At 37.6% G+C, this 288,358-nt stretch overlaps 7 protein-coding genes across 8 annotated transcripts; 4 read left to right on the forward strand and 3 right to left on the reverse strand.

Moving 5' to 3' along the window:
- Positions 1 to 42,578: 42,578 nt before the first annotated feature.
- LOC145775681 (adhesion G protein-coupled receptor L4-like) lies at positions 42,579 to 80,823 on the forward strand. 2 transcript variants are annotated; one of them, XM_082587024.1, is made up of 14 exons: positions 42,579 to 42,664; positions 43,894 to 43,962; positions 44,493 to 44,549; positions 58,619 to 58,648; positions 59,727 to 59,786; positions 65,593 to 65,646; positions 66,187 to 66,240; positions 66,852 to 66,914; positions 71,064 to 71,204; positions 72,766 to 72,816; positions 75,956 to 76,632; positions 76,907 to 77,138; positions 77,865 to 78,350; positions 78,957 to 80,823. In XM_082587024.1, exons 1-14 carry the CDS (start codon positions 42,598 to 42,600, stop codon positions 79,178 to 79,180), a joined length of 2,265 nt encoding a protein of 754 aa, XP_082443150.1. In that variant the 5' UTR covers positions 42,579 to 42,597; the 3' UTR covers positions 79,181 to 80,823. The 2 variants fall into 2 exon arrangements, with proteins under 2 accessions (XP_082443150.1, XP_082443159.1); XM_082587033.1 differs by lacking the exons at positions 43,894 to 43,962; positions 44,493 to 44,549 and having other exon boundaries at positions 42,591 to 42,664.
- A 9,835-nt stretch (positions 80,824 to 90,658) lies between these two features.
- On the forward strand, positions 90,659 to 103,370 carry LOC145771996 (solute carrier organic anion transporter family member 4A1-like). The gene is made up of 12 exons (XM_082583800.1): positions 90,659 to 90,804; positions 91,545 to 91,676; positions 94,514 to 94,780; positions 95,094 to 95,209; positions 97,234 to 97,324; positions 97,402 to 97,608; positions 97,976 to 98,148; positions 99,042 to 99,203; positions 99,398 to 99,570; positions 100,460 to 100,714; positions 100,879 to 101,049; positions 101,671 to 103,370. Exons 1-12 carry the CDS (start codon positions 90,674 to 90,676, stop codon positions 101,974 to 101,976), a joined length of 2,184 nt encoding a protein of 727 aa, XP_082439926.1. The 5' UTR covers positions 90,659 to 90,673; the 3' UTR covers positions 101,977 to 103,370.
- A 5,711-nt stretch (positions 103,371 to 109,081) lies between these two features.
- Positions 109,082 to 132,982, forward strand: LOC145765060 (solute carrier organic anion transporter family member 4A1-like). The gene is made up of 13 exons (XM_082576802.1): positions 109,082 to 109,148; positions 112,975 to 113,113; positions 114,008 to 114,139; positions 117,003 to 117,269; positions 117,692 to 117,807; positions 118,198 to 118,288; positions 118,612 to 118,815; positions 122,768 to 122,940; positions 124,793 to 124,954; positions 125,975 to 126,144; positions 127,909 to 128,160; positions 132,101 to 132,271; positions 132,818 to 132,982. Exons 1-13 carry the CDS (start codon positions 109,082 to 109,084, stop codon positions 132,980 to 132,982), a joined length of 2,109 nt encoding a protein of 702 aa, XP_082432928.1.
- A 10,014-nt stretch (positions 132,983 to 142,996) lies between these two features.
- LOC145771789 (solute carrier organic anion transporter family member 4A1-like) lies at positions 142,997 to 166,025 on the forward strand. Its single transcript, XM_082583524.1, has 12 exons — positions 142,997 to 143,285; positions 150,873 to 151,004; positions 152,525 to 152,791; positions 153,229 to 153,344; positions 155,969 to 156,059; positions 156,370 to 156,576; positions 158,387 to 158,559; positions 158,792 to 158,953; positions 159,568 to 159,737; positions 160,086 to 160,337; positions 165,303 to 165,473; positions 165,713 to 166,025. Exons 1-12 carry the CDS (start codon positions 143,164 to 143,166, stop codon positions 165,905 to 165,907), a joined length of 2,058 nt encoding a protein of 685 aa, XP_082439650.1. The 5' UTR covers positions 142,997 to 143,163; the 3' UTR covers positions 165,908 to 166,025.
- Positions 166,026 to 167,550: 1,525 nt separating this feature from the next.
- Positions 167,551 to 176,175, reverse strand: LOC145765071 (solute carrier organic anion transporter family member 4A1-like). The gene is made up of 12 exons (XM_082576813.1): positions 176,072 to 176,175; positions 173,766 to 173,897; positions 173,391 to 173,657; positions 172,892 to 173,007; positions 172,423 to 172,513; positions 172,129 to 172,335; positions 171,459 to 171,631; positions 170,921 to 171,082; positions 170,196 to 170,368; positions 169,608 to 169,853; positions 168,285 to 168,455; positions 167,551 to 167,639 (listed from the first exon to the last, which is right to left on the reverse strand). The coding sequence occupies exons 1-12, from the start codon at positions 176,173 to 176,175 to the stop codon at positions 167,613 to 167,615; spliced, it is 1,869 nt and encodes a 622-aa protein (XP_082432939.1). The 3' UTR covers positions 167,551 to 167,612.
- Positions 176,176 to 177,795: 1,620 nt separating this feature from the next.
- Positions 177,796 to 207,770, reverse strand: LOC145775705 (pre-mRNA-processing-splicing factor 8). The gene is made up of 43 exons (XM_082587057.1): positions 207,616 to 207,770; positions 200,989 to 201,150; positions 197,118 to 197,282; positions 196,068 to 196,286; positions 195,571 to 195,783; positions 195,292 to 195,417; positions 194,576 to 194,681; positions 194,176 to 194,369; positions 193,831 to 193,950; positions 193,681 to 193,768; positions 193,105 to 193,326; positions 192,674 to 192,808; positions 192,403 to 192,546; positions 191,851 to 192,033; positions 191,562 to 191,768; positions 191,208 to 191,371; positions 190,830 to 190,956; positions 190,332 to 190,524; positions 190,061 to 190,172; positions 189,461 to 189,644; positions 188,874 to 189,004; positions 188,382 to 188,528; positions 187,824 to 188,006; positions 187,399 to 187,543; positions 186,903 to 187,150; positions 186,503 to 186,682; positions 186,229 to 186,364; positions 185,903 to 186,038; positions 185,433 to 185,596; positions 185,124 to 185,270; positions 184,562 to 184,722; positions 184,127 to 184,341; positions 183,496 to 183,710; positions 183,200 to 183,347; positions 182,459 to 182,628; positions 181,932 to 182,030; positions 181,405 to 181,598; positions 181,020 to 181,161; positions 180,429 to 180,668; positions 179,853 to 179,992; positions 179,042 to 179,182; positions 178,734 to 178,936; positions 177,796 to 178,325 (listed from the first exon to the last, which is right to left on the reverse strand). The coding sequence occupies exons 1-43, from the start codon at positions 207,744 to 207,746 to the stop codon at positions 178,165 to 178,167; spliced, it is 7,041 nt and encodes a 2,346-aa protein (XP_082443183.1). The 5' UTR covers positions 207,747 to 207,770; the 3' UTR covers positions 177,796 to 178,164.
- Positions 207,771 to 255,024: 47,254 nt separating this feature from the next.
- Positions 255,025 to 271,624, reverse strand: LOC145777177 (solute carrier organic anion transporter family member 4A1-like). Its single transcript, XM_082588493.1, has 12 exons — positions 271,531 to 271,624; positions 268,701 to 268,832; positions 267,832 to 268,110; positions 266,734 to 266,849; positions 265,950 to 266,040; positions 265,117 to 265,329; positions 264,178 to 264,350; positions 261,722 to 261,883; positions 258,953 to 259,134; positions 256,593 to 256,817; positions 256,002 to 256,172; positions 255,025 to 255,856 (listed from the first exon to the last, which is right to left on the reverse strand). The coding sequence occupies exons 1-12, from the start codon at positions 271,614 to 271,616 to the stop codon at positions 255,644 to 255,646; spliced, it is 2,043 nt and encodes a 680-aa protein (XP_082444619.1). The 5' UTR covers positions 271,617 to 271,624; the 3' UTR covers positions 255,025 to 255,643.
- Positions 271,625 to 288,358: the final 16,734 nt, after the last annotated feature.

A 288,358-nucleotide genomic window follows, 5' to 3' on the forward strand; every position in this document is an offset into this window, starting at 1 on the left:
ATTAATTGATTTTGTATAATTGATCAGCATTTGGAATGACTATTTTAAATCAACGCAACCAGCAAATCTATGCGATTTTGTTGAAGTTTAAAGAAGAAAAAAAACTACGGTCTCACTTTCTGAGAAAATGTGTTTCAGCGGTTGATAGCATATGAGACTTGTAAAAAATTAAATGCTCGTGAAACGACGAAGATGTTCAATTATGGCATTCAGAAGCGTTGACAGGGATTATCCAGCGTATACTTTTGCATTTGAGATGATTTTTTTTAATTAAAAAAACTTCTTAGAAGGGGGAAAAGAGCTTGCATAAGGAAGGAAACTCCCAATCGCCTTTTTTTAATACTTTGTTGAAGGTGGCTGTTTTGCGTTCAACACAGCGTCTCTTTTTTTTTTAAAGACAAACACTGCGTTATTCTCTTTCCTAGTTTTTACTTTTTGTATAATATGGAAGTACAAACGTGTATAAGAAACACATGATCGACTAGATTGGCAAAAAAGGGGAAGGCTTTCGCTCAGCAGCGGGCTACCACAGGCTGAAAGTAATGATGATGAAAATTTTTAGTTAAACTCCTTAGCTCTTTGCATTGTTTTGTAGTCAAAGATGGAGTCCCAACAGATTGTGAAGTCAGTCTGGTGTTTTTGATCGGAAGTCGCAACCTATGATTTGAAAAACATTTTAACATTCTAAGCACCTCTATTAAAAAATAGATACCCACTAGCGAATTTTGAAGGGGAGGGCGCAAGATGGTGCTCACACGGCCCTGTGGGGTAAGCTTTTTTTCGTTATATATGTTGAGAGTGCTATACTTTTAGTTTAAAGTACCATAATCAATTACATTCGATGTAAATATAATAAAATAGCACCATAGCGATCTAGATTCCACAACAGACAAAAAGCATCGAAAGACTACATTAGTCATCGAGTCAGCGACTTCCCGTGTTTAATGTGACAAATGTCAAGCATCGGCAAATTACGTTGAAGCAAGATAGTTTGATGTTCAGTCAACTGACTAACGTTTGCATTCTAAATTAAGCATTGATCAGCAATCTGCTGTCTCAAAGGGATTAAGTTGAACATAGCTAAATAGCCTCATTAAAAGATTAGCCGAACTCATTTATATGATTTTTTTAGTTAGGAAACCAAACGTTTGTGCGATGTCCTTTGAAATTACAAACAATGCATCTAGACGTTGTGACGTAGCCTACAGTTTGAGAATCACAGTAATACACAAATAAAGCACAATCAATTTTTAAATTTCTTAACTAATCAATCATGCTGAAAACTCGGAAACTTTCACGGACCCCTTAAAATCGCTTCGCGGACCTCTTGGGGTCAACGGAACCCTGATTTAGAACCACTGACTTAGGTTAAGTTAGTTCTCCCAACGTTTACGCCGGCTTCATCTTAAAGACATCGGAGGATGATCTCACTGTACAATGAAAAAAGACTTGGGGAGAGGGCGCATTCTTGTCTAACGCCTCTCTTGATCTATATCCAATTATCCAATCGCTGATATTGTGATTAACTTTTATTGCTGCAATTTGATCAAAGTAAAGGTTTTGAATAATAGGTAGGGGAAGGGAAGGTAATTTGATACGGAAGGTAATTTGATACACCCCCCCTACAGAAATGTACAAAAAATTTTAGTCAAAAATATTGTCATTAGGTGGAAGATCTGTGAAAATAATGCCTACAAAAATTGCACCATGCAGCTAACTCATGCTTTTATGGCATAAAATTGTGAAAGTGTGTTTTTTGAGTATTTTCGTAAAATTTTTAACTCATGGTTATTTTCGTCTGGAAAATTAAAGAAAAGTTCCTGATAGATGAAACCAAACTCATTTGACAGTTCATTGATAAGGCTTCAAGGGCATGTCACGTTTTTTCTGCAATGTGCATCCAAGCATACAAAAATCGGTATTTTATAACTTTTTTTGAAAAAGGTAAATTGATACACGTGGAGAAGGTAAATTGATACAGTATATTGAATTCTTTTTTGTGACTAATAAATGTTGACATTGATCTACTTGATTTAAATAAGTTATTCTTTATTAACAAGACCTGCTACTTTGGGAAACAACTATTATATAGGCTTTCGTAGGCCTACACGCTATCTGCTGTCAAAAAATGAGAAAAGTGCAAAGGATCCCCCCTTGAATAAGAACTCCAGCCAATGATCCTTCCCATGACCATCCCGCTGCAGAAGCTTTGCCGCACACATGGGCCTCAACAGTCATCTTTGCACCCAAGCACGCCAACCACATATTAAATTTTCATTTATTGCTTTGCTGTCAAAGGGGATTTCTGTATTAGTTTTACTGTATCAAATTACCTTCCGGGTGTATCAATTTACCTTCCGTGGAAGGTAATTTGATACATTTGAGTGACGTTTTTAAAATTTCAATTAAAAAAAAAGTAACAAAGATAAAAAAGTGAAAATGTTTTTAAAAAGTGTGTAAGGGATCAGACTTTCATTTCAGCTTAAAATCAATAGTTTGTGTCAGGTAATTTTCAGTTAACAGGCAAAAATGTTAAAAGTGTATCAAATTACAATACATCCTTATTGTCAATTCCAATGTTATCTAGCATCTCCAGTAATTAGGTATGTTTCTCTCGGTGGAAAGCTTTATAATCAATGAAAGCGCTGCACATATATTTCTTTATTTCAACTGACCTTTGTGCAATATTCTTCAAAACAGAGACAGCGTTTCTTGTACCGCAGTCTGGCATGAAGCCAAACTGTTCTTCAGCAATTTCACCGTTGATTTTATACGGTTCATGCAAACGCGCAGGACTGACAATGTCTATGGTGGGTTATTCCTGGTAGTTTTGCATAGACCTACTTGTAAAAGCTTTTGACTCAGGGTCGGTTGCCGAAATTGGTAGAATGAAGTTTCCGATTGTTGAATTATTCCATCCAACAGCAGCTGCTGAACGGAGAGCAGTCCTGAAATGCGTTGCTCAAGCGCACTCTTCGAGAGCCGAACCAGCGCTGCTTGTTCTTGAGTCGGACGCGTAACCCTTGAGCTAACCGGCGGACTAAATGTTACTGCATGTTATTAACCAAGAACTTAAATCGAGGAATGCACTTGTTTCAATTGCTTCAAGCATCAATGTGTGTGATTGAATTTCTTATTTTATTTCATACTAACAAAAAAAGACTTCCGCATAAAGAGGTTGTTGATATTTGAATTAGCGTAGAAATTGCCTTTTTAGCCATGCTTCTGATAGGCATTAAATGTGGCATTCTGTTCAGTAGTAAAATTGTTATCAAAATTTTCTTGCAACAAACTGAGATGGGCAACAATAAGTAAAAGCAATTGCTCTAAAAATGTTAATATTCTTTCATAAAATTGCTAAGGGGATAATTTTGGGCTGAATTGTTATCTCACAGTATGGTAGCCGGAGTCTTGTCCATTTACAACCATTCCGAAATTAATCTAAAAGCAATTTTTTTTTATCTCAATCACTCATCGGAGCATAATAATGTTTGCAAATTTAATGCACATACAAAACTTACAGGAAAGAAATTATAGGATTTGTCATTTGACACATGATACTTTCTAATCCTAATCAGTAATTTAATTTTTTTTATTTCAGTTTTAAAGATTTAACCGAATACTGTTTAAACCTGTAGGCTAGTTGCGTTTCAGATCAAATAATTTTACAAAATCATTGCAAAATGAATTGATTAAAAATTTTTTTTGATTAATTTTGTTCAACCTCAAATTTTAAATAGTTTTAAATAGATATTGTGTGACTGCCCTTTTAAAATAGCATATCTGTGCTTATCTTTGAAAACCATTTGACATTTTTTCCTAATCCACTCTCTTTGAGGTCCACTCTCAGTTGAGGTACCCTAGTTGAAAATCCCGTTCTTCTGAATACATGAGTTAATGGTTCATTTTTGATAACAGAAGGTTTTGAAAAAACATTTGTTTGTGTGGTGGACCCTTGTGTTCCCTTTCTTACTGATGCATACAGTAGATATTGCACGGTGCAAACCGGTTGAAGAATACTATTGACTTGGCTAGGCTGGGCAGCATCTAAAAAAAAAACAAAAAAACAATTTCAATGAAAAACCTCAACACTTTCCAAAATCACATCATGAGAAGCATGACTAACGAAAGGTTACTTGTCCATATGAAAATAGAAGACCTGTTGATTATAACAAAGTTACGCCCAATTAAAAAAACAATAAAATCATAAGTAGGCCTACTAGAACTGTTCGGCCACACTAAAGGATCAAAATACGGCGTCAGTAAAATCTGCGTAGAAGGTAAAGCAACGAAAAGAGAAAACGTGGCAGTCAACAACCAATCAAAGGTGGGCATCCGCCACTTTAAAAGTAGCGCGCTATTGCTACCAAAGTACCGCAACAATATGCCAAAAGAGCGGCGCTACCACTACTCGCTACTAGTCGATGAAGACAGGTGCGTCTACACGACGACTGTTTTCTTGCTTAAGCTAGCTAAACTTCTTGTTTGTGATAATCGCACTTTGTGCCGCTTACTTGAATCTAAGCGAGTAAGCGAGTGGCCGAGAAAAAATACGCTCCAAAGCGAAAAACTGAGCGCTTCAGCGAGTTCTCTTGCTTGGAAATATTTTTGCTGCAAAACCTCAGGTCTGCACTTCGTAGTCTGGCTGCTAGTCAAGCAACTGGAAAGTTTGTAGTTGTTGTTTTGTATTTGATGCACCCAGTGTTCTCTTGCCACACCTGTTTCTAACTTTATAACTACACTAAGGTGTCAGATGCATTTTGGTGCATTTATGCACCATTTCCTGCTATTAATAATGAAGACGGTGAACCAATACTGGAATCTGAATTGGATGAAGCCATAAATGAATTGAAAAGCCATAAAGCTCCTGGTAAAGATCAAATAACAACGGAAATGATAAGAGCTCTGGATTGTGAAGGACTAAAACATATTTATAACGTATGTCGTCCAACATGGAAATTCTACAAACAATTAAATCAAGAAAATTGAAATATTTTGGCCACATGATTCGCAATAATTCTATTCAAAGACAACTATTAGAAGGAAAAATGAACGGCAAACGAAATAGGGGCAGACCACCAAGAATTTGGACTAATGATATTGAAGACTGGCCAGGACTTATTTACAAAACTGCAGTAAAAAAATCTCACAACGGAGAAACTTGGCGTCTCATTGCCTCCAACCCTCGACGAGAGGAAGGAACTTAATGATGAGGAAGATGTCAGAACACTTCTTTCTGAAGTAAATTGCGTGTTTGCAACCTTATCTTTTTGCAGCATCTTTTACACAAGTTGAGTTCAGTTGCTTTTATTTCTGACCATGACCATCACAACAAAAATAACACACGTTAACATTTGAAAGCCATTATTGAATCATTGAATGACTGCAACAACTCAAAGTGCCAGCTCACTCCGACTAGTTATTAAATAGTTGGTTTACTTAACTTGCTTTGGCGCAAATTTTTTGAAACGTGACGTCATTGCGGTTGAAATACTCACGTGACCGCGATTCAAGTAAGCAAAATCTTTCTTCGAGATTGTGAGTGTAGAGAAGACGAAACGAGCTTAAAAACTAGCTTAGGCAAGAATTTCTAAGCAAGAACACTTTCTCGTGTAGACGCGCTAACGCTCTAGCGTCTAGCTACTCAGATCAAAAGTAGCACATAGCCTAACTTTTGTGTTGATCTGAAACTGGAATGCTCTATCCAAGTACGTTATAAAGTCAAAATGACCTCGAAAACAAATGATATCATGTTTCAATACCACATTCGCTTACACTGCCATTTTAACATTGTTCTGGAAACATGTTGTAGAGGAAATTTTATTCTTATGCACCATTTTACGCCAGGGTTTCAAAGTAGGCTAAGTCAAAAATTTCAAAAATGATTCATTTTTTCACCTTATTAGTAAGTAACTGGAAGCGGAAGTTGATTAAAACGAATGTAGCGCCTATCTGTTACAGACACATTGTGAAATAAGTAGTGTCGGTACTGCATTTGTTACTCTAACAAAATTGTAGCATCACTCTCACTATCGCTACCAAAACTAGTGCGTTGCTGCACACCATAGCCGTACGAGACCAACCATTTTTGGGGGGCAGAACGTAAATTTGCCCAAATCTGCACGCTTTTTAGAAATTGCCCAAATATAATGTATGCGGTGCATTATAACGGTGAAAAACTAACAGTTTTATACATAGACTATGATCAGATAATTTCATATTTTTTTGTTGCCCAAATCTAAGCGATACAGTTATGTAAATGGGAAAAATTAATGAATTTGTGCATTTTGGAGAAACTGCCTCACGCTAGTTTGGGGCAGTTGCATAAACAGACTAATCAGTTTCATCAGATAATTTCATTTTTCCGCTGCCCAAATCAACATGATGCATTCGTGAAAATTAATAAAATTAGTTATATAGCAAATTTTGCGTTTTGATTTGGGCAGTTTCACAAAAGTATTAGAGACATACTTCGGTGGCTGCCCAAATTGGCATGATGCAGTTGGTTAAATGCACTTTGTACTACAGTTTGATCACCATGCAATACAATACATCAGTACGTGTGTGCCAAATGAAAATTTTGCGCACATTTCTTGTGCAAATAAGAGGCTGTACTTAGTTTGATAGGTAAAAGATATTAATTTATAGTTTTTCTTAATTCATGCAATTTTGTAGCTTTTCATATAACAATTTTTGCCCTAATAAATGCAAAATTTTGCCCGAATACGCGACGTTTTGAAACAACAGGGGGGGGAAGCTGCCCCCCTGCTCCCCTGGCTCGTGTGGCTATGCTGCACACCTTTGCATCTAGGCATAGACCGAAGTCACCGAACTCAATTTGGCGACACTGGGCGAGCTAGTTCAAAACTGTGACTCTTACAGTTTCAATAAACTTTGGGTAAAAGTTTAAAAGAAATATATATTCCAGAGGTCTTGGAATATCCTGTTGTGTTCGAAAATCATGGCTAAAGTTGAAATTGAAATTAACCACGGCCGGATTTAGCCTAAGTGCTGCCCTAGGCAGATAAGCAAAGTGCCACCCCCAAAAAAAATTTTCGATGGTGCGCTACGATTTATATTTTCAACTCCTTACAAAAAAGTTATTTGCACTGTTTATTTGAATACATCAATGAATGTCATTGTATAATGAACTAATTGTTTAAAATCGCTTCCGGCGGGCTTTTTCTCTTACAAACGAATTAATAATTTCTTCAAAGTCTGTAGAAATAAGTAAAGATGAGTTAATGCTCAAAAATGTGAGATCATTCATATGATCATGCTTCAACGTAGACCGCCGTGCATTTTTGATCAGCTTCAAAATAGAGAATGGTCGCTCTGCACTGCAATTGGTTTACAATACTTTAAGCATCAAGGCAAGTACACAAAATAGCCTGCAACTTTTCCATTAACCTAACATTGACTAAAAACATTTTTTCTAGGCTCCTTTAATTTAACTAACAGTGAAACAAACCAAACAAAGATTAATAATTGCACAGACAAAGCGTAGTCCTCCATACTAAGCGAGACAGATAACTAAAAGAAGCGCTAAGCAGCACATATTGTTAAAAACCAATCAAGCATGAAGTAGGCTACTCTAGGGGCGATGACTTGCCATACATGACTTGCCGCACTGTTTATAAATGTGTGTGATGTGATAACATATTTATTAATTGCTATATATCTGAGTATATCATTCTGTTGTGAATTATTATATTCACGTACTATTATCAATGTAATATATTCGTATATTTTGCCGCCCCCAATAATTTTCCGCCCTAGGCAACTGCCTACTTTGCCTACTGATAAATCTGGCCCTGAAATTAACACTTCCCCTATGTTAAACATAGCCTACTACAATTTGACCTACTTACGTTAATTAAAACTTTTTACCAATTTAGGCATTCTACTGTTAAATCAGATTTTTGTGTAGGCCCAGTCTACATACAGCAAAAGTGTATTCTTTGGTTTATTTGCGAAACTCAAGATCTTTTACAAGTCCCAACGCCTACAAAACTTCTCGTCACGAAGTTCGTGGGCCGGGGTTTGCATTTGGCACATTGTTGCTTTAGAGTGCTATTAAACCAAACAAGAGGAATTTCAGTAATAAGCATATTTTTATTTTTTGTTCTAGTGAAATCATAGTTCAATTCAATGCCTTCAAGTTTAAGACAGTGAATTACTTAGTTTTTAACTCTTGGCTACTAGGCTATTACTTATTTCCTGAATTTTGAAACAACATTAGCAACCAGTGCGCGCTGTGTTGAGTCATCGCACCTCACCGTAGGTTTGCAATCCCACAGCCATTGTTGTTGATTGCACGGTACCATGAGAGTCATAAAACTACGTAACCAGCATCCTAAAAACCATGAAACTTTCTACTTGCAAGCGTAAGCTGTGTAGTTACCAGCTGAGTTACTGATATACAAAAAGCTTTGTAAGAAATTAACTGTGACAGTAGATATGTGGTGTAGCCTGGCAAGACATCGATAAGCAGAGTTTTAAGCTTTTTTGATCATCAAGAATGCCGGAGTGAAGGCATACCTAAAATAAAATGTCAATTTTGTTTACTAATCTGATGCTTGCCATGCCACTGTAGCCTATATAGCAGACACAAAGCAGAGATATAGTAGACTACTGTAACAGATTATGTTAAACGTTGTAAACATGAAAAAATAAAAATAGTTGTGTTTAATCCGATCTTAAATAACTAACAAAAGCAGTGATATAATTCACCAAAATCTGCATTCCATCACTAAAAGAAAAATTGCTTTTCAACGGCAACCTATGTGAGATGCACGTGCCATGTATCAGTTCAAACCTTTAGAAAAAAATTTGAACCGAAAGAGGAAATAGAAGAAGACGCTGTGGATGACGCAAACTGATGTCATAAAACATGAAAAACAAAAGCTTCAAAAAATCGACAACGAGGACGTCAGTGAGTCTATTCCATGCTTTCCAAAAGTGTGCATTATGTGCGTCAGAAAACACCAGATCAAACAATCACAGCGTGATGAAGTTGTATATTTAAACGTAATCCAAACTAGATTTGCATCAGATTTATAACGTGCTCTGTATATTTACAGTTTTCTGTCGATGCAACATGATGATCCCATAGTTGGAATAGTTATTTTTTTACCAGAAAAGAAGTGAAGCCACTTCTTTGCATTCGTATTAGCTGAAAGCAAAGAGGTCAAACAGTTTGGCAGCGGACTATCTAAAAAACTTGATTACGAGCAAAAGCTGTTTAGCAGAACATGTCACGTTCAAAGCATCAACTAGTTTAATTATTGAGCAAAGTTGACAATTTTTTTTTACACAAGAAGTCCAGACAAGAAGAAAAATGATGCGAGAACAAATTCTGTCCGTCAGTGTGGTTAAGTTTAAAAAAGTAGGGTTTAAAAAGAAAATATTTACTAAAACTTTATTAATACATGAAGTTTTCTGTGATTTTTAAACGATTAAAAAAGTCTGAGACAAGAAATGCATTGCATAGTGTTATCACCGCATATGCGCATGCATATTGCATAGTGTTGTTATACATCTGTTTTAATCTGCTCCAGAACTTCAGTTAAAAATGCTCAAGCTGAGTGGTATTTGTCTATGAGTTGGCAGTTCGAGTTGAGTTTGCCAGTAGAGTCTGTGTGTAGTGCATGACGGAAAAAAAGTGAAAGGAAACAGCCTAAACAGCTAGAAAGCTGACGCAAAAGTTTTTTTTTATCATGAAATTGAGCTCAAGAAGATACTCCTTGCATAAAACTTTACTCAGACGTATTGTAAGCAGAAATATGAAAGTTGTGTACAATAGTGGATGAGAGTAGTTTAGACATGGCAATAAGAATGTAACAATAGAACCAGCCTAGAAATCTCTATCCGACACGACCCTCCCATTTTTGGTCGCATATCCAAATGACCCTGAGTGATTCTGGATTAAGAAATTACAAGCCAAAACATTATGATTTGTTTATAATAACATAAATTTGCTAGAAGTACTGCAATCTCCTCCTGCATCCACAATAGTTGAATCAAAAGAATCCTCATGTTTGCTATTCTTTCCGATGCCATCCGCATCCATCATGTTGAAATCATACTCAGAATAGCGATCGATGATACCTTGGAGTCCTCATTAACCTCAGCCGTACTACAGTGGAAAACACCTATGTCAATTTCTTTACAAGAGACCTTAAAACTTAGAGAATGCTATATTTTGTATTTTTCTGTGTCTTATGTTACAAGCGTTCTTGCTTACGGCAGGCGCGGATCTAGGACTTTTTTTTGGGAGGGGCCAGAAAAATTGAAAATAAATTAAAAAATAAGAAAAAGATAAAACAGATATAAACGATCAGTGGCGCAGCCAGGAATTTGGGGGTTTTCGACGACCGGCGGAAAGGCGACACCCAGCGGAAAGGCGACACCCAGCGGCGGGGGATCTTGGGGGCCTCCCCCAGAAAATTTTGAAAAATTACTTTGAATTTGGTGCATTCTGAGAGCATTTTCAACAAAAATATGGGTATAAATATTCCTGTAAATTGGTGCTGTCCGGTGGCATAGCAAAAGGATAAGATCGTGTTTTCTTCGGCATTTTTTCGGTAATAAAGCTAAGTCTCTATGTTTTCTTGTTGCTAATTCCTGGCTGAGATGTTTGAATGTTTGGTATTGGCAAAACTCGCTCTCTTAATGCAGTTTCGCTTAAAACTAGGCAAACTTTGTTTTAGAGACATGGAGACTGAAAGCATCATTCTCAATATCGTGACGTCACACGCATGCCAAAGGGGAGGTTGTAAGTCCGCTGTGGGACTAATATCAGCTGTTTAAAAGCATATCAAACCATTCAACAATTTCTCACAAAATTTCGGGGGGGCCCGGGCCCCTTGGGCCCCCCCCATAAATCCGCGCCTGGCTTACGGTATCACGGCAGAAGGACATTGTACAGTTCACATTACTGTATTGCTTGAGGTGAGAAAGCTTTGCTGATATGGTGGTAGAAAAAATGTAGGCTATTGTGTTAGCAATTAGGTACTTTGACGGCACATTCCTCTATTTTACTGGCTGCATCACTGTATCGTAATACTGAAGCGTCCGTTTTCAAGCATTAGGTGTACTGTAGGTGACCAAAAGGTTTCTATTGCTGTTCATGACTAATCAGATAGAATTATTCAACAATGAGCGTACTTAAGCGTTTCTCTATGTTTGTAAATTCTATGTTATTGTGGTGTAAGCTTATTTTGTACTACTGTATCACAGAATTTGATTGGCAAATAAAGTGTCTCTCTTTGCGGTGTCGCTGTTACCTCGATCCTGAAATTATGTTTATAGTTACGCTTGCAGAATCAGCGGAACTTTGTTTACTTGCAATTGTCTTGGAAATTTGATAACTTGGAAGTTATTTATTAAAAATGACATCTTTAGATCTTAGACCTAAATCCGACCTAGACCTAAACCTAAATCTACCACAAGAAAAAACAGCTAATAATTGCGCAAATTGTAATCAATCGCCATCTCTGTTTGCAGCAGATTCCACATCAATATTGGTTAACTGTTTCCATGAGCCACGGTTTTTAGCCAGCTCGCCCAGTGTCGTCAAATTCAGTTCGGTCCATGCCTGGATGTTGTCATGCCATCGCCTTGGTGGGCTGCCTCTTTTTCTCTTTCCATTAACTTTACAAAACTTACAAAACAATCGCCATTTGTAATATTTTATAGGTATATTTCATGTTGTTTTGATATTGAATTTTTCATCTTCACAAACAAGTCCCACGCAAACCACACATAACCCGTCATGATCTTCTTTTGTTTTTGGTCTCAACAAGCATAACGGAGACTGAAGTTACTTCATGACATCTAAAGGTACTTTAGGTCTAACTGTTATTTCTGGCCGCACATAAATAGTATCTTTTCAGTGGGAACATCTGTAGATAATGTTAACATGTACAATTTTCTGTTACTGCCCAGCCAGAAAAACACGTAGGCCTAATGATCACGTGGTTACAAAAATTACCAAAGGATTCTTCGACGTTGATTCAAATTAATTTTTGATTCAAGGAAACTGGCTGCAGCGTTGAGACTCAAATTATGTAAAAGTAACATTTCAATGACGGCTTTGTTTGCAGGTCAAAATTACGTGCCACGTTTATTTTAGGGCTCTTAATTAGTAGCCTATATAGCCTACGTGTATGATATTTTAACCATGTCCTGTATCCGTCATATCATAGACTTGTCATCACATTGCAAAAGCATTAAAACAGCAAAATGTATGGTAGTAACGTTTGTTTGTACGATATTGCCAATCTCGACGTACCCATGCGGTACCAAACCACAATTAGGCTATTCCACATTTATGCTGTAGGCTACGGTAGTTACTTGGTATGAACGTAAGCCTATACTCTATTTGGTAGACATGTCACTTGTTGCTGTTGTAAAACTATACGTTGTAAAACGATGGTTAACAGATGTAAATACATGGTACGAAAAAGAATCATTGGAAACCTAATTCGCAAAGCAGTAGGCTACTGCAAATTTATTTAGTAGGTTAGCTATACTACTGTGTCTATATGCGTAAATATAGTAGACGGATTAACGACTGCTTTTTCAGCCTTCTACTGTACCCTTGCAAAGAATTCTACTCTGTGTTCACTAATCGAGATTTCATCAAATCAGTAGGCTATGGGAAAGACGATACACTTTGTTTTCATTTTCCTTTGCCTCGCCTCATGCTGTTGGTGCCAAAATGGACATGATATGAAAAGTAAGAATTTGTAACTTGGTTTTAGCTTTTTTCTTCAAATAAAAATAATAACAATAATAGCAACTTATTTTGAAACAATTGGCTAAAAGGAGCAACTCTCAGCTTTAGGAGCACTCATGTCGCGTCAAAATCTCTCCTCAAATTTTTGAGGTGGAATTTTGTAGGGACAGTTGAAAATCTTTCCTTCAACGATCCGGCGGACCGTTCCCTTTGTGTCCCACGAGAAGGCGGCTCGCAACCACGACCCTACGATATCGGGCTCTGTTCTCGCGCAAAACCCCGACACCAGACCTAGGAGAAAGACACAAAATTGACACGTTCACCAACCTTTCCAAAGTGTTCAAACCGCAAGCAGTGAGCTACGCGCAGTGCAACAGCAAGGTGTCTTTAGCAAAGTACAAAATCGGCGTAAACCAAGAGCATCAATAATATAGACCACATACCAAATAAATACAGTTACTATTCACTAAAAACTTTTATGTGATATTGTCTTGTATCACGAGGCTCGACCGCAAAGCAATCCGTCTGTTGTCAAATAAAGATATAAATGGTTTATTACAATAAAGCAAAATTACGATATCACTTGACGTTTTTTATCAACAATATCTGCAATTCCATCTCAGACAGCAAATTAGTCTTGCAGTATGCAGACGCTGAATCAATGTAAAAAAAGACTGATGTGCTGTCTGGGATGTGATTAAATAGAAAGGAAGATACGAGAAGGTTTTCTGAAATAACAGAAAAAAGTAGAAATCAAGGATTTACCTAACACACAATTACAGGCAACAATGGTTAATGCCAGGCAACAATGATTAATGTGAGCTTTTACACGCCACATACATCGTGGATATGCGTTAATCTTAGCGCTGCGAATCAACAATAAATTCACGAAACAATAATTCAAACGTTTCACCAATTTTTGCCAATAAAGCCGATAGAATTTTGACAAGAGCGTAGTAATGTCTGATATTCTTTATACAGTACAGTGTTGTACAGCACTGTATTCAGTAGCCTACATTCATTAATTTTGCCTTTGTTGCCTGGAGTGTAATGCTAGGCATTGTAAGGAAATTCAAGGAAAGACCTTCTGAAAGTTTATTTCACATGATCAGCGCTTTGTCTACTGTCCTTTTGATAGAGCTTTCCCACAACAGCCACCTCGCGTCGACAAACATCCATTACAACAACTTGCTGTTGAGAAGCATCTTAAACAGCAGTTGTCAGCCTGAAGTTTTCAATTGGTTGTGGCAGCAAAGGCATACCAAAGGCAGCTGATTATACTGAAATCAGCAGATAAAATAAACAAGTAGATGGAAATGGATTGAGCAGAAAATCTCAGAATGAAAGCTTGAATCAAAAATGCAAAGTAAATTTTTGCAGATATAAGCCAAAGACGTTTTATCAGTTAAATCATTTATCATAACAAAACAAGCTAAAAGCGACTTTACATTTTGAAAAGTAGTTTTTGGAGATAGGTGTTTTGTTAAATTTTGGCGTCTCAACTACAACCAGCTTCCTGCAAGCTGTTTACATTAATATCACGTTTTTGCGCGTGCGCGTAGTCATGCGCACAAATCAAAATGATCACTTTTTTGTGTTTTACGATGGAACCAAGACCAGAAAAATACTTACGGCAGTCTTGCAACATATTTAATGTGTTTTAGCACAGTAGCAAATAATATTTGTACTTTAAATTCCACAAACAAAACGTGACGTCCATAGAATATTAGGCAATTGAACGCGAAAAGTAATATTCAATGTAGGGGGCGGTCCAAAATTTCAAAAATAAATGCAGAGGTCTTAGAATGTTCTGCTGTCACGGAGCGACACAATTCAGTATTGTGGGAGATCGTGAAGCATGTCCCTGCCGAATGGCAACCCTTGCTTACCATAGATAGTACGGTTCCACAACACGTGGAAGCGGGCGGTGCTGATCTGCGCCCTGACATTGTCCTGCAACGCCCTGACGGTGTCACGGTTGTATGTGACGTCACTTGCCCGTTCGACTACGGCGCGGATTCCCTTCGAAAAGCCGCCGACAGGAAACACGACAAGTACGGCGAGTTATGTGTAAACATATTGGAAGACAGGAAGCGCCCTTGCAGGGACGTCCTGTCACTTCCGTTCGTCGTAGGCTCCCTCGGGAGCTATGCTCCGTTGAGCTCTCGGGCTTTGGCGGCCTTGGGTGTTCCTGCTCGTGGGGTAGCAGAGGTGGCTAGAAAAGTGGCCTCCCTCTCAATCGAAGGTTCCCTCCGTGTCTGGAAAGCTTGGAACGCCGGGCTCACTCGTGGAGGGGCTACGTCATAGAAAAGACGATTCCAGCGATCAGAAGCTCAATTTCCCAACAACAGAAACTCTGCAGTAAGCATCCGAGCGCGCAAGACAGCAAACCTCAAAACCCGCCAGTAATTGTGTGACGTCATAGTATGTTAAATCCATTGTTTCATTATCAATTTATCTGTAAACAATTGTCGTTTCATCAGCATGCTGCAGCTCAATGGAGAATACAATCATCATCAATAAAATAAAATAGCAATATATGAATTAAGTATATATTGCATATCGTGAATGGACTCATATCATCTATCAATGACGTAATATCATTAACAACACTGGATCTGTATTTTCATATTTTCAATATTTTAGAATATCACACACTACCTTCTCCGGATATGCTGCTCTTTCCGCTCGGATCAACCTCGCGTTGCTTTTAACACATCGATAAACATGATTTCCCGATCAACTTGATGCAACCTCCAAAGTTTCATCCCACTATTCTATATTTTTCCTGGTAATGTAGCCTAGTCATATCTACGCTTCGATCGCTAGTCCCCCCGACCCATCTGGGCGAACCTGCCTCAACGTCTGGCCAGTGCACATCAGTGCTCGTTGGTTCAACGTCAACACTTTTCCAGTAAGTAAAGCATACAATATATTCCCACATACCTTCTTTTTTTTTTACACCAATTAATTGAGCCTTTGCTCCAGATTTTTATATAATTTTCGTCTCTCACGAGTATTCAAATCGTCCTTGTAGCTAAGCTTCTCTTTCTCGTGGGAGACCCCAAAGTTTATCCGCTCTGCCTACGGGCAGACCGGGTATAGGAGTCAAACGTACCTGTGTTACGGTCTCGTGATGGAGACGTGGGCGCTGCCTGGCTTTATAAAATTTCTGTCGCCGGCCCGTCGTGAGCTGACCTTTTTGCGTTTGCAGAAAGCTAAGCCCGTCTCCCTGGCCCGTTCCGCCATTCTAACTTTTGCGGACGAGTCGCACAAAATTCTCGATCCACACTTTCCTTCCACAGGTACCTAGACTCCCCAGCCTGGCCCCCGCGACCTAAGCTGGTGGACTTCCTTCCGGGTGCATCGCCACCCCATAATCACGCCGCTCCCCGCCTCCACGGGGCGTGGCAGGCCGGTTCTTTAAAGTCTCTGACCTGGCTATGTTTATTGTGTTCTTCTCGCCGTGTCAATTATTTTGTACTCGTGCGTCGTTAATCAAAATAAAACAGTTCATCATTCTTTGGAAAACAAGGGCTGTTTTGCTAAAGTGTATGAAATCATCGAATATATTTTCCAAAACAAAGTGTTTTTTGTAGTATACAGGATTGTTTCAAGCCAAAAAAATTTTCAGTTAATCAATTGCAGTAGACCAGTCACCAGCTGAAACAACTATTCGGCCAAAACGATCATTTATCAACATAGCTATGGATAGCATTCACAAACAGACGAACTTCAAAAGACTTACCCACTACCCAGCAATGTACAAGAAATATTTTACATTTTTCAAGCTGTTTCATACTGCTTATGATTATGAAAACAGAAACAGTCGGTTCAGGTTTTTAATGGTAACTGCGTGTGCGTGCTACTTCATGTAATTCGCTCTTGTTTTTTTTGCTTGGCATTGACGACTTTTGGGGTATTAGGGAAAGGCGGGGCAATTTGAGCAGGTTTTTTTTTAAATCTTTTTTTTTTTATTTCACTAACTTTTTCGAAGACTCAAGTATTGCATTTCAAACACATGCTAATAAACCTAGTTTTAACCCTATCTGTAGCGACCGGGGTTTTATGAGGACGCCCCACTTTAGTAGTGAAATATTTCTCAGAAGGAAATATGCTAGAAATGTGAAATTTCTTGACTTTTAATTTTTATTCATTGCGAATTTTCTAAACCTAGAAAAATGCACTGGTCATTTTTCTACCTTCCTGCCCTTCACAATAAGCATTTCGTCTCGGGTGGTTAGACAGTTTCGTGCAATGCTAGATATATGTAAATTAATATACCTGCAATATAAATGTTAGTGCAATTACTTTGAAATGTAAAAACGCCCAAAATACTTTTTATTTATGAGCAAAAGTAATGTTTTGTTTAGTTTATTAGCATTAATTCATGTTACTTCAAAAATTTCAATTTTGAAGTTATTTTTGGGAAAGTAGAATAAAAACTGACTTTCTGATGTCTTTTTATCTCAAACACTTTATTTCAATAAATTTGGTGGGTGAAAAATTAATTTCTATAAGCACAATACACATGGCTATTATCTTGTAAAATATTTTGGCTTTGATTTTCATAGCTTCCGTTATTAGCCATTAATTAGCACGGGCCAAGATAGCCCGTGCCGTGCTTTCCGCGTACGATAACACCTCGTATTACGGTAGGGTTAACCCTATTTCCTGTGGGGGGGGGGTCGGTGGGGACTTGCTCCTTTTCAAAGCAATATCATTAAAGAACTACGCGATCCACAGCTTTATAATTTCTTGACTTTTCCTAAAAATTATTCAAGTATTTATTCCGCTTTAAATGACGTTGCTATTGTCTATAGTTTTAGAGATATGGCATGATTTTCATAACATACTCTAATATTTTAGCTTGCTACTAGCTAGCCCTTTTGTTTTCAAATTATACGGATTAATAGGATTACTGAGCGCCGCCGTGCGTGGAACTGCGACGCAGATATCTCATGAGTTGGCTTTGTTGTAAAGCATTCAACCGTAATGAGTCCGCCCTTTGTTTGCAAACTCGAGTTTTGAGTTGCTTTGATTAATCTTTTAATTACATCTGAGTTGCTTTGAAATTATCAGAGAGCATCCGATAAGCTATACTGAAAAAATGTAATTTTACGTTGTTTTCTATGGCGAATACATTTTGTTTCTAACTTATAACAAGAAGCAGTAGGAAAATTCTTGCCAAAACTCTGTTTATCTCATAAAACAAACAGACTGATGTGGTAAGTTTCTTGATTTCTTGTCGGAAAGCAAGGAGTGCGTTCTTGACCCGCCAATAAACTTTTCCATGTACCTGTACACTTATATTCACATGAATGTTGTGAAAATGTTTTATGAAAACGAGAGATTGATGGATATTGAAAAGAACTTGACACAGACTATCTAAACTGCTTGGCTTTTGTGGAAAAACACGCGCAGCTAAATTATTGTGCTTTGACAAGCATTGTGCATATTGTATCATCACTGAATCTTTACCTAAATGGTAATTTTGCAGTTGCTTGAGAGATTACAAAATTATTTTTTCTCTACGAGGATTGAAAAGTTTTGATATATCTCAGCAGAAACACTATTAGGACCAACTCAATAATTTCAAACTTTTCATTCAAATGTTGATCTTCAAAAGCTTATTTTCACAAAACGGTGTAGGCCTACATCTTTTTCTCCATAAATTTAGACGTTTGTGTCATTTGGAGCAAAGTTGTTTGTTGGGTTGAAAGAATCTGAAATCAATGCCTCGTTTGTGTAACGTATCGTAACGTAATCTATCAGTCAGCGCTTTTGTGCCTTTTTGTTTTCGAATACATTTCCGTGACAAAAGATTGGCTTTTGTAATAACGCCATCAACCATAGAGTTGTATTCTCTGACTGCATCTCAATCGCTATGCCATACTCAGCAATTTTTCTAAAGCATTGTTACACAAAATGCATATCTGACAAAAGAAGGGAAATACGTTGAATTGAATTATATTTTATACGGATCGTTTTCCTTGTCCTTGAAAAAAAGAAAGAACGATTTTTATCGTTTGGCATAAAAATATGTATATTGAGGTTCACCTTGGTTTGCATAATGAAAATCACCCCAAAGAATTGCTTGAAGTGATTTTTGCAGCTATTTGATCCTTCGCGATGATATCAATTATAGTTTCCATCAGATGAAACCTGTTCAAACTATTTTTTTAAAACTATGGTTCATTCAAGAATATAATACTTTGTAAATATAGCTTACTTCATTTTTGCGTTTTTACTTCGATGTTTTCACAAGCAAGACTTTACACGAAACAAGTTATTTGCAACGTGAGTTGATTGACCATAGTAGCCTAAATAGACCAATATGCTGTGGCCAAAACTTGATTACTTTTTATCAAAATGTTTGCACATTGGAAACAGCAATCACTTTGTTTCAAATCAGCAAATCACTTTTTGTCATTGGTTCAACGTTTGCAGACGTCTAATCTAATATACGACAAAATTGGTTTTCTGGGTCTTCGGTTCGGAAAAACATCATTATGATGTATTGTGACGTGGTTTATCAGCCAGCAGTAGTTTATGCGTCTTTTGTTTTTGGATGTGTGTCAATTACAAAAGATGGCTTTTGCAGTAACGCCATCAACCGCAAACTGCATCTAAAATGCTATTTCAAAATTTGAACAGAAAGAAATCTTCTAATGCGTAATAAATAACTTGACACAAAATGCATGTCCAACAAATCAAAAAAAAATGTAGAAAACGTTATTTTGCAAATCTAGTTAACAACATGAAAAAAAACACTTCAATGCTATTGACACAAACGTGCATTTTTAAAATATCAATAACCTTCAATTTTGCCCAAGGAAAAAGTCAACACTTTAGTGATTTTTTTGTTTTTTTACCACAATAGCATCGGCCTGAAAAATAATTTTTTCTCTTTTTCGTATCGTTATGCCACGACTTTGAGTTTGTCAGGCAGAACGGGAGTTCCATTTGGCAAACGACCTGTTCTATAACCTACCAACACGATTTGACTAAACGATTATTATCACTACATTTTGTCACAACTGTTTGCAAAATTGTTTCATTCAAAGTGATCATTGTTGGTAAGTATTGAAACATTTCACTTTGGAATGCATCGTGACATAGTTTATCAGTAAGGAGTTTTAGACGCTCTTTGTTTTTGGAGTGCATGATGGCCTAAAATGGAACAAGCTCCTATAGAAGCAAGTCACTACCTTTGGATAGGTTGTTGTTCAAATACCACGTGACACCACAGGCTACCTTACTTTTCTGTATTCAACCGCTACCCAGACAGCAAATCAGACACTTTTTACATCGATTCAACGTCTTTAGACGTTGAAATAATGTTAAAAACGAATAAATAGCTTCCTGAGATGTGCTGTGAAATACAAAGTGTTTCTTGATCATGCATAACCAAATTCGACAGTGCGAATGTGAAAAAGTTTGCTTGATTTAGTTCCAATATCAAGTAATGACAGTACGTTTGAAAAAGTATAGACTATAAACATGTGGCTCAAAAAAAACTTGAAATAGTTTTTTTGTGGTGATTTTGTCTCATTCTCTGCAAATGTTGAAACAAAGCAAATTTTTTTTACAATGCCTCCGGCAAAACAACAAGCAAACGCGAGCAAACCCAATTACGATTTCATTGAAGCGTGGACGACGTCTCCGCGTAAGAGATTAAAATCCACACAATGGAATTAACCCGTCACACTCAATTATAAGTTAATTACGAAGCAATTTCTCAAGTCAAATAAAAAATATGACCAACCATCAAATTATTTGATTTTTCAAGTTGCGCTGTTGAACAAATTGCAAAAGAGTTTCGATGTTATGTTGTCAGATAAATTATCTACACCATGTGAAAATTTGATTGATCTATCTTGCGTAGTTTTTGAGTTACACGAACTCAAAGTGATAGTGTCGAACCGACCCCCCCGTCCGCAAGTCAACTGGCCAAAATACGTCACAGGATAAAGGGTTAAGACAAAAATCGTTTGGTTTTATTTGTTATTTTGCACTGTATTCGAGTTTAAGTAACGATTGCACAACATGCCCCAGATTATTTTTTCAGGGCAAGTTGTGCAGCACCATGGGGAAAGTTGTGCAGCACCATGGGGCAAGTTGTGTAGCACCATCGGGTAAGTTGAGCAACACTAGGAAAAATTAAGCAACATATTACGGCCAGCAAAAACACAGACAATTGCAACAAATCAGCTATTTTTAGATCGATTAAACTTTTCCAGACTTTGAAACTATGTAAAAATGGCTAATAGGCTATTATAACAATGGCGGTTTACATGAACTTTCAGCAAAATCAAAAAAACATTTGAGGCACTTAAAAATTCAATTCTCTTTAAAAATAATAGGTAAAAGTAAATACGTTGTTGTTGAAGCCGGGACCTAGGATCACTTTCTGAATTAGGAGAAGGTGATTTTCAGTCAAGCGATGTGCCAAAAGCCAAATGAGTGGGGAGGGTAACTTTGTATTAATCACCTTACATTCAAGTGTGTGTGTGGGGAGGGGGGTGAACACTCCATCACCCTACATCCTAGCCCCTAGTTGAAGCTTCCGGGAAGCTAAAAATTAGATCTAGGCCTAATCTAATCTGAAACCATTCGTCAACTTGAGTTCAATAAAAAAACAAATAATGTTGTGCAGTGGCACAACTTGCCCTGTCATCAATTGCACAACTTGCTCCATTCACACTTTTTTCAAAGAACAGAAATTTTCAATAAAACTAGCAAGTGTACGAAAAAATTTTAACTGCGAAAATACAACTACATCCTATGTCAACTGACCCCTACTGCTAAATTTGACTAGTTCTACTATGCATCCAAAAAAATCAAACTTTTGTTTGCATCCGAATTTAGATCCTAAGACCTAAACACCTTATATCGTTAATCAAGCCTAACTTGACCAAAAACTGATAACTGCGATTCACGTGGTTTAAAGGCATTATGGGTAGAATATAATAATGGCGATAAAGATTTATTACGCTCTTTATTTCCTTTCAAACGGGGACTTGCACAACTTGCCCCGCCTTCCCGTATTTATCGCTTTTTATATACATGTATACAATATAAGCATGCATGAATAAATTTCTCAGCTTTAAATTTAAACCATATATGATTTTTTAGTAACTTAAACTTTCTACAAACTGTTTTATCTGATAGGCTTTAGACCTACATATCTTAACCTAAACCTACGCGAATAAACTTTTCAAAAATGGCAATTTTGGTTGAATTGGTGAACTTTGTCAAAAATTTATAACATGCACAAACATGTCGATGCAATTTTAAATTTTTGTAACTTAAAAATATTGAAAAGAAATTGTCTGTTGGCCTGTTTAAAAAGGTTATAGCAAGAAGCATCACGAATGAAATACTGAAGAATAATTGTTTCAAGTTAGGTAGGCCGACGTTTACGATATCATATAATTCATATAGGCTACGCTATGTCATTTTGTAAAATAAGTTTTTTTCAGTTTGAGGATAAAAATACAAAAGCGATCACTTCTTTTCTTGCACATTTACTATTTTAAATAAATTTAAAATGAAATAAAAAATATATTTCTTGTTTTCAAGCATAACACGTCGCTTTACTACAGATTTTCCCTGTCCTTTGTGCTTTCCCAGTGACCGTATACACAATGGAAGAGGCATTTTACACTGTTTCCAAGGTATGGTGTTTCAACTTTTTAACTTTATTGAAAATGATATGTAGACTAAATGATATGCGTAATGCGTATGAGAGAATGGCGATGATATTACGTATACATGTAAAGTACGGTAGATGTCAATTACCTTGTAATGAGACCGTAAGAATTTATTTGCAGTACTTAAATTAAAATCAACTAAAAGATTTAGAAAACGTATAAAAAAAGTGGAAAATTTTCATGTGGTATGTGTCGGCGAGGCTTTGTAGGCGAGTAAGAAGTGACATTGAACCCGGACATTTTTGATAACAACCATTTTTTGGTTGCAGGAGGCTTGTCTGGTAGTCAGACCGACGATTTTAAAATTCGGCAAAAATCGGACTTGGGAAACTGCCCCAAAACCGCATTTTGCATTTTCATAGTGCGCCATCTAGCGGTTGTAAATATTTGCTCTAAGTAAAATGCAACTTAGGAAGCATATACACGGAATTAACACTCACAAAAAGATAAGTGTGTTAAAACTTTTTAAAAAAGGTTGTGATCATGGGTATCAGCAGGGAAGGGGCACTTACCCCCCTCCCCCAGGATTATGATTTTACATGTAATTTGCTCGCGAGAGTGCAATTTTCAAAAATTGGATTCGCCTTCCATGCAAACACTTTCTCATCACGTTTTCAACCAACTCTGCTTCCGTTTTTTGATTTCTCTAAATTGTTTTGCGCCGTAGGCGCAACAACCACTTACATCATACGTTAATAGTGATTTTTTTCACAATTTTTGCACCTCACCACTCAAATGTTACTTTAAATTTAGAACTTTTCTTATCTATGTTGCAGCTTACAAGATGAGTTTGGCTTCAAAAATTGTGCCCTCTCAACCCCCGCTTTTCCCCACCCCTGCATTTTTTCTGCCGACGCCTATGTTTGTGACGTATTTGGCCATTTATTACAGTCTAATTATTTTCAAGCAATTATAATTGCCTAAGTTAAAGTGTAATTCAATGTGGGCTAGATGACACTTTAACAACATTAGCAACTGAAACAAATGGGGATACAACGTTGGCAGATGTAGCATCAACGTATAATAGAAAGATAAGCGTCAGGGATTGGAGCAATTAATGCTTATCTGGAAACCATTTAAGGTCGCTTATTTATAGTGCTATTGCTTTGCTTCAACAGAAAAGGCAGCGTATATTTAATATATGCGTTCACTTTCATTTACTAATCATTTATTGCAAAAAATATTTTACTTGCAAAACCACCACAGTAACAATTCGAGGTCCCGTTCTAGGGATGCAACTATTTTTATTAAAGTAAATATACTTCTACACTCACAGCTCTTGGGTATCTAACACTCTAAAGGTGATGAATTTTCTCATTGAGCTTCACAAGCACAGTGAATACGGCATTTAAAGCCTTTCTTGGAGCAACCACAAGATGTGCATAAACGTTTAGCGCTCCTGCAATTGCACCTAATTTCTTTCAGAAAGCTTTTGGGTGCACATTCATCATCTGTCATTATTGGGACCAGACCAGAAGCTGTTTCCTTGTATCCATAGAAAGTAGGATGTAACACAGTTTTCAAATGACGCCATGTTGACACTTGATGATGCACACGAAGACTGTGAAAGTAGCATGCTCTACTTGTTGAAGGCATTCTTTCAACTGATAAATATTTTGGGGATACAGCGTAATGGTAGCGCAATAAATTCAAAGTATTCATGGAAAACACTTGCTTGTACAGAATTTGGGAGAATTCTTTTCCAATTCTGGAAATGTCTTTTCTTTTAAAGCTTCCTTGTTTCCGAAGGCGGCACATTTACGTTGCACTTTGTCCAGACCTTTAAGATTTTTAAAAACTTTCATTTTTCCCGTCTCGTAAAAGCAGGATGTTGTATCCACATCCAGAGAACGCGTGGCAAAATAGCAAAGATCGGCACATGTTTTCTGCGAGAGCAAGCTGAGCTCGACGAATGGAAATTCTCGCATTAGACGTTTTCATGTAGCCTAAATGCTGTTTTCGCATGGTGCGTGATAAAGCAAAAGGATAAGTATATCAGTATCGTCAGCCATCACAGTTAGCCATACTTGACTATAGGTTTCATGTTCTTCCAGAACCTTACGGACGATAGCAACATTAGCATCTCTTTCTCCTTCGGCCTTGTCCACAGTAATGCCATTACTACTAAGATTATCCTAGAGTAAGTTTATAAATTTTTGCTTTGCGGGTTTATTTGCTGGGGTGGGTGTATCTAAGCGAATTGCTACGTCGGGACAAGATGTGGTCAGCTTTATGCGCTTTTGCTCTACTCCTTTGGTTGTTTCAATATCACAATTGTCAAAAACAACGTTGATATTGGTATTTTCCCCGCGTAGAAGATATTGAATGAACATTTCAAGCAAATTTTTCATATTCCCAACTTTTGGCCAGGAAAGTCGGTGAATGAGAGCACAGCCATCAAATACAAGCGAAATACAAGATAATCGAGAATTATGCTTACAAAATATGCTCATTTTGCTAGATTGTGTATTTGAACAATGCACATGTCTGAGATTTCCGCATACTTCCGTCATCTGAGAAAAGGAATGGTGGAAAATTGGCAAGTTCATACGAAAATTTGTCCGGTTCCAGTCACCCCTGCAAACAGGCTATTATAGACAGTAATCTGTGAAAGATTTCGGTGGATGACATGTGTATCTCTTCGTTTCCACATTTTAAGGCTTTTCGCATCACGGCAAAGGTACTTGCTTGGTCAGATCTTTTTAGCGAAATGTTTACACGAGTATCAGCACTAATGCCTGTTGAAACGTTGTAGCCTACAAGCCTTCTCCATCATTTTTGCAAAGATTTCGATGCATACACAGTTTTCCATAAATCATCTTATTCTAAACCACTTCTTTCTATCAGTTTGCACCCTGCTCCGAGAAAGGAGATCAGTTGATGAAAACCACCAAGTCGTAAGTGAACATTTTTGAAAATACCAAAATTGTCCTGTTTAATTTTGAATGCTCTGAAGTAGAGGGGTTGGTCAAACGTTAGCGGTGCACGCAACATATGCTCATTTTTCTCGCTTGGTCTTGAACAAATACCATTGTTCTGTAAACAGCTTCATCTGTTGCGGGATTAAGCGGTATCATAGGATTAAATGATACTGACGAAACCTGAAACTCACCTTTAACTACATTAGCCATGAACCCTAGCCATTGTACTGGCTTAGAATTGAATATGTTTAAACACAGCCATATAGTGTCAAGCAATTCATGGTGCGTAAATAACACGGGATAGGCATTCAGCTGCTTGATTCGTACGTTTTTCCAAGTACCTGTCTTTGCAGCAGTATACGACTTGACTAAATTGCCAAAATTGCCTGATTCCAGTAGTTCAGTTGCACTGACGTGTCGTTCTTCAATAACTAGTGGTCGAGTTACCATTCTTAGTGTTTGACAATTTACAATGCCCATCACATGCGTTGTATCATGAGTTCATGACCTGTCAGAGTATCTTCGTTAAAATCGAAGTTATCTGCTACCCACTGATAGAAAGAGCCGGGATGACTTGTAGAGTCCATTACCTCATCCGTATTATCACCATTCGCTTGGCTTATTACTTAACCATTACTTGCACAAAGACCAAAGGGTGATAGTACATTCAAGAGAATACACGATCTTGTGACCTGATGTATAAAAATGCCAATTGACAATAAAAGTCTGGCGACATTGCATCGACGTGAGAATGGCCACCCATGTAACGACCTATTTCTTCAGCTAAGTATTTTTGTGCAGCTTTGGCGATGATGCAATGGATTTAATGACTTGGCTGGTACGATGTTATAGTTGTTATTCAACCCCTTAATTATGCTTTTTCTGAAATCTTTTCTTTGTGAAAGTGCAAGGTATAAATCATTACCAAATTTTATGTGCCCGTAATTTTCACATTCGTCAAATACGTTGTAACAAACGAAATTACATTTTCCGAAATCAATCTTAGTTAATTAGCATTTTGTAGAATTTTACAACCACTACACTGTGGGATGGCACAACTGGTAAGGCGTTGGCTTTCCAATTATGCAAACCTGGTTCGACTCCTGGCTTCAGCTTGTTGTTGAAAACACCGCTCACCTCTACCGAGGGTGTAATAAATTGGGTGGGCATAATTGGTGCAGGAAAGGCGGCCGAGAGAGAGAGGAACTGGCCACCCCACTCTCGTTAGTGCTGAAGGCTTAGTACAATGAGAACCTTATCTTCTCATACGGTACCCAACACTTGAATCAAGTATGGCACCACCTTTTTACACTATCATTGGAGCCTAATTTCTGTTACATGAGGCACTCAGCAAACAAAATATGTTATGTTGCGTCGATTCAACGTCGCCAGACGAAGAATCAACGTACCTTGGGACCACCTTTTTACACTATTATTGGAGACTAATTTCTGTTACATGAGGCACTCAGCAAGCAAAATATGTTATTTTGCGTCGATTTAACGTCGCCAGACGTTGAGTCAACGTAAAATAGCAAATTTTTCTGAAGGGTAATTCTAGATACTATTTTAATCATTCTTGTTTCACTTGAAATTCGGGAATTAGCAAGACAGAAAATACATAAATTTTTCTTCCGCTAGATGGCACGCCGATCAATAATTGCCCCAGTCAAAAAGGTCTTTCCCCATGTCCGAATTTTGCCGAATTTTAGATTTGGGGTGTCAAATAGGTAACCCATCTTTTTATGAAGAAAAATGGTTGTTATCAAAAATGTTCGGGTCCGGCTATTTTTATGTCAATTCTTACTCGCCTATTGGCAGGAACTCCATTTACTGCGCTGAAAGCAATAAATGGATTCACCACAAGTGTTCACTGTTCAGGTATTTGTGGTCCTTTCAGGCAAAATTTTAACTTTTTAAATGCAAGAAGTGTCGCGATGAAACAACTTCGTACCTGCCTTTTGTTATCTTGGTGACATGATTAAACAATCGGCCTGGAAGAGTTTTCGTGAGTTCAACCCTATCCTTACAAACAAGCAGGGCCGGATTAAGGGTACTGTAGGCCTAAGGCTGTTTACTAGAAAAGGGCCTATTTTTGCAAACCAAGCTACAAAAAGTAATAAAAATACATTCATGAAAGATTGAAATTATTCACCGCAAAATAACATAAACATAACAGAAAAATGGCGCATAATTGGTTTTGGGAACAAACACAATTTTTATTGTCAAATTTGAAGCAGATGGAAAAGATTTTGGAAAGAAATGGATGGTAGGTACCTATGGTAATACTTTACCTGATGGCACTCTAAACCAGGAGTTTTCAACCTTTTTTTCACCGCGACCCCCTCAGAGCAATCAGTGTAGTCTCGCGCCCCTCCCCATAAAAGTATTCAACAAAAGCATATTTTATGCAAAATTTAACCAAATTTGATTCATGCCGACATTCAGTTATGTTTAGTTTTGCTATTCCAACGTAACTTTCGAAACAAAAAACGTTTTTTAGCGATGTTATCACGGCTTTTATTACATTTCCTCCGATTGTTATTTCCATTTTTTATCAAGCTTAGTTAAATAATAGGAGAATAAATAATGAGAATAATCTACGTTTTCGCAATTTCACCGGTTGAATTTATTGCAATCTTTTATGGATTTATTTAAATCAATCTCAGTGAGATGGTTGGTGCTGCATATTTTTAACTATTAATTTTGTCAATGCGTGCACCTGTTGCTGAAAGAACTTTCAAACAAGATAGCCGACACCAATTTTTTTCAATGCCATTGAAAACAATACTGAGAAATCTATATGTTGCATAGGATTGTACATTATTTTGCTTTTTTACCATAGCGTTGTTACTGGTTAACTTTAGTCTGCAGAAAGCAACGTACAAGAACTTGGTAAAAAATATCGAATGCTTTTTTATAGTTAAAGCCATGCAGCGTCTGAAAGCTTAAACAATATAATAACCTCAAGTAGAGGAATGGGCGATTGCGAAAAAACACAGTTTTCAATCTTTTCTGGCAAAAAGACTTGAAAACACTAGCCTACACTGGAATTTCAAGCACCTTGCGAACCTCCGAAAAACGGCTCGCCGCGACCCCCAGGTTAAAAAGCCCTGCTCTAAACTCAATTTCAGTAAAAGTGGCGCCAACGTGGTTTTAGAATTGGGCTCTTCATATATGGGCTATTGACTCAACTCAGTCATTCGTTTTTAAGCAAAAACTGTAGGCCTACTGGTAGGCTACTGGATCTGTATCACTATCAGCCTTACAAAAATTGAGGGCCGAATTTTTCCAGGGCCTAAGGCTATAGCCTTATTAGCCTAATGGTTAATCCGGCCCTGCAAACAAGGACATGCTTTTCGGTAGCCGCGGTCACGTTTATAATTCTATATGTGTGTGAAGGAGTATTCTACTGCATGCTAGATCTGCGGCCGATCGCCGTCGAAGAGCAAAATCAGCCATGTTGCAACGACAATGCCACGGTACGTTGTATCTGTTACAAGCGCCATTCTAACTGAGTGACGATGGAAGAGTTGAGATCACGGCTTGGCATCCATCAGCGTGAAGATGTCATGAGATGGAGAAGGCAGCGTTGGTACGAACACGTGTAACGCATTGAAGAAGTCGCATGGCCGAAGACAATCCAGTCCTTTTACGTTCATGAGAATAACCCTCGAAGACGTCTAAAGAAGAACATTGGGAAAGATCTGCGACTAAAAGATTTTGTTTCGGTCGACTCTTAGGATCAGGTGACATGGAAAAATGCTATCAGACAAAGTGGACATCCGTTGGCATCCAACCCTTGCAATACGGAAACGAGAGACGTTAGCCTACATCGTATAGATAAAGGAGATAAGCATTAATAGATAAAACAACTTTTAGAAAATTTCAGATACACCGCAAGAATATAAAGCTTCATGCTTCAAATGTCGAAACCTCTTTGTTTAGGATATCAGTTCTACGGTTAATTTTCCAAAATTGTGATACATCCATTTGAAATAATTTGTTGCGCGAAAGATTTAGGTTACCGCTAATGTAAAATAATTATTTTTCCTACTTTCTCCTATAACTTTCCATAAAATCTGGCAACACTTTTGTTTTACCCACCCTTCGCTTGTCTGGTGTTTGGACTTCCCGTAGTTCTGCGAATATCTAACTCATCCGCAGGGTCTCCACCTTGACACTTTTTAATTACACAAGACACATTTCACTTTATAGGTTATATTTTTATTAACGCTTGAATAGGTTAATTTAATTGCTGGCGACAATGGTTGAGTAAGCGATAGGTTAACTTTGGCATGTTTATTATTTTCTCAGTCTGTAAGAGGCATAAAATTCACCCGCCTTATATCGACTACAAGAAACACGCAATTTCTATGCCACTGGTTGGCCAAGGAAATGTGATTGAGCGAGCAAAGTTAAAAGAGAAAATGTTGTTGGCTACAAACAGAAAAAATTACACACCGTTTTTTGATTGTGTAGAGGGCACGTGACTAAGCGCCCTCCTTGACCCGTTATTGCTTGTAGGCTAGATGGCTCTAAATTCAAAAAATTCAAAACTAAATCAAACCAACCACTGACATCAACCTGGTCAACGAGATTGACAGAGTAAAGTTTCTGCTCTTCGAAATGATTTTGTTTGAATTGTTTCATCTATCAGGTGCCCCTAAATAAAATGATGTCCTGGTTGGTTGGGTTTTGGATCTTTATCCTCGGACTGACAAAGCCTTGATAGGTTATTCCTGGTCATTTTACATTCTTGTAGAGGCCCTTGACGCAGGGCCGGTTACCGAGATAGGCAGAGTGAAGTTTTCCGATTGTTGAAGTCTTGTTGCCGGAGAGTTATTCCACGTATTCACTAGGTGCCGCTGAATGGAGAGCAGTCCTGAAATGCGTTGCTCAATCGCACATCCCGAGAGTCGAACCAGTGCCGCGCGATCTTGAGCCGACGCGTAACCACTGAGCTAACGTACTGGGGCGGACTATCTGGAAGTGCTTTACTCAGAAGAGCATTCTGATAGTTGAGCCAGCGCCTCTTGATCCTGCCGTTTCTTCGGTTTTCAAAAATCGTATCCTAATCCAATTAAACTATTCAGGCTTATTGTCACATATTATCACATCTGGCCGATATGCAGCAATTTTAACAGCTTTTTTCATTCCTTACAGTAGGTATTTGTTTCTATTGTAGGTAACAGTACGATTGCCCCCACAATAATCGGTAAACTGCTCATTTGTTCACTGGTGAATGGAACCTGTAAGTACCCGATTTCAAAGTAAAACTATGTATTTTTAGTTAAGCTTTTGAACTTATCTTCAACACAAACTTATGATTTCATGGTATTTTAACCTTTATTATCTGATAACGATCTGGTAATCTTTCGCATAGGACTGCTTGAGGTACGCAGCATTTGAGCTAGGTCTTTAAATAAGGATAAGGGAAAGACAAGAAAACCAATTTTCATGTCCACATTAACATATATTTATAAGCATCTTGTTAATACACAGCTACTATGAATGAGGGTTTGTGTCGGACCAAAGAACGTTACCTCATGCAGATTCTATCACTATCACAAGATCACGCAGTTGGCGTGGCTGAGTGGTGTCACGACATATATTCAGATAAGATTCTTTTTACTAGATGTTTCAGATTTTCAGATTCATTAAAGCAGTGGCATACTCAGGAATTTTACGAAATGGGCTGGGGATGTTGTCGATATCAATTTCCTGATGACGACAACAGCTCCGTGAAGAAGAAAACTTGATTCTGTTGTGCTTTCTACACTATTCTTCTTTTTTTTCACTTCTACCATCAATAGTTAGGGCAATATATGACAAAATATGACCTTACCCCAAAAAAATTGCAACAAAAGGTTTTTCAACTGATTTGATTAGTATTGGGTGTCAGTATTGACATATTCAAAATCTTAAGCAATCCAACTTCCGGAAAGTGGTTATTTTCAAGATGGCCGCCAAACCGTTAAAATAACAGTAAATTGACCATAACTCGGTCATCATATGACCAAAACATGGAGTTTTGGTGTCTATATCTAGGTTTTTATACCTTGTGAAGTCAATGAGACCATTCTCAGAATTGTTGAATTATCTGATAGCCTATAAATTGAATATGGCAATCCAAGATGGCCGCCAAACCAATAAAATAACAGTAAATTGACCATAACTCGGTCATCATATGACCAAAATATGTAGTTTTGGTGTCTATATCTAGGTTTTTATACCCTGTGAAGTCAATGAGACCATTCTCAGAATTGTTGAATTATCTGATAGCCTGTAAATTCAATATGGCAATCCAAGATGGCTGCCAAACCAATAAAATAACAGTAAATTGACCATTACTCGGTCATCATATGACCAAAACATGTAGCTTTGGTGTCTATATCTAGGTTTTTATACCCTGTGAAGTCAATGAGACAATTCTCAGAATTGTTGAATTATCTGATAGCCTGTAAATTCAATATGGCAATCCAAGATGGCTGCCAAACCAATAAAATAACAGTAAATTTACCATAACTCGGTCATCCTATGACCAAAACATGCAGTTTTGGTGTCTATATCTAGGTTTTTATACCCTGTGAAGTCAATGAGACCATTCTCAGAATTTTTAAATTATCTGATAGCCTATAAATTCAATATGGCAATCCAAGATGGCTGCCAAAACAATTAATAATGAACAATAACAATGTATTGGTAATGGTTATTAAAAAACCCGGTAAATTTCTATATATGTTTGAGTAAACTAAGTAAGCATAAAGAGTTCATACGATGTGGTTATGCACAGTAGACTCTTGACATAATCAGCATAAAGAAAGCATATGGATCAAGTATTACTAAAGCTCATCGCTGTCACTCTTGATGTCATCGTCTGTAATTATGTGATTGCTGTATGGGTTGACACATGAACCAGTTTGGCATGGTCCACATCCAGCATGGCATGGTAGCCCATATCTCCGGCAACTACAGTGAAGTGGACACGATATCAAAGATCCTTGACGTTTAATCACAACCGGTGAATGCATGAATGAAGAGGAGCTGTGAGCAATGAGCATAGGCTATATCTGGCCCGGTGATTGCCTTCAGTTTGTTGATGTCGTGTATCTTGGTTGAGTAAGCTTTGTCGGAGCGAAAGTAAAGGTCTTTAATGTGTGGGTCAGTGTTAGCATAGCATAGTAACAATATTAAAAAAGCCGTGTCTTCACCAATTAAAGTCGTGCCATGTCGATGAGGGCTGTCCATCTGCCGTCTTGGCGATGTCAACATCTGCATCACCTGGTGCGCTGATCACATTGCAGCTTTTATTCCTCAGTTGAGCAGAAATTAGAGAAATTAATCCTTCCTTGTTGGAAGCTCGAGACAAAAACTGCTCCTTCTTTCCAATGAACTTGGTGTCTGCAGTAAAGTGAACAACCCGGTGGACGTTCATGCCGCGTCTTTGATGGGTATTGTCTTTGATAGACGGACCACCATATGCATCAAAGACCACCATTGCTAAGCGATAATGACGAATGGTATAATCTGCATACGACTGTACAATAGACCCACAACTGTCTCCAGCTTCCCATAGCACTCGATGCAACAAGAACCCCCCATCAAGAACGTAGTGATCGGTTTTCGGGGCAGATTTTTTCACTACTTCATAATCGCCTGACGTCACACTGCTGGCATGTTCTGTGATGGCGGGAGCTATTTGAGACTTATCGGCTTCTCGGAAAAAATGTCTAGCTTCAAACAAGGCGGGTTGGCATGTACTGAGCTCGTGCTTTATCACTTCCTGCATGGAGAGATCACCTGTTTGATTAAGGATTTTGGAAACAAAGCTATGATCGTTATGTTTGGCAACGATGGCAGTAGTAACCTGGAAACACAACGCTGCAATACATTGGTCAAGAAAATTACAACATTCAAGTCCTTTGTTCACCCTGAACATTTGCCACCTACACCATCCTCTACCAAATTCCACTGCCTCAGAGTTTACTACCAGATTATGGTCTGGATGGGTAAGCTACTGACGATCGTGTGGATGCTCTAGACTGGGGATGGAAAGTAGACAATAATCAGATGGTTCCAATCATGACGGACATGAAAGCTGCCCCGGACAACCTACTGAAAATGATACACTGCAATTGCGAATCGTGTCCACCTCACTGCAGTTGCCGGAGGTATGGGCTACCATGTCATGCTGAATGTGGACCATGCCAAACTGGTTCATGTGTCAACCCATACAGCAATCACATAATTACAGACGATGACAAGGAGAGTGACAGCAATGAGATTTAGTAATACTTGACTCATGTGCTTTATTTACGCTGATTATGTCAAGAGTCTACTGATGTACATGACCACATCGTATGAACTCTTTACGCTTGCTTAGTTTACCCAAATATGTATAGAAATTCACTTGGTTTTTAATAACCAATACATTGTTATTGTTCATTTTTAATTGTTTTGCCAGCCATCTTGGATTGCCATATTGAATTTATAGGCTATCAGATAATTCAACAATTCTGAGAATGGTCTCATTGACTTCACAGGGTATAAAAACTTAGATATAGACACCAAAACTACATGTTTTGGTCATATGATGACCGAGTTATGGTCAATTTACTGTTATTTTATTGCTTTGGCAGCCATCTTGGATTGCTATATATTGAATTTATAGGCTCTCAGATAATTCAACAATTCTGAGAATGGTCTGATTGACTTCACAGGGTACAAACACCTAGATATAGACACCAAAACTACATGTTTGGTCATATTATGACCGAGTTATGGTCAATTTACTGTTATTTTATTGATTTGGCGGCCATCTTGGATTGCCATATTCAATTTATAGGCTATCAGATAATTCAACAAATCTGAAAATGATCTCATTGACTTCACAGGGTATAAACACCTAGATATAGACACCAAAACTCCATGTTTTGGTCATATGATGACCGAGTTTGGGTCAATTTCCTGTTATTTTAATGGTTTGGCGGCCATCTTGAAAATAACCACTTTCCGGAAGTTGGATCGCTTAAGATTTTGAATATGTCAATACTGATACCCAAAACTAATCAAATCAGTTGAAAAACCTTTTGTTGCAATTTTTTTGGGGTCAAACCATATATTGCCCTAACTACAACTGCTGTGGTAAAGTCACCTCGAAACAAATTGAGTCGATAATAGTTAGGCTATATTTTAACTGTAGGTTTCATGGTAAAAGAAATCAGAGTTGTTGCACTAAAAATGTAATCTAGAATAACATTTTTGCTACTAGTTTGGAAAGTGTCCCAGTCGTAACCCTAAAGTTCTTTTCAAACATTGCTGTGATGTAGTGATGAGCGTCGGTTTTCAACGTTTTGCTAAAGATTATTTAATATGTCTAAATGACTTGAATTAACAAGCTGAAGATTTTATTTTTAAAAACTTTCCGTTGAAAAAATTGCTGATGTCAAAACATTTGACAATACAGTATTTTGCATTGATTATGTGTTCCGATGTGTCGTATGTTTGATGAAAGATATTGATTAGCAGTGGCGTAGACAGGAATTTTGAGAGTTTTTTTTAACGGCGTGTTCGCCTAAGACGAAACCCAGCGGCGGGGTATGGGGGCCTCCCCCAGAAAATTTTGAAAAATTACTTTAAATTTGGTGCATTCTGAGAGCATTTTCAAAAAAATGTGGGTATGAATATTCCTGCAAAATGGTGCTGTCCGGTGGCATAGCAAAAGGATAAGATCATGTTTTCTTCGGCATTTTTCCGTAATAAAGCTAAGTCTGTATGTTTTCTTGTTGCTAATTCCTGGCTGAGACATTTGAATGTTTGATATTGGCAAAACTCGCTCTTTTAATGCAGTTTCGTTTAAAATTAGGCAAACTTTTTTTTAGAGTCATAAAGAAACTGAAAGCATCATTTTCAATATCGTGACGTCACACGCGTGCCAAAGGGGTATTGAAACCCCCAAAACCCTTCCTTGGCTACGCCACTGTTGATTAGTATATTCGGTAGCTAACTTGAAAATCATTTTTGGAAGAATTATTATTCTTTTTTATTGAATAGACCTGCTCTCCAAAACTTCTTCAAATTTGAGTTTGGTTCATATTTCCCTGCATTTTAGAAATCATACTCTGTTAGACACAAAAGGTACCGCCACCTTTTTCATGGAGTGAAAATTCAGCTGATTAAAAGTTTTTATGATTGTAATTTCTACAAACCGACTACAATCTTAAACGGATTGCGTTTTCCTCTTTCAGTAAAGTTTTATTTACCTTTTATTTCACATTTCAACCTCTCTACTTTGATTTACTCTTCCAGAAATTTCATTCACTAGCAAAGCACTAGATTGAGTGTAAAAAAATGTTGCAAAATGGAGAAAAATTGCATATTAAATGCTAGCCTACATGTAAAATTACAAGCCCACAAACGCTGAACAAACTAAATACGCGTGACCCCCTAGCCAGAGAGTTGGAAAGAAGTAAATAAGGCCTTGAATAGTTTAAGCTATTGATTCGATAGCAACTTTTTATATTTTTAAACCGCTATAAAACATTAACCCATTAAACGCCGCACCTATTTCTAGAAGTTATTTTTTTTTCATTTTCTGATATGTTAGTAGCACCCTTCCAGTTTAGATAATTAGCAAAAAAAATTGAAATTTTTTTGTTTGTTTATGCAAAATCTGAGGCGTTGCAGAAACGCAACGTCAGCGGTTAAGCGATAATTTTTTTTTAATTATTTGACTGATCGAGTGTTAAGACTCCTTTCCCTTTGCGTCTTCTGCGTCTCTCTTTTGACTGTTTTCTTTTTTTCCTCTGAACATATAAAATCTAAGACCATATTTGTTGAAACTTTTGTTCAGGAGTTCCATATATGACCTAACGTTGAATAACTTGTCATCTTTGTGGGTGGTACAGTTATCACTCAGATGTAAATTCATTTTTATATCTCTGAATCTTTGTCTGCTCAGCGCTTGACGCAATATAGCAGTGTTGCAGTCAGGATCAAGGAACCAATACATTTCTTCTCGTATAAGTTTGTGGTAGCCAGTAAACAATAGGAAGCCTATGAATGCCTTCATTTCCGAAATCGAACAAGCAAATTCGTGCCTAATGTTTTGTCTGGCGTATAGAACGCTTTGATCAATGAGTAAACTTAGCATTTCTTCATCGAAAAATAATTCGAATACCTCTGTTGGTGACTTTCCCAGTTATATCCTTTCCGAATCTTCTAGCTTGTCAGCTTCTTTGCTTGCAGGAGAAGATAAGAAAGTAGCCTTTTTCCTACTCCATTTTACTTCCGATAAGCTGCGTTTTTTCTTCGGAACTGGAGTCGTTGGCACATCATCACTTTGTTCTGGGCTGCAATGAATTTCAATCTCTCCTGCAGCGTCTGGTAGCTCTGCTTCACCTTCTGTCAAATCGTTTTCGTCCATACCCTCTTTGTCGCTAACAACAGCAGGATCTAATGGTGCTATGACCATGTCAATTTCATCTTCTTCACAATATTCCATATTTTCGAAAGCGGCTAATACCTCCTCTACAGTAAGAAACTTCTGGCGAGACATTATTTAGTGCAACGTAATGCGTTCGGACAAAATAGCAGTAGCTCGGCATGCCTCTAGTAACAATCAGTTACCGTGTGAGACAGAAAACAAAATCCATCTCTTTTTTGGTCAAGCCATCAGTAAGACAACTAAGTAGCCTATCGTTTAGAGTTGGAAAACTGGTTACTGGCTAGTAATTGTCAGAAATCATTTACAAATCAGGTCAATTGTCACTTCATTGTGCAAATCAGGTCTATTGTCACTTCGTTGTTTCGTAAATGCTCTTTTTGCAAACAAACAGAAGTTTTCGTAATTAGCATCTCTTTACGAAACAACGGTACGTGTCTACTACACTGCACTGCATAATAAAGTATCGGTTTTACGCTGACGTTGCAGAAATGGTACAGCAAACTTTGCACTTAAATATCTCCGGCTCTTAACACATTTAGAAGATGTGCTTACACTGGTATGTTTTAGCATCACTACACTATACTTCAAGCCAATTTTTGAAATTATGTTATTGAATTAATGTATATTGAAATACGACTAACAAAATGCGCTCGAAATGCGTGAAAAGTGTCGTAAAAGAGCGGTGATTTTAAGTAAACAATTTTTTTTATTTTTTTAAAAGAAGGTTTTAAACACTCTCTTTAGAATTCAAATGACAAGAATATTCAGTTTTTTAGATAGAAAGTTGCTTTTGAAATGCCTTTTTAGAGGTTCAAAGTAACGTTGCGTTGCAGCAACGCAACGTCAGCGGTTAATGGGTACAGACCATAAAGTGAGTTGGCCCTTAACAGCCGTGCCTTCTCCCTTGTTTGAGGGCACGGGGTCGTTATCACGCACTGTAATGTACTACTATACCAGACCGATGAGTAAGGGAGACCGGGTATGAAAAAAAAAGATCTTTTTGTCTTAAACGTTATAATTTTCAAATTTTTCTGCGCCCCTTTTTTAAAATTTTGCAGCAACTGCTCAAAGCTTAGTGCTACAAAATGAGACCTTTAGCTTTTTGATTCTGTTAGTATGTCGGCTATGATATCGCTTTAAGAATTACTACACGTTTAGTACAACCATCCCCTATACTGGGTATGGTTGTTACAACACAAAGGGATGGCTGTAACGCACAGGCGCGAATTTATAGGGGGGGCCCAGAGAGCCCGCCCCTCCCCTCAGAAATTTTGTGAGGAATAGTTGAAATTGTATGTTTTTGCATCAAATGGTTTAATATACTTCTAAAAAGCTAATATTAGTCCCACGGCAGACGTAACTTATCCCGGGGGAGGGGGGATTAGTTTTTGTTATTATTATGGGTGAAATTATCCATCGATCAGACTCCGTTATTTTCTTTCATACAAGTTCAAATATATGTTAATATCAACACTTGTTGGAGCTGACTCAGCTGAAACCAATGCTGAACCAAATGACATCAGTTGAAACAATCTGAAACCTTGAATGGCTGTTTTATAGTTTTTAGTCTTCATTATGATTTTAATCAATTGCTGTATATGCCTGCAAACATACAAATATCCAATTGGTCATGGACACAGCATACAGGGTTTTAAAGCAGATTTCAAGTTTACTTTGCACGCTTAGCAATTTTTATTGAAGCAAAATTTATTTTTTAAATATTTACAATTAATGAAAATAGCTGTTTTAATGTCTATTTTATAGCATATCGTATATGTTGTAGTATCATTGTTCATATCTGTTTTATCTTTTTTTTTTAATTGATTTTTAAATTTTCTGGGCCCTCCCCAAAAAAGAACTCCTAGATCCGCATCTGGTAACACATGTCCAAACACGGTAAATAGCCAACTTGAAAGAAAGTAAAATGTCATTGGAAAGTAAAATGTCACTTAACCACACAAAAAAATGGTGGTATGGTTACACCAGGCTTGAAAACATTAAGCGCTCCAAAAAGTACCGCATTTAGGATGGGTGAAATACGAGTCTCAGAGCTCGCCATCAGAATCGCAATTTGGGCAAACGAACATCAGTCCATCTTCTGTGCATGCTTGATGGGTCTATAAATCACACAAGGAGCAATGGAGCATTTAATCCACTTTTCACCAGGTTCTGAGAAGTACAATTGCTGTACCAAATTATATCTATGATGAATTAATTTATTGGTATCAAGAAAAACCATAATGGCTTAAACAGAACATTTTGTGGTAACTCCAATCGCTTCTGGAAACACCACGGACGTGTACAGAAAAAAGGCAAACGGAATAATGCAATCACGTGACTTGCATAATGACAATGGAAGAAGAAAATTTGAATGTTACAACCATACCGGTGTCACTTTCATACCCGGTTTCCTCTATAGGCTACAATTAAGGTCGAATAGATCAGTTGTTGGGCGTACGTTGTCGCAAGCTAGACACAAAACAATTATATCTACCAGCCACCCCAATCATTTTGTGAAGATTTACCAGTGGCTGTAGATAGAATGATGTGTAAATGGTTTGCCGAGTATAAAATCATAATGTGCAGGGTCTGGAAAAGATGGCAAAGACTTGCTGTTGACATTTTACTTTCATCTAAATATTTTTTTTTTTGGAAATGGAAGGCAGCCGTTGCAGTTTTGCTTTCACGAAGTTTCAATTTACTGTACTGATGTATATTGATGAATACGTCCTGAAAATATAGCCATGGCCATGTTTTGGCTATTTGTTCGATTAACATTTTCCGCTTTTACTTTTTAGCTTTTCTATATTTACGTCAAAATATTTAAGGTTAACTGATTTCTCTTGTGGTTTATAGGTTTATTCAAAAAATTAAAAAGTTCGTGCAAGCTAATGTTTGAAAACAGCAAAACACAATTCCTGCGTATGCGGTATGCATCACAGTATTGGTTTCGGTGTTTTGCTTATGCATTTCATTAAACAAATTTTGTAGCATGTTCAATTTTATTGTTTTAACATTGCAGATGGACACACAGGTATGGTATAAAACATGACATGTTCTTTTCTTACTGTTTATGTCCTTTGTAAATCAGCATAGTTGTTAAAAAAGCCTGAAATAAAATGCTTTTTAACTTGGAGTTACTGTAGACAATAAAACTTAGAAGTTTGAGATCAATGGTTTAGAAAAATGTAATAAAACTTGGGGAAACAACTCAGGTCTATTCTAAAACTATGGTTTTGCACAAACTGTAAAAATTGGTATGCACATATGGGTGAGCTACATTATCTTACTATCTTACATATAACATCTACATGACATTGTACTTACAGTAAAAAAAAGTCTTATTTGACGACTTGTTGCATTTTTTTTTTCAGGAAGTAATCTTCACTTTGATCCACCCATGAATGTGATATATGGTAATAGCTTTTCGTAACCGAGCAGTTGATCAAACAATAATTAATCGAGTTGGTCACACAATAATTTGAGATTTGATGAATTGAGGATTGGAGGTATAGATTTTGAGGTATTTGGAGATTTGAGAGGATTTTCCACAACTTCAACTCCCAATAATTGATTTCCCTGTCCCAAATTTAACATCTTCAACTCTTAAAACTGCAATGCTAAAATATTGATTGACAAACCACAACTCCAAAACCATAAACTTCAAACCCGTAATCACCAAAAGCTAATAGCCAACACTCTAAGTTCCTTCCAAATCTTTCAATCCCTTAGATCAGTGGTTCCCAACCTTTTTTTGGCTGTTACCCTAATCTCCACCCTGAAGTGAGCCAATTACCCCCACGATCAATTTTCAAAAACAAAAGTGTTTATTGCTATGTATTTCAAAGGCTAACTATGACAATCAAAATGCAATACAATACTGAATACAAGATAACAATGCGTGGTAAACATTCAATGCGAAGGTCAGGCCTGGACTTCAGGCGCCAGCTTTGTGATCCTGGGCTTTGTGGTAGGCTACTGAGGACAATTCTTGTGTCGCTTTCGACATCCTGGCGATTGCGCTTCTTTGTCTTCCTTCCCAAGACAGTTAAAAATCCTTGTTCACAGCGATACGTTGTTGAAAAAGATGTCAGGATATTTAATGCCGTATCGCTAATGCTGGTGCGTCCTGGAGTCTGCTAAACCAGAAGGTTTCTAAGCCTTTCCCATTGAAATCAAGTTTCAACGCTTTGTTCATTCGGAGAGTGATAAATTCTTCTTTGGCCGAAAAGTCGTCATCATCCACCTGGCTGTCATCACATGTGAAGGGCTCAGTGCACCATTAAAAACTAGCCGTGTTCAAATTCGGAAAGTAGTTGTCCATCTTCTTGGCTAGCTGGCCTAAGTGGTCAGCTATGTCCTTCTTCAACGCCGCTGTCAACTCAAGTCCATTGCCTCCGAGATACATGTCAAACGTCTAAAACTGTGCTTCTTCCAACTCGCTTGTTCCACAATTTAACCTTTGCGATAAATGCTGCTCCGGCTACTTTGGTGTCGATCACAGTTACATTCTTGCCTTGAATTAAAAGATTGCCTTTGTTCGATTCACCAAAGATATCAGCCAGGTAGCACAGCTGGGAAATCCACTGTTGGTTAGAGAAGTATTCAGTCAAGTCGGACTTCTTTTCTATCAGAAAAACATGGACAGCCTCACGAAGTTCGACCAGGCGGGTTATCCTTTGCCATGAGACAGCCATCGTACTTCTGTGTGGTACAGTAATACTTCGTATATTTCTCCCATCTTCTTGCACAGTTCCTTGTAAAGACGACTGTTCCATTCCTTCGCTTTTATAAAGTTTACAACCTCCGGTCTCGTTACCCGCCGAAAACAGGCAAATTACCCCCCGGGGGTAATTTACCCCCAGGTTGGGAAACACTGCCTTAGATCTCCAATCTCACAAATCTCCACTCTACCAAATTTTACTCCGAATCTTTACTCCCTAAAATCCCCACTTTCCAGATTGTTCAATCTTTTCAATTCCCAATCTTCCCAAGTTTACAGTTTCATCCGTAATTCCTCACTAAATCCCCACTATCCTCACTTTGTTCAACCACCTATTGTTCGACTAACGCTTGTTTCAACGACTGTGGTATTGCAATGGTTTAGATATAAGTTTTATAAATATTGTTGCATCATTCAAAACACGAAACTTGAGTTTAATATCAAATTGAACTCTATAGTTGCAACATATTTATTCCTTTACAAATTAGTAGCCTAATCGAAATTAAGTGTGCAGTATATTATATTAATTGTTACACATATTATACGAAAATGTCATGGTACTATATCAATTTTTTAGGCTCTCGAAGTGTGCGCTTGAGCAACACATTTCAGGACTGCTCTCCATTCAGCCCACATAGTGGATGAAATAATTCCCCGGCAACAACACTTCAATAACTATCGGAAACTCCACTCTGTCAATCTCTGTGACTCTCTGTGACTGGGCCTGGATCAGTGGTTCAAAGCCTCTACAAGTGTGCTAAACCGCCAGGATTAAGCTTTCAAAAAAAGCTTTTCAGTCCGAGAATAAAGATCAGATAAAATAAAAAACAATAGCAATTAAAATGCTGTTTTGTTTTACTCGCAAGCTTAATATTGTTCTTGTAGATAGATCTATGCTTCCACATCATCTACCATGTTATTGATTTCGCGTATCATCTTAGCAGTCGCTATTTTTTTGCTCAGAATGAGTTGTTCATGGAATATAGCTCACCCATTGCATTGTCATTTCAGATCATTTTTTAAACGAAAAGTGCGATATCGGTACGCGGATGAAGTCTAACAGTTGCGAAACCGGCAAGTACCACAACTTAAATTGCCGGGACGTTAATTTTGGAGGTAGCTACAATATAAAATTAACTTACAAACGAAACATTATAGATTGAGAAAATGTTTACCTGTTTGTGGTTAAAAATTAATGAAAAACCGAATGTAGAAAACAGTCACATATTATTTATTATCTGAGCTAGAAGATGAAAAAAAATAACGCAGAAAGGCTCCCACTGTAAGTCTTCAGTTATAACGAGAATAGAGTGACGAGTTATTTTCTCTAAACCATTTTTCCTTCAGCAACTATGTACATCTAATTTATGACACCCTGGATTACACTTGCCTAATAATGGTGACTGTGAACAATTGCAGACGCAAAGAACATCATGAGCTATTCTTAATGTTAGTGCAATATAAATGTTAGTGCAATTACTTTGAAATGTAAAAACGGCCAAAAATGCCTTATATTTATGGGAAAAAGTAATTTTTTGTTTAGTTTAGCATTACTTTATGTTATAATTCAAAAATGTCAATTTTGAAGCTATTTTCGGAAAAACAGAATAAAAACCGACCTTCTGACGTTTTTTCATCCGAACACTTTATTTCAATAAATTTGTTAGATAAAAATTTAATTTCTATACGCAGAATACACATGGCTATTATCTTGTAGAATATTATGGCTCTGTCTTCTGTGATTTTCATAGCTCCCGTTATTAGCGATTAATTAGCACGGGGACAAGATAGCCCGTGACGTGCTTTCCTCCTACGAAAACAGCTCGTATTAAGATAGGGTTAAACTGTGCGTTGTTTGAAATTTCAAAGGGCATCGCGCAGTGAGACAATGTTTTAACGAAAAATAATAATACAGGTAAATTCACATAAAAAACAAATTTTTATTGAAAAACTAATCCACATTAAGATGATTCATTAATTAAGACTGCAGGTTTTTGATCTTGTTTTAATTTAGAAATCCTAACCTTCACGAGTGTTTGTCAGCAGCCCCCCATGTAATGAACTTTCTCCTGCATTATATCTCTGATTTATCTTTTATCGAATATATTATTTTAGTTGAATGGCCGTCATATTTGTTCAGAAAGTATGTCTTGTGATAAATACCGGTCACAAACAGCAAGTTCCTGTTACAATATCATAAATTCCCAATCAAGCTCCGGCTAAACATGCAATGCCAGATGAGTATAGACTTAGCGCAATTTCATAATTGCTTTGCTCTCTCTTTCCTTCATCTCGAGACAAACCAAGATGACCAAAACAAACCAATTTTCTTATTTGCAATTTAGTACTGTTAATTGGGAAAGAAAAAGATGCAATCTCGAAGTTTCCAATAAGGCTCGAGTTTTTACCGATGTGTAAGTATTTATTATGTCAGTTGTAAGATTGTATGTTTTCCGTAAGAACTTCAAAAGGGTGAATATTTGACGTAGAACAGTTTGATATTATTTATAATTTAGTTCAAGGCAAAAACATAAGTATAATTTCACATTGCAATGTTTTAGAGTTTAAAAGCTCAAATTTCAAGCAACAGTGAAAACACTACAGCAGACCAAACTTGTTTTCACTAATTTCTTGCATGGTAAACATCGCTGACGTCAAGTTGGGTATTTTGTCATTATGTTTCACTAGAAAAATTTTAAAGATTATATTGAATCGTTCAATTAAACAAAAAATGTGATCTTTTATTCTAAATTATCTTATTTTCTCATTCAATTGGGTACCTTCTGTTCAGAGTATTGTATGACAATCGAGTAGCCAATTAGTCTTTTAGGCTTTAAGATCGACTCTTTTTCGTAGGCTATGCTGTTGTTTCACTACCTCACTGAATCAATTGCTTAGCTTACTAATAGTAGATTCATTTCAATTATGCACTGACAAATTTCAGGGAATAGATCATTTTCTAGCTTTGAAAGCGTGACCATCCCTCCGACTGGGAACCAAAGTAAGCTTGTGGATTACTATCAAATGACTAAATGTCACGTAAGAATTTGTAAAGTCGAACTCTTCAAGCTGATTGCAGAAAGAGCAAATATAAAAGCAACTGCTACATTAGTTTAGACCAGTAGTTCTCAACCTGCGCCGGCGGACCCCAAGGAGTTCGAAAAGCGATTTCAGGGAATCCATGAAAGTTTCCAAGTTTGCAGCATGATTGATAAACGAAGAAATTTAAAAATTGATTGTGCTTTATTTGTGTACTACAATTATTCTTAAACTGTACGTAGCAACGCACTGGTGGGTCGTTTGAAATTTCAGAGGACATCAAGCAAGGTTTGGTTTCCCCAAAAATCATATAAATGTGTAGGGATTTGCTTTCTTTTTGTCCCCAGCGCAGGGTTTTGGCTGTCTAACTGTCGTAATTTGTGTATAAATATAAAAAGGATAATTTAGGCTCTCTGTCTGTCTAGCCTAGTCTAGGGGTATGACTTCCTACAAAAAAGTCAAACGAATTAAATAGGATTAAACATTTTTATTAATCAGTGTTACAAATTTGCTATTCGGGAATTGAAAAATATCTCTAATCAATATAATTTATTGCGACCGGTGTCAGAAGAGCGACATTCCCCAGTCGTGAATTTAACCTTCTCGTTCTAAAGTTCAGTCCGTTCGTTTTGCAAGTCTATTTTCGAATGTCTGTCCTTTTCAATTCCCCGCTTACTTCATAATATACCGGTATAGCTTTTTCATCAATAATAGCTATCGTAAGAATCAATGGAAAAGCTATACGGGTTTCATAGTTATGTTGCATTAGAAATGCAGATGTGTTGAGCTAGATTCTGTGTGAGTGGCGTTTGTTAACAGGAAGCTTGACTTATGTTCTGTGAGAACGTTAGGTTTTGAATTTGCAGCATTGAAATGCATTTTGCAATAATGATAAATTTCGGTCAAATGTTAAAATGTAAATTTGTTAGTTAAAACATGGTACATGTTACACACTTCCTTCCTTACGGCAAAATAACAGATAAATAATATTACAATAACTCGGTTATACATGATGCAATAATATATAGGTGTGTGAATATAAGATATGTACTTTACAAAGAAAGTTGACAATTAAAGGCTAACAATTGCTAGGGGAAGACACATGACCACCCTTTCGTGGGATGAGGAGATTAGACGCGCACATAAGTTAACAAGTAGTCGATAACGTGATTGCAGGGGTAACAGTCGTTTATCATAAGAGATAAGGCGATGTCTTAAGTTCCCTGGGAGCCATTTTGGCTTAGTAGGCTACGATATACAATAATTGCAGGACTGTAATAGGCTACAGTACTTGCGGTTACAGGGGTAACAGTCGTTTATCATAAGAGATAAGGCGGTGTCTTAAGTTCCCTGGGAGCCATTTTGGCTTAGTAGGCTACGATATACAATAATTACAGGACTGTAATAGGCTACAGTAATTGCGGTTACAGGGGTAACAGTCGTTTATCATAAGAGATAAGGCGATGTCTTAGTTCCCTGGGATCCTTTCGGCTTAGGATGATATACACAAATTGCACTTGCAAGATAAAATACACATAGGCTTAGCTATATAGGCAGGTGAGTGTCCTTGACTGTTCATGCCCCGCGTCCGAGGAGATAGGCTTGACACTCATAGAAGCAACCATAATAATAATAAAATAGCGGTGAGCGGCGCGTGCGCGAAGGTTGTACTAACTAGACTGAGATGACGTTCATGAGAGTAATGTCTTTGAGGACCAGATATGCTATGTATACAGTTCAAGCATGTTGAGTTCGAGACTATGACAGCAATGCTGATGAGCAGTTCAGTTTATGTCTGTTGACAGATTATGAGCACGACATGGGAGTGGCCAGCTTGTAAGGTCGCAAGCTGTAAAGCAGACGTCTTGAGCAGCTGGATGCTGGATAGACAGTGCAACTGTGGTGCACGTCGGTGTGTCGCAAGCAGCAGTGCTTCTTGTGTGAAGAAGGCTTGAGTGTGTAGCAATGCAACTACTGTGCACGGTATCGCAGTTTTGCTGAGGACATGGGTTTGACCATGTTGAAAAATCACGATGCAGCTTCGGTGCATGTAGGCGGCAATGAGGCTAGCCGAGTTGACGTCATTAAGTAAAGGCATCTCGAATAGAGGCATCTCACGTGGAGGTAAGTTGATGAAAGTCACCGTGTGGTGGCGATAGAGAACTCTGTCGTGTCATCCGTCGTAGTGCTGTAGTCTCTCAAGGTCTCTCGCATCTCATCTAGCAGCAACAGTGTGGTGAGGGGTGCATCTGCAAAACGTGATACAGAGTAGCATCCGCAAGATACATAATTACGGTATAATAAGTAAAGTACGTACAGTCGTACACGGTAGTATAACACAATAACAACAACATATAGCATAAAATGGTTGAAACGCCTGGGCGACATGATTTAGTCATGGCGGCAAATGCCAGCTTATGAGGTTCTAGAAGCTGTTCAAGTGTGAGAACAGGCAGGAAAAAATCGGTGGACTGTAAGTATGTACAATGTGATACAATACAGGGGATGCAATGTCAGTGAATGAGCGAAGTCGTTGAGAAGGAATAGCTTAGTTAACGTAGGCTAGGTGAAATGGTGAGCACCTAATATTGTAATAAAATGCAGTGAAAACAGGTGGTGATGCGATAGTGGCTCTGATATATCAGTGAATGAACAATGTCAGTGAGACATGGCGTAGCTTGAAGTACGATATGTAAAAGCGGTAAATAATAACATAGGGTAAATGGAAATACTACGTAACATGACAGTGTCATGGCGCAGGCTAAGCTTACGGCTAATAAGGTGTATGCAACAGGAAACATTAATGGTTCAATAGAACATACCAAGATAAAATCTTTAGGCCTAAAGCGGCTAGTATGTTTTTAGTGGTTAATCAACGTTTGAACGACGTGGGATGAATGGTACTGTTTTATTGATTTCAGAATGTGGCAGCGCTTCTGCCTTTTCAAGAGATAAAAGAATTACATGGCCAAATGCCAACTAAGCTTACACACAAAGTTCCATATTCAGGTTAAATAACTGTGCATATACTGCAATTCCAAACAAAAGAAAACAGTGGCCAAAGTAGCTAAACAAAGTTTCTCAAATCATGTTAGCTCCTAATAATTATAAAAAATGGGGGGAAAGATAACAACCTCCATATGGCGCAGGCGGCTTCGCATGATTTCCCCATGACGCACAAAAATCACAAGTGGTTGCTCGAGAGCGAAACCACAATGCTTTGCAGAGCGGTACCTGCACGTCTGTATAAAATAAGATTGGGACGGGGTGTCCTGCAATCTGTTCTGCCGAAAGGCAAAATAAAAGGAATATTAAAATGAGCTAAAAATTCAAGTTACACTTGACACTGCAATTTTTCTAAAAAATTACATGGTTATGTTTCCCTGAAAAGGCAACTTGTAGGCAATTAGTAGGCAAAACCTAATGTAAACGTTTAAAAATATTAAAAGTGGCAAATGGTGCTTCGGTATGAAAACAAAATTGTCGACATCGGCAGCTAAATAAGCGGTCTACCGCTGAACAATTCGCTTTATTACTTCCCATGATCAAAAAACAGAAATCAGTTACGTTTGACAAGCAATAAATTGCCGGCGTTGCGCTTAAGAGTACAGTAGGCTACACAAAAATTTGTTGGCGAATCATCGTGTGAAATTTTACCAAGTAACCATGTAATTTTTTAGAAAAATCGCAGTGTCAAATGTAACTAAAGTTCAGTCCTTTCGTTTTGCAAGTCTATTTTTGAATAACAGTTAACCTCTCAAGTACATGTAGCTCCACACAGAGTGAAATTTACATGCCTTTTGACTCTTTTATTTCTTTAAAAGTATTATTGACTCAAAAAGAATGTCTAAAAAGACATTACGAAAAGTAACTACGGACAAAGGCCAGTGTTTCGATCTTCAGATCTCTTCAGCGTAGTACAGTGAAAGTAGAAAGTTGTCTTGAAGCGCTGGTTGAGGTGATGATTTGAAACTTGAGTGATTGTTGTGAGACAATGAAAATTGGAACTACGTTTCGAAAAATTTTTTTACGAAAAATTTCGTTTACGAAAAATGGAACTACGTTTCGCTGAGGTCCAAATTTAAAACTTAAATCCAGTCTCATTGTCTCACAACAATCACTCAAGTTTCAAATCATCACCTCAACCAGCGCTTCAAGACAACTTTCTACTTTCACTGTACTACGCTGAAGAGATCTGAAGATCGAAACACTGGCCTTTGTCCGTAGTTACTTTTTGTAATGTCTTTTTAGACATTCTTTTTGAGTCAATAATACTTTTAAAGAAATAAAAAAGAGTCAAAAGGCATGTAAATTTCACTCTGTGTGGAGCTACATGTACTTGAGAGGTTACCTGTTATTTTTTTGTTATTTTTTTATTTTTTTATTCACTTGTTGATTCATTCATATCAGTTTGTATCCTCTGGGGATCCTTCTCTTGTATCATGGGCCAATCCTATAGATGTTTGCTGGTACACCCCTTCATTTTCTTTGAATTTCTATTTTTGAATGTCTGTCCTTTTCAATTCCCCGCTTACTTCATATTATACCGGTAGAGCTTTTTCATTAATAATAGCTATCGTAAGAATCAAGGGAAAAGCTATACGGGTTTCATAGTTATGTCGCATTAGAAATACAGATGTGTTGAGCTAGATTCTGTGTGAGTGGCGTTTGTTAACAGGAAGCTTGACTTATGTTCTGTGAGAACGTTAGGTTTTGAATTTGCAGCATTGAAATACATTTTGCAATAATGATAAATTTCGGTCAAATGTTAAAATGTAAATTTGTTAGTTAAAACATGGTACATGTTACAAATAAATAAAATCATATTTTCATAAAGCTATGTTCAATGTTCAACTTAATTTTTTTGAGACAGCGGATCGTTAATCAATGCTTATCATGGAAGTGAAACGTTAATCAGCAGTCTATCAATCAACACTCACAGTTTTACATGGCTGTGATCACAACGAAAAGTTGATTACAAATGAAAAAAGGAAGAAATTCTTTGTAACAGTAGCAAAAATTCTATCAAGTTTTTTTAATAAAATTATTAGAAAAACATTGAATCAACACATAGGTTACTGATTTTGATCCTGTGTGCCAACATATAGCTTATGATATAGGCTAACTTCGTCAATGTCATTAATCGTCATAAGTGAGTCGCAAATTGGGCAAATTTTTCTAAGTTTGTCGCTTCGAAACTTATGCAACATTTGATTCCATTTGGAGATGAATAAAATTAGAATAGAATGCGATATATTAAAATTTCGGATAAAATCTTTTCAGAGATCAGTGACTGCTTCGGAAGCACCAAAAGGGGTTCGCCAAGACAAAAAGGTTGAGAACCACTGGTTTAGGCTATTTTCTTTTTCCATCTGGCTTGAGAAAGCGTCTGCTCTGTCTAGCCTAGATTGTGTAGTAATATTGAATTTGTACTTTTCTTTGCATAGAATTTGTGTCATTGCGTCTTAGGTGAAGCCAGTGCTGTGTCAAGGGGGGGGCCAAGGGGGGCCCGGCCCCCGGGCCCACCATCTCAGGGGGCCCACAAGTAATAGACTTTTGCGCGTCAGTGGCATGTTTTTTAGCTGCTAAAGTTTACTGCGTGTACTTCCATTGAGAAGATAATTTAGGTCCGGTACCAATGAGATGCCGGGCCTGGGCCCTTATACCAAAATATCTCAAAAATCACCATATTATCTTGAATCAAAGTTAAAATAGGCTGCGACAACATTAGTAAAATCATTTGTATTTGAAACAAAACAGGTTGGTTGCAATTGAATACTTGAAATCAAGAAGGGCCCAATTCCCACAAAGGTGTGTTTAAAATAAATGTGTTGTAGTTATTTTGTGATGGAATTTCAGGGGGCCCACAGGTAATAGACTTTTGCGTTTCAGTAACAATGTGTTTTTTAGCTGTTAAAGTTTACTGCGTGTAGCCTACTTGTCCATTAAGAAGATAATTTAGGCCCGGTACCAATGAGATGCTGGGCCCTTATACCAAAACATCTCTAAAAACACCACATTACGGTATCTTAAAGAAAAGTTAAAATATCACAACATTAGTAAAATTAGCCTACCTGTATTTGAAATAAAACAGGTTGGTTGCAATTGAATAAGTACTTGAAGTCAAGACGGGCCCAATTCCCACAAAGATGTGTTTAAGATAAATGTGTTTTAATTATTTTGGTTGTTTATTTTTTCGTATTTTGTGGTAAAACTTTGGAATTGGCAACTATTGAACTGAAACCACTTTATACACTGGTAGGATCACCATACTTTGTAAGCTACTGTTGAACCACGAAGTAGACAGCTCATTTTAAAATGATTGTCATAAATGGGCAAATTATATAAGACATTTGCATAACTTAATTGTAATGCCTTGTCTAAATTTTGCAAAAGCATAGATTGAAACCTTTCTTTAGCATACCGGGTAAGGTGAAAGCGTTCATGTTTTGTAGGTTAGCTTCTCTTTAGCATAAACTTTAAGAGTGAGATACGATTGATTTTGAAGTCTGCCAATAACTAAACAAGACACATAAAATACTATTTGTAATACTGGACTAGCTGAAAGTTTAGTTGGTCTATTTATATCCCTTTTAACAATAAAGTATTTTTCTACATCTACTGGTATAACTTGCAAGGTATATAAAAGTCTTTTTTGAACTGTCATAAGCTGCATTAAGGCTGTTGCACTTTTAGCTTCACGTTTTGGTTTTACAGGGTGTTTTGTTTTCTTAAGCTTAACTTCAAAGTGAATGTTACTGGTTTACAACTGGTAGTCTAGTTCTAGAATGGTGTAACCTTGCTATGTACCAAGATTTCGTTCAGCATTTCATAAAGAAGATGTCTTGTTTGAACTAGCGACATTCTTGCTTTGAACATTTCAGATTTATAAACAAAACTCTCAAAGAGGAATTCTTTGAAATGGCTGACCATGGAGGTTTGTCAGAACCAAGCAAACTTTGCTTTGCCATTATTGCCATTGAAGTACATTCGTTTACTATGATTACCAATGGTGCAGACGTGCTGCAAAAGTTTTGCAGAAGTTCCAAACAAGGGAATGTTTTTCTCAAAGCTCTTTGCATAGTTTTTTTTTCAAGAGTTATGTTGAGCCAAATGTTAAACCTTGAATGTACCAGAAACCATGAAGCATTTAATGCGATCTTTACCCATGTCTTTAATTGCTGTGGTAAGAACCAGATAAAGTGACCAGCAGGCCACAAGCTGAAGAACGACCACCAAAAGTAAGGCAAACAATTCAAAAACTGACCTCAAAGGTCAGCAAGTAATAAGCGGACAGCGGACATTGAGTAGTGTAATAATCAATTCACCTGCCTTTAGATGTAGGCCATAAAAATGTTTGTCTTATTTGTAGTCTATTCCATTTCTGCAGTCATATTTTGTTTACTGCTAAAAAATTGTAAACAGTAAACAAAATAGCATTTCTCATAGATTAATTAGCATTTCATTTTTAGCATTGACAATCCCGTAATTATAAATATCCCTGACTTTACAGAGGTAGCTATCAGCAAGCGTAACCAGCATACATTTAGATACCAGTATAATAAGTATTTTATGACAGTTGCCAGGATTTTGTTTGTGATTTCAAATCGTTGCTGCTTTATATTTCATTTCTTTCATTCCAAGCACAGATGAAGCTATAACTTGACAGACCTGTGTTTACTATAAGTTATATTTCTGCTGTGTTCTGTACACTGCTGGGTTGATTGTTGTTTATGAAGTTATAAAAGTTTAACTAGGTAGTAGTTATTGTGCAGTAAGCATTACGACATTTCATTAAGCACCAGTAACCTATGAAGGCTTTCTGAGTACTGCAAAGTTGTCAGTGAGTAATGAAGCTGTTAGACCTTACCTAGAAACCTCTTAACTAGTGTTGCACTGTAAATATTGCTCCGTTTTGTTAAAGTTCATAGTAATTTTCTTATGTATGCTGTGATTTCTGTGAAGTAGTTGCAACATGTGATAAAGTTATTAAACTTCATCTACATAAGTCAGCATTCATGCCCATGCACCATTCCAATAACAGCTGTTTTTAGCATGACCAATGGTGTTTGCATATGAAAAAAATAATTACATGTAGTAAAGTTAATTCAACAGTTAGATTACAGCAACTGCTGCTCATAATAATTGTGCTTCTTAAATTCAACAACCACAATGTTCCAAAAATAAAGCAATTAATAAAAAAAATGTTTTAGTGAAATATAGCATGATTAACAACAGGTTTCTAATAATAGTGTATCTTGTGTGAGTAGGCCTAGTTAATAAACCATGTACGCCATTCTGTGCTGTTATAAATTAACACTGTTCTGTTGTGAATTGAAAGTATATCACTAGATTGGTAACTACTGTTTTTATCATACTAAAGTTCCTGATTATGCACATTTGAGTTTTGAGTACACTTGAGTTTTCATGCTAGCATTTTGAATGGGTACTTGGGTAGCTTTTTGAAAGTATTGTAATGGTGAGTGGTTTAATCAATCAATCACTGGTTTATGTTTTTTCACAAAATATTACATCAAATGCACTGGTACATTACATAAAAGTGAGAGAGGAAGGAAGCGAAAGACCTTATGAGGTCACCAAGTCAGCCTCCACCCCGGTGATCCTATAAGGCAAAACATAATTACCACTTGGTGAAAGTGTTAAAATGTTGTTTGTTAAAGCATTTATGAATTCACTTTTTTTTGCACTTCTAAACTGTTTTGCTATGTTATGGCTATACATTTAAAAATAATAGGTTAGTGAAATTTCAAATGCCAATTGTAATTTTTGGAAAAAATTGCTTTCAAATGTAACTAACCTCTAACCAATTTAAAATTCTCATAATTTTGTCAATTCTTGTTCGATATTAAAATTGTATAACTCAATGTGATAAGCATGTCAAATTTTTATGCTAACTTCTACTGTGTGATATAAGATCTGGGTTGAATGACCCCTACGCTTCATGACCGTTGCCAGTATGTTTAGAAATCGTTAACACTTTTGGCTTTCATTGCAAGCAAAGGTGTAGCTACGACTTGATAGACCTGTGTTTGCTCTTATTATTGTATTGTTTTCTCAACTGGTGAGAAAGTCTAGTGAAGTGAACCACCTTTCCATATCAGTGCAGTTAACATACACACTATGTTATCATAAGTCGCTTGCCGATAAGGGGCCCAAAATTATTTTGGCCCCGGGGCCCACCAAGGGCTTAACACAGCACTGGGTGAAGCCCACGTGACTTTTATTTACTTTTAACTGGTTTTAATGGTAACCACTAACCCAAGTAGGTTAAGATGTTTCAACATAATTTTTTTAAAACCTAATCTATCTTGCATTTAGTTTACCTCTCTTTTTTAGCAAGTTTCGTTGATAATAATGTATCAAAGATTGAAATACAAATAGGCCTAGCCTACGTTTGCTTTGTTTCTTTGCATTCAAGTATAGAGGTTTAATATTGAAGGTTAGGCAGTCAATCTAAAACAGATTTTATGTGAGATATTCAAAAAGTCTCTGCATGATTCTTATCGATGTTGATGTATATGAGATAATCTTGTTCACATGTTTTGTCAGTGTCTGCTTTGATACAAGCAGTGTGGATGTAATATGAACAATAAAAACTTAGCAACATTGAGAACTTAACGTGACATCAATACCTACCAATAAATAAACTTCTGTAATTTGAAAATAACAACTTTCCTAAAATCCCAACCATACAAATCTACAACATTATATATTTTTTTAAATAGCACAAGGGGGCTACACAAATGGCTACCACATAGAGTCGGAATGGCCCGTTTCGGCGAGTCCGATTCGGCGAGTCCGATTCGACTAGTCCGATTCGGCGAGTTCCCTATTCGGCGAGAGCCTTTTTCGGCGAGTGCCCTATTCGGCGAGTTTTTGAAATTTTTAAAAGGAAATTATCGGGTACCGTAGCCTAATTGCAATTGCCGTTTTTACATCGTTTTAACGTCGCTAAACGTTGAAATCGTGCAGAAAGGAATAAAAATAAAATGTTTGAACTATTAAATTAAAATTCGTCATGTCAGTTCAGTTATTTTTATTTTTGACCATCATATCAAAAACAATACACGTCAACATAGCAAAGGTAAAAGCGACAAAACACGAACGTTAAAACGTGCTTGAATTCGTCATGTCAGTTCAGTTATTTTTATTTTTGACCATCATATCAAAAACAATACACGTCAACATAGCAAAGGTAGAAGCGACAAAACGCGAACGTTAAAACGTGCTTGAATTCGTCATGTCAGTTCAGTTGTTTATCTTTCTGATCATGATATCAAAAACAATTCACGTCAACATAGCAAAGGTGTAGAAAAAGGTAAAAGCGACAAAACGCGAACGTTAAAACGTGCTTGTGACCGAAGTAAGTTATTGAGTTGAAAGAAATTTGGCAAGGTTGTATCACCTTCAGAAAAATTTAAGATATGAAGGAAAAATAAAACATAGAATATGTTACAAAAAAAATAATGTTTATATATGTCTATAAGTTAGTACTTTTGAATAGTTAAAATCATAGGCGCCTAACTATTTTTTTGGCCGTGGGGGCGAAAGCGTGTTTCATCAGCAGCAACGTAAATTCAGCGAAATGTCACGCAGATGGATGACGTAATTATGTCGCCACACTAGGATTGCTTTTATTGCCACACTCGGAGTTATCGCTACGTTCGACCTACCGTTAGTTATTATAAACAAAGCTCGACCAAAACACATGCTATGCGTCTGCGTTGGCTAGCGGTTGACGGACTGCGATTCTTTAAGCTAAGCGCAACATAAAGTTTAGCAACAAACTAGATTTATTAGCATGAAACAAGAGACGAAAAGGTTTACTAAAAGGTATACTGTAAATGGAATGAAAATTACTAACTTGATCATATGCTTGAAAATATACCTGTTGAAAGCAAAATCATTCATGTTTACAGCAATTCAACAGCACGTCACCTTTAATAAATTTAAAAGTTGCTGACATCCGTAAACAGCCCTTGAAAAATAGTTACAGAGAGACGTTTGATTAAGTTTTTGACTTGACATTGCTCCCTTTTCACTACAATATCGCAACTTATGGCTGAGGCTGACCAGCTTTCAAGTTTCAATTCGCTGTAATACGCCCGTTTTCGTGTTGCAGATGAAACAAAAGATGCGCATATTCCCCGCCTTTGAGCGGGTGTCTGCGGATTGAAGTCACTGCGCAAAAAACTATCTACACGCGTCGCACTTTTGAGGCGATTGGCGGGTTCCGGCTGGGGAGCTGGTGCTAAAACTCTTCGTACAGCTACCCTAGCCCTTGTTCATTCCACCGCTGAGTACTGCGCGCCGGTCTGGTGTCGTAGTTCTCACACCCACCAGATTGATACCGCCATTAACGACGCACTGCGTACTGTGACTGGATGCCTGCGTCCCACTCCAACGGACTGCCTACCCATCCTAGCAGGCATCCAACCCGCTGAGCTACGCCGTAAAGGAGCCACGATTTCTCTCGCTCGCCGCGCTTTGGACCCCGACCATCTCCTCCATGCAACACTCAAGAGACCACCACCTATAAAGCAGCGCTTGAAATCAAGACGCCCCTTTGTGCCTGCCGCACAACAACTCCTTAAGAACGCAGAAGAACTTAGTTTAAGTGCGGCACACTGGACGAACCACATGTGGAACACGGAGTGGCAAAATCACACCTCCACGCTCCGTGACTTCATACCCAACGCCGATCCCCGTCCACCAGGGATGTCCCTCGCAAGGCTTGCGTGGGTCAGGCTTAACCGCCTGCGAACTGGCGTCGGCCGCTTTCGTTCGGACATGCACAAATGGGGCCTGGCTCCTTCATCAGAATGCGAGTGTGGTGCCACGGAACAGACCGCAGACCATGTCATCCACCACTGCCTAACCCACCGGCCTCCACACGGTGCGCATGGTCTGAGAATCCTGGACGACGAGACTGCCGAGTGGCTGAAGATTTCCTGCCCTCCAATCTAGCCTGGAAAGATCGCTCATACGCCATCATCATCATCGGGTTTCTATGGCAACGGACGTGTGTGCGCCATGCAGTTTGCGCGAGTCCGTTGTTGTATTGATTATGCCGCTTGTGCGACTGTGGGCAGTGCGGTTTGTACCAGCCCTTGTTACGTTGGTTAGTGGTAACCTCGGGCCGAGACTTCAAGTTCATTTTCACAGCAACCGATTCACTGCCGCGACAATTCTCTGCAGAGGTTTCAACTTTTCAAAGCGACAGCGAGGCTGTTTGCAAGCGCATTAAGTTAAACGCACGCTGCGTCAACGTAGCAAATTATGTTGTTTTTGGGTGCATTCAACATCTGATGACATTGAATCGACGCTAAATGGTAGATTTTTGCTATGTCACAGGCAGCAAAATCAGTCATTTTTACATTGATTCAACGTCTGCAGACGTTAAATCAACGTAAAAGTGATAGATTTTTTTTGTCTGGAGTGGGATTGTAGCATCGCTACTCGTTCTAGTGATTATTTACTGCGAAGCTGTTGCGGTTTGCATTTAAAAATGTTTTCCTGCTGCCGATCGCTAGTTCATCTATTGTTTTATGTATCAATGCAGCATAAAAAGTTGCTCCCACGCGGAAATGTGCGTGGGGGCCTGGCCCCCACGGCTTAGGCGCCTATGGGTAAAATGATTAGTTTGGATCAACAAATGTGTGACCTACACTCTTACAGCTTAGATTGAAAGGAAATTATCGGGTAGGCTACCGTAGCCTAGTTATCCCGACCAGCAAAAATTTGTTCCAAGAACCCAGTTAGCCTAACAGTTCATTTTTACATTGTAGTAACAGAATGAAAAGGCTAACCAAATGTGTGGCCTATCGTTTTAACGTCGCTAAACGTTGAAATCGTGTAGAAAAGGGTGCTTTTGCTGACTAGGATACTTTAAAACTGAGAAACATTCACAGAAGCCCTACGATACGTTGCATTTTTAAGATAATGTATTCAGACGTTGATTCAATGTACAAATGAAATGTTATGCTAAATGGGTTCTTGGAACAAATCGTAGGGCTTCTGTGAATGTTTCTCAGTTTCAAAGTATCCTAGTCAGCAAAAGCTCCCTTTTCTACACGATTTCAACGTTTAGCGACGTTAACACGATAGGCCACACATTTGTTTAGCCTTTTCATTCTGTTACTACAATGTAAAAATGAACTGTGTTCTTGGAACAATTTTTTGCTGGTTGGGATAACTAGGCTACGGTACCCGATAATTTTCTTTCAATCCAAGCTGTAGGCCTCACATTTGTTGGTCCAAACTAATCATTTTAACTATTCAAAAGTACTAACTTAGTTATAGACATAAACATGATCTATTTTTTTTTTTGTAACATTTTCTTTGTTTTATTTTTCCTTCATATCTTAATTTTTTCTGAAAGTGTTGCGACCGTGCCAAATTTCTTTCAACTGAATAACTTACTTCGGTCACAAGCACGTTTTAACGTTCGTGTTTTGTCGCTTTTACCTTTTTCTACACCTTTGCTATGTTGACGTGTATTGTTTTTGATATCATGATCAGAAAGAAAAACAACTGAACTGACATGACGAATTTAAGCACGTTTTAACGTTCGCGTTTTGTCGCTTCTACCTTTGCTATGTTGACGTGTATTGTTTTTCATATGATGGTCAGAAATAAAAACAACTGAACTGACATGACGAATTTTAATTTAATAGTTCAAACATTTTATTTTTATTCCTTTCTGCACGATTTCAACGTTTAGCGACGTTAAAACGATGTAAAAACGGCAATTATAATTAGGCTACGTACCCGATAATTTCCTTTCAAAAATTTCAAAAACTCGCCGAATAGGGCACTCGCCGAAAAGGGCTCTCGCCGAATAGGGAACTCGCCGAATCGGACTAGTCGAATCGGACTCGCCGAATCGGACTCGCCGAATAGTAGCAGACCCACATAGAGTATGTACAGTTGTACACGCCTTCATTGCAAAAGCTGAAATGAAATGTAGAAAATGTATGATATGTAAGAAATAATCTTTTACACTTTCAGATGGAACAAACGTCGTTTCTGGCAATACATGTGAGATTTTGTGATTTGTTTGTGACATTTATCATGTGTTTCAGGTTTATTGTATGATAGTAAAGTTGAGGCGGCCTGCCCAGCATATACAATCCGATTAACCAATATCTACCAGCACCAAGAGATGGAAAATGCATTAAAAAAGTTTTACTAGCTTTGTTGTTGTGTTTCACCGCTAAGAAAAGTAACAATTGCGGAGCAAATACGGTAGCCATCTCTGAATAGGAAAGTAGAACATAATACTGATACAGTTTATTCCCTGCTTGCATGTAAATAATCAACAATTCCAGCAGTTGTTGTCAGTGAATGATGTCAATAAGTTGTTTTTTTATTAACCTTGCGACGGTATCTCGTACTCGTATTTTACGATCACAAAATATGGAATAAAACACTGTGGCTCGTGAAAAATAACTTTTCTTTCTTCTACTCCAGAGGCATTTTGATCCGTGTATGCTTCGCTACAATCAAAATACAATGTTAATATTCCGTTATCACTCGAATAATTTTATTTTATTTAGTATAATACGTTGCAATAAGTAAATAAAAGTAGGTTTTTATAAGTAGGTTACAAATAAAATTATGACGCTGTCACAAAACGTTTGCATTAACAAATGGTGTTATATACTATAAAGTTTTACAGTGAATTGTCCCTGTTTATTTGTTTTGGATCTGTTGGACAAAGCTAATTTTTTTGGTATCAGTGCTCTTTGAAGTATGACCAGTTGTTTGAGAATACTGTTGGATATATAATTTTTTTTTAACTTTATCTTTTAAAGCAAAACGTTAGCATAACCTAGTTTCATCCATATACTACAAAAAGCTGTAAAAGTTTGCCATTTCCCAAAGTTATACCACGTAGGCTACAAACAAGTGCATAAATAGCGACCGAACCTACTAAAACCATAAACTGTAAATTTATATCATTTTATAAAACAAGTCGTTTTTTTTTTAAATTGTAATTAGTTGATAAATGTATGTCATCGATGTTAAACTTTGTAAGTGAAATGAGCTACTAATACAATAAAAAGTTAGATTAATTAATATTAGATAATTTGCTAATTTGTTGACAATCTTATAGGTTACCCTCCATGGCCAGATGTTCTGAAAAATTTGAGCGAAAGCAAACGACAGTTTAGATGTAAGCTAATTTTTGTTGTATTTTCTGCCTTGAATAACTACTGTATATCTTTGCAATCCGCGTAGCTTTTTGAAAATACTTGTGAAATCATTTTTAAGTTTAAAAATACCAATGTTGCATTTCTACTGTACGTCCAGTAGTAGGCTATTGCAAGAGTAAGCTATTGTAATGAATTCTACAACGAATATTTAAGATCATAGACATACAGAACTAAGTAACTTTAACGGGTTTAACATGATGTATTACAAAAAACATAATTAAAATAAACTCTAACGTTTTCAACACGTACTTGTGTCCTCATCAAGAAGTATAAATCTGCAATAAGATAAATCTGACCATGCACTTTAACGACAAACAAAACAACAAAGGCATGGAGACAACAAAAACAAAAAAGTCCTAACTGCATTATCAATCCAAGCAGAAAAGTCTTAGCCTAGAAGAAGAGGACGCCTTAGGCTACTGCTTAGACCGCCACATTGTGCCAAACAAAGTAAAACTGGACGGTGTAAAATACAATGTAAAGCAGCTTGGTAGCATCAATAAAGCGAAATGCTGATATACCCATCGATGACGACACTAAAACCATGTCAAGCCCCCCTCCGACACTTTATGTCTGATGCCAACTGGTGTGCTCCACACGACGAAACAAAGCGCTTCACCGTACTTTGAGCCCCCTTTCAAAAAACCAGAACATCAAGGTATGCACATTTGATAAAGGTAAAGGCACAGCAATATTAGACACTGAAGACTATTTTTTTTAAAAATGAACAAAATTGATATTATTAAAGTTGATGACAATAAAAAAGTGCACCCAATTATTTCTAAGGGAAGGTCAATTCAATACTACATTCAAAATTATCTAAAAGAATTTGATCAAGATGTGGTAAAGTACTTTATTCCGATCGGTAGCTGTCCGGCAAAATTATATGGATTAATAAACGTGCACAAACCAGGCAATCTCGCAAGACCAGTCGCTTCCATGATTGGCACTTCTGAATACAAACTGGCTAAATTTTTAGATAGAATTATAAAACAATACATGCTTTAACACCTACATGCGTAAGTTAACTAATCAATTTATGGAAAGGTTAAAAGGTTTTAATTGTCCACACAATAATCTCATGGTGAGTGTTTGATGTTGTGTCTCTGTTTACTAATGTGCCTCTGAACGAAACTATTACTATAACTGCTGACCATATTTTTAGTGAAAATCCACCTAATCGACAGCCCATTGCGAAAAAATACTTCATAAAATTGTTACATTTAACCACAGAAGGTACAGCATGTTTTTGTACAACAATAGTTTGTTTTAACAGATATATGGCGTCACCTCGCAAATTTCTACCATATTTTTAGTGAAAATCAACCTAATCGACAGCCCATTGCGAAAATAATACTTCATTAAATTGTTACATTCAACCACAGAAGGTACAGCATGTTTTTGTACAACAATAGCTTGTTTTAACAGATATATGGCGTCACCTCGCAAATTTCTTCTTGGCACATATTGAAAGAAAAATATTTGAAATTTATCGTGATTTTTATCCCAAACTAAATTTACGTTATGTCGATGATATTTTTGATGATAATGTCGTGCTTAAAATTTTTAAACTGTTTGCACTCCCAGCATAAAAATATCAAGTTTGCCATTGAAAAATTGAAAAATCTACTGATGCTATCGCTTTTTTAGATGTTGAAATAGAAATTAAACACAATACTTTTGACACCTGCATTTGTCGAAAACTTACTAATACTGGCTTGCTTTTAAATTATAACACCTTGGTACCCTAACAAGTGGAAACCTGGTTTAATCTTGTGTCTGTTATTTCGAACCCGTTTAGTGTGATCTGATGGTCATAGTTTCAAAAAGAAATGAAGATGTTGAAAAACATCTTTTATTTAAATGGTTATCCTTCGCATTTTTTCAATACAGTCTTAAATACCTTCATGGCGGGTAAACCAAAGGACACGACTGAATGAGTAGATTGTAGTAATTTTTTTAGTGTATCCTTTTCAGGAAAAGATTCAACATGGTTTGCAAAAAAAGATAGCTAAAATTGTAAAAAAGAAATTTTCATGTTAAATTCATTCTGTATGCTGTATAAAACGTTTAAAGTGCACCAACATTTTCAACTGAAGTCGTCTATACCTTTTGCTCTTCCTTTTAATTCTATAATTTTAGTTGTTTGCGTGACATAAACCAGACATACATTGATATGTCAACTATACATTTGTTGAAGAGCGCCGGGGAGCACCTAAACACAAATTTAACAACTAAAAGTGCAATTGAAGAGCACACCGCCTCTTGTGTAACGTGAACTGACAATATCTCAATCGACCAATTCAAAATCATCTCTAGAGATAAATCTGAATACCGGCCCAAGATCATGAAAGCCCTAAGAAGCAAACATAACAATCCGTCTCTTAACAGGCAATTATTTACTAGTGGCACCTCTTTCCTTTTGTGTGTGTTCTCATTGTTGTCCCATGCTTGTATTTTACACTTCATGTTATCTGCTTCCCACCGTGTGGTTTACTCGTAGGCCTAATCATGCTTGGATCACTTGTTGAGTTTGTGCTTTTTAGTTCGGAATATTGTTACAGTTATAATGCATGGTCAGATTTATTTTAAAATTTTTATTTTATGTATATTGTAGATTTGTAATTCCTGATAAGGACACAAGTGCGAGTAGAAAACGTTAGAGTTTATTTTAATTATGTTATTTTTTGTGTAATACATTATGTTAAACCCGTTAAAGTTACTTAATTTTGTCTGTCTATGATTCAACAGAGCAAACTCTCTACCAAAGCTTTATGAATACTTAGATAGAAATAGTAAATGTTGACGTGTGGCATGATAGGATGAAGTTTAACGTATTGAATTTTGCAGTTTGCACGTTCCACTTGTGCCTAACTGATCCTTTGAGCCAATCGCGACCCATCTGTCAATTGACTAGCTCGGTTCTTGTACTGCAGGATACAGGCGTGGCTTTTGTTATTTTTTAAAAGCAGCCTCGTCTTCACCTACCAAACACTCTCCGTTTTAAGTACTAAACTTCTTGAAAAAAATCAGAACGCAAAATATTTTATAACTCCACATTTTATTGGAATATTGGAAAAACAACAATGTTGAATCTTTCCTTGATTTGTCAGACCATTGTAATGTAAGTTATAAGGAAAAAAATTAGGCTGATCACAATGGAAAGTGCTATGATTACAGAGCTTTCCGTGCACCTGATTTCAAAATTATAAAGCATATAAATGAAATGATTGTTTGACGCAACAGCCAGTCGTTCCCCATTTAAGAATAGAAAATTTGTAGAAAATATTGATTGATTGGTTGGTTTATTTTGTTGTGCAATATTTAAACAGCGAAACAATTAAACGACACAGTATGCATAACGATCATAATTAAAACAATGGAAAATAGTAAATGTACACTACATCGTTCAATCAAGCAAATGGTTCAAGTAGCCACAACATGGAAGCTGCGAAGGGACCATGACAGTCTTCGAGTCAAGCAGCCACCCTCAGTCATGTCCACGAGAAACTTTTAATATGCCTCATACTAAAGTATCTACAGTAGCAACAAAGTCAAAACAGAAACAAATTTGCATCCACAATGTGTTAAAATACAAAACTCTGACATTAAGTATAGGCTATTGAAATGGAACACCTTGGCAAATATTTGGGATTTTAACTAGGCCTACTGCCTTTTTTTGACGCAACCAAGCTTATGGTTAGTGAATAAAGATATAGTTTAAGATAAAGAGGATAAAAAGGCGAAGAAGTCAATCTTCTTTACCTACTTTTAAACATGTCATTAAGCGTCTTGTCAAATACATATCTGTTGCTCGTTTTTTTTAATTAAGTTACTTTAAAAAAATTCAAAAAAATTTTTTTTAAAGTTTTTGTCAGAAATTTATAATAGATTCACAAACTGTGATTACCAATTCCAACTACATTGATCTTACATATGACTTTTTTGAAGGACCCTCGACTTTTAGATGTGCTTAAATATTATGTTTTTTGGGATTTTGTAAATCATTAGCGATACTAGTGGATAAAAATCATTTAGGCATCACTGAAAGCATCTAGACCAGTAGTTTTCAACCGGGGCCGCGGACCCGAAGGTGTCCGAAAAGTGATTTCAGTGGATCCGTAAAAGTTTCCAAGTTTGCAGCATGATTGATAAAAAAGAAATTTAAAAATTGGTTGCGCTTTATTTGTGTACTACAATGATTCACAAACTGTACGTAGCAACGCACTGATGGGTCGTTTGAAATTTCAAAGGACATTGCAAAAGGTTTGGTTTCCAAAACAAAAAAAATCATATATTTTTATAAGGCTATGTTGGCTATGTTCAACTTAATTCTTTTGAGACAGCAGATTGTTGATCAATGCTTAGCTTGGAAGTGCAAACTTTAGTCAGCAGTCTATAAGCACTCATAGTTTTACCATGGGTTGTGATCACAACAAAGTAGGTACTGATTATAAAAAAAAGGAGATATTCTTTGTAACGGTAGCAAAAATTCTATTATTATCATTTTTTTTATTATAAAATTAACAATAAATCAGCACATCGATTACTGATTTCGATCCTGTGTGCCAACATATAGCTCATAACATAACTTCGTCAATGTCACCAATCGTCATAAATGAGTCGCAAATAGAGCAAATTTTTAAGTGTGTCGCTTCGAAACTAATGAGACATTTGATTCCATTTGGAGATGAGATATATTAAAGTTTTAGATAAAATATTTTTAGGACTCCGCGACCGCTTTGAAGGCACCAAAAGGGGTCCACCAAGACAAAAGGCTGAAAATCACTGGTCTAGAACAAGGGTCACCGTATGGTCTAGAACCTGGTCTAGAACATAGTAACATACACAAAACATATCGATGACTTTCTCTTATTGCTGATAAATTACTTGTCTAAGTACAGCATAAAGAACATGTCGAAGAGTCGGTTGTACGATTTGTCTGAGATCTTTTTTCAGACGCGATTTACTCAAAACGATATTTTTTGGACAAGAATTGCTAACTACTAAAAAAGTACTGGTCCAAATAGACTATAAATTTGCAGAGGTGTTCAATAGACCTCTATGCGAACTTTAATAGAAAGATTTTGTAACATTTTCGCAACTAAACACTTTGTTGAAGGAAACTTGAAGTAAATTTTACTTTTTTGGTAGCGTTTCTTAAAGTTACCATATTTTAAAAAAACAAAAAAAGACAGAAAAAGTTTCTTCTATAGGTATGTTGCTAATATACCCTGCTATCACCTAAACAAAGTTGATACCATTCTCTCCAGTCTCGGTTAGTTTGAAGGATATTTGTGGAGATAGCCAGTAAACTTTTTATCAAATCTAAAACGCTGCAACTGTTAAATACTTTGGCCAATTTAAAACATAGTAACGTTTTTGGACAGCTTGTCACAAGATGTTTCCGGCAATATATAGATTGTTGTAGTTTAGATAAAAATTAGTGGTGTGGTGTATGTGCGCATTTATTACAAATGGTATAAATATGGTTCTGAATACTGGTGCATCCGAAATATCAATTGACGTCCTTTTGAGAGTCGCATAGTCGTTCTCGGCACTCGACAAAGCAGATAACGAGGCTGACAACCATTCTCTACGTGTTGATATTGAAAAAATTGTAACTTTTGACTGTTTTGCTTAATTAATCAAAGTAGCTACATCAAATTTTTATCTAAGATTTTTTGGGAAGTAAATTGAAATAAACCGTGCTAATTTTCATGCATCTTAAAAACTAAATGACTTACTTTTAACCGTTTAATGCAGGGATCACTGAGAATACAAAGTATGTCTTCAAATTAGACGTTTCGGGAAACACAAGTATGTGCAATAGTACTATAAAAGAAACGAAGTTTTGTTTGACTTTTAGCAGCAGTGTGAGCTTTCAGTGGTCTAGCAAGCAATGGCATTTTGGTAACAATAGCATCAGCACGTGTTCTACAGTAAGTCTCTTGTAAAACATTTTAAAATCTTTATCGATAATAATTGACTGTGGTAAGATGCAGATAACAGTCGATGGTTTTGCATTGATACGTAAAAATTTTAGCTTTACGATTTATTATTACTTGGAAATTAAACTAAAAAGTGCTGGATCGAGATTTTTTCATCAAGTACTTTGCTTCGTCGTTTTACCCTCCATGTCATTCGTTGGATGATTTCCATAGCTCTGTTAAGAGCAATATTTTTTCACAACAAAATTTGAGAACGAAGCGTTGTCAAGCTTTTGGGAGAATACACTAATTTGCAGCGTCAGTTGTGACGTTTGGTTTTATATCATTGATCAAGTATAGGCTATCATTGGATGTAGCCTGTGTTTCCTAATCGTGTGAAACCTTGAGTATTACGCTGATATTTTTGCAGGTTCAACTAGTTGTGATTTTGACACTGGAAATTTTTCGGTTCGCATAAAGTCAGGTGAATAAAACTTTATTTAACTAGTTTTCAGAAGATTTCACAGATAGCTGCACAGTGCGGGCAGCAATTGTTTTGTTTTTGGCAAGCTTGATATAGTTTTAGAAGAACTATTTGATGACTTTTCCGTTAATCTGACGTAACAATCGTAAGTACTATGTCTACTAACGTATGAAATGGTTTTTATTGATTTACATTATAGTTTTTCTGATTAGATTTAAGTTGCATCTTCTAACAATCGGCTAAATAAACGATGGAGGCGATTGGTTGAAATTAAGTTTCTTGCTACTTTAGACCGATGCAGATGGAGCATATTCAAACGGTATCCCAGAGAAGTTCTTTTAGCTGGTTATACAGGCTTTCGAAGTCCTATTTAAATTACCATTGAATGAAATTGGGTGAATACCTACGGTATTTTAGTTTGCAATCTAACTTAATAGACTCGAAAAAATCGTCACATTTAAGCTCTTTTGGAACATAATTTGGTACTGTATTGCTATTGCACTGTATAGTAGAATTAGACTTCATCTACATTCTACATGTTGTGGCTTTGATTGTTCATAAAGTACTTACATACAGTTACCAATTATTGTTAAAAATTTTACTATTTGTAGCTTCCGCTTGTTTTCGTCCTCCGAACACCACTTTACCATGTCACAACAAGTCAGACACAGAAAGTATGTATGACACTTCAAGTAAATATTAAATCTAGTTTGTTAACTTTGAACAGTCCTATTTTAATCAAAATATGTTCAAACTTGTTTCCTCTTTTTCTTCTTGATATATTAAGGTTAAGTTAACACAGCGTATCATCCTGTTCCGTTCGTCTTCCTTGTTTGTTTCTGTGAGCTTTAATTATTCATTCTTTCATCACTTGCCGTCCTGTCTATGGTAGCCTATCAGCAATTCGAAACAAAAATTCAATTTTAATAACTGTGATTTTGTACAAAAACTGCTTTTGCAGTAGCTCGATGAATTGATCTTTGCATTATTTACGAAAGTTAACACTAATTATCAAAGTAATTATAAATGTGTGAATTGAAATTGCGTGCACTAAGTGTAGACAATACAGGCAATTAAATTTCAAATGCATGCAATAGTAGACTACATGCAATAAACCCACCTATTTTAGACCTACATTTGTAGTATGCTTTTCATTGTACTCTTGTTTCAGAATTTACTTCGTAAAAGTGGTAGTTTTTGTGTCATGGAAAATTTTTCATCAGCTCATTTGTAGTGTTGAAAGTGTGTTTGTGTAAGAGAGAGAGAAAAAATAATGTAATTTTTACAAATACCCAAGAGCAGCAGATGGTATTTCTACACCACTGTACAGAAGTGCAAGCATGAAGAATCGAGTTAAAATTGGAGGAAAATTTTCAATTTTATTAAAATTACAAATTTACAAGCGAAAATTACAAAATTACTTTATGTGGAGCTACATGTACTTGAAAGGTTACAAATATTTTTTATTCACTTGTTGATTTATGCATATCAGTTTTTATCATCTGTGGGTCATTTTCTTGTATCATGGGCCAATCCTATAGATGTTTTCTGCTACACTCCTTCATTTTCTTTGAATTTTAATACTTAATGTGCCGCTAGTATCCAATTTCTTGTATTTTGGATCCATCTCAAATGATTGTTATGTCCTAGTTTAGTGACGAATTCCTGTCTTTTTCTCGAGTTTTTATTGTTAACAAATTCAAATTTCTCAGAAAACTTTTCTCAAAAAATTTAGTTCGTCTAATTTGCAGGAAAATTATGTTTCGCTGAAGTTCGAATTTAAAAATTAAATCAATTCTCACTGGGCTCATTAATCTTAAAAACCATCATGAAACTTCAAGACAACTCTCTACTTTTATTTCATTACACTGAAGAGATCCATCAGATCGAAACATTGGTCAGTGGTCACTGCCCTTGTTAACAAAATTAATACGGTAGTTGGTTTCCTGGCATATAATGGTTTCCCGCAGCCTGTCGTGATCTCCAGCTTTTATATTTGACGGAGTTCAAACTTCAACTTTCGCTCAAGCTGGGCGTGCAAATCCACTTCTCAATTCAGATTCATCAGTAGGCCAGTCATCTTTTAAGACATTTTATTTTAAACAAATAAAAAAGAGTCAAAAGTCATGTAATTTTCACTTTGTGCTGCGGAGCTAGACTACATGTATTTGAGAGATTACTGATATTTTTTTTTCACTTGTTGATTTATGCATATCACTTTGTATCATTTGTGGATCATTTTCTTGTATCATGGGTAAATCCAATGGATGTTTGCTGGTTCACCCAACGAGATATAACACAATGAGTGGAAACTCCTCTTTTTGCTCCGTTTTACGTGTCGGCCGTCACGCTTCACTACAGACACTTGCGCAGTAGATTAAACGGACATCACAAGAGTTTTAGATGGGATGTTCCTTCGATTTTATGTGCGTTGAGCTCTACCACTGAGCTATCTCACCGCCTAAGGTGCTTGGCTAATTAGTAATATAGTTTTGTACCATGGGTAAGGTGCTATCCACATGTTAGGCTATTTTCAACCTGTTATTTAACATTATGTTATTGTCAGAAGCCTAAAATTAAACTCTAGTGCAGCCCTAAAGTTAACCCAGCCAGGCTACTGTTAGCCTGTCAACAACTTAATCAATTTAATCAATATTCCGTACATTAGTGTCTTTACTGTAACGCTTTACGCAGACTGATGTTGTTTTTCTGAACATCACCAATGACTTTGAGCTTTAAAATCTTCGTTTTTTGATAGGTACGAATTTTAAAATATAGCTTGCAAATGTGGTTTACAATATATGACACAATGTCCCAGTCGTTGGTTAATAAATACAAACTGTTTATATCAATCTCCTTAAACACAGTCTGCATTGTATTACGAAAGCTGAAATGTTTTCGAAAATCCACTTCCAGCCTCAGCAAAATTTTCATCAGAGTAGGACTTGGCTTCAGTAATGTTCCGTATTCGTCGTTTTGTAGTGTGTCAATCATAGATGAACCCGCTGTGCAACTGGAGTCACTTTCTAGTTTAGACAAAATGCCTTGTTGTTCATCTGTGGCACTGCGCTTCAATTTTCGTAACACGTATCCCCCAATATATTCTATTATGTGTATTTCATCAGTTGTAAGCACCGTATTAGTCGTTTGTTGTTGTTGTGAAACTTTGCTATTTTCATCTCTGAAATGTAAATTTCAAAACGTTAATGTTTGTGTATTGAACATAGATGCTGGCAAGAGTATTTAATGGTATACAAATCGTAAATTCGTGCTATTTTTTACGGTAATGTAGGCAAAGTTAAAATATGTATCTTGCCCCGTTTTATGCATCTTGAGTATGTCTCATTTACTGGCTGGTAGGCTATAGACAATTGCGTTATCTATTTGGCGACTTTATATGAAGTTTTTGGATATCGACCAATAAATACAGACTGAATTAAGACAAGTTTCGTACTTGAAGATAAGACGGAGAGATTGGGATTGGCTCAGTCAACAGCAATCCCGTTTCAAGAAATTAGGGGCCTCATTTTGCTATTTTGACGTCTGGAATGTGGTCTAACAATTTCCCCTTTTTACGTCGATTCGACGTAGGCAGGTGTTGAATAGATGCAATATATTTTAATTTGGCAGACTGGATACGCCTACCACAGCAATTGTTACACACAAGTGGCTGACTGCAGTCAGATTTTAACGTTGATCCGTCGTCGCCAGACGTAGAAACAATGTGTAAATGGACGATTCAGGCTATAAAGTTGTCTTGCCGGTCTACAGGCAGGTAATATGCGGAACTGTAGTACCATACCTTTTCTGGTGTTATTACATGTGTTTCCAGCGTGCTTTGATTTGACATGAAAACGCAATCCCCCGTTGGTTTTGTAAGTTTTCGGACATAAGTGACATCTGCAAAAATACCGGATAATATATCCAAACAATTTTATTCAGCTTTCAACACACAACTGCACAATTTAATTAGAGGTGCGAGGTCCTTTGAAACGCTTTCTTACCCAAATTCACGTTGCACTGTAGACGCGCTCGTTGAAATGGGAATACTTTGAAATTCTTCATCTTCGATTATTTCCACAAGATACTCGACGGTTAAATTATCAGAACTGTTTTCCATTGCACTGTTATAAAAAGCCAAACTTCTTCTAGCCCTGTTGGTTGTTTATAGCTGGATAAGATAAACTTTGATAACCATATAGTCGTTTTGTATCGTATTTCGTAGACCTTTGCTACCCTATACTAATTTAATATTGTTGTTAGCAAGAGCCTATGTATTTACCCTGCTTATTGACCTGTAACATCCTGATTAACCTACTTCAAAATTTCACACAATCATCTGAAAAGACAAGCGGTAACGAAAATAAACTTTTAAACCACCTAACAATAATACTATGGTCGGAACAGTCCAATTACTTCGTGGTATTCGCCGTCACTTTAGCCTTGCTTTAGTGCATTCTTAGCACGCAGTCTAGCCTTCCATGTGCAAGCAGTGAACCATGAAACGAGCGACGTAGAGGAACGAGAGAGATAAAAGAGAAACACTAAGAGAAGAGTGAGTTTCCACTCATGGTGTTATATCTCGTTGGTTCACCACTTCATTTTCTTAGTGTTTTGTATGCTGAAATAAACTGTTTTGTTTTTATTTTTTATTTTTGGTTCTAACCCGAATATATCTGGATAAGCAGCCGTAGTCATAAATTAGAATTGTTTCTATACCAATGCCCCGTTTTAAGACGTGATAAAAAAAACAACTTATGCAAAATGTAATTACTTTATTCCAGTGCTATTTTATCTTTAAACCTAACTTTTGTATCTTGCAGCTACAAAAACCAGTATAATCATAACAACAACAGCTACAACAACGACAACAGCAGAAACAACAGCAGAAACAACAGCAGAAACAACAGCAGAAACAACAACAGCAGAAACAACAGCTACAGCAACAACAACAACAACAACAGGTTTGTTCATTTTTTTTGTAAATATTTAAATAAAGTGGAAAAGCTACTTTGGTGCTTTAATTGAAAAAAAGAAAAAAAAAACAGATTTTATTGTACCATCTCAACCTTTCTAATTATTTAACTTTCAATCACAATTTGTTTGTTTTGTCACATTTATTGTCAGCTTTCTAAAAAATAATGCAAAAAATGCAAGACATGTAACAGATAAGAAAGAGAAAAAACTTAATAAAATGAGATGAAAATACAAGTACTGTACCGTACACGAAACTATTAGGTTTGATAGGTTTATAAAGTGTTTGAAAATAAAAGTGAAAAACATCAAGTGTCATTATTAAGAAGTGCAACTACACAAACTGCTGAGGTCAGCTAAGCGCACAAAACAAACAACGACACTCCATATTTTAAAATGCACGAACCTTCACACTGTTGTCAAAATTTTACCAAATACATTTTGACTGTCCGTAAATTAGTTCGTTGTGGCTTGAAAAATAAATCTAACAAATCTGCTTTACGTGTATTTAACCCACAAAATGCGGAAAATACACTATGTGGAAAACCAGAGTACTCGTAAGCCCTACAATTTGTTGTACGTCCCCTAAAAGGTCGCGACCAGTGCTCCCTCTAAAAAAATTTACACTGCGCAAAATATTTTTTGTGCTCATTATAATTTTAAGGCTGCGTTTGCAGAGCAGCGAATGTTTTTTTTTGTAATTTGTATCCTTGCAGCAAGGGCTCAAACTTCACTGCAAATTTAAGTCAATTTTACTGCGCAATTGTGTAGTTGAGCAGCTGGAAAGACATTGGTCGTTTCCCCTAGTTCAGGAAGCTCTCGCCCATAGCAGAACGTTTAATGAGAGGCACAAAAACATGTTATTTTAGATTAGATCACATTCAAATAAATTTGATACTATATGTGGGTGACAAAATAGGCATGATACAATTTTACTGTAAGTATGTAAAAAAAACGAAATTAAGTAGGTAGGCCTATTTGAAGCAATTGCTGCGTTATGTCGATATGGTGATCTTCACAAAAGGTTTATTCAGATTCAATATCATTTATGTTTTGTGGCAGCCCAAATCAACATGGTACAGCTATACACAAAAGTAATAAGACTTTGGTACTTTTAAAACATTATGCCAAATGAAAAAAAAATGCACTATACGTTTTGTGCAATTTGTAGCATAATTTTTTAATTCATTTAATGCAAGGACTTTTTTTGCAACCTTTGCCCAAATATTTGCAGTTTTTTGTCTGAGTTTGCGATTATTTTAACAACGAGGGAAGCAGCTGCCCCTCTGGCTCGTACGCCTATGGACTAAATATAATTTGAACTTATGAGTAGCTTGCCGTAGTTGCAAAAAAGTCTCAAATTATGACCTTAGCTATATTAAAACCGGTTGTTACAAATAACTTAAATTGTGTTTTCAAAACGTAAATGACATTAATTAGTTTGCTTCCATTTTACACTTTACACAAACTTTATATAAACTGCACATTTCAATTCTTTAGTGTGTCCATTATTAACTTTGCATTTCTCATCCACATATTCCCTCCATTCAGATACTCCTACAACTGCAACACTGCCAGGTGCTACCCTGGAAACAGTATCAGGTAACGTGAAATTTTTCATAAAATCAACAAAGCAGTGAAACTGTTATATAGGGTAGTGCGGGGCAAGACTAGTCACATTTTGGTATTATCGTGTAGCCTATATCTTCACATAAAGTTAAAAATGTTTCAATTTTTAGTGTTAAACAGTTATACTAAGGCTTCCTTAAACAAGATAGCAAAAAAAAAATGAAATTTATTTTTAAGTTATGTTAATAAAACATCATTTTTACGACCGAGTCAAATGAATGGTTTTGCCCCTAAGTAAGGGTAAAACAGGTCAGTGTTTTTTGATGAGAGAAAGAGTATATTTACACATGCAAAGTGCAGTTTCACATACAAAGTACACCACTGCAGCATATTCGTTCAGAACAGACATCAGCAAACATGCTGGATTCCATTTTATGACATTATTTGTTCAATTGCTGTGCCGAATATCCATGGTTCTTCTGGACGACAAAACAAACTGAGCAAGGAAGATTATGACAAAATTTGCCATTTTGTTCACTAACAATGAGGTATACATGGTACATTACAGTTGCCAAATGTTAGAAGAATTGCTTTTGTGAACAATTGATAGAAACACAATCAAAAATACACTTCAAACGTTTTCTAGTAGGCTATAGTTCAATATTGTTACATTTTTTTAAAATCTTTCATTTGTGATTTTTTGCGTTTTTGTCCAAACTTTGACGCACACTTTCTATAAGAAAACATTGAGAACCATAAATGAATTTTGCGTGGTAAACTTATCATATCTTAGTGAATAAGTGGACAACATTTCAGTGCAAATTTTCACTGGGGTCAGGGGTAACCAAGATATTAAAAGGACCCCACCTTTTTGCTTTTTTTCATTTCGACCCACGTTTCACATTAAATTACTCCCAAATCCTTTAATATTTTGTACTGATATTTTCTCAGTACATAAAGAATCTTATAAACAACATTTCTACCAAATTTCAGCCAAAACCAATCACAAATGGGGTCTTAGCGAGGTTTTAAAATTTTGGAAAATCTTAGCCGAGAGCTGGAAACGGCCATCTTTGGATGTCTATGACCTTTGACTTTTTAGAGTGACAATGTGAACGATGTTGTTTTTTCAATATTTGGCAGAAGTACTATCACCTGTAAAAAAATTGGGTTGTTACCTAATTTGGTTTAGCAGTGATAGGGCCTCAAACATGGCCAAAAATCAAAAAAAATCGTGCCCACTTGGTAGACCCCCCCCCCAATCTAAATGCTTCGCTCACACTAGGATAAGCTGATTTTTGATGTAATAGGCAACTAATACCCTATGAACCAGGTAGCCTAAGCCTACATGACAGTTTGGTTAAAGAATTTAGCATTTTCACCAAAAGTTTGGCACAGCACTTCATGACTGACTTGTGTTGCCCCAACCAAAATAGCCACGACTGAACAAAAATAAATACCCAATAAAACTAATTTCCAAGGAAGAACTACAAGATGAGTTCTTTTGAGACAAATTACAATAATTGTAATTTCGTTTAAACTAGAAAGTCTTGGTTTAATTAACAATTTTCATAGTGTAATGCTCTATTTAGTCTAAACCACATAAAAAAAGTTAGTCCAAAATATGAAGGTAAAATTTTACACCAACTTACTTTTCGCAGCCTAGACAAAGATAGCAAGCAAAAACTGCATAGCAGTTGCTGTTGTCGCATCACAAAAGAACCACTAACTGCGCTAAAGCATTTTTTTGAGTGTATTATTTCCAAAAAAAAGTTATGCTTAATTAAAATCAAACTGACCGGTTTTACCCGACGACTTGTTTTGCGCCGAACTACCCAAAGAAAAATATTGATTTTGGCAGTTACAGCTTTTTTAGATTATATAAATTAGATAGCCTACTTGAAAACATTTGCCTGTTTTCACTTAATGTTGAAATTTAATTTTCCTAAGCTTTAACAAGTTCTCTCAATGCGTTGAGCGAGATTTCACATTTTAACTAGAATACCAGCTACAATAGGGAACAGCAAAATTTTAAAAGGAAAAAAAAAAACAATGCAAAAATTAAAGTCCGAAATTGATAACAGCGTGGTAGGCGGATTAGGAGCTTGCCTCAAAATAATGTTTTAGCAACTTTTACATTTTTTGGTTACTTTTAAGACATTTTTAACTTTTATACGTACCCTGACATCCTTGGTTAAGGTTAGGTTAAGGAAATTTAGTAAAACAAACAAGAAACTTTTGCAAAAACTGAGAAATGTTGCATTATGTTTTCGCGATTTTCAGGCTGCACTCCCCTGAATCCTACAGCTTGTTTTTTGATCAAATGTTGAAGAGCTTTTTCTTACTAGTCTATGGGTTTTTGTTAATAGCTCGAAAATGTCCCTGAAATGTGATTGCTCCGCCATAAGAACACTTATAGAACCCATTCCGATAAGACAATCTGTTACCCTGAAGGAAAACCATACGCAAACATCAAGGTTGTATTTGAAAGATTTATAAGCTAAAGGCACCAGTGGTTGATCTGCGTGAATTCAAAATTGATGAACTTCCAATTGAGGCAGCTAGGAGATCATTTCAAATATCCTGTTTTTTATGTTATTGGGATAGAGCCTACGAAGAGCGAAACAAGATTCAGATGATAAAAAGTTGCTTTAAATTGATTTCGGTATAATTTTTAATGGGCAAGGTATGAGCTTCCACTGTTTTAAAACAACACTTTATCCGAAAAGTTTGAACGACTTCTCGCAACACTACAATGTAATACTCGTTTCTTGGCAGGCAGTTAGACATCACGTATTTTTAAATAACACTGGACTGGATGCATAAAAACTAAAATTATTACATAGTTGGAAACTTTTTGTTTGAATTGTTAAAATGAGACTCTTCAAAAGTGAAGAAACAAAAAAGGTTTGTTTTCCTTTGCAATATTAAGTTAGGAGGGAAATTTGCCGGTCTCCCTTTCTCTCAGAACCTCAGTTTGGTAATGTTACATCATAATATTAGATTGTTGTGCAAATGCCAGCATTTGATGAATGCAAAATAGCAATAGTATCTTGTGACATTTAATAACTATATTTAATTTAATTTGCTCTGCTTTGCTTTTGCTTGGCATTGAGCACTTTTTGTAGTATTAATAGTTTTCACTGTTTAACATATCTTATATAATTTCTAGAGTACATTCGAAGGGTGGTGCAAGAAGCTTTATTTGAAGACAGCTTTGCAATTTTCAATAAACTGGTAGATATTTTTAACATTCTCAAGAAAATAAAGGAATACCCAATAGATGGAAATGAAACAATACAAGGCATTTTTTTACCCCGCAATGCTACTACAATAAATATTTCATCCCCCCTTCATACTCAACCCGGCGTCACTATCAGCAGGATTGACTTCGCAAGCCAAAAGAATATAAATGTGTCCCGGTATGCTGCACTAATAATACAAGGACGTCAGAAGCAAAGCAGTAGCAGTGATACCGATGGTTTCATAACAACAAGGTTTTTGATGAAGTATATGCCTTCCGTTGTCATTCTTGTACGTGAAAGTGAAACAAACAACAGCATCAGAAAAGTCAACGCTTCTTATTCTGTTGATATAAGTAAACATATAAGTGACATCGAAATAATTGTCTCAAACATAAAACAACGTACAGCCGTTGTCAGTAAAAGTTTGGGCATAGAAAGCGTAGACCTTGTTTGCGAATATTACGATCGCAAGTCCGAAATTTTCAAAGGCGATGGATGCGAGACAACGTTGAAAGATGACACTGTAACTTGTGACTGCAACCACACTACCATCTTTGCTGTCCTGTTGGCTGTGAAATACTATGTGATTCCTAAATCAGTGAAGGTATTGTTGAACTTGCACTTATTGTAGCGAGTAGCCTACTCAGTCTTGTGCAAAGAAAATCTCTTTTCTGCCCAAGTTTCCATATGATGTTGTTGCATTACACTACTGTGTTATCATTTAACAATGAATTATATTCTAGCTCTGGTACAGTTACAATTCATATGTTATGTTTGTTGGGTTTAAAATATGATCTACAGCAACTACCGATATTTTAGGTGAACTGTAGTCCAGTTGCTTACTACACACTCTCAATTACAAAACTAATATATTTTAGGTTGTGTCGTTTGTGACGGAATGCATCTCGATCTTGGCGTTGGTGCTGACTTTGATTGTCCTCATTGTTGTTCGGAAAACTGTGATCAATGATCGCATCTTAATGCAAATAAACCTTGCACTGTCATTGCTCTTGCTTCACATTTCAAGCGTTTTTTCTGATGTGGCTATTAGAAATGACAGGGCATGCGAAATGGTAACCATTATCCTGCATTTTTTTCTTTTATCTTCCGGTAAGAAAGTTTTGAAATTTAATATTTTTACAAATCGTGCTTTTTCAATTTTGTTTAAATTAAATCATAACAATTGAGTTTGTGCTGCCGCTGGCATGAAAGAAAACAGTTTTTATCTCAAGACGTCATGCTTCGCATTACTTTATCCACGAACTATGTGCATAAAGGAATGGCGAAATTAAATCACGATTAATGACAATTGTACGTTAGGCGAGCTTATGTAAAACTGCCACAGCAAAGCTTTAAATTCCCTAGTTTAAAGATAAACAAATCCAAGATCAATCAATTCGTAACCTTCATTATAGCTTTGAGAATACTTCGAAACTGTGCTTTAGGTTGGTTAAATTATGTCTTATTGAGCAAAAGGATATCAAGCTTTGTCGGCCTACGTTTGCTTGTATTTGTCAAAACACGGTTTCACTACCGTTTGTTCAACTCTGTATTTAACCATTTCTGACGAGGTATGCAGTAGCCGATATTCAAATAAAATGCTAGAACGTCTGACTTCGTACGATCTTCATTTTTGTTCAAAAATTTACTTTCATGCGCTAAAACTACTTATGTCAATCTTTTTAATTGAATTGTTTTGTATAAATATGAAAGTAGAATAGTCTATACTCTATATACTTATAGATGAAGCTTGGTATAAAATAATTTGGTTTTGGTCGGTTTGATTCATATTTTTTGAATGTGTATCGTAATTTGTTATAAACCATGTTGTTTTAGTGACATGGATGTGTTTGGAGGGCTTTCATTTGTTTATGAAAACAACCGATTGGGCCCTTTCTTTCGGAAAACAAAACCCGAAAACCCGTGCGCGAATTTCGTTGGCCTTTGGATGGGGAGTTCCATTTGTAATCGTCACAATTTCAGCAGCGGTTGGTTTTACGAAAGAGGAGCCGAACTACCTGCATGTTGAAAAGATAACGAAATATATTCGATGCTGGCTGGATGATAAAAGTTGTACTCTGCTTGGGTCAGCAGTAATTCCCTTTGTCACCATTTACGTCATCAATGTGCTTGTTTTGGCGAAAGTAACATACTTCGTTTACAAGATGAACACCAATGCGGAGCGATTTAAACCAATTCACCAAAGAAAGAATATCGATGCTGCTCGGATCGGAAACTTAGTCCACGTGAAGGCCACGTTGAAAAGTGTCATCCTTCTTCTTCCAGTTCTTGGCATTCCCTGGCTGTTCAGTTTTTTTGTGGGTAAGATGCAATTGCAAGTTTGAGCACAAGACATGAACAAATTGAAGTATTGTCATGATGCAAAATCCAGCTGAAAAGTCAATATTTTGTGTTGAGTAAACTTTGCTAAGCATATTTATTTATAAGCTCATTAGTTGCTACATTTCAAATATCCTACAATTCTCCAGTAACAAGTTTTATATATTTTGTTCATTGTTTTGTTGTATTAGTGTAAGTTAACTGTGCAGCGATTGGACTGCTTAAAGTTAAATGCCATTAGGCTATTCACTTCTAGAATATACAAATTAAACCTAATTTTTTTCTTTTTTAATAGAAAAATATTTCTGTTGTATTGAAACTCTGACAAAGCTTAATGAAAAGTGCAGGTTTGCTTCTGTAATACATGTACAATTTTACTACGGAGTGAAAACTCAACTTGTGCTAAAACTCTGTAGTAGTTTTACATCGAATACATAGTTACTACTTTCTAAAACCTCCACAGCATGTTTCACCCTAAAAGGGGGATGATCAGAAGGTGCTGAAAAATATGCAAAAGCAAAATATGCATTAGTTACCGTAGCCTATATGCAAAAATATGCACTAGATTTACATATACTTTTTTTTTAGGTTTACAGAACTATGAAGCCCGTGTCCTATTCCAGTTTTTGAACGTAATATTCAATGGGCTCCAAGGTATTTTCCTTTTCCTGGTTTACTGCATCTTAGGGAGAGAAGTGAGAAAAGCCTTGTTTCGAAAAGTAAGAACGAAAATCAATTCTTTGACGTGGACATCGGATGGAAAAACGAAAAACAATTTGGTTGGAAGCTCGATAGAAATGGCTGAAAAATAACAACAACAAGTTTAGTATCAATCTTTTATGGAGTAGAAACCCACAGACCTAACTAGAAAACTAAGATCACTTGCGTATTTCACATATGTGGACAAATCGAGGCTATATTCTATTGATTTAATGCTCATGGCACTCAGTAAACGTGACATGAAACATATTTAAAATAGCAATACGAATTGAATCTAGGCTCTCGACTTTTCAGACTTTTAGTGAGACATGAACTGGAATTGAAAAACTTTATTCATCCAGACCATTTATTTTGCAAGCTCTAACCATTCCACTTAAAGAAATTTTTCGTAGGTTATGCTGTTAAGTAAAAGTCTAAAGGCAAAAATGGCAAAATGTGTTTTGTTTACTGACTCATTTATAGACCTTATAGGCTAATGTAATTCTTGAAAACCTAGCAGTGGTTGTGCAGAATTATAATTGCATTAAAAGCGTTATTAAAAATGACGATGTTTGTTTAATTTTTGCCTTCTTGGGTTACCGCACGCCAGCCAAGTAGCTTTTTCTTGCACTCTTTTGTTTTGTCTTTTATCGTTTTTTTCATTTTAATGATGTTGTAAATAGTATCCAATATCCATTAATAGCCAGTGTCAATAAGTTCTGTTGTGTGGTATTTTTATACAGTGCTATTGCTAAAGCTTTATGCCGATTCACCGCATAAAACACTTTTGCAAGAAATAGCTATAACAAACAAGTATAGTAGCTTACTTTTAACAAAAGTATTGGTGTTCTTCTTAACTCAGTGCTAATCTTACTTGTGACAAGCAAGCCGCCATGCCTTCTGAACCAGTTCGGGCAACTTCTCCAGTGGGTGAGTCCGATATCGGAAAATGAACTACTTGGCGTGCAGGATGCCTGTATTGACACATCAATCGCGTATTTATCCACCTTTACAAAGAATAAATCGTATTGAATTAATATGAACTTTAAAGCATACAAACCAGAAACAGTATGTAATGAATTTGTTAACGTAATGTACTCCAATTGCTGCTGAAGTCAATGAGACATCTGTGAATGCCTAAAGTTGGCAGCAAGTTTTTCTGAACTCTGGCTGCATGTCGGACATAGAAATCCTCAGTAAAGACTTCACCTAAACATCGGATTGAAACGCAGCTTTGTCTTGTTAATGTTCGCAAACTTGGACTCATTCAGTGACGCATAAAACTTGTGAATGCTTTCAGATTGAGATTTTTCTTTTAGAGTAAAGTCACACTGCTGCAGAATCAATCAATTTCAGCTGTAAAGCACCCGGCACCTTTTCAAAGTCGGTTGTAAAGGATGCTGACAAGATATCAAACTCAACAGAAAGTTTTTGAAAGTCCTCAAAACGACGATCAAATTCATTGTTTCGTGCAGATATCCTATTGCTACAGATAAATTTTGCCCTTATGCTACAGATGAATTTATTCATCATTCAGTCAAAATAATTACGTTAGTTTTCTAATGTAGGCCTACTGGTTTACATAGTTTTAAGTGCTTATACCTGAGTTTAGGCTATATTTTTTGCCTGGTAACATTAATTTTACACCGCGGTAGTCTATAGTTCTTGCCTCTTACCAATAAAATGGTTTTTCTATCGTTCTTTTCATTATATCAACGATGCGTATTTATTGAATAAATACTCTGAGTTAGCTTGATTATGGTTCATGCAAGAAATAGTATTATCCGTGCTAACATGCTGTTGAGTCGTTGATCAACCCGATCAACATGAAACTGTGCAGCATCTAAATGTCGTCACAAGGTGGGTCAAGAAAGCATTTTGGCTATCTCTGACGATGTCTAGTGTTGTGAAGGAGTTGCAGGGCTGTCATGGAAAGGTTAACATGATCCCAAATCCTCAAGAAGAAGATATACTCTAAAGGTATAAAAGCCACTTGTGCTATAAAGATACAGATTTTTTTAACAGCATATACAGTATAAACAAATAAACAGATTAGCATTTTCTAAAATTAAGCCTAATGTTAGGCTAAAGCGACAAGCAAATGCCCAGCTGAGCTAAACATTCTGAACCAACTTTGAAAGCATTGCCAAGATCAAATCACAATATCTTAACGCATACAAACACAATTAGCAACGCAAACTATGAACTTTTATGTAATGCAACAAGCAGGTCTGTTAGTACGCTTAAAGCTGAAATGCTACTTTAATAATATATTTTGTATACTATAAACTAAAGGACTAACTTAAAATTAAATAAATCTCAAAAAGAAAACAAAAAGCTGCGATAAACTGATAAATCAGTAAATTGGCTGATGAAGCATACAAACCAACAATGATCGAAAATTGTATGACAGTTGTTTATTTCGCCCAAGAAGACCACAAATCTGGTTTTCATGTTCACAAATAAACGACTGTGCGTAGGCTATAGCCTTCATGACGCACTGAATTACTACAAGCATGGCGGTAATGATCACCGTCACGAACAAATCACCTCAGCAAAGGCTTTCTGTTTATCATGAAACATAACGCGACTTCAAAACGTGATAGCAACCAGCTCTCGTTATGTGATGTAAGCTTTAAAATCATGATACAATGCTAATGCAACTCCAATAGCTTAATCTATCATGAAAATCAACACAAAGACGCTTTTAATCAAAAAATTGTTTACAAAAACTATTTTTCAACTTGAAAATCCCCTTTAACAAAACATGTCTGCATTTTCTTTAACTTTGTTTTTTTCCTTGGTTACGAAGTTTGCTAGTAATTCTCTTAGTTAATCTGGCATTTCGAACCATTACACGTAGGATGGTGGATAAGAAACGTTTCTGTTTTTTCACGCCCTTAATAAGATAAAATATTTATCAGATGAGACAGTAAGCATTTTTGTTTGATGGTACTGCTTTGTTTGTTTTCAAGTTTAGACAACAAGCTTGACATAATTAACACAATGGAAAATCTATGTTGATCTTGTTATTAATATACACACATTCTTATCGTCAACAGTGGTAGCTTAAAGACAAAAAAGCTCCTTGCAAATTACTTTGTGTCCTAAGTTACTCTGCGATGGTAAATTTTTCTTTGCTTGAGCAGATATGGTGTGCAGTACATGTGAGGGCTATAGTGAGTAAGAATGTTTTATATGAGTAATTATTACGATTTACTTAACAGTTAAAAAAATTGACGTTTATTAAAATTGAACTAAAACTTTGTTCAAAGAAATGTAAATTCAAAAAAGTCAAAATATATATTCTAGCTTACAGTACTGTACTTTTAAATGTAAATTGCTTGAAGGAAATGGTAGACCACAATTAAATTGATAAGGTTTAGAAATTAGAATTACTACTACCAAAAATTACTTAACTAGTTTAGATTGGTATAGAAAGAAACCAAAACATGTTGCGTCATTATCGTGTCGGTGACTGATATAGCTTCGGTTGACAGCAACAGTAATATAGTAGACTACCTACATTACTGAACTGTAGGCTAGTAAAGAGTAAGAGCATATATAGGCAGGGCCGGATTTAGCTGATGGGGGGCCCGGGGCACTTTTAGATGGGGGGCTCCGTGCAAAAAATTTTTTCGCGCCTACTGCGCGAAAGCCACCTCTATACCTCTACAGTAGCATTAATCCAGCACTGCACAGCGTTTAGCAAAAACTTCAAAGGCTGAAAGAAAAAATAATAATAACACGAAATCACATTTTATCACAGGGGGCCCTTCAAAAGTCGGGGGGCCCGGGGCACCTGCACCCTCTGCCTCCCTAAATCCGGGCCTGTATATAGGGTAATTTGGAACAACGGACTGCTGCTGGTCCGCATTTTTCCGAGCGAGGGTTCACTTTTACTTTCCGATTTAACTGGATTTGGACTTTACAACGCTTACAATCTTGATTTGGACTTGGTTTTGGATTTTAAATTTTAAGTTTAGCACTGTTTGTTTTGGTTATTTAAATATCAAATAAAATAAAAGACAAAGTTCAACCTTGTAATGATCTGGCTTTGTCATTAAAACACCCAATTAGAAGAAGGCAACGCAATTTTAAGTGGTAGGTAGATTGGAAACGCTTACGTGAATGAGGTGTCAAAAGTACAATTAACTTTTTTAAACTTGTAATTTGCAAATCAGAAAGTGTGATTTCTACGTTTATTCTAAATCTTTCATAAAAAAATAGGTAGGCCTAACAGCTGTGGCGTTCTGACATAATTAAGAAAATTTATAAAGCTAGTCCAGTTGTTCTTCGTTGTAATAAAAAAGGTTGTTACGGTCAAGTGATAGGCTACTATTCTCTCTTGGCTTCACTTAGCAGCAAAATTAAGGGCGTCCAAAATGAAAAAAGATATGTGATTGTAATCTTACACATATTTGTGCGTCCATTATTTTAAACGGAAATGGCACTGTAATTTGCGCATAGGAGTTAAGATAACATTTTGCAAATGCTGATATTCTGAAGCTAAATACCGTAGTCTACCGATAAAGATGGAAGCTTTAACTTTCGATTGAACTTGTCTGCTGTAGGGCCAATAGGTTGAAGATTTAACATTCCCAACGTGAAGGTACAAAATAAGAAGCAACATGTCTTGTAGGCAATTTAGTTTGCTTACTTTAATTTATTCTTGTCTGTTGTGTTAATATCTCTTAAACGCTTATTTGAATTGCTACAAGAAAATAAATTATATTACAAATTGAGAAACCGCACAGTTGCTGGTTTTTAGTATTGCAATTGTGAAAAAAGGTTTGGAAAGATAATTAATCAAAGTCATTTACAAAATGAGTCCTGTCAACTCATGTTGTAGCCAAAATAATCGTTGGAAAAGTAAGTAGTGATTTAGTGATTGGATCATTGCTGTTTCAACAACAAACTATTGATTGGGTTAAAAGGTTTGGTCTTAAAGCAAGTTTAATCTTTTCTAAAAACAATTTTTTAATTCTTAAATTGGCTTCGCTTCATAAAGAACCGGTTGAAAGTATTCCAACTGCACTGCTTGTAAATTATTATATATGAATATGATGTACACTTTGACCGCATACTAAGGCTTCTTGTGTAAACTAATTGTTAACAAATTTAAGCAATAACTGCTTTAACATAGCGATTTGTGTAGAATGGAGAATCGAACACAGTGAGTTAGGCTCTTGTATGAAAAATACCCTAATTAAATGAGTCTCCTACTACAAGTCAGCAGTTGTGAACTGAGCAAATGGCAGTTGAGCAAGGGACAACTGAGTTAGCAACATTTCATCAAGTAGCAAAAGTTGGTAGATGATGAATCCGAGCAAGCAACAAATGAGCGAGCTGAAACTTGGCATGTCACAAGTCGGAAAAATCAGTTTAACAAGTGATGACCAAGCAAGTGCGAACTAAAAAAGTAAATCTCATTTACTTACTTGGCAGCAGCTGAAATGTACTTGCTGAGTTGAAGCACTTGCTGAGTTGTCGCATGCCGAGTGGTCTGACTATCAAATTAAATTAAACAATTTACTCTCATTCCTGTTAAATAGTTGAGCCTAAGCCAACAGGATAACCATAGCTTAGTCTTGCCTCTTGACACAGCAGGAGAGTTAGTTAGTTCAAAACAACTCTTGAAGGGTTGCATGACTGAGGGCATCAACAGCGGACTATCTACCGATTAAGCCGATAAATTAGCGTAATAATTTCCTTCTCGTCGCACCATCCTTAATCCGTTGATTGGAAACGCCGACTACTGATCTATGGATTAACTTTGAGCAAACTGATCTTCGATTAACTAATCAACTGCCTAAAATATCCGCTTGTTGATCTATCTAATCCCAATCCTACGGAGTAAACAGAAAGTCCTTGGACCAACTTATAAACGATTTCTTAATAGAAAATAAATAAAAATTCATCAAAAAGGTATCACAATGAGAACTTACAATAGTAGGAATTAATTAATTTATTTATTTTTTAATGTGGCCGCGGAGGTCCCTTTCACTTGGATAACTCTCTCAACTCTTTGTCGGAAATTTCCGACCAAAGTACGTAGTCTATCCTGAGGTATTTTGGCCCATTTCCGCAGGTGTGATTGCTTCAAAGCATCAACACTTGGGTGAGCAACAAAACAGGCCTTTGCCTCCAATAACGACCACACACAAAACGCCATAAGATTCAAATCAGGCGATGAGGGAGGCCACATTTTCTTGCTCTAGGATCTTGAAAGTTGACGTGAGCACCAGTCCTAAGTCTTTTTTGAGGTGTGGGATGGTGCACTATCTTGTTGGGATGTGAAGAGCTGATCTTTGTAGTGTTTTCATGAGCTGAAACCAAAATATCATTGATGTAGCTATCTGAAATGATTTTAACTTCTTGTTCCACGAAAATCAAAGGAGACTTTCACGTTTTGGAGATGGCGGCCTACACCATGACAGAAGAAGGTTTTTGATGGCGGTAAACTGTTTTCATAGAATCTTTAATATCTGCTTTTTTTATATTTGAGTACCGAATATTGAACTAAGCTTCAATTGTGAAGAGCTTTTGTCTGAAAAAATGACCTCTTGCCCTGCCATGCCTGCCTTCAGTTCTCTAAGAAATTGTGCTTTTTCAAGTCTTTTTTGCTTTGGGAGAGGTGTAAGGAACTGCCGATCTTTCATCTTGTAAGGAGACAACTGAAGATATTTTTCCACAATAATTCACATTGAAGTGCTGCTCATTCATGCCTTTGGCTATTTGACAGATAAATTTGTTTGGATTTCTCCTCACCACTTTCTTTGTTCGAGCAGTGCGAAGTCTTCCTCTCGTAGGACCATCTTCAGATGTATCAAGTTCTTTAAACTTATTCAGAACATGGTAAACGGTGAATTTGGCTACCTTTATAAGCTTAATGATCTCAGAGTTGGTTTTCCCCGCGCGATGGAGCTGAATGATGGCTTCTCTTTGGCTCATTTTAGACCTTGCAATGAATGCTTGCAATTGGATCTAAATTTCAGAGAGTTCAGCAACATATTTAGCATATTAAAAGGCACACAAGTGACATTCAATATCAAAAAAACAAAAAAGTCCAAAAGTTTCCTGTTTATCCTGTATTTGTAGCAAGTGAACAGAATGTGTGAAACTATAAAAATTTTGAAGAGTCAAATTTAGTGGACTGAAAATATTTCTTGAGCCAACTCACATGCTTCTTTGCTTGTAGTTTTCACATGTATATTGAAACGTTACTTCTAGCTATTGCCGGAGCTAAAAGCTGATGAGGCGAAGGTGCCAGATGTATTTCTAATGCTGATTTGTGAGCAAATAGCTACAAAAAAACAAATTAATTTCATGTTTTTTCCTAATATCATATGCAGCTTGATTTATGTTACGAACAAACTTCTAATTTTGAAGCAAAAGTTTCTAAAAAAAAAAATTTGTTTTTCCTTGAAGTGTTTGAAGCATTTGTACCTTCAATGTGTCTCATATAGTGTGCTGATGAAGTCAAACTGATTCAATGTATCTGTTTGTTAAACAAACGTTGAGTTTACGAGAAAAATTTACCTTCTGTTAAATGTGTCTGATAAGAATAGGAAATCACATCATTATTTTTAGTAGCTCCACAAAGGATGCTTTTCCATCATTCCAGTTTCAACCGCTTTTTTTTGGTTGCTAATATTTTGTTTGATAATTTTGAAATTGGTTAAAGATGTTTAATCGCAAAAAGCTTGGTAAATCAAAAATCAAATTGAAAAAGATGTCGACACCGCACCGCACAGTCTATGATAATTTCGTCACTGGATCACTTTGATCGTTCGTCATAGCGCATTATCACGTAATTTGCTTGATCTAAAGCTTGCCTTTGTTTTAAAACGTTTGTTTTCAGCTTTAGTGATACAAACTTTCTTTTCCATTTCTATATTTTAATTTGTTGGTGACGTCTCCTGGCAGCCAGTCACTTTCAATGATTGGCAGAGGAGTAATGTTTGCCAGATTCTGAGAACTGCTCTCGATCCTACTGTATAACACAAAAAAATATACATTTTTTGCGTCTGCAAACGTTAAATTTGTGTAAAAAAAGATCAGTGTTGTTATTTGGGTTGTTTAATGACGAAAAATTGTTTTTTTATTATGATACCCCCACAACAATAAATATCAACTGACGAATTTTTGATTGACAAACACGGAATGTTTAAAACTATGGTTCCTCCTCTCCCAGAACTGTCAGACACTTTTCTCCTCATAAACATCGCTGATAAATGCGATGATAAACAACAGATGTTTATTCAGACTCACTTGATGCCTTTCATTGCAAAAAAGAGGTGACAGCCTTTTTTTGTCAAGAAATACAGTAGATCAAAAAATTTATAGGAATGGTTTTCTTTGGTGTGATTGTGAGGGCATGCATTTAACAACATAATTTCAAATATTCACATTGTTCAAGTTATTCTTATTTGCCCCTTGAATGAAAAAAAAATCTTCTTTGTTGTGTCAATCTGCAGATTTTTCCGTAACAGAAATGTAATAACATGCTCGACGTTATTGTGATAAGCAATGTGGTGAAATAATTTATTAAATTTATGTAGGTATTCAAAACAGCATCTACGACCGAGAATGCGTGTCGACACTTCAAAAAATACACCGGGTATCAATTCCCTTTTTGTTGTCACGAAATTCTACATTCACTCCGCAATGATTCAATACAGATGCTCGTAAAACACCGAAAGACAAGTTACCTCGGTGTTAAGAAATACGCTGTTACTGATGTAGAGATAAATTTGTAAGCATTCTCTTCAAAACATCTCGGACCTGGCACAAGTTTGTGAAATTGTGACTTATTATATTGCGTAGGCTTTCATGTTTATAACTACAGTAAGTGAAAAAAAGAAAGCTTTTGTGTTCTTACCAAAAACCGATGATTCTCTCAAATAGTAGACTTAAAATCATTAATTTACTCAGTTGGTCTGCTGTGCTATCATGATCTAAAAATGACATAGTATTAAATCGGAAAGGTGGCTTGCTTTGAACATTAAATTGACGTTTAAACAAAAAATAAAAACTCTTTCTTTGTGTCTTTTCGAAATTGAAACAATTGTCTTTGAACGTAGCGTTTAGATCGAGAAGTAATTAAAGGTCAAAAGAGATTAACGATATAGAATTACAGTCATTAGGGCCAGTTTATGTTTGGTATGGCAAGGGCTCTGATAAAATGGTGCACGGTCGTTTGGTCGACAGACATTTGGTCGACAGGACGTTTGGTCGACAGGACGTTAGGTCGACAGAACGATTCATTTTTGGGTTAGGGTTAGGGTTAGATTCAGGGTTAGGTTAGGGTTATGGTTAGTTAACTAACCCTAACCCTAAAATAAATCGTTCTGTCGACCTAACGTCCTGTCGACCAAACGTCCTGTCGACCAAATGTCTGTCGACCAAACGTCCTGTCGACCAAATGACCGGGTACCGATAAAATTATACCAAAGCGATTGATAAAAAAATTGCTTGACATTCACGGTCAACTCTATCTGGGTCAAAATATTGTTATTTTGTTTTTCGACAAAATTAATGTTTAAGTGAAAATGTTTTTTATGTAGTGCAGATGTTCCAACTTACTGTAAACAAAAATAAAATAAAAAATGACGAAATATTACAAAGGTGATCTTTACGAATTAGAACAACATCTATCGGTAAAAGCAGCAATAGAAAATTACGTTAGGCTTAAAAACAATTTCAAATGAGTACGTTTTCATTGTTTCTTGTTTTCAAGTAAAAGTTTGCTGAAAGTAGAACTACAGATTCAGTCCACTCGCCCACATAATGTATGTGTTCTTTTGTTCGTTGCATTATACTGCTGCGTTGAGGGTAAAAGGATGGTGCAGACGTGAGTGCATATTTCTTAAACATGCAGTGAATTTTAATAGAAAAGTCTTGCATCCATTTCAAGCAAGCAAAAACGTTTTCTGTAGCCTCCTGCTTGTCGCCATTAAACTTTGACCAGTAACTCGATCAAGCACGAATTTTGTCGACATAAACTTGCATGAAAAGAGAAGCGATGGTTTCAGCATAGCTGCGCTTCGGTGAACAATTGTGTGATGCGTGTAAACAAGGAAGAACATTAGTCAGAAAACCCTGAACTTCAGTATATAAAGCCATCTAGTCTCAGCGCTCAATTAGACTTGACAGTTTGTTAGACTTGCTTTCAGGCTATACAGTCTCCTCTAGCAGGCTACGCATATAAATCTTTGCAAAAGATATCGAAAAGATGCTATTTAATAAATACAAAGCGCTAGTAGACGCGTTATACTGTATAACCGCTGATTCATTATGTACTTTAATTTACTGCTTGAGCTTATGCTCGACTTCGCTTGTTCAAGATGAAATATTTAAGAATTTGAAATAATTTTTAACGGATGAGCCAGTCGGAATGCTGTGTTTAACATTTTTATAAAATTTAGTTAAATTTTCTTTCTTGGTCAAAACTTTAATATCATCACTTAGCTTTGCAAGACAGGAATTTGTTAGTAGGCGCAGTAGGCTACCAATGCTAAGAGTGAAATTTGGTATTTGAGTTGTAAAGTTATTGAGACAGAAAGATTTCAAAATTGCAAATAAATTATCGACTTTGTCCGGTGACGTCTTAATATGAGTGTAAACTAAAAGAAAACCTTTAGCACCAAAAACTAAATTATGTTTGGTTTTAGAACGTCTTGGAGACATTTTTCATCACGAGGATTTATAAATATTTGAAGAGCTCCTCCAACACCACGCACTTTCTGAGTGCTGAGACTGCTGAAAGTTTCGATTTCGTTTCGAATTCACAATAAAACAAGACCTTTTACCGAAACCAGGGACAGAAACGAATTCGAAGTGAAGTAGGAACAAATGGCATTAGCGTAATCAAAATTACAAGGTCGAAATAAAAGAAAAGAAAAGTCATTTTGTTTAGAAATATTTTCGATCTATTCTTATTTCAAATACTTTATAAAGATTGTCGCCAAATCAATTTAGTCAACTACTATTTTGCTATTGCAGAATAACCTAGGCCCTAGAATCTAGATACTGTTTTTTTACCTTTCTTAAGTTTAAGCGTGAATGTACTTTACAACTTTGATAGCGAAATACACTTTTCGTTGATACAATTGAAAAGGACACACCGATGCTGTTAGATACAAATAACGATGCTGAACCACAACGATATATAGATTTTAAATCAAAAAGTAAAATAGCGATTTGAAACATGAACATGGATGCTAAGATTAAGTTTACGGTTATATAAAATATAGAAGCTTGTCTCAAAACGATCAAAAGTTTGAGAAATTGCCTCTAGCCACGAAAAAAAATTACAGCGAACAAAATGTGCATAAAGCTGCAACATGCCATTAACTTTCTTTTACAAAGGCAGCGCAGGAGACTTGCATTTTTCAGACTACAGTAAATGCTATAACCTGCTTCATCCCGGCAAATACGGTATTCCATGTGTATACCGTATGTAAATATCTCATTGCCGATAGAGAATTAGGATATTTATATAAGAATATAAATTAATTTAAATATTTATTACACTGGACTCATACAAAACCGTATCAATAAAAACTACTTACTGTAGGTATCTTTTGAGGTTTACATAAAAGATGATTTTAGATAAAAAGTTAAATCTCAATTGCTCTTGCACTTCAAGTCAAGACTGTTCTGAAAAAAAAGTTGCTTCAGTTGATGAATCTTGTGGAATTGAAGTAAGATGCGGACTCTTCAAAAGTAAACGGTATAGAGAAATGATTTTCTCTAAACTAAGCAAACTGTGTTGGTTTATTTTGTCATAAGAAACACATTTTTAAATGATTGACTGTTACAGTACCTATTGCGGTGGTGTAAGACAACTTATTACATAATAGTAGACTATAAGCTACCTTATTTTTCATACTGTTATGAAAATTGTATACGAGCCGTTTGGTACATTTGTATCCAACATTCGAAACAGATTTTCACACATACGCTATTTTGTTAAACTTTTTAATTGTAATTGTTATACCTAAATCATTCTAAAAGGTAACCCAAATTACAAACTTTTATGAGTTACAATATTGAATGATATTTAAATAGGCCCAAATAGTTTTCTTTGTCCCAATATGGTTGCTTAAGCTTTGCATACTATATATTTGTATGAAGTGACAATCTGCATTGTTACATTTGATTTTATTGATAGCCGGTTCCAAATGATGAGCAAATTATGTAACAAATTCTATCTTGGAACGAAAAAGAAATATAAATCTGCAAGGTGTAGCTTCCGGGGTATCGACCTTGCGCTCTAAGCGTTGCGCGAAACATTAAATAAAACGGTTTCCCATTGGTAGAACATGCCCAGTAAATCTTCAGTCAAATAGAAAATGTAAAAACATAAGTCTACACACAAACTTTACTTTCGTATAATTTACGATTATTTTTTAATAGGCTAAGTTCACGAGAAAACGATCGTTGTTGATAATGGTCATCGTACATTTTCAGATGTCCGGTGTATTTTTGCCAATGCTTCGCATCAACGAGATGGGCTTTAGTATTTCTAAGTCTCGGTGCTGTGATGCAAGGATTCATTGTTAACGGCCATACACCAGCGGTGATTAGCACTTTAGAAAGACGGTGAGTTTTTTTTCATTTAAAGCTTTTCAAGAAATGTAGTGGTTAATCTATCTTCTGTAAGCTTAGAATCGCACTTTTTACTTATTTTCGTCAGCCAACCAAATTACAAAATACTGTAACGATGACTTAATCATTTTAAAATATTTTATTAGCTTTTTCATCTAAATTTTAAACCAAATAAAGTCAAATGAAGAAATATAAATATTTAGATAATTTTTTGGAAAAATATACAGTACTTCGTGTATTTAAAATTTGAAGTTTATTAAACAAAAGAAATTATATAACGAATTCTGTACAGAAAATAATCAAACATGGCATTAACTCAAAGTTGAACATTTATGACCTCAGTACTTAAGTGTCTGCGTGTAATGGTTGATGAAACCAAACACTGGCTGGTCTCTAGTAGCCTTCCAGTGTAGTCCGGGAACATCGTGAATCTGGGGTGGTAAAAGGATATCCCTTCGGGCAAAATTATATACAGTGCCAAATTTGTATACGATTGAAAGATAGATTTCGATCATTTATTGAAATCGTTCTGAGTAAGCACTTTTTATTTTGAAACACCCTTCACTTGCAATGAGTCTTTGCCCTCTAGCGCAGCAATTCATGATAAAAATCTCAGCATCTTACAAAGTGCTTTTATCGTTTTATCTTTAAAGCTATCAAACGAAATTTTGAGCTGCTGATTAATAGCACTAGCAACATTTTTTTTGCCTTCAAAAGTGAAATTATGGTTGGCGCTTCAAGAAATGGAGGAGCAACAGATTGGTCCACAACTCCATACTTTTAGATTATTGTAAGCGCTGAGGAGAAACGCATTCTGCGATTGATACAGCGCTATATAAAACAGGCATTATTATTATTTTGTGCAAAATGTTGCGCTTAATTTTGAGACACAAACGGGCAAGCATTTTCGAAACTCAAGTGTTTGCTAGTTACACTTGTAATAAATAGGTTATATGGCCTTAATTCTGTTCGACCTTTAAATTACATTTAATCAGTAGTAATTATAGTACGCTTTATATTAAAAATTAGACCTTAATTGTGTAATGAAATATATGCAATTATGTTGAATAGAGCTCCACTGCAACCATGCAAATTTTTCATTTAACAGGTCGAACTTCCTCTTTGGAATAGTTTCAAAATTTATGCAGTAGTTAGCTCCATTTTTCAACAATGGTGAATGTTATCATATTCACTTCAGCGGAAGATGTCCGTAATCGTAGTTTTATATACTGTATATTGTTATTCAGGATACAATGAGTAAGTTTTAGATGAACAGCCTACCCTTAACGTAGAATATTTTTTTGCAAAATCAGCCACGCTTGTCCAATAATTTTAATATATCTGTTGCCCTGTGAGGTTAAATGACTGATATTGATGGGGTGTATTTAAAAAAAGTTTTTGGATCTCTAAGAAGACAGTTTGTACTTGAACATGGGAATGTTCACTGAATAGCAAAACACATATTCCTAAGTCAATTATAATTGTTTTTTTTATAATAATTAAAATCTTGTCTTTGCATAAACTTCGAATATCATGGAGACATATATTTGAATTTAAAATTATCTTGGTTACGGTATCTAAAAAAAAAAAGAATTTTACAAAACACGTCACTTTCATGACAAAATTGTTTTTATTACTATAACTTATATTTCATATTTCTTAAGCTGTATTGTCATGATTTTATTTTTAAAGCTATAGGAAATACTTCGCTAGTTATAACATGAACCTGTAAAACTGAAACGATAGTTGATCTAGTAACGTTTGTATTTTTCATTAAAAGATGTTGCGAAGTGATATTGTTGTTTCGTAACTTCACAACGGAGCAATCTTGCTTCTAGATCAGGGACGTCCAAAGTTCGACCGGCGAGCCAAGTCCGGCCCGCGATACGTTTTTGTATGGCCCGAACCTGTTGTTGCACAAGGTATTATTTGTGACCACAGACACACAGAAATCATACAAATTCAATTTGCATTTTTTTCAAGTTTATAAAGACAGAATTTTCTCACACAAACAGCCACGCGAGAAAAATTAGAATCATTGCTGCATTGTACTTGCAAAATCAACTTGCCTGGAAAGCATAGTAATGAGTGATACAATCGAGTATTCATTCATTTTTTTGCTAGCAAACGTAATTACCACCTTCTAGATTTTGTCGCAGTTGTCAAGGGCTTATTGCTATTCACTTCTTTCTGCTTGAACCTTGATAAGGCTCCAGCTCACCTGCTGCCAATTGAGCTTCTATGCGACGCCGAAGTCTACAGCAACATCTTCTCTCGTGCCTTTTTACCAGCAGCTGGATAGGCACAAATGCTGAAAATCCAGAAAAGCAAAGAAAATGTTGAGGTTGTTCGGTTTAAGACAAGCCATTGTTCAACATAACTGCGTGTGAGAAAACGTTTTCGGTTATGAACTTTAAAACAAGAGCAGATTGAGATAAAAACTGAGCCATTCTCACCTACGTGGTATTGAAATCAAGACGTCAGTTAAATTCTCCACATTAACACAGCTGTGTATCACAAAGTTTCTGGATGCGTTGATGTCTATTGATATAAAAGCAGATAACTTATAAGCGTACAATCTGACTTATCACATCCCATGACCATGTACTGTGTATAACAAAATACTTAAACCAGCATATTACTTTGTTGTATGAAAATGACATCATATAACACAACAATATGCACTTTTCTTTACACAAAACAAGATTTTCAAGAGCTCTTGGCCCGAGGACACTTCCGCATTGTCAAATTTGGCCGCCTGGAAAAAAGTTTGAACACCCCTGTCCTGGATGATTGCCATCAGAAACTTATAATTTATCATACTTTTTTAGTTTCGAGCTGACGAGCACGGAATCAGGACTAATTGCAAGCTGCTACGATATCGCGGGTTCAATTACCGTTGTGGTGGTTACCTACTTTGGTGGTCATGGTCATAAGCCGCTGTGGATTGGTTGGGGAATACTTTTGATTGGAATATCAGGAATCGTCTTTTCTCTTCCCCACTTTACGGCTCCTCATTTTGAATTTAGCGACGTATTAAACGTCTGTGGAAATGCCAGTGAAGAATCGTGCTCTATATCCGTTCTCAAAACCTTTAGGTAAAGCGCAATACATCTGAAAATTTTTCTGGAATTACACTAAAAATGCGTGTTTCTGTTTATAATAAATAAATTATTTATCGCTGTATAGGGAAAATTCTTTTGAGAAGGTAACAGTGTATCAAGGCCATTTAAAGTGGTATTTGCTTTACTTTTTCTATTGGTAGATGTGGCAAATGGTAAATGTTTTCGAACAAGGATATTAATTCATTGAATTAACAATGTTGGCATTTGAAAAAATGATTGAGTGAAACTTTTACTATCATGTATTGTCGTTTAGAAACAATGTAGGCTACAAGTGTTTGTATTGTAGATTCGTGTTTTATGGAGCTCTGCTACTTGCCGGTGCAGGGGCATCCCCGTTGTATTCTCTCAGCATAACCTACATAGATGAAAATGTTAAGCAACGCTATTCATCGTTTTACAATGGTGAGTCAATTTACGTAGTTAGTAGAACACTGAAATGTTATATAACAAAACGTTTTGAACAAGCCGCAAAATACTTACTGAAAACAATCTGATAGATTCGTAACAAGATTTAGGTTGGCTACACCCTGTAACCACACCTGGTACCAACATCACGTTGCACATCTGCGTGACTGATAGCGAATCATTGATCGTGATGGCATTTCTTTGCGGTTTCTATATACTTTGAATAAAACAGAGTTTTAGCAAACCATTTAAATTTTGGATTAAATCACTTAAAGCCGCATTAACCAAAGCAAATTGTTCTTAAATATGAACATATTAAATGGACAAATATGATCACTGTTTCATTTGCATATAAAACTGGCGACAAAGTAAGATTTTATACTTGAAAATTGTATAGCTTTGGTAGAGAGATACTTTTTGAAAACAATAGACATAATCGATGACAGCTTAATAAGATTGAATTGCATAATTCAAAAAATAATACATAAAATAAAATAGCTACATAACTTCAAACGTTTTCGGCAAAACTTTATGCCCTCGTCAGGAAAATACCTTAATTCATCTAAACAAAAACAAATATTCGTGAAATGTTAATAATAAATGACTGAAAATAAATAAAACTGCACTGAACTGCGTACAAGCAACAATTGACAAACAAACACAAAAGGTGGTAACCAGGGCCTGATTAAGGCTCGCGGTGGCCCGAGGCACAACTAAGCTTAGCGGCCCCTATTGGCAATCGCTTTCGATGCAGAGCAGCAGTGCTCAACTGAAGCCTAGCATAGCAAGTAACTTTCCAAGTAGAAAATGTGACCAAGACCATGCAAGCATTAATAATAACAAGCATTTATAATTGTTTGTTGAGCCTGGGGTTGTGCTGTTTTATTTGGAGTGCCTCATGAAATTTAGTTTCACAATTATTCGCTGGAGGGGCATTTTTTTGTTGAATTTGTATTAGATTACGTTTTTTTTTGTTGCTTAGTGGTTTTTTCCTTGATTGCCTTTATGTTGTTCCGCTCACTATCTTGTCTCATGACCACACTCCCGCATAGTTTATGACAGACTGTTACCACCTTTTGTGTTTGTTCGTCAATTGTTGCTTGTACGCAGTTCAGTGCAGTTTTATTTATTTTCAGTCATTTATTATTAACATTTCACGAATATTTGTTTTTGTTTAGATGAATTAAGGTATTTTTCTGACGAGGGCATAAAGTTTTGCCGAAAACGTTTGAAGTTATGCAGCTATTTTATTTTATGTATTATTTTTTTAATTGTAGTCTCCGAATAGAATAAGAAAAATATGGAGTCTGACAAATATAATTGTAGTTTGTTTTGTTTTATTTTTGCAAACTAAATAAAATTCTTTATGTCATAATTATGACAATGCGTTACGACAGTCAAAAAAACGAAATATCTGCTGACAGGTGTCAAACCCACAACAATGCTTGGTATAAACGATTCGGATCCATGTCTTGTAATACAAACGAATTTATTTTCACACGAGTCAGTTCAATCATAAACAGCTAAGATCGATTTCGATCAGCTAGTAGCGAGATCATATTCAGCTAAGCTTATTCAAATAGAAATCTATTTGAATAAGCGTAACTGAAGATGATTTTGCTACTAGCTGATTGAAATCGATTTTTAGCTGTTTATAATTGAACTGACTCGTGTGAAATTAAATTCGTTTGTATTATTGCGTTACGACAGGTGTTCTTTTAATGGAATCATGTCAATTGATTTGCAGTAGTGCATGTGAACCAAATGTGATTGTGAACACGTTTTAAAAAAGAGTTTGTATGTTTACATCCAGAAAATACTCGCGCTTAATTGAAGTGCTACAACATCCTGTTCAAAAAAAGCAGTTTTGTATGCTGGTATACAGGTGATAGGCTAATCCATTAAACATTTTTTTAATTACAGAGAAATTAAGAGTTTAATGAAAAGCTCAAAGCATTTGCATGTCAGTTCTACTGTAGATGCATAAGTAAAAATGTAAATATCAAACTTGATTATTTCAGGAATATTAATTGCAATGTCAATTGTTGGGCCTGGCGTCGGATTTCTGGTTGGAGCAGCTTTTCTTAAACAATATACCTACCCAGCTGAAGAGTAAGTCCACGCTGTGATTTGTCGTATTCTCAAACAAAAATATGCTAAAACATTTTTTTGTAATTTTTACCTTTCAGTATCGAGCTGGAGGAGTCAAGTGAGCATTGGGTTGGAGCATGGTGGATCGGATCTTTAATTTGTGGACTTGTTGGTGTCCTGCTTGCAGTTCCAGTACTCATGCTTCCGCGAGTCATTCCAGGAACTAAAGAGCACAGGATGGATAGAGACAAAGAGACTCATCAGTACTCAATGGAAAGTTCACAAAATCAGGAGTTTGCAAAAAAGTATTTTGACAACTAAATTTATTTTTTCCTTTGGAAGAACGTATTTAAATTTGAATCTTACAAATGTCATTTATAATAATTATGACCTTTTTGTAGAATTTATTTAAAAACTAAACTAATAGCTCAAATGCAGTCTACGTTTTGCTTTTATCCAACCTTTTGTGCAATGTCTATTTTAGGAGATAATCAAAACAGGGAAAAATAGTGAGTTTGACACCCATTTAGCATATTTTTTTAAGCTTGTTAGTTTTTACACAACCTGTATCTTTTCAAACAATAGATTTGGAAAAAAGTCCGAACTCACGACTAATTCGTACGACGTATTATTTTACTGCTGTATCAAACTCACTCAATTTTGTTCTTTTAGGATCAGTGATTTCCCAAAGTGTGTTCTCATTTTACTCCGAAATCCAACTTTTGTTTTCCTCTCGCTTGGCATTGCGGTAGACTCAATTTTAATCAGCGGAATGGCCACTTTTGGCCCTAAGTACATCGAAACTCAGTTCGGTGTTGATGCTAGCAATGCAGGAACATATTTTGGTAAGCAGAAAGTTTAATTACTGATAATATTTATAAATAAATAAAAGTGTGGAAATCATGATTTAAAAGTCTTAGTAACAAAAAAACATCTTTCAGGATTTTCTATTTGTTGTATTCACAATAATATTTTACAGTAAACTAAATTCTTTGTACAAGTTGTTCAAGATTATTTACTTTTGACTCGGCAAGGCGATTTCTGAAGAAAATTTTGTCATTATTATTTTCTTTCCTAGTGAAATTCATGTTTTGCCATGACAACATCAATATTTGCCTTTTTACCATTGATACCACAATGCTTTAAGTTTTTTCTAAGTTTCATAGCTTAAGAATTTATTAAAATCTCAATATATATGTCAAGCTTAAACTTGTAAGTGTCCCGGTCTGTATAAATCATTCCCCTACTAAAACTGTATATTGATAAACACTTGTTTTTCACTTTACAATGAATTGTATGTTTATAAAAATGTGTTTACAAGCCGACATACTTTCTTTTTCAACAATCTCAAAATTGTTTGCTTTGGTACAAACTTCTCACTGGCGATTATTGCAACCATACGGGCATCCAAACACAAAAGTTTTCATGAATAGCGTAGGTCTGGTATAACCTTTATTCTACGATTAAAGTTTATTGAATTCTAGTAGGCCTTTACAAAATAAATATTTATGCAGATTACACTTTGCATTATACAGCACTTATTTTAAATATAACAACTTAAGAGTTAAAAACCGTATTAAGTCTAATCTACATAACTGAACATTGTTGTGGTATTTTGACTATTTACTGTTTACGTTACATAGATTTTTATGAACGACTTATACCAGAAACCTTTCTTTGTGGGTTTGCTAGCAAAAATATCACTAAGCCGCATATTTTTTATTTATTTCACATCTAGGACTGATAGCGATTATCGGAGGAGCTGGAGGACAGTTAGTAGGAGGAGGATTGATTTCAAGATACAATTTCAACGTAAACCAAATGTTGCATATGAGCTACATTGCTCCGATTTTGGCTGCTATTGCGTCCGGCGGCTACCTCATTACATGCAGCAATCCATGTAAGCTTGTTGATGTTTGGGTTAGCCACAAAGTTATTGGAGTTGCGTTAACTCAAAAAACTTTCGACGGACTTTGTTTTACATCGTTATGCGTTTTTTGTGTTAAGTATTTTCGTAAAATCTGTCATCACCAATCGTAGGACACGTTACATGTCTACAGTTTCATTTCGTATAAATTAGATTTTTATTTCCAGCATTTGCCGGCGTGACAACGTTTTATCAGGAAAACCAATCTGCATTTCTAAACATCACTTCTGAATGCAATTTGAACTGCGCCTGCAACGATGAAATCTACAACCCGGTCTGCGGAAGCGACAGTGTCACATATTTTTCGCCATGTTTTGCAGGATGTACTGAAAAGCAATCGGTAAGTTTGCTGGATTTACAAATTGATCTTTGAAAACACTGTATTCAAACGGTGGTTATTTTTAATGAAAACCACATTTTAAGAGATACTTTAATACAGATGGTTAAACGGCATTTTGTTTATGTCTGCAAATCTACATCAGTAGAAAAGAGTGATTTAATTATTTGTAAAATTAGGTTATTTTGAAATTCAACACTGTTTTTAACATTTTTCGGGCTTTTTATCAAAACGAATCAAATATGAACATTTCTTTCAAGCATTCCATGAAATATAGTAAGCAAGGGGACGAGAATTTATTTGGTTTGCAATTTACTGGGAGTAGTCAAGAACTCCAACAAATATACACAAAACTGAAAACTGCATAAGCTTTTTCTTCTGAAGGAAATGTTTAAAAATACGCTGTTATGGGCTACTACTGCTGGGAAGGTATATAATCTTGATGGACGCCCAAAGCTCAGAAAAACGGCTAACCTGCCAAAAGTATATTAGCGGAAAATTTTACGCTTATATTATAATAATTACAGTAAATAATCTGCACAATCTCAATTTACACAAGAAAAATGCTAGTTATTTTGGGGTCCTTAATTTGCTTGCCATGTAGCCTACTAATACAATTGTTTGCACGTTTCTAAAACCACCTTTGGATATTGCGTTTATCTTAAACAAAATCTGAAGACACCCGTGATGATACATTCATTTCTTTACGGTGTGCAAAAACAATCCAACTGAACTTTTGTTATCTAAGTTTTAATGTTTAAGTTAATTTTAAAGAGCTATCAGTTAGCTATGTCGCTTTTTATTGCATAAACTGCAAAGGTGATTTAAAAAAAAATAACCGGGCGTGGCTGCCGTATCTAATCTTTGACTCGACTTTTAAACCTATTTTCAGGATGGAATGTATACAAACTGCTCATGCATAGCGAAAACGAACGTCAGTACATCAGGTAGTCCTTTGCCCGGCCTTGCTACAGCAACAACTGGGTCTTGCTCTGATGACCAATGCAGCTCCAGTTGGCAATTTGTTCTGTTTTGTTTCCTCAACTTTCTTCTCATGTTCTTAACGTTTTTTAACGGCGCATCAGTTCTCCAAGTTTCATTGAGATGTGTGGGATTTAATCAACGATCGTTTGCTGTTGGCGTCCAGGTAGGTTGTCTTCTTATCTTATGTTTTAATTTTGCTTTGTTTCTACCTATTCAATCATCCTTGATTTACGTCCACAACAAATGACTATTTCCTCATTGTCACAACATCTCTCATATAATAAATCTCTATCCATAGTACGGTATCAGTTATTTTCAAAATTTCAGATTTTGATTACAAGAATATTTGGTACAATACCAGGACCTCTGGTTGTTGGAGCCATATTTGATGGCTCCTGTTTACAATGGACAAGTGAATGCGGAGTTCAAGGATCATGTCTTGCTTACAGCAATTCTTCCTTGTCATTATACCTGTTTTTACTTCTTGCCATAGCTAAGGTTAGTTGTTGCAGTTGAATTGTTTAAGTGGACAAATGTATAATTAAACATTTTGATGTTTGCAGATTATCAGTATAGTGAACCTTCTATTCAGTAGTATAACGTCTGCGTAAATACATTGAAACCTGTAGTATTAATGCAAAATGTTTATTTTTTGCGTAATGTACAAGTAAAAAGAGACAGGGTTTATATTTAGCTTATCTGAATGATGTTTGGCTCTTTAGTGTGTAACTTACATAGTCACGACTCACAAAATGTGCCGCAGAAGCAAGTTTAATATATCACTCAATGCCGACCAGTGAAATAAAATTATCATTGCAAGAGATAACCTTTATAGCCTACGATTAATAAGAAAAACTTCTGCCACTAAAGATCAATCATTGTGTCATTATAGCAGTTTTTGAACTAGCAAGTAATACAAATTAGCCGTCACTGAGGGGAAAAGGTTCCTGAATCGAGAATTACTGATCGAAAACAATCAGGTGATCTCTGGTCACGGAAGCTTCTTATCAACAAATAGATCACTCTCTGTGCTCACGTTCATAATAGTTGAATGACGTTAATGAAAAGGAATTGTCGTTTTTCGTCATGCGTATTTATTTTCATCTTTCTTTGTCTCAGGCAGTCGGTGTGTTTTTGTTCTTATCTGCGAAACTGCTGTACAAGCCTGATGCTTCAAATAGTTCAGCAAAGTTAAAATCCCTCACTTTAAAAGAAGAAAAATTGACCACAAAGCTTGCTGGAATTGTTAAAAATATTGAAAACACGCCAGAAAGCCCTGTTTTTGAACAACCAAAACCCTTGAAAAATCAATCATACATATCTGAAGAAACCAAGTCAGAAGCCAATGAGGAGAAAAGGGAAATCTATGACAACCCGATCTTTGATGCAGACTTAGCCTCAGAAAGTACAAGCAAGCCTATTTAAGCAATTGCTGCTCTACAGAAAATTATCTATTGGTATACCTGCTCTTTCTAGCAAAGAATGGGATACACAAACTGCATATCATTGGCAAAGGAATTGGATGAAATTGTTGTGATGACCATTGCTATAAACGAATTTGAAAACTTACAAATATGAGCCTGTTTTCGATTTCATTGCACGTGCGTTAGCTTGTGAGCTAGCTACCCTATCTAAGTTATTGAGCAATTTACGTATTGTATTGCATCCACGTATCAGTAGTTGTGTTTCACATCTACAGTATGACGGCCTTGTTTTTTATATTTGTTTTCACTAATGTGTTATTTTATAATGTATTTTAAGGTTATCACTCTTGATACAAAAGTGGCCTTTTCTGGCCAATGTTTCAAGAAAAACATTTTCTGACATTTTTTTTATGCTTAGTGTGCTTGAGACATTTAAATGCTGAAATAATATTTACATATTTTATAATGTCGTTTTAAATCTTGTTATTGGGTATTCGCATAATTGCAGTATATTCATATTTACTAATACTCTATCGTATTCTTTGTCTTTATATTTTCTAAGCTGGGTGTAGACAAATTTGAAGCTGCCGATTGGTTCAATTATCAACCATTAAACGTTGGCTATTTGCAATAGCATTGCTTTACAGTGACGTAGCTTACGCTAAAGGGTTTATGGAGAACCAATGGAAGCAAGTAGGCTACTTGCGTCTTTTAGGCTACATTGTTTTAAGAAATATCGATGTTAAAACAATGAAAAGGGCTACTTCCGCTGGCTGGGTGAAGCTGTCAAGGCACGAAGTACTTGTATTCAGAATCATAACTTGTAATTTGTCACAAAAAAATGTCTCAATTTAAAAAACAAAACTTACTGAAATTTATTTTCGTGTAGCCAACATGCAGTGCCCTATACAGTATTTGAAGTAAAACATAGAAGGGCTACATTTTACATCAAGATTGGTGGAAAGGAGGTTTACCTTTCCCTTTTGTCAGTTTCGCTTTGCAGTCTCTTGTGTAGACAGCAAATCTAATTTTATTTTAGATCTTTTTCATTTAAAACATCTCACTGTGATTTCCCTCAGTTTTGCTGCCACCGATACGCTTACGTATATGGCTTTCGTATTTAATCATAAATAAGCATGCATGGATTGTCATTGTTTTGTTCTTTAACACATTAAAAAAGATAATGTGTAATGTATTCAAAATAATGCTTTTCTAAAGAAAATAACAACAGCCTGTTGTTTTGAGTGATGACAAGAAGAAATATTATGAGATATTCAGGTCACTCGTACTGGGGCTGAGAAACTCTTTTCAACGATTTGCGTTGTCCGGTTCTGCATGATATTTATTGAGAAATTTTATCCATTTTTGTATTAGAAGTATTCTCAATTAATAAAAATCAACACGAAAGACTTGTCGGTTATATTTGAAAAATATCTTGTTAAATTGTTTAATATCAAGTGCTGTTTAATCATTTCAGTAAGGCAGGTCAGTGGAAAGAAAATAAAAAGTACTAACTTTATTACAGGTCTGATAGCAATAGAATGATGATTGTTTTGGTGATAAAGTGAAATGAACTTATCACTTCAAAAGTATAGGATTCAAATCTAGTTACAAAATGCTAGGTCATGCCCCTGGACTTAATCTAAGCATCAGGTTCACAAATATTTAATCACCAGATACCAGACAACTTGTTATCTTGGTTACAGCGAGCATTTGCAACTTTGTGAAATCAAAGGATTTAAAGCAGGCGTTCTCAACTCTCTTGGCGGACTCCTTTTGGTGCGTTCGAAGTGGTTGCAGACCTTTAAAAACTTTTTATCTGAAATTTTGATATGTCGCGTCTCCTAATGGAAACAAATATTTTGTTTTATGACGTCGCACTTATGACGATCGATGACGAAAGTTATTAGCCACATGTTGGCACTCAGGATCAAACATCGGTGATGCTAATTTAATGTTTTTCCATAAATGTTATTAAAAATTAATAAAATTTTGCCACCTTTACAAAGAATTTTTCTCTTTTTTTCATTTGTAATCAATATTTTGTTTTATTCTAAGTATAGCCATTACAAAAGTGTGAATACAGATACTCTGGTGACCAACGTTTGCATTTCTAAGCTAAGCATTTATCAACAATCTGCTGTCTCAAACAGTTAAGTTGAAAATACATACTTTTATAAAAAGATTTAACTCTTTTATATAATTTTATCCAGATGGAAAACCGAACCTTTAAGCGATGTCTTTTGAAATTTCAAACGACCCACAGTTTTGAAAATTACTGTAATACGCAAATAAAGCACAATGCAATTTATCAGTCATGCTGTAAACTCGGAACCTTTCATGGACCCCCTGAAAACGCTTCACAGACCTCTTGGGGGTCCGTGAACCCCGATTGAGAACCGAATATCTAAAGGAATTCATACCATACTGTATAATTATGTCAAAATGTAATTACAATAACCCACAGAATATTAGTCAACGACTTAATTTGACTTGGAAAATTAGTGTTTCTACGAAATCTCATCGATCAACAGACTAATCTCTTGTCAATGCATATTGTGTAGCTGACAGATGGGCAAAGCATTTAGTGGTATTTACATTAGCCTACTTGCAGAAGCAACAGTGAGGATACATCACTTTGTGTTTGTAAACTCTAATCTTCACTGTTGAAATCAAAGAATATAATTGTATATTCACTAAAAAATAAATTTCATACAAATCTTCACTGCTGATATATGAAATAATTAAAGTGCAATTTTTATCAAATTCAGGTTAACAAAATATGAACAAGAATTGATTTAAACTTGATGACAATACCATTTGTTACTGGCGAATCAAAATATCAAATAATGCAAAATTTGTTTTCTTCTGAAACATTTCTAAAAAACCATTAGGTCAAGAAAAAATGGCCTTTTTCGAAGCTATTTAGGACTAAAGTAGAATCATTTGCTGCTGCTTTTAATTAAGTAATCATGGGGAAAATTGCCGCTCAAGTACGTCATAATAATATACATTATGACATATTATGCTAAATTAATTTTTTATTTCATCTACAAAATACAAAGTTAAAACTTTTATGTGATTGAAGAAAGAAAATTAAAGAGCAATAAGAAGTAGCGATCATAAAAAATAATTTAAATCTTTTTATATTGCACTGCATAGAATGCAGCAGTTTTCCTAATTCAACCGTTTAGTAACACACTAAGCAGAGTTTTGTCAAAAGTTTAAGGCATAGCATTTCCAACAGCATAGCTCCATTAAAATCGATAGCAGCGAAGCTTGATATTGAAGACCCTATCGAAGTGGCATGCGAATGTGAAATAGGATGCGGATCCTGTAAAAGCAAACGGTTGCTGTCAATCAAAGTCTGCTGTCAATCAAAGCGATTAATCTCGAGCTTTCAAGATCTTTGAAATTGATTTCATGCGAAAGTACATCCTGATTATTTTCAGATATATAGGCTGCACTGAAATCAAATCAAATGCAATACCTTCATTTTTACCAGCTTTAGTCTTGTGAATGAAAATCAGTTGTGTTATTGAGAATCAATCAGATATCAGATTTCACAAATCTCCCGCCTTGGTTGATTTAGTACATAAGAATACCTTCTCACAGTATAAAACCCGACAACTTTACTTTTCTGTGTTTGTTTACAAAAATTGGTTTTCATTGTGATTGCCCGTTTTTCCCTAGGCCTGTGGGAAAGCGGACATAGTATGACCGTTTTTCCCCATACTACGTTTAGGTATTTAGTTGTCAAAATAAAGTGCTTTCCTTATTGATGATACAAGATAATTTTAAGATGGTTCTGAGGTAGTTTGTTATATCATGTATTATGAAAGTAGCAAGTTAATTGTCTGATGAATGCATTTGTCAGTTAACAGTTTTCACAAAATAACTCATTTCTGAAAAAAGTGATCAACAGAGAAATAAAATTAATTCAAGTTGTACTGCATAAGTAGCATGACATATCAATGTATTGATAGAAAATACAAGAAAAAAACACAGCTGACTGTAGTATCAATAACTATGTCCTTTTTGCCCCAATTGTTCATTGATCGTTTTGCCCCAAACCAGATATCATAAAAAATTCGTAATTATAAGAAATAGAATATTTAAAAAATTAAGTTTTTGCTACATATCAACATATTGTTCACTTATTTTCAAAACTTAAAGAATAATTTAAATTTTCGAAAAGACACCGAAATACCGCCACATACCAGTAGACTAGATTTTATAACAGTGAGCTACCAAAATTTTTCCTTGTTAAAGTGGCTACCTTCTCGTAAAGCGTGGAAGCAGTGTTTCCAATTTTTTGTGTCGAATCGTCATTTGCAATGTTTTACAAGATAGAAAAAAAAGTTAATGTTTTTGGCCTTAGATATTTTACAAAAAAAAAAGTTCGTTTTGCCCCGCATGTACGTTTTACCCCACCTTCCCCCACTAACCTTCAATTAAACAGAATTGTGATTCTGATACAATACTCGTAGACAGAGATGTTTTAAGTCAGTAAAACTTCTGATGTTGATGCAGCCAACTGTCCAATCAACATCAACCTACAGTTTATCGGAGATTCGGTTAAATTTCACACAGATTTAAATTTGCGATTCTCAACTAATAGGCCGCAAAGCTATTAGTTTTTCAACTTATAACTTTCTATCATCTAACCAGGACATATAAATTCTCAAAACATACAGTAGTTAGGCTACCGTTAAACTTTCCTTTTTATTTACATATTCATACCATATTTGTGTGAGTCGAGATCGTGACTAGGCCTATAATAAATTGAAAGCCTAATGTAGTTGACGTTGATATGCGTTTGAGCTATAGCCTCAAAAGTTTTCTATCACTCCAACACCTGACCTTGAAATTACTGTACGTCAGAGTTCTCTTCGGTTGTTTGAGGATTTTTCTAACCTGTAAAATAGGTTAAACTAAAATCAAAATTTGCTATTTATATTTATATGAAAGTTTTCTAAAGAGTTAAAGTTCTAATTTATTCACACGATTTTGGAACAGTTTGGAAAGTTTTATTTGTTGCATGTTAAAATTCATGCAAAATTCCAATTTGTTCTGCTCAAGGCTGTTGAGTCGGGTAAAAAATGTACGACTCCGACACCTCGGTATATCTTCTTGCGTTAGAGGCCGCCACAGATCACGTTGTTACATCCAGGCGCAGCAGCCAATGGATTGTGTATTCATCGAGCGTTGTTAGGTCCACATGTCTATCTTGTGGTCGGTATACAGGACATTGATAGATAATGTGGTGTGCAGTTTGAAAATCTGAGCCACACGCACAAGATAGTGAATCGGCGAGGCCCCACTGGAACATGTTGCTGCTGAAACGGCCCACTCCAGTCCGTAGGCGATTGAGCTTCACCCATTCCTTCCGGGGTAGTTCTGCTCCAGGTGGGGTGTTGGTATTGGGAAGGACTGTGAATTGGGTTGGTCTCGCAACTTCTCTCCATTCACGGTTCCAAACTTCGGAAATGTGGAAGTTCGATTTGCAGATAGCTGCAGCATGTCGGGGGAACGGACTTCGAGATTTTAAGCGCTGGGGCTTTTGAAAGTGCGAGTTTAGGACAATCTGGTTGAGGAGGTGGTTATCCCTTGACATAGCTTGTAGGACTAGACTACGTACGTGGTTTTCCCTACGAAGTCTACCTGGGACGATGCCTGATAATACCGACAGAAAGTCAGTGGGAGTTGGAGGCACGCAACCGTGATTATTCTCATTGTGGTGTTGAGGGCAGTGTCAATTTTGGAAGTGTGTACGCTGCGCACCAAGTGGGGGAAGCATATTTGGAGGTGCTGTAAACAAGTGCAAGAGCACTTGTACGAAGACCTCAGTATATACGTCGGCCAATTATATACCTCGGTATATAATTGGCCGACTTCGACTTCAGTGTTGCTAGACTGCATACAAAATGCATACAAAAAGGGAATTGAAATTGTCTATACAAATGTAGCTAATACCGGTTGCAGAGAAAGTGACTTTTCTGGTGGGAAAAAAATCGTAACTCAAAAGCAACAATAGCTTTTGTCCCACTTTATTAATTAAATTATTACACCATGTAACAAAAAATTAGTTGTGTCAAGTTTTTAGTATTTTTTGAAAGATATTGCTGATTAAAACATGTTTCTAGCAATTTTTTTCCACAAGTGTCGTTTAAAAAATATTTATTTAAGGTTTTTGAACTTTCAGTACCCTGTTTCCCAAGCTCTTATTCTAAATTCCTTATGAGGTCGATGAAGTGTGACGTCATAATGGCTATCATTTTAGCTTCTTCTTCTTTGTTTGAACCTTCTTCGCCACTCGAGGGGTCGAGGGGCTCTGCCTTTTACCACCCTTGGGCAGTGGCGGCGACGCGGTCTAGATGTTTGGGCAGGTGTCGAGCAGCCATTGAATTGTCATCCAAATCGCGCACCACCATTTGGCGCATGGTAGATGGCGCAGTTACAGATGGTGTGGTCTACGGTTTGTTCCTCCATGTCACACTCACAGATCGCGGATGGAGCCATCCCCCATTTGTGCATGTTGAAGCGGAATAGTCCGACGCCAGTACGCTGGGGGTTGAGTCGCACCCAGGCCTTCCTTGGCAGATGCATTCCGGTTGGGTGGTGGCTGGTGTCGGAGATGACACTTTGAAGTCTTGAGGAGTTCTTCTTCCACTCCGAGCTCCATTGGTGGTCCGCCCAAGTAGCCGCACTAATGGATTGGTCTTCAACAGTTTTCATCAGGAGTTGTGCGGCACGTACAAATAGGTGTCTCGATTTCAGTCGCCGAGGTTTCTCGTTTACAGATTCATAGAGACTTGAATAGAGCAAGTGGTTGGGGTTCGCAGCGCGATGAGAAAGAGACAGGATGGTTTCTTCGCGACGAAGCTCAGCTGGTTGGATGCCTGCAAGGACAGGGAGATTTTCCGATGGTGTAGGTCGCAGGCAACCTGTCACGATACGCAAGGCGTCGTTTATGGCAGTGTCGATTAGATGGCAGTGGGCACTGCGGCTCCAGACAGGTGCACACTGTGGATGTATGTAGGATATGAAAAAAATTACTGTGACCTTGATTTTGACGCCACCCAACGACTCTGCCTTCTTTGAACATGTCTACAGAGCGGAACGCAAAATCCAAAAAGGCTGTCCATTCAAGGACAGTTCTTCCAATGGGAGGTATTCTACAGTTTTTAAGTGTCTGGCTTTTTTTAAGACAGAAGATAATAAGACTTATAAGTTCTTGAAAAAGACATCTTTTGATTGACTTGCGTATATTCTTCTTATTGAAATGCTTTGAATTTTCCAAGAAATTAAACATTCTTCATTTTACCATAACATACTGCACATAGTCATTTTACGAACTTAAAAATTTTGTATTGTTTTAGAATTTGTGTTATCCAGCTTCCATAGGCCTTACATAACAGTAGTTTTCCTATTCAGCGTTAAGTCACCTTTAAATCTCTCTGGTCGTGTGTTTTTTGTTACCAGAAGCTTTTACTAAGATTCTTGTACTGAATTACCTTTTAGTTAATATTCTCTCATAAGGTGTGGCTGTATTTGGTAATACGAATAACCAATAAGCAATATCCAAGCACACTCTGTGGACAAAGCAAAAAATGTAAAATATTTTTTGTTGTATTCACACAGAATATGTCACACCCATTTCAGTGGCAGATTTAGAAAAAGCAATTTAGGGGGCACCAAGATTTTAATAGACCTAACCCAAAAAGATCCAAGAAAAATAAACAATTAAGTTACTGAGTTCCAAAAGAAGTGAAAAAGTTGACAAGGGTGGGTGGAGAGATTGTCCTTCAGAAAATATTGTCAATTTTTACCTTGTTTTGGTGGTTTTGCGTAGGTTATTATGTGCTCCAATAAGCAGCACTTTGTATTTGACTGAATTCAGCCAATTGAAAACTATATTTTTGTACAAGTCAGATCCACAAAGTCTGGTTTAAAATTAAAGTTATAATTCAAATCATTTTTCTGTCCATGTTCTCAGAAGATGACATTATCTTATTTGCTAAAAAAATGTCTTTTGCATTAGACTTGATTGTTCATAAAAGTAATACCCAAGCAATGTTACCACCATGCATATAGTACTTCTCTATATACTTCAGTATATTACAGTATTTCTCTTGTATCAGCTACTCGTTTTATTTCTCATGCCAGAAAAGGAACTAAATTGTGCGTTATCACGTGAATAAGAATCATATAACGGAAGAAGAGAGTTACGATCACTATTACGCAATGTGAATGTGCATCATGTATTATTCCTACGTCTTTTGCATTAGACTTGACTGCCCACAAAAGTAAGAACCTTCAGACTCCAGTGGATTCTTGCAAACTGCATTAAATCTCGATATAAACCCTTAAACTTGCCAAGGAATGTCACCATTATGTACATATTTTTCTCGCATTAACGACTCGTTTATTCTTTATTTCGCCAGTATTGAAATTTAATCGGGCGCTTAGTTCGCTAATAAAAATCAATTTTGTTGTAAAAAAAAAAAATACTAAAAAATGTTTGTCTTGTTTTGTATTTATATCTCGCCTTGAACCAGTGTACTTACTGCACTGAGGAGGCCGGAAGGCCGAAACGGTGTGCACTGTCTGCAGTTATGCACGCTGTTGGCTTACACCGATTGAGCACTTTACTGAAGGCACCTTGCTACGCATTGCGCAAAGCTCACTGCTTGTAGTTTGAGCACTTTGGCAGTAGTACCACTTTTGGAGCTTAGGTACCACAAATAGGAAAATGTCACATGGAAGGAGGTATATATCTCCATGGCCATACCAGTGTTCCTGCTGCACTGAGGAGGCCGGAAGGCCGAAACCGTGTGCACTGTCTGTAGTTATCTAGTCTTGTAAATATTCTTTCAGGGAAATTTTGAATATTTGTTTATGATGCCCCCACTTTCCGTGTATAGCTTATTCAAGGTAAATTTCATCTCATATTTCCATGAACCCTGAAGTAGATTAATTTAGTTGTTGACCAGTTAAGTAAGCAATGCATTTTGTTTCGGAATAAGTCTAGTGCATTAATTTTTCAGCTTTTGAGAGAAAAGAAAATTTACACCCCTTATGTCAACGGCTGTAAACAAATGATTCTTATGTCTCTAGCTAAGTCAGTGAAATGTAATTGAGCGAACGAGCAAAAATTTGCTAAAACAAAAAAATAATGCTTTCTTCTTCGCTTTTGATGAGATCACGTACCAAGTCCCTTCCTCTCCCTCTGGTCCGCTACTGACCCTCTCTTATCTTCTACTGAACGTGTTTTATATGAAGTCACGTTAATACTTGATTGCAATTGATTAATACTTATTTTTTTCAAGAAATTATAAAAAAATACTTTTACAAGAAGGGTGATAATTTCACACCAGTTAGTTCTAAAATAGCGTCACAAAAAGTCTCTACCATTGACGTTTTTAAACCAGTTCTCTTAGTTCTTGAACATTGTAGCCTACTGCACAGTATGTATTGTATAGTATAATATAGGCTAAAGTGTATTGACTTCGGATTTGAATAGATTAAGAATATTCGTTATTTGGTAACAAGTAAGATATTGTGAGAGTTTAACCGTAGTGGTTTTTCCCAATGGGATGTAAAAATTATTTGCTATCAAGTTTAACTTAATGATTGACAAATCAAATAATTTTGTGTGGTTTCGCAGCAGCAGCAGCAGAAACTACAAATACAACTATTAACCCATTATCTGTCGTCGTCGTATGAGCCTATACGGGCCAACGGTCTATCTTTTCACCACACCAGATTCACGATGTTCTCGGACTGTGCTGGAAGGCTACCAGAGAGCAGCCAGTATTTTGTTTCATCATCCAAGACACGTAAAGTGTCAGCCCTTGAGTTGCAGTCGCCATTTCTGAAGATAATCTGACAGGGTTTTTATATCCTGGCTGCGTCTAGTGTTTAGTGTCTTCTAAGCTTTCCCACGACCTTGTGGAGTAGAGAATTGCCAGATCGTCCGTATATGCATATTTTGCGGAGACCGTAGCCTACTTGGCAGGTCGTAGGTGTAGATGTAGATGTAGATGTTAAAAAGAAGTGGAGCCAAGACCAATCCCTGCGGGGCGCCATTTTTTAGGCGTCTTAATCTGCTTCGCCGTGAGTTTCAGGAGATAAAGGTGTGGCTTCGATTTCTGACAAGTTCTATGATCATATAGAGTTTATAGACCATATGTCGGTCTAGACCAGTGGTTCTCAAACTGGGGTCCGCGGTCCTTTTGGGGTCCGCGAGACAATTTTCTGGGACCGCGAAGCACCTTCCAAAAACACGACGAAAAAAAATTTTGGAAAGTAAAATTTTTCAGGCAACTTATTTTCCAAACCAAAGTTAAAAGATATATTTTAGTAAGCTGGCTTGGCATCCCTCCACACAGTTTTTTAAGTCTGGCCTTTCGTTTCATTGCGACATCCTTTGTTTTGTTTCTATCGCCTTTGTTACATCAAGGAGTGCATGGTGGTGACGTACTCCTACAAACTCGTGTTTACCAGATCAAGAGCAGAATTACGAAATATATATACTTGACTAAAAAGGAAGTAGGCGAAGTTGATTAAGGCTGGTTATTTTGACTGATTTAAGTTTTGAATTGAATGCCATTCCGAACTTTTAGCTTTTTTAGCCTTAGTCACATTAGGAAAAAATTAATAACTTTTTAACTTTATTAATTGAATTTTTAACTTAAATTTGAATACAAAAAGTGAAAATGGCTCAGCCTCAAAAAAAAATTAAGATCCAATGATTCCTATGTTAAATTTGGTTTCTCTGTGATACATTCTGGAGGAAAAGAAAAGCCGCAGTGCGTGTTATGCTGTAAAGTTTTAGCAAGTTCTGCTCTAAAACCTAGCAAGCTGAAAAGACATTTGGTAACACATCATCCAGATTATCAAAACAAAGATGCAGATTTTTTTAAACGGCAAGCTGATAGTTTAGTTAGGTCGAGATTTGATAGCAGTAGTGATCAATGGAAGGAAAATACTGCAGGGTTAAGGGCCTCCTACGAAGTTGCAAGAGAAATAGCTATCGCTAAGAAGCCTCACACCATCGAAGAACAACTGATCTTGCCTTGCTGCCAAGTTATTGTATCAAACGTTGTGGGAGAATCTGAAGCTCAAAAGCTGAAGCAAGTGTCTCTGTCAAACGACACTGTGAGTAGGAGAATATCTGAGCTATCGGAAAACATTTTGTCGCAGGTAGTGTCAAAGATACAGAAGTCAATGTCACATTGATACCTAGTTCAAAACATGTTGGATGTAATGCATGATAATATCAAGATCATATTGAACCAAACATAGAATAGAACTGATGACACCCAAGCAGGTGCACCCATTTTATTGACGTGTGCATTTTTAATTGCATTTAACAAATAAATTATTATTTGCCGTTTTTTGCCTTAAGTTTTTAATGGACCGTGAGTCGTTGAAAAAATAGCAAGGAGACCGTTCAAACAATTTTTTGAAAAAGTTTGAGAACCACTGGTCTAGACTCTAGAAGCAGGCGAAGCAGCTGGCAAATAAGGCCGCGGGGCCATATGGTGTCGTAGGCAGCTGTAAGATCTAAAACAAACAGCGTCGACCTTCTTTTTGCCTCAAAGTAATCCTCGATGTCTTCGGTCGATGTGACCTGATCTACGGTGGATTTTCCGCGATGGAACCCAGCTTGCTCCTTTGGCAGGAGCGGGTCGATGATTGGATTGACGTGGGCATAAATCAGCCTTTCGAAGATTTTGAAACGAACACAGTGGAGAGATATCGGACAATAGCTTCATGGGTCTTCTGCTGGCTTAGGCTATAAGGCTTAAGGATCGCAACTACTAAAGCTCTTTTTCAGATTTTTGGAATTGTGAGGTGGCAAGTGAGTATACAAAACAGAATTGCAATTTTTCAAGCATGTGTTGCAAATAATGTACACATGGCGATTTTGCAGGTTGCAAAAAAAATTGCGTGACTCAAACGCAACAATGCATTCTTTTGAACTTAAATAAATTCACGTCTTTTTGCCTGTTCGTATTTTTTAGGTTTCCAACAAACATCTGCCAATGTTTTGCAACTTCCAAATGGGCTTTGGTATTTTTCTGCCTTGGTGCCATCATGCAAGGCTACATAGTAAATGGAAACGTTCCTGTTGTCACAACTACTTTGGAAAGACGGTATGATTACATAGTTTGTATCATTCGGTAAATAATGTTGATCAAAATCGTATTAGGCCACACCCAATGCCGGATTTACCATTAGACTATAAAAGCTTAAGTATAGGGCCTCAAGATTTAGGGACCTCAACATTTGAGATGTTACCACGTAGGCCTAGGCTATATTTAAAAACGTTTAAATATATATATTTGTAGAAACTTTCACTTTGTAGGCTTACATGACTTGAAATTTTCTGGTAACCAGTTCCAATAAAGTTGGTAATAAAGTATTCATAAACAGGTCGTAGCCTAAAGCAAGTGAATATCTAGTGTTTTTTTTATGCAAAGGAAATATAACACAGCTTAAATGGTTATATTTTGAACTGTTAATTTGCAAATAGCTTGAATGTTATTATTCATGAAATTATGTGCTAATTTTAACGAACTGTTGATTTTTTGCTCTCTTCGTCCTCTATTATTTTTGGACAAATTCGCACGTTGTAGCCTACATGAGACAAAACAAAACTATAGGCCTAGAGAAGAGCACGTTTTGTTTCATAGGCTATACACTTTTATCAAATTATATGCAACCAAACCAATTCAGATGGTCTTCCAAAATGTAGAATCAAGTATCCGTCTACCAGCTGTTCAGAAAAGTAATGCTTGTCATGACTTAAAAGAATTAAAAATGAATTGAAAACCACTTTGTTTTCGTTTGAACCTTCGTTCTTCGCCGCTCCAAGAGTCGAAGGGCTTTACTTATCAGTTTCACAACCCTTGAGTAGTAGCAGTGACTCGGGCTACATGTAGTGTTGTAAGTTGACGCTGAGGCTAGCGCCGTCAATTTATTTTTTAGTTGACGCAAGTGATAGAGCCCTCAACTATTTTGCCGATTTTAAGCGTCAAGCGCTACGCGTCATTTTTTGTTTTCATGGAAAATCTCATTTCACAATGAGAGTTTCACAACGTAGGCTATTCTGGCCAGCGCGACTCATCCGAATTACCGGCTTTCGCGTAGGTTGGAATGGCTACCTGGAATACAAGCGAAAGAAGTTCGCCAAATAGTGATCACTCATATCGTGAACAGTATCGAGAACGAGGGATGAGAGAAAGAAAGCGAAAAATCAATGAATGTCGGAGGTTGAAGATACTTTATTTCAAGAGCTCTATGCCCCTGAAAAGAGCGATGTTGGTGCAGTGGACCTCGTTAAATGATATATAGGCTATGCTACATCACAGCACGCTTGGAACAGTGACACCTATCCGAGTAAACGTTTTCAAAGCTTGTTCTTGAAATACAACGCACCAATAGCCTACCATCCAGCGCTGCTGTGGAACACATGTTTTCGCTTGGAAAGGACATTTTGCGTCCCAAACGCAGCAGATTGTCGGACAAACATTTTCAAATGCTTGTGTTTCTACAAGCCAATAACTAATAGGCTAAGCAGCCAATTACAATATAGTCTCAAAACATAATATCTGCTCTTTATTTATAGCTATTGTTAGCCTAAACTTGGTTGAAATACTTCTGTTTTGTGAGACCCTGGCTGAAATAGCGCTAGAAATTAGCGCTGACGCTGACGCCGTCAATTTCTTTAAGAGCTGACGCAGTACTTTACGCCGTGAAGTTTTTAGGCAATTCGCGCTGACGCTGACGCCGTCAATTTATTTCATTGACGCGTAGGCTACAACACTGGCTACATGTTTGAGAAGGCTACGAACAGCCATTGAATTGATTGGTCATCCAGTTCGCGTAGACCACGCACACCACTAGGCGCATTGTAGAAAGGACAGTTGCAGATAGTGTGGTTTGCGATATCTTTCTACTTGTCGCAATCACAAGTCGCGGATGGTGCCATCCTCCATTTGTGCATATTGGAGCGAAACAGTTTGACGCCTGTGCAAGCGATTGGGCCACACCATAGAGTTTTTGGCTAAAGCATTCCGGTTGAGTTGGGGCTAGAATCGGAGAAGAAGCTTGCAGTCTTGTGAAAACAGGGATCTGCAATAAGTATTCCGTGTATTAAAAGTGACAAACTGAAGCATAAATTGTGATGAGAGTTTGGATGATTTTGTTATGAGGAAACCAAGAAAAAAACACTTTAGCCATTCTAAGTGTTTTTGATCATAATAGTTTATTTCTTATTTGTTATAAGCCAGGCTAGTTAGTGAGAAATTATATGGTAGGATGTGATGTGAACACTATTGTTGTTAAGTAGCTTACATGTAGATTATAGTTATAATTATCTTGTTACGTATTAGCACTTTTCATACAAGCAATATAAAATTTTTAAGTTTAATATTTCTTTAAAGAACATATAACATTAGCAGGGAAGTAGCCTATCTAGTAATTATTTTGTTTGACTAGCCTTTCCTATTTTACAGTAGCCTAATAATTCACAAAAGATTTACTATGTACTGTAATAACAATCTTTGATTTCAATGGTTAATTTCAACACTTGCGACTTGCGTGCATATTTCTCCATGACTAGCTCAGTATATGCTATCTCGGTTGTATGATTGAAATACTCGCCTCTATGACTGATACTCGCCTCTATGACGGTATAGCGGTTGGGTGCCTCAAAAGGAAAATAGCCCAGGGCCTTTCTTTCTCTAAATCCGGCCCTGGCTAAAACTCCTTTGAAGCGGGCGTAACTTCAAAATATAAAGAAGCAGCGTACGAAAAGTAACAAACAGAACACCAATTGAAGACTTATTAATAAGTAAACTATGCGTTAGATTTTGCATACAGTAGTTTCTCAAAACAACTAATTTCATATGTTTTTTTTTTTTTATTCGTACGCAGTATATTCTACGCTTGCTATAGTCAGGGAGTCAGACCATAGAAGAACATCGTGCCTTCAGCAACTTTATTACTTTTCAGATTTGAATTAACAAGCACAGAAGCGGGATTCATTTCAGCCAGTTATGACATCGGTGGTTCCATTGCTATATTGTTTGTAACTTACGTTGGTGGGAAAGGACATAAACCTTTATGGGTGGGATGGGGTGTTTTTTTGATTGGTTTGTCAGGAATACTCTTTTCATTTCCACGTTTTATGGCACCATATTACGTATTTGGCAATGACATCAATGTATGTGGCAATGCATCACCAGATCTTTGTTTAATTTCAACGCTAAGAAGCTTCAGGTAAATAAATTACTAAGTATTTACAGTAGTTTTAACAAAAGTATTTTCGCCATTCACTACTGTGTGAATCAAGTGGTCAAAATTGTGCTAAAGGGTCAAAAGCAACTGTTTGGGGGGCAAGCATTTCAATATTTGAAATGAAGCGTCTGTTTAAAATTATTGCTACTGAATGCAGCCGAATATTTATGAAACGTCATTTTACAATGTGATTAAAACGTTGTAATAACAATAAAAAAAACTTTTTTTTGGTTTAGAGGGCAAGATAAAATTTGAGAGAAGTGGACGATTGCTTCCCCAAGCCTTCCGTAGCTAGGTCATTGCACCCTTGATAAAAAGGTGGATTGACTTAGTTTCTAGAAAAAATTGTGAAAAATAGAACATGGCGTTGTAGTTCTCTTTCTCATTATTATCCATACAAATAGATTTTGGTTTTACGGAGCGATGATACTGATTGGAGTGGGAGCTTCACCTTTGTATTCGCTTTCTATTATCTACCTTGATGAGAATGTACAGCAAAGATACTCTGCATTGTACAATGGTAATATGTTTTGTATTATTGTAGAAGGCATAGGCTGTAGTTGACTCGTAAAAGAAATCAATAAATAGTTTAGGCCATACGATAGGCATATGAAGCTTGCTCACAAATGGCTGATATAACGGTAGGAGATTTTTTTAATCCTATAACTTTTTGATCTTTTACTCGTCATCTCATAGCATACTCTTATTCCAAATAAAACTCAAGGTTTCAAGCGGAAAGCATCAATCTTCTTGATGAGAGCTGCAATAACGCAAATACTTAGATTTTTGTTGTCGAGTTTTAAGTTCAATACTCAATAACAATCGCAGAATGTCACTGTGGTGTATGCAACATATAAGTTCAAATTAAATGAAACCAAGTTTAATTATTGTCAAACATTTCCGTTTGCAGCTATTCTTATTACTTTCTCTATCATTGGTCCTGGAGCTGGATTCCTCATGGGAGCCCAGTTTTTGAAACAATACACTTATTTAGGAGAAACGTGAGTATCGAAGCAGAATGCAAGAAACTTTAGTTGTTTGTAAGTCAATAGAAAAGTACATCATGATCAGCTACAAGAAGATCAGCGGAGGAAGATTAAAAGGCGTCCCAAAACGAGAGGTCTTGATACAGTGATGAATGACAGCAGAATGGGCATGAAATATCTGAAGGCGGTTGCAAGGAATCGAGATAGCCTATATGATGGAGCGAAAAGGTTTATAGAGTGCCCGAGAGTCGAAATCCACTGAACGGATGATGATAATGACTAGCAACCAACCTTTAGCAATGTATGTTTTTTTATTGTCTGACTGAACTACTTTTCAGTGTTTCAATTGATCGATCAAGCGAACTTTGGGTTGGGGCTTGGTGGATTGGAATCTTGATCGCTGGTTGCATTGGCGTCGTTATTACAGTTCCTGTCATGATGCTGCCGCGAGTTCTACCAGGAACAAAAGATTTCAGACTAAACAGAGAAACAGAAGCTCACCAGATTTCAAAAGATCCAGATGTAAAAAAATTTGGAGAAAGGCATGTTACTGTACTGCTAACTGTAAAGATGTTTCTTTGCCGAAAACAATTAGTTACTATATACACATACAGTATTAACTTAAATATTTAGAAGTTTAAAGCGGTTGTAGATTGAAACAATAAGATAAGATGTTTACAGATTAGTACATGCATACGCATACATTATAAAATCACTTTAACTTGAAGAAGCTTATGTCTTCGTCTTATAAAAACGTTTTTTTAACTTAACTTTAGCCTTGATTTTTCTGAGACAACAGTATATTCTAAAACTTATTGTAATTTACAATTATTTTGAAACATTTCAATTGGCTGTTGAAGTGGAAACATAACAAAGGAAAAGAAGGTTTGCAACTGTTGACTAGCTTTCGAAAAGAATAAATTCAAATAAAATTCGACAATGCCAACAACACAAATGACGTAAGTTTAATAGAATATGAGACGATTTTTACGGCTTTGTGAATAAAACCCTTTCTAAAAACTAATTTTAGGGAATTTTTTGTATGGAAATTTCATTAAAACATATGCGAAGCGAAGCTTGTCATACTCGAGCAAACCAGGCCCCGGTTCAGCGCAGGGTGGATAGGGAAACGCCCTTCTCAGGGCGCGGCAGCTCCTCTGTCGAAAAGTACCGACGACCCACCGTACTGCAGCTGAACACCGAGGGTATTACGGCCAGCAAGCTCAGCATCATCGAGTATCTGGCCACAAAACATCAGGCCCTCGTCATTCTCCTTCAGGAGACCCACTGCACATCTGTGGATAAATTGGTATTACCCAACTTCACACTCGCAGGCGCAACCATCAGCAGGAAACACGGCCTCGCCACGTTTGTCCATGAGCAACTGAGCTGGACGCCAATAGACCAGTCCAGTGCCCAATCGGAGATAGAGTGGCTATGCATAGACATATCAGGCTATCACATCATCAATGTCTATAAGCCACCACCCTCACGCTTAACACCAACAGCCATCCCAGTGTTCCCCCAACCCAGCCTCTACGCTGGCGATTTTAATTGCCACCACGTTGACTGGGGCTACAACACCACCAACATCGACGGAGAAAGCCTGGCCTCATGGTCAGCCAATAATAACCTCACCCTACTGCACGATCCCAAGGGTGCAGCGAGCTTCTTCTCCGGACGCTGGAACACTGGTACAAACCCAGACCTGGCTTTCGCAAGTGATGACCCCGATAATTGCCAACCGGACAGACGTGTGCTAGAGAAGTTCCCTAGGTCCCAACATCGATCCTCGATTATCACGGCTCCAACGCTCATAATGCCTGTCCCGAGCAAGCCTGTTAAGCGATGGAACTTCAGAATGGCTAACTGGGAGTACTATAGCCTCCTTACAAATGAATCCACACAGTATCTCCCATCCCCTCACACCAACAACGTGGAAAAAGCCTACCAGGACTTTTGTGATGCAATAACATCAGCGGCAAAATAATCCATCCCCCGCGGCCGACGAAAGACCTACATACCGTGCTGGGATAAGGAGTGCGAAAGCCTCTACTCCGACTTCCTCCACGCCCCTCAGGGCAATGACACCAACAGCTCAGCCACAGCTCTGCTGGCAAGGCTGGACTCAAAGAGGAAGGAGCGCTAGACAGAAGCCGTCGAATCAATCGACTTCACGCACTCCAGCCGCATAGCATGGAGTACACTGAACAACCTAACTGGCAGATCACGTGCCTCTCGTCAACAATGTCCCGTTTCAGCAAATTCCATCGCCTCACAACTTGTGGAGAACGAGAAATACAAATCGAGAGACCGTGAATCAGATAGATCCGTCTTGCAAGAAATGACGGACCTCTGGAGGGTAACAACCCCAGACGGGGACAACATCTCGGGTGAGTTCACCTCGGAAGAATTTTCCGCCGCCCTCCAGCACATAAAGCCAGGTAAAGCCCCGGGCCCTGACCACCTTTGCCCGGAGCTGATACTCCATGCTGCTGCCTCCTTAAAGTCCTGGTTAAAAGACTTCCTTTCCTGCTGTTTGCGCCACCTGAGAATTCCCAGAATCTGGATTTCCAGAAAATTCCCAGAAGAGCCCTTGTGGTTGCAGTTCTTAAGCCGAATAAGCCCCCAGGGGACCCGAAGAGCTACCGTCCAATCTCACTTCTCTGCATCCCCTTCAAGATCCTCGAGAGACTCATCTACGCCCGTGTCGAACCAATAATAGATCCGCAGCTCCCCCGTGAACAAGCTGGTTTCCGATACGGACGATCAACCGTAGATCAGGTCACACTTATGACCCAAGACATTGAGGACAGCTTCTCGGCTAAGAAGAAGGCTGGCGCCGTGTTTGTTGATCTCACGGCTGCCTATGATACCGTATGGCATAGCGGCCTTACCTGCAAGTTACTCCGTCTGCTCTCTGATAGACACATGGTCCATATGATGATGGAACTTGTGCAAAACCGCAGTTTTACCCTCCCAACCCTGTAGCGGTCGTCAAAGCAGACTACGTCGACTTAAAAACGGCGTCCCACAGGGCTCAGTCTTGGCTCCTCTCCTGTTCAACATATACACCTACGACTTGCCCCCACCATCTCCAGGAAATATGCTTACGCAGACGACCTGGCACTCCTGCACTCAGCAGGAAACTGGCAGTCAGTGGAGAGGAACCTCAGCCAAGACATGCAAACACTATCAGCATACTTCCAGATATGGAAGCTACAGCTCAGCAAGTCAAAGACAGTGTCGGCGGCCTTCCACCTTAACAATCGGGAGGCACAGCGTGAGATAAACATCAACATTGATGGGGAACGCCTGCCCTACTGTGCCGAACCTGCATGCCTCGGCGTAACCCTGGACAGGTCACTCACGTACCGCCGGCACTTGAAGTCACTGCGCAAAAAACTATCTACACGCGTCGCACTTTTGAGGCGATTGGCGGGTTCCGGCTGGGGAACTGGTGCTAAAACTCTTCGTACAGCTACCCTAGCCCTTGTTCATTCCACCGCTGAGTACTGCGCGCCGGTCTGGTGTCGTAGTTCTCACACCCACCAGATTGATACCGCCATCAACGACGCATCACTGCGTACTGTGACTGGATGCCTGCGTCCCATTCCAACGGACTGCCTACCCATCCTAGCAGGCATCCAACCCGCTGAGCTACGCCGTAAAGGAGCCACGATTTCTCTCGCTCGCCGCGCTTTGGACTCCGACCATCTCCTCCATGCAGCATTCAAGAGACCACCACCTATAAAGCAGCGGCTGAAATCAAGACGCCCCTTTGTGCCTGCCGCACAACAACTACTTAAGAACGCAGAAGAACTTGGTTTAAGTGCGGCACACTGGACGAACCATATGTGGAACACGGAGTGGCAAAATCACACCTCCACGCTCCGTGACTTCATACCCGACGCCGATCCCCGTCCACCAGGGATGTCCCTCGCAAGGCTTGCGTGGGTCAGGCTAAACCGCCTGCGAACTGGCGTCGGCCGCTTTCGTTCGGATATGCACAAGTGGGGCCTGGCTCCTTCATCAGAATGCGAGTGTGGTGCCACTGAACAGACCGCAGACCATGTCATCTACCACTGCCTAATCCACCGGCCTCCACACGGTGCGCATGGTCTGAGGGTCCTGGACGACGAGACTGCTGAGTGGCTGAAGATTTCCTGCCCTTCAATCTAGCCTGGAAAGATCGCTCATACGCCATCATCATCATCATTAAAACATATCATAGGTCTAGAATATCCTGTTACAAATTGTTGTGTTCAAAATTCAGTGATAAAATTATTTTTGAAATTAACACCCTCCTAACTACAAATTTTTTCAATTTTAGTTTTTGCTATAAACAAAACCAACTCAAATCCATGAATAGGTCATCTGCAAAAGTTTAAATGGAAATAATTTACAAAATTGTAATGGCGCGTTTTATTTTCTAGTAATTTAGTCTATCTGAGTATTTTCAAAGAAATTTACAAAAAAAAAACTTGCTTACAGATTTCGAGATTTTCCACGCTGTGTATGCATCCTGCTTCAAAATCCGACTTTTCTTTTCATATCAGTAGGAATTTCGATTGACGCAATTTTGCTCGGAGGAAGTGTAGCATTTGGCCCGAAATACATAGAAACACAATTCGGAGTTGACGCAAGCACAGCAGGAACATATTTTGGTGGGGCGTTTAAAATGGTCATTTTAATGACTCTGACAATCGAAGCACTTCATACAATGTATTTGTTTTGCATAAATTTGGAGTTTACTGTTGTAAACTTTATTTCAAGACATAGTTGAAACAAAATTTTTCGATGTCATTTTTAAAATCATTAGTGTGTAACTGTCAAAATATTTATATTCTCATGTTCAACAACAAACCATCCTTGGGGTTTTTTAGAGTTGTGCGTAAATTTTCCACCGAATTTGATACGAAAATCCACGAGGCTTTGCTCATAAAATCTTGCAATCCTCGTTTCAATACACAGTTGTTTGCCGTAGGTGCTTTCTTTCTCCTAAACGTTTTTTTATAATTTGTTGTATGGTGCGCTTTTTGTCTCGCGTAATTAACCGCCATTTGATGTGCCTTTCTCCTCTGCTTTGCAGTTTCATTCTTGTGCATTTCGTTTTTCAATTCATTGTGTAGATCAGTTATTTTCAATGTAGATGTTATTGTAAAATCAGTTATTTTCGTTACTTGAGAAGGGCTAACTTGAGTATGGCGGAAAACGTTCGTAGTTTATAGTTTTATATTCACTCTACAGTAATGTGTGATGCTAAAGGCCGTGTGGTTGCTTGGTTTTATCTGTCTATGCCAGTGGTTCTCAACCTTTTTTTTTTTCGTGGCCCACTTTTGTTTGCATAAAAGTTCTGTGGCCCATTCAGTTTTTATGTAAGAAAAAAATTGCAAAAAGGTTTATAAACAAAAAGCAGCAGAACATTGTCTTTGGAATGTTGCTGGAATCCCCTTGTTGAATCCAGGCGCTGACGCTTCACAGTATCTTTTTTTCGTTAAACAAAATTCACATCTTCATCCTTTTCCTTGTAATTTGGATGACTAAGAACTTTACAACATAATACGCATTGTCCTTTTTCTTTTCTGTTATCAAAAATTGATGTAGGCTGCAGGGGCGCCGGAACGATTTTTGACTGGGGGGGGGCAGGATTATGAAAAAAGGACACTTTTGTGGCTGAAAGGCCTTTTTTTTAAGTTTTAGGCAAAGAACAATAGCACGGAAGGGCATCATGCTATGTTATAATGATGTAACATACTGTGATACAGAATTTTGTGTGGTGAATATTATTTTGAGGCAACAATGAAAGATTATAATTAGGCTAAAAGCAAATAGCAGAAATTGTTATATTGCAAAATGTGCAGTAGCTTACATGACCTCAAAAGGGCATCATTGCCCCCCTGCCCCCCCATCCGCAGAAAAATTGAGGGCAGGAGGGCTTTCTCCCCCCTGCCCCCCGCTTCCAGCGCCCCTGGTAGGCTGCATACTGAATGTAATTTTTATCAAACTTAAAGATTCAAGCACTGTATTGTCAATTCCTCCCCAAAATAATCCACAAAATAAAATGCTGCATGTAGCCTACTAAAAAGCGGATCTGCAGAAGTTCAACAATTAAGGCTACCGCTTGTAAAGATGGCTTAATTGTAACCACAAACTAGTAGTCTATTACATCATAAAGTGTTGTAAAAACTGAGTTGATGTAAAACTGTACTGTATGTTGCAATACTTAGATAGAATGATGATTGCCACTTCGTAGCTAAAAACAGCAGCATCATTCATTGTAACTAAACAAACACACAAGTGTAAAATTGACAATAGCCTAGTGACAAAAATAAAACAAAATGTTTCAATAAATCTTTCAGTTTTTAGCCTAAAATATGTCTGTGGCTCACTCAAAATGCTTCTATGGCCCACCAGTGAGCCATGGCCCACTGGTTGAGAACCGCTGGTCTATGCCAAAATATTAACTAAATGCAATGAAAGTCAGATTTCATTGACAACATGCATTTCTATTCTCAGGACTAATGGCGATTCTTGGAGGGGCAGGAGGGCAATTGACTGGAGGGGCGGTCATTGCCAAATTAGACGTTTCCTTGAAGAATATGTTGCACATGTCTTATATCACTCCATTCTTAGCAGGAGTTTGCTCTTGTTGTTTCCTACTCACTTGCAGCAACCAACGTAAGTTTAATGTGGCGTTTATATTTGAGATCAAAGATTATTCCTTTAATAAGTGAAGATTGCTGTATAATTGCTGAAAAAAATAAGGGATGTCTTATTATGTAAAACAACTCTGTTTGATGATACTTTTATAACTGGTGTAAAATTTGGTAGGCACTTTAACATAGTATTATACAATTTTCCGTGTGAACCAGCTACCACCATTGCGCCGCGGCGCATTGGTTAAGAAGGTAGGACAATTTTCCTTATGAACTCAATTGATTACAGTCATTAAGATCCTTCTTGCACTCAGTTCAGTTGCAGAAGAAAAAAGAGTATTAGCAGAGGGTAGGAATCGAACCCACGCAATCGAAATGACTATTCCCTTGCCCTAACCTTAACCCATTAAGCCACGCTGCTTGTGGTGATACATTTAGAATTTTCTTTGTATCAAAAATCTTTCGAGTAGATCGGTCAGAATATCACGTGCTGAGTCACAAGACTGAAATCAGCTGATTTGCAAGGAAAACTGTCCTATGTCAAAGAGTCTACCGTAAAATTTGGCCTATGTAACACCAAAATAATAAAAAATACTTTTACATTATATTACTATTATACACTATACAATTACTTTATAGATTGAGTAGCTTTGCTGCATTTTAAAAATAGATCAGCCAAGTCAATCGTCTAAAACGAGCTGTCTTATGTTCCTAAGAATTACTGTGCATTTAAGAAAGACTTACATTCTATTGTTAAAATATGTTCATCACGAGTTCATTTACTTGTGTTTCCATTTTCTCTTCTTCATGTCTCCTCTAGAGCTTGTGCAAGGAGTCAATACATTTTATCAGAAATAACTAGCCTAAGTATTAGAGGTAAAGTTACGTAAACAATTATGATGAGTTTTTTTATACAAAATTTAAAAAGACTAACTCGGCAAAAAAACACAACAATTCAAACATAAAGAGCAAACAGCGTTATTACACAGAATCTGCACAAAAGATTTGTTTCTATGCCCATCGCTCAACTTTTGTTGAATAGAATTCGTTGGAGTGACAATTTCTTATACCGGCTCTAATCAGACTAACCCAACAATTGTTGATCAATGCAACAACGTTTGTGGATGCAGTGAAGACGTTTACAATCCAGTGTGTGGAAGTGATGATTTGACGTACTTTTCACCTTGCTTCGCGGGATGTTACAACCAAACAGTATGTTTTGCAGTGATATCCTTAAATTCAAATAGGCTAATGCAAAACCCTTTGTGATAGTGTCCTAATGAAATCATAAAGAATTTAGCTTCCTAAGTACCCTGTAGCACCAGGTGGAAGATAGCACGTGCCAGATAACATTTGCTTAAGCGTATTGAAATATAATAAATTGATAGCAGCAACTACGGTAGGCCTATATAATTTGGCCAGTAATACTTCCAACCCGGGTATACACCAATGCGAAACCCGGATTTTCAGACAGAATGTAATTAAGAGATTTTTATTTTAAAAGTTGAAATGGTCCAGTCAAGCTGTACACTATTCATACTGTTCAGTGTTCACCCTCTGGTTTGTACCAATTTATCGCATTTAGCTATAAATGGCAGCATGCAACATTTTCTCCTGCTGCTGCCGCACAACAAAGTAACGTTGAACCAAGTTTACGATACGACTTTAAAGTATTGAAAAAGTGCTGTAGGCCGGTCAGTTATATGGGTATATCGTATAGTTATTAGCTTCTGAGATTAGGACAATCCCACAATGCAAAAGTCCGCAAGGACGTGGAGCTATTCAGAACATCCGCGGTGCGCAATGACGACAATTTTCAACCTCAGAATAATGTCTCAAATGGAAAAAAGAAGGTTTTGTTTCTTGATTGCAACACTCAGGGAAATAGGTTGTTCAAGATGCTTTGTGGTTTCTATACGATCTACGTAAATAAATAAGGGTCGCGATAATTAGGCGTGGACAAAGGTTTGCGTTTTCTGAAGATAAATGTAAAACAATGAAAGAGCTTTGTAAAGGTCTTAGTGTTATAACAGTCGAATACCTTTGCAAAGAGAATATTGACATTCGTCAGACTGAAAAAGGGGTCACGTTCACTTTAAATAAGCTGAAAGACTTGAAAACAGAGATCAGTGGGGATCTGATGGAGAGATTGGAGAAACGTGTGCAAGGAAAGGAAAATGTGCAACTGATTCAAACATTCTAAGTCTCCCAGGCACCTAGATTAGTGCGAAGACCAATTGAGACACAAAACTCAGAAGCCAAAAATTGCAGAAATATCTCTTTTGGATATAATTTATCCACAGAGCCCTGACGGTCATATGGAAATGTTAAAGTTAAACTCATTAAAGAGTCCAAGATCAGGATTATTTCTGAGTAGTTCGCTTTATTTCTGAAAAGTGGAAATCGCGACCATTCCTGCAATACAAAAGCAATGTGTGTTTTAAGCTACAAAAAAACCTTGAAAGTTTTAAATGAATCCAACTTGATTAGCTTACAATTAAGTCATGTCAGTGGAGCCCGAAGGACAAGTATTTGTCAAAAAATTGAGAAATAGACTGAATGGTAAGTTTAAGCACTTTGATTCTCGTGCGTTTATATTATAAATAATTATGCTTGAAAACTACGTGTTTTAGCGATAAACATTTAAGTTAAACTGTATTTTCTGTTGTCTTACAGTATTTTGAATACATACAAGTTTAATACCAAACTGCAGTTTATTCAAAACCAGAAAAAAACTATTTCTGTTTTTGAAATACCCGAAACCGGGGTTTCAAAATTTTGTCCACAATTGGAGACACTAGTGTCCGGTAACAGCTGATATATGAGCAAAAGATCTATCTCAGCTGTCTGGATGAGTCTATCAAGTTGCAAGATTGCAATCACGTCACAGTTATCTGAGAAACATTGTTATTACTGCTTTCCGATGCATAATGTTTAAGTCCTTTTCAACCTAATGCATTTTATCAACGAACGCAGGGTGAAACATATTCAAACTGCTCATGCGTGACAATAATGAATGGAAGTGCGCCGTCAAACCAAACCAACCTTGGAACAGCGACACTTGGGGCTTGCCCAGACAATCGATGCAGAACCGGCTGGCAACTCATATTGTTTTGCCTTTTAAATTTTTTCAACATGTTTTTCACGTTTTTCAATGATGCTTCTGGACTGCAGGCTTCTATTCGATGCGTTGCTTTCAACCAAAGATCTTTTGCGATTGGATTACAGGTGATGACTAAATAAAACGTGATATATTTTATCTTAGGAACGATAGGAAATGGTCAAATTAAAAGTTTTATTTGGCTTGCTGCAAAAGTTCGGATAGGACTAGGGTACATAATTTTTTTTTATTTAACTGTTAAATTGCTTAAAGATTGAAACTAAACTCCTTTTGTCATAAATTTAGCTTTACAAATTACAAGGACTTTTTCAAGTTTCTTGCGTCAGCAGACTGTTTCAAAGAATGTGTTAGTCACAATTGATTTAAACTAAATGTTTCGTTTTTTACTTCTACAGTTCTGAACCTTTAAAAATATCTGCACTTTGAAATCCTTTTAAGTAAGCATAACTTTCCATTGACGATGACACCAGGTAGTGGCTAAGCGACCGGGGTCGTGATTAGAGATGTAAACGCAAAAAAACGAACAGTTTTTTTTTTTAAAAACGTGTTTTTTTTTCAAAGAAAACTTGGGCCAAAAAACACACGTTTTTTGTTTTTTTTTTGTTTTTTTTCATGTTTTTCTGGAAAAGTTGCAAATTTTTTACAACTTGCAGCTTAGTTTCATTGTAGTGCTCTTGAAAAACATTAAACTAGTAAAAATGGTTTTATTGGTGTGCTGAAATTCCTAAGTGTTTGTGCTTGGCATGTTTTTGCATATTCCCACGTTGTTTCGCTTTCTTCTTCATTCTCAGGCATGTTTGTGGCAATAGACCTGACAAACATCGAATTAATGCAATTTGATACATGACATAATGTAGATGAGTTAATTTTTTTCCTTTTATGGAAGTTAGCCTACGATGTTAGTATACTGGTACTGGTTATTCTGTACACACACAATGGGTTAACGAAATTTTGGCAAAAACAAGATGGCAGTATTGAATTCAGAACACAGATTACCTTGTTTGTGGTAATTTACTAATGCAAACTATTGCTAATAGCTTGTTTAAACATGTTTTTTAACTGATAGCTTAACAACGATGTATAATTGAATATGCTTTATAAATGTTGAAACAGAAGTATTCCTTTCGTGTGTTGTAAGGTCTTAGACACTCTGTCATTGATACTTCTTGCAGATCATTTGTGACATAATGCAAGAAATCTTATCACTGATATTTTTAGCTGTCAAAAGTAAGTGCATTTGTCAGAAAAGGTTTAGGTTAATGTTCCTTTCAAATGCCCACCACCCATGTTGACTACTGCTAGTAACTACCAACCCTGAATGACAAAATTTTCCCTTTAAAGTGGAGTTTTTCAGCACTGCTCAGTGTTCACATAGTGATCAAATACTTCATAATACTTTTCCTGACAAGTATAAAGTTTTACCCATATTTCCGCAATGCAGGATAAACATAAAAAAACAAACATTAAAGATGAAAACTTATTTTATTTGGGAACTAAGCTTACTACTTTTTGAGATAAAAAGAAATTGACCTCTTGTCGTTACGCACCAATAAAACCATGATGCGTAACTTTAATATTTTTTTTATTGGCTATAGAGGAAAGATTGACGAAAAGTTTGGCAAAAACAGAAAAGTGCTAAAGTCTCAAACAATGTTACCACTCTCTTGTCATGGAAAAGTACTAGATTTGACTGAAAAAAAAAAAGATTCGCAAAAAATACACTAGCATGATAAATACAGAATCATTTACATGCATAATGTACAAAAATGACAGCCAATGGCGTTAGTGAGTGTTAAAAGTTCAAAATAGAACCAAACTTCCTTAAAATAAGAAAATTTTCTTGAAAGTGAGAGCCCTGAAGTTGATACAAATTTCAGATGTGTGACGTGTCTGTAATGAGTCAGTGTAGAGAAGTTGCAGCAGCAAAATAAAATAAACTGGTGCCTTTTCTTCTACCATTATAATCCACAGCTGAAATGTAAGCGACTAAGCGTAGGCCTACTGTAAGGTGGGGTTACTTTGAACACTTTTTACAGTTATTTGCGTGTATTTTTTAAAGTATTTATGGTAAATATCTCAAATTTGGTCAACATTGGGTGTAATCAAACAAAAAACTCTGTCCACTTTCAAAAGCACTAAAAATACATTGATGCAGCCAAATGAAACAATAGGTCGGGTTACTTTGAACACTTTCCAAAGTTATGCACACCAACAGAGCGCTAAATCGCAAAAAACACGAGTTAGCAAAGAAAAACACTAGAACACCAGATCCAATCCAAAAACACTAGATCTATTGGAAAAACACTAGTAGTGGCACCATTGGTCTCAAAGTCCTGCAAACTAGTTGAAATTAGATGAAATAAGTGTAACCATATTTCTTTTAAACATGTCTATGACAGCACAATGGTGTGATTAGGGGAAAACAAACATGACTATGACATCACAAAGGAGTATTGATCTCTTCAGGGAAAATAAAAAACATCAAAATGTTTCCATCTTTCACTACATTTAAATGTGATTTGGGCTAAAAGTTGGGACTTTAGCACTACACTGCTTTTGCCAAACTTTTCATCAATCTTTCCTCCACCCAATTATTATTATTATTATTTTTAAAGTTACACATCATGGTTTTATTGGTGCGTAACGACAAGAGGTTAATTTCTTTTTATCTCAAAAAGTAGTAACCAAAACTCGTTTTAATGTTCATAAACAGATAGCCCACCCAGAAAACATGGGGCTAGAGCTAAAAATTATAATATCTAAATATGTTGAGCGGTTCTTGAGATATTGCCGTTTTTCTATTGCTCCTTGTCTATGAAACCACCTAGTGGCTAAGGTTATTTCACATATAACTCGAGAACCGCTTGTGTTATTTTCATCAAGTTTGCACCAAATGCACATCAACTGGAACAACCTCTTGACGTTGTAATGGAAAACGTGTGGTGTGCTGGTCAAAAGTGCCTTTGTAAAGCAGAGAAACAGGACACTGACCACCTGGTCCTAACATGCCCATTAACCAAAATCCCAGGTGGCTTCGAAACTGTACACGAGTGTGGTACTGCATTTAAAACTGGCTGGACTAAATTACAGACAATACTTGAGATGTGCCAACAATAGGACACTGCTACTACTATTTGAGACGATGAGATATCTTTAAGGCTCGTGTGTTGAGACTAGAGATGTAAAAAAACGTTTTTTTTTGTTTTTAAAAAAACGAGCTCGTTTTTTTTGTTTTTTATCGTTTTTTTTCTGTTTTTTATTCGTTTTTTTTGTTGTTTTTTTTACCTATTTTGACATTAAATGTCACAATATGCACCAATTAAGGTAAACTCATTGCAATAGCGTCTCTTTCAACATGAAATGAAACTGTAATGCAAACTAAGCTGTAAATTGTAAAAAATTTGCAACTTTTCCAGAAAAATATGAAAAAAAAAACATAAAACAACGCGTGTTTTTTTGGCCAAAGTTTTTTTTTTTTGCATTTACATCTCTACTTGAGATCTACAAAATTGCAATGAAAAAATATACCAGACACATAGTCTGATTTGAAATAAGTTATAAGTTACGAGTTATGAGAGTGTTTTTTGTTGAAAGCGACGCTATTGCAATGAGTTTACCCTAATTGCTGTATATTGTGACATTTAATGTCAAAATAGGTAAAAAAAACAAAAAATTCAAAAAAAAAACGAATAAAAAAAAAACGATAAAAAACAAATAAAACGAGCTTGTTTTTTTTTAAAACAAAAAAAAAACGTTTTTTTACATCTCTAGTCGTGATATAGCGACAACAGGAGAAAAGACTGTAGCCTACGTTGAATTTTTCCAAATGAAGAAACAAAAAATTATTATTTGTTGCAGTCAAACCAACCTAAATTAGTGTAAGAACTGCAAAACTCATGGTAAGATTTATTATACTGTTATTGAGGATGGAAATAGAAAGGAAAGCTTTTCTTTGATTTACCTTGCTCGGAAAAGAACAAATTTTTGAATTACAGGAGTATGATTACAGCAGGCTAAAAATAAAACTTTTATTTTCAATTACTTAAGATTCTTTTGTCAAGAGTAATTGGAACAGCCCCAGGTCCAGTTGTAGTTGGGGCCATCTTTGACAGAATGTGTCTACGGTGGACAGAGGAATGTGGAATCAGAGGTTCATGTCTTGCATACAACAACAAAGATTTATCTTTGTACGTTGCACTGCTTCTTGTTATTCTGAAGGTACAATATAATTTAATAAACAAAATGGTGTGAGATTTTTTAAATCAAAAATAAAAACTCATCTAATTTTTAAACGATATGGTCAACAAGTGGGGCAGCGGATAAGGCAGTGACTTTCCAATCATGCAAACCTGGTTCGAGTCCCGGCTAAGCTCGTTGTTGAAAACACCGCTCACACCTACCTACAGTGTAATAAATTTCGTAGGCATAATTGTTGAAGGAAAGACGGCCAAGAGAAAACAACTGGCCCTACGAGAAAAAGAAACTGGCCCTACTCTTGTTAGTGCCGATGGCTTAGTACAATGAGAGCCTTATTTTCTCATACCCGACACTTGAATCAAGTATGAGACAACCTTTACCTTTTAGTCAACAAGTAGCCTATCATTTAATTTAAACAGATGGCGGCCTATCTACACCTTAGTAAACCATTAAACTTATCGTAATGACCTTAATGGCGTTAGATTAATGGGCTTAATCATGGCTTAAATCGCCTTAAAGACTGTCACATAGGCTACACTTGTAAGTTGAAACGTTTTTTATTCATAGTTTGCTGTGGCTCTGGCGTTCCTTGTGGCATTGTTACTTTACAAACCTGCATCCAGGCAATTGAATTTAAAAATCGAACCAAAAGATCAAAGTAACGAGAATAGCGAGAAAGAAGAAATTGACAAAGAAACAGCAGGAAGCTCGTCCGCAACGCTCAATGCATAAAACCGAGATCCAACAGTTTCAACAAGTCTTGTTTAAATAATGTTCAAAAAGAATTCAATGCAACGTTTGACATTTCTTTATCTGCAGTTAATTAATTGTTTTCAATATCCCAATAAAGCGACGTTTCACCAAAAAAAAGCATAGATTTGTCGCTCGAGTGAAAAATACAAAACCTTACCTGAGAAAGGGTGTGCTCAGTAGAGGGTCTCGAGGGTATTTGGTCATATGCAAGCCAAAGTAATTTTTATGTTTGAGCTAGCCAAATTCTTATGCTTGCTTCGCTCGTTACAATCATGCTCAATCATCTATTTCATGAAACTACCTATGGTATGACGTACGGCGGCCAATTAAGATTTGAAACCAAAATTTGCGAGGCACTAAAACTGCAAGAGCCCAACCCCCAAACTTAACAAATAGTTGTTACTATTGAGCACGCATGTTTTCAGCAGTGGATTTAGGCTAATGGGGAGAAAAAAATGTGCTTTCAATAAGAATAAGAAAATTTTAAGAAAATAAGCAAAATTCCGGAGACACCACAAGGCTTATTGAGCTATAGGTAACTATTTAATTTATTCGGTGTTAAAAAGATATGAGGTGAAATGTTTCTTGTTGACGGTAGGTAGGGAAGTGTAGTTTGTTGAATGTGCGCCAACAAGTCCACCCTAATCAACCCACGCACATGCGTCTTTAGTTCGGTTGCCAAATTCAATTTTTTGACTGAACCTGGAAATTTTATGCAAAGTTTAGTGATTTTAGTAGCCTAGGGTCTACTCTTTCAGAATCTGCCAGGTGCACACCGTGCAACCTTGAGCGTTTTGAGAAATTCAAGATGGCGTCCAAAATGGCTGCCGTTTTAGATAACTCTCTATAACTCAGTTAGTATTTGACCTAGGATGATAATTTTGGTGTCTAACCATATGTTTTAAGGAGCAAGGAATCCATTGAAACTATTTATTTTACTGGTTGGGGATTGCATCATCTAGAAATGCAATAATGCGCCAGTAGGGCTGCCATATTACAAATTTCAAACAAAAACAAACAAATTCACTTGTAGGGAGACCGGGGATAGTTCGGACGCGGGGATACCTCGGATAAGGCATTTGACGTCACAGTAGAGTATTGTTAAATCACGTTTACCAAAGCTTTGTGGCTCCATTACAAATCAGGATAAAGTTTGCAAGTATGTCTGGTTTTCTTAGAAAGTTGAGGCCGAAAAAGTAATTTTATCAGTGATATCAAGATTTTAAAATTGTACGTGTAAGGTCATAATTCCGTTGCAGTTAACCAAAACAAACTTTTTATTGATTGAGGTTGTAGTTAGAAAGCTATACTCAGATAAGCAAGTGATGATTTTGACCAGCAGTTAATCAGGTAGCCATATTTTCTTCATTTACCTGTAGTCACGTGGTCGGGGATACTTCGGACACAACCGCCGAAGTATCCCCGTGGAAAAAATCAAACTTAAACAAAATCTTATTTTCAGATCTTTTGAATAATTTATTGGATTTTAAAAGACATAATGGTTCGGACATATTAAAGAAAAACAATTTTTTTGTATTAACTGTCAAATCAACTCAAAACGTCTGCATAAAATTGCTGTCCGAGATGACCCCAGGCATGTCCGAAATTACCCCGGTACCGGGGTGATTTCGGACATTCGAGGACCGTAGAAATTATGCTTTTTATAAGCATTTTCGGATTTCTGAAACAAACGATACTCCTATCCTTTTTTGGCAAAGCTTTAAGGTTTACAACAAAATAACATTTACGAACTTGCTGTGTAATTTATAAAAAATATGGGCTGTTTTCAAAAAATCGTCCGAGCTATCCCCGGTCTAGAATGATAATTTTGGTGTCTATCCATATGTTTCGTGGACAAGGAATCCATTTCAAGGATTAAAACAGTTGCATATGATTTACATCACAGTAAAATCCAAAAAGGCTGCTGATATATTTGCCGAATACTTACTATAAATTTCTTATTCTCGAACTCCCACTATGCTACGTAATCACTTTGCTTTCTGACTGATAAGCGCGAACTTGCGTCTCAGCAGGCTTGTAAGAAAGATCGATAAAGCGTTCTCTCTTTCGAAGCCGCAGTGCTTGTTCTAATATCAATGCTCTAGTTATAAGTTCTTATTATATATATTCTTTGAGGAGTAGCCTACTTGATTGCAATACACTTGAGTCAAAGGAGGATTTCGTAGAGGTCTTGGAGAACATAGCCAAAAGGAGTGAGACTGCCAAACTGTGGGTGGACATGTTGATCAAAGCAGTGTTCCTTGTCATGAGGTTTGTCCGAGCTGAGCAGGAGGCTGATTGGCTGTTGCATCTTGAGGCATGCAAACAAATGCTTCCCTATTTCTTTGCCGCTGGCCATGTGCATTATGCAAGGTATGGGATGTGCTACCTAAGCGCAATGGAAACCCTCCCAGAAGAGGTATTAATCCGGTTCATGAAAGGGGGTCATGTGATGAGGCACCAGCGCGAACTATGGAATGGCCTGTGGAGTGATATGTTTATAGAAACTTCTTTCATGAAATATGGCCATGCCGCAAATGGCATCATAGGAATAACCTTGAAGCCGGATACGCTCATGATCTGGGCATGGAGTCTTCATACATGTAGTACTGTGGAGGCTGCTCTGGGCGAAATGCATGGAGATTCTGGAGACCAGGGAAGTGGACATAAGGAAGAAAAGAAGGCACGGATAGAGAATGACAATGAGGACCGAGAAGCCATAAGGACGAAGCTTCAAAAATGTATGGATCCACTTGATCCCGAGAAACATCCAGAGGATCTAGTGAACATTGCAACTGGTCAACATGGAGCCCCGGCAATGAATGTGCAGGAGGCTGTGCAGAAAGGATTCAAACAGATGTGCGAATTTGGAGAGAATTTACCTGATGGCTTACATGAAACAATTCACAAGACTACCATGGTGGCTACAAAGAAACTTGTGAATGTGGGAGGTAGTAAAGTGTACGACATGAATGTCATCTACTCCAAGGTCATAGGCCAACAGGCTAGTGGGCGTGATGTTGACATAAAAATGTCCTATCCTACCAAGTGACCCCAGTACCAACGTCTATGTTTGACCCCACAGGAGAAATGAGAGCTGCAACATCAAAGTCTTCCTTAAAGCGACAGCTTCAATTTGAGGTATATGCTCGGATAACAGCAAGTGACACTTCAGTAGTTGTGATTGATGGTTCAGCCCTACTCTAGGTGATTCCTTGGCCTGCAGAGGGCACCACTACAGACTACGCAAACAACTTGAGACAAGCCATTGACAAGAGACTAAAAGTTGTGGACGTTCACCTAGTCTTCGATCGGTACTACGATTACAGTACTAAACTAAGAGTGTCACCAGAAGTGCTAGGGCCACTGGAGTTAGCCGAGTCCACGAGCAGCAGTTGAACACCAAGTTACCACCTCAAAAGAATGTATTGACGGTGACCGAAAAAAAAAGAAGCAGTTGATAAACCCGATTGTCAAACTTCTGATTGAAGACGATTCATTCTATGAATACACCCAAAGTCACAAGTTGATGGTGATTGGTGAGGACTTTGCCCCATTTGAGATCAGCCATGGTGTTGTAGTGATCAGGAGGGCGAGCCTTTCAACTAGTCATGAGGAAGCGGACAATATCATTGTCCAACATGTGATGCTGTCTGCTCGAAATAACGAAGAGAGTGATATAACTGTGATATACGATAACAGTGACGTTTTCATTCTCTTGCTTCATCATTATCACGCTGGAAGCATGAAAAATCGTATCACTATGGAATCACCAATTAGCCTAAGTACCGAACAGTCATTGACATTGGAAAAACCGTAGAGAAGCATGTGTCTTTTGTGAATGAACTCCTGCCAGCCCATGCCCTCACTGGGTGTGATACGGTAGCATGCCGCTATGGGGTTGGCAAAGGTAGGCTACTGCATTGAAGGTTCTGAAAGATGGTCACTCACCGTCACTTTTAGGGGTCATTGATTCTACCATAGAATCAGTGATTGCGCAGGCAACCACATTCATGTCAGCCTGTTACGGTCAATATACTACGAGTAAATCAATTTCCGAAACACGCTGAAGGGTATGGGCATCCAAAACGGGTCGGGCCTCCGCGGTACCACCAAAAATTTGTTCCCTTTCTCCTACAAGTGAGGCCTAAAAAGAGAATGTAAGAAGAGCCCATCACCAAGCCATTGTGTGGCGTTCACTGAAAGACAGCAATCCGGTTGAACTTGATGCAGAAATGTACGGATGGGTGAAAGACTCGAATCTTAAAACGCTACAACGGTCCTCCTTCCCGCAAATATTGAACTCGCCCCAGAAACTGTCATGCGCATGATCAGATGTGAATGCAAGAGTGACAACCCCTGCAGAACGCTTTCTTGCAGCTCTCCCGTGATTTTGGTAGACCTAATATCCGCCATTTTGTCAAAAATGACTTTTTTGCATTTTTCTACGTTTAAAGACTTCATGCATCTCCTGACAAAAATTGTGCTCCAATGTAGTATGGTTTACGAGATAATCGGTGTGTAAAACCTAACATATTCCAATCTGTGCAAGAATAATTTTCTAAAACCTAACATATTCGTCTATCCAATCAAGTAACAGGAAATTGTCACGTGACCGGCAAAATTTCAGCAGAGTAGCCCAGGCTACTTCACATCTTACATCTCTTAGAGTTGCGTGAAGCGGATTGGCTGATTCTGAAAGAGTAGACCCTAGGCTACCAAAATCAATAAAAAAAAAAACTTTGCATAAATTTTCCAAGTTCAGTCCTACTACTGCCGGACTACTTCGCAATACACTCAAACCTAACGGCGATTGAAAATGCCTAACGGGAACAGGCAAGTGAATGCTAGAAGTTTCTAGTGCGGACTCGACATGTTAGTGGTGGTACATTGATTCAGTCTCAAAAACATATTGCGAAGGCCATCATCTTCGAAGACGAGGGATACCCATTATTCAATGGTAGGCTATCTATTGAATGGAATAATTCCCCGGCAACAACACTTCAGCAATTGCAAACTTCACTCTGTCAATTAGCCTCTACAAGTATGCGGTACTGCCAGGATTAAGCTTTCAAAGAAGCTTTCCCAGCCCGAGGATAAAGATTCAATTAATCACTCTTGTTACAAAAAGTGGCCTTTCTGACGTACGCTCAAAGATGAACATTTTATAATTTCAGTATGTTGTGCTTGAAACATTCTAATGCTGAAATAATATTCAACTATTTTATGATGTTGTTCTTTATTTTTTATATACTGTATTCGTAAATATTTAATCAGTAGTCGCCTATAGTCATCTTGGTTACAGAAGCATTTGCAACATTGTGATGTCTAAGGATCTAAAGAAATTCATTATCATACAATATAATATTGTAGCGATCCATTATTGCGTCAAATAAGATTTCCTTTTTTGAACTATAGTGAACTGGTTTAGCCTAATATTTATTCCTAATGATTCTGTAATTTTCCATGCAACCTGCTCCCGAAGTAAATAGGAAAAAGGAAGCAACCAATAAAATGGTCTGTAGCACAGACCAGCTCAGCTCAGCTCAACTTAGCAAACCTAAAATTGATTGTGTAGTTTTACGTAACAATTTCGACAACTGTTAAAATGTAATAATTCGTGATAATGTTTCACTATCCTGTAATGTTTAAATTCAATTTTGTTATAGACCTACAGTACAGTACAATATTATGTGAACACCTTCTGATAACTAAAAATTATAATTCGAGTAATAATTGTGTGGAAATAGTTTAACCCTTTGCTTTTCAACGTTTTTTTGGAAGTTAACTGCTTAAGGGGGGGCCGTTTTTGGGTCAAATTCAATCAGCTGTTACGTGTAATCCGCTGGTGCTATTTCAACAGAAGTTGCACTGGTGTGAAAAAAAAATCATTTGTCTATAAGTTTGAAAAGTCATTATTCTAAAATTTTATATGTTAAACTTGATATTTCAACTTTTGCAAAGGTACCCAAAAACGACAATTTTGATTTAACTTGCCGCCTTTAATTACCGTGCTAATCCGATTTCATGCAAAGTTCTAAAGGACAAAGAGCTCGATCAGCCGCACGAAGTGTGTGTGCGGTGTGGCGACTCATTGCATTGATAAAGATTTTCGACCTTCGAGCAAATCTTATTGTAGGCTACTCATTAATTATAAAATAGTTACAGAGTAAGATTGTTACATGAATTTGAAAAAAACAAAACTGCGTTGTTTTATATTTTTGTCCTAAACTAATGCTTTGCGAAACCCATGGCCATCTTCTTGTTTTATGGAACCAAACTTCTCATAAGTAACACCTTGGCCTACTTGAATAGCTGTTTACATGTTCGTTTGTGCATTTTAGGGCTACAATTGAGTTTGTAGTATGAATATTTTTAGTAGAGAGAAGACAATTGAACAAGCTGTTGAAATTATCTGAAATTTCTAAGTTCAAATTAGCCGCTTTTGGAATTGAGGATTTGTGTCAAGTCGCATCACAAATATCATGCAGGCTTCATCATAAGTCATTTGGCTTACGGGTGTTTATAAACATGACTCATGAATTACATCCACTAAAAATACAGCATTTACATCAACAAAGCTAAGTTCGAAGTTCACTTTTTATTGAAGATTGTGTCAATCAATTTGAAAATGCATTTATAGTCCGCCAGCGTCGAAACAATGTAACAGCGAAGTGAGGAACATGGGTAAATAAAAAAAATGTGAATTGTTTGGAACACAAAAAATACGCGTAAACGCGACAAAGCGATACAAGAGCAAGGCAGCGATTATGTTTCTGGCCAAAAAAAAAATTAACTTATGACTTGAAAGATAAAAATGATTATAACGAAGCTTCAAAATTTGTCGTAAAAAGTATTGCAGAGATACAATAAACATAATCATTTTGTGCCAGATTGTGAGAAGACTTCCTAGATTCTTTTCAAATATTTGCAGGATTGCAAATTATTTTGTATAACTTTATATTGCCAAAAAATGGCTTCTTGGTTGATATAACGTGTCTACAATGTATAAAAAATTCTTAGGCCTACTACATTGAAGTAATGGAATGTTTTTTTTGTGATTTTTTCTGATGACGTTTTACAACATCCGAAAAGTAAAAATAATAATGATGAATAATTTTACATAACCATGGTTTGTAAACGCTTCACAAAAATTGTCGCGGAGACTTTACTGTTAGACGTAAAACGTTTGTAAAAGAAAACTGTCGGGTTACGTATTTATAATGTTTATTACGCTGTTATCGAGTTATAAACTGCCTTTGTTGTCTACCTTTGTGGTTGCCGGCCAGCTTAGAGCAGCATGCAAACTACGCGTTTATGGTATTTGCATCGTGTTATGATTCCCGCAAATTTTCCACAAGGTCTTTGTTTTTAGCTTGATATTTTGTGCCTTTTCTGTCCTAAACTTGAAGTCACTGTGCAGCACAATCCACACCGGTTTTTAGACTCAGTCTTCATTGAAAATCTTTTGTGTGGTGCATCATTTCAAATAGTGTCTTCCTCTGAACTGTTACACAAACCACCCAGAACGAGGTTGATTATGAATATTACAGACGTTGAGTGGCAGTTATTGTATGTGTGGATTTATTAACTGTCTGACTAAATTCATGCTAAAGTCGAGCAAATTCTGCTTTCGGGATCCCTGCCGTTATTTACGTTTTTTTGTTGTTGATAAGTTTAGGGAGCATTTTTCCAAAATAAATGAAGACATCGGTATTGTTCGTCACTTAGATTTAGTTTTCTCGGCATTGTTTATTCATTCTTTGATTCATTAGTTTATCCCACTTTTGGAATAATCAGGTCGTTTATAAATGGCGGGTTTTCACAATAGCCGGTCTCTTATACATTGGCGCAACGTATTCAGATGTTGAATCAATGATCAAGAAAGCTGATTTGTTGTTTGTCTTATGTGACGCCGAGCATTATGCCTAGTCTACAATACAAAATATTTTGTAGTGAAGACGAGGCATTATCATCTTTATTTTGCGCTCTTTGGAACAACACGCAGTGCACTGTGAAACAAAAATGCAACACATAACAAGTAGGCCTAGGCGACATAAAGCAGCGAAGGGACATGTAGTCATCGAGTAAGCTGCTACGTGATCTCATAATTTTGAGCATATCTCACAATTACTGTTTGCAAAAACGCCATTTCTTCAGCTTCTTCCAAAAGCATTTGCAGTGATACATTTCCTCAATTGCAAGTTTTGTCAATGAGAGTATTTCCATAGAACGTTTATTTCGAAACCAGGTTTTTCATGTCACTACTCACTACCTAAGGGAAGATTTCTTATTGTAACGCTTTTTATTCGTCAATGGATATTTGCTGGTTGAAACAACTGTTTTGAATAGTTTGTGGCCTACATTGATCGTAGATTGCTATTCTTCGTAAATCTGATAACGCAAAAAACGTTTGCTATTATTGTTTCTAATTAACAACTTTGTGACCACTGGATTTTCTTTGTAGCATAAGAAATAACGCGCTTTGTATTATTGAGGTCAAACCAAACAAAGGAAAACAAGAGGACGTTTCTCTCTGCTCGCGCATATCGATGCACGAAGCAATTATGAGCTTATGGCTTGTTATCGCAATGTAATCCATTTCACGCTTTGCTGGAAGTTAGCCAGAAATAGCAAAAATTCACCAAAATCTTGAATTTACAAGAAAACTACACAACTTTTAGCATCAAATTTAGTCTCATCAGATCCGCCTGAAAATTTTAGGAAAAACCAAGTGCATGGCGTTACTGTGCTTCAAGTAATCAACGGAAATATGAAGGGGGGGCCAAATCTGGCCTCCCTTTGAGGAGCAAAGTGTTAATGGAGTCAGATAGTCAACTTAGTTAGAATATCTGTTACACAGACAGAATTTCATTAGACAGCCAATTAACATTTCAAACTACAGCTAAGACTATCCTTACATTTATAATAATATTACCACAATATGTTAAAATTTAATCATTATAACCCACAGAATATCGATCAGCCACTCACGGTAACTTGACAAAATTAGGGTCTTATGTAAATTGTATCTAACCACAGATCAATTACTGTCAACTAATTTTAACTGCAAAATTTTATCAATGCATGCAGTAGACAGAGTACAGTAGTTGGCCAATGGGCAAAGAATTTGATGTTATTTACAATAGCCTACTTACTGAAGCTACAGTGGATATACATCACTTTGTGTTTGTTTAAAAGTGACTTTGAAATCCTCACTGTGGAGTGTGGGTGTATGCAGGCGCGGATTTATGGGGGGGCACAGGGGGCCCGGCCCTCCCCCCCAAAATTTTGTGAAAAATTGTAGAAATTGTATGTTTCCGCATCAAATGGTTTAATATGCTTCTAAACAGCTGATATTAGTCCCTCAGCATCACAATTGATGAAAATGGTTGTTTTAATATCTATTTTATAGCATATCGTATATGTCGTAGTATCATTGTTCATATCTGTTTAGCTTTTTCTTTCTTTTTATTGATTTTTAAATTTTCTGGCCCCCCCCCCCCCCCCCGAAAAAAACTCTTAGATTCGCGCCTGGGTGTATGTAGGATTTGAAAAAAACTGATAGTAGGCCTATACTCATGTCTCATAAAATAAATTAATTCCATAAAAGTCTTCACGGCTGTTATATAAAATATTTAAATTGCTATTTTCATCAAACTGCAGGCTACGAAATATGAACAAGAATTGATTAAATCTTGAGGACATTTTTTTTTTTACACAAACTAGTTCATCAAACCTTCAAATGATGTAGAAAACCGTACGTCTAAAATGAGTTAAAAAACATTATTCGGTCAATAAAAAATTGCTTTTTTCAGCGTTACCGTTCTTTGGTCTATAATGAATTGCTGCTGTTTTTTTAACTTTATGTCTTCAAAATAGACTTCAAGGAGAAAATTATAGCTAATGTACGTCACAATGAAAAACATTATGACACGTTTGCAAAATTAATATTTTCTATTCCATTTACAAAATATAAAGTTAAACATTTTTATGTGATAGGCCACAAGAAAGAAAATTAAAGAACTGTAAAAAGTAGTAGTAGGTAATAAGACATAAATTAGATTTTCGTACAAAGTATTTTTGTACTTTACAGCAGTTTTTAGAAATTATCAGTTCAGTAAGATACTCAGCGGAAAGGTTAAGTTTTAATTTTCAACATGAGTCTTATCAAAAGTTTAAGGCTTAGCATTGCCAACTGTGATGATACTCCAGATATTGAAGACCCTCTCGATGTGGCATGCGGATGTGAAATAGGATGCGGATCCTGTAAAAGCAAACGGTAAGTCTGCTGTCAATCAAAGCGATTATGCTCAAATTTTGGAGATCTTTATAACTAATTTTATGCAAAAATCGAAATAGTCTGCATGAAAAGAAAGTCTTATCTTAATTTTTCTCCAACTTTTATGTTCACTATGGCAATATTAGTGTCAATATTTCTGAGGCATTACATGGCCACCTAAAGATACGGCCTGATTTGTCACATTTTGCAAAAATTTCCAAATTGTTCTAACTTTGGGCGAACATTTAAATAAATTTTTCTAAAAATTAAATTTTTACTCTTTCTTTATTCTTTCCCCCAGATGACACAATAGGTTTTAACATCCTCACATGTTGAAAAAGAAAGAAAATTTGATTTTGTAAATTTTAGTCAGACTGTTGATTTTCAATAACAGTCTGATTTTGCGTTTTTCAACTTACTTTTTCTCATTTGCTACTGCTTCCCCAAGGCAACAAAAAAGTTTTATGTCATTAAAAAAACGCAAAAAGTAGCTAAAAACATCTCAAAAAATGTCAGCCAATCACAAGCAGTAGCTGTAATCAAAATCTGCAAAATGTGACAAATCAGGCCGCATCTCCAGGTGGCCATGGGCATTATTTAAAAATAAATAAATAATGCACATCCACCAGTTTGCAGTTGTTTTTTCCAACTCTTTGTCAAACATTCTCGAATCTCCTTTGTGAATTTTGGGCGGAGTGATGTAGCAGCACCACCTGACGACATTGGATTTTTGCTCAAAGGCTCATTTTTCGAAAGATGTGATTGCTTTTCATACAACCGTTTTGTTAAAAGTGGGCCAATGATAGTTTCTTAAATGCAAAAAAATGCCAAGTAAAGAAATCGGGTCAGTGCCGGTCTTTGGGGGTGTGCAAACCGTGCGATCGCACAGGGCCCGCAAATTAGGGGGCCCGCAATTCACTCAGAAAATGTAGTCATTTTTGTCATTTTCAATGGAAAAATTCAACAAGTGAATTCAACGAAGGAATTAGCAACAAGAAAACATAGAAAAACAACCTATTTCGTCCCCTGAAAAAATCGAGAAAAAAAAACAACTTTTAGCCGAAATGGCTGATCGGAGTTGCCGCAAACATTTCAAAATTTCTTTCTATTTTTTCAGGGGACGAAATAGGTCGAAATTCGATTTTGTTGACAGCGGACAAACGTGTCCAGTCTGAGCAGCTATTTCGGCGAACAAATTAAGTCTCACGGCGGACACACGAGATTTAACTTCGATCGTCATGCTTAATCACTGTATGTTGATAATTCTTCACTCTGAAAGGCCTTCATCAGACCAGACCATTGAAGAGTCAAAGCACCCTGTAGCTGCCCAATACACATATATTATACATAACATAACTGATTAACTTCCACCGAACGAGGTCGTGTGGCTTCTTGCGTCACAATGCTCTGGGCAGGAGTCGGAAAACTTCTGCACCAGCGTGACTGTTTTCTGCTGTGCAAGTTTCACTAGGCTTTTATCCTTAGGTTTATTTTTGCATGTCATGTGAGCGAAAGTGATGGAGAGCAAGTAGGCTACTGTAGGTTCATCGTATTCATTCTCACTTATCAAATTTTTCCTGGGCCTTTTCTTTCTTACTGTAATGCCAAAACTTAGCCTACTCGTATAATTTAATTTTGTAACCAACCTTGTCTTATCAATATTACTCGGAGATCAAAGCCAGACATTGTGATGTAACACTTGAACTTAATTTTAGTGTAGAAGTAGGTACTCCCATCTATTCTTAGCGAAGAATTCACCGTTATTATGCTGATTCAATGTCATCAAACGTTCAAGCAACCTAAAAATCCAAAGCTTTTCTGCTTAAATGAAAGCTAAAGGATACACCGATACAGTATTAACATTTTCTAGATGCGCCCTAGAATGTGCTGGAAATTATATTCTCTCAACAATTGTTCGTGCTATGCAGCAATAACGTCAGGGTTAGAAATGTTTAAGGATTCAATCTATTTCGTACCAGGGTTAGGTTACGAAATCGGGGTGCGAATTGTTCAAGGGACAAAATAGGTTGCATCCAGACTCAACATAAAGACATAGCTTTAATTCCGAAAAATGCCAAAGAAAACATGATCTTATCCTTTTGCTGTGCCACCGGACAGCACCATTTTACAGTAATATTCATACCCAAATTTTTGTTGAACATGCTCTCAGAATGCCCCAAAGTCAAAGTAATTTTTCAAAATTTGTTGGGGGAGGCCCCCCAGACTCTCTGCCGCTAGGTGTCGCCTTCGGAAAACACACTGCCAGGCTTCGCCCGCCGACCGTCAAGCTACCCCCCTTTCAAAATACCTATCTACGCTACTGAATTGGATCATTGTCATTGAGGCCCACAAAGTATATTCTGCACAGGGCCTGAAATACCCTAAGACCGGCACTGATCGGGTGATACACACCTTCAACAAAACAGATCAAAAATCATTGTTATTGAAGCCTTAATCTTATTTGTAATAGAATGAGGAGTTTAAATGTTTCCAAAAAGTTCTTTATAATTAACTCATTTTAGGTAGTCGAAGATAGATATGTTGCCATGTGCTTTTAAGAAAACGAGAACAAATAAGACGTTTTGTTGTGACAACTGACAAAGTATGAGAGAAATTTTAAAGTTTTAAGATCTTATGGTTTATCTAATTCTTGCAGAATCTTCAGAATAGTTACAAAGAGAAGCTGATCAATTAAAAGTTGCAGTGCAATCTCGTTCCATTTGCTAAAGCAATCCCTGCAAAATCGTTTACTTTTACATACTGTACACAAACTTACCCCTGCTTTGAATAATTCAAGTCAACTTTTATAATACAAGTAATTTGCGTTCTTCTGGTGAATATTTACTAGGTTACCTCCTGATGTGAAAGATGATAACTAGCTTTTTTATTTCCGACGTTTCGTCAGTCAGCACGACTGACTTTTTCAAGGTGGCTAAAACACGTTAACACGACTTGTTCAGCAACGATGGCACAACACAAAAACATACTGATAAAATGAATAAAGTAAAGCAGCAAGAATCAGAATTAACGTCGGAAATAAAAAAGCTAGTTATCATCTTTAACATCAGGAGGTAACCTAGTAAATATTCACCAGAAGAACGCAAATTACTTTTATTATCAAATGCCTGGTGAACAGTCTCTCTCTGTTTTTATAATACATGTAAAACTAAGAGTGACTTTGATTTTGACGCCACCCAATGACTCTGCCTTCTTTGAACATGACTACACTGCGAAACGCAAACTCCAAAAAGGCTGTCCATTCAAGGATAGTTCTTCCAATGGGAGGTATTCTACAGTTTTTAAGTGTCTGGCTTTTTTCAGACAGAAGACACTAAGATTTATAACTTCTTGAAAAATACATTTTGACTTGCTTATAGCCTATCTTCTTCGTACTCGATATGATTTGACTATTACAAGAAACTAAACATTCTTCATTTTACCATAACATCCTGCACATCATCATCATCATCATTTTCAGCCTGTGAGAGCCCACTGCAGAGCGTAAGCCTTCCCCTTTTCATGCCAATTTACATGATTATGTGCTAGTTGGTACCAATTGGTTGTATTGCATTGTTTGTCAATGTCGTCCCTCCATCTTACTTTTGGTTTTCCTTTCTTTCTTTTGGTTTCTCGTGGTGTCCATGTTGTTAATTTTTTAGTCCATCTATTGTCCTGATATCTTGCTATATGACTTGCCCAGGACCATTTTAGTTTCTTGATTGTGCTTAATATATTTCGTAATTTCGTTTGATTTCTGATCCATTCGGCAGTCTTTTTATCTCGCCATGTTAATTTATTAGTTAGTCATTTTAAAAACTTAAAATTTTTGTATTGTTTTAGAATTTGTATTGTCCAGCTTCCATAGGCCTTACAGTAGTTTTCCTATTTCCAGCGATCACGTTTAAACCTCTCTGGTCGTGTGTTTTTTGTTGCTCTTTAGTTACCCTTTAGTTAATATTCTCTCATAAGGTGTGGCTGTATTTGGTAATACGAATAACCAATAAGAAATATCCAAGCACACTCTGTAGACAAAGCAAAAAAGTATAATAATTTTGCTGTTTTCACTCAGAATATGTCACACCCATTTCGGTAGCGGGTTTGGAAAAAGCAATTTAGAGGGCACCAAAATTTTAATAACCCCCAAAAAAACAAGAAGAGTCAACAATTAAATTACTGAGTGCAAAAGAAGTGAAAAAGTTGACAAGGGTGGGTGAAGAAATTGTCCTCCAGAAAAGTTGTCGATTTTTACCTTGTTTTGGTGGTTTTGCGTATAGGTTATTATGTGCTCCATTAGGCAGCACTTTGTATTTGACTAAATTCAGCCTATTGAAAATTACTTTCTTGTACAAGTTAGATCCACAGGGTTTGATTTAAAGTTAAAGTTATAATTCAAATCATTTTTCTGTTCATGTTCTCAGAAGATAACATTTTTCTTATTTGCTGAAAAATCTATCTTGAAGGTATCCATCTTGAACTCTGAGCGTTGCGCGAAGAAAAAAAATGCTGAAAAATGTTTGCCTTGTTTTGTATTTATATCTAATCTTGTACCAGTGTAGCCTACCTACTGCACTGAGGAGGCCGGAAGGCCGAAACTGTGTGCACTGTCTGCAGTTATGGACGCTCTTGGCTTAGGCCGATTGATCACTCTCCTGATGGAGGCACCTTGCTATGCATTGCGCAAAGCTAACTGCTTGCAGTTTGAGCGCCTTGGCAAGGTTGGCAGTAGTACCATTTTTAGAGCTTAGGTTCCACAAATGGAAAAATTTTAAGGATACCACAAGGATAAGAGTTAAACTGACTGGTAAAGCGGCGGTCGATTACCCAAGTGACAAGAATACGGTGCGATACTGATGAGCCCAACCTCATGGGCGAAACACGTGTCTATCGCTGTCTATTCGATCCTACAATCGGCTGACCAGAAACTTATCGTTTAATGGAAAAATGTTACATGAAGGTATATATCTCCATGGTCATACCAGTGTACCTACTACACTGAGAAGGCCGAAACGTGTGCACTGTCTGCATTCGTCTGCCACGAGAGCCAAATTATCCTTAAATGGTTCGACTCTCTTCCTCGTGGGAGACCCCAATTTTATCCGCTCTGCCTACTGGCAGACCGGGTATAAGAGTAAAAGTACCTGCGCGAGGACGCGTGAAGGAGACGTGGGCGCTGCCCGGCGGTCAATTACTGCCGGTTCCAGCGTCCACACGCGACCGGTCGCCCGGTCCGTCGCAGGGCTTCTTTCTGGGCTATGCAGAAAGAGCCTGTCTCCCTGGCCCGCTCCGCCATTCTAAATTTACGGACGGGCCATATAGTGTTTCGATCCACACTCTCCCTCCACAGGTACCTCGACTCCCCAGCCTGGCCCTCGCGACCTAAGCTGGTGGACTTAACCCTCCGGGTGCATCGTCACCCCATAAATCACGCCGCTCCCCGCCGCCGCGGGGTGTGGCAGGCCGGTTTACTAAAGTCTTCGACCTGGCTATGTTTGTTTGTACTCTCTCACCGTGTCAATCTTTTGTACCGTGAGCTGCTGATGCGAATAAAACAGTTCAACACCTCTAGTCTTGTAAATATTCATTCAGAGAAATTTTGAATATTCGTTTATGATGAGAATATTCCCCCACTTTCCGTGTATAGCTTATTCAAGGGAAATTTCATCTTATACTTTCCTGAAGTAAGCAATGCATTTTGTTTCGGAATAGGCCTAGTACATTAATGTTTCAGCTTTTAAGAAAAAAAAATTTACACCCCTTATATCAACGGCTGAAAACAAATGATTCTTATGTCTCTAGCTAAATCAGTGAAATGTGATTGAGCGAGCGAGAAACTTGCTAAAACAAACAAAAATTACATGATTTCTTCTTTTTGTTGATCAAATCACGTCCCAAGTCACTGGCTCTCCCCCAGATCCGCTACTGATCCTCTCTTATCTTCTACTGAACGTGTTTTATGCGAAGTCACGTTTAATAAGAATGGTGCCAAGGCATGGGAGAATTCTTTGCTTAAAATTTTGCTGATACTTTGAAGAAATACTGAAGAAATAATTTTGTTTTCAAGAAATCATAAAGAGATACTTTTACAAGAAAGGTGATAATTTCACACCAGTTGGTTCTAAAATAGCGTGTTTTATGCGAAGTCACGTTTAATAAGAATGGTGCCAAGGCTTGGGAGAATTCTTTGCTTAAAATTTTGTTGATACTTTGAAGAAATACTGAAGAAATAATTTTGTTTTCAAGAAATCATAAAGAGATACTTTTACAAGAAAGGTGATAATTTCACACCAGTTGGTTCTAAAATAGCGTCACAAAAAGTCTCTACCATTGACGTTTTTAAACCAGTTCTCTTAGTTCTTGAGCATTGTACTGTACGGTATGTATTGTATAGTATAGGCTAAAGTGCATTGAATTCGGATTTGAATAGATGAATTGAAGAATATTTGTTATTTGGTAACAAGTAAGGTATTGTGAGAATTTAACCGTAGTGGTTTTTCCCACTGTGATGTAAAAATTATTTGCTATCAAGTTTAACTTAATGATTGACAAATCAAATAATTTTGTGTGATTTCGCAGCAGCAGCAGCAGCAGCAGCAGCAGCAGCAGCAGCAGCAGAAATTACAAATACAACTACTAACCCATTATTCGTCGTCGTCGTATATAAGCCTATATGGGCCAACGGTCTACCTTTTTACCAGATTCACGATGTTCCCGGATTCACGATGTTCCCGGACTATGCTGCAAGGCTACCAGAGAGCAGCCAGTATTTTGTTTCATCATCCAAGACACGCAGAGGATTTTTATGTCCTGGCTACGTCTACTGTCTTCTAAGCTTTCCCACGACTTTGTGGAGTAGAAAATTGCCAGATCGTCCGTATATGCATATTTTGCGGAGACCGTGCTTGGCAGGTCGTAGGTGTAGATGTTAAAAAGAAGTGGAGCCAAGACCAATCCCTGCGGGGCGCCATTTTTTAGGCGTCATAGTCTGCTTCGCCGTGGGTTTCAAGAGATAAGGGTGAAGCTTCGATTTCTGACAAGTTGTATGATCATATAGACTATAATATGTCAGTCTGGAAGCAGGCGAAGAAGCTTGCAAATAAGGTCCCGGTGCCATACGGTGTCGTAGGCAGCTGTAAGATCTAAAAAAAACAGCGCCGGCCTTCTTTTTGCCTCAAAGCAATCCTCAATGTCTTCGGTCAAGATGTGACCTGATCTACGATGGATTTTCCGCGACGAAACCCAGCTTGCTCCTATGGCGGGAGCTGGTGTCCATGATTGGATTGACGTGGGCATAAATCAGTCTTTCGAAGATTTTGAAACAAAAACAGAAGAGAGGTATCAGACAATAACTTCGTGCGTCTGCTGGTGACTTAGGCTATAAGGCTTAGGGACCGCAGCTACTAAAGTTCTTCTTCAGATTTTGGAATTTTGAGGTGGCAAGTAAGTATACAAAACAGAATTGCAATTTTACAAGCATGTGTTCCAAATAGTAGACTACGCAATGTAGAAAAATTGCGTGACTCAAACGCAACAATGCATTCTTTTGAACTTAAATAAATTCACGTCTTTTTGCCTGTTCGTATTTTTTAGGTTTCCAACAAACATCTGCCAATGTTTTGCAACTTCCAAATGGGCTTTGGTATTTTTCTGCCTTGGTGCCATCATGCAAGGCTACATAGTAAATGGAAATGTTCCTGTTATCACAACTACTTTGGAAAGACGGTATGATTACATAGTTTGTATCATTCGGTAAATAATGTTGATCAAAATCGTATTAGGCCACACCCAATGCCGGATTTACCATTAGACTATAAAAGCTTAAGTATAGGGCCTCAAGATTTAGGGACCTCAACATTTGAGATGTTACCACGTATATTTAAAAACGTTTAAATATATATATTTGCAGAAACTTTCCCGTTGTAGGCTTATGACGTGAAATTTTCTGGCAATCAGTTTCAATAAAGTTGGTAGCCTATTCATAAACAGGTCGTAGCCTAAAGCAACTTAAATTTATAGTGTTTTTTTATGCAAAGGAAATATAACACAGCTTAAAAAGTTATATTTTGAACTGTTAATTTGCAAAAACTTGACTGTTAATATTTATTTGTGCTACTTTTAATAAAGTGTTGTTTTTTGCACTCCTTGCGTCCTCTACTAGTTTTGGACAAATTCGCAGGTTGTAGCCTTCATGAGACAAAATTATAGGCCTAGAGAAAAGCACGCTTTGTTTCATAGGCTACGCACTTTCATCAAATTACATGCAAGCAAAACAATTCAGATGGTCTTCCAAAATGTAGAATCACTTATCCGGCTACCAGCTGCTCAGAAACGAAATGCTTTTCATGACTTAAAAGAATTAAAAATGAATTGAAAACCACTTCGTTTTTGTTTGAACCTTCGTTCTTCGCCGCTCCAAGAGTCGAAAGGGCTTTGCTTATCAGTTTCACCAACATTGAGTAGTAGCGGCTACTCGGGCTACATTTTTAAAAAGGTTTCGAGCAGCCATTGAATTGATTGGTCATCCAGTTCACGTATACCACGCACACCATTCGTCGCGTGGTAGATAGGACAGTTGCAGGTGGTGTGGTTTGCGATATCTTTCTCTTTGTCGCACTCACAAGTCGCGGATGGTGCCAACATCCATTTGTGCATATTGGAGCGAAACAATCTGACTCCAGTGTGCAGCGGATTGAGCCCCACCAAAGCGTTTCTTGGCAAAAGCAATGTGGTTGAGCTGGGGCCAGAATCGGTTATCTTTAATGGTTAATTTCAACACTTGCTACTTGAGTGCATATTTCTCTATTACCACAGTAACTCACTGTGCTACCGTGGTTGTTTATTTGAAATACTCATCTCCGTGGCTGTTAGGGTAAAGCGGTTGGGGGCCTCAAAAGGAGAATAGTCCAGGGCCTTTTTTTCTGTACATCCGCCCCTGGTTACACCTCCTTTGAGACAGGAGTAACTTCAAAATAAATAAAAAACAGCGTACAAAAAATAACTAAAATTAGACCAGTTGAAGACTTATTAATGAGTATGCTTTAGATTTAGCCTACGGTAGTTTCTCAATATAAGTAATTTCATACTTTGTTTTATTGAGCATGCGTTGGACTGAGTTTCTTAATACAAGTAATTATTTCATACTTTGTTTTTGCATTCGTACGCAGTATATTCTACGCTTGCTATAGTCAGGGAGTCAGACCATAGAAAAACATCGTGCCTTCAGCAACTTTATTATTTTTCAGATTTGAATTAACAAGCACAGAAGCGGGATTCATTTCAGCCAGTTATGACATCGGTGGTTCCATTGCTATATTGTTTGTAACTTACGTTGGTGGGAAAGGACATAAACCTTTATGGGTGGGATGGGGTATTTTTTTGATTGGTTTGTCAGGAATACTCTTTTCATTTCCACGTTTTATGGCACCATCTTACGTATTTGGCAATGACATCAATGTATGTGGCAATGCATCATCACAGCTTTGTTTAATTTCAACACTAAGAAATTTCAGGTAAATAAATTACTAAGTATTTACAGCAGTTTTAACAAAAGTCTTTTCCCCATTCACTACAGTAGGCTACTGTGTAAATCAAGGAGTCAAAATTGTGCTAAAGGGTCAAAAGCAACTGTTTTGGGGGCAAACATGTCAATATTTGAAATGAAGTGTCTGTTTAAAATTGTTGCTACTGAATGCAGCCGAATATTTATGAAACGTCATTTAACATGTAATACAACGTCATTAACACGTATTAATAACAATAAAAAAAACTTTTTTTGGTTTAGAGGGCAAGATAAAATTTGAGAGAAGGGGACGATTGCTCCCCCAAGCCTTCCGTAGCTACGTCATTGCCCCCTCGATAAAACGGTGGTTTGACTTAGTTTCTAGAAAAATTTGTGAAAAATAAAACATGGCATTGTAGTTCTCTTCCTAATTAACTCTACAAATAGATTTTGGTTTTATGGAGCGATGATACTGATTGGAGTGGGAGCTTCACCTTTGTATTCACTTTCCATTATCTACCTTGATGAGAATGTACAGCAAAGATACTCTGCATTGTACAATGGTAAAATGTTCTGTATTATTGTGGTAGGCATAGGCTGTAGTTGACTTGTAAAAGAAATCAATAAATAATTTCAATAAAGACCATAACAAGGCCTCCGAGAGAAGTCAGCACTGGTCGGGCAACAATACGAAAAATGGGCCCCATAATATTTTTTAGCAAATATACAACTAATTTGTATCTTACGTTGCATGTTCGTGTTAAGCTGAAATTAGCCTACTTTCCTCAGCATGAAAAGAACTTTGTTCAATGTAAAAAATCATCAATAATCACTGGGTTACACTTGCAGCAAAAATGCCATTGAGGCAAACTATTTTGTCTAGAAAGCTTTGTAAACCACAATACAGGCAACGAAAATAGTTCAACCAAGCATAATTCAGGAGTGTTCAAACTTTTTTCCACGCGAGCCAGATTTGATAATACTGAAGTGTTCACGGGCCAACAGTCACAATAATTTTTCTAAAAACTGTAAGTTGAATTTATATGATTTTTCTGTGTCAGCAGGCCAGAAATAACACACTGTGAAACAACAGGCGCGGGCCATACAAAAACGTCTCGCGGCCGGAGTTGGCCGGCGGGCCGGACTTTGGACATCGCTGATTTAATTCAATCCTTTCCGGACTTTTTGCAATGCAAAGTTTCGGATCACAGCATCAAATGATAAAATTTTGCGGCGTCTGAATTGATGCACAACATGTATAGTTAGGCTTTTCAATCGGTTTTGAGTCATGCCGAAGCGCAAACATTTGTTTACAAATTTCAGTAATTGCTAAAACCACGTCCTCAAATTGCAACCGTTGGAGATATCTACAGGAACACAAAAAAAATTCATAACAAAACTATTTGGAAAAACGTTTTAAAAGTTGCAATCAATGATTTCCTTGTGTAGAGATTATGGGGTGGTTCGTTCTGGTTTGCAGCTGAAGTTTGCTGTGTATAGCTTTCTGTCAAAAGTACCAACTCATCCAAAATGTCTTGAAAAATGTCATTGTTGTACAAATGGTTTAAATTTGTTCCACATGCCAGCAACTGCACAACAGAAAGACATACGATGAAATTTTTATGGAACTTCAAACTCATCGACGACATGTTTGAGTTTGTTGATACATTTGTCAATTCCAACAACTATCGAAGCCTTTGCGATGTAGCCTACGGTAGAATACATTTCCTTCGAATGATTCAGCTAGTTAAGTGGAGTTATAAAAGCGTTTTGTCCTCTGGAAAAGAAAATCATTTTCCTTTAAATTTATAACTGCTCCAACAACTTTAGCTTGCGAGTAGTAGCCTACTCTTCCCAGCTTTCTCTTACTTAGATTACATCTTCGTTTAATTTCAGTAAATTCATCAGTCAATCTTGTTTAGGACCTTATCCACATAATGCAAAGCAGTCACAAATTTAAAACTGCTAGTTGTAGGCTACTTTAGCATTGACTCAGCTTCCGATCAAGCTCTTGTTGGTTCCAACTTGATGCATTTAGCCTAAGCAAAGTCTTTAATAGGTCTTAAGTAGGCCTAACGTCTATAGAGCTTCAGTTGCAAAAGGGTAATGTAAAGCATTGGGTTGGACTGCACCACGCATTGATTACCTTCTCGAAGTCAATTTTCTTTGCAAAAAATGATAGGACTATGCTTTCTTTAGATTTTTCAGAACTTTCCCTCTGACTCGGCCATAACTTTAAAGATGCCGCAAGCTTACATTCGATCAATTACTCAAAAAATGATATGATATTTGAACAACGTTGTCTGTAGGCAACACTATGAACTCCAACTAGCTTTAAGCAACAACATCCATAAACAAAAAATAGCCAGGTTTACTTTTTTTAATCGTGCTTGAACTGACACCTTTCACTTTCCCAGATAACTAATGTTGGATACAACATCTTATGCCTGGCCAACGCAGATTTTGAAGTTAAGGTTCAGTTGTCAAGCAAAAATAGTTCACGCTTAGCTAAAACAGCACCAGTTTTAAACTTGAAACTATCAATACAATCGAAACCGTTCAGTTATACAGAAATCATTTCAGCTTCAGATTTTACGTCTTGAAGCTATTCAACATCGCGTACCTTAACACGAAAATGATTTGTTCTTGATGAGAAACATCGAAAGTGACATTTACAATGATTGAGAAATGCTTGAAACTACGCACTTCATTGAAGAATTTGTTTATTAATGAGTTGTTATATTTTTATTTTAGTAGTAAAAATGGGCCCCCCTCAAAAGTGCAAAAACAAAAAACTACTCGTTTTTTCTTTACAATGTTTTGCTATGAGGGAAACTTGCCCGACTTCCCCCCTCTCGGAGCCCCTGGGCCATACGGTAGGCATATGAAGCTTGCTCACAAATAGGCTGATATAACCGTAAGAGCTTTTATTAATCATGTAACTTTTTGATCTTTTACTCGCTATCTCATTGCATACTCTTATTCTAAATAAAAGTAAAGGTTTCAAGCGGAAAGCATCAATCTTCTTGATTGAGAGCTGCCATAACGCCAATATTTTGATTTTTGTTGTGGAGTTTTAAGTTCAATACTCAATAACAATCGCAGAATGTCACTGTGGTGTATGCAACATATAAGTTCAAATTAAATTGAACCATGTTTAATTATGGTCAAACATTTCCGTTTGCAGCTATTCTTATTGCTTTCTCTATCATTGGACCAGGAGCTGGATTCCTCGTGGGAGCCCAGTTTTTGAAACAATACACTTATTTGGGAGAAACGTGAGTATCGAAGCAGAATGCAAGAAACTTTAATTGTTTGTAAGTCAATAGAAACGTACATCATGCTTAGTTTATCAGCGGAAGAAAATGAAAAGGTGTCCCAAAACGAGATGTCTTGATACAATGATGAATGACAGCAGAATAGGCATAGAAGACCTGAAGGCGGTTGAGAGGAATCGAGATATATGGAGCGAACAGGTTTCTTGAGTGACCGAGAGTCGAAATCTATTAAACGGATGATGATAATGACTAGCAACCAACCTTTAGCAATGTATGTTTTTTTTTATTGTCTGATAGAAATGTTTTTCAGTGTTTCAATTGATCGATCAAGCGAACTTTGGGTTGGGGCTTGGTGGATTGGAATCTTGATCGCTGGTTGCATTGGCGTCGTTATTACAGTTCCTGTCATGATGCTGCCGCGAGTTCTACCAGGAACAAAAGATTTCAGACTAAACAGAGAAACAGAAGCTCACCAGAGTTCAAAAGAAGATCCACATGTAAAAAAATTTGGAGAAAGGCATGTTACTCCTAATCGTAAAGATGTTTTTTTGCCGAAAACAATTATATTTAATACATACAGTATTAACTTAAATGTTTAGTAGTTATTAAAGTGGCTGCAAATTGAAACAATAAGATAATATGTTTACAGATTAGTGCATGCATTCCGATAGATTGAAAAATATTATTTTATAGTTTTCGTGTAAAGGTGCGTCTACACGAGAAAGTGTTCTTGCTTAGAAATTCTTGCTTAAGCTAGTGATTAAACTCGTTTCGTCTACACTGGCAACCTCGACGAAGATTTTGCTCGCTTGAATCGCGGTCACGTGAGTATCTAATCCCCAATGACGTCACGTTTTAAAAAGTTCGCGCCAAAGCATAGCAGTTCGCGCTAAAGTACAGCAGAGCAGACCAAGCAACTGACTGTTCTTTAACTATTTGAAGTTGTTGCAGTCTTTTAGTCATGGCTTCCCAGAAGTTGTGTAAAAAATGCTGCAAAAAGCGAAGGATGCAAACCCGCAATTTACTGCTTATTGAAGCATTCAGACACCTCAGTGAGGTTGAAATGTTGGAAACAGAATTTCGTGTCAGCGTGGGTGACTGGTAACAACCAGCAAAATCATTCTTCCGCTATTTTTATTACCCAGTGTACAATGGCAATGGTTTTCTGCTGAGATCTTGTTTTCGATTTGAAATTGGAAAATATTGTGCTTTCTATGGGCTATTTCGAGTACGGTCACCGCCAGTTCAGCCCGCAACATTAATAAGAACGGGTTGGGATCAAAACTTAACGAAATCCTTTAACGATACCGCCCTGCCCTGTCTGGATACTGAGCTGAGAGGAGACCTGAGATTTTGGCGGGAAAAAACATTTCTAAGCAAGAGAACTCACTTGAGCGCCCAGTTTTTCGCTCTGGAGCGTATTTTTTCTCGACGGCTCGCTTACTCTCCCATTTTCTTAAAAGTAAGCGGCACAAACTGCGATTAACTTAAAGAAACAAGAAGTTTGGCTAGCTTAAGCAAGAAAACAGTCGTCGTGTAGACGCACCTTAAGGCTTATTACGCAAGCAGCAGAAGGCAAAGTGATCGTGCAATGTCAAATGAGCATGTGCTAACTATTTTAATGAAATGTTGTCTTTTTAGCGTGTAAGCCATTTCACTTTGACTTGAAGAAGCTTATGCCTTCGTCTTATAAAAACGTTTTTAAATTTAACTTTAGCCTTGATTTTTCTGAGACAATGGTATACGCATACTAACACTTCTGGTAACTTACAATTTTTTTTGAAATTTTCATTCCAATTTTTTAATTTTTGTGAAACATTTCAATTTGCTGTTGAAGTGGAAGCATAACAAAGGAAAAGAAGGTTTGCAACTGTTGACTAGTTTTCGAATTCAAATAAAATTCGGCAAATAAAATTCGACAATGCCAACAACACAAATGACGTAAGTTTAATAGAATATTCTTTTAGAGATCAATTGGCGATCTTTACGGCTTTGTGAGTAAAACCCTTTCTAAAAACTAATTTTAGGGAATTACTTATATGGAAACGTTATTAAAACCATATCATAGGTCTAGAATATCTTGTTACAACCTGTTGTGTTCAAACATCATTGATAAAAATATTTTTGATATTAACACCCTCCTAAATACGAATTTTTTTAATTGTAGTCTTTGCTATAAACAAAACCAACGCAAATCCATGAATAGGTCATCCGCAAAAGTTTAAATAAAAACAATTTACGAAATTGTAATGGTGCGTTTTATTTTCTAGTAATTCAGTCTTTCGCAGTATTTTTAAAAAAATTAAAAAAAAAAAAATTGCTTACAGATTTCGAGATTTTCCACGCTGTGTATGCATCCTGCTTCAAAATCCGACTTTTCTTTTCATATCAGTAGGAATTTCTATTGACTCGATTTTGCTCGGAGGAATTGCAGCATTTGGCCCGAAATACATAGAAACACAATTCGGAGTTGACGCAAGCACAGCAGGAACATATTTTGGTAGGGCGTTTGAAATGGTCGTTTTAATGACTCTGACAATCGAAGCACTTCATACAATGTATTTATTCTACATGAATTTGGTGTTAACTGTTGTAAATTTAATGTCAAGACAAAAGTTAAACAAAATTTTCGATGGCATTTTTAAAATCATTAGTGTGTAACTGTCAAAATATTAACTAAATGCAGTGAAAGCCAGCTAGATTTCATTGACAACATACATTTCTATTCTCAGGACTGATGGCGATTCTTGGAGGGGCAGGAGGGCAATTGACTGGAGGGGCGGTCATTGCCAAATTAGACGTTTCCTTGAAGAATATGTTGCACATGTCTTATATCACTCCTTTCTTAGCAGGAGTTTGCTCATGTTGTTACCTACTCACTTGCAGCAACCATCGTAAGTCGAATTTGGCGTTTGTATTAGAAACCACGGATTATTCTTTCAAGTGAAGACTTTATTTAATAGGATAATTGCTGAAAAAAATATAACAAAAAGCACCTGAGAAACTATTTTGTTTGATGATACCTGTACATTGTACAACTGGTGCACAATATGGCCCACCAACACCAAAATAAAAAAGCTGTTAGCCTTCCTGGTGCAATTATAGATTAAGTAGCCCTGAAGTAATTTGTTGCTGGTCAATGCAAGTCGATCGTATAAAGCAAATCGTTTTATGTTACATTGAAGCAAGACTTACATTTACATAGGACTTCTGCTTCACTAACTAGGTATTTGTCATGTTGTATTGTTCTCGTTGTGAGCGTAAGCAAGCATATTTATCCGTGCTAGTGCAACCAGTAAGTTGGCTACATTTTATTAGAAATTAGTAAATTTTGAAGGTAAAGTTACTCAAAGCATTATTATGATTTTTTATATTTAACTTAGAAAGATCATCTCGACGTAACAAAATTGAAAATTCAAATATAAAGAGCAAACAGCGTTATTACACAGAATCTGCAAATAACATTTGTTTCTATGCCCATGCCCATCGCTCAACTTTTGTTGAATAGAATTCGTTGGAGTGACAATTCCTTATACCGGCTCTAATCAGACTAACCCAACAATTGTTGATCAATGCAACAACGTTTGTGGATGCAGTGAAGACGTTTACAATCCAGTGTGTGGAAGTGATGATCTGACGTACTTTTCACCTTGCTTTGCGGGATGTTACAACCAAACAGTATGTTTTGCGTGCAATCACCTTATACATACATGCCAATAACGCAAGCTTGTATATGATTATTTTGCAAAAGAATAGTGTCCTAATTGGATCATGAAGAATTCATGCAGTAGCCTACCAAGCAGCAGATAGTGCTAATACAAGACATTGGCTTAGCTTAAACCAAACATGTGCAACTTGCGGCCCGCCATATCTTTCTCACATGTCTGGATGAGTAGGGTATATCAAGTTGCCAGCTTGCAACACGTCTCAGTTATCTTCTAAACATTATTATTAGCCTGCTACTTCCCGATACATAATGTTCAAGTCCTTACTAACACAATGCATTAATTATATCAACGACCACAGGGTGAAACATATTCAAACTGCTCATGCGTGACAATAATGAATGGAAGTGCGCCGTCAAACCAAACCAACCTTGGAACAGCGACACTTGGGGCTTGCCCAGACAATCGATGCAGAACCGGCTGGCAACTCATATTGTTTTGCCTTTTAAATTTTTGTATCATGTTTTTCACGTTTTTCAATGATGCCTCTGGACTTCAGGCTTCTATTCGATGCGTTGCTTTCAACCAAAGATCTTTTGCGATTGGATTACAGGTAGGTGACTAAAGAAAACTTAATATGATATAGGCTATTTTATCTTGGGAACGATAAAAAATGGTCTTATCGAAATTTTCAATAGGCTTGTGATATAGCCTAGGACCCTAGGTCAAGACTAGGGAAAGAAATTTCTATTTGTTTTAGGATTGAAACCAAACACTCATCCACCATAAGTTTAGTTTTGCAAAATACGAGGATTTTTCAAGTTTGTTGCTTCAGCAGATTGTTTCAAAAAATGTATAAATTGAAAATTAATTTAAACTAAATATTTCGTTTTTACATTTTAAAAATCAGGAATTTAAGTAATGACAAAGTAGTTTAACTTTAACAATGTCTTCACATTTGTCGTCATCGTATGAGCCTATGGGGTCGACGGTCTATCCTTTTTCCACCCCAGATTCACGATCTTCCAAGAATAAGCTGGAAGGCTACCAGAGAGCAGCCAGTCTTTTGTTCATCATCCAAGACAGGCAGACTTTCCACTCTATTAGGTGGCTTGAAGGTGGTGCAATCGTTGATGATGTGGTCTGCGGTCTGTTCCTCAGCACCACATTCACAAGTAGAGAAAGAATCCATTTCCCATTGGTGCATGGTTGAGCGGAAAAGCCGGACGCCCGTACAAAGATGGTTGAGGCGCACCCACGCCTGTCTTTGTAGTGTCAGGCCAGTGAGACGGGTGTCGATATCGGGGATCAAAGAATGGAGTGTGGTGGTGTTTAACTTCCATTAAGAGTTTCATTTGTGGACCGCCCAATTAGCCTCAGAGATGTTTCGTCCACCTCCTTTATTGATCAGAAGTTGAGCGACTGGCATGAATGAGTGTCTTGATTTCAGTCGATGGGAGTGCTCTCTTGGGAGAGCAAAAATCTTGGAGTGGGTAAGATGGTTGGGCTCCAATGCCTGTCAACGGAAAGACAAAGTGGCTTCTTCGCGACGAAACTCATGGGGTTGGATGCCCGCAAGAATGGGAAGATTGTCCAAAGGTGGGCGACGAAGGCACCCAGTCACTGTGCACCGAGCGCTGTTGACGTTGTTCCAAACAGGCGCACAGTACTCTACTGAAGAGTACACAAGAACGGTGGCTGCTGTACGCACAGTGTCAGAGCTTGCTCCCCAGCTGGAGTCTGCCAAGCGCGAAAACATCACACAAAAAATTTCAGCGATTTTTGACAACAGGAACCTTCCCACTTTTTTAGTTGAAATTTCATAATATTTCAAAAAATCCCTAAAATTTCAAAGTTTTTTTCGCATTATTTAAAGTTGATATAATATTGTAATATTTCTTTTATACTGTACCTAAAACTATTAGTTTACTTATGTGTTTTTTTCAATATGGGGCCAATATATGCAAATTAAAGCAGGGAAATGAATCATAAAATGTGTAAAAATCTTGGATTTTTTCTAAAAATTTACCAAAGTCAAACGTTTCAGTATCTAGTTTTGTATAGGCCAATAATTCCCGCACCCAATAGTTTCCGCGTCGAATAGGGCCTCGTCGAAAAGTGCCGCGTCGAATAGTTGTTTACCCTTTTGTGATTGTCTGACAATTTGATAGAGACGGCCTTCTTCTTTCGTTTGAGACTAGATCAAATTTCAGGGCACGTGGTGGAGAGCCAGGTGAGTGTAGCTTCGTCCAGCGTTGCTATACCATGCGTTCCATTTGGTGCCTTGTAGATGGGACATTCGAGAACGACATGATCAGCAGTTTGTTCCTCCGCGCCACATTCGCAGGCCGATGAGGGAGCCAGACCCCGCTTGTGCATGTTGGAATGGAAGCAACCGACTCCGGTTCGGATTCTGTTGAGCTTGACCCAAGTCGGCCGAGGCAGGTCCATACCAGGGAGGCGCGCCACCGGGTGGGGTATAAAACCATGTAGTTTGGTGTCGGTGGCGCACCACGCTGCTTTCCAAGTATCTTCCATGAAGTGTGCTGCGCTGATGGCATGATCGCTGAATGGATGTAGTAATTCAACAGCAGCTGGTACAAAGGGGTGTCTTGACTTTAGTTTCCGGGGGGATTCCTGAGGTGGGATGTTGAGTTTTGCATGGAGCAAGTGATTAGGATCCCTCGCCCGGCGGGCCAGGTGTATGATGGCTCCCTTTCGGCGGAGCTCAGAAGGTTGGATGCCTGCAAGGATTGCTAAATATTCTGTTGGAGTTGGGCGCAGGCATCCAGTCACAGTTCGCAATGCGTCGTTAATTGGGCTGTCGATGAGGCGGGTGTGGGCACTGCGGCACCAGGCAGGGGCGCAGTATTCAGCAGTGGAGTGAACCAGAGCCAGGGTTGCAGTGCGCGAGGTGACAGCACCTGCACCCCAAGTTGTGCCTGCCAGACGTCTCAGCAGGGCGACGCGAGATGTCAGCTTTTTGCGTAGTGACTGTAAACGGTATGTGAGTGACCTGCCAAGTGTAACCCCAAGGTATGTTGGTTCTGGGCAGGGCGGCAGAATTTTGCCGTTAACGGTCACTTTCAGGTCACGTTTTGCCTCCCTGTTGTTGAGATGGAAGGCTGCCATCACAGTTTTACTTTCGCTGAGCTTCAGTTTCCATTGATGAAGGTATCCAGATATGGCCGTCATGTCTTGGCTCAACGTCGTTTGTAATGATTGCCAGTCTTTCGCAGAGTACAAGATGGCCAAGTCATCAGCATATGCATATTTCTCAGATGTTGTTGATGGTAGGTCGTGCATATAGACGTTGAAAAGGAGGGGAGCCAAGACTGATCCCTGTGGGACACCGTTTTTGAGTCGCCGCAGTCTACTTGGTTTTCCGCTTCCGGTGGTAAGGGTAAAACTCCTGTTGTGGATGAGTTCCATGATCATTTTGACCATGTAGCCTACCTGTCAGGGAGTAGGCGGAGTAGCTTGTAGACTAGGCCACGGTGCCAAACAGTGTCATAGGCTGCTGTTAGGTCGATAAAAACAGCTCCCGCTTTCTTTTTTGCCGAGAAACTCTCCTCAATATCCTGAGTTAGTAGTGTGACTTGGTCTACAGTTGACCTCCCGTGTCGGAAACCAGCTTATTCTTTGGGAAGCAGTGGGTCGATTATTGGTTCGACACGGGCGTAGATCAGTCTTTCAAGGATCTTGAAAGGGATGCAGAGCAAGGAGATGGGGCGATAGCTCTTTGCATCGTCTAGTGGATTGTTTGGTTTAGGGATCGCGACGACCAGAGATCTTCTCCATACTTTAGGAATCTTGAGGCGGCGCAGGCAGGACGACAGGAAATCGCATAACCAGGACTTTAGAACATAACCAGCGTGCATGATAAGCTCCGGACAATGGACATATCCTATCTGGACCAGGGGCTTTACCAGGTTTTAGGTGCTTGCGAGCAGCATTGAATTCGCTCCGTGAGAAGGAGCTAGAAATGCTCTCCTGGTCGGGTGTGTTGATCTTCCAAAGCTTAGTCACTTCTTTGGTAACAAACCGATCGGAGGTACGATCACACGGCTTATATGTCCCATTTTTTATAACCTGCGATGCGATATTATTAGCAGGAATGGGACATTGTCAGGGTGATTGTCTTGATCGTCCCATAAGGTTATTGAGTGTGCTCCACGCTGTACGGCTTGAGTGCGAGAGATTGGATGGTCTCTGTCCAGCGTTCTTTTCTTTTTGCATCGAGTTTTTCCAGAAGAGCCTTGGCGGCTGAGGGTGTTGTTTGACCATCTGAAGATTTAACAAAAGATTGGTAGAGGCGCTCGCATTCTGCATCCCAGCACGGAGTGTAGTTAATTCTACGACCGCAGCACACTCTGAAAATGTGATAATGACAATGCTTGCAGATGACTCCAGAAAGGTTCGAGAAAATGCAGTCATGGCAATATTGAAAATTCGCAATGGGGCAAATAGTGGTGATAGATCCGTTCGGAAGTTTGTTGTTTTAACGATAAATTATGAGGCCAACCATTATTCCGACATCACCATAGATTTATGTTATGAACCTATCTTCACAACCACAATTACATCTGATGACATCATCTCATACCGTGAAAGCAAAATAGAAGGGAAAAGCTATCCAAACCACTCCCAATCAGTAGAAAGAATTGTGAAATTGGTGACTGATGCATACATCGTATATCGTACAGGTGACTGATACATCGTACAAAGTGTGTGGGTTTGATAGAAGAAATGGATTCATCCGTTCTGGTATAGCTTCCAGGAAACTGATTCCTGTTGCAGACACAAAGGCGCACTACAGCCAAGCACATTTGTAGATACTGTTAACACTAAAATCAAGTGCTAGTATATTTGTGTTACAATTGAATTAGTGACTGTTGAATCCAATTGATTTTGCATGACTGTCATTTTATATTCCCAAAACTGATTTTAAAATTTTTGGAAAAAATTGCATGTTTTCGCAAAAAAATTAAAGCAACCGAATCTCAAAACCCAAACAAAACTTGTATTAGAAGCCAGTCCATAGTGCAATGTAAAATAGTATATTGAACATAGCCAAAAAAAAGTGTCTTTAAAGTTCTATTTTCATAAGCATGTTTTGCACATTTTTCGAAAAAGGCAGAATTTTCAACCCCAAAAGTGGGTAGGTTCCCAAGGTCAAAATTTCCTCAAATTCGGTTTCTGGTCGTTTTATGTTTTTCCACAAGAAATATCAACGAAACAAAGCAACATTTTTGGTTCACCGCACCCTAATCGACACTTGGTCACATGCACATTGCACAACCAAAATTGAGAAAAAATGTGCAAGTTTGCTGCGTTTTTGCATAACGTTTTTACTTAGAGCGTTCGCTTTGCCATATTATGATTATGTTTAAACTCCCCAAAACATATTTTGAAGGAATTATGGTTCCCTCAAACCTTTTTATAAATCTGCTGCCGGTTCTGACAAGGTCAGCTTTGACAAGGTATTTTGTCGACAGTGCCCAGTAAAGACCAAAGCTTTGAATTAGTATGACTACAACAAACTAAACAATTAAAATTTCGTTTTCAATTGTTCAAGATTCTTTTGTCAAGAGTAATTGGAACAGCCCCAGGTCCAGTTGTAGTTGGTGCCATCTTTGACAGAATGTGTCTACGGTGGACAGAAGAATGTGGAATCAGAGGCTCATGTCTTGCATACAACAACAAAGATTTATCTTTGTACGTTGCACTGCTTCTTGTTATTTTGAAGGTAGGCTCCAAAATAATTTAACAAAATGGTGTAAGATTTTTTTTTTAATTAAAAATAAAACCTCATCTAAATTTTTAAACGATATAGTCAGCAAATAGAAGCAAATGTAGACAGATGGCGGCCCATCTACTGTACGTCTTAGTAAGCCATTGAATTTATCCTGATGACGTTAAATTAATGTAAATAGTCTAGAAGAACTTCACATGCCCTTCTAAGTTGCAATGTTTATGTATTAATAGTTCGCTGTGGCTCTGGCGTTCCTTGTGGCATTGTTGCTGTACAAACCGGCACCTCAGCAATTGGATTCAAGTATCGAACCAAACGATCAAAATGACCAGAAAAGCACAAAAGAAAGAGAGACCAACAAAGAAATCGCAGAAAGCTTGTTTGCAACGCTGACTGCATCTAATCAAAACCAAATTCCTTCGGAGTAAGAAAATCGTATTTAAAGAAAAATTCAATGCAAAATCTGAGAGTTCTTTATCTGCAGTTAGTTAATGTCAATATTACAAATAAAACAAAGTTTCACAAAGTAGTTATAGATTGGCCACTCAAGCCAACGGGTAAACCATACTTGAAAAAGATTGTCGTGAGTAGCTGATCCAAGGGAGTATTTGGTCACGTACCCACCAAAGAAAAATACTCAATAATTTTTCGCAATGTTTTTGCCATTCACTACTAATGTCATAACTCAAATTTACGGATAAATCATATGAGATTAAACAAAACATGTACAATTATAACCGGGGAGAAAGCTTATGGTGAACACTCGAAAGGGTGTCTGTTACGCTCGGAGTAGCCTAACTAGCCTACTGTTTTGTCTTGGCGAGACAATGGTACGCAATGAAAGTGAACAGGAAAAATCATTTTCAGTATTTTGTCCATGGCTTAAAATCCTCATCACCGCTCCCCAGTCATTCGCATTGACCCGAATAAAAATAAATAAAAAAATAATGTAGATCATAAAGATTACGCCTTGGAAGTGATTATAACCTTTGAGAACGCCAATTTATGAAGCAGTTTTACCGTAATAAGGACTTGACCGAGACTATAAATGATTACATAAGAATGAAGTTGTTGCCAAAACAGACTTCTTGACATTTGTAGTAAAGAAATCGACTGCAAAAATAAAGCATCAATCATTTTGCATTTATATTGCTGTACGGATTCACAAAAAAGCAAACATGAGTCAGCATGGAACGCCAATTCAAAACATTAAAATATTGGAGAATGTCACCATTCTTACCATTCAGGATTCTAACACATTTATGAATTTTGTCCGTTCATGACAAATAAAATTAATGTTTTAACGAAAAAAAAACAGTATTTCCACTTTTATACTTTGACCGAATTCAAATAGGTAACGTCCACTTGTCTCCAGTAGCTAGACTAACCTATTCACATACAGTTCCTATATTTTACATTACATTTTGTCTGTAACATGCAATTTTAGAAATTTATTGTAGCTAGACTAACCTATTCACATACAGTTCCTATATTTTACATTACATTTTGTCTGTAACATGCAATTTTAGAAATTTATTGTAAAATGTTGTGTCACACCGCTTGCAGAAGGGACGTAAGTAAGTAACTTTAAATGTCTGTAACCAGCATGGACAAGCTGAGAACTTGTTTCAACAGTAGTCATGACAAAAATGATGCTTAAGAATATTCTGAGAAATCTGACGACCACCAAGCAAAGTACCTTTGATTGCGCGAACAGCATCAACTGTTGCATATAATAAAAATCACTAAACCTTCAACAAGAAAGCGTAGATCGTCATCCGGTAAACATATTTGTGTTGACGCTCTATATTGTATTACACAAGAATGGATAGTTAATATTTATCCATTCTTGTGCTAATGTTACAACATTAATTAGATACTTCTCATTTTTTAAGCTTTGTCTATCATTTATCAGGCTATGATAAATCTAATGTAGTTTCTCCTGGTAATACAGCAACTTTGTTTGAACTTAAAGAATGATGCATGGCACTATCATACAATGTTCCTGCAGTCTTGTCTTCAGATTTGGACACTTCTGAGCAATTACTGTCACTATCGAAAGACATCGTTAAGTCAGGAATTGCTCCGGTAACAGGTTTATATGTCAACATTGCTCCCAAAAACAAAAGTACATCAGTACATCCACAGTACATCCACAACCTAAACAAGAAAAATAAAGTTTCATGTGTAAAGATTTTATAAAAGTCTTTATCAATTGTTTAAAAATTAATATTACTTAAGAGACTTATGACTTGTTCATTTTACAACTCAACTAGTTTTAACTCTAAGATCGGATGATGCCAATGAAAACCAAATGGTTAAAAATATAAATAAATGTAATTACAGTTGCAGTTGAGTCAGGTACGGTACTCAAGAATGATGGAATAAGTTTTCGTCCATGGAAATTCACCGTAAAGTGACTTAAAAAAGGCCAAACACTGGAGCTTTGTGCTTATAACATAGCCTGTGGGTTTGACTGTACAGCACTACACCAAACTTACAAACTAAAAAAATCTATCAAACTTGGTTTTTACCACAAACTATTGGGGTAAATATCTGGCCTACAAATCTCCAACACAATTATAAACATGAAATCTTTTTTATTAAAAAAATAAATGTTAATATATGATATACCGTCCATACATAAGCTAATTTATCAATTTCAGTTATTATTTGCTAAGTAATAACCTCTATAGCTTGTTTCACCCTTTTTTACTGGGGATCATCAGAAGGTCTTTACTCAAATAGAGTTAATAATATTGCAAATAATATATAATAATATACAAGTTAATTTACAGTACGTACCTTTCCAACAACGATAAACAGAAATATATATAAAGATAAGTTGACATTGCTGTAAGCAAGACATGCTCCTCTGACGCCACATTCTTGTGTCCATTGCATACACGCAGCATCAAATATTGCCCCGACTATCAAGGGACCTGGTATTGTGCCCACGACTCTCGTGAATAAGATCTAAATAACGAGCATTTAAAAATTAAAACCGAAAATCAATGCAATGGGAATTTTGCTGTCCCAACTTGACTTCCTTGCAAATGATTCTAATTGTTGCCACCGATTTCTTGTCTAGTCATTATCAATGCGACCGCACTGAGTTCCTTGCAAAACTTACTCTTTTCCCCAACTACGTTTTATTGCTCGAAATTTACGTTATATTGATTGCACGTTGGCCTGCATCTGATCCATGCGTTCTGTATTGGTAAAACTGATATTTTATATTGTAGCATACTAACAATGCGCAGGCCTAGGCCTGCTCAATTTAAATGTACAATGACATGATTCCAATGTAGGTGAATTTTTTAGAGCAATGACACTGCCAAGTGAGCTAAAAAATTGTTTTACAGAAAAAATATTTTCATTTGATCTAATTGGATTTATGTTTGTTCACAAGATGCTTTGGATTCACTGGTTTTTTTATTAAAAGTGGCCATTTTGAAATGAGCAGGGCAATAAACATATTACTGCTATTACATGAGCTAAAAACAGAGAATATGAAAGATGACGTTATCTGGTTTGTCATGTCATAAAAAGGAAGCTCATGTACAACCAAACCCTTTTATATTGGATACAGATATTAAAATTAAAAACATTTTTTATCAAATGTTTAAAATCCAAGTTTATAAGTCGTATTTGAACATAAGTGAAACATTGTTGTATTGTGTTTTGAGAAGCATCGTCTTTCGATTTTGTAGTTCTATTTTTATCTCAAAAACCTGTTGAAATAAGTGAAGTGTTCCATCCAATATACCTTTATGATTTGAAGTGCCATTATTCATAAATGTAAAGTGCAATCAAGTACGATATTATTTTAAAAATAATTAGCTACACGAGCATTTTATCACCTGTCAATCCAACCATGAATGGGCATAAAGAGATTAATTACAAATTCGAAACACTTACCTACAGAACAAAAGCTCATTCTTTTATTGTTTAACAATTCACATGACTAAAGTAAAAAAAAAAACATTGGCAAGAGAGTTACTCTTACTCATTCGAAGTTCAAGTATTAAAAGTATGTATAACATACTGTAAGTTAAATAGATTCCAGGTTCTCAATTTTGTGGGGCTATGGCCATGATACAAACACATGTGCTAAAGTTCACAAACCTGCATGCCAATGGCGAAAGATCTTCGGTTGAATGCGACACATCGCAAAGATACTTGAAGGGCAGAAGCTTCATTGAAAAAAGTTAAAAACATGAGAACAAAGTTGAAGAAACAAAACACGATGATCTCCCAACCAGAACTACATCTTTCATCCAAACAAGCTCCGCTGGTTGCTATGGCAGACACATTAGGAGGAATCGTTCCATCAGACGTCGCTCCTATGCATGAACAGTTGGAGTATACATCCTGCAAGGGAAAAGCACATAATGTATACAAAGCCAGTTAGAATATGAACAATTTACTCTTCTTGCAGATTTGATAAATAAAGCAAACAAACATGAAGTAGGTTACTTTAGTAGCCTAGCAATGTGGCAAGTGTAGTTTTAAACTTTTAATACAAATCGTACATCAATGAAAACAGGGGTTGTTTTGATATTACTAAATGGAGATCTTTCTGTTGGACTACAAGCACTCTACAAACGTGTCTTTAGAATTAGTGAGTTTTTTTATAAATAAATCAAAGAATCGGCTTGGAAGCGTAATTTGCATTAAGTTTGGACAAAGCTGAACTTTTCTCTAATAGCCTACCTGGTTATTACTATTGCATCCAGCAAAGCATGGAGAAAAGTAGGTAAATCTATCACTTCCACACACCGGATTATAGACCCCTTCACTACAACCGCAGTTAAAATTGCAATTTGCGGTAATTGATATTCCAGGTGGAGAATTGTCGTGGTAAGTAGTTGTCAGTCCAGCAAACACTGAGAATAAACGTTAATTGACAATAGAATAATATTGCGTGTCTTTTGTAGGTGAAACCGAAGTCACCATGGCTAAATTGAAGCAAGTGAACTGGTAATAAAACTGGGCTTTAATTTAGTTGTAGGAATATTCATTACTGAACTAATTTTTTCATGTAGGCTAAAGTTTAGTGTCGCAGGTTTTTTTTTTGTTTGTGAGCACATGATTTGAACCACAAAAAGCATAGGTCTATTATAAAGCTTCTTGACAATGAAGTCTTGAGTTTAGGAACCACTGTAGACCTACTCAAGTTACAAGAGATTTGTGGACAAAAATGAAAATAAAATTATAGATAAAGTCATTTCAAATCATGTTGGGCAATATTGTATGTATTAATGTGACAAAATATTTTTTATGAAACAAACTCTTTAACAGAAAGATGCTTTTACCATTGTGCTACACAATTTTACAAATACCTCTAAATTTCCAATTTCTGACTTCAGTATAATACTTAAATTTATTTCTTTAAATTCAACATGGCTCTTTACTTTAGCAAAACAAAAATGACTAACATGGCTGGCTGCATTTTATCAGATAGCAGCAACAGCAGAAACACGCTAATATCGGAGCAATGTATGACATGTGCAACATTTTCTTGACGCCAAAATCGAATCTGGCGATTAAGGCTCCTCCCACCAACTGACCACCAGCTCCTCCCAGGATGGCCATCAAGCCTGCAGACAAGAAAATAGTTGAGCACTTGATGACCTTTCAGAGGTTTTCACAAATACCAATTCAAATTGCTTCCTACTTTTTAATCTCTCACTCATCAACTCAAGCTTGGTGTAGGCTTTATCCTTTGCCATGAATTGTTTACCCAATACAGACACAGTGCAATACATTGAAAGGATTGATGCTATTTTATCGCTGAATGAAATTTGTTGCAAATAAGCTACTAAATAATCTACAACTCAGCACCATTCGGACACTAATTCGGCCTTATGAGATCAACAATCAGATTCAGCAAACAAATTCTAGATTCGAAGTAAAAAGTTTCAAATCAAATGCGGGATATCGTGACTGATAATAATTAATAAGGTCTGCCCTCACCAAAATATGTTCCTGCGTCACTTGCATCAATTCCGAATTGCGTTTCAACGTATTTTGCTCCGAAAGTCGTCATTCCGCTGATTAGAAATGAGTCCACTGCGATGCCAAGGGAGAGAAAAACAAAAGTCGGGTTTCGAAGCAAGATGAGAACACACTTTGGGAAATCGCTGATTCTAAACAAAAATTCCATTGTAGACATATAAGGATAACGATACTTATGAGAAGTCAATCCGCATTTAGAAATGAAACCTACAAATTAGTGTTGTACTATTATACATCGTGGTATAGTTTCGTCACAGAAGCTGAAAGAAACGACCAAGCGGCAATGGGTTGATTCGATAAATTGAGTAAAGCTGTTTTAGACAGTTACAGTAGACAGTTAAATACGCATTCAACTATCTCCATTTTACAACAAAACAGCTTTACTGAATTTATTGAATTAACCCATTAGACTTTAGAGCTTGGCAGCTCCTTCTGATTTTGCGACACGAAACTAATCACAATATTATGCCACAACATTTTTGCAGCTAAAGAACGACTCATTGCATTTGTATGGGTTATTAGAGTCAAACTCAATACAATATTACTGTCTCAAAAACAGTTATTGTCAATCTGTGTGTTTTTAAAATCTTAGGTCTAACACGACAGAATATATATACTCTTGAATTACTTCTTTCCAAATTCTTCATCTTTGTGATCTTCTTTTGAGGACACGTGAACTTCTTTTTCTCGTCCATAGCGATGCTTTTCAGTTCCATGAATTTTACGGGGTAGCATGAGAATAGGAAACGACGCGATGACGCCGACAATCCCGATGATTAACGAGCCAATCCACCAAGCGCCGATCCAGAAGTCATTTGATTCGTCAATTGTTACCCTAAAATCCGCATATCTTTAAATACGAGCAACCAAATGCAAGCAAAACAAGATTTGAAACTCAGTAGGTTGTCATGGAAAATCTTACGTTTCAGTTGGATACGTGTATTCTTTTAACATGGCAGCTCCAACTAAAAATCCAACTCCAGGCCCAACAATTGACATTGAAATTAACACAGCTGGAAAAATAAATTGTTGAAAGTAGATCGTAAAAAATATATACTGTATTAAAATAAAATTTATTGCTTTGTGGCCGAAAAGCGAAACAGACCAGTTGCAGGAAACATAAAATATGGTCAATTTAAGTATGGTCATTGGTCAGCTTCCTTATAAACAATCAACAAATTTTTTCGGTGGTTCATTTTATAAATTTTAATAAATATTGCCAGAAAAACAAATTCTCTAATATTTTTTGTTCACATGTCTTTAGCCTATGGACTCCATAGCAGTGAGATATCAAGATTGGAAACCAATGAATACGAAAGTATTTACGACTTAGATAGAGATAAATGTGTTTACTAGGATTTCTTACAAAATTAAAAATCAAATTGACTCACCATTGTAAAACGATGAATAGCGTTGCTTAACATTTTCATCTATGTAGGTTATGCTGAGAGAATATAATGGGGATGCCCCTGCACCTGCTAGTAGTAGAGCTCCGTAAAACACGAATCTAAAAAAAATAATCAGGTTTGTGAGAAATGCACAAAATGTGCGGGGAATGAGATCAAAAATATAAGCGAGGGCATAGCCATGGCGAGGGCTGCAAAAACTTGTTTATGGTTTTACTTATTAACTTCCATCAATTGCTATTTCATGTTACCGTTTTAAAGGAGCGCAGCATCAAAGCGAACATCTACAAATATTTGTTCAAAGAGCTGAGTGGATGTCTAGTGAAGTTATCAATCACATTGCCCGAACAGCTACAATAGATTAATCGCTAACTATTTATTATTTTAAAAAACAAAAAATATTTTAGCCTACTACTGTATATTTTTATGACGTTAAGCTGTTATTATGTGTGAAACAAGAACGAATCTATCACAAGGAACAAACCTGAAATTCTTAAGCACTGACAATGTGCACAGTTCTGTTGATGCATCTCCACACAAATTTAACTCATTGACAAATGTATAATAAGGAGCTGTAAAATGAGGCAGTGCGAACACTATTCCTGACATGCCAATGAGCACCATTCCCCAGCCTATCCATAACGGCTTGTGTCCATGGCCTCCGAAGTAAGCAACAAACAAAATTGTGAGAGATCCTGCTATTTCGTAGCAGCTGGAAATCAGCCCTGATTCTGTACTTGTTAATTCAAATCTAAAAACATAGCAATGTATTATTGGAAATAAAATGCTCCAACAAGTTTGCTTTGTCGGTGATGAAACTTAGCACATGGTGCAATTCAACTGGTATAGACAAACTGACCTTTTTTCTAAAGTGCTGATCACAACAGGAGTGTGTCCATTAACGATAAATCCTTGTACAACTGCTCCAAGACTGAGGAAAACCAAAGCCCAGCGTGGGGTTGCAAAACCTTGGCAGCAAGAGGCTTGACACCTAAACAAATAAAACTATCTGACCTTCTGACCAATTACAAGAATTAGTAAGACATTTTAATTAGATGCTTAAATATACCATATTAATAGGCCTACCTAGAGGCTACTTGGACGTAACATGGGCGTAAACAACAAATCTCCCATGGACTGAGTAGATGCAATCTTTGAGAAGATTTTAAAAACTCTTATGATGATATTAATAAAGATAACCACTTGATACTAAATAACGTTATTCAATCTTTTGTCACCAAAATTTTAAAGTTTCTAATCCAGTCAGTGCATAAAACGTTTTTGTGTTGATTGTTCTACTTCGTAACAAATTCTAACTCAGCTAACGCTGTATGACAAACAACAGCACCGATGCCAGCTACAAAGATGAGTAGAAAAGATTAATACGACGCTCGAAGGGCTGCCGGTTTGAGACAGCGAATAGGCATGCGGCTGTGCCTTTGGCAGGACATGTAATAGCATGCCTGAAGGTGGACACAAAAATTTAACATCCTTGCTTTCTCGTTGACTTAATCTCGAACCTTCAAACCACCCGATGGAAGCCAGCTCTGCTGAAAATTATCTCCGGGCTCCGGCGCTTTGGGTGCTATAAAAATACAAATCAAAAAAGCAACAGCACCTTGCTGTTCACTACACCAGTGCTACTCAAACTTTATAGTCCTAATACACTATATTATACCGGCAGAGATTTTATTGTCATTCAGCGTAGTAGGCTACAGGTCAACATTTCTCACAACACAAAAAACTCCAATTTTGGTTTTACATGTCTACAATGAGCAAATTTAAAAACCGTCCTTCACTAATATTTCATCAACGCTGTGTGATTTTCGAGCTTTTGCAATCCTTAGCGCTACTTCATGGGATGCACTTAGAGCTTTTATATTTATATGAGAGTGTCTATACATCTGTTTTTGTGTTGCTTTTAATTTATTTCGTTTTCCCTTTCAAAAAAATTTTTGGCTTAATTTTAATTTCATGTTTTGAGTGTACCGCAAGAGCTTTGTTTAGATGTGATGTTTCATAGAGTTATTGCTGACTCCAACTCCACAGACGACATATTGTGGTTTCGGCACAATAGCATCATCTGTTGCCATAAAGCCAAATACTATTGTAGGCCTAAATAAGATGTATCGCATTGTCGAAAAAAACTTGAACGGTTTTTTTACCGCCGACGCTTTGTCACTTCCAATATCACTTTTATCGGAATGTATGAGACCTGAAAGTGATTGTTTATTACTGCAGCCTATTTGTGCAGCCTACATGTCCGTGTGACCACGTGAATCCATTTGAAAATTTAAGCTATAAGCTGTATATCTGTATATGTATATATATCTGTAGGCCCCTATCTGTATAAGTGTATATCGCTTTCAGCAAAAAAAGTTCGAAAAATACCCCGCAAAAGAAAAACAACCTGAGCTTGGTAAAAAACACATGCTAATCAACACAAAACTTTATTCAATGAATTATTTTAAAACTAATCGCGTTCTGGCAGTCCAGTGCTTGCATACCAGCATCAGTATGCTTAAAACAGTTAGCTCAGTGGTTACGTGCCCGCCTCAAGATCACGTGGCGCTGGTTCGACTCTCGGGGTGTGCGCTTGAGCAACGCATTTCAGGACTGCTCTCCATTCAGCGGCACTTAATAGATGGAACAATTCTCCGGCAACAACACTTGAACAATCGGAAACTTCACTCTGCCAATCTCAGTAACCGGCCATGCGTCAAGAGCCTCTACAAGTATGCGAACCTACCAGGAATAACCTATTAAGGCTTTGTCAGTCCGAGCATAGAGATTCAAAACCAACCAACAGTTTGAGTAGCACTGCACTACACGAAGACGTTAGAATTGCAGATGTTTGCATTCTTCGGAAATGCAGAGATTTATTGATGAAACTTGTTAACTTGGGCATGACTTTTGAAACTTATTCAGCTATTCTGTGTATTTTGTACTTTCAGTACTTTATTTTTGATTTGTGCTGTCACCCTAGTGCCGTTCTGAGTATTCAATATGTCTTTGTTCTGCAGCAGGGTTTACTCTCTTTTGTTTTCTATACAGGCCAAGAGAAAAGTTTTAAAATGTTTGAACATTCATTTTTACAAAAACTTTGCAATGCATACAGTTTTATGCCACTGAGACATCAAATTATTCTTCCTGTGTTACACCTACCTTTGAATTTTACACGACCCAAATCCAATTTCAAAGCCACAAGTTTCTTCAACGGTGACGTCATCAATCTCGGAGGCTTCTGCTTTTGCAGCAGGGTGTCTCATTTTCTTCACAATAAAAACTCTTTTCTACTAAACTCTGCAGCTAAAAAATATATAAAACGTCCTTATTCGCTGCATTGCAAACTTGCAAAGAATTGAAATAATTTCCTAATTCTTCGCCCACCAAGTTCGGTCTCATGATGCAAGAGCTGTAGGCTACAATTTCAAAGCCACTGTGACGTACACTACAGCAGCGGATATCCCAGCTGCCAAAGTTGCGTAGCTCAAAAAGCGTTCAACAAACGTTTGAACAACCTTTCTATCCAGTAATCAATCCTCACAAAGAACTGTCTTTTCGAAATAAACTCGTAGATGTGTTATTTCAACAATTGAAATAATGTATTGAATCATACGCACATTTCAATTTCAAAGAAGGTAGCGATATCAAATATCTTTTGAAATGATTCCATGCTTCTATTTAAGCGATACTTAAAGTACCATCATGTCATGGTAAAACAAAGCTTGCCATCATCCCTGTGTCAGCGCTAATCGATTGCTGGTTCTTCAAAGCAGACATTTCCTGACGATGATTCAATATTACGATTTGTTGATTTGCTGCAGATATAAATGTTTTATTGGTGGCTACGAAAGCAGGATACTTTTTAATTGGGTGTTGAGTCATTATTCAATTGCGAATCTTTCACTTTGCTGATGTCCCTGCTGGTGCTAGAAGTACAGTAGGCTTATTTTGTAGGTTTGTATCAACCGTGGAACAGCTACAAAGTAGGTTTGTGACTCATATTGCCGACAGCCCGACAACGTTTCGCAAAACGTAGGCTACGAGAAAATCTGCGATTTTGCGATATCTTTCTCCTTGTCACACTCAGTCACAAGTTGCGGATGGTGCCATCCTCCATTTGTGCATATTGGAGCGAAACTTAGACGCTACTGCGTCATACCGCAGTTGAGCAGTCCCAAACATTGCAAGTTAAGTGTTTTAAAATGACTCACTGCCCACCAAAATCGCGCAGAAAACTGGTAAACAGCGAACCCTCTTTGAAACAGTGCAGCTCTTTCTGAAAGTATTTCGTCACGAGCCTTTTTAAACGCAAAATTATCAACATCACATTGTCTGACTTTTCAAAAATGGATCATGAGTGAAGCTTATTTCTAGCTTTAGCCCCACATACATAAAGTCCAATATCCGAGAGAGCATGCCGCTTCGAATAGTGACATAGCTTATCAGATAAACAGTCACACTTATGTCCCTTGCGTCGTAATAATACTGTTGTGATGTGGCTACAAAGTTAAAGGCTCGGCTTCCATCGTAGTTACGCATACATCTCAGATGCTGGACAAGCTAATAGCTATCGCAGGATAAGTAACAAAACCAGTTTGAACTCCATAGGCTATTTTCTTACTGAAGTATGCAAAAAAAAAACTAACCAATGCTTCGTTTTAGCAGCAACACAGAAAGTTGGCCACATATGGTCTTTTTCCACAAGCTTAATTGTATCTTCAAGTATGTTAAAAATCAAATTTTGATCTGTTCCGGTACCTCTGCGGTGGTACTTGTCACCGTTGGGACAAGTTAACCTACAAGTATGGAGAGCAGAACATAAATCTATTAAGCGCAGATGAGACAACCGCACCCTTCTGCCGTAACACAAGCAAAGTATTTTCTGTACAAAACACATTTTATTACTGCTACGATTTCCCGTATATTCACAGGGCAGTTCAACTTGATGGTAAAAACGTCGAAAAACCATAAAACTTTATGAATATGATTTCAGTTTAGCTTGGGTCGCTCGCTAAGGATTCCGGCCTGAACCAGTCTCGCTCGCATGTGACTTCAGTTCAATCCACCTCAAACGATGACAAAAAAATTCGTTAGTCCGTTTTTCTTAATTCATGTTCTATACAGCGAGATGAAACAAAATTGCCCAAAGTAATTAACAGTCTTTCAAATCGAGAAGCGTACACGTTCGTTCTGTCTATCATCTGTACACTAGCCATTGCGCGGCGGGTCGTATCCAGCAGAAGAGAAAGCGCTCAACTGAAGTGATCCTCCCTGTCGGCCATCAAGGTTGACCAGCTCCCGTCTTCTAGAGAGGCAAAGTTGAGGAAGTGTGAAGGGCGATGAACTTCATGGTAGAATTCCTTCGGGTTGGAGAGCTGCAGGTCGAACTTCATGTTTGCGTCGTGTCTCACTCCTGAAAAGGAACCAGGGTGTCAGTGAGCGAATGAACCACGACAGTGATGCAATCCTCAGAAAACGTAAAAATTCATCATTCAAACTTTGTGGAATTTTAGCAATATAACCGCGATTTGTTTGCGTTCTTTCTCAAAGTTTTGTCATCGTATCCAGGTTTCCACCTGATTGTCGAAGGTTTAAGTGGACACAAAGGTGTGGATCCCAGTTGGTTTCGAGCGTCGGTCGGACGTTGTCATTACAAGAATACAAGCAAAAGTACGTCACGCAAGAGATGTATGATCATTGATAACGAAAACCTTTTCCTATCTCAAATTCCAAAGCCCTCAATGACGTCTGGGGACATTGCAACCATGTGAAAACGTCAACTTTTTTTTAGCTTGGTCGCAATTGAACAAGTGGAACTTACCCATGAAGTTATAATTCCATGAGCCTTGAGAAGGAACCATGAAGAAGCCGAGGAAGCGATCGGAGAGCAGCATTTGCACGCGTTCGTAGTGAGAAGGCAAGTAACCTTTCGGGTTGTTGCCTTTGTCGGTGTTCTGCCTGCCCCACTCGTATCCGCTCGGCGTCAGTTTGTACGCAGTCAGCGAGCACGAACCAGGAGTGAAACTGTGTGAAAACAAATAGTCTAATTATGTAATGAAAATTCCAAAGCAGCGAGACTGCACCAAAGAACGTTTCATCATCATTAGGATCACAAGAACAACAACGGACCTGCATGTGATCACAATGGTCTTCTCCCCATCCCAAACCGGGTTGTCGGCCATGATCTTGGCGTGAGTGGTGACATCTTGTGGGGAAAGCTGGGGCGACTCGTTGGGTTGGGTGTGTATCCAACCCAGGGGCTCAAGTTCCCTGAAAAAGGAGGAATCATTCATATGTTGACACGTTGAAGTGAAGTTAAAATTACTAAATTCATAACTCACAGTTCAAAACACAAGCTGGCTCAATAGGGTGTTTCATGTTTTCACCATTTTTGAAATTCAAAATGCCTGGGGTCCCATCTGGTGGTACTTGGGGAAAAAGTTTACACCCCAATTTTTTTCAATTATGACGTCATATTGAGGTGAAAAAGTTATGCATGAGCCAGGCTCATGCATAACGAAGTAATGTACTGTATTTGCAGTTTCGGGGAACTGTATTTTCTTCTCAATACACGAGATCTTATGGGATGTTTTTGATATTATTTGGTGAGAAAATTGTTATGTCTCATGTTTCGGCCGACATGAGGTTATCATTGAGAAAATATGAATTAAGACAACTTTGGAAAATAACATCTAAGAAATCTTTGTCACATCAATACAGCTGCTTTGCTCACGTCCATACGTGACAAAAAACATGACTAGCAAGTCCACCTAAACAATTGATCGTCGATCCAACACAAGTGAGTGGAATAAGTTATAATACCTCATGGGGAAAGTTTCAAAAGTAGGCAAAAATATCGATACCTATTCAACTGAGAAATGCTATCACCAATTATTATATTAACAACAAGTTAAATTGGCAATTGCTGGTATTAACTCACTTCAGGTATTCATGCTGCGGCAGCTGGTTGGGCAGATGGACGGTTTGGTGAGTTCCCCACTGCGGTACCATCACCACGCAACGAATCTCCTTGACCTGGGGGTTGTCGGCAGGACTGACCCCGTACAAGTATCCAGCGATCTAACGGGTCAAAGAACAGATTTTAATTTACTTCACAATCTAGATATGAACGACCTGTTTTAGCCTGATGCTGCGAGTTCGTTATTACCACAGCGAACTCGCAGCATTAGGCTAAAACAGGTCGTTAAATCTACACTGTGAAATAAGCAACGCTCATGCTGCTGAAATCGAAACTCAATCTATTACAGATTTTAATTCGTTTCGGTTAAAAACTCGTGATAGCAAGATTGAGAAAAAAACTGGATGTCAACAATTGATAACAATGCATCAGGCATTCAGGCTGGTAAGAAAAGTTGTTAAATGTACCTTACTTTTTTGCCACCGAACGATAAAACAATCAAAAAGTTTAAGCTGCTGGGATAAAGAATTACATTGCAGCAGCCTTTAGTGAAACGATTCAGCCAACACACTCCTTGTCTCGGCTATCAAAACTTACCTGAGCTCGCAAATCGGAGATGCAAATGAATTTCTTGAGCACGTTCTTGGGGAGGATGTAAGTGAAGCCGGTCTCCCGGATGTCATCCGAAGACACGTAGATGTGATTTGTGCGGAGGTGGAGGTTGGTGGCAGATATAGCGCGGACTCTCCACTCCGTCTTTGAGGAGAAGGTCTGTGTCTCGTAGTTCGAAGTGGTCGCTGTGATGATCTCGTCGCCATGCTTGTTCACCGTGCGAGTCTGCACCAAAATCGACGAAGATCAGCAACGTTCATTCAATGATGCAGTATACAAAAAAAACCTGTATGAAATTGCTGTGCGCGCATCTAAAGTTGCATAGATCAATTGCACTGTTGCAAATCAATTATCACATTCAAATAATATCTGAAAATTATAAGAAACGTTAACCCAACAAATACAGTCGTCTTTATTACATCCCTTCAGCGTCTAGTGACGTCGGAATGAAGCGATGCAAAAGGCAACTTGAGTATACTGGAAAGTTCTTCCACGGTCTTCATCATTGGTTTGATGAGACAAAATGTTTTGTAACCAACAAAAACGTCTCTTTGTTATACGAGTATTTCCACTTGCCTGAGTGGCAGTGAGCTGGGATTGTTCTTTGGTTTGTTTCTCGATCTCGGCGATCTGCTGTCGCTGTTGGGATGGCGCGCTTATCTCCATGCCCAGGATGATATCACGAATCTCGGATTGCGTCAGCGACGCCACGTTCACACTGGAAAGAAAGCGATGATTTGGTTAAAGTTTAAAAAACAATCCATCGACAATTTTCTTTTTTATTGCGAATTCTTAACATATGAAATTGATCTTGTACCATATCAAGCCAACACGTATTTTGTGTATATTAAAAAGTTGTCACCGTACTGGTTGTGAAAACTCTACTCTAAAAAGGATAAAAATAATCTGTCAATTTGAAGACGCGTCGTAAAGTCCAAGAAGTAAGAACGGGCGGACTGACTTGTTCTTCTTTCCGTAATCTGCCAAGATAAGATCCTTGAGAGCAACCTCAACCTTGATCCATTCATCGAAGCCAAGCGATGGCCACATGTGATGCGGCTCGGTGATGGTCGTCTTGTCCGGCTTCATTATCACCTTGCTCCGATCCGGATTTACGTGGAGAGCTCGGAGGATCAGGATGAGACGGGAGAACGCCTGTGATGAAGAGCCAGATTACTTAACCGGAGATACATGAAAACCATTAATAGCGTAATTACTTTTGATTATCAACTGATGTAAGCTGTCAACATGAATAAATGGCATGAACAGTTGAACACGTAACTTCCATAATCATAACCAACAAAGTGTTTTGACATCCTATGAAAATAAGGCAATTGCTTTTGTTCATCAAACCATATGAATGCGCATGATAGAAAGAGAAATGATTTAGAAATGACAACTTTTTCTATCTTGTTTAATTGGAGAAAAAAGAAAGTTACAGTCACTATAAAAAAGCGAAAAGAATCTGTTGAGATGAAAGCAACGTACCGTATATGATGAGATAGACTTGAGCCAGTCATCGTAAAGATTGAACAAAACCATCTGTGGCTCCGATGCCTTCAATATCAGATCTCCAAGTTTTTCAACCTGAAGGAAATAGTGAAAAAAATCTTAAACTAATCAGAATCTTAGTTCAGTGCATGCGACGGAAAACGCTCTGTGGTGTGATGACGCAAGAACATACATTTCTATGCAAACTCGTTTCTATCCAATGAAAAATTGACCTTTGAGGTTAAAATAGTTGGCTAATCATAAATATGTCTCTCTCCATTTTGTTTAAGAGACCTAGTCTTTATCCCGAAACATCGGGGTCGACCAGTTTTTTACACCGACTACTCCACTTCTCTCCATCGATGACATCTTCAATTTTCAAGTTTTATTTTGACTAGTCATCCTTCATAGTGTCCTCCCATGTTTTTACAGGTCTTCCTTTACTCATTTTACCGCCATTTATAAAAAATATAATTGGTAAAAGTTGATAACAGAGAAATCGTGACAGTAAACAAACAACTAACCTTCAAACAAGCTTGGAAAGGAAGCTGCAATTCGCTTCCCTTGATTACGATGTTGGGAAAATCGAGAAGATGGACTTCCAGCGGATCCAACATTCCTTTTCTCGTCACAATAATCTGCTTGGGTTGTTCTTCAACCGGTAAAGACCGGATCAAAGCGGCTACTTCTTCGGCTGTGTAAAGGAACAATTTGTTATCGACTGCTTGTGGAATCCTCTTTTGAGGTGCAGTTCCTTCATTAGTGGAGTAGTTCTTAATAATTTTGTCTTAGCTGGCTTTAAAACGATTTTAAGTCCCCTTTCTTACAAACGCAATTGAAATATTTTCACACGCCCTTGGGGAAATCAGTGATTGTAATTAATTAAGTCAGTGACAAACATCATATATGGCAAAGAAACAAAACAGCATGGTATGACAATAGAACAGCCTTCTGCATCAACGACTGTGGTTTGGCCAATAAGCAATCGGGAATTTAGCAATCTGTGGTACATTATGTAAAAGAGCATTGGGTTGTGCTACAATCATAAGACCAAACAAAATGGTCTATTTACCAACACTATCGGGATTGACACAGGTGACTAACTGACTAATTACTATTAAACTATTTTCGTGAATCTACGGTTGAGAATTTACTGATTGAAAGCTCACAAAAAAATTCAAGTCTTTTCCACCAAGGCTTATGAGCCAATCCGACACAGCTTAACAATATCACTACTTTAATTGTCTTATTATATCACTACTTACCGGTCTTCCACTTGGCGAGTTGTCCCAAACGCTTCTGGCCCGCCCACACGGAAGTGTGGATGATTTTGAGGAAAAGCTGCCCAGTGCGAGGATTGAATATGAAGATGGCTCCGTTGATCGGCTTTGTCGTCAAGTTGCCTTCAAACGTCTGTGGAAGATTCAAACACAACTCGTCACTTTTCAACATAAGCACAGACACAATGAATATCAGAACAAGCTTACATGACTGTTAGATAATTACAAGAAATGGAAAACTACGTATCTTGGTGACATTCTGAAGCATAATGTATCTTTACCTTGTGGATGGTGACACGGTAGACATTTGTGTCATCGACAAACCAAATGATCTGATTGCTGAACAGCTCGCCGTAGTTTTGTGACGACAAGTAAGGTTCGGTCGGTTCGCTGCTGTACAGTTGAAGACCTTTGCGTATTCTCTCACGAAGCACATAGAGGGCCGGGTTGGCCTTCATTATCTTTGCCATGGCCTGCTGGATGAGAGGCTTGCAACCTACCCAAGAGTTACAATTTATTTGTTTCAGCTAATTAATCAAACCACGAAACATGCTGCATATTGCTATTGAGATCTATAAAGAGTAGTTGTGTTTGTATGGACAGAATCTTAATAGAAAACTTTAGCAAATGGTTTTAAATTAAATGAAATGTTTCTCGTCAGCCGATAGTCGTAATGGCTAGCATAGAGCCTACACCGCCATTGTTAGCGAATAACAATTGCTCGCTGTTCTACTGTAGTGAGTATTCCAGTATTCCATTCCAGCCTTGTGATGACTGTCAGGAAGGATGCTCCTTTCTACATGAATAAAATGCTAGTTACCCCGTGGTAATAACTATAGCAAATAAAAATAAACTTTTATCTTTGTTAAAAAAAAACTATTTATTGCTACTAGCAGCAGTTTAAATTTTCACCTGGAAACCAGTTCCCATAAGCGCTGTGCAGGTTATAAGCGAGGTCGATAGCGATCAGGGTGCCAGTGGGGGAGGGGTAGATGCTCATGTTGTCGGTGGTGTAGTCAAGAAACTTTGCTCGTGCGTATCGCTCGACGTCATGGCTGTCGTAGTCGCCCCATCGCAGTTGAATGTCCAGCCAGAACTTCTGGGTTGAAGTGCTGTCCATGGTATCCCTGAATAGGAGAGATGCGGTTGGCTTCAGAGTTAGATGCTATCGCAGTAATATTTCAATAAATTCATCCTCAGAACAAACGTGTGTGAAGCAACCAGGTGAAATTGCTTTATTTCTAAAACGGTGAGTTATAGACGATGTGATGCCGATGGTACTAAAACAATCACGTCTTAAGTCCAAACAAACGTCAAGATATCTTCAATAAAAAAAACACTTCCTACTTTGAATCTGCGAGCAGTGATGGCCGTGACACGTTCCACTTGTAGGCAGCAAATAGGAGGATGTCGGCACAAGAGCTGTTCATTTTGTAGGACTTACGAGGATGGATGGTTTCCTTCTGCACGGTCTCGATCTCAAGAGCGTCGAGTTCTTGATCAAACACCTGACAACAAACAATTACTCCATGGAAGAATACCTCAGTGACCCAGGGCCTTCGCCTGCAGTATTAGACCTAACCCTGACTTAAAGGTAGCTTTTTGAACTTCAGAGTACATGGCAGCAAGCCACAAAGGGTTTATTCCGCACCATGCATTATGTTTGGTGGTATACAGACAGAACAATCAAGCATAATGTAGGCAACAGATTGTTCCTTTGTGCCTTAACTCCAGGCTGCCGAGAAAACCAAGGATAACTTGTGTATATTGCAAGTGTTTTAACAGACGACAAGAAATGTGTCAAGATAGGTCGATAGACAGAAATTTTGCATTTAGTGGCAACGAAATACTTGAGTACACTGCATCAAACCGAGCGTTTGAGTTACGTCAAAGCGTCATTAAGTCTCACCTGACACAAATCCATCACAACGCTCTCATGAACCTTCTGCCACAAGTGAGCTCGAAAGATTTGAATCAACGAGATCTTTAAGGTTGGGATCTTTCCGTGCATGAAGATGCCAGTCAGATCAAGCTGGACTTGAAAGCCCACGTAGACCTGAAACGAAAAAAACAAATCGTAATGCAGCAAATGCATAAAAGTATGCTACAATAAAATTCGGCTGGCACTTTTTCAAGGTCTCTTCAGGTGTCACTAAAGCCAAGTTCTACTGCATCAGAGTTAGTAATCAAGGGATGACGGAACAAACAGGGCACTCACATTAGCTCGGTTAATCGTCGGTGACCACCAGAGCGTGAAACGACGGTTCGGAATCTGGTTTAAACCGGATCTCTGGGCGTTTGTCAGTTTCTTGTACTTCATTGACTCCTCGAAACCGCTCGCTTTTTCCCAAAACAATCCTTCCCACGTTGGGAAGTATGTTCCTAAAATAAATTGAAAAACGTCGGTGCTTTCTTCGCACAGGAAATAAACTGCACTTTTAATGAGAAAAAGTATTTTCTCAATCATAACCAGGTTGAAAAAAACTCGGTTAAGTATGACGCCAATCGGGTGATAGTCATAGTTGTTAGGGTTCACACAAGTTGGAAAAAAATAAATGTGGTACAAGAGAACAGCGTCAGCTCAGCAGTTCGACTAAGTACAAATAATTCCCAGCATTTGTGGCAACAAATAAGAAAGTGACATCTCAATGATGAGATCGCAGGAAGTTGTCAATCTTTCTGCCTCACCTTTGAATAGCGTGTGTTCCAGAATTCCTTCCACGCCACCGAGAGCTTGGATCATGTCGGTTCTGTAATTGTTCAAATTCCATAGCTTTCCATCGTGACGCTGGTGGGTCCACCAGAAGGGGTTTTGCTTCAAGACCTGATGAGGCAGGAGAGGTTATACTGGGATCTAGATTATCACGTTAAATTGAGTGCACGTGGTGTGAAATAAACATAAAAGTGAGAATTCTTATCAGACTAGCAGTGTTGAAAAGCAAGACTTAAAAGGTTAAAGCAATTACAGCATGTCGAATGCACGTGAAATGACAGAAACGTATAGTAAAAGTGACCTGGTATTGTTTGAAGTCGGTTCGAACCCTCCAGCCTTTGTCGTAAGCTAAAGTGTGGCGATCTTTTTGGAATAAAGTATTAATTCGGGGAATACCTCTGTCCCATGAATCTTCCAGGTCTTCAAGGGTCAATCGCCTGAAACAATAAAGACGATCAAGAAAACCGGAGATAGCTCTGGACAACGAGAAAAAAACGAGTACTTCAGTAGTTTTATAATAAGAGTCGATCAACATATGACTCCTTAGCTTTGCTCTGCACGTTTCATTATCCGACCTGTTTTGAGCGTTTGCTTCTTGTCGTTTGAGGGCGTACTCGGCCCACACTCGCTGAGAGTCGATGAACTCGCTCTCCCACGGCATGACGTAGCGGTAGAGATTGGGGATGAGTTGATCCTCGTCGTGACTCATCCCGGATCGGAAGTGAGTGATGCCAACATCCGTCTGTTTCGACCATCTGCGATAGAAAGACATCATTTGCTCTGATGTTGATACCAATTTCACGAAACCTTATCTTTTCGTTTTGTAATTATGTGTTGGAACTATCAGTCAAAATAGTTAACAAATGTTGTGTCTTTAGTAAAATTCAAATCCGTTTCGGATTTGAAGAAAATCCTTGTCAATGCAAAAAAAACGCACATTGAACACAATTTTCTTTGGCTTGGGCTGCTGTTTACCTCAAATCTGACTGTGGAATGAGCACGTGACCCATAGACAGCATTCCCAGGCCACCCAGTTCCTTGGGGGTGTAGAAAACAACGGGTGGAAAACGACTTGGCATCTTCGAGTTGAGGCCGATCTTGATACGAGTCTGGATCTTGTTCTCGCACTTGACGAGCAGGTCGAGAAGCTCTTGTGTGTTGACCACGGCCTCTCTGAAGTACGTCATCAAGCCGATCAGGGCGGTGTTCCACTTGTTCACAATCTAAAGATAACAGTAAAAGTTTAACAGTGCTATGCGCTTTATTAAATATGCTGTACATTCATTAGCATTTCTCATTTGAGAAACGCAAGTTAGGTTTTTAAAATGACAATGGCTAGATCTAAAACCGAAAACGATGATAATTCTTGTTTTCCTGTCTTTCATGTTAAACGCAGTGTTGTTGCGTAGGTTTCGTGTGTTTAAAATCAAGAAATTGCTTAGAAACGAACTGAATCGTCAATAGAACAGACCTTTGTGAACGTAGTTGATCCAGATGCCATGAGGATCTGTCGGACTCTGTTGTGGAACCTCTGGAGTGATTCGTTGTCCACCCTGAGGAAGCATTGGGCAGTCCGCTCTTTCGTGATCTCGTTTTGGAGATTCCAAACACCGTCCCTGAGAGGACAGTTGTGAAATTCGTCATTCATTATACTTGGGTCAATTCAATATTTGGTCTCCTTACATACAACACCAAAAAGCAACAAAAATTTACAAGTTGTAAATAACGTTATAAGGTAAAACACTGCGTTTTTCAATCATTACAAAAAAAATTATTACAGCGATACTTTTAATGCAGTAAACTAGATAACTTCAAACTGTCAAACCGCACTGATGAGCAGCTTCAACTGGTTACATAAATCTTTTAAAAATAACAACAAAGCGTTTTATTACAAACCTGTGTGTAAATTCTTCAAACGTCGTCCTGCACTTGGGGAGGATCCGGCACTCGAATCCGCTCATGTTGAAAAGGAGGTTGGGGTTGTCCTTGCTGTAGACGGATACAAACGAACTCTCCCACTCTGTCGTCGTCACGGAACGCGGAAGACGATTCTTAATGTCCCAGAACACAGCCCGACCCCTATGCAGGTGGAAAAGTAATTATACAGAACACGAAACTAACCAAGTCATTTCAATAATTGATGCTGTGCTGTGGATGCGATTCGAGGTAATGTATCATTACTTATACCTGCTTGGTGAAGAATGAAAAGTAATGGGCATCGAACCGAGAGTTGAGCGTGTTCTTACAGCCACACAGCCAACATATAAATCAAATAACAAAAAAATCATGATTCAGAAAACATACCTGTACATTATTGTAGACACATTTTTATATTTATGTACAAATTTTTATGGATCTTATCCATCATGTGAATGCAAAGCAAACATGATCATTGATCACTGATCAGTATTGCCCTGCTTGATCTATCAAGACAATCATATGAAAGCTACTCACAAATTAACGTCATGCTTCATGAGCCTCATGCGAGCATCACGCGGCCAGCACTTCTTGTTGTTGTAACCGACAATGTTCTCGTTGTTGGGATCGGGATGCTCGGTCAGGTAGCGCTGGATCAGGTCGCGAGCCTCTTCGGCCGAGAACCTGAAACCATGAAATCGTTAGAAACATTCGACGTCGAGTTGAAAGATCGACATCCTTGTAAACTTTACAAAATAAACTCTGATTTTTAAATGTGAGATATTTCGGGTGACCGTGTATGCAATATGGCTGTAGTTTTCTTCACTGAATTTCAGAGGATAACAATTTTCGGTTAACAATTTCCTCAAATGCCAATGATGACCCATGAACAAAATGGGATATGAAAACATTGTTGGGCTAAATATCTGCATAATTCCTGATTTTATTCATTTTTGATGATTTTCACAATAAACATCCACAGATAAGATGAAGACACTCAGGTTGAAAAAATTAGGCATGGGGATTTACCTGAAGAAAATGTGGATTTTGTCGACGTAGCGCGAGTACAACCTGATTGGATGGCTTGTTTCCGTGGCAACGTTTTGGAAAGAGAGAAAATCGTTAGGAAGTTGTGGAGGTCCTGTCATCTCACTCGCTCTCTGCAAATAAGAAATGATGTCGAAAGGCTCTGACATCGCTTATCAAAACAAAGCTTTTAACACAGAACAACAGTAAAAATATAATTGTATTAGTACAACACAACTTATCATCACCATCGGGTTTTGTTTTCATTCGTGCAAGTTTTATGAGGGATTTCTACACTCGTAGGCCCCACTCCAGATGACTGGCTAGCTGCACGCATGGCAGGTTTTACGTCGAATCTCCATTTCTCACAGTCACTAGGGTTGGATCTCAGTAAAATTTCACTCTCGTCGGTCTTTCAGTAATTAACTCTTTTTAAGGAACAACAGAATTACACCTCAGCAAAAACATAACTATAAATCTTCAACTACAAAAAACGGAGGATTGGAAATAAAATGGACAAAATAAGGTGGTGGAACATTGGGGTAAAAGAGCCGACCAATCAACTTCGAGCATTACTCCTAAAACCTCACCTGTAAGCCTAGCACGAGAAGATCCAGCACGAGCCCGTAGTATTGCACAATGAACGATGCAAACTGTAAGCCGCGGATGATCCCGTACGAGTTGGTGTGATTCATGTCCTTGTAGTTGATGACGATGTTGTTCTTGGCTGTCATGTAATCGGCGATGTTGTGGTCAACGATCAATCTCAGCAACCTGATGGATAGAGAGGATGGACGATTATTGCTTGTCATGTTTTGCATAAGTTGATTTGTTGAATTCGTATGGCGACGTTGAATCGACGTTACAAAAGTGGTTTTGTTTAACTACAATTGTACTGTAAAAAGGTAAAGGTGAGTCCAATACTTCATCTAAGCATCGGGATATGAGGATAAAGTTCTCATTGTACTAAGCCTTCGGCGCTAAGAAGAGTACAATGGCCAGTTCCTTTCTCTCGGCCACCTTTTCTTCAGCAACTATGCCCAGTTGCCCACCTAATGTATTGCACACTTGCAGAATGCTATACAAGGGGTTCACCAACACAATATAAGTACAGTAAGAAGATGACTCTTCAATATCAAATTGATTAAACCATTGCCTTAAACATTTCAATGAGATGATTAGAAGCAGACCTGTTGAGCAAAGTAAGATCGATTTTTTCATAAAGTTTTTCAAATCTGGTCTCCATCATCACGTTGCATTCTCCCTCGCCTGTTTCCCACACTTCTTGCAGGTTGTTAATCCCTGAAAGTTTATGAACAAGTTAATCGCTGAGTCTCAAATGTATCGAACGAGCAGCAAGATTTCCTTAACATTATTTCAATACATGAAATAACCAAAAGCAAAGCAAAGAATTCGTCTGAGAATTGAATTAAGGAAACTGCTTCTTTACCAAGCACCGACCTTGGCACCACTTGTACACCAGTAGGGGAGGTGGTTCGGTATCGGCAGGCTTGATCCAGGCTGGGAACAGCCTTCGCTTGTCGGACTCGTACCACAGATATTGGTCCAAGTAGGCGTCAGTGATTTTCTCAAGGGGCTCAACGTCATACACAGGCACTAGGTGGCTGTAGAGATCCATAAACTCGATTCCACACTGAAATATAAAGACCGGATTACAATTTGTTGTGTTGAGATGTTGCTACTGAAAAGTAATACTGCGAAAAGCTGAGAGTTCTTAAAATGTCCATCAGGGTCAATGTTATGCTTGAGCGTATGCTAACAACTTTCAGATGGATTGGATGAAGCTGAAAAATATCCTTTGGTTCAAAAAGTTATTGACACAGCTAAATAGTTTATATTGACTTGACCGAAGGTGATCAGTAATTCCAAGAATTATCAATCGAAAAAGTGCATATCAGACAGCTACGCAACTTCAACAGCCAATAGTTAACGTTCCACCTCTTTGAAAGCTCTCTGAGTGAGCAAATGACGTTTGATCCTTGACAAAGCTTCGTGGGGATTGTCGTAAGCTTGCTCGACCAATCCCAATTCTTCTCGTTGTGACTGGTTCAATCGAGATTTCACGCTGTCGATAATAAAGCAAGAATGTGAAAGCATTCAAAAGAGTACCGAGATTATTTTGTTCAAACTTAAAATACAACAAAATTTCTTCCAACACTTCAATTTGCAAAACTACACCATAGAATTCTTCGTCATTTAACACGATTCTGAAAGGAAACAGTGAAGTTAGTGAAGTCTTAACCTTCTAATCACAAAAGAAGATTTTACTAGCATACATACGGTACAGACATTTATCACGTTGCTAAGGCAACAAACCTGTACGCTTCCTTGAGACGTTCCAGAGCGAGAATAAGCAACTTCGTGTCATGCTTGTAGCTGAGAGGCGGGAAAGGAATGGGAGAAAAGCGACGACTTTCCAACCAATGCACGGTCGTTGTGTAGATCGCCACAGCTTCCTCTGCAGTGATGTATGGACCATCCTGCAAAAGACATACTAATAAGCTAAACTGAAGAGTCGAGGTAGTTCAAAAGCTGATTAACAGAACTTATATACTGACTTAGTTCAAAAACTTTCAAACATTTAAAGCAGCGTTTTATCAAAATCATTTAATTATCATTTAATTTAAAGCAGGGTTTTATCAACTTGGGAAGTTTTTGTTGGTCACATACCTTCAGATAGTTGTGTTGTCGTTCCTGTTCCGCTTTGAGATAGAGACGCGTCAGCCGCCCCAAATTCTTCTTGCACACAGTCTTGTCGACAGTAGCGCCTCTGCGAATTCTCTCACGATTATAATGCGCCGTGTTGGTCCACCAATCAGCTTTTGCCTTCACATATCTCAGGATCATGTTTTCAATGGGTGTGGGCAAACCGGGAACCTAGAAATTAAAAAGTGATTGCAAGGTACCATGGTTTGTTACGCGAGGTACAATCATAAGTAATTCCAGAGGCCCGACATACCTTCCAAGGGATGTTGGCCTTCCAGCATCTCCATGCCTCGCTGAGGTGCTGGAGGATCGTGCGAGCTTTGTTTTGCTTGATTCCCTCTGGCATCATATCGATGATGTCATGCATGACTGACGCTCGCAGCTCGAGATCGAAGTGAGATTCCACTCTCTGCTTTGTCACTGTTTTTGCCACGCCCTGAAAACGCCCACAAAACAAATCACCTCAAGCAGTGTCAAGAAATTGCAACTCTTGACTACGGAAGGAGGGATTGCACTATCAAACAGAAGATGTAACGTTTACGTTCTCTTATGATTTGTCTTAAACATAATATGTATGATAAAATTTTGCTTTAGTAAAGCAACTTTTCTTTTGCGATTCGATAGCTTTAAGTTTGCAAACAGGTACCCGTACCGTAACTAACAAGAAATGCAAAATGTTAACTTATCAACTAGTAAGTCAAATTCATCCAACTGACACAGAATCTGATAGAGTGCTGCTGTTGCTTAAGGGTGATAAATGTTACTCACAGGTGCATTCTGAAAACATAGCAACCACATTGCTGACCTTGGAGTGACGACCTTCAAATTGACGAGCAAGAAGATTTCCGAGCCACCGCTCCAGAAGTGGAGTGATTCCTCTCATGAAAAAGATCCAAATTCTCCATCCGGGAGCCCAAAAGCCGCACCCGGGACCTTTGCCAACTGGTCCCTATAAAATCAAAAACAACTGTTTACAAACGCTACGATGACTTAATTTCTTTATAAAAAACAATATACAAACAGATAGATTCAACAACGGATGAAAAATCTAGTTTACTTTTAGAAAAACGACTCACTGTGTTGAATCTGTAGTAGATGATGTGCTTTATGTCCTTGCACATCCTGATTTGTCTCATGAGCTTGTATTTGTATCGGTACATTCCAGTCAGCTGACCAACGTGAGCGAAGATATACTGTAGTCCGTCCGCTAACTATGGAAAAATACGGTCGTATTTATTGGTGTAAACTCCTTTCAGACATTGCACTGCCGGTATTGCCAAAACATCTTGCTTATACCGATTTGCTGGTGTCAAAATCCAGACTTTGCTGATATTACAAATCAGTTATTTATTTATCTATCGTAAACTTTAACTTCGGGATATGTTCAGATTGTGCGGCTGATCGAATTTAGTGTACCAGAAAAGTACAAGAACAAAGTAGCTCGAAAATCTCTGTGATGTAGCAACTTCAAAGCAAATATTATCACGTAAAAGAAATAGCTACGAACTTGAAAAGCGTCAACATTTCCCAGTCGATACTGCACGTGACTGTCAATGGTGAGTTTGGTCAGTCGGAGGATTTCACGGCACAAGTGGAAGGCATTCCCGAAGCGGGATTTCTTTCTTTCCTTGGTCGTGAGTGTCTTCACCGGCTTCAAGTTGAAATTGTAGTCGAGATGAAGATAATTCAAGTTCTTACGATGGATCAGAAGATTGAGCATGTTGTATCCCTGAAAGGCTCAAATGGTTCAGCTGATGGTCGCAAGGTCAAAAATGCTTTTGAGTAAAGTGATAAAACTCCCTCACAACACTTTAAACATTTAAACAACACTCGTTATTGACTTAGAGACTCAGTTGAAACTGCCAGGCCCAGAACGAAATAGTGAAATAGCATCAGCCAACGGACAGGATGTACGCAAGGAGAAATGTTTACAACAGAGCGAACAGAACAAAGGAAAGGCCTGAAGAACATTGATAATGATGACAATGATACACGGTCACAAATAACTACCCCTTGTTATAAAAGCTTCATTTGCACCAAAGGTCCGGCTACTTTATCCATATTAACACCAGATACCACTTACCTGTCTTGTGACTTGTAAGCCAACTTCAACCCAGTCCAATTTGGTGGATTGGAAGAACTTTGTTGCTTTGAACGAACGGAACAAATATCTGCAAATGACATGAAATTAGTATCACCCACAACATCAATGAAAGAGTTTTCAAACCCTCACCTTTTCTTCTGTGGCTTTGGGGCTCTTTGTTTCAATGCATTGAGAACATAGCACTTGAGTAATTTCTGGTAAGAGACTCGAACTTTAACCGGTTGCCCGGCGGGACAGTGCTCTTGGTACCTGCACAGATATTCAGGAAATTATTGCAATGACTGCGCGGAAAATTCACAAATCTGTTTTATCAAAAACCTACCATAAATTGCCTTGCCGAGGTGCAATAACAATTGTGCAGGCTATTTTTAACGGGATATTTCAAGTCAATAAAACAGAATAACATTAACAATACATTAAACTAATGGTAAGCTATTTCCATCATTTAAAACGGTTCATGACGACAGCTCATACCATGTTTTAACAAGCGGAACATCCACAGCACGTCGTGTGCGCGATGAGCGGAGGTTGAAAGGTCGTGGAGCCCACAACAAGGCGATGCCATTGGCTGTGTTGTCAGTGTAGAGTGGACTTTCTTGCAGGAGAGGCTGGACATGTTCTGGTAAGTCGAATGCTTCTAGTTCATCGTCAAAGACTGGCTCCACTGTCTACGATGAAAAGCAAATTGTTTGGTTAATAAGCCTCTCGGTGTTAAGACATGTTTCCAACAAAACCACATTACATTAGAGCGCGCTACTGGGCATGGGAGCGCAAGGAAAACCATCATAAACAAAAAATACGTATTAAAAAAATACTAATGCAATGGGGCAGGGTGTTTGCTGGGACAAGTGAAGTTACATATTTCCAATGTTACCTTCACGGAATGTCTGTGGGAAATTGGATTGATGATCGGGTCAAAGTAAAACGCGGGAAGGTCAGGATCCTCAGTCTTGATGAAGACAACATTTGGTGTGTGGTACCTGGGCAGGAATAAAAACAAGTTTCAGGGTTTGCGTAAAGTGATCATCATTAATACCTATCATGTGTAGAGATGTGAACCGTCATTTTGTGCTCGTTTTTTCTTGTATCGCCAATCTGTTTAAAATTTAAATGTTGGAACAAAATTTGCACTTTTGCTTCCCTGAAATATTTCTTCTGAAATAATCAAGACATCGATAAGTTGCCAAAATAATATTTCGTCACTAAATTTTTCATCAAGATCTTCTTATGACTTCATGACAATTAAAAAAAATTTTAACCATCCCTAATCATGTCCGTCGAAAAAATCATTTTGAGGTTGAAAAACCTGTGTTGATCACAACTAAAAAAACTTTGAAATACTTATAAAAGATATTACCTTCATAAATTCTGATAAAAAATACAGTAAACATTCTGAAGAAAAAATTGTATACTTTCCTAAGATGGAAAAAAAAACAGTTTAAAAACGTTTCATTTAGAACAAAAGTGGTTTGCAATTTAAGATGCGCAAACCTATCGTGTCCGCTGAAAACATTTGAAGACTTAAGTACCAGTAGAGTTGAGAAAACACTGCAAGTAGCTTGAGCTAAACAAAGAAATGGAGATATTTACCAGGCGAGGTGAACAAACTTTGGAAGATTATTGTACAAGTACGGAAAGGCGATCTTGTATTCTGTTCTGATTTGCTGCCGGATGATGATCTTGTTGATGTCGTTGAACTCATTCCAGTCCTCATCCCTAAGAGGAATCGTGAAAATTATAAACCGCAAATAGACCAAACTAGACGTTGGAAAGACATGAATGAACCTAAACCGTTAAAGCAAAGTTTCGAGTATATATTTGTGAATTAAAAAAGTATAAAATGATTAGGTTTTTACTGAGTTTACTCACTGCAAAGTGTTGTCTCTGACCAGTGGTTCAAACTTCGGTCCACCAGGAATGGCCTGGTTTAGCGCTTTTGAAGTGAAGAAGGCTTTCAAGTCAAATAAGTAAAAGTAGTTATTGTCGACTAGATCTGTGATGAGTTGATTGGCCATCCGATACAAGGCAGACATTTGCGGAAGGGACAACTGCCATTTTCGATATGTTGAACCATTGATGTGTCTGAATGAAGCATAAATTTCTTAAATAAGTGCAAGAAAGCAAAAGTGACTTTAGGCGATTATGAAAAGTTCAATTGGCTGCAACTTTAGCATACACTGGATAACTTGCATTCACATTACCATCAAGCAACATAATAATGTCACTAATATTGGAATTACACTACGAATGAGCTGCATCTGTGTGAAAATATTTATGTCACGATACCTAAATTTGAAACGAGTGTTGGAAAGGTAAAAAAGTTATTGACTTAGAACAAAAGTTGCACATCAAACAATTAGGCCTACTTTGGATTATCGATAAGAGGCCGGTTGTCGTAAAACCACTCCGATACTGCCAAGTCCTCTTCAGCATCCATCTCCATTTGGATTGGTTCAAGAGGTTCAACATCAAGGATGTTGTCAGCATAATCCAGCGGAGGTTCCTCATCATCAAATGGAGGAAATCGCATTCTTTTGAAGTGACGTCGATCTCTCTTTTCACGACGCATCATGATCCACATTGTTCTGGAAGCATAGATTTGAGAGCCATGACAAGACAATGAAGTGAAAGTAATTCAGTTTCACTCTTAAAACTCTGTTTTACAATTGAAATACGCACACACAGTCTGCTCACAACTTTACTCGACAGTTTTTCCCGTCCCAAATGTAGTTCAATAATAGTTCAAGTTGTTAGACGTGAATTGCTCTCGCTCTAGTCTAAACCAATTGATCAAAATACCAATATCTCTTGTGCCAAGCATTTACTGCCTGGAGACATATTGTACAGAATAGGTGCCGCATCACTTTTTCTTGTGTTATAAATTTAATTACAAGACAAGTTAGTAAATGTGTAATTCAGGGGCAAAACGTATTAAGTAGAGCTATATTGCAATAACTTTTGCCAAACACTGAGGATAGTCTCCCTGAAACAGTATGAAAGATTCTGCAATCTTTGACTACCACCAACAAAATGGCATAAAATGTGTGCAAGGATAGTAGCATCATAATGTGTCCAAAACTTAATCACATGGCGGCGTTACCTTTAATAAGAAACAATTAGAGAAACAGATCTTCAAGGCCTACTTTCTTGTAAGGTAATGTACTGCAATAGTTGCAACTGTATATTAAGAATTTGGTTAAAAAGCAGTGTTTGGGAATTAACAATTTTTAATTCATGCATTATCACAAACAATAAATTTTTATGAATCACGAACTAAACACAATGTATCTATTTTATTTATACTGTGATGCAATACACTTGTGCTTTGGAACTATTATGCTAAATCCTTTCAATGGACAATGCAGATTACAATGGTTTAATAAATGAGTGACAATAACCAGTGTAAACTAGCTTACCCCCATTGTGCTATGTACACTGGCTCCATTACCCAGGGAATTTCATTCACAAATGTAATAGCTCCAGTAATATGGTAAATAACTGGGACATCTCGGATTTGTTCCCAAGGCATGGGCATATTTTCCATTAGTTTTAGCATCGCGTGAGGCATGTACTTAAGGGCACTGAAATATAAAAAAAATAATGTATATTAGGGTGGCCAAAAAAAATTGAAATTTTTTATTTTTGTTTGCACACCCTCTCATTTGAGGAGGATTCATAAAAAAATGACACTGTGAAAATTTGAAGTGAATCCGACAAGAAGAAGTGCTCTCCCACCGACCTCTAAATTTGCTTTCTTTGGCATAATTCGTCAAAATTCCTTGAATATGTGACGTAATTCTTTTTTGACTTATCTACATTGCAGTTGCAGCGTTTTTTGTGTTAACCATTGTTTTACTCTGAATTTATGATACAATAAGTGTTTCCACATGCAGAAAAACAAAAATAATGCACAAAATAGATCACATTAACAAGCTTTTGGTATGAAATTAAATGCACTAAACTTTAGCTAAAACCGCATAAAAGTACGTTCACCAGTCACGATCGCAACGCTTCAGGTGACAACACATTGCCCAGAAAAAGCAAAAGAAATGTTTGTAAAGAGTCAAGCCATTGATTTTATTTAATGGAGCTGTTGGCATGTTGGCTTTTACTTGCACTTGTTGGAAGCAGCTTTCTGTGGTGCTTGACCACCTGATAGAGGAGCTGGCGCTGTTGTTCATTTTCCACAAGAACTTCATTGAAGTCAGTAGCTAATTTGACTTCCCAGTGCCCGCTCTGCACAATCATTGACGACTTTGAGATCATGGCATGCAAGAAATAGCAGCCTTCGATTAAATGCCTGCTGCACGACAGTGATAGCTCTAGTGTGGATTCTCGTATTGCTTGATATCGTGTCAATACAAAGTGCAGCTAAATGCTCTGCTACAACTCGTGTATTATGAATTCCACTACTTTTTGGCCCATTACGTAGTGATCCCGTTCCAACAGGCAGCTTGGGAATGCCAAGCAGTATCTCAACATGCATACCAGAAACTACAATGGCCAAAGAGTCGCACTTTGTGCCATTGGCATTAGTCAAATGTTCACTATGAAAATGAGCAACAAGTGGAACTGTTGGTTTAAATTTTTGCCGCTCTGTAGCTGCCAGGCTTTCACGTGAGGTGTTTCGAGCATTCATGACAGAGAAATGTGACATTGTCAATTCATTTATATCAATTCTAGCTGCAGCAAGAGCAGGAGTGACGATCATCATTGCTTGACGACTTGATGTTATAGTTCTGTTCAGTGCTGCATTAAACAGTGGGTTATCGATAATGCAGCGTTTTGGTAATGGTTGCTCCTACTGGGTTTTCTTTTGTTTTGGTGTTATTTGGATTTACAGTGCAAACAGTGAGTCATTGGAAGTATCTTCATCATCTGCTAATCATTTTCAGATGAGAAAGCAGCAGCACTTGATGGTACTGGATCAATGCGGTTTCTGTTGCGTCTCTGTTCATCATCTTTGCGCTTTCTATACTTTGCAGCAGCTTGCCGATGCATTGGGTCCTCTGTTGTCATCAGTATCTGTCATGCACCACATTGGTCTATCAAAAACTAGCAGTCTTCTGGTATTGTTGTGCGGCATTTCCAGTTAGCATGTGCAATATCAAATAATGCACTTAAGCTCTGGGTGAAGTCAGCTTCTGAGGTCAGCTGGGAAGCTGAATTTCGCCTCCCTTTGTGCTTTGATTCTCCTATATGCTCTTGATGGATGCGTTTTAGTTTGGTAACAACGTGAGTCTTTGCAGTGGTAGCGATATTAGCTTTCACTCACAAGAACTGTACTGCAAGCAAGTGGCAGTGTAACCTTATTGATCTTCATCTCGTAGTAGAGGTGGTGAAGAACCACACCCCATACAGGCAGCTGACATGGCCCCTCAAGAGAGTCAACACTAGAGAGTGGGTATCCATTTGTTGACTCTCTTGAGGGCCATGTCAGCTGCCTGTATGGGTTGTGGTTCTTCGCCGTCTCCCCTACGAGATGAAGGTCAATAAGATTACACTGCCACTTGCGTGCAGTACAGTTGCAGATGAAGTAATATTAACTACTACCATCTATGCCACTTTTTGGTTTGCAGCACCTTCATCAATATCTGCCCCTACAAACGACCTAGCAATGTTACAGCTCACAGAGGATTATAAAGAGGTTGACAATGCAATTCTCAAGTGGCAGAAAAAAGTTGAGGTTGCGCTTGTGGTACATCAGTGAGGAGCTTGCTGCACTGCCTTGATTCAGTGATAATAACACAGATGATGAAAAGAAGGCAATCGTTAATGCTCTTAAGAAAGATCCATTTCCCGAAGATGTTCGTCGTGTTGCCCCAAACAAAATTGTGAAGTTTCAACGTCTCTCCTTGGCACAGTTTGTAACACAGCGTTCACTTAACCTTTTCGAGTCACTGCTTCTGTCAACACATGGCGTGATTGTGATGATTATAAAGAAGCATGCAAAGTTTGGCGTCATATCAAAGCCGTCAATGATTGTGCAGAGCAGGCAGTCAAATTAGCTGCTGACTTCAATGAAGTCCTTACAAAAAATAAACAACAGCGCCAGCTCCTCTATCAAGTGGTCGAGCACCACAGAAAGCTGCTTCCAACAAGTGCAATAAAGTCAACCAATGGCTTGACTCTTTACAAACATTTCTCTTGCAATTTCTGGGCAATGTGTTGTCACCTGAAGCGTTGCGATCGTGACTGGTGAACGTACTTTTATGCGGTTTTAGCTAAAGTTTAGTGCATTTAATTTCATACCAAACGCTTGTTAATGTGATCTATTTTGTGCATTATTTCTGTTTTTCTGCATGTGGAAACACTTATTGTATCATAAATTCAGAGTAAAACAATGGTTAACACAAAAATGCTGCCACTGCAATGTAGATAAGTCAAAAAAGAATTACGTCACATATTCAAGGAATTTTGACGAATTATGCCAAAGAAAGCAAATTTAAAGGTCGGTGGGAGAGCACTTCCTCTTGTCAGATTCACTTCAAATTTTCACAGTGTCATTTTTTCATGAATCCTCCTCAAATGAGAGGGTGTGCAAACAAAAATAAAAAATTTCAATTTTTTTTGGCCACCCTAATGTATATACTTGAAGAAGTTGTCAGCAATAAGGACAAACCACAGAAGAAAATAAAGACAGTTCAATTAAGAGAAAACATTTATAGCAATGATGTGTAGTTCTCTCATGTCACTGAAACAAAATTGAAAGCCGCAACTTCAAAATGCAACAATAAATCTTAAAGATTGCTTTTAAGATATACCGTACTTCTTGCATTTAAGGCCGCCGCAGGTCATGTTGTTATATCCAGGCGCAGCAGCCAATGGATTGTGTGTTCATTCAGCAATCAGAATTGTTAGATCTATTCTACATGTCTATCCTGGGGTCGGTATGCAGGACATTGGTAGAGAATGGGGGGTCGACAAGGCCCCATTGGAACATGTTGAAAGGCCCACCCCAGTTTGCAAGCAATTGAGCTGCACCCATTCCTTCCGAGTCAGTTCTGCTGCTGGTGGAGCATTGGTATTGGAAAGGTGATCCGCAAATTGAACTGCTCTCGCAACTTCTCTACATTCACTATTTCAACCTTCGGAAATGTGGGAGTTGGAGTTGCAGATAGTTGGAGTTGCAGTCGAGATTTTTAGATGATTAGGCAGTAAAGGACCAAACCACTGTTATAATCCATAACTTACATTACTTTTTAAGCAGCATTAGCCTACGTAATTGTTTATTTGCTGTATCTCACTACTTTAGTGAACAAACAATAGTTGTGAATAAAATATTACCCAAGGTACACTCGTTTGTCATGACGAAATTTTCGATTGGTCATATCTCCATGATTCTTAATAATTTTGCGAACATGTTCAGGAGGCATGTCTTCTTTTTGTGGATCAACAAATCCAAATTTTCTCTTCTCAGCGTAACGCTTACTTTGTAACTGCTGCCACCTGAAAAGAGCATAGTTTCAATAAAATTATAATAAAATTCCTTAATATTGCTACATTATTGAAAAGATAGATTTGGAGGTGGCACAAAACTTTCTTGAGATACTGAGCTAACCTCTATGTAGCAGTGCAGAACTGATCAGTGACCAACGTCCAACAGTACAAAATTATTTTTCCATTTGTATAAAAAAGCATAAGGAAACTATTTGGTGTACACTGTACAAATTTGAAATTAGGTAAATTTATCATTATTTATGATTACATATTGTTCATATTCACAGGAAATTTTTTCAGCTGACTTGTAATATAAACCTTCCACTAAGTATCATATATAGCAAAATCAATTCTAACCCCTATAACATAAAATTCCAACTTGTAGGACTATAGAATTCCAGCATTAACTAATGCATGAAAAGCTAATTGGGGATTGGCTTATCATCCTTTCCTTACCACTAAGGCACTAAACTCTCAACAAACTACATCAGGCCTCCCAAGAAAACTTTGCATAGTAGCCTATAACATATCATTAGTTCTTACAACTTCATCATGCTGCACCTGTGGTGACAAGCAACAAGCTTTAAATAATGTGACTTATGAGCGACCTGGGATTCCTTGAATATACATCCAATTAAGTGACCTTTTTATACACTTAAGTGAAAGAACCGTTGGCTAACCTTGATAGTTAATATCTGACAGTTTTAGACTTCTGATTGAAAGAATCATACATTTTACACAAAATGAAATGATATGGAAACAAAAATTTAATGTGCAAAATGAGGTGCTGGTGTGCAAGTCTCCATCCCGGTCAAAAATAACATATTGACGACATAGACTGAAATCGATCAAAAATATAGGGTAAAGTACCGGAAGCTATTTTGTGCCTTTGCTTTACAATTTTCCAACCCGAACCAAAACTGTCCTTGAAGGTTGAAGTTTTAAATTGAACTGAACCTTGAAGGCTAGGGTTAAAAAATGATAAAGTAAAGGAAAGTAATTTAGGCATAAACAGCTTTAGCTTGGTTGAATGCTGTTCATACACTTCACTCTACACAGGGTTCCACAACTAAATTGGGACTTTTTTAGTTTTGCATAATTTTTTAATTTTTCTAATTAAGATGAAACTTTCTGCAGATAATGTTAAAGGTATTCTCAAAGATTATAGGCTATAGTAATATTTAGACAAACGTCTTTAAACATGACAAAAGTAACGCAAAGGAGAACCATATGCGAATTGAGATGTGTGTGGGAAATGGGAATACTCCTTCAGATATTATTAAGAGCACTGGCTACTCAATGGTCAACGACAGATTATCAAGTTGTGGCCAAGTTTGATGCAGAGAGGAAAGCTTAAAGAAACCTACACATCCCTTGAATACGGGTCTGCTACTATTCGGCGAGTCCGATTCAGAGAGTTCCCTATTTGGAGATTTTTTGAAAATTTTTTAAAAATAATTATTAATTTTAAAAATTAATTATTTAAAAATTATAGGTTTACTCTAAACTGCCACTTAGGTTTTAACTTCATCTTTTATGGCAAACGCTATTTGGCAACTGTCTTTTTTTAGTTGACACGTTTTGGCTGAGACTTTATCTCATTAACCCCTATTGTTAATCATGAAAACTGTTGTTTTGATGTAAAACACATCTTTTGAACGAACCCAGACAACAAAATTCGTCATTTTTACACTGATTCGAACATCTGCAGACGTTGAATGAATGTAAAAATGACAGATTTTGCCGTCTGGGAAGGCACTCAAAGGTAAACAGTAAACACTGGATAAAATGTAAGAATGCAAAAGAAACGATATTGTGGAATAAAATACAAAATTCTCTAAATAAACAGAAGGATCGGACATACATCTCTCTGTTACCATTTTTAATGTAAAAATTCCTTTTTGTGGTCCCTTTGTCTGGAACAAATAAAAACTGTGCTGTTGAAATTTCCGATTGCAGTTTTGGTCTCAATCTCATCATCATGATTCGGAGTAAGATGTTTGTTAGGTGATTCACAAGGCTAATTGTTCTGTGGAGTGAGCAATGAGCATTCTGTTGCTCCGGTTTTCTTTGGTAAAGTTATGAATATGAAACGTACCATATCACTAGGGTCTTTCCGGTGTCATAAATATGATTTATGATCTCAGTGGTTAGGTCTAAACCCCACTCATCTAAAGCTTCGAGAATTTCAATTATAAAAAAAACGATATTGTGGAATAAAATACAAAATTCTCTACTGTAAATAAACAGAAGGCATCGTTGGATTACGAATTTTGTAATAGTTGAGGATTCTAATATATTCTAAGTTAGCATGCAGAAGGCGACGCAGGATACATATCAATTTTATCTGAGCAAACATTAATAGTGCAGAAACAAATTTAATTCGCTTTTTAGTTTTAAGATCTCAATGGTTAGGTCTAAACCCCACTCATCTAAAGCTTCGATAATTTCAACTATAAAAGAAACGATATTGTGGAATATCCTAGTATGCGTATCCTAGTCAGCTAAGGTTCTCTTTTCTACACAATTTCAATGTTTAGCGACGTTAAAACGATGTAGAAACGGCCATTTCTGCTGGTCGGGATAACTAGGCTACGGTATTTCAACGTTAAAACGATAGGCCACACATTTGGTTATCTGTTACTACAATGTAAAAATGAACTGTTAGGCTAACTGGGTTTTTAGAACAAATTTTTACTGGTCGGGATAACTAGGCTACGGTACCTAATAATTTCCTTTCAATTCAAGCTGTAGGCCACACATTTGTTGATCCAAACTACGGGTAATCATTTTAACTATTCAAAAGTACTAACTTATAGACATAAACATGATTTTTTTTTGTAACATCTTCTTTTTTTATTTTCCTTTCATATCTCAAATTTTTCTGAAAGTGTGGCGACCGTGCCAAATTTCTTTCAACTCAATCCCTTACTTCGGTCACAAGTACGTTTTAACGTTCGTGTTTTGTCGCTTCTACCTTTTTCTCGACCTTTGCTATGTTGACGTGTATTGTTTTTGATATGATGGTAACAAATAAAAACAAATTAACTGAACTGACATGACGAATTTTCATTTAATTGTTCAAAAATTTTATTTCTATTTTCTCTGCACGATTTCAACGTTGAAGCGATGTAAAAGCGGCAATGATAAATAGGCTACGAGACCCGATAATTTTCTATTTTTTTCTGCACGATTTCAACGTTTAGCGACGTTAAAACGATGTAAAAACGGCAATGATAATTAAGCTACGGCACCCAATAATTTTCAAAAAAAATTTTTAAAAAATCTCCGAATAGGGAACTCTTCGAAAAAGGCTGTCTCCGAATAGGGAACTCTCCGAATTGGACTAACCGAAACGGGCCATTCCGCTTGAATACGGTAGATCGCAAGAAAAAAAAAATTTTCTGGCAGGGCTAATAAAATCAATAAAAGGCAAACCCAGAACACTCCATGACAAAACTGACCAAACGACGCCATGTCAGTCACAGAACTATCAGTAGAGCAGTCAATGAAGACTAGGGGGTTGCAAATTTTACAACCTATGTTGGAAGTATGATTGTAAGGTGGGAAATCTTCCAAAACCACACCAAAAAAAATTTTATTTAAAAATATTGATATTTAGGGGTCCCACGCTTACACCAAAAAGTTCATTTTTGGTCGCGAATAGCAACATTTTTAAATTGTTGGGAAATCTACATTATAAATCAGTGGTTCTTAACCTATGGGTAATTACCCACATGTGGGTAATTTCAGGATAGCAGGTGGGTAATCAGCTGAACCAGAATATTTAGAATTATAGATGTAACAAACAATGTCACTGCTGTAAGTGGTAAAGTTGCTTTATTACTCATGCTTTTTTTATTATTTGAGTCCGTTCAAAACAACCAAACAAGCACAGTGATATTTTATCATTTTTAGAATTGTTTCGTCATAGTGATTTATTTTTCGCATCATTTTTGTTGCCGGTTTTATGTAAGCTAAAACCTCAATTGCTAAGGTAACAGGGATCAGTAAGTCAGTAGATGTAACAGAAAATATATTTCGCACTTGTTAGTGCATCGTCAGTTCTGATAAAGGGCAGTTAAGTTGTTATTTAAAACATTACTTGTAGGTTTTAACTGCCCTTTATCGGAACTGACGACGCACTAACAAATGCGAAATATATTTTCTGTTACATCTACTGACTACTGATCCTTGTTACCTTAGCAATTGAGGTTTTAGCTTTCTAGATATGGAACAGGGATCGTTTTAGAACAAGACTAGGTCAGAAAGCGAGGCAGACTCCGACTCAGCTCAGCAGCAGCCTAGAGCAGTTAGCTACGGTTTTATGTATTTCATTTTTGCGACATAATAGTAAGATTTTTCTTGTATAATCAGTTCAGTTACAGTTGTTTTATAAGCAAGCTTGATGGCTGCGTTGCTGTTAGCAGTTGTTTGAAGTAGTTTATATAGCTAAGTGTACATTTAGAGTTAGTGTTGAGACGAGCGAGCTATATTCTTTTGAAGATGAAAACTTGGGAAAATGATGGGAAAAGCATATCCAAAAGTTGTGCAAAACCACTAACATTGTTGACTATGTTCCCTTCCACTTATCTCTGTGAATCAGCATTTTCAAGTGTTGTTGCTTTGAAGTCAAAATTTCGAAACAAGCTGTTAGATCTGAAGTCAGATTTGCTTTGTGCAGTATCCAAAATCGCACCCAATATTGCATCGATTGTACACAAAAAAAGCGCAAATGTCTCACTGAAACTATTGATGCCGTTCTTTACGTTAAATGTTGTTTTTGTTGAATAACGCTGTTTTATATTTTTAATATGGTAAAATAGATAAAATTAGATTTTGGGTAATGGGACTTTGATCTGGACAGAAATGGGTAATAAGGGAAAAAAGGTTAAGAACCCCTGTTATAAATGATAGATATGTCATGTTACATATCATTTTTGTCAGAATTGAATGTAGAATGAGCTGCAATAAACAAAAATGAGATTTATAAGATTTTGAAAGTTTTTAGGCAAGTGATTAAAAGTAGATTTTTTTCTTATTTTGCAGAATAGGTTAGAGGCAGTCCATTAATACAACTAATTTTTACCAAAGTCCAATACCTCCTAAAATACTTGGTTTAGACCAGCATTTCTTAAACTGGGGTAAATTTACCCCTGGGGGTAAATTTCCTCGTTTTGGGGGGTAAATGAGCTATCAATCAAAATATCCACATCAGTTGACAAGACAGAAAAATTGCGCCAGCTGAAGGTATTGTAGATATCATTTCACCGCTTGACGGAGATAACTAGAGATGATCTCAATCAAATCTTAAAGGATGACATCATCAGCTATCTTCAAACTTTGCAGGAGGAGTTTGAACGATATTTTCCCGAGATCAATACTGGCAGCATTTTGATGAAAGTAGCGAGAAATCCTTCTGTATGTAAAGTGAAAGATGTTCCTGAAGTAATCCAAGAAGAATTTATAAAATTAACAAACGATTCTTTTGCAAAAGATGAGTTTCACTCTTGCAACCTAGAAAAGTTTTGGGTTAAAATATAGCATTGCTATCCAAGGATAGGTATTCAAGCTCTGAATGTTACGGTTACGTTTTCTTCAACTTACCTATGCGAATGCGGCTTCTCTGCATTGCTTAGGGAACGTTCAAATATTACGTAACGCCTTCGAGGGGGAGGGAGGGTTTATGCAAAGCGTTACATTAGCGTCACATCGGGGGGAGGGGGTTCAAGCAAAACGTTACGTAACGCTTTCGAGTACGGAATGGTAGTTTTTTGTGCTGAATTTGTAGTGAAAAAGCGTTACATGAGGGAGGGGGGGGTCAAAAATTCGGAAAAAAGGCGCTACATAATATTTGAACGTTCCCTTAGCCTACTATCAAATTTAAAGCACGAAACCAACTTCATATTGAATCCGATATTTGTTGTGCATTATCTCCTACTTTACCAGACATTGAACAACTCGTTGCCAAAAAGCAAGGGCAGCCGTCGCATTGAATATAACTGATGGAACTTGTTACTTTCCTTTTTTTAATAAATGATTACCGGTAGGGTACCATTTTATCTATTTGGGGTAAATCTGATATTCATCTTTGTTAAAAGGGTAAAACATACAAAAAAGATTAAGAACCACTGGTTTAGATTTATTGTGGATAAGGTTGCAAATCGTCAGAACACACAAGTTATCTGGTGACCGTTCAGAAGTTTCTCATCTGATCCAAAGCAAAACCCTGCTTCTGTGATGATTGTAGCAGCAGCAGCAGCAAGTGGTAACAAGGTGATACCTCTTCATTTCATCAAAGCCTATGTCTTTTGTCGATTCCTATCTTTGACGTATACCACGTCATAGTATTTATGACCAAGGCGAAGAATTGTCCGCCAGCTCTCAAAATTATTATTGTTTAACGATGTTGCCTGATGATTATCTTGAGTTCAAATAGCCTTACAAAGTTAATTACCTACTGGCCCTACTTACTTTCTTGCTTTCTCCTGAAGCATTTCTTCTGTCAATCCTCCTGCGGGTCGACCACCTGGCTGAGAAACCATCCCAGGAGGATTTGGGGGAGGCATCATCCCTGGAGGGGGAAATCCATAAGGTGTCTCCATTTCAGACAATTTAATAAAGTCAATAGTTGGACTATGACCTAAGTAAAATCAAGTTTAATTTGTTGTATGATGAATTGATGATAAGCTGATACAAAATATACCGTAACTCAAAAATGTATATTTTTAGAAATTGAATAATTTAGAAGAGCATATTTTTTTGGTAAAAAGAACCTCTATCAGGCTTCTAAGCTCCCAGCAGCCATGGTCACTGAGATATTTTTAAATGGCCTCTGAAACAATCATGCAGGAAGGCCATGTTTGGTCGCCAACTTCCACAAGTCAACATTTCTCCACTTGCTGTTGTATTTTAAACTTTTTTCTTCACTTGTTTGTAATGTGAGGTGAGACTTCTTTCTCTTGACTTGTATTTGCAACTTTTTTTACAAACAAGGCAAAGTCTCCACACGCCGACAAGAAATATTGCTGATGATAGTTTAGCAAAATGTCTGAACGTTGACCTATAAAAACTCAAAGACTAGCTGTAGCTGACACCTACTTAGGCAGCAGTGCATTCAAGTAGGCTACAACTGCTCAGAGCCTTGTTTGCAGATGTCCTTGTTACCTGAGTAAACGTAAAACACGACATTAATTAATTTTTAAAAAAACTTTTATCGCATTTTTTTATTTTGTCTGTCTGGCACAAGCATTTGGTTGCCGGAAAGAAGCTCAGGTACACCATACTTTGCCAGAAAAATAAGAAGATAACTTAGACTTAGAGGGCTATATACAGTATACTATACAGTATATTATACTAATGTTAATTATTTTAGCTAAAAAACAAGAAAAGACAAGTAAAGAAACTTATGGTCCATATGCTGGCATTGTTGAGGGTATTAAAAGTACAAACAATAGAGCATTTTATGATTGCTGTTTTATTTCCAAAATGCATTTAAACACCATTGTCACTCTGACGGAATAATTCTGTGCGATTCTGTAATATAATGATCCTTAAAAAATGCGATGACCCTGATAAAAGCACTTCCCGTTGCCATATTTATTTTTATGCTGTTTGAAAGTCTGGAGGCTTCAATGACAACTTCGACAAAAAACAATGTTTTTCTAAAGATCAATTTAAAACCAAAAAACAAGTCATAGTCCATACTGTAGGGTAAATTCCATGCCAAATGAGCAAATGGGTTACACCACATGCCATAGATTTTATTGAAATTTGGCATACTTGTAGAATTTAGATTAAACAATTGTGGAACAAACGTGAAGCTTTGCTTGTCCAATCCGTTTGTGGAAAAAGAATCCAAAACGTTTGCTCATACAGTAAAATCAGACAGGTTTATGAAAAATAGATTTGATGTGGACGTCTTTCCTATATATAATACAAAACATTTAAAATTAGTTTGTATTTTTAACTAAAGTCTCAGACGCCTTCGTCTCTCTGCTCAAATGTCGTATAGAGTTTTACATGTCCGTGTGATTCGACATTGACGTACATCGGTATGTCCACCAGACATTTGACCATGAGAGTACGGGAGAATCTGAACTTTAGAGACTTAAAGAAAAGCGTAATCAAAGACCATATCATGATTATTCTTTTTGCACAGATCGAAAATTCTCTACTGACTCATTCTCTACTTTTAAAAAGACTAAAATGGTAACACTGGTCTTTGGAACCCAGCATAATCTCCATCGTCGCTGGGAGACTTTCTGCGGATGAAAGACAATGCAGGATGGCAGCACGACTCTGTTCGACTTGCCCAGAACTTCTCCATCCAACAACCACTCCAGCACGTGCCTATAAGCGACCAGCCTGAATTGCCTGAGAGATATAACAGCTTTGTTTAAATATGAATGGAACAATTACGCAACCAGATCTTGAACCAAGTTGTGCAAGATGATGTAGCAATGAGCCAACTCTGATCGAGTGATACTCTGTCAGAAATTAATAGACTTTTTTTTACAATTTTTGTTATTCAAGTTTTGACTTTATCAGGTCAGTTTACACTTTACAGCTTTTGGCATGAACAGCATACCGGTACCCTTTTTTATCAGTAGCCGTGCACAAATAAAAAAGAGAAAAGTTTTAGGTGAAAACAGAGATGTTACTCAGCATGGACAATTGGACATAAACATGAACTTTGCATTCAATGCAAATGTAGTTGGCATATCTGCAATCTGCATGCTTAATAGCCTATGTGGGAAAAATCCCAAAATAAATGGCTTCAAAAGGCACTGTCAGAATAGCCATAGAGCATTAATTTTGCTGCACATTATCCCCTTTTGGAGATTAGATAATGTAGGCAGTATTGGAGCTTATGCAAAGATCGGAGCAGAGTAAGGAAGCTTTCAATAAATGGAAAACAGCCCCATGCTGCTAGTGTTGTGGCAGCTCAATAGATTGTAAGCAAGGAAAGCCGTACACAGATAGAGATGACGGCATAAAAAAGAATTGTTCGGTAACAAAGAAACTGTGGTCTGATCTACTTAACACTTTGCTCCTCAAAGGGAGGCCAGATTTGGCCCCCCCCTCATATTTCCTTTAATTATTTGAAGCACAGTAACGCCATGCACTTGGTTTTTCTTGACTTTTCCTAAAATTGCCAGGCGGATCTGATGATATTAAATTTGATGCTAAAAGTTGTGTAGTTTTCTTGTAAATTCAAGATTTTGGTGAATTTTTGCTATTTCTAGCTAACTTCCAGCAAAGCGTGAAATGGATTACATTGCGATGACAAGCCATAAGCTCATAATTGCTTCGTGCATCGATATGCGCGAGCAGAGAGAAGCATCCTCTTGCTTTCTTTTGTTTGGTTTGACCTCAATAATACAAAGCGCGTTATTTCTTATGCTACAAAGAAAAGCCAGTGATCGTAAAGCTGTTAATTAGAAACAATAATAGCAAGCTTTTTTGCGTTATCAGCTCTACAAAGAAGAATAGCAATCCACGATCAAAATAGTAGGCTATGGAGGCCACAAACTATTCAAAACAGTTGTTTCAAGCAGATAATATTCATTGACGAATAAAAAACGTTACAATAAGAAATCTTGTATACAATAAGAAATCTTTTCTTGGATAAAGACACGAAAACCTGGTTTCGAAATAAACGTTCTATGGAAATGCTCTCATTGACAAAACTTGCAATTGAGGAAATGTATCACTGCAAATGCTTTTGGGAGAAGCCGGAGAAATAGCGTTTTTGCAAACAGTAATTGTGAGATACACTCAAAATTATGAGATAGGCTCCATTTACACGTAGCAGCTAACTCGATGGCGTCCCTTCACTGCTTTATGTCGCCTACTTGTTGTTATGTCCTGTATTTTTGTTTCACAGTGCACTGTGTTTTGTTCCAAAGAGCGCAAAATAAAGATGATAATGCCTCATCTACATTACAAAATATTTTGTAATGTAGGCCTACAAACAAAATGTACAATGTACACAATGTACATTACAAAATATTTTGTACTGTAGACGAGGCATAAATTTAGGCGTCACATAAGACAAACAACAAATCAGCTTTCTTCATCATTGATTCAACATCTGAATACGTTGCGCCAATGTATAAGAGGCCGGCTATTGTGAAGACCCGCCATTTATAAACGATCCGATTATACCAAAAGTGGGACAAACTAGTGGATCAAAGAATGAATAAATAATGCTGAGAAAACTAAATCTAAGTGACGAACAATACCGATGTCTTCATTTATCTTGGAAAAATGCTGCCTAAACTTATCAACAAAAAATACAGTAAATAACGGCAAGGATCCCGAAAGCAGAATTTGCTCGACTTTGGCATGAATTTAGTCAGACATCTACAGTAATAATTCCACACATACAATAACGGGCTCTCAACTGCTGTAAGATACATAATAATCAACCTGGTTCTGGGCGATTTGTGTAACAGTTTAGGGAAAGACACTACTTGAAATGATGCACCACACAAAAGATTTTCAATGAAGACTGAGTCTAAAAACCGATGTGGATAGTGCTGCACAATAACTTCAAGTTTAGGACAGAAGAGGCACAAAATATCACGATAAAAATAAAGACCTTGTGGGAAATTTTCGAGAATCATAACACGATGCAAATACCATAAACGCTTAGTTTGCATGCTGCTCTAAGCTGGCCGGCAACCACAAAGGTAGACAATAGCCTACAGGCAGTTTATAATTCGATAACAGCGCAATAAACATTATAAATACGTAAACCGACAAATTTCTTTTACAAACGTTTTACGTCTAATAGTAAATTTTCCCCCAACAATTTTTTGTGAAGCACTTGCAAACCACGGTTTTGTAAAATAATTTATCATTATTATTTTTTACTTCTCGGATATTGTAAAACGTCATCGGCAAAATCACAAAAAAAATTTCATTACTTCAATGTAGTAGGCCTAAGAATTTTTTATAGAATTGTAGCCACGTTGTTTCAACAAAGAAGCCATTTTTTAGCAATGTAAAGTTATAGAAAATAATTTGCAATCATGCAAATCGTTGGAAAGAATCTAGGAAGTCCTCTCACAATCTGGCACAAAATGATTATGTTTATTGTATCTCAGTAAAATGTTTTACGACAAACTTTGAAGCTTCGTTATAATCATTTTTATCTTTGAAGTCAAACGTTATTTTTTTTTGGCCAGAAACATAATCACTGCCTTGCTGACGTTGTCGCTTTTACGCGTATTTTTAGTGCTTCAAACAATAAGGACCCAGTAAGCAATCCAGTCCTTTTACATTGATTCAACATTTGTAAAGGTTAAATTTATGTAGATTTGCTGACTGTGGGTTATTTCACATTTCCTTTGTTTACGCATGTTCCTCAATTCGCTGTTGCATTATTTCCACGCTGGCGGACTAAAAATGTATTTTCAAATTGATTGACACAATCTTCAATAAAAAGTGAGCTTCGAACTTAGCTTTGTTGATGTAAATGCTGTATTTTTTGTGGATGTAATTTATGAGTCATGTTTATAAACACTCGTAAGCGAAATGACTTATGATGTGGCCTGCATGATATTTGTGATGCGACTTGACACAAATCCACAATTTCAAAAGCACTTAATTTGAACTTAGAAATTTCAGATTATTTCAACAACTTGTTCAATTGTCTTCTCTCTACTAAAAATATTCATACTACAAACTCAATTGTAGACCTAAAATAGACAAACGAAGATGTAAACAGCTATTCAAGCAGGCTAAGCTGTTACTTATGAGAAATTTGGTTCCATAAAACTAGAAGCTAGCCATGAGTTTCGGAATGCATTAGTTTAGGACAAAAATGTAAGACAACAAACGCAGTTTTGTTTTTTTTCAAATTCGTATAACAATATTACTCTGATTGTAACTATTTTAGAATCAGTGAGTACTGAGTAGCTTACAATAAGATTTGCTCGCAAGTCGTAAATTCTAATCAATGCAATGATTCGGCACACCGCACACACACTTCGTGCGTTCGATCGAGCTCTTTGTTATTTAGAAGTTTGCATGAAATCGGATTAGCACGGTTAATTAAAGGCGGCAAGTTAAATCAAAATTGTCGTTTTTGGGTACCTTTGCAAATATTGAAATATCAAGTTTAACATATAAAATTTTAAAATAATGAGTTTTCAAACTTATAGACAAATGATTTGCTTTCACACCAGTGCAACTTCTGTTGAAATAGCATCAGCGGATAACTCGTAACAGCTGATTGAATTTGATCCAAAAATGGCCCCCCCTTGAGCAGTTAACTTCCAAAAAAACGTTGAAAAGCAAAGGGTTAAAACACATATATATATATATTACGTTTTGTGGCTCTCAGCTGGTCATTTCTGCCAAAATATGTAACAGAATCGCTCTTTTGTTAAAAAAGGTTGCCGACCACTGCTCTAGAACAAACACAACTAAAGGACTTGCAAAAGCAATTGTCGCTTCTGTCTGACTCCAACTGACGTCATAATCCGTGTGTTGCACAATGCAATCCGCCATTGCAGGAACGAGGCCAAAAATACAAGCGCGTGGAAAACCATAGTTTTGATTATTTTTATTGAGATAAATATAGCCTTAAAAAGTAAGGGCGAGGTTGGTATTTATAGATTGAAACATGCTCTTTCAGATAAAGTGCGTTCAAAGTCATCGTGCAGTTGCACTTTAAACTCGAAAAAGAAGCAACTTTTGATGTCATTATTCCAAGGGTGCAACCTAGTTCGTACCCTGAACAGTTTGTACCCTCAGTTCGTACCCTGAAAAGATCGAGAAAAAATAAAAAAAGCCGAAGTCGCTGATCGCAGTTTAATAGCACAAAGCCGAAGTAGCTGATCGGAGTTTCCGCAAACAAACTCGAGGGTTAGGGTTAGCGGAAACTGCGGAAAAATATTTGGGGAAACTGCAATCAGCGAGGGTTGGGGTTAGAGAGCGTAGATTACTCGATGGTTGGAGTTAGGGTTAGGGTAAGCGGAAACTGCAAAACTGCAAAAAATGTTTGCGGAAACTGCGATCAACGAGGGTTAGGGTTAGAGCAGTGGTTCCCAACCTTTTTTTGGCTGTTACCCTAAACTCCACCTTGAAGTGAGCCAATTACCCCCACAATCAATTTTCAAAAACAAAAATGTTTATTGCTAAGTATTTCAAAGGGCTAACTGTGACAATCAAAATACAATACAATTACTGAATATGATACAAGATAAAAATGTGTGGTAAACATTCAATCTGAAAGTTGAGCCTGGACTTCAGCTGCCAGCTTTGTGATCCTGGGCTTTGTGGTAGGCTACTGAAGGTGATTCTTGCGTCGCTTTCGACATCCATTAGGCGATTGCGCTTCTTTGTTTTCATTCCCAAGACTGTTGAAAGTCCTTGTTCACAGCGATGTGTTGTTAAAAAAGATGTCAGGATATTTAATGCCTGTGTCGCTAATGTTGGTGCGTCCTGGAGTCTGCTAGACCAGAAGAGCTCCAAGCCTTTCCCCTTGAAATCAGGTTTCAACGCTTCGTTCATTTGGAGAGTGATAAATTCTTCTTTAGTCGAAAAGTCGTCATCATCCACCTGGCTGCCGTCACATGTGAAGGGCTCAGTGCACCATTCGCGACTAGCCGTGTCCACTGTCCAAATTCGGAAAGTAGTTGTCCATCTTGGCTAGCTGGCCTGTGGTCAGCTATGTCCTCGCCGTTCAACACCGCTGTCAAATCAAGTCCATTGACTTCGAGGTACATGTCAAGCGTCTGAAACTGCGCCACTGTGCCTCTTCCAACTCGCTTGTTCCACAATTTAACCTAAATGCGATAAATGCTGCTACGGCTACTTTTGGTGTCGATCACAATTGCATTCTTGCCTTGAATTAAAATATTGCCTTTGTCCAACTCACCAAAGATATCAGCCAGATGAGAAATCCACTGTTGGTTTGAAAAGTATTCAGCCAAGTCGGACTTCTTTTCTATCAGAAAAACATGGACAGCCTCACGAAGTTCGACCAGGCGGGTTATCTATGTGCTACGAGACAGCCGTCGTACTTCTGCGTGGTACAGTAATGCTTCATATCTTTCTACCATCGTCTTGCACAGTTCCTTGAAAAGACAGTTGTTCAATTCCTTCGCTTTTATAAAGTTCACAACCTTCACTGTTTCTAAATCGAGTCTCGTTACCGCCCAAAAACAGGCAAATTACCCCCAGGGGGTAATTTACCCCCAGGTTGGAAACCACTGGGTTAGAGCATAGATTACTCTATGGTTAGAGTTAGGGTAAGGCTTAGCAGAAACTGCCTTAGCGGAAACTACGGAAAAACGATTGCAGAAACTGCGATCAGCGAGGGTTAAGGTTAGAGCATAGATTAGTCTATGGTTAGAGTTAAGGTTAGCGAAAACTGTGGAAAAATGTTTGCGGAAACTGCGATGAGCGAGGGTTAGCGTTAAGGTACGGTAAGGGTTAGCGGAAACTGCGATCAGCGACTTCGGCTTTGTGCTATCTTTCTCTGGATCTTTTCAAAGGGAAAATTTTAAAATGTTAGTGGAAACTGCGATCAGCGACTTCCGCTTTTTTTAATTTTTTCTCTCGATCTTTTTAGGGTACAAACTGAGGGTACGAACTGTTCAGGGTACGAACTAGGTTGCATCCATATTACAACAGCTTTAAAATTGAATCATGCTAACCCATCCTACTAAACTTGAATAACGCCTTCAATACCACAGACAGCAAAATCCGTAATCATTACAGATGTAGCCTCTGGGTGCAACCTAATTCGTACCATGAACAATGCGTACCGTCAGTTCATATCTTGAAAAGGGATGCAACCTAGTTCGTACCCTGAACAGTTCGTACCCTGAAAAGATCGAAAAAAAAAATTAAAAAAGATGAAGTCGCTGATTGCAGTTTCACAAACAGTTTTAAATTTTCCCTCTGAAAAAATCGAGAAAAAAAATAACACAAAACCGAAGTCGCTGTTCGCAGTTTTCGCAAACAAACAAAAACTCTCAGGATCATTACCGGAAATTTTAAAATGTTTGCGGAAACTCCGATCTCAACCCTAACCCTTTTGAAATGTTTGCGGAAACTGCGATCAGCGACTTCGGCAAACTCTTAGGATCATTAACGGAAATTTTAGTGTTATCAGGGCCGTTTATCGAGATTGGCAGAGTGAAGTTTTCTGATTGTTGAGGTATTGTGGCTGGGAAATTCTTCCATTTACTAGGTGCCGCTGAATGGAGAGCAGTCCTCAAACGCTTGAGCAACGCAACTTTCTTGCGTTGCTCAAGTACACACCCCGAGAGTCGAACCAGCACGGCGTGATCTTGATCCGGGCATGTAACCACTGAGCTAACGGGGCGGACTATTCTTAAAAAACATTTATGCTCAAGTGACTGAAGCCTCAGAGGGAACCATTATAAGGTATGATAACTACAGCCACTGCGAAAATAAGTTAGGCTTTTCTATGCCTGAAGCCCTATACAAAGCAACAGAGGTCAGAAAGAACAGTACGGTACCATACCGTCCTAGCAATTTGGCAGAAAAATCGTTTTACTTAGCATTTGAAATATTTGTATGAAAAAACCTCTCTAATGATCTACAAGTTTACCAGAACACTACAATTATTAAAGTAAGCAAGAAATCACATCAGCAAATTTCACAAACAACCCAAATCTTACAAACAAACCAAACCAAGGTACGTTTACAAACGCAATTTGCACTTTTTGCAGGAACAACAGGGCATCATGGACATTGAGTAACGGCGTATTTTCATCAATACTCATGAATTTTTAAATCGATTTTAAAAAGGACACTGAGTCAAAAATAACCAATTCAACTTTTGTATTGGAACACAATGGGCTTGATAGACTACGGGAACACCAAAAATAGAGGGAGGAAAAATCACAAAATTTAAAGATATTTATATAAATCGGACTAAAAGCTTAGATGCAAATAAAAGTAAACTTGGCACACCTTGAAAGAACCAGTCGTCTCTATTCACTGTTCACTGTTAGGCTACCCAACAAAAACAAGTCAACACAAGTTATTGATAGTGTTAATGTTGACGGAGTGCAAATATCCCAGCCAAAGCTTGTTGCCAATAATTTTAACAACTTTTTTTGTAATGTTGGTAAAAAGTAAGCTGAAAGTGTTGAACCTGGGGACGAGAACGGTTATCTTAGTTACTTCAGGAAACGTGTCCCTACTTCGATCTACCTAGAACCACAGCCCATATTAACGGAGTTATCAATGAGCTACTTGCTTTAAAGATAAACAAAGCTTTTGGCTGTGATAACATTTCCCCGTATTTTCTTCGACCTGTTTTTAATATTGTTGCCCCTCCACTTGTAGCATCGATTAATTATTCATTTCTATATGGAATATTTTCTGAAAAACTAAAGATTGCCAAGGTGATATCTGTCTATAAGTGTGGCAGTAAACAAGAAATTACCAACTACCGACCTATTTCGCTATTATCGTGTTTTTCAAAATATAGGATAACTAATCTACAAAAGGATTTCTAGCTTTCTTAATAAAAATTCTTCACTCCTACCCACACAATATGGATTTCGTTCCAACCACTCAACTACACATTAGGGTGGCTCATTTTCCTTGATATTCTTTAAAATTTTTGTCAGTTTGGAATAATGTTCCATTTTGCTCACTGATATTTGTAAACCAAAAATTTTTGTTGGGTTTTGACCTTTGACCCTGGTTCACCCAAGGAGAAATTCTGACTTTTTCTGAAAAATTAGTAAATTTCGAAGTGGTTTAGCAGTATCTGAAGAGAGGATTTCTCAAAATTTGATCACGTGATTTTGACGTCAGTTCCTCTGTTAACTTCCACGTGGAACATCTTCACCCTACTCCAAGTCTGAGAGTCACTAATAGTGCATGCTTTTAGTGTCATTTTAGTTAATTTTACAGTCTTTTCGCAATCACTGAATCTATAACATAGACCAACAAAAAACTTTTGGCACAAAACAAGAGAGTCATTTTAGAGTATTTCAGGGCCCCTGATTCCGAAAATGCACATAGTTTTTTCGAATTGCCTCTAGTTTTCGAGATATTCGACAATGAAAATATTTTTAAAATCGTTTCTCAAAAGCTTTCAATTAGCAAATTACTTATTTTCAGCCCTGTTTACCATTATGATGTCATAATTGCACTTGTCTAGTTCAATTGGTTCATATTTGCACGAAAGTTCAAAACGCAAGCAAAGGTTGAAATGAACTGTGTTTAACGTAAGGGAGACATAAATACACAATGAAAACAGTTGTGAATCAGTAGGCCCACATCACAAGAAAAATATCCCGAAAGTCATGTGCTTATGAATGCAGCTTTATATTGAAAAGGTAGTCCTACTGAACTGGATACTTGTACAAATGAAGTTTTATTCTAAGCCTTTGCTAAGGCCAAGTCTTTGCTGCAAGAAGTTTTTTTCTGGTCTATAGGCTAAATAAATTGCATATAGGCTAATAAAATATGCCTTTGACAAGTAGGATGCTGTACAAACAACCCAGATATATTTTGCTGCATGAGGCAACGCAGAGGACCAACGCATTCTGCGATAGATACAGCGCTACATAAAAACAAGCATTATTATTATTACTTTGACATGAAGCTGGGTGATCAAGATAAGTCCTGGGTTCCTCCTAAAGTATGCAAACATTGCACTCAAACCCGTTTCTGGGCTCAAGGCTAAGAAGTTCAGAGTGCCATGGCATAAAGAGAGCCGTGGAATCACCATGAAAATTGATACTTCTGCACGGTGAGGATGTTCGAAGGAAATTGGAACATCATGTTTACATGGAGTGTGCAAGGCAGTCATTGCATGGACGATTGGACGTTGCTGTTTCTGTTTTTTGTTTGCCCTCTCTAGTTTCAAGTGGTGATTTTCTTGAAACAATAGGAAAACGGGCATGACTGAGAGTAACCTCAATACCTTTAGTAATGTTTTGGAGCAAGGTTAAGTTTTTTTCTCAAAACCATTACTACCACCTACTGTAGTAGTTAAAGATTTAGTTATCAAAAGTGGTAGCTGCAATCTTGGCTCCTCATCTCGATCAACATGGCATTCTTGACTCCAAGGCCAAGATTACGTTCTTCCGCAGCAAGGATAAAATTCTAAGCAGCTACTTTACTGAAGAACATAACTTTGTATTCTGTAATTATATAAACGACCTTCGTACCTTGATGGGTGTTGCTCAGTAGGCCAATCTTAAAGAGTTGCGTTTGTTCATCGATAGCTTTGTTTTGCTTATTTGTCTAGTTTGTTACGGTAAGCAAAACAATGTATGCATTTTATTTGTACTTAGTAGCTTACTTAGTAAGTCTGAGACTGTTGAAGTCAACAAATATATTAATGCAAAACACAAGTTATATATTCTACATCTTGTATCCTCAGGCTTACTTCACATCATATTTTGATTGTTACTAGGCCAGTAAACGTTAAATAGCTGTTTGTTTGGGTTGTAATCAACGTGATTGGTTCCAAATAGCGTTTATACAACTCAGAAATGTGCCTGGGATTACTTTCAGTTTTGTCTATGTAGTAAACGACACGACGTTAAATCGAGAGGGGCTCAAAATTGCGAAAAAAATATTTTTGCTGTAACTCAAAAACTAAAGCCAATTCGAGAAAAATTAGTGCATTTTCAGAATCAGGGGCCTCGAAATACCTTAAAATGACTCTCACATGTTCTGCCTTTATATAAAAAAAAGTTTTGTTGGCCTATGAAAATCGATAAACATCGTCAAATGATTCATGAAACTGAAAGCAGTAGATATTTACTAATTACGTGAAGGGTGCACAAAGAACATCATGTCTGAAATGTGGTAGAATTCGACATTTTGAGAGTAATACACGTGTCAGTGTTCATGAAGTTACTAATTAAACCACTTTGCTTGCTACAAGTTTGTGTTACTGCCTCTTATTGTCCATTAAGATGCTAGAGTGCATTAGAAGATAGCAAGTGAGCAGTTTCAGGGATAAGCGAAAACTCGATATTTTGAAAAAATTCAAACCAGGTGAACCAGGGTCAAACGTTAATATTTTTTTGTGAAATTTGGTGTAGGAGATACATTTACCAAAAGGAACAATATTCCAAACTGACGAAAAATTTAAAAGAAAAAAATTTTTTTTTTCGAGATTTTGCGCCTGCCTACTACACATGCTGCCCTTGACATAGGCCTAATAAGCACTACCTAGGCTACGAATACGAACAAATAAAGAACAATTATTTCACAGGACTTGCCTTCCTCGACTTAAAAAAGCATTTGATACTGTATGCCATAAACGGCTTTTGCGGAAGCTTGACCACTATGGTTTCCTTGGAGTTGCAAACGATTTTCTCTCGTCTTACTTGAATGGCCGTAAATAAGTGGCCGAGTGGTTAGCGCGTTGGGCTCGCAGTCGAGAGCTTGCATGTTCGACTCCAGCCACCCGCACTTGCTGTTGTTTCTCTGGGCAAGAAACTTTACGATAATTGCCTCTACCCAGTGATCGATTTCGAGTAGGGTCAGTGGAATACCGGGACGACTCGCTTTATTGATTTTTCTTGCGATGTGGACAGCTGGAGGGTCACTGCAAAATTTAAAAATTGGCAGAACTGCAAAAAGTTTTGTTTGCTTTTACGTAAATTCATTTTTATCAAATGAAATGCTATATATTGCGTGAGGTTTGAGATGCTAGAACATCGGCAGAACCTTGCTATAGCAGTGTGAAGCTAACTACTGTTACCAGTGTAGCGTGAAATCTATTGCTGCATTATTATGACTAGAATAGTATTACATAAACATGATATCACTTTTTCATATGTTTATTTTGGCAATACACACTTTGTACACAGGCAGACAGATAAGGCTACGCTGCACCTGAGTATGCGACACATGGAGGTAGACCTCAAGCTGTAGTTGCACCAAGTTTTGTCATAACACTTTTTACCCCTCCAGTTGTCCACCTTCTTTTTGAGTGAGCAATCTCCTACTTATACCATCCCTAATTTCGAGTAATGGGTAGTACCAAAGTTAAGTCATAAGTAGAGTAGACAACCGGATACAGACATTGCCGTCGGCTGCAGCGTGGGTCAGGTGTAGGGGAAGACGGGGCAAAGCGGGACACTTTTCGTAAAAACGTAATTTCAGCAACAGTGATGGTTGGATTTAGTTAATTTCTTTTTTAATCGAAAGCCTTAGTTGGTCAGCATATTTGGTTCGAAGATCAAGCGGAATCTTTTTACTGTTAGCCTATAGTACAAATCAAAAAAAAAAATTTTTTTAAATGTCCCGCTTTGCCCCAGCCGTGAGGCAACGCGGAACATTTCAGTTTTGCATGATTTGGTACTGTTTAGCCGCTTCTCTCAAAGACAACTTCTTACTTTTTACATCTTCTATTGCATTCTTAATATTGATAGCCTATCCGTCCATTTACCTATTTCAGTTTTTCTCTTGTAGCGACGAACCATTGTCAGAATTAAATTGTGTAGGCCTACCGGTAGGCTACAATATAAATGAATGCTGATAAATATTTTACAATCTTGAAGACTAAAAGAGTTATAAACAAAAATTCAATCAACAGAAGAACCACAGATACAATCTAGACTTCTAGAATCTCATGTTGCCCTAATGCACTGTCCCACTTTGCCCTAATACAGCTGTCCCACTTTGCCCCAAAGTATAGCCTTTAGAAAATAACATCTCTGCTGAAACCTGTAAAGTTTTAGGTAAAAGTTGCTTTTGTTACCAATAAATACTGTCTCAATGTCTAAGATAAAAACAAAGCTACCAACAAATTCGCTTATGCTAACGAATGTGGTAGCTACTTTTCCATCTCTTTCTTATAACAAACCATGCTAAAACACATTTTACTTCCTCACGACACGCGTTGTGCTCTGCCAGTCGCCAGTTTTTCACAGCAAATACAGTTTATAGTTGCCTAACTAGTGATTCCGGTTAGAGGGAGCCAAAGAATACAAAACGTGAGAAATCGTGATGTCCCGCTTTGCCCCGCGTCCGCTTTGCCCCGTCTTCCCCTACGTCGGAAGGCGTACACCGATGCATAGCGCTCAAGTCCGTTTTCCCGCAATGCAGGTTAAAGATATGAAAAACAAACAAACAATAATATGTTGCGATTGATCAAGATACTTATTCACAGCAATCTATCTAGTATGGTATTCCTCAAGGTTCAACTCTAGGTCCACTCTTGTTTTTATTTTACATAAATGACCTACCAAACAGCATGTCGACAATGCCAAGGTTGTTTGCGGACGATAGCCTACATGTCTCATAGTTAAAGCTGATAACTTAAATTTATTGCAAAGCAAACTTAATGCTGAATTAAGTTTGGTTTGCCCGCTCCGATAGCTCAATTGGTTAGCGCGTCACTTCTGGAACGAAGAAGCTTCAAAATCAAGCGGCGCTGGTTCGACTCTCGGGTGTGCGCTTGAGCAACGCACGTTAAGGACTGTTCTCCATTCAGCGGCATCTAATGGATGGAATAACTCCCCGGCAACAAGACTTCAACAATCGGAAACTTGTTTGTTTGTTTGTTTTTCATATCTTTACCCTGCATTGCGGGAAAGCGGACTTGAGTGCTATGCATCGGTGTACGCCTTCCGACGTACACCTGACCCACGCTGCAGCCGACTGCAATGTCTGTTTCCGGTTGTCTACTCTACTTATGACTTAAATTTGGTTACTCGAAATCGATCACTGGGTAGAGGCAATTATCGTAAAGTTTCTTGCCCAGAGAAACAACAGCAAGTGCGGATGGCTGGAGTCGAACGTGCAGGCTCTCGACTGCGAGCCCAACGCGCTAACCACTCGGCCACAGCTTCTAAAACTTCACTCTGTCAATCTCTGCGTCAGTGATTCAAAGTCTCTACAAGTATGCGAAACTGCCAGGATTAAGCTCTGCAAGAAGCTTTCCCAGTCCGAGGATAAAGATTCAATCAATCAGTCAATCAATCAAAATTAGCTGCTGTAGAAGGTTGGATTAATGCCAACAAATTGACCATTAATGCCTCTAAATCCAATCTATTAGTAATTCCTTCTAAAAAAGGCTACAATAAATTCAATAAATTCCATGTTCTCTATAGGGCTGTTGAGTGTTGAGCTAGAAACCGTCGACCACGCTAAGTAGGCTACCTTGGAATAATAATTGATAAACAGCTTTCATTCGAACCTCACATTGATGCTCTTAGATCTAAACTTGCTAGATCTGTTGGTCTTTTGTCGAAACTTAAACACTTTCTTCCTTTCGATGCTAGACTGCAGTTATAGGCTACTATTCGCTCATACACCCACATACTGTAAATGGAATAGCCATTTGGGGCTCTACATACAAAGCATAGGCAGAGATGTACGTATACGCCAGTGACGATCGGTGAGGGAAAGCAAGGAAAGCAGTGCTTACCTTAGCAAAAACTATGCAAAATATAATGACTGAATTCTAGGTTTAACTTATTATTTTTATCACATCTATTTTAATTTGAAAATTACTGTATTCGTGACTAGAATTACTCGTAACGCTTGTGAGTAGTCTAAGTCCTCGCCAAACCGCATGTCTTGCCTATAAATGCCAATTGACGCAAACGCTTCTGTCAGAAACAATCACTGAGGCTCCAGGTAAGCAACTATCAAACTTGCTTTCCCAGATTCAAAAATGTCAAAAAACGCCTTCGTTTTAACCAATCGGCACCCGTTTTGCAAAACGTCACCAGCTGCTTTGCCAATCAGATGTGTTATGGTTATGGTAGGTTAGTTGTGCTTTCCCAGTGACGTTAATGCGTACATTCGCTAGAGCGACTAGACTAACTCGTCAGAATGGTCTCTCGTCACGGTAAACGCACAGCATCATAATGCCAAAAAGCTTGTTGCTGTTTTTTGATGTCTCCTCGCCATGTACTTTAGCCTACTGTACTAGCTTTCATAGTCATGCCTTTGCCCTTTTTACAGCGTTGATATAACGTTACTTCGCCAATGAACGTTCAGGTGCGGGCTGCGGATGCAATATTTAGTTCGTTAAGCTTCTATACGCAGGAGGCAAACTTATCCAGCTTTTTGTACAAATTGCTTGCGGTTGTAATGTTTAGGCCTAAGTGTTAGTTTTTGTAGTGTAGGCTTAACTGAATATCTGAGAATGAACATTCATGACGAATTAAACATTTAGACAACTATTATTCCATGTCTAACACAGGATTTTGGTCCTGCAACGTTAAAATTAAGATTGTTTATGACTTCTAAACATTAAATGGATGTATGATCACGACATAGGCGAAGCACAATTTGACAGATTTTTATTTTTGATTTGTTTTGGAAATGCTCTCAGAGCGCACCAAATTGGAAATGTTTTTCAAAAATTTCTGGGGGAGGCCCCCCAGACCCCCCGCTGGAAGTGTTGCCTTCGGCAACACGCCTTCGGGCTTCGCCCGACGGTTACGCCCTTCGTGCCTACTACGTTGCTGCAGCATATTTCCAAGTTGCTTTCCCAACGGTTTAAGCCACCGAACCTCACTGCTATCTATCTATCTATCTATCTATCTATCTATCTATCTATCTATCTATCTATCTATCTATCTATCTATCTATCTATCTATCTATCTATCTATCTATCTATCTATCTATCTATCTATCTATCTATCTATCTATCTATCTATCTATCTATCTATCTATCTATCTATCTATCTATCTATCTATCTATCTATCTATCTATCTATCTATCTATCTATCTATCTATCTATCTATCTATCTATCTATCTATCTATCTATCTATTTATTTATCTATGCTGAAGTAAAGGTGTGTCAACACTTGTTGTAGCAATGTGTGGTCTGAATATCGGGACGACTGCACCAAACAACCAATACAAAAAAGGTTAAAAACACAAGCATTTGATAAAAACATGTATTTATAGTAGCCTACATAAAGACTACTATACAATTAAGTTAAGGTGTGGCGATGGTGCGACCGCTGTAGCGCACCCAGCATGGGGCTAAAGGGGCTCAAGCCCCCCTCAAACCCGCCACTAAAAATCATGTTTTTGTATTATCCTCATACATTTTGCTTAGGCTACAGGTTAGGTATGAATAAGACACAACAATAGGCTACAACAGGGCTGAGCATTATAACAAATTACATTAGGAAAAGACAACTACATAAATAACTACGAAACGATTTGCACCACAGGGAATGTTATAGCCTACATCAAGTAAATGTTCAAGGGAATGGACGCGCCTCCAGCAAATAATTCTTTGTTTAAATTTGAGTTATAACGTTTGCTCCTTGTGCCCCATCCTGTGAGTAACATCTGTACCCAAGCAGATGCCAAACGAAACTTGTCAACCAAGAGCCTCAACCCGGAGGGCACAGCTGCAAAGGGCAATGGACAAGTTCAGACGCCCCATCATTCTGCAGCTCAACATGGAAGGCTACACAACAAGCAAGATTAAAGTTGTGGAGCAGCTTGCCCATACCAACTGGGCACTCGTCATCCTCCTCCAAGAGATCCATTGCACCTCTGCAGATAGGCTAGCTATTCACAACTACACGCTAGCCGGGTCTACCTTAAGCAGGAAGCAAGGTATTGCCATGTTTGTGCATGAGAGCCTGAAGTTGACCTTTGTCGACCAATCTCCAACTGATGCCGAGATTGAGTGGGTGTGCATTTGTATCTCAGACTACAACATCGTCAACATCTATAAGCCCCACCCTCGCGAATGTTGCAACCATCCCTTCCAACGTTCCCCTCCCCCAGTCGCTACGCTGGCGATTTCAACTGCCAGCACATCGACTGGGGTTACAGCAACACAAGCAGCGACGGAGAATTGCAGGCTGACTGGGCCTCTACAAACCATCTTGCCTTCCTATTCAATCCAAAGGAACCAGCCAGTTTCCACTCCGGCCGCTGGGAAACAGGGACAAACCCTGACTTGGCCTTCGCGAGTGTCAACAGCTCTTTTCCATACAGACGTGTGCTTGAGAAGCTCCGGCGGTCCCAACACCGGCCGTCCTTCAATATGGCCACAAAACTTGTGGCTCCTGTCCGTGGTGAAGCGATGGAACTTCAAAAAAGCCGATTAGAATCAATGCAGCCTCCTGACCAATGAGTCTGCTACAAAGTTACCATCGACTGAAACATGCAACGCAGACGAGGCATACCAGGATTCTGCAATGCCATAATAACTGCGGCAAAGGCCACAATACCACGTGGCCATCGAACCAGCTATACACCATGCTGGGACTCTGAGTGTGAAGCTCTCTATCGCTCCTTCATTGACAGTGCTTCCTAAATTTTGGTGTCAAATTGGGTTTTGCCTTTGCGTAAAATTTTAAATGAGCCGGCAGAGAATTTTCCATCAGAACAAAAAGAACACTTCATGATATGGTCTTTGATGGCACTTTTCTTTAACTCCCTAAAGTTCAGATGCTCCCGTACTCTCGTGGTCAAATGTCTGTTGGAGATACCGATGTACTGTACGTCAATGCCGAATCACGCGGACATGTAAAACTGTATACGATATTTGAGCAGAGAGACGAAGGCGTCTGGGACTTTAGTTGAAAAAATGAACTAAGTTTGAATGTTTTGCAAGTAGGAAAAGCGTCCACAACTCCACATCAAATTCATTGTTTACAAAATTAGTGTTTTGTTTCAAACTGTTTTCGTGCTAGTTGTTGTTTTCGCACTTATTTGTGTTGGCAAACGGAAAAGGTCGAAATCTATAGAAGATTACAAGAGTGGATGTAGGGATGCTGATGGTGCTAGTAGCATGGGGTTCACTAGGCCAACTTCTAATGTGATTGAAAGAACGAATCTTGATGTATCGGCAACCGGTGGGTTGTGGGCTATGAGTGCCTTTAAATATTAATCAAAGGGATGGGCATTGGTCTATCGTCACAAATCATTCGGCCGGCATTTCTGAATTAGCCCCCCCCTAACTTTTTTTCTGGGTGCGCTACTGTGCGACCGTGCCATATTTTAATCTGATTGTAGCCTACTGTTTTGGTATCAAGCACGTTATAATATCGGCGTTTTATCGCATCTACTTTTTTCTAGACTTCTGCCATGTTTGGTATAGCCTATAGCCTATTGTTTTTCGTTGTAGGCCTAATGGTTGGCCTTCAAATAGGCCTTCAAATAGCAAATTTTTTGTCAAGTTTTAAGATAAGATATAGCGATAATGCTAATCTATCAGCTCACTATGTATTGAGTAATGATAGCCTACAAGTGTCCAGTATACAAAGAAGGGCATCATGCTATGTTATAATGATGTAACCTACTGTCAAGCCTTAAAGCAGCCTGCGGCCGTGGCCGTTAAGTAGTGCTTGAATGACCGCCAGTGCTACCTCCTCAATCGGCCAAGTTTGGCCGCCGGTCTCTTCTAGCCAATTATTTAATTTCGCAATAGAATGATCGTGGATTAACTGTCGAAAATATGTAGTATCAAAGAGTGACGCAAAATTAGGTCAGCGCATCATAATCACCACTGTTGCATTGTGCGGGGATATTTGTTATTGATGGAATATATCCATCTGCGATCACCAGTGTAGCGATCCATTATTTCATCGTATAAGTTTTCCTGCCTTTTACTAAAGTTTCTGTAACTTTCCATGCAACTGCTCCCAAAGAAAATAGAAAAAAGGGCGCACACAATAACATGGTTTGTTCGTCCTTTGACGAGAGCTCTATCACATCAAACCAGCTCAATTAGACAAAGAGCTCTATCACATCAAACCAGCTCAATTAGACAAAGAGCTCGATCAAATTGGACCAGCTCTATCAAATCGGACTAGCTCACATCAAACCAGCTCAGTTAGACCAGTTCAGCTCTCAGAAAAACATTAAATTGGTTGTTTAATTAAAATGTAATAACTCGTGATAATGTTTCACGATCCTGTAATTTCATTATTCTGTACTGTTTAAATTCAAATTGTGTTATAGACCTACAACATTATACGAACACCTTCTGATAACTTAAAATTATAATTCGAATAACAATTGTGTGGAAATCAGTTCATGGAGTCAGATAGCCAAACTAGATAAATTAGATAGATAGAAATTTCATCAGGCAGTTAGACAGCCTTAATCTTAATTCAATTTATAAACAAACCATTCTCATACTTAAACTCATACTTAAATAACCTAAATAAAAAATATTACGACATTGGTTACCCCGCACGCAAGTAGGTTTTTAAAAATAAAAGTAACTTTAACAAGATAACCAAAATATGGAGACTCTGGTAAGTACATTATGCTACAAAACTTTTATTTCTACGTCAATAAAAAAAAAAACACGAGCTCAGAATTATTTTTTAAAAACATGTCACCTTTTATGATTTCACGCGTCGATTTTCTAACAATTTTTCTGTAGCGTATTGTAGCCTACTTTTTTAAAGCACCATGCCGGCAATTTATTGCTTGTTAAACGTAACTGATTTTTCTTGTTCGCTCAATAAAGCGAATCGTTCAACGGCAGACTACTCCTTTCAGCAGCCGATGTCGACAATTTATTTAATTTTATGCCGAAACGCCAATTGCCAATGTAATGTTGTTAAACGTTGCTTAGATAAAGCCTACTAATTGCCAACAAGTTGCCGTTGCAGGGAAACATAATTATGTAAATTTTTGTAGATTTATCGCAGTGTCAAATGTTACTTAAATCCTTAGCTCATTTTAATATATATTTTTTTATTTTTGCCTCCTTACATGCAACTAGCATGGCAGATTGCCAGGTTCGAGCCTCAATCTCACTTTTTATACAGACGTACACGTGCAGGCACAGCTCTGCAAAGCGTTATGGTGTCGCTTCCAAGCAACCATCCGTGAGTTTGTGCGTCTTTTTACTCCGACAAGGAGCAACTCCAAATAGGAGAAATCATTGTGAAGACTTTGCTTCACAACTTTGCCACCCTTATGTTCTCAGCTGAAGCATCAGTTTGTATAACTCTGTGGCGCAAAGACAGGGGAAATTATGCGAAGCCACCCAAAGAGGTTGTAGTTTTCGTGTGCCCCAATTTTTTTTAATATTACTAGGAGCTAACATGATTTAAGAAACGTTGTTTCTGTTTTTTGTTTGCATTGCACTACTGTGTATGCACAGATTTTTTTACCCTGTAATGGAACTTTTTGTGTAAGCTTGCTTGGCATTTGGACATATATTTTCTTTTGTCTCTTGAGAAGGCAGAATTGCTGTCACTTGTTCTGGTGCTGAGATCGACAAAACAGCACTATCCATCACACTTAAACTTTTACTCAGCAAAACAATCCATTGATGATGCCAGTCTCCTTCGACCCAAATGACACTGTATAATTTCTTCAATTTCTATCAAAATATGTTTGATCACCGTTTGATAACTTCCCGACAACCCATAGGGTTGACTGCAAATCTTAGTGTTCAGTGTTCACGTTGCCTGAACAGTTTTCGATGTTTTAGTTATGTTGCTGTATAACGTTTTTTTCTTAACAGCGCTATTATCGCCACCAATGATGTCACACGCTGTGAACAACAGTGATAGACCTTCGAACCCCAGAAATGTAGCTGAACAACAACCTCATCAATCAGTGACGTCATCCGCCGAACAGTCGACAGGCAGCTCATGTGATTAAAAGCCGCAAAATCTTGCGTTTACGTTGTATTTTAATATTGTAATTACGTAACTTTTTACTGTAGTGTTTGTGTATTTTTAACAGCGCCAAGCTGTTGTGCTAAGACGAATGGTCTTAAGGATTGACCACTCCAGCATTTGTCCATTTGTTTATTTTACAGTCTGCAGTAATCGCAGAATTAGGTTATTTTTGTTTGTTCTAAATACATGTGACTGTTTAATCAACCATGCAGTTCCTTGCAGGAAAGTTGCAGCTTCTTCCAGTATAGCCATTTCAAGTACTTTGGAATGAGGTGCACCTCAGACACTTTGGCAGCTCTTCGATGTCTGGCTATATAAGATGGCCTACCTGCGTTTCAACAGTTTTTGCCTCCACTGCAGGTTATATTACTTCGTTGCAGGAAAAATGCAAATATTGCATTAATACGAAATCGTTGTCTTTTTCTCCACTGCCTGCATCCTTTCCAATGCAGAACCAGACAACCAGTGGTTGTCAATTTCAACCTTTCTCTCTATATAGGTTGTCTGCTAAGCGTTTTTGTTTATTGTGTATGGTTGAATATGACTGCGAGTGGCATGCAAATGCGCGCATCTAACGGTTGGCATGGCATGTTACTAACCTATTTAACCTATGTTGGGCAAGCATGCATATGCCCACGAAACATTAGTTTACATACTGTATGAAACAACCGCATGGTTTTGAATCATGTAGCCTACTGCACCTTTTTTATTTCTGTGTTTTGTTTGCAGTTGCTGAACGACTGTTCAAACTTATGCACATTTACGATTTTGTGAATGGTATTTAGACCTGTCGATGCCTATGTTCTTTTGTTTTAATTAGTTTTGTTCGCCTTTCAAATCGTATCTTTACATGTTGTACAGGTCGACTTATAAACCAAGTCGCTCAATATTTTAAAGTTGAACTTGTAATCAATTTGCTTTGCTTTTTTCAGAAATCTTACACCACATTCATTCATGAACACCAGAAGAACGTGATTATGTGTACTGCCGCCTGAAACGAAAAAATGCTCCAGAGCCACCTGCACTCGACTCTCTAGCGCCTCTCAAGGAATACAAAAAGCCAAATGCCAACAATTAAATGCTACGACTACGCCAATGATCTCCAACTGCGATGATCTCTAGCAAGCAAAAAGCAAGACAATGCTGCATTTGCATCCACTCAATCGGCATGGTCTGCTTTTCAACAGAAAGAGCCAGACAAACAATGAATGCCTGCTACGGTTTTCAACGGCGCTTACAAAACAATTAATGTTTCTATGCGGTGGACTCTTCTTATACGGCACAAACTCAAACATTCCTTTGCGGAAGGCGGTGGAATCACGCAGAATCACTTCGCGACACGATATCACAAACACAACACCACATTATTATCATAAACACTAAACATACCTATTTCACACTATGTCTGTTACAATTGTGTTAACGTTTCAACTCCTTAAATTTGAGCTAAACTTGGTACCCATGGTTCCAATTTAGCCCAAATTTGGGGGGGCCTCTGTAGCGATCCATTATTTCATCGTATAAGTTTTCCTGCCTTTTACTAAAGTTTCTGTAACTTTCCATGCAACTGCTCCCAAAGAAAATAGAAAAAAGGGCGCACACAATAACATGGTTTGTTCGTCCTTTGACGAGAGCTCTATCACATCAAACCAGCTCAATTAGACAAAGAGCTCTATCACATCAAACCAGCTCAATTAGACAAAGAGCTCTATCACATCAAACCAGCTCAATTAGACAAAGAGCTCGATCAAATTGGACCAGCTCTATCAAATCGGACTAGCTCACATCAAACCAGCTCAGTTAGACCAGTTCAGCTCTCAGAAAAACATTAAATTGGTTGTTTAATTAAAATGTAATAACTCGTGATAATGTTTCACGATCCTGTAATTTCATTATTCTGTACTGTTTAAATTCAAATTGTGTTATAGACCTACAACATTATACGAACACCTTCTGATAACTTAAAATTATAATTCGAATAACAATTGTGTGGAAATCAGTTCATGGAGTCAGATAGCCAAACTAGATAAATTAGATAGATAGAAATTTCATCAGGCAGTTAGACAGCCTTAATATCAATTCAAGACATAAACAAACATTAGACCTTAAATAACAATAAACCTTATAGCTATAATAAAAATAACCACACCAGCGCTGTAAGTCTTGTTTGTAATTCTCGACGTTTATTTTAACAAAGTCTTAATCCCAAGTGCTAATTTACATCGGCTGGCAATATTGTCGTTTTTATGTCGATTTGATGTTGTCGGACATTGAATCGTTGTTAAAAAGGAGAACTAGGTTGGTTGACATCCAAGGGAAAAACATTTTTTGATCATATTTTGCAAAAATTATGCTTCTTTTAGTAATGTCCTTCACATCATTGAAATACTTATTTTATTACCTTGCCGTCATCGTCAACACATGTCGAAAGTTGTTTTTCGTTGCTAAAAAGAATTCTAGGGGAGTGGCAAACTTCTTTAAAATCAGCCACATTGGAGACACTCGTGCGAGTGTCGTTAGATGGTCCCGCAGTACTGGATTACAATCCCGATAAAGCAGTTATTGCGTGGTGCAACGATTCTATTGTAGGACGTCGCCCAGGCCCAGACTTCAACAACGCTAAGTGATCATTTTAGCATTGTTGCAAGTTTAATTCTATTTACTTGTGCTATCGTTATTTTTATTTTGTTCTTTGGCCTCCAAGCACACAGATTTGGCCGCCGAGAAAGAGCTCCCGAAAAAAAAACGAGTTTTAAGGCCTGTACTGTGTTGCAAAATTTTGTGCCGGAAATATTATTTTGAGGCAAAAATGAAAGATTATTATTAGGCTAAAAGCGAATAGCAGAAATTGTTATATTGCAAAATGTGCAGTTGCTTACATGACTTTAAAAGGGCACCATTGCCCCCCCTGCCCCTCCATTTGCAGAAAAATTGAGGGCAGGGGGGCATCCGCCCCCCTGCCCTCCCGCTTCCGGCGCCCCTGAGGAGCTTCGCCGTACACATGAACCTCAACAGTCATTCTTGCACCCATAAGCACGCTAACCACACATTAAATTTTCATTTATTGCTTTGCTGTCAAAGGGGATTTCTGTGTTAGTTTTACTGTATCAAATTTCCTTCCGGGTGTATCAATTTACCTTTCATGGAAGGTAAATAGGATTTCCATCAACTTACCTTCATTTAAGTGACATTTTCAAAATTTCAATTAAAAAAAAAAAGTAGGCTAACAAAAATAGAAAAGTGAAAATGTTTTTAAAAAGTGTGCAAGAGATCAGACTATCATTTCAGCTTAAATCAGTAGTTTGTGTCACGTAATTTTCAGTTAACAGGCAAAAATATTAAAAGTGTATCAAATTACCTTCCCATCCCCTAATAATATCAGCTTTTATTTGTGGTTAAAGGAAAAATTACGTGAAGACATTGAGCAGATATAGGAGACACCTGCAGCCTATTGAGGCGAATATTGTAAGATTTAACGAGCAAAGTCTCATGGATTTTAGTAAGTATCAAATTCAGTGAAGCCTTTACGTAGCCAGGGGCGCCGGAAAGATTTTTGACTGGGGTGGTGCAAGATTACGAAAATAGGGCACTTTTGTTTACTAAAAGGCCAATTTTTTTTCAAGTTTCAAGATAAGATATAACTTAGCGATAATGCTAATCTATCAGCTCACTATGTATTGAGTAATGATAGCCTACAAGTGTCCAGTACACAAAGAAGGGCATCATGCTATGTTATAATGATGTAACCTACTGTCAAGCCTTAAAGCAACCTGCGGCCATGGCCGCTAAGTAGTGCTTGAATGACCGCCGGTGCTACCTCCTCAATCGGCCAAGTTTGGTAGCCGGTCTCTTCTAGCTAATTATTTAATTTCGCAATAGAATGATCGTGGATTATCTGTCGAAAATATGTAGTTTTAAAGAGTGACGCAAAATTAGGTCAGCGCGTCATAATCGACACTGTTGCATTGTGCGGGACGATTTTTGTTATTGATGGAAGATATCCATCTGCGATCACCAGCGCTGTAAGTCTTGTTTGTAATTCTCGACGTTTATTTTAACAAAGTCTTAATCCGAAGTGCTAATTTACATCGGCTGGTAATATTGTCGTTTTTATGTCGATTCGATGTTGTCGGACATTGAATCGTTGTTAAAAAGGAGAACTAAGTTAGTTGACATCCAAGGGGAAAACATTTTTTGGTCATATTTTGCAAAAATTATACTTCTTTTTAGTAATGTCCTTCATATCATTGAAATACTTATTTTATTACCTTGCCGTCATCGTCAACTCATGTCGAAAGTTGTTTTTCGTTGCTAAAAAGAAGTCTAGGGGAGTGGCCAACTTCTTTAAAATCAGCCACATTGGAGACACTCGTGCGAGTGTCGTTAGATGGTCCCGCAGTACTAGATGACAATCCCGATAAAGCAGTTATTGCGTGGTGTAACGATTCTATTGTAGGACGTCGCCCAGGCCCAGACTTCAACAACGCTAAGTGATCATTTTAGCATTGTTGCAAGTTTAATTCTATTTACTTGTGCTATCGTTATTATTTGTATTTTGGCCTCCAAGCACGTAGATTTGGCCTCCGAGAAAGAGCTCCCAGTAAGCCACGATGGCTGCCGAAAAAAACGAGTTTGAAGGCCTGTACTGTGTTGCAAAATTTTGTGCCGGAAATATTATTTTGAGGCAAAAATGAAAGATTATTATTAGGCTAAAAGCGAATAGCAGAAATTGTTATATTGCAAAATGTGCAGTTGCTTACATGACTTTAAAAGGGCACCATTGCCCCCCCTGCCCCTCCATTTGCAGAAAAATTGAGGGCAGGGGGGCATCCGCCCCCCTGCCCTCCCGCTTCCGGCGCCCCTGAGGAGCTTCGCCGTACACATGAACCTCAACAGTCATTCTTGCACCCATAAGCACGCTAACCACACATTAAATTTTCATTTATTGCTTTGCTGTCAAAGGGGATTTCTGTGTTAGTTTTACTGTATCAAATTTCCTTCCGGGTGTATCAATTTACCTTTCATGGAAGGTAAATAGGATTTCCATCAACTTACCTTCATTTAAGTGACATTTTCAAAATTTCAATTAAAAAAAAAAAGTAGGCTAACAAAAATAGAAAAGTGAAAATGTTTTTAAAAAGTGTGCAAGAGATCAGACTATCATTTCAGCTTAAATCAGTAGTTTGTGTCACGTAATTTTCAGTTAACAGGCAAAAATATTAAAAGTGTATCAAATTACCTTCCCATCCCCTAATAATATCAGCTTTTATTTGTGGTTAAAGGAAAAATTACGTGAAGACATTGAGCAGATATAGGAGACACCTGCAGCCTATTGAGGCGAATATTGTAAGATTTAACGAGCAAAGTCTCATGGATTTTAGTAAGTATCAAATTCAGTGAAGCCTTTACGTAGCCAGGGGCGCCGGAAAGATTTTTGACTGGGGTGGTGCAAGATTACGAAAATAGGGCACTTTTGTTTACTAAAAGGCCAATTTTTTTTCAAGTTTCAAGATAAGATATAACTTAGCGATAATGCTAATCTATCAGCTCACTATGTATTGAGTAATGATAGCCTACAAGTGTCCAGTACACAAAGAAGGGCATCATGCTATGTTATAATGATGTAACCTACTGTCAAGCCTTAAAGCAACCTGCGGCCATGGCCGCTAAGTAGTGCTTGAATGACCGCCGGTGCTACCTCCTCAATCGGCCAAGTTTGGTAGCCGGTCTCTTCTAGCTAATTATTTAATTTCGCAATAGAATGATCGTGGATTATCTGTCGAAAATATGTAGTTTTAAAGAGTGACGCAAAATTAGGTCAGCGCGTCATAATCGACACTGTTGCATTGTGCGGGACGATTTTTGTTATTGATGGAAGATATCCATCTGCGATCACCAGCGCTGTAAGTCTTGTTTGTAATTCTCGACGTTTATTTTAACAAAGTCTTAATCCGAAGTGCTAATTTACATCGGCTGGTAATATTGTCGTTTTTATGTCGATTCGATGTTGTCGGACATTGAATCGTTGTTAAAAAGGAGAACTAAGTTAGTTGACATCCAAGGGGAAAACATTTTTTGGTCATATTTTGCAAAAATTATACTTCTTTTTAGTAATGTCCTTCATATCATTGAAATACTTATTTTATTACCTTGCCGTCATCGTCAACTCATGTCGAAAGTTGTTTTTCGTTGCTAAAAAGAAGTCTAGGGGAGTGGCCAACTTCTTTAAAATCAGCCACATTGGAGACACTCGTGCGAGTGTCGTTAGATGGTCCCGCAGTACTAGATGACAATCCCGATAAAGCAGTTATTGCGTGGTGTAACGATTCTATTGTAGGACGTCGCCCAGGCCCAGACTTCAACAACGCTAAGTGATCATTTTAGCATTGTTGCAAGTTTAATTCTATTTACTTGTGCTATCGTTATTATTTGTATTTTGGCCTCCAAGCACGTAGATTTGGCCTCCGAGAAAGAGCTCCCAGTAAGCCACGATGGCTGCCGAAAAAAACGAGTTTGAAGGCCTGTACTGTGTTGCAAAATTTTGTGCCGGAAATATTATTTTGAGGCAAAAATGAAAGATTATTATTAGGCTAAAAGCGAATAGCAGAAATTGTTATATTGCAAAATGTGCAGTTGCTTACATGACTTTAAAAGGGCACCATTGCCCCCCCTGCCCCTCCATTTGCAGAAAAATTGAGGGCAGGGGGGCATCCGCCCCCCTGCCCTCCCGCTTCCGGCGCCCCTGAGGAGCTTCGCCGTACACATGAACCTCAACAGTCATTCTTGCACCCATAAGCACGCTAACCACACATTAAATTTTCATTTATTGCTTTGCTGTCAAAGGGGATTTCTGTGTTAGTTTTACTGTATCAAATTTCCTTCCGGGTGTATCAATTTACCTTTCATGGAAGGTAAATAGGATTTCCATCAACTTACCTTCATTTAAGTGACATTTTCAAAATTTCAATTAAAAAAAAAAAGTAGGCTAACAAAAATAGAAAAGTGAAAATGTTTTTAAAAAGTGTGCAAGAGATCAGACTATCATTTCAGCTTAAATCAGTAGTTTGTGTCACGTAATTTTCAGTTAACAGGCAAAAATATTAAAAGTGTATCAAATTACCTTCCCATCCCCTAATAATATCAGCTTTTATTTGTGGTTAAAGGAAAAATTACGTGAAGACATTGAGCAGATATAGGAGACACCTGCAGCCTATTGAGGCGAATATTGTAAGATTTAACGAGCAAAGTCTCATGGATTTTAGTAAGTATCAAATTCAGTGAAGCCTTTACGTAGCCAGGGGCGCCGGAAAGATTTTTGACTGGGGTGGTGCAAGATTACGAAAATAGGGCACTTTTGTTTACTAAAAGGCCAATTTTTTTTCAAGTTTCAAGATAAGATATAACTTAGCGATAATGCTAATCTATCAGCTCACTATGTATTGAGTAATGATAGCCTACAAGTGTCCAGTACACAAAGAAGGGCATCATGCTATGTTATAATGATGTAACCTACTGTCAAGCCTTAAAGCAACCTGCGGCCATGGCCGCTAAGTAGTGCTTGAATGACCGCCGGTGCTACCTCCTCAATCGGCCAAGTTTGGTAGCCGGTCTCTTCTAGCTAATTATTTAATTTCGCAATAGAATGATCGTGGATTATCTGTCGAAAATATGTAGTTTTAAAGAGTGACGCAAAATTAGGTCAGCGCGTCATAATCGACACTGTTGCATTGTGCGGGACGATTTTTGTTATTGATGGAAGATATCCATCTGCGATCACCAGCGCTGTAAGTCTTGTTTGTAATTCTCGACGTTTATTTTAACAAAGTCTTAATCCGAAGTGCTAATTTACATCGGCTGGTAATATTGTCGTTTTTATGTCGATTCGATGTTGTCGGACATTGAATCGTTGTTAAAAAGGAGAACTAAGTTAGTTGACATCCAAGGGGAAAACATTTTTTGGTCATATTTTGCAAAAATTATACTTCTTTTTAGTAATGTCCTTCATATCATTGAAATACTTATTTTATTACCTTGCCGTCATCGTCAACTCATGTCGAAAGTTGTTTTTCGTTGCTAAAAAGAAGTCTAGGGGAGTGGCCAACTTCTTTAAAATCAGCCACATTGGAGACACTCGTGCGAGTGTCGTTAGATGGTCCCGCAGTACTAGATGACAATCCCGATAAAGCAGTTATTGCGTGGTGTAACGATTCTATTGTAGGACGTCGCCCAGGCCCAGACTTCAACAACGCTAAGTGATCATTTTAGCATTGTTGCAAGTTTAATTCTATTTACTTGTGCTATCGTTATTATTTGTATTTTGGCCTCCAAGCACGTAGATTTGGCCTCCGAGAAAGAGCTCCCAGTAAGCCACGATGGCTGCCGAAAAAAACGAGTTTGAAGGCCTGTACTGTGTTGCAAAATTTTGTGCCGTAAATATTATTTTGAGGGAAAAATGAAAGATCATAATTAGGCTAAAAGGGAATAGCAGAAATTGTTATATTGCGAAATGTGCAGTAGCTTACATGACTTTAAAAGGGCACCATTGCCCCCCCCCTGCCCCTCCATCTGCAGAAAAATTGAAGGCAGGGGCCGCCCCCCTGCCCCCCCCGCTTCCGGCGCCCCCCCCTGCCCCCCTCCGCTTCCGGCGCCCCTGTACGTAGCCTACGATTCTAAAAGACTTCAGTCATGGTTTACTGTTTGAACAAGTTTGACAATCGAGTACGGTAGGCCTATACCGTCAAGCAGGGCTACTTTGAACGGTAGCCTAACTTTGAACACTAATTTAAAAATCCGACTACATATTGTATTAAGGCCTGTGAAAGGCACATTTTAAATTGCATTTCACCGAAAACTTCATCAAATGACCTTTAGGAATGGTCCTTTCTGAAAATGTAAAAATAATGGTATTATTATTATTATTATTTATTTGCGTCAAACAAAGTTGTCCATATCCAAAACAAAAACAACGAAATAATACACAAACTGAAAATGCACAAAGATCACAGAGAGCCACCTTGGATGCCGTCGGTTTAAAAGCTCACTAAATGGGCTATCTACTGTTACAAATTTATATACAATGAGCGTTGGAAGAATTGAAAGTAATCAGAGCGATAAAAACAATCAGATGACATCAGGTCTGATATAAAGCGATTGGAGGAGTGAATGCAACGGTTGATAAACGAAAACATGTTTTTTCTCAATAAAGCATCAAAGACTGCTTCGTAAACAGTAAAGACTGCTTCGAGACTATTTTTTGGAAATTTGTAATTTTTGCAGACAGCTAACAGTTTTAGGTAGGCTGGAAACTTTTATACCGATCTTGGAAAGTAAAAGAGCTTTTGACCCAGTAATTTAGTAAAAGATTTCAATATTATTAGTATATCGAGGATAATTCGAAAACTGGATTTGTGTTGAGCATATCGCTTGTAATTACGAAAGTTCTGGATCGCATCACTTTTTTAGTTTAGGTTGCCTAACTTTGAACAGTGTTCAAAGTAGCCCGCGCATTTTCTTTGGACTACACCACTGTGATTTAGCGATGTTCAAAGTAGCTTCTCCAAAAAAGTGTTAGCACTTTCTGAAACCAACAACGTAGATTTTTGTTGTTTACCGCCAAATTCAACTCATCTCCTCCAACCGTTGGATGTTGCCTTCTTCGCACCTCTTAAGAAGGCTTGGCGAAGAATCTTGGACCACTGGAAATCCAGCAACAAGAAGAGTGCTGCAACATTGAGCAAGGATGCTTTTGCTTCACTTCTGAATAATCTGCACAAGGAACTGTTTCTTAACGGTCATTCTGACAACCTTGTAAGTGGGTTTAAAGCTTGTGGCATTTGTCCATATGATCCGCAAGAGGTTTTAAAAAGCTGCCAGACTATGATGATGATTCCAATGATGTTGGAAGGAGAGTGTCTGATGTTGTTGTCAATATTTTGAAGGCAATGCGAGGAGTCGGAGATGATACTGCACCTCCAAGGAAGCGTAGGAGAAAAGTGAATGTAACTCCAGGAAAGGGAGTTACTCCTGCGGACATTGACTACAGTTCGGATGATACTGACACTGAAGTCGTTTTGAACGATGAATCTGAATGCAGCAGTGAAGATTCATACTCATCTGATGCTGACTCAAGTGAAGTCGAGGAAGAAGAAATAACGAACGGGGAAAAACGTGTTGATGCTGAAACCGGACCTTGCAGTTTGAAGGCTAGTGCCCGCAATGTCGCTACCGGTATGCAAATGGACGTCTCAGTAGGCAACATGGTTATCGTCAATTATGAAGGGTCAAACTTTCCTGGTAGGGTGACGGAAGTAGATGGGGAGGAAGCAAAAGTTTCCACTTTGTCGAAATGTAGTAAAGGTTGGCGATAGCCAGACTGCGTCGACGAAATTGACTATCAATGGGACAAAATAGTTAAACGCTGTAAGCTTGTAAGCATCAATAAGCGTGGCTACTTCAGGGTGCCTGATCTTGAAGTGAATGGGGAATATAAATTCTGCATATAACTGGTGCTGATAGGATTTATTTGTTCACAGTGACGGCTCGCCTATAGGACCAACAATGGCTCCAGCTCACCTTCCACTGTTTGTTTGCGCCATGTTTCCCATGCACATGGCATGAACTGTTGTGTTTGTTGTCATTCCAGTTCACACTTTTTACACGCTGTACATTTACCATTGAGTGTACTGGTGTTTTGGTCGCTGTATACAACTGCTTTTTCATGTGATTAAATTTAATGCCATTTTTCCTTGTGATTTATTAAACCTTGCAAGAAAAGTAGTAATTATTGCTGCATGATTACGTGCAGTTTTGCTTCATGATCCTCGGCAGTTTAATATTCATCAATACCGTATCATATATCATGGGTCGTCGGGGAGAAATTTGAAAATTTTGCTAGGAGGGGGGTTGGGGGGCTTGTTATTGACTTTGTTAGCAGTTGTTTCATCATGAAACTTTTTTTAAATGAAACAACTAGTTCAAAATAATGCTATGTGACATATAAGATTGAACAAACTGCTCAATTATGGCCTAAAATATGCATAATAAGTGAGTGTTCAAAGTTAGGATACCCCGACCCTAACTTTGAACACCCAAAAATTTGGCGGGAAAAGCCCCAAAATTTTACTTGTTCAAAAATTGCTTACACCTCTTTGAGCGTCCACACACAGCCCCAATTTTGGCTAAATCTGAGCTGTCTAACTTAAAAACGCGTAAAAATACAAGCAAATAAGTGCAAAAAGTGTTCAAAGTAGCCCTGGTTGACGGTACATGATCTGTAATGGCATTTTTCTTTTTGAGAGCAGTTAAATCCAAATGTAAGCTATGCTTGCTCGTTCTTCTGGCTAAATGTCGCGTGGACATAGGCTACCAATTTAGGCTATGTAAGCTACAGTCTGCGTAAACTTGCAGTCGACATTTGATCACAGAAAGGAGGGAGCTTCAGATGCTGAAAATAATCATAAAATCTTGCAATCCTCGCCTCAATAGGCAGCTGTTTGCCGCTGGCGCCTCCAAATCTACTAAGTGTCACTTAATTTTGCGTCATTGATTTGTGTTTTTTCCTGGGCAATTAAAAGTCATGCGATTTTGCCTCTCCTCTACCTTACCATTTCATTCTTATGCGTTTCTTTTTTAGATTTTTGTGTAGGCCTATGTAGCCTAGATCAGATCTGTAATTTGAATTTATGTAGAACAGTTGGTTAGTTGAAACCTTGAAACAGGCTAACATGAGTAGGCTATGGCTGAAAACGTTTGTAATTTTTAGTTTATTTTCATGTGATTATGTTAAATGCCGTCTGGTTGTTAAGTTTTATTTGTTTATGTTTAAAAAAAATCACCTCTCTACCAAAATTGGAATATAAATGTGTAGGCCTATTTAACTCAAATTCGCCATAATGTGACTTATCAATTTTTGTCACAAACGGCTTCAAGTAGCCTAGGCTATTTTTGTTTTGTAAAAACTTTTTTCCTTTCAATTCACCCACCACACATGTTTGGATGATATTGCAACTGGGCTACCCAGATTCAATCCACATTTACGCTCATATTTTCTGTTTTTTTTTCAAATTAAAATAATAAGCAGTTGAGATTAAGAGATGGGGCTTTAGAGCAAAATAAAACAAATAAGCATATAAATAATTAGTCTTGTGTTAACGCATTTGTGGCCCAAAAATAGTCTAGCCTACAAGGCTCTGGTGCCCACTTGAATTTTCATTGGGCCCCAATTGGGCTTTTTTGTCTGGATAGGATAATTGATGAGGTGAATGTTAGGCTTAACAATGTTCTTCGTACAATAAACAAAGCCCTAAATTTTGCTTTCTCATAGGCCGCATCTACAACAAGTCATAACAATTTCTAAAAAGGGAAAGTAGGCTATCTATCTAAACTGATGGAACTTTCAAAATTCATGCACCAACTTTTCAACTACCATTTTGACACAAAACTTGCTGTCTTATTAGTCCAGTCGTTGAAGCGAAAAAAAGGGCCGAACCTTGACTTAATTGGTGTAAAGCTGAAACTTTGCACATTGTTTCTGTTGATTATGTACATTGACCAAAAAAAAATCCCCGTGAAAATCTTTTGGTGAAAAAATGTTATCCGCCTTTTTTGAAAATCCACCATTTTTTTTTCTCAAATTGGCGGATAAACAAAATTTGAATATTTTTCCGAAGTATCGTCATACTACGGCTTCTTTAAAATATGATATTATCATTGTCACAATTAATTAGCAACTAGGTACTCAATAACAACTATATTTTACTTTAAACGAAGTGACATTACCAATATATTATATAATAGCCTACGCTAATGCATAATAGTTCCAAAAACGATAAATTTGTTCACTTATAGTCAGGTCAATATATGGTTTGACCCCAAAAAATTCCTACAAAAAGTTTTCCAACGGTTTTTTCTAGTATTTATCATCAAGAATAATATATTAAAAATGAATCAGAGCACCGGAAAGTTGTCATTTTTAAGATGGCCGCCAAAACAGTATAATGACAATAATTCACTTAATATTCATGCTAGAGCTCTAATTCTGGCGTCTATCCCTAGGTTTAAGGTGGTAAGGAATTCATTAAAACAATTCAAAATGAAATTAACTAATTAGTTTAATGGAAAGACTTATTAAGTTATATGAAACCAAACCAATAGTGAAACACTGGCAGTACAAGAATCGCAGACCACTTATTAAGTTATTTACATTCAGTTGCTTAATAAGTCCTGGTCATCATCCTCATCCAGTAATGACTGATTGTACGTATTGTCACAGGCATCAAGTTGCACTGTCCACATGCTGAGGTACAGGGTAGATTATTCTGCCTACACCTGGCAGTGCTACAGGCAGTTGTGCAGTTGCAGTGGATAATCCATAAGAAGGAATCTGGCTCCGCATTCATGTCCGACTCTGTTGTCACAAACTGACTGCCTTCCAGTTTCCAACCCCACCCGCAAGTTTCCATATCACTCTTCTGTCCTAGCCAGACCATCATTTGGTAGTAAACCCTTAGACAGTGAAATTTTGTTGATGACTCAGTAGGTGGTAGGCGTTCTGGTGTCACAAAAGATTGGGAAGAGACTACTTTTTTTTTTTGTACCCTACTCTGTAGTGCAATGACGAGAGGGAATCCGTCCGCGTGCCCCTAAAAATCACAGCCATCGCTTGACAATCTTTGTTTACAATGGATGCTGCTGTCTGCTTTGGAAGAAGGAAGTAATTGACACAGTCTTTCAGAATAGCATCACCCTTTACCAGCTTGTGAAAGACAGTTTTTCTTACCTACACCAAAGATTCTTGATGTTGTGTCATATCCAGTGTAGGCATGTAGAAAAAGTAAATGGGAACATAATTTTTCACCCATCACCATTTTCAGTTCGTTTATATGATACACTTTGTCAGCATTTTCCTTGTCGGAACGGAAATATAGATCTCTGTTTACTTGTTGCGCATAATGAAGAAGCAGGACCAACAGATCTGTGTCTTCTCCAATCAACGTTGTCGAGTGTGACACTGCACTAAGAACAGTAGCCTTCACAATCGGAACATCAGCATCCCCTGGAGCAGTGATCACTTCGCAGCCTTTAGGCTATCCCGAAGTGTTTTACTGATCGAATAGGTCGATCATTTTTTTGTTCATGTTTTTGTACATTAACGTTATCCTCGGCCACAACACCATTCACAATATTCCTAAGGGTTTGATCTTGAGAAAAAGGTACATAACCAGCCAGTGATGTCTTCTACACTTCATTGGCAAAGCGGAGTTGCATGATTTCAATCCTAGTCTTCTCTGTGATGTTGAGTTGTGATATGCTGTGCTTTAGAATCATACGGTTTGCTTTCTGACCCGATGTCAAGGCAGCAATCATTCCCATCCCGTGGAAAGTCCCCTTCCTATCCAGGGTGATGATATTATGATCAACATTGTCAGCTGCAAATAACATTGTGCTTTCGAGTTGGTCTATGTTCTCTAGAACAATGGATTCTGACGCTACACAATCAGCTGCATTCTTTTCAAACCTCAGGACTTCTGCGTAAGAAGAACAGTATCCCATATTGTGTAAACTGTAAAGTATCAACAAGAAATCTCGACCTGTACAAATGATGTCCTTGAACAGCAAGACCAATTTGCAATGGTGCAATCACCGCTCGCGGTCTGACAATCTGGTCCGTCGAGTGGTGAGAACGACAGATTGGCCAATACGTGCAACCTTTTGCTTTGTGTCTTTTCCTACAAATAAAGAACCCAACAGTGTTCGCAAAGTTTCAGGCAAGTGGGCTACATTAGAGCAGGACCGAGATTGAGTGTCGGTTGCGTAGCCAAGTGGTGAGAACGTCTGCGCGACGTTCGAAAGGACGTGGGTTTGACACCACTCCAGAGCACGCGGCTGTGTCTCGGCAAAGACACTTAATGGCAAGCCAAAATAAGGAGAGCAGCTGACTCGAAGACTATAAGTTATGTCACTTCGCTGCTTCCTGTCGTCTGTTGTATCGCATCTGCGATCGCAGTGTCACTGTATGTTATGTATCGCAATGGGCGCACATAAAACACGATTACTATTATTATTGAGTGCGTCAGTGCTTGGATAGTGATCATTAACAGATGGAACATCATTTTTGATGATCCTTGCCGCAGTTATAACTATTTCTCTTTTTTGTGACTCTTCATCATCCTCATGCCTTGTTTCTAGGTAATGAGATCGGAGGAATTCGGATGTCTTCTCTCTCATAGTGACAATGTCATGAAGGCCCTGACCTTCAGTTATATAAATAGATTCATTGATTGGGTCTTCAGATATTTTGATCAATAATAAAGGCAATCATCATTTGCTAAAAACTCCTTCATTTTATATCTGAGGTCTGATATCGTTAACTGTTCTTCATCATTCTGTTCAAGATGTGAACACATCTTTAGAGATGCCTGGTCCTGTTCTTCATCCTTCGGTCGCCCAGATTTTCGACGTTTTGAAAACAAACAATGAGTCTTACTGCCGAAATTGCCATCAAGAATTCGAACACTTCGTTTCCTCGTGACGCAGGACCCACTTTCCTCTCTGTTGTTCTTAAGCTGTATATCGATTGGGTTGGTGTAACGTTTACGACAGTCTATGTGTACTTTTCGACCAGCTATCGCAACAATGTTGTCGCCTCTATTAGTACTGGCAGCATTAATCCCATCAGCACCCTTTTGACGCAGTATACTGGAGGCTTCAGAAGCTTGAATATCCTTGTCACAGATCGTAATTTCCTTGCAGGCATTTTCCCTGAACCCCTTTCTGTGTATCCGTAAACTTCCTCCGACAATCACGGTGGACCAAAACTTTGCCAATGTGAAATAATTGCAGTATGAAATTTACTTTTAAATGAGCACCAACACTAACAATAATTTCATAAAAATTGAATATTTCAGTATTTGTACATCCGCCATTTTGAAAAAAATTGCGGAATTTCGAAAATAGCGGATAACTTTTTTTCACCAAACAATTATCACGGGGATTTTTTTTTGGTCATTGTACACAATGAACAGAACCAATGTGCAAAATTTCAGCTTTACACCAATTAAGTCAAGGTAAAACCCTTCAACGACTGGACTATATCGAGAGATTGAAATTAATCTAATAAAGAAATTGAATTTTTTAAGCAACCGTGGAAAAACGTTCTAGTCTACTTGACTCTTTACCGTAGTCATTTTTGTTTTTAAATCTAGGCTATGCAGAATAGTTGTTACAGCCTACTGTTTTGTTTCACCCTTAGCCACATCCCCAAAAGAGCAGTTAAATTTTTTAATTAGCATCACATTAACGTTAGTAATTAAGGTAGCCTACCCTTCCACAATAAGGCCTACCATTTTGATTTTGTCGCAGATTGATCATGAAATGTAAAAAGCGGCTAGCCTACCAATGTGTGTTTTAGCATCTTTAAAACACTTCTTTTAGAACAATTTTAATACGGTAACATACTGACCACAGTTTTAAAATTATAATTGATTTGCTAATTACTGGTGAGTGGGCCTTAAAAAGGCACCATTGCTTTAATAAGGCCAGCCTTCTAAACTCAATTTTTGAGCCATAAATTGCGGGGTAAAACAATACACAACATCAAAACAGTAAAAAACCCCGAAAAAAAATTATTTACTGTAGGCCTACATAGTTTATTACAAAAAGAAATGTTAGACTTCACGTAGGCCTAGATAGTGAGTTCAAGTAACCTAAGTTCTTTTCCAATCAATCGTAAGTTTGTGCAAACAAGTTTTTTTTGCAATCACAAGTTCAAACATATTTCTTCAAAAAAATTCTTTTTCAACATTAAAAGATTTAGCCTACATATCACAATCAGGGCATAGCCTACAAATTCATCATCATCTTTTGTTAAACCAGCACAGTCTTCATGGTACTATATGTTGCAACTTTCACATTGCTTCATGTCGGAGACCGTATTTTCTGAACACACTGGGCAATAGGGAGAGCCGTCAATGCACTTTTTTGTCATATCACTTAGCAACTCGGCTCAGATAGGAGGCTTTAGGTCACAAACAAATAATCTGAATTTTTTTTTTAGATCGGGCCGCGGGAAAACGCCGGACAAAAAAGTCAATATTACCCAAATAAAATAAAAAACTTTTTTTTCAAAAAAAAAAACAACAAAATTGTTAAATAATTAAAAAAATAGAAAATACAGAAAACGACGAAAACTGTCAAAAACAATCACAGAACGTAATCTTTCTTTGACTCAAAACGTAAACGCTGTGAGCGAGCAGCAGTTCGCGTCAGACTAAGTTCATGTCTGCTGTCATGGCCGATGACTTTATCGCTTTCTTCGGTGACGAGTTTATTGCGCGCTCAACTGCTTGCGTGCAGCACGGAAAACTGTCAATCGATATAGGAACATCGGTCTCGACGAAAAGCTCTGTGAGCTGTTGGATGCTGAAATCGCGTAGATTGGCGGCTCAGTGAGTTTCCGCTCGCTCCACCGGAGCAACGAGTTTGTTTTCAAATCTGTGTACCCAAAGTTTAGTTTAGGAATTTCGCAACGACGTATCCCACCCGTGTACTCGTCCCTTGCTTTCTGGATCCGATGAACTGCAAGCTTACGCATTGGCTTAGACTCGTCATGCAGAATTAAGGGCCAATCCTACATTGTCCGGATGAGCAGCGAAGGCGTTTGTTTGTAGGCAACTGTCGACGATTTTTATAGATTGTCCTGTCAGATAGCAAATCAGCTTAACCAACCGAAGGACCGAGCAGCGAAGTAAATCTTCTTGTTTCGTTTGGTAGTAAACCACATCGGAGGGTAAACTTTAACGATGTACGTCGTCATTTCTATCACCACCTCTGTTGGTTCATGCTCCGAGATATAAAGTCGGCATATCCTTGAAACGAGAGTAAGCCATCGTTCATGACCCTGTATTCCTGGATCACGGAATCGAATGCTTTATGGAGGCAGACTTCCCTCGATGACCAACACGATATCGAGCAGATACTTTTGATCGCCGCTAATTTCTATCACCTCATCGACTTCCGTCAGATTGGATTTTGTCTTCTCGAACTCGACGACTGGTCGTCGACTGCAAATTCTCCCATTTTGCACTTATCAATAGCGACAACACAACTGATAAATCCTTTGAAGGTTTGCGGTCCTGGTGATTTCAGTCAGGAGTTCGTTGAGGTGAAACTGGCAAATCGATTATTGTACCGTATTCCCGATATGTTTCTCAATGGTAGTGATGGCCCTGTGTGCTTACCTGTATTGACAGCAGTTCCATCGCAGCCAACGACCCGAATGCTTTTCACGTCAGTTCCCTTGACTTTAAGAGAAGCCAACATCGTTTTGGCAATCTTGTTCCCAGTTGAACGTCCTTGAATGGAAATGTGCTGGTAGATATATTCAGATCATGAGTATTTAAGCATCACGTAGTGGGCTTCGATTGATTTTTGACGATAGCCAGTTATGTTATTTAATGTAAGAGTTTTATCTTTTCTGTTGTCAAAGTAAAGGCCATCAACTATTGTGCCGAGCGAACTGGCTCGTCTCTAAACGGAGCCGTTTTCGTGCACAAACGAGTTTCTCTTTGTTGACTATCATCGTCGCATTGAAATCATCTTTTGTGTCCAGTAATGTTGCGGTTGCGAGGGCAGCTGCTGCTAGACTCGGAATTCCATACCTTTCTGTCTCACGCTCAACTTTATGCAGATCGAAAGTACATCGCTCCTGCACTTCTTCGAGTTCTTCTCTGCCAATCGAGCACTCTGAAAGGAAGCGCTTTCTGGGAGTTTCTTCTGTATTGTCGTCATCCGAGTCGTGAGTAAGCCCTACATTCTTCGCGTTCTTCCGCTCGTTTCCTCGCTTCTCTCTCGAAAGCAGTTGCTCCTTTCGCTCGTCTCCCTTCTCAGATTTCACCGCCTCCCAATCCAATGAAACCAATGCGTGCTCCGCATTGGTCCTTAACGAAATCAACCTCGCGTGAGTGCAGCAATTTGTAGTCAACGACGTCGAAAAGACTGGCCTTCAATGAAGTTTTCCATTCAGCCATATTTCTCGCCGTGAGAATTTTATTTTTCATCTTAACCATGGCCCATTCCTTCAAAATCTTCTTGATCACTCCCTCACGCGTAATGATCGCTAATGATCTTTTCCTCACGCGTAACTTCGGAGAACGTCACCACTGGTGGGGGGGGGGGGGGTAATATCTCAGAAATGGAGTGATTTACTGATTAGTTGGACCGTGTGCACAGGTCCGGATTTAGGGGTGCAGTTGCGCCGGACCCCCTTTTTGAAGGGCCCTTAGACGTGAAGAAATGTGATTTTGTGTTATTATAGTTATTTTCTCTCAGCCTTTGAAATCTCTGCAAGATGACTCCTTTTTTTTCAAGATTAATTTTTAGTCACAAGGTGGCGACTGAGCTTGGCGTAAAGGCATTAGCAACGGTGTGGACGACTTTCAAGTTACTTTGTAAAGTTTTACGCGCCCTCGGCGAAAAAAGTTTTTTTTCACGGGCTCCCCGATCTAAGAGTGCCCCAGGCCTCCATCAGTTAAACTCGCCCCTGGTTGTGCACCGTCTTCCTGGCGTTCAATTAAAAAATGATTTTCGATTTCGTCATTTACTCGACGACCCTCCTACGCAACTCGAGTTACTAAGCTATCTGCTTCCGACGGCCCTCCCCCTACTGTGCACCTTTGGTATCTGTGTATTGGCTTTAAGTTTGGATGAAAAACAAACCATTGCCGGCCTTGGGGCTACTATATTTAAATTTGTAATACAGCATATAGCCTACTGTAATTCACGATACTTTCATTCCAACTTCACGATTCAACAACATTAATGCACATGAAGATCACTTTAAAGAGAAACTAAAAATGCTTTGGTTGAGTTATTAGTAGCCTACACAAGAAAACAGAGAGTAAGGTAATCCAGTGTCGAGTCGCGCTTTAGTAGCAGTACCGATTGGTTTTACTTGCGCAAAGCAATGATGATATATTACATAGGATAATAATGTGGTAAAATCGGAAATATAACAAGTTAAAAAAAGTAAAATCGCAAAAATACAATCGCGGATACATAGCGAACAATGTCAATATATTACAATATAAACCATGTCAATATAAACAACATCCTACATCAGTTAAGTATATAAACAAGGAAAACAGAACTGTATTTCTTAATGTGGTTTTTAGTTAAAAATTAGAAATACCGTACCATGTCTGGAGTAGTCCAAAGTCAAAAGACCAGGTATTAAAAGCATTTACATTAAAATTGCAATCAAAGTTATTCCGAACACACTGCAATACAGCACTGACTCGTGACATGCCATTGTCACTAGAGGTAATGCGTAATGCCTCACATCACTGACTAGCGTACTCGCACAAATGTCGGTGCTATTTTTGAGTGGAATACAGTTGATTGATATAAAACATAAACGATACTTAGGCTACGTAACGGTATGGTCACTATCCATTGTAATCTCCGGCTTAAAGGGCTCACGCAATTAAAAAAAAAATCTGGATTCAAGTTTATTGGGATATATTTTTATAAATAATATTTAAAAATCAAAAGCAGTCTCCCTACTGCTATATTCTTATTATTCTACCTTTCAACACCTTACAAATGCCAATATAAGATCTGCAATTGTGCATGAGTAACAAAATGTGATAACAAACTTAAAACAAGACACGCATTTGAAGGACTTGTGTGAACTCGTTCACTGATGTTTCATTGTAGCACGCATTGTCAACTGTGACGTATCTTTTACATTTTTGCATTTACTGGTTGAGTCTATCCGTCTGAAAGTTCTGTTAAAAAATCTAAAATACGCTTCTTAATTTCCTGCTGTTGCTATAATATCAAACGTCGTAGACCACCTCAATATGACATCACAATTGAACAAAGTTTGGGGTGTAAGCTTTTATATCCCAGATAGCCTACCACCAGATGAGACCTTAGGCATTTTGAATTTCAAAAATGGTAAAAAAATGAAACACCCTAGGCCAGGGGTCACCAACCTTTTTTGCATGCGGGCCACTTTGGCACTAAGGAGAGCTGTGGCGGGCCGCACCAATAAAATTTTAGGTAGGTTGTCTCTTATGCCAGAAAAGAACGCATTTCGTACCCAGTATCCAGCGTTACATGTTGTTAATATTTATCTTAGAACACCGCAACAACAAAATTAGTCGAACAACGCTACTGCCAGGCTAAGCCCCTTTAACAACACTTTTGACTTCTTTAACAATGTCTTATAAACGAGGCCACTTGTTTTGCGCACTTATAGCGAGGCGAGCGGTTTCATCAGAATATTCATCGCCAAGCAAGAATTATGTTGCCACTTCGCTTTACAAAAGATATCTTGCAATTAACAGTTTCAGTAAACAAGGAAATGTTTGACACATCGCAATACAGGCAACAATAGTGACCTGCAAACATATCAGCGAAAAATAGGCTCCAGTAACAGGGAGAAAGAAATCAGGCACCATGAAACAAACGCTTGTGGAAATCACCGGAAAAACGTTTCTATCGTAGGCCTAACCGATGAACTTGAACAGTGTTCCCTCTAAAAAAGCAATGAGTTGGTTTTTCATCCTTTTTGTGAGAGTCTATAAAACCGTCTTTCTTTGATTATTAGACAACTGTCACTTGCGGTGCTTATCAGCATGGCAAGAATTGTTGATTAACAACATTTTGTAGTAGCTTAGCCTACTAAGCTAAAAATTTTCATAATACAACGAGAAAAAGTCTTTAAATTTATCTATAATATTTTGCCAGTTTATTATAAATTGAGTTGGCACACCGACCTATTTTGCCAACAAAAACTTGCATAAAGGGAACACTGATCGTGAAACACAATATCGGTTAAACGCACACTAGTGTTTACATGACATTTATAAACTTAAAATAAGCAACCCTATGCTCACAGACAATTTCGTCGAGGTTTTTGTTGCTGAATATTTTTGCAAAGAACATCAATGTTTACATTGAAATTTGTGACAGACATTCTCAAAATAGAATGCAAATGTTTGTCCGTCAACCTTGATCGGAGTTTCGATTTCGAAATCTTCATTCGTGAAAATGTTTGCTCGCATACGTAAGTACTACCAAAGACCGTAAGCATAATAGCAGCGTTTTCCTTCAGGTTAGTAAAATCATCAGGGAGCCGTGAATAAAACTCTGCTATTTTGCATTCCCTATATAAATCTTGCCACTTTAAGGACGCTTGCAGCTCTATCAGTTCCACTTGAAAGCATGAATCTGCATTTGTGGGTAACACAGCAAATGGATTTTGAAATAATCTTATTAGGCTTTCATGCCTTTGAAAATCATTGAACCTGTTTGCAAATTCGCTTCGCAGTGTTTCAAGAGCTTCAGTATACTTTTCTAAGTCAAATTCTAATCCAGTTTCAATGTCAGAAGCCAGTGTTTTACAGTTACTGAAATGTGTGAAGTTGCCCTTGGAAATTTGGTCCTTGAAAAGGTCAAGCTTAGCCAAAAATGCTTTCAAAATAGCAAACATATCTGATACCAGATTGTCTTTGCCTTGTAATTTCACATTAAGAGTATTTAGATGCTCTGTGACGTCGCTTAAGAAAGCAAGCTCACGGAGCCAGCTTGGATCAGCAATCAAATCAGCCTCTTCCTTTTTTCCTTTCTCTTTCAGAAATTGATGTATTTCCTCGCGAAGTTGAAAAAAACGTCTCAAAACCTTTCCTCTGCTAAGCCAGCGAACTTCACTGTGGTATATCACATCTCCGTATTCACAATCTAAATCGTCAAGGAAGGTTTGAAATTGGCGGTGGTTCAAAGCATGATGCTTAATAAAATTCACGTTTGATACAACCGCGTTCATCACATCCCTCCAATTAAGGACTTTTCCACATAAAGCTTGTTGGTGAATTATGCAATGAAATTGCATAAGTTCTCCACCGCTTGCTTCCAGTACCTTTTCTTTGGCGCGTGCTGCAACTCCCTTGTTCTTGCCTACCATATTTCTTGCCCCATCTGTTGTTATGCTTTTCAAATTTTTCCACGAAAGACCTAGGTGACTCAGAGCTGTACTAACTTCTGCGAATATATTTTCAGCAGTAGTTTTGCCTTTTAAACTCGACAGAGAGCACAACTCTTCTGTGATTCTAAAGTTGGCATCTATACCTCGAATAAAAGTTAACAGCTGAGCTGTGTCCGTAGTATCGTTGCTTTCATTCATAGCAAGAGAGAAGTATTTAAACGACTTTCCGCTTTCTTTTAGTGTCTCGTGAAGATGTTCGCCAATGTCTTCTACTCTTCTAGTAATCGTAGAAGCTGATAGACTAACGTCCTTAATGGAAGATACCTTGTCAGGACACATTTCTTGCACAACCTTTATCAAGCACTTCTTGACGAACTCACCATCTGTAAAGGGTCTGCCACTCTCACCTATACACTGAGCCACGTAAAAACTTGCTCTCACAGCTGACATCTCGCAAATTCACAAACACGCTTTGCTGGTGAGAAAGATTTCTTTTCAAAACATCAATCTTTTGATTACGTACTTTTCCGCTTAGCAACTTGAATTCATTATGGCAACTTTCGTAATGGCGTTTTACGTTGTACTCTTTCTGTGTGATTACTGCATTGCATATTAGACAGGTTGCTTTACTTTTGTTAGAAACAAAAAAGTAATCATTCGTCCAATTTTCATTAAAACTTCTGCCTTCTTCAGTTAATTTACGCTTCCTACTGTTAGATTGCAACATTTTACTGCGAGTCTACGCAACAGTAGCCCAACTATTCAACTCAACGACACCCGCTCTACCTGTGCCCAAGTTTTTCAAGAAAATCAAAACAATTATGACGCAACAAGGAGTTTTCGTCCATGTTTTTGAACTGCCGGGAAGCATAATAATTCCACTTTGTACGCGTTTTAATCAACCACTGGGACAGTGTGGCTGGACATCGCATTGGAATAACTTTAAGCAACCCCCACCTAGAACTATAATCTGATTGGTCGGTCGGTGGAATCGTATGCAATGCGAAAATATGCTTCCAGGAAAGTATTTTTTGCCTTCGTGCTCTTTAACTCCCTCAAGAAAAGTATTTTTGGTTATACTTGTACGCTGATACCTTCCGCGGGCCGCAGCGATACAGCGTGGCGGGCCGCATGCGGCCCGCGGGCCGCCATTTGGTGACCCCTGCCCTAGGCTATATGCAATGTGCTGAGGCCATCAAACGAAAATAATGTTGTGTACTTGTGGAAATGCTACAACTTAAAAGTGTTGTTGACATACCCACTGCCCAGTCCTCCCACAGAAGGGTATGAAAATGACAAAATACGTACTTACAAGCACAAACCAATCAGACTCAACTTGCGTGCTTAAGCGGGAGATTACTGAACAACGAAACGTTAAGCTACATGGTAAAAGAAACAAAGAATCAGCAAATCGACTGATACAATGAGTCAAAATGTACACAATTTGTCAATTGGCTAGATTCAAGCAAAAATATATAATCAATTGTAAAATAAAAAGAAATATTAATCTCAAAACCATTGGAAACAAGAATGTAAATGCTTTTAATTAATCTTAGGTAAAAAGAGCAAAAGATATCGGCGCTACGTTATGCAAATTCTTAATTTCATGAAGTCTTGCGTAAAAAAGTTTAAAAATCATTTCAAAAACGAAATCATGATTTCTATGCAATGAATATTAACTGAACACAGAGGTAAGGTCACTTGGCAAAGCAATTAAACTTAACAGTAGGCTATAAATGCAGAAAAAATTTTCGACAAAAAAATACAGCTTTGGATAGTAAACCAATGCATCTCCAAGGTATTGCACACGAACCAGTGATAGATTAACAATCTTTAACGGAATATTGAAGCTTTTAACTAACAACACACTCATCGGCAACCACACTACGCTACGTTGTGTATGAGAGCAAAGTAAAGTGATTGTAATACATGTAAAACCAAACCAAAAGCCACGTCGAATACAAGTAACCTACAGTTAATATATGGATTTTAAAGTTCACTTTGTTAGTCATGAGCCTAACCAGACAGCAAAATCCGTCATTTTTACATTGATTCAACGCCTGCGTACGTTTGTCGTTAAACATGTGTCGTTGAATCAATATAAAAATGACAGGTTTTACTGTCCGGTTACGTCGATCGTTATTAGTACAACGATAATGCAAGACGATAAAATGTTCAACAAAAGTAGATTAGTAAGGTAAAGACGCTCAAACATTTCTCTGAACCATCAAATACTTGCTCACCGCCAAACTTATAATACAACATACGCATACGGTAGCGTTGTGTAACTGTAACTGTGTACGTTGTGTGTTTGCAAAATAATAAAAATGTGCATGGACAAAATAATTATGCATCTCTGTAGTGCTATAAATAGAACAAACTTATACGATACACCATGGAAATATGCAATTCAAGATTTCGTAAAAAAACATTTAACGAATCGTGCATAAGATGTCATATGAATGCATTGGTGAGCATGTGCTGTGATAATGTTTTCATAACAATCGCAAACGACTACGAAACTAAAAAGGAGAAAGGGAATGTATCGTTAAGATAACTTGTGATTGCAGTCATGATGTAAGTTAGTGCACACTGCACAGTTGCACTAACTAGAATACTAGATGCATAGCAATTGTTATTGAAAAAATGTTATCTCTCTACTAAGAATGTCAATAAAAAGTAATCGTGATATAATGGAAAAAGATAAGATGCATAACAAATTAAAAATACGAAAAAAAATAGAAAGCTTTGAGTCGTTGCCCAGGCAGCAAATCAGTCATACACTGACTCAACATCAATGGACATTGAATCAGCGTAAAAAACGACAGGATTTCTGCCTGGGTATTTACTCTTTACTCTACAAGTTGAAAAAAAAACGCTACAACTGATTGTTGCCGCACATCTTACATAAGCGTGTCATCAGTAAATGCAGGATTGTTGACGCCATTAGATTCGGGGCCAGATTCCGACGTCAGTTCTTGCGCTCTATCACCAGCAGCTGGTGGTGGCAACGTTTCTTTGACGTCATCAGTCATGACATCCTTGCCAGTGTTGGGGTTTTCGGTGGGGGGTTTATAGGCGATATATGACAAGCAGTAAAATATAATTCCCAGCGCCTGAGAGATGAAAAAAATATGATGCAATCATGCCATATGGTAGTGTCAATGACAGACAGACAATTTTAGTCTTGCCAGAGAAATAAGGAAGCTGTATTATATTATCCCTAGACTAGTATTTGATTTGTCAATCGGTACAACTTACCTTGAAGGTGAGCACTACAATCGTAATATTCCTTGAAATGTCGGCATTTCTATAAACGCTGCACGACCCAGGCTCTGCACAAGAGCTTCCCAAGAGAACACAGGCCTTATCCAGGACAAAGCCAAATAAAATTGGGCCAGGAATAGAGCCGAGGATTCGAATAATAAGCCACTGCAAATAAAAGTGAAACTATTGAGACTCACTCCTTGATTTACATTTCCAGAATAAACTCACTTTTGAAACTTTCCATTTCCACGTTTGAAACATAATTTTGACACCAAGCATACATCCAGGGGGACAACACAACATTGAAATAAAGCAAGTTCTTTTTTGTTTTCAATTAAAATATAAACGAACGCAATAATTATGGCAAATGTTTGAATCCGAGGAAAACCCCAGTTCTCAACTTTTTAACAATTTCAGGCCAAAATAAGACAAGCTTGTCGCAAAGAAGGATGAATGCATATTGCATAGTTTGCGCCCGTTCATTCGTTCAAACACATTTACACAATTCAACATTGGTCTGATCGTAGGTACAACTATTTGATTAATACAACTCTAATGTTCTGACCGGTACACTGAAGTATATACCTGAACGCCAACAGCAAAGGAACGTTGTGAGAAAGGTACAATACGTATCGTTGCCTGCAACGCTGGAATAGCAATGGTGAAGACGGAAAAAAGAGCAAGGAAGAGAAAAGCAAGAAAAGTGACGTAGCCTCCGTAAGGACAATCTTCGCCGGAACAGAGTCCTTTTGTTGAGGTTTGCGATAATTCGCTTTCATTGCTTTGGCGAAGACATGAGCAGCCAACTAACTGTAAAAAAAATATAAACAAATTAGGAAAATATTTAAGGTTTATCAACATTGTTGGTTGACACTGTTCTTTGGAAAACTAAGTGCACTTGACGTAAGGCAAGAAAGACTGGCCATGATTGGTAGAGCGTAGTTTGTTAAAGCCACAGCAGCAACAGAATCATTTTAATATTTTGAACATGTACGATCGACTCTTCGGTCCCATCGAATCAAATTAAATTAAAGAAACATATAATGATGATAGCTATCGCTTGTCTTCGAGGATGATAGTCTTCGCAAAAAAAGAAAAAAAAAACGCTAATGATGAGTTCTTGAATGTCAAATGAATCCAATCCTGGCTTTAAAAGTTCGGTTACATTTGGGACATTTAAGATCCTTCGGGAGAGCTGGTTATGGGTGTAATTGCAGGCCTTAAAACTCGTGTTTTTTTCCGGCAGCCATCGTGGCCTACCCAGAGCTCCTTCTCGGCGGCCAAATCTGCGTGCTTGGAGGCCAAAATACAATAACGATAGCACCAGTAAATAGCATTAAACTTGCAACAATGTTAAAATGATCACTTAGCGTTGTTGAAGTCTGGGCGACGTCCTGCAATAAAATCGTTGTACCACGCATTAAATGCTTTATCGGGATTGTAATCCGGTATTGCGGGACCATCTAACGACCTTAAATTGTTTTAACTGCTCGCAGCTCAGTAAATTGTTTCAACTGCATACCGCCTTTCATAAAACCTGACCATTTATTCCGTTATAATGTCACCATTGAGGGAGTGAAGTCACTAACCCACAGCGTTCTCAACTATGAAGACACTTGTTTTACCCACGGATGTCAACTAACCCAGTTCTCCTTTTTAACAACGATTCAAGGTCCGACAACATTGAATCGACATAAAAATGACAATATTGCCAGCTTATGTAAATTAGCACTTCGGATTAACACTTCATTAAAATAAACATCGGGAATTGCAAACAAGACTTACAGTGCTGGTGATCGCAGCTGGATATATTCAATACAACAGTAGTGACTATGATGCGCTGACCTAATTCTGCGTCACTCTTTGATACTACATATTTTCGACATTTAATCTACGATCATTCTATTGTGAAATTAAATAATTGGCTAGAAGAAACCGGCGGCCAAACTTGGCCGACGGAGGAGGTAGCACCGGCGGTCATTCAAGCACTACTTAGCGGCCATGGCCGCGATGGCCGCCGGCTGCTTTAAGGCCTGTAATTGACATTCTTTTCTTCGGCCAGCCAACAAAGCAATTAGCAGGTGTAACTACTACGTTGCATAGCCTACTCATCACGGGATAAGGTTAGTTAGGCGGCAGGCAGTGTAGGCTATAGACCTAAGTCACCTGCTTTTCCATCAGAAATTACCACATCCAAAAAAATTGTAAAACACAGCTGTGTTAAGAATGAAATCGACGTCTTAATTTCTATACCCAAGTATGGTTCGAGGTTAGTGATAGATAAGCGTAAAATATCACGCAGGTGGGAGTCGCTCAGCTTTGCTCACACAAATATGTTGAATCGAACAAGCTCAACATTTTCTTTGCAAACTTTCGTATTTCTGGAAATTGTTTTTATCCACTATCCAGCTGCTAGTATGAAGGCACGAGAGAAATTTGTTGTCGGTTTCGCACATATGCTCAATTAGCCGCAAATGAGCTGGAGCCCCATCAGAGTTCAAGCAGAAAGCAGTGAACGTCACATTTATGGCAAAATCTCGAAAGCGGTAGTTGAATTTGCTATTACGAAAATCAATGAACGACAACCACGACTAATGAATGCTTGACTAACAATATTAGTTGATTTCGCAATTATAACGCAATAATGACTCTAACTTTATCGCCTGGCTTCGTTTGTGAGAAAATACTGGTCTTCATTATTATTTTTTTTAATGTAATTTGAATTTGTATGACTTCTGTGTGTCTGCGGGCCAAAAATAATACATTGTGCAAAAACAGGGGCGGGCCAAACAAAAACATATTGCAGATATCGGAATTAGCCGCGGGCAGGACTTTGGACACCCCTAATCAGTGTCGCGCGTCTTTCAGCCACACGTGTTCTGTTATGGCGGACAATCAGCCTTGTGCTGAAAGCTATGAACAACATCACACAAAAAACAACTTACGGTGTCGTTTATCTCCGTAGTGCAACCAGCAAAACACGGTGAGTAGTAAGTTATACCGTCACTTCCACATACAGGATCAAATATGTTGCTGTTACAGCCACAATCAAGATTGCAATCTGATGATATGTTCTGCTCCAATGCATCAACGGACAGTGGATAGTTGATATTCACTCCGGCAAATACTGTATCCAAAAATAAGCATTGAATGCATTGCACAGTTATCATTGCGAACAGAAACAAACGTTGGGTACAAGAGAGTACGGTGAGTGACTTCGGTGAAAGCTCGAGCATTTAGAAAAGACATCGAAAGCGATGCTTGAAAGTGAACAGGATTAGGTTTCTTAAATTCCCAATTCCCATTCTCTAAATCTCAATGCCCAAGTTTCATCACCAGGCAAAGTCACTTCCCTTTGTACCTTTATACAATCATTACTTAAACTGCATTAAGTGTATTTTAAAACAAATACATAGATAAGGAAAAACAGATGATAGACTAATAATACACTTAAGTCTTCCAGTCTGTGCAATGTACATAAAGAAATGACAATTCAATTTAGGTATTGTGTAATGGTGCACTTCGTATGTTAGACAAGAACATGTACAGCTGTACACATTTTCTACCACAGCCTAAAGTAAGACGCAGGAGTGGTTGATTGAAAAAAAGAAAGAAATGCAGCTGGTGATCGGATTTAACAAGTTGGTGTTGAATAGTTCATAGCCACCTTCGCTTGGACATAATGTAAACGAGAAGCAAATATCGAAATTTTTCAGAGCAGATAATTCAAAAATAAAGCTATTTCGAACAGTTAAGTAAGTGTTAGAACAGTTAGTGTTGAGTGACTTATAGTTTGCCCATCTGTAACGAAGCCGTTACGCTTCTTTATCACTCAAGATTCACGTATGAGTATGACGTAGCCAAAATAAAAATTGTAATTGTTGAATTTTACATGAACCAGTTCTTACAGCATACTTTCATTCTTACATCATTTCAACGTCGCCCGCCAGACGTTAAAACAAAGTAAAATAGAAAACTTCTCCGAACTGAGAATGTTAACATGTAGCAATAATTAAACTGCAAAGAAAGTTGTCTAATTTTAATCGATAGGGCCTCTTTGTGACTGATGATAAATGACTTGCAGCAACTCGAAACACAATGTGACTATTTTGTATTGAATTGTCAAAAAATATACAAAACTTTCACCAGCACTGTTAAATGCTTGGGAACACGTAAGATATGTAAACTGCTGGTTACAAAATTCTCAGAAATTTACCAGTAAACCAGTTTCTGAGAATCGTATTTGTTACTTATAACTATTGATACAAGACTACAAGACAAGTTACTTTAATATAAGACTCTTTGATAATAGTGATGTAAAAAAGGAAATTCTCTTATTTAACACCCACCATCACAAGTGGAAAAGAAAAAGCAAAAAAGTGGACCAAAGCTTTATTTTATCTATTTGCAGTTGTGTTTCGTTTTAAAGCCTTTGGATGTGTTTACCTACAGCTATTGAGGTTTGTCTCGTCCATTGACCATCACTTGGCATAGTTCCAAAAGACGGTGACTCACCAGCCGCCGTTTGTACAGTAGTTGTCACCCAATCATTGAAAAGCGTGATAACATGGCTATTGGTTATGCTAAATAAGCCTTGACACACAGTGGCTGGTACTAAGGTGTTTGAAACATCACGGTTTAAAAAGTTGTTAAATGAAGCAACAGATTTAAGTTTAACACTGCACCTTGGCCATAAAAAAAGAAAATAACTCTGTGATAGACGCAATTAAGCTTTGGACTGGCGTATGTTCGCCAGTTGTCACGCTTCCTGTTGAACCTATTTTTAGCCGAACTGGAAAAATACGCCTGGCTAATGTATGGTGACTTAACAAAATATTTCCAGACCAACTTTTACAAACACAGCAGAAATTTCCATCTAATTGGCAAGCAACCGCCAGCCTGCATTATGAACTATCACGTTGATATGAGTAACAAAATGATGCTTTCCCTCAGTTCTGGCTGCTCTTTGTGGGTCTGCTACTATTCGGTGAGTTCCTAACCTCTAACCCTAAAACGGCAATGATAATTAGGCTACGGTACCCAATAATTTAAAAAAAAAATTGAAAATATCCCCCGCTAAGGGATCGGACTCACCGAATCGGACCATTCCGGCTCTATGTAATGTGAGTTACAGATTATAAACTATACTGGAATCTACCACGGTAGGATGTAAAACGAATGAAAATCCAGTGAATAAAAACAGTGAAATTTCTTAACTCGTAAAATTCACTTATAAAGCTTTTGCTGCCGTAAAACCGGCTTCTTCAGCAATCTTATTCAAATAAAAACTACAGAAATTTATTCAATAGAAAAAAACTGAAAAAATTAAAAACAAGTAAAAAAAAGTGATGAAAAAAACATGAATTCTTTCGAATAGAAAATTTTTCTTTCGTATGAAACATGACTGTTTAGATTTCCGGGCAGGTGGTGGAAAGCCAGGTTAGCGTAGCCTCGTCCAGTGCTGCAATACCATGCATTCAATTTGTTGCTTTGCAAATGGGGCATAGTAATCGGTTTGTTTCTCTACGCCGCATTCGCAAGACGATGAGGGCGCAATTGGCCTGTAAATGCGGCGGGGGGGAACAAAATATTGAAAAAGCCGCGTTTATGGCGGCGAAAGTTCTCTAAAGATAAACTTTTAATAGTCATTAAACCTGTCTGTTTTTATTTACTGGATCATGTTGATAGTCGGCTTTACTTCAAAAGCAACTTACAGCTATCTGGACACGAAAGCATCATGATAAAAGAAGACAACGTGGAAAAGATACTGAGACCGATGCATAAACGAAACATTCCTTTCACATGCAGCTTCGACTTGAAAACTATCACCCCACCAACCAGCTGACCGCCTGCTCCACCTACGATGGCAATGGCTCCTAAAAGGTAACAATTTTTTTTTAAGGTCATCATAAATCACTACCCAGACAGCAAAATCCGTCATGCAGACGTTGTCATAAAATTTGCTGTTTGGATAGAGGTAGCATAGTAATCTTCACACGATGGATGTATTGCGCACAAGTTGAATAAACAGATGTATAGCAAACGATAGCACAAAAAATAAACGAACTTGAATTAGCCGCAGGGATTTTAGGATAACTATTAACTCACAGGCTGAAAATGATGATGATGATGATTAACTTAGGACAGTTTTAATTTAAATCACAAATAGTCTTAGCCAGAAAATTAACAACATGGACACCACGAGAAACCAAAAGAAAAAAAGGAAAACCAAAAGTGAGATGGAGGGACGACATTGACAAACAATGCAATACAACCAATTGGTACCAACTAGCACATAATCATGTAAATTGGCATGAAAAGGGGAAGGCTTACGCTCTGCAGTGGGCTCTCACAGGCTGAAAATGATGATGATTAACTTAGGACAGTTTTAATTTAAATCACAAATAGTCTTAGCCAGAAAAGGAATTCTCAAATTCTTTAACGTAGCTGGGATTGTAACCTAAACCTGCATATACAGTTGTACACAAGACTTAACCTGGAAAATGCATTCTTACATGGCATTTTCTATTTCTGTTATAGTTGTCATTTTATTTACGTTGATGTTATGTAACTTGTGACCTGCCTCACTACATAATTACATTCAGCGTTTTCTGGTACAGACGCTGGAATTGATTACCACCTCATTGCGCGTGTAATCAATTAAGCGTTCTGTACCACGTTCCTTAGTTGATTGTTTTGCGTTTCTTTCTTACTATATATTGTGTTGCTTTTATACACTGGATCAGTAAGAACAATACCAGCGCAGTGGCCGAGTGGTTACGCCTTCGGCTCTGGTGCTGGTAGATCTGAGATCGATTCCAGGTCGGGTCAAACCGAAGACTTTAAAAACGGTACCGATTGTGTTCTTTCTTGCGTAACGCAGTGAGAATAAATCGGGTAATAATGTGATAACATCGTAAAACCTGATAAGAATAAACATGAGCCCTGTCGCTAAAAGACCTTAGCTGTTGTAGAGCGACAATAAATAAAACCATAACATTATTATTATTATTATTAGTAAGAACAAGAACCAGCTTAGTGGCCGAGTGGTTTCGCCTTCGGCTCTGGTGCTGGTAGATCTGAGATCGATTCCAGGTCGGGTCAAACCGAAGACTTTAAAAACGGTACCGATTGTGTTCTATCCTGCATAGCGCAGTGAGAATGAGTCGGGTAATAATGTGATAACATCGTAAACCTGATACAAATTAAAAATGAGCCCTGTCGCTGAAAGACCTTAGCTGTTGTAGAGCGACAATAAATAAAACCATATTATTATTATTATTAGTAAGCACAAGAGGTGAATGGTGTTCTCACTTGGTTGGCTACTACTGTTATGATTTTATTGTGAATGTCTAAAAATACAACAATTTCCATAGGCAATAAACAAAATAGTAATTACATACATTATTGCCTTCACTAACAAAATTGTATTCATTATACATCTTCTTGTAACTGCCATTTTTCTATTGATTGAACTTATCCGAATCATGGCTACCTAAAGATACGGCCTGATTTGTCACATTTTGCAGAAATTTCTAGATTTTGCTAACTTTGGGCGAATGTTTAAATAAATTTTTCTAAAAATTATATTTTTAGGCTTTTTTTATTGTTTTCCCCAGATGACACAATAGATGTTAACATCCTCAGATGTTGAAAAACAAACAAAATTTGATTTCGAAGATTTTAGTCAGACTGTTAATTTTTCAATAATAGTCTGATTCAGCGTTTTTCAACTTACTTTTTCTCGTTTGCTACTGCTTCCCCAAGGCAACAAAAAGCTTTTGTATCAGTAGGAGACAAGAAAAAGTAAAAACATCTCAGAAAATGTCAGTCAAACACCAGCAGTAGCTGTAATCAAAATCTGCAAAATGTGACAAATCAGGCCGCATCTCGAGGTGGCCATGTCCGAATCTATTGTTGCTTTAAAGAAAAGCGCAACTTATAATCTTGAGAACAGGTAAGATTGAAACAGTGCTGCTTACACCATTCTCAGAAATTTACAGGTACACCAGTTTCTGAGAATCATATTTGTTGCTTATGAAATCAAACTCTTTTACAATAATGATGTAAAAAAAAAGGAAATTCTATTAGTTAACAAAAAAAAGTGGATCAAAGTGTCATTTCGTCTATTTTCAGGTGTGCTTGATTCTAAAGCCTTTGATGTGTTTACCTAAAGCTATTGAGCTTTGTGATGGTGTTAATTTAAACAAGGATTCAGTGACTTTAGGACCAAAAGTCGAGAGTCCACTGACCACCACTCCGTCCGTGGCTGCACCCAAAGCAAGGAATAAAAACGATAAATTCCGAACGAGAAGAAGAAAAGACTTTGGAAAGTCACGAAGTCTGCAAATATCAAAAAACAACTAAATAACCGCGTGTTGGAAACAAATACAATGTGAGGTACAAGTGAAATGATTAGAAGTATGTAACATGACAACTCATGTCTTGTTGAAAAGTGGCAAACACTTCTCACAATATTTTTTTTTTTGACGAACAGACAATGATTGATTGTTCTCCAGAGATCAACACGATTTGGATCAAACATGTGCAGATAAAGTAATTAGCCTACTTAACCGTTCAAACCTATGTTGTTGTTTTTTTCGGTCGAGCTTTGGTCGTAAGTTTTTTTTGGTCATTGACCAAATTTTTAGAAAAAGTTCTAAAAAATATATATACGCTCGTAAATCGATTTTAGATTGCAATAAAAACATTTTTTTGTCAATCTTAAATGCAAGACGTAAACATACTGTTTAAACGTTGATCCAATGTCTTATTAAATGTGATAAGTGCAAATACAAAAGTAGCACATAAAGGAAATATTTTCATCACAAAACATGACCTAATTTTTTTAAGTCATTTCGGACAGATGACCGAAAAGTCTAGGCGAAAAAAATTAACCACCCGTTATACAGCTGAAAGCGACAGGAGATGGATAATAATTGGGTATCATTATTCACCGATAGCACAACCGACATAAAGCGCAATTTTCAATGTTAGCCACCAAACCCCGATATTTAGTAAATAAAGGTTGCTCAAGAACGCATATTGCACAATTCACACATGCATGCAGTTAAATATTTACATTACCTCAAAGACAAATAAGACTTACCTTTTCCCAAAGTCTTCATCATCTTTTACATCATTAGCCAATCTATCCTGATAAATTTCTTTTTGGCGATCTTTCCGCACTTCCTCTGTACCAGGAAGTTGTGAGGGAAACAAGAGCATTGGAAATCCAAAAAAAAAAGTGATGATCCCAAAAACGAGAAAAGGAAGCCACCAAGCTCCTACGAACTGCGGGTTTTCTGACCCTATTCCTGGACTGAAAAACAATTTAATACAAAAGAATATTAAAACAAATCAGAGTTAATAAGTCAACCTTGTAAGCATTGTGCATTTTGTACTTTCATAATTCATAGTCACGTCATAGTCACGTTTTAGATGGCAAGTTTTCGGACAGCATCATGTGCGAGCCACAACAACTGCAGTTAAAAATTAAAACTAACATTGATGTCAAAAAAAAAAAATTTAATTGGCTTGCAACAATTAGCAGAGGTAGCTCTGTATCGAATAATCACACCGTATGGACCGAAACAAACAATGACTGAAACATTAAATTTCCGAGTTGCCTCAATCTTTTTACCACCCTAGATTCACGATGTTAATTAAAAAGCTACTAGAACACGTCAAGACACGATATATTTTTTTGATTCGTCATTTTATAACTTAACTTGCGCTAGAAACTGGAGTCTAGCTTATACATATTTTAGTTAAAGTTTTGTAAAAGATTTAAGTATTATAGTTTTGCACAAACGCTTAAAAGGACAAGCTCTGTTGTGAAGGTATCACCAACCAAAAGTAGGCTATGCTATATGTATGTTGTATGCCCTTTATCAGCAAATAGCAATAGACATTAGACACTTTATAAAATCTACATCTTACTTTGCACCCAGGTCAGTATAAAGTTCAAGAAAAGCTCCAGCCAATAAAAACCCAATTCCTGGCCCAACAATTGAAATGGAATAGTAAATACCTAAAAATTATGATGAGTAAGAATAAAGACCAAAGCAAGTATCATAAAGATAATAGTTGACTGGTGGTACAGAATTTGAATATTGCAAGAAGATTTTTTATGGCTCGAAGCTGCAGTTCGTTTTTCGTCTGACTCTCTTCAGAATCTTGTTGTCAGAATAAAGGAAACCTAAATGCGGTAAGGTATTTCTTTTTTGGTGAGGCATGTATAGAAGAAAAGACATTCCTCCTACAAAAAAATAAATACCTCACCGCATTTATGCTTATAACTTTATTTTGACGACAAGTTCTTGAAAAGAATTGAAGATTTGAGCTATGAAAAACCTTCTTTTTGCAAAAAAAATGTTCAAGACGATTATATATCGGTACTTTTCACACATCACGAAGAAATGCATGAAAATTTTTAAGCATAGCCTACAATACATGGAAAGAACTACTTCACTACAGCATGAACCTTCAGATAAGAGTTCTATCATCAACAAACAACAGACTACGGTATCAACAAAATTTACATTTTCCAAATTTCGATTCGAAGGAAATTCTCTCTAAATCTATAATAATATTTAAATTATTTAAACGCAATAATTGTTAACCTGAATTGAGAATGCATCAATGAATAAATTACATTATTTGTAGTCAGTGGGCAAACAATTATATAAATGTCTATTTAAAAAAATAATCACATTTTACTAACCATGATATAAAGAAGACTTGACTTGTTTAACGTTTTCATCTAAGTAAGTCACACCGATTGTATACAAAGGTGTCGCTCCGACGCCGATCATTAGCTGAGCAACATAGAAAGCATATCTGCAATAATGAAGTAGTGAGCAATTAAACAATCATAAATGAAAATGGTTTTATGCCATTGTTATGTAAGGAATAAGTATCAGTATTGTAGTTGTACGATATATACTGCATTAGTTCAGCGGTGCCCAAAGTGCGGCCGGCGGGAGCAACATATGCGGCGCCTGTCTGGATTTTAAAGATACACTCTTAAAGGCTGAATTTAAAGGGAAAATTGAGAGAAAAGTTTAATGCGGCACGCCAAGACTCAAGAAAAGCGAAATGCAGCATGTAGCAGCGTGATACAAAACTTTGGTCACCTTTGGTTTAATAGCATTAAAAAGGATAAGAATTTGCTTTCGTTGAACCATATTTCCATCAGAGAAAGCATCTGCACATTTTTTTTCTACCCTGAGTGGCAGTGAGAGTATGCAAGCCAGCAAAAACATGATTAATATTATTGATAAAAATAATACAGTGTGGTTAAGGCAACTGCCGTACCCACACAGCCATCCCATCTCCAATCACAACAAATGCTTTAAAACAAAGAATGACTGCAAGCAGGAAGCTGTGTCACCGAGACAATTGTTTCGCTGAAACAGATATATACATACTTCTGACAAAAAAAAATGGAACATCATCTTCTGTCATCGTAAATACACAAGAAATATCATTCTATACCTTATAAAAATCGAAAGTTGAATCATTTATAAAACCAAAATCCCAACTAGAGGGTTGGCTATCATCCACAATCTGCAAACTACTCATTTAAAACTTACAAACCATAATTTCTTATCAATTATTCAAAATAACCTGATCATTTTTTGTGAGAAATGGACTCTTACTAAATTGATGTGATCTCTATTACAATTTACACTGCCATGAGAAGATTTTTTTTCTTCAACAAACATGTATAATATTTAGGTATATATAACCAACATCAGAACGACACAAAATGTTGCACTCAGCAATTAAAAACAAAAAATGACAGTCCACGATTACTTACTTGTTACTACTGAGGTCTCCATTAGTACATGCGTTCGATGACAACTGACTTGTATTTATAGAACAGAGACCTTGAAAGTTGGTAACCTCGTGTGATGGAGCTATAAAGTGCGGTAATGAAAATACAATGGACCCTAATCCCATTGTGACAATACCCCATCCTAACCACAACGGTTTGTGGCCTTTTCCTCCAATGTAAGTGACAACAAACAATGACAATAATGAAGATATGTCATAGCAACTGGCAATAAGTCCCGCCTCAGATCCAGACAATTTAAATCTGAAAAACAGTTTAATATATAATAGTAAACTCTAAATTTCAAGCAAAACAAGCGTTGGAAAATAAAATTACAGATTATAAACATCTTAACAGCTTGTCCCAACCTAGAATATAATTTTCAGTTCTTGAAAAACATGCAAAGAGATGAATGAGTAACAAATAGTTACTACAAACAAAACCAGACAATCACACAGTCTAATTGCCACGCCTTTTGATACGTTTGACAAATACATACAATAATAATAATCAATATATTATATAAACAATAAATAATTTTAATACTGTACTACAAAAAGTGCTCAATGCCAAGCAAAAATTCAAGCAGAGAAAATTACATTAAATACAGTTACTAATACTGGTCTCTAAAACCTCTACAGCCTGTTTCACCATAAAAGGGGGATCATCAGAAGGTCCGTATTCAAATAGAATTATATTTGAATACTCAAGGATGTTGCACTTTCAGTGTCACAGTGAAGTCACAATGGACGATCAATTGATCAATGGTCATTATAGTTCAAATACAAAGCTAGTTTGACCTGAATTTTTACTGGGCCACTGGCTAAACAAAAAAATGTGAAAAACAATCTTACCTTGTTTCTAAGGTGGTTATAGATGCATTAACTAGTCCATTGACAATGAAACCTTGCAGAAATGCAGCTATAGAGAGTTCAACCAATGCAAAAGGTGGTGTGGCACAGCATTGCAGAAATTTAAGAGGAAACCTATAGAAAATATTCCAACACTTAAAACTAAGACAAAGTAAATATTTTCAAACGAGCCATTCCGCTCCATCTATTAAATCCTGAACATCTTCTTTTGTTGATCAGATCTTCTTCATTTTAAATGCCATTTTAGTTTTTACTGCAGGAATACTGTACCGTACCACTTGAAAACTTTTGTATAATCTGTGTTTGGGTTACTGTACCATTTTGAGCATTATTAATCGAGGAAAAAGCATACAGCATGACAAAACATTAATATTTTATTCTTGAAAGTGACGAATAAAGTTACTATTTCTATGTTTTCCGTCATACGCAGTCAAACTATGAAAAAATCACGTTGTGAATTCTGAAAGTGGAAATACAACTACAGTACCATTATTTTTCACTTGTTGGTGTTGTTCTTTGCCAAAATGTACAAAAACAAAAGATTTAGTCACAGTGCTGATTAGAGTACACATTCATATAACCCTTAGTAGGGTGGTTCAAAAAAATACAATTTTCTCAAAATCTTCCTCCACAAGGCTTAAAAAGTGCCATTTTCCCATAAAAGTGCCCTTGCAAAAAATTAGACTGATTGGAGGTCGTTTAAAGGTCAAACAGATTTTCACTTTTTTACCACATTCTGCCTATGTCAAACCCTATCGCACACAGGCCGGTATTGTGTGCAGGACTTCCAGGGGGGAAAATGCCCCCTATTATTTTGAAAACTACAGCAGAGAATAAGATAGACTTTTGTATGATGCAGAATTAAACATAGTGTGTATGATATGTATAATAAGCAGTATTTATTAACTTAACACCCATCTTGTTTCCATACTAAACTATCGGCAATTCGGCATCTACTATTATTATTGAAAAATGTTCACTCGAAACCGGTAGTAGTCTCATCAGTTATCACTTCAATCATTTTCATAGGTTAAATAAGTTTAAACATATTAGGCTATAATTTTCCTTTATCACAGAGACATCAATATTACAATAAATGAATTAAAATACAATGTTAGCGTCAAGAACTGTGGTGTTAAATCAGATATGATATTCGGCCACTGTTTTTGTCACAGTCTTATTTCAGGCTTTGTTGAGATTGAGGGTTGCTTTGGTTGGCACAGGAAACCTTTTCCTGTGGATGCTTACTAACTGCAGTAGGTACTGAGTGTTCTGAGTCTCACCTTTGGTTAGAGTTGAATTGTAGGACTGAATTAGTGCAATCCCTCGCTCGGCTGTGCCATTAACCACTTCAGGAAACTGACACTGGCTTTAAATTTATTGTATGCTGGGTCTGATACCCAGAGACTGGGTATTTGCCAAGGCATGCTCTTGCTTCTTTGTTTTGTGCACAGCAGATCAAATAGCTTTAGTGACCGACTTGTTATAAATGACTCTATTGGAGATTGATGGTCGAATCCTGTCCTGTCCAGCCGCTTCAGAATTTTTGGATGTGGTGATCGTACCAAGTTTGTCACCATTGCTGATTTGGTTCTGTCATCAACACGATCATCAAACAGCGCTAACAGAGCAAGATGCTCAGAAAAATACCACAAGTGACGACGGAGAGCCTTCATAGCTGCTTTCTTGATATGACATATTTTGGGTAGTGGTGAAGGAGGTCGAGAAGTTTCAAGTCGTTGTTGGGAACTCTTGCAGCTAATGGAGCCTCGTGCTAGTACCGTGCATAAACAAGAGCCACAAAGAGACAAAATTGGGATAAAAAAAGTGAGCCTAGTTTTACGCAGATGACTATCCTGTCAAATATGTTACTGCAAGCACAATTATTACTCTGGAATGCAAAATATTGTGAATAAGAAAGTTTTGCCTTTGAATATCTTTGAACAGAACAATTTATTGAAAAAAATGATGTTTTATGCATCCTGTGGTAAAAAAGTGAAAATCTGATTGACCTTCAAACAACCTCCAATCAGTCTAATTTTTTACAAGGGCACTTCTATGGGGAAATGGTACATTTTAAGCCTTGTGGAGGAAGATTTCTAGAAACTTGTATTTTTTTGAACCACTCTTATACATAACCAGTGTATCCACTGCACTGAAGAGGCCGAAACGGTGTGCACTGTCTGCAGTTATGGACGCTCTTGGCTTATGCCGATTGCACTTTACCGGAGACACATTGCTGTGCATTGTGCAAAGCTCACTGCTTGGAGTTTGAGCACATTGGCAAGGTTGGCAGTCGTATGATTTTTTGGAGCTTGGGTTACACAAATGGGAAACGTCACACAGAGGTATATACCTCCGTCCTGCGTGGCCATACCCAGTGTAACTACTGCACTGAGAAGGCCGGAAGGCCAAAACAGTGTGCACTGTCTGCAGTAATATATAGGCCTATATACAAATTTTTAACAGATTTTTTTTATTGTGGTTGTCTGGAGCAAGTATTTGACCAATTGAAAAAAGCTCTGGTAGGCCATGCTTGGTTGCAGGAAAAATAAAGGAGCTTAGACGCCTATAAGAAAAAATGTTCCAAAAAACACAATAATTATATAAACAAAAGTCAGAACTGGTGTACAAGTCTCCACCCTGGTCAAAAATACTATGACATGAATATAATATGTCATACACTACAACCCATGTGTCTTGGTCAACTCCTGTCCATGACGTAATGGTAATTTTTACCACGACGGAAACTTGTACACCAGCTTCTAAAAGATATATATAATAAATACACATTATCATGTAGCCTAAGCACCTTTTTCTGGACTTTGGTAAACATCCAACTTCGCAACCACATGTTTCATCTAAAGGAACATCTCCATCTTCATTATTACTGGCCATTACAGTGAAGAAAAGGTGTCTGAATAACTTTACAACATAAAATATTTGCTTTCAAATGACATAAAGCAAAATGAATCAATTTTGCGTAGAAAAACTATCGAATTTTACCTACCGTATGTTCTACAACATATATTATACATGAAAGATTATATATATAACAGAAAATTTAAAACAACAAAGTTCAATTTTGTAGGAAATAAAGAAATGATTTGAAGTTTAATGTCAAATTTTAATTTAATACAAAGTGTGCATCTTGACTCTTTCATGCTCAATCCTAGCAGTTCTGATATATATATATATACAATTATAATATTTATTGCACAATACACATAGACGGTAAAGATTATTAGAAAGTTAATTTTTTTCTCAACAACCTTATTAATGTTATTTCTCATTTGACAACACACATTTTAAAAGAAATGAATATGTGTGAATATTCTGCTGCAAGCAAAAGTTTTTGATCAGAATCAATTCAAAATGATTATTTTAAATCAAAGCCTAAATTAATATGATGCTGGATATTTGCAAGAAACAGCAAATTATTTGAAATGATGCCGGGCAAGAAAAAGTTAAACAATCAATAGCCTATTTTCGCTATTACTATAGCGAAATCGATTCTTAAATAAATTACACTGAGAGGTTAGCTTGTTGTGCAAATGCCAGCATTTCATGAATGCAAAATAGCAGTATTATACCTGTTATAGCGGTGGGACGGCGCAGCAGATAAGGCGTTGGCTTTCCAATTATGCAAACATGGTTCGACTCTCGGCGGTGCAAGTATAGAATCCGCCACCCTAGTCAAAATGACGTCACAAAACGGACGCAACTACTACATAAGGGGTGAAAAAAGGATGCTGAAAAGCGGCGGAATGAAGGTAATAAAGCGGAATGGATATGGATTTTTTGACAATTTCACTGTGTTTTTACAATAAAAACATTAAACCAACGTCGAGTGTTGAATATAACTACCTAGAATGACATAAAATTCAATTGCATCAATTCAGCTAAAAATTTACCCAATTAAACTTTAAAAATAAAAATATGAAGCGTTTGCAACTAAATGTGTTGCAGCTATCTAATTTCAGCTTGCATTTTAAGTTTTAAAATAAAAGTACCAATCTAACGCAACTGCAAAGAGTATGTCTTGCTTTATGCACCTGAAAAGTTTCAGGTTTATATCTTATCTACAAAACGGGCAATCGTCGTTCAAACGTAGCCGCTCGGCGAAGCTTTTTTCCAATGCATTGTAAAGGCGAATCGATCCTTATTCAGTATAGCCTAAGGCCCTAAGCCACCCCCTGTTTGCAGTGATCGGTAAATAGTGCTTCTACTAAACTTGCTGTAGTTTTCTTGTTTCTGCTCGGATTTTAACAATTTTTCCATCGTTGGAAAGCACGATCATACATCTACACGAATCAATTCAACAGTAGCACAAAATAGGTACTAGCTTTATCTTGTGATAACTTAAACTTCACCAACTTGTAACGATTCTCAGTAATTTAATTTTTGCAATAAAATCATTAAATCTTTGCAAACTAAAAGAATATGTCTTGCTTTATGCACATGAAAAGTTTCAGGTTTATATCTTATCCACAAAACTGGCAATCGTCGTTCAAACGTAGCCGCTCAGCGACACTTTTTTCAATGCATTGTAAAGGCAAATCGATCCTTATTCAGTATACGCCACCCCCTGTTTGCAGTGATCGGTAAATAGTGCTTCCACTAAACTTGCTGTAGTTTTCTCGTTTCCGCTCGGATTTTAACAATTTTGCCATCGTTGGAAAGCCCGATCATACATCTACACGAATCAATTAAACAGTAGCACAAACTAAGTATTAGCTTCATCTTGTGATAACTTAAACTTCACCAAATTGTACCGATTCTCAGTAATTTACTTTATTCAATAAAATCATTAAACTTTAGCATATTGAAAGGATATGTCTTGCTTTATGCACCTAGAAAGTTTCAAGTTTATATCTTATCTACAAAACTGGCAATCGTTGTTCAAACGTAGCCGCTCGGCGACACTTTTTTCCAATGCATTGTAAAGGCGAATCGATCCTTATTCAGTATACGCCACCCCCTGTTTGCAGTGATCGGTAAATAGTGCTTCCACTAAACTTGCTGTAGTTTTCTCATTTCTGCTCGGATTTTAACAATTTTGCCTTCGCTGGAAAGTACAATTATATATCTACCCGAATCAATTAAATACAAGCACAAAGTAGCCTACGTACTAATTTTATCTTGTGATAACTTAAACTTCACCAACTTGTACTAATTCTCAGCAATTTAATTTTTACAATAAAATCATTAATATTTCAGAAATTGAAAGAGTATGTCTTGCTTTATTCACCTAAAAAGTTTCAGGTTTATATCTTATCTACAAAACTGGCAATCGTCGTTCAAACTTAACCACCCAGCGAAGCTTTTTTTCAATGCATTGTAAAGGCGAATCGATCCTTATTCAGTATACGCCACCCCCTGTTTGCTGTGATCGGTAAATAGTGCTTCCACTAAACTCGCTGTAGTTTTCTTGTTTCTGCTCGGATTTTAACAATTTTACCATCGTTGGAAAGTACAATTATATATCTACCCGAATCAATTAAACACAAGCACAAAGTAAGTACTAACTTTATCTTGTGATAACTTAAACTTCACCAGCTTTTACTAATTCTCAGCAATTTAATTTTTACAACAAAGTCATCAATATTCTGCAAATGGAAAGAGTATGTCTTGCTTTATTTACCTGAAAAGTTTCAGGTTTATATCTCATCTACCAAACGAGCAATCGTCGTTCAAACTTAACCGCCCAGCGAACCTTTTTTTCAATGCATTGTAAAGGCAAATCGATCCTTATTCAGTATACGCCACACCCTGTTTGCTGTGATCGGTAAATAGTGCTTCAACTAAACTTGCGGTAGTTTTCTCATTTCTGCTAGGATTTTAACAATTTTGCAATTGTTGGAAAGCAAGATCATACATCTACACGAATCAATTGGCTACAAATCTAAAACAAGTAGCTACCATCTTTTTCTTGTAGGCTACTAACTTAAATTTCACCAAATTGTACCGATTCTCAGCAGTTTAATTTTTACAATAAAATCATTAATATTTTGCAAATTGAAAGAGTATGTCTTGCTTTATGCATCTGAAAAGTTTCAGATTGATATCTCATCTACCAAACGAGCAATCGTCGTTCAAACTTAACCGCCCAGCGAACCTTTTTTTCAATGCATTGTATTAAGGCGAATCGATCTTTATTCAGTATACGCCACCCCCTGTTTGCAGTGATCGGTAAATAGTGCTTCCACTGAACGTGCGGTAGTTTTCTCGTTTCTGCTCGGATTTTAACAATTTTGCCATCGTTGGAAAGCAAGAGCATACATCTACACCAACGGTGTTCAACCTGCGGCCGTTAACACGTAATTTAATAAGCATGTGTTGGTGGCCGTGCCCTGTTTTTGAAATAAAAAAATTATTTCATTAATAAAAATGAAATGTATTTTAAATATTATACAGGGATATCTAGAACCACTGGATACCCTTGTAGCTTGTAATTATATATAATATTTCAAATTTTAAAACTTGAAAAACGTTGTCATCATAAGTTTTTGTAGGCTAGGCTATATTGTTAAAATCGTTTTGAGACAAAACTTTTTCCTCAACCTAATTTCATTGTAACGGTAGCCTACATTCAGTGCCGGTCTTTGGGGTGTGCAAATCGTGCGATCGCACAGTGCCCGAAAATTAGGGGGCCCCGCAATTTAGGCTACTCAAAAAATGCAGTAATTTTTGTCATTTCCAATGGAAAAAGATTCGATTCACAAGCAAGTACCGGTAGCCCATTCCTTGAAGTCATAGTTGCGGCTTTAGGGTGAGGCAAGTGCTGAGGGTGAGGGTGAGGCAAGCACCATTTTACAGTAATATTCATACCCAAATTTTTGTTGAACATGCTCTCAGAATGCACTAAATTCAAAGTAATTTTTCAAAAATTTCTGAGGCATTCCAGTCCAGACGCTGGGTGTCGCCTTCGGCGAACACGCCGTCAAAACCCCCTCCCCTTTCAAATACCTAGCTACGCTACTGAATTGGATCATTGTCATTAGGGCCCGCAAAGCATATTCCGCACAGGGCCGAAATACCCTAAGACCGGCACTGCCTACATTGCATTATGTCCTTAAAAAGAAAAAGAACACTAGCAGAGGAGAAAAGGATATTCAATTCCAAATGGGAGTTGGGTTATTTCATGATGGAGACGGCAGCGCATACTATGATGTGTCTAATATGCAGTCAAGTGGTTAAAACTGTTAAAGGAAATAATGCAAAACAGCATTTTTGTCGTCATATGTCACACCATTATGCAAAATTGGAAGGCGAGTCGAGGAAAATCTGTGTCGAAAATTTGAAGAAAAGTGTGAGTCTGCCTTTTCACGAATGAAGTACCTACAAAAACGAGTACCGAACAAATCAGGCTAACTGAGACTGGTGTCTTAACCGGTGCTCGTATGCAAAATCAAGGGAGTTGCAATGTCGCAGACTTTTATTGAATAAATTCATTTCAAAATGTTTGATATTTCATGGTACTATTAGGTATAGCCTAAGTATGATAAGTTTAGTAAATATTAACGAATAAATTCTTCTCTTAGATAACGCAAATTGAAAAAAAAAATCATTTAAAACTCACTGGCGGCCGTGCTTTATAGAATTAATCGGAATGCGGCCGGCAATAGCAAAAAGGTTGTGCACCCCTGATCTACACGAATCAATCGGCTACAAATCCAAAACAAGTAGGCTACCATCTTTTTCTTGTGATAACTTAAACTTCACCAACTTGTACCGATTCTCAGCAATTTACTTTATACAATAAAATTATTAAACTTTTGCAAATTGAAAGAGTATGTCTTACTTTATTCACATGAAAAGTTTCAAGTTTATATCTTATCTACAAAACTGGCAATCGTCGTTCAAACGTAACATTTTTTGGTAATAGAGCTAAGTCGCTATGTTTTCTTGTTGCGTATTCCTGGTTGAGATATTTGAATGTTTGGTATTGGCAAAACTCGATCTTTTAATGCAGTTTCGTTTAAAATTAGGCAAACTTTGTTTTAGAGACGTAAAGACTGAAAGCATCATTTTCAATATCGTGACGTCACACGCGTGCTAAAGGGGGGTTGTAACCCCCAACCCCCTCCCCCCCCTCCCCCCTTAGCTACAGAACTGGTAGGAAGGCTATGAGCTACCCTCCAAACAATCCCAATTCAAAGGGTTTAAATTGTGTTGCGTGTTCTTTGAACTGGACGAATGACAAAAACGGCTAGCATCTTGCACTTTTCGTAGATGTGAGATGTATCAGTGTTGTCCAAATACGAAGGACGATTGCTCGCTTTATAGATAAGACATAAACCTGAACTTTTCAGTTGCATGAAGCAAGACATACCCTTTCAATTTGCTAAGGTTTAATGATTTTATTGTAAAAATTAAATTGCTGAGAATCGGTACAAATTGGTGAAGTTTAAGTTATTACAAGATAAAGTTTCGTAGCCAATTGATTCGTGTAGATGTATGATCGTACTTTCCAACGATGGCAAAATTGTTAAAATCCGAGGAGAAACTAGAAAACTACAGCAAGTTTAGTGGAAGCACTATTTACCGATCACAGCAAACAGGGGGTGGCGTATACTGAATAAGGATTGATTCGCCTTTACAATGCATTGAAAAAAAGCTTCGCTGGGCGGTTAAGTTTGAACGACGATTGCTTGTTTGGTAGATGAGATATAAATCTGAAACTTTTCAGGTGCATAAAGCAAGACATACTCTTTCCATTTGCAAAATATTAATGATTTTATTGTAAAAATTAAATTGCTGAGAATCGGTACAAGTTGGTGAAGTTTAAGTTATTACAAGATAATGATAGTACTTGTTTTGGATTTGTAGCCAGTTGATTCGGGTAGATGTATGATTGTGCTTTCCAACGACGGCAAAATTGTTAAAATCCGAGCAGAAACAAGTAAACTACAGCAAGTTTAGTTGAAGCACTATTTACCGATCACAGCAAACAGGGGGTGGCGTATACTGAATAAGGATCGATTCGCCTTTACAATGCATTGAAAAAAGCTTCGCTGGGCGGTTAAGTTTGAACAACGATTGCTCGTTTGGTAGATGTGATATAAACCTGAAACTTTTCAGGTGCATAAAGCAAGACATACTCTTTCAATTTGTAAAAAATTAATGATTTTCTTGTAAAAATTAAATTGCTGAGAATCGGTACAAATTGGTGAAGTTTAACTTATCACAAGATTAATCTTGTACTTAATTTGTGATTGAGTTTAATTGATTCGGGTATATATATAATTTTACTTTCCAACGATGGCAAAATTGTTAAAATCCGAGCAGAAACGAGAAAACTACAGCAAGTTTAGTAGAAGCACTATTTACCGATCACAGCAAACAGGGGGTGGCGTATACTGAATAAGGATCGATTTGCCTTTACAATGCATTGGAAAAAAGTGTCGCCGAGCGGCTACGTTTGAACGACGATTGCCAGTTTTGTAGATAAGATATAAACTTGAAACTTTCTAGGTGCATAAAGCAAGACATACCCTTTCAATTTGCAAAGATTAATAATTTTATTGTATAAAGTAAATTGCTGAGAATTGATACAATTTGGTGAAGTTTAAGTTATCACAAGATAAAGCTAATACTTACTTTGTGCTTGTGTTTAATTGATTCGGGTAGATATATAATTGTACTTTCCAACGATGGCAAAATTGTTGAAATCCGAGCAGAAATGAGAAAACTACAGCACTTTCAGTGGAAGGACTATTTACCGATCACAGCAAACAGGGGGTGGCGTATACTGAATAAGGATCGATTTGCCTTTACAATGCATTGGAAAAAGGTTCGCTGGGCGATTAAGTTTGAACGACGATTGCTCGTTTGGTAGATAAGATATAAACCTGAAACTTTTCAGGTGAATAAAGCAAGACATACTCTTTCCATTTGCAGAATATTGATGATTTTATTGTAAAAATTAAATTGCTGAGAATTAGTACAAGTTGGTGAAGTTTACGTTATCACAAGATAAAGCTAATACTTACTTTGTGCTTGTGTTTAATTGATTCGGGTAGATATATAATTGTACTTTCCAACAGTGGTAAAATTGTTAAAATCCGAGCAGAAACGAGAAAACTACAGCAAGTTTAGTGGAAGCACTATTTACCGATCACTGCAAACAGGGGGTGGGGTATACTGAATAAGGATCGATTCGCCTTCATAATGCATTGAAAAAAAGCTTTGCTGAATGGTTAAGTTTGAACGACGATTGCCAGTTTTGTAGATGAGATATAAACTTGAAACTATTTAGGTGCATAAAGCAAGACATACTCTTTCAATTTGTGAAAGATTAATGATTTTATTATAAAAATTAAATTGCTGAAAATCGGTACAAGTTGGTGAAGTTTAAGTTATCACAAGATAAAGATAATACTTTTTTTGGATTTGTAGCTAATTGATTCGGGTAGATGTATGATTGTGCTTTCCAACGAAGGCAAAATTGTTAAAATCCGAGCAGAAACGAGAAAACTACAGCAAGTTTAGTGGAAGCACTATTTACCGATCACTGCAAACAGGGTGTGGCGTATAGGCTACTGAATAAGGATCGATTCGCCTTTACAATGCATTGAAAAAAAGGTTCGCTAGGCGGTTAAGTTTGAACGACGATTGCTCGTTTGGTAGATGAGACATAAACCTGAAACTATTTAGGTGCATAAAGCAAGACATACTCTTTCCATTTGCAAAATATTAATGATTTTCTTGTAAAAATTAAATTGCTGAGAATCGGTACAAGTTGGTGAAGTTTAAGTTATCACAAGATAAAATTAGTACGTACTTTGTGCTTGTGTTTAATTGATTCAAGTAGATATATAATTGTACTTTCCAACGATGGCAAAATTGTTAAAATCCGAGCAGAAATGAGAAAACTACAGCAAGTTTAGTGGAAGCACTATTTACCGATCACAGCAAACAGGGGGTGGCGTATACTGAATAAGGATCGATTCGCCTTTACAATGCATTGAAAAAAAGCTTTGCTGGGCGGTTAAGTTTGAACGACGATTGCTCGTTTGGTAGATGAGATATCAATCTGAAACTTTTCAGATGAATAAAGCAAGACATACTCTTTTAATTTGCAAAATATTAATGATTTTATTCCAAAAATTAAATTGCTGAAAATCGGTACAAGTTGGTGAAGTTTAAGTTATTACAAGATAAAGTTAGTACTTACTTTGTGCTTGTGTTTAATTGATTCGGGTAGATATATAATTGTACTTTCCAACGATGGTAAAATTGTTAAAATCCGAGCAGAAACAAGAAAACTACAGCGAGTTTAGTGGAAGCACTATTTACCGATCACAGCAAACAGGGGGTGGCGTATATTGAATAAGGATCGAATCGCCTTTACAATGCATTGAAAAAAAGCTTTGCTGGGCGGTTAAGTTTGAACAACGATTGCTCGTTTGGTAGATGAGATATAAACCTGAAACTTTTCAGGTGCATAAAGCAAGACATACTCTTTCCATTTGCAAAATATTAATGATTTTATTGTAAAAATTAAACTGCTGAGAATCGGTAAAAGTTGGTGAAGTTTAAGTTATCACAACATAAAATTAGTACGTACTTTGTGCTTATGTTTAATTGATTCAAGTAGATATATAATTGTACTTTCTAACGAAGGCAAAATTGTTAAAATCCTAGCAGAAATGAGAAAACTACAGCAAGTTTAGTGGAAGCACTATTTACCGATCACAGCAAACAGGGGGTGGCGTATGCTGAATAAGGATCGATTCGCCTTTACAATGCATTGAAAAAAAGCTTTGCTGGGCGGTTAAGTTTGAACGACGATTGCTCGTTTGGTAGATGAGATATCAATCTGAAACTTTTCAGATGCATAAAGCAAAACATACTCTTTCAATTTGCAAAATATTAATGATTTTATTGTAAAAATTAAATTGCTGAAAATCGGTACAAGTTGGTGAAGTTTAAGTTATTACAAGATAAAGTTAGTATTTCTTTTGGATTTGTAGCCAATTGATTCGGGTAGATGTATGATCGTGCTTTCCAACGATGGAAAAATTGTTCAAATCCGAGCAGAAATGAGAAAACTACAGCAAGTTTAGTGGAAGCACTATTTACCGATCACTGCAAACTGGGGGTGGCGTATAGGCTACTGAATAAAGATCGATTTGCCTTTACAATGCATTGGAAAAAAGTGTCGCTGAGCGGCTACGTTTGAACGACGATTGCCAGTTTTGTGGATGAGATATAAACCTGAAACTTTTCATGTGCATAAAGCAAGACATATTCTTTTAGTTTGCAAAGATTAATGATTTTATTGCAAAAATTAAATTGCTGAGAATTGTTACAAGTTGGTGAAGTTTAAGTTATCACAAGATAAAGCTAGTACCTATTTTGTGTTACTGTTTAATTGATTCAAGTAAATATATAATTGTACTTTCCAACGATGGCAAAATTGTTAAAATCCGAGCAGAAACGAGAAAACTACAGCAAGTTTAGTGGAAGCACTATTTACCGATCACTGCAAACAGGGGGTGGCTTATACTGAATAAGGATCGATTCGCCTTTACAATGCATTGGAAAAAAGTGTCGCCCTTATTAAGTTGTTATCGATTGTCTGTCTATGGTTTTTAAAAAGTACCTCTCTACCTAAGCTATACTACAACACATTTAGTTGCAAACGTTTCATATTTTTATTTTTAAAGTTTAATTGGGTAAATTTTTAGCTGAATTGATGCAATTTGGTAAATTTTATGTCATTCTAGGTAGTTATATTCAACACTCGACGTTGGTTTAATGTTTTTATTGTAAAAACACAGTAAAATTGTCAAAAAATCCATATCCATTCCGCTTTATCACCTTCATTCCGCCGCTTTTAAGCATCCCTTTTTTCACCCTTTATGTAGTAGTTGCGTCCGTTTTGTGACGTCATGTTGACTAGGGTGGCGGATTCTATACTTGCACCAAATGCCGCAGGTTTTTCTCAACGATCAATCACCTACAGTCTACAAAATGTTAACAAATTTGGCTGCGCAGGAAACAAACCCCAAGGAAGTCAACAATCTCACCATGACGAAAATTACAGATTACATGGCTCAACAATTCGACCCAAAACGCTTCATCTTGAAAGAGCAGTTCCGTTTCTGGAGCGAGATGAAGCGCAAGCTCGGTGAAACAGCTCAAGAACTAGCCGATCGCATACGCCAAGCAGGCTCTGCCACCTGTGACTTCTCGTCCATGTCAAATCCATTGGACGAAGCTTTACGTACTCGTTTGATTTGTTCAATAGGTAACGAGGCGGTACGGTACTTAAAGCATTATTCAAAATCAGAGCTGATGAACTGACTTTCAACGTGCGGTGGAAGTAGCATCAGAAACCAAAGAGACAGCCAAGATGGCCAAAGAAACTGTTTACGGCACTCCACCAGCACCGGCTACGCGGCTACGAAAGTAAGGACCATCAGCTACGGTAACCTCCAAAAACTAGGCAGCTTATACAGGTACTTTCTTTACTTCTAAAAATAAAGAATGCTATTGTTGTGGTAATTCCAACCACAACGCCAATGACTGTAGGTTTAAGAAAACCACCTGCCATTTCTGCAATATTACGGAACACTTACAAAGTGTTTGTCGAAAGAAAGTTCAAACCTTCTAAGGTAAATTGTATCGAGGAAATTAACAAGCTCTCTAGTTCTTGCAGAAAACCTCGAAATGCAAAGTTGGAAGTACCGATCTCCATTAATTCGGTAACCACACACCTAGAACTGCTGGACACTGCAACAAATGGAAATTTCCTTTCCAGTAACTCTGGACTCGTGTAGGCGTACGTCGGTAGCCACTTTAACAACTTGACTAGAAGAATGAAACCGCCAACCAATCTTAAGCTACGGTTTAAGTGACGTCAAAAATGGCGAAAAGAAGATGTTAGAAAGCAAATTAAGTGATGGATTTTTTGTCAACTGGTTGGCTTAGGCGTTAGGGATAGAAAGTAGTCATTTCATTGATGCGGGTTCGATTCCCACCACTGCTATTGCTCTTTTTCTTCTGTAATTACCAAATGAAGTTCAAAACAAGCATTAACTCTCTGGATGAGTGCTAGAAGGGTCACAATTGGACAGTAGCCTCTTATAACATGTTCTGATTGGTTGGCGGTTGCATTGTAGTCATTCGCAATGGCAGAATTTCGACTTGTTAAAGTGGCTACCGCAGTGGTTCCCAACCTGGGGGTAAATGAATGCCACCGATGTCGTCCCCTGGACATGTCGTCCCCTGCCGATGTCGTTCCACGTCGATGTCGTCCCTGTTGCCAGATGTTCAACTTTTTTTGTCTATTTAAATGTAGGTAAAAATTATGGTTTTTCGAAACGAACTTGGTTTGGTTTGGTTTTTGAATCTTTATCCTCGGACTGACAAAGCCTTGATAGGTTATTCCTGGTACTTTTTCGCATACTTGTAGAAGCTCTTGACGCAGGGCCGGTTACCGAGATTGGCAGAGTGAAGTTTTCCGATTGTTGAAGTGTTGTTGCGGAGAAATTATTCCATTCACTAGGTGCCGCTGAATGGAGAGCAGTCCTGAAATGCGTTGCTCAAGCGCACACCCCGAAAGTCGAACCAGCGCCGCGTGATCTTGAGCCCGACGCGTAACCACTGAGCTAACGGGGTTACGTTGTTGGTTTTGTTGGTTTTGTTCCTGTACTCTATTGTTAAATTTATCATTACTGTTTTACTCGTTACAATATTGTTCAACTTATCATCACTAATACAAAGAAAAATAAAACTGAATTGAAAACAAAAAAATCTTTCATGCCCTGTTCTGATTCCTCATGAATTTCGCATTGCTTTTTTGTCCGAAGAACATGGATTTCATGTTCTTGCAATCAACACTGTGGCGTAGCTAAGGGGGGGGGGGGGACAGACCGCCCCGGGCGGCACGTCTGGGGATGGCACTTTAAGACTACAATTTTTGATTTTGATTATAATCTGATAAAAAAACGCATTTCATTTTCACATACTTTTTCTTAAAGGGGTGGCAAAATCTGAATCCGCCCCGGGCGGCACATTTCCAAGCTACGCCACTGAATCAACACTCAATTTCTTTTCATGAACATTTATTTTCACATCGCTAACGTAGCCCACTGCAAATTGGTTTGTTGGTTTTGAATCTTTATCCTCGGACTGACAAAGCCTTGATTGGTTATTCCTGGTACCGTAGTTACGCGTACTTGCAGTGGCTCTTGACGCAGGGCCGGTCACCGAGATTGGCAGAGTGAAGTTTTCCGATTGTTGATGTGTTGTTGCCGAGAAATTATTCCATTCACTAGGGCCCGCTGAATGGAGAGCAGTCCTGAAATGCGTTGCTCAAGCGCACATCCCGAGCGTCGAGCTTGCGCCGCGTGATCTTGAGCCGGCGTATAACTGAGCTAACAGGGCGGACAATAAATAAACGCAATAAATGGCGAAAGTAAACATATCTAACCTACGACAAAAAACACAGAAACAGCTAGCAAAAACATTAACTATGACATGCAACAAGTGTGGTCCTACGTTATCTGGTAATGTAGATTAGAGATGTGCTCAACTGTTACTTTTTAATAAGTAGCCTACAATTAACCGATGACGGTTCTATCAAACCTGACTCATTTGTAGGCCTACTTCCAGTTTCATCCGGATTAGGCGAAGATCCGGATTAACCGCATCCGGATTAACCGAGTTCTACTGTACTTTGAAAATCTGAACTGCTACTTTGAAAGCTAAAACCATGAAAACAGAAAAAAGCTAGGCTAGAGTCAGTGATGGGCATTATCGGCGATAATTATCGGCGATAAATTTTTATCGCTTATCGTTATCGCTTAATTATTTTTTCAGTTATCGTTTATCGTTATCGCCAAAGGCAATATTTGATTATCGCCGATAATTAATCGCCGATAAATTTTAAGTGGAAAAGTGGAAAGACCATGAAAAGTAATACTTTTACTAGCCACCTAGTTAATGAAACTAAAATTAAAACCATTTCTTCTTCAGTGCCTGAAGTGTGTGTGCACAGGTCGTTGTCATGGGAGGGGCACTCCCTCTGCAACGACGGCCCTGACAACACAATAATTTTTAGAGTTGCAAATTGCAATGCAATGAAATGCATGCAACAAGTCTCTTGTTGTTTTGCTGCAATCGGCAATCGCGAGTAAATTTTACAATTAAAATGTAAGCGCACAGGCGGTACAGATTCCTTTGAAGCGAAGCGAAAGAAATTGGCAAGTGGTTTATGAAAGTGTCGCAATGCGAGGCCGCTTTTACATCGGAAACATGGTCTTTCGCGCCACCATCACTGAAACAAGTCATTGCAGAATATGATATTGCTTGAAGCATTTGACATGCAGACCGACATCACACTTTTTGCATCTTGTAGTAGTTTTTGCATGACAATAGGCGCATCGAGTTGCATGGTAAAATTATGCTAAATACCTATAACCTTTCTCATTTACCTATGCTGCATAGCCGAGTGGTGAGAGCGCTGGAACGGCAATCGAAAGGGCAGGACACTGTCTTTCGCAGGACACTTAAAGGCATGCCTGAAAGTGGACATGAAGATTGGCTTCCTTGCCTTCTCGTCCACTTAATCTAAATCTTCAACCACCGGGCGTAAGCCTGGATACGACGACGATTTACCTATTTTTATTCCCACTAATAATACAGTGCCTATATTGTAATTCTTATCTCAACGACATAGCCCACGCTCAATCAAATATTTTTATTCCCACTAATAATACAGTGTCTATACCTGTATTGTAATTCATATCTCAACAACTCAGCGTTCTGTTATTGCTTTAATGATGGTGATCACAAAGAAAACAGAAAATTTATCTGAAATTATCAGTAAATTACGATAATTATGTTATTGTTTTTGAACAAACACGACTAATTTGACAAGCTTGATGGATTTCACAGTATGCACATTTTTACTACCAATAACGCTTAAGATTACTGATAAATTTTCAAGCATTTTGCATTTTTTGAAACTTTTTCAATTATTGCTGACTTTGCTGTAAACAGCCGTAGAAAGCAAAATACAAAGTTTGAAATTTTTTATGGTATTTTCATTTGATTTAATTATTTTTCCTACTGCACGTAAGCGGCAGTGTAACTCAATTGATAAAAGCATCCAACTGGTATCTGAAGGTATAATTATAAGCACGGCGGTTACCTCAGTGGTTTAATTCTGGATCAAGAGGTTGAAGATTCGATACCTACTGCCGCTGTTGCGATTTTATTTATGCATAACTTACAAAAAGTTTTGTCCCTTTACAGTATATTATATTGAATTTTTCGTCATGTTGATGAAAACAGTTCGTGCTGCATGGGATGGGGCAGCGCTAATCAAGAAAAAAAATTATCGTTATCGGACATTATCGGCGATAATTTATCGTTTATCGTTATCGCTTAACTTTTTTTGATTTATCGTTTATCGTTATCGCTTTAGGCATTTTTCGTTTATCGATTATCGTTATCGCTTAACTGAAAAATGAGTTATCGCGCCCAACACTGGCTAGAGTAAACCTCAGTTAACGTGTGACTAAAAAAAACAATTGTGTAAACCAGGGTGGTCCAAGACTGCAAACATGAAGGGCCACATTAGGGTCTGAGAAAAACTCCACGGGCCGCATAGTGAGAAATGATAACGCGTTGTTGAAAGTAGAAACGTTGTTAAATAAAAGCTTATTTTAAATTATTTTCTATAGATTTCGATCTGTTTTAGCTATATTCTTACTGTTAGGCTTGACTGGGCTATTTTACGTCTTGATTATCATTCAAAGCATTACTTTTTTGCATTTGGCCTATTGCATGATAGCGAATCCAAGCAAAGAACATAGCGCTTCTGCTTAACAATAATGTTAAAAAAAGGTGCCACGTTACTGCACTGCATCGATGGTTCGCATTTGTTTTCTATATAGTCTATACTGCTTTCTATATAGTCCGCCTTGTTCGCAAGTCAACATAGGCCTAGGACTAGCCTACTTAGAAAACAAAGCTAACTGTTGTAAGCGGACAGGTATTAGCTTGAAATTTATGCTATAGGCTAGGTCAAGATATAAACACATAGCCTAATGACTGCAAACTAATTTTAGAATTTGCTCTTCTTCATTTCTGTGATGGTAATTTTCCATTGATAACGTATTTTCAGACACACAATTAAACGGAAGTGAACAGAATTACAAGCCACATTTTTATGACTTCGTTCCCCTAGAGGCCGTAGCACTGCAGTGGTGTAGCTTACCTAGGGTATGGCAGGCATGGCTCGAGCCTTGGGCGCAAAAATCGGTTTGTAAAAAATAAAATTTGTGAGTTATACTTTCTTCAAAATCTAATTTGCACCCAACAAACATCAAAAAGGGTCACTCTTTACTGTAGCCATTGTCAAACAATGGACGTTGAAAAAGCAACATTGTGCCTCTCCTGGCTCACTTTACGTTCAGTCAGCAACAATTGGAATCAATCAATCAATGGTTTATTTGTCAGGAACATAGGACAGTAGGCCTACATGTTGGAAATATGCAAGTAATATACACAATGCAAAAGTTACACAAGTTTCCATACCGACAGGGAGACAACGAGACGACCTAGTCATTTGCCACCCTACGGAAATGACGATTTTGCCATTTAAAAATTGGAAGTTTAGTAAAGTCGCTAAGCAGCGATTAGTTGAAGCTTAGAAGTAGCTCCAGTACTTACTTATTCATTTTTATAAGAATTTATAAATCCAATCTGTTGTATGACTTCAATTTGTCCTGACCAGAGCACTCAGTCTGTTCTAGGAAGAAATTAGCATTGAAGTGTTATTGAGCCTATAAGCATCATTATGTGAAATTTTGAGACCAAGAATTATGCTAGGTATGATTTCTTTTACGTGCTGTGCTGGCACTGCCTAGCACTAAGCAGTCTGAAGTTTTGAGGTTCATTGACAACTTCACAAGCTGTGCTTTATAAATATACGGTACCGTACTTTTACCTAACTTCCTCAAGTTGTCAAACGGATAAAATGAACGCAATTCTTAGTAGCTAGTAGCCTACACACCAATGTTGGGATTGATTCGCTATCAGTTTCTTCAATCTCTAGTTAGCATAGGCTATAACCCAACGGTTACAAAACCCGCCGACATGCCAACAAATGTCAGCGACAAATTAAATTAATTAATATAAGTTTTTGAAAAAATCTGCCGGACTTGGGTCGTTTTATTTTTATCCACAGTTATCAGACAAAAATACCCCTATCTACAGGTCGGTCACCGCCGGTTGCATCAACACAGTGCTCTATTGAGATGAATTTTTAATTAAGTTGGCTAGGCCTACGTAAAGAACTACGAAAACATTTTGCGTATGCCTAGGCTATATATTGTAATTATCGACCAAAGATTTTTTTTAATTTAACTTTTACTTGCCCTTTTAGACTCTGAAACAAACCAATACAAAGAAAAAGGAAAGTGGGGCTGAAAGGCGAAAGAGACGAGACTTGCAAGCAGCAGAAGCTGAAAAGTCAAGCAGACAAGCTTATGTCCGATTGATTTTGTCCAATAATTCACTTGGTAGTAGGCTACAGTAGACTATAGGGGAAGTGCGGGACCGATGGGTCACGGGGACCGAAGGGACAGCGCGATATCTTGCCCTCTAGTGAATAGTTT

Source organism: Aplidium turbinatum, chromosome 1 (assembly GCF_918807975.1).
Source record: "Aplidium turbinatum chromosome 1, kaAplTurb1.1, whole genome shotgun sequence".
NCBI lineage: Eukaryota > Metazoa > Chordata > Ascidiacea > Aplousobranchia > Polyclinidae > Aplidium > Aplidium turbinatum.

What these genes read in the sequence shown, in the direction of transcription:
- LOC145775681 (XM_082587024.1), top strand. Translation starts at nt 42,598, where the DNA reads ATGAAGTCTAACAGTTGCGAAACCGGCAAGTACCACAACTTAAATTGC. An exon ending in AGACGTTTCGGGAAACACAA is followed by an intron (nt 65,647 to 66,186) that starts GTATGTGCAATA and finishes ATATTTTTGCAG; the next exon opens with GTTCAACTAGTTGTGATTTT. An exon ending in AACAACAACAACAACAACAG is followed by an intron (nt 71,205 to 72,765) that starts GTTTGTTCATTT and finishes CCCTCCATTCAG; the next exon opens with ATACTCCTACAACTGCAACA.
- LOC145771996 (XM_082583800.1), top strand. Translation starts at nt 90,674, where the DNA reads ATGATTTTAGATAAAAAGTTAAATCTCAATTGCTCTTGCACTTCAAGT. An exon ending in CTATTCATCGTTTTACAATG is followed by an intron (nt 95,210 to 97,233) that starts GTGAGTCAATTT and finishes TGATTATTTCAG; the next exon opens with GAATATTAATTGCAATGTCA. An exon ending in TACTTCTTGCCATAGCTAAG is followed by an intron (nt 101,050 to 101,670) that starts GTTAGTTGTTGC and finishes TCTTTGTCTCAG; the next exon opens with GCAGTCGGTGTGTTTTTGTT.
- LOC145765060 (XM_082576802.1), top strand. Translation starts at nt 109,082, where the DNA reads ATGTCTACAGAGCGGAACGCAAAATCCAAAAAGGCTGTCCATTCAAGG. An exon ending in TCAACGCTAAGAAGCTTCAG is followed by an intron (nt 117,270 to 117,691) that starts GTAAATAAATTA and finishes CCATACAAATAG; the next exon opens with ATTTTGGTTTTACGGAGCGA. An exon ending in ATACTCTGCATTGTACAATG is followed by an intron (nt 117,808 to 118,197) that starts GTAATATGTTTT and finishes TTCCGTTTGCAG; the next exon opens with CTATTCTTATTACTTTCTCT.
- LOC145771789 (XM_082583524.1), top strand. Translation starts at nt 143,164, where the DNA reads ATGAGTCTTATCAAAAGTTTAAGGCTTAGCATTGCCAACTGTGATGAT. An exon ending in ATACTCTGCATTGTACAATG is followed by an intron (nt 153,345 to 155,968) that starts GTAAAATGTTCT and finishes TTCCGTTTGCAG; the next exon opens with CTATTCTTATTGCTTTCTCT. An exon ending in TGCTTCTTGTTATTTTGAAG is followed by an intron (nt 165,474 to 165,712) that starts GTAGGCTCCAAA and finishes ATGTATTAATAG; the next exon opens with TTCGCTGTGGCTCTGGCGTT.
- LOC145765071 (XM_082576813.1), bottom strand. Translation starts at nt 176,175, where the DNA reads ATGAGACACCCTGCTGCAAAAGCAGAAGCCTCCGAGATTGATGACGTC. An exon ending in TACACGTATCCAACTGAAAC is followed by an intron (nt 172,336 to 172,422) that starts GTAAGATTTTCC and finishes TGCGGATTTTAG; the next exon opens with GGTAACAATTGACGAATCAA. An exon ending in GATGCAATAGTAATAACCAG is followed by an intron (nt 169,854 to 170,195) that starts GTAGGCTATTAG and finishes TTTCCCTTGCAG; the next exon opens with GATGTATACTCCAACTGTTC.
- LOC145775705 (XM_082587057.1), bottom strand. Translation starts at nt 207,746, where the DNA reads ATGGAGACACCTTATGGATTTCCCCCTCCAGGGATGATGCCTCCCCCA. An exon ending in GTGTACATAGCACAATGGGG is followed by an intron (nt 196,287 to 197,117) that starts GTAAGCTAGTTT and finishes CTATGCTTCCAG; the next exon opens with AACAATGTGGATCATGATGC. An exon ending in CGTCTCAAGGAAGCGTACAG is followed by an intron (nt 190,957 to 191,207) that starts GTTTGTTGCCTT and finishes TATTATCGACAG; the next exon opens with CGTGAAATCTCGATTGAACC.
- LOC145777177 (XM_082588493.1), bottom strand. Translation starts at nt 271,616, where the DNA reads ATGGCCAGTAATAATGAAGATGGAGATGTTCCTTTAGATGAAACATGT. An exon ending in GGAGACCTCAGTAGTAACAA is followed by an intron (nt 266,850 to 267,831) that starts GTAAGTAATCGT and finishes TCATTATTGCAG; the next exon opens with ATATGCTTTCTATGTTGCTC. An exon ending in CCTTTGCTGTTGGCGTTCAG is followed by an intron (nt 256,173 to 256,592) that starts GTATATACTTCA and finishes TTTTATTTGCAG; the next exon opens with TGGCTTATTATTCGAATCCT.